The sequence below is a fragment of the Columba livia genome, chromosome 1 (genome assembly GCF_036013475.1).
Source record: "Columba livia isolate bColLiv1 breed racing homer chromosome 1, bColLiv1.pat.W.v2, whole genome shotgun sequence".
In the NCBI taxonomy this organism is placed as follows: domain Eukaryota; kingdom Metazoa; phylum Chordata; class Aves; order Columbiformes; family Columbidae; genus Columba; species Columba livia.
In genome coordinates, this window is record NC_088602.1 from 171,282,487 (window position 1) to 171,523,392 (window position 240,906).

The 240,906-nt window shown below is 49.3% G+C and overlaps 12 protein-coding genes across 38 annotated transcripts; 7 read left to right on the top strand and 5 right to left on the bottom strand.

Annotated features, from left to right (window-relative positions):
* The first annotated feature begins 11,069 nt into the window (after positions 1-11,069).
* On the top strand, positions 11,070-21,466 carry SHISA8 (shisa family member 8). The gene is made up of 4 exons (XM_013371364.3): positions 11,070-12,241; positions 19,577-19,701; positions 19,792-19,932; positions 20,639-21,466. The coding sequence occupies exons 1-4, from the start codon at positions 11,694-11,696 to the stop codon at positions 20,947-20,949; spliced, it is 1,125 nt and encodes a 374-aa protein (XP_013226818.2). The 5' UTR covers positions 11,070-11,693; the 3' UTR covers positions 20,950-21,466.
* Positions 21,467-22,067: 601 nt separating this feature from the next.
* SREBF2 (sterol regulatory element binding transcription factor 2) lies at positions 22,068-49,720 on the bottom strand. 5 transcript variants are annotated; one of them, XM_065046108.1, is made up of 19 exons: positions 49,486-49,719; positions 44,796-45,188; positions 43,376-43,557; positions 41,510-41,650; positions 39,502-39,723; positions 38,430-38,544; positions 38,041-38,222; positions 37,077-37,269; positions 35,905-36,086; positions 34,959-35,232; positions 33,432-33,601; positions 33,049-33,217; positions 32,285-32,405; positions 30,693-30,802; positions 29,253-29,385; positions 27,966-28,134; positions 26,195-26,380; positions 25,478-25,589; positions 22,068-24,831 (listed from the first exon to the last, which is right to left on the bottom strand). In XM_065046108.1, exons 1-19 carry the CDS (start codon positions 49,565-49,567, stop codon positions 24,611-24,613), a joined length of 3,357 nt encoding a protein of 1,118 aa, XP_064902180.1. In that variant the 5' UTR covers positions 49,568-49,719; the 3' UTR covers positions 22,068-24,610. The 5 variants fall into 5 exon arrangements, with proteins under 5 accessions (XP_064902180.1, XP_064902169.1, XP_064902160.1 ...); XM_065046097.1 differs by having other exon boundaries at positions 44,793-45,188; XM_065046088.1 differs by lacking the exons at positions 22,068-24,831; positions 25,478-25,589; positions 26,195-26,380 and adding an exon at positions 26,390-27,817 and having other exon boundaries at positions 44,793-45,188; positions 49,486-49,720.
* Positions 49,721-50,162: 442 nt separating this feature from the next.
* On the bottom strand, positions 50,163-97,913 carry LOC102086632 (coiled-coil domain-containing protein 134). Of its 19 annotated transcripts, XM_065046075.1 has the most exons (35): positions 97,760-97,912; positions 97,301-97,424; positions 94,880-94,930; positions 92,773-92,846; positions 91,997-92,102; positions 91,233-91,436; positions 89,866-89,996; positions 89,296-89,410; positions 88,395-88,511; positions 87,771-87,870; positions 85,117-85,251; positions 84,459-84,573; positions 82,794-82,912; positions 81,593-81,734; positions 80,078-80,189; positions 79,379-79,439; positions 78,068-78,165; positions 77,048-77,222; positions 76,790-76,937; positions 75,962-76,234; positions 72,696-72,861; positions 70,513-70,617; positions 68,702-68,812; positions 67,945-68,126; positions 65,424-65,505; positions 64,653-64,858; positions 63,838-63,919; positions 61,692-61,798; positions 60,714-60,845; positions 53,952-54,069; positions 53,058-53,179; positions 52,742-52,826; positions 52,315-52,496; positions 51,998-52,069; positions 51,033-51,612 (listed from the first exon to the last, which is right to left on the bottom strand). In XM_065046075.1, exons 1-35 carry the CDS (start codon positions 97,895-97,897, stop codon positions 51,487-51,489), a joined length of 4,416 nt encoding a protein of 1,471 aa, XP_064902147.1. In that variant the 5' UTR covers positions 97,898-97,912; the 3' UTR covers positions 51,033-51,486. The 19 variants fall into 19 exon arrangements, 17 of the variants coding, with proteins under 17 accessions (XP_064902147.1, XP_064902132.1, XP_064902054.1 ...); XR_010468978.1 differs by lacking the exons at positions 51,033-51,612; positions 51,998-52,069; positions 52,315-52,496; ... (1 more) ...; positions 53,058-53,179; positions 53,952-54,069 and adding exons at positions 58,774-58,993; positions 60,263-60,372; positions 63,571-63,646; positions 78,823-78,906 and having other exon boundaries at positions 97,760-97,913; XM_065045982.1 differs by lacking the exons at positions 51,033-51,612; positions 51,998-52,069; positions 52,315-52,496; ... (1 more) ...; positions 53,058-53,179; positions 53,952-54,069 and adding exons at positions 58,774-58,993; positions 60,263-60,372; positions 78,823-78,906 and having other exon boundaries at positions 97,760-97,913.
* A 1,521-nt stretch (positions 97,914-99,434) lies between these two features.
* Positions 99,435-103,431, top strand: SNU13 (small nuclear ribonucleoprotein 13). Its single transcript, XM_065046187.1, has 3 exons — positions 99,435-99,624; positions 100,496-100,616; positions 101,584-103,431. Exons 1-3 carry the CDS (start codon positions 99,622-99,624, stop codon positions 101,844-101,846), a joined length of 387 nt encoding a protein of 128 aa, XP_064902259.1. The 5' UTR covers positions 99,435-99,621; the 3' UTR covers positions 101,847-103,431.
* Positions 103,432-103,591: 160 nt separating this feature from the next.
* XRCC6 (X-ray repair cross complementing 6) lies at positions 103,592-117,569 on the bottom strand. 3 transcript variants are annotated; one of them, XR_010468995.1, is made up of 12 exons: positions 117,295-117,569; positions 117,037-117,146; positions 116,392-116,530; positions 114,271-114,525; positions 113,225-113,408; positions 111,693-111,879; positions 110,343-110,511; positions 109,078-109,239; positions 107,646-107,775; positions 106,894-107,007; positions 106,022-106,135; positions 103,592-105,254 (listed from the first exon to the last, which is right to left on the bottom strand). XR_010468995.1 is itself a non-coding variant. In XM_005514955.4 (12 exons), exons 1-12 carry the CDS (start codon positions 117,380-117,382, stop codon positions 105,058-105,060), a joined length of 1,836 nt encoding a protein of 611 aa, XP_005515012.3. In that variant the 5' UTR covers positions 117,383-117,568; the 3' UTR covers positions 103,592-105,057. The 3 variants fall into 3 exon arrangements, 2 of the variants coding, with proteins under 2 accessions (XP_005515012.3, XP_021138317.2); XM_005514955.4 differs by having other exon boundaries at positions 106,907-107,007; positions 117,295-117,568; XM_021282642.2 differs by having other exon boundaries at positions 106,907-107,007; positions 117,299-117,567.
* Positions 117,570-117,799: 230 nt separating this feature from the next.
* DESI1 (desumoylating isopeptidase 1) lies at positions 117,800-133,859 on the top strand. Its single transcript, XM_005514934.3, has 6 exons — positions 117,800-118,141; positions 126,349-126,370; positions 127,303-127,372; positions 128,019-128,128; positions 128,924-129,046; positions 130,735-133,859. The coding sequence occupies exons 1-6, from the start codon at positions 117,874-117,876 to the stop codon at positions 130,826-130,828; spliced, it is 687 nt and encodes a 228-aa protein (XP_005514991.2). The 5' UTR covers positions 117,800-117,873; the 3' UTR covers positions 130,829-133,859.
* A 3,323-nt stretch (positions 133,860-137,182) lies between these two features.
* On the top strand, positions 137,183-149,326 carry PMM1 (phosphomannomutase 1). The gene is made up of 8 exons (XM_065046157.1): positions 137,183-137,395; positions 137,482-137,599; positions 138,498-138,574; positions 138,764-138,855; positions 141,142-141,241; positions 142,082-142,157; positions 145,505-145,620; positions 146,321-149,326. Exons 1-8 carry the CDS (start codon positions 137,321-137,323, stop codon positions 146,441-146,443), a joined length of 777 nt encoding a protein of 258 aa, XP_064902229.1. The 5' UTR covers positions 137,183-137,320; the 3' UTR covers positions 146,444-149,326.
* Positions 149,327-150,218: 892 nt separating this feature from the next.
* On the bottom strand, positions 150,219-159,995 carry CSDC2 (cold shock domain containing C2). Its single transcript, XM_065046170.1, is given in 5 exon segments — positions 150,219-152,084; positions 152,331-152,453; positions 152,740-153,005; positions 159,779-159,908; positions 159,910-159,995. Coding segments are annotated over 5 exon segments (753 nt in total). The 5' UTR covers positions 159,981-159,995; the 3' UTR covers positions 150,219-151,921.
* A 5,934-nt stretch (positions 159,996-165,929) lies between these two features.
* POLR3H (RNA polymerase III subunit H) lies at positions 165,930-173,082 on the top strand. Of its 2 annotated transcripts, XR_010469011.1 has the most exons (7): positions 166,112-166,433; positions 167,882-167,978; positions 169,606-169,692; positions 170,649-170,712; positions 171,349-171,556; positions 171,635-171,816; positions 172,204-172,370. XR_010469011.1 is itself a non-coding variant. In XM_005514937.3 (6 exons), exons 1-6 carry the CDS (start codon positions 166,323-166,325, stop codon positions 172,255-172,257), a joined length of 621 nt encoding a protein of 206 aa, XP_005514994.1. In that variant the 5' UTR covers positions 165,930-166,322; the 3' UTR covers positions 172,258-173,082. The 2 variants fall into 2 exon arrangements, 1 of the variants encoding a protein (XP_005514994.1); XM_005514937.3 differs by lacking the exon at positions 171,635-171,816 and having other exon boundaries at positions 165,930-166,433; positions 172,204-173,082.
* A 1,165-nt stretch (positions 173,083-174,247) lies between these two features.
* On the bottom strand, positions 174,248-195,471 carry ACO2 (aconitase 2). The gene is made up of 18 exons (XM_065046197.1): positions 195,334-195,471; positions 189,280-189,422; positions 187,944-188,202; positions 185,603-185,695; positions 184,455-184,613; positions 183,901-184,051; positions 182,515-182,619; positions 182,157-182,248; positions 181,768-181,873; positions 180,533-180,690; positions 179,382-179,455; positions 178,570-178,681; positions 178,245-178,367; positions 177,896-178,051; positions 176,552-176,743; positions 175,597-175,729; positions 175,161-175,282; positions 174,248-174,749 (listed from the first exon to the last, which is right to left on the bottom strand). Exons 1-18 carry the CDS (start codon positions 195,367-195,369, stop codon positions 174,606-174,608), a joined length of 2,358 nt encoding a protein of 785 aa, XP_064902269.1. The 5' UTR covers positions 195,370-195,471; the 3' UTR covers positions 174,248-174,605.
* PHF5A (PHD finger protein 5A) lies at positions 195,455-202,335 on the top strand. 2 transcript variants are annotated; one of them, XM_065046257.1, is made up of 5 exons: positions 195,668-195,783; positions 197,123-197,146; positions 198,072-198,189; positions 198,544-198,710; positions 201,622-202,335. In XM_065046257.1, exons 3-5 carry the CDS (start codon positions 198,147-198,149, stop codon positions 201,709-201,711), a joined length of 300 nt encoding a protein of 99 aa, XP_064902329.1. In that variant the 5' UTR covers positions 195,668-195,783; positions 197,123-197,146; positions 198,072-198,146; the 3' UTR covers positions 201,712-202,335. The 2 variants fall into 2 exon arrangements, with proteins under 2 accessions (XP_064902319.1, XP_064902329.1); XM_065046247.1 differs by lacking the exon at positions 198,072-198,189 and having other exon boundaries at positions 195,455-195,783.
* Positions 202,336-207,565: 5,230 nt separating this feature from the next.
* TOB2 (transducer of ERBB2, 2) lies at positions 207,566-216,678 on the top strand. The gene is made up of 2 exons (XM_065046226.1): positions 207,566-207,871; positions 212,208-216,678. Exon 2 carries the CDS (start codon positions 212,294-212,296, stop codon positions 213,314-213,316), a length of 1,023 nt encoding a protein of 340 aa, XP_064902298.1. The 5' UTR covers positions 207,566-207,871; positions 212,208-212,293; the 3' UTR covers positions 213,317-216,678.
* Positions 216,679-240,906: the final 24,228 nt, after the last annotated feature.

A 240,906-nucleotide genomic window follows, 5' to 3' on the forward strand; every position in this document is an offset into this window, starting at 1 on the left:
GTTGCCTCCATCACATTTAAGGGAGTTCATTTCCCTCCTGTCTCCTCGGATCTGTCCTTCCACTGCTCTCGCACGGAGCCACGTGGCAAGGCCGCCCCAGGGAAGAGGCGACGGGAGGGGGACCGGCTCATCAGGAGACATTGCTGTGCAGATGGGGGTGCATCCCACCGTGTGAGCTGGATGGAGAGTCGGGGGCTGGCAGCCTGCCCAGGATCCCCACCCCGTGCAGGGGCAGTGGGATGGGTGCCAGCAGCCTGGCTCTCCTGATCCAGTGGGAAAGCATCTTTGGTGTAGGAAGAGATTGCAGAGTCCTCTCAGGCCACCAGAAGCCATCCCAGGGGATCCCCACACAGTGCTACCCTCAGGCACCTCAAGGTGGGAGCCAGGCCTGCGGAAAACAAAAAACTGGCTTAAAGATGGTAAGATTAAAAAAAAAAGGGAAAAGAGTGAAGTTTTGAGACTTCTCTTATTCCAGCTCCTGAGACTCCAGGCTACGCCCATTTTACCTTTGCAAGGATTCTCTCTGTGAGCTGGACAACTAGAAACCCACTTCTTGCTAATAAAGGCAAAGCCCCACAGGCACTTGTATGGGTGGGGAACCTAGTAGGGCTTTTGGGGCTGTAGCACCTGCTATTTCTAAAGCCACCAAGCCCCACATCGCACGACTGGGGAGGCATAAGAGGCATTAGAGCAACAGTGAGGGCAGCGTGGCTTGTGGAGGCAACCATCCCCTGAGGTAAAGCCAGTGCAATGGGGAAATGTCTCTGGCGATGATGTGGAAGGCAGCAGAAGGGCTGCTCAGGTGTTGCTAATTTTTAAGACTGAGTTTTTTTTGTCTTTGCAATTCGTCTGCTCTGCAAGGCATGACATTTCCCTGCTGCCACCGCCTCAGTCACCTCTTCTCCCACCAGTCCTGCCAGCCACTGAGGGCAGGCTCATGGTGGTCACGACCACCACGCAGCTAGCAAGTTCCTGTTCATGGCTGAGAGACAACCTGGAAGAGTGAACTAAACACCTACATGTGAGCTCCACTCTAAAACACCCCCTGTCCATCCAAAGAGCCTTTGGTATGAGACAACTCTGATGCACATACCACTTTCCCACTGCAGGATAAGTGCAAATGTCTGAGGTTTTCCCCTTCACCTAAAGTGTTGGAAATACTTTAGGTAGAGCAGCCCTGAACTGGCATCCCTCATCATGAAACGAGAGCTCCGTCCTTTGCTTAAATGGAGCAAACTGGGGCAAGAGAGCTCCCATATTTTCAAAAGTTCAGCACTCTGTGTCCTCCACACTTCTCAAAATCAAGGGCCCAAGGTATTGTCTCAGGCTCCTGAACACCGAGGGAGAAGAAATCAGGAGATGCTTTTGATCATGCTGTTCCCAGCGATATGCCTGAGATAACACAGCAGCTCTGGGGCATGGAAAGGAGCTGCTTTCTGAGACAGATTTTCTCAGCGTAGAGTCTGTTTCCCTCTTCTCACCCCCCCCCAGGCAGGACCCTGGTGAAGGGACCCTCCAGCTGAGCTCGTCTCCCAGCACCCCGTGTGGCACATGGCAGCCCTCCACTCCCCAGGGGTGCCGGGACCAGCTGCTCCATCCATGATGGCTGCTCCATCCTTAAAAAGGATGGTGGCCAGGAGTTTTTACACCTATTTCGGACCTGGCCCAAGAATTCTGGGCTCTCCATGCCACCAGCAGTAGAGGGGAAGCTCATTGCTGTTGGATGCCATCCTCGCATTTACCATTACCTCTATTGGTTGTGACAAACATTGGCAAGCTTTAAAAATCAGCAAAGCAGATGCAATCCTGCATTTAAGTCCCTTGCCCTGGCAGCCACAACCCTGTATTAAAGCAATGTCAGCCAGGGCATGAGCATCATCATCCTCTGCTCATTAAAGGCCAGCGATGTACCCCGAAACACAGTGCGGGGGGCAGAAAGCAAAGGACAAGGCCAACACCAGTCACTGGGTGACTGTACAGGATGTCCACAGGTTCTCACCACAAAATGAATGTCCATCAGTGAGAGCCCCCTTTGGGGAGACATCAGGGATATCAAGGACATCTGTCTCTGCAGCAACTATTAGACAGTCAACAAGTCATAGAATCATAGAATAGTTTGGGTTGGAAGGGGCCTTCAAAGCTCATCTAGTCCAACCCCCTGCAATGAGCAGGAACATCTTCAACTAGATCAGGTTGCTCAGAACCCTGTCCAGCCTGGCCTTGAATGTCCCCAGGTTTGGAGCATCTACCACCGTCACTGTAAAAAATTTCTTCCTCATGTCCAGCCCGAACCTCTCTTCCTTTGGTTTAAAACCATGACCCCTTGTCCTATTGGAACAGGCCCTGCTAAAAAATCTGTGCCCATCTTTCTTATAGGCCCCCTTTAAGTTCTGAAAGGCCACAATAAGGTCTCCCTGGAGCCTTCTCTTCTCCAGGCTGACTTCTCCAAGAGGAGCAATGGGTGAGGATGAACACCTGTCCTGCCAAGGCCTGGGAGGCTCACACGCCTCCTCTGCCTGCGGTACACGAGCCAGTGCCAGCGAGGACTGTCCCCTCCGCCACGCCAGCAGGATCCCATGTGTGCGGACACACGTCTCAGCCCCCTCGACCGCCGTGCTTGGGCGGTTGCAGAAGTGAGAGCAGACCTGTCACATCCTCCACCCTGAGCCCTCTCTGCTGCTTTTGGCACGTTTTTAATGATGCTTGGCTTGCTCCAGCCTGAGACGCTCCTGTAGCCACATATGTCTTGCTGTCTGGATTTTCAGGTTTTCTTCTGTTCTTCTTAATTTAGCCCTGCTCCTCTTGTTGCACATTTTCCCTCTTACACTGTCCTTTGTGGAGTTACAGGTAGTTACTGAGTCCCTTGTCTGGTCCTGGCACTCTGCAAACCTCATGTATATCTTGAGAAAGAATTTGTGGGAAGTCAGTCTCTCACCTTCTTTTCCTTCCCTCCTTTTCCCCACGATTTTCTACTGATCCTCCTGTATCCCCGGACATGGGAGTTTCTACTGTCCCTTGCCACCCAGGGTAGGCATGATGCCCTTTGGTTCACTTCAGAGCCGTTCATTAATTTGCTCTCCTCTCACCTTTAGACTGCACTGAGCAGTTCCACCCTTTCCTGTTCCTCACATTATATGAGATTTTTTTAAACCCTAGAAATATTTGTTGAAGCTGCCATTCACCTCACCAGCTTGCAGTGGCTTTGTGCTGTTTGCAGTAGCTCACATGGGTCAAGGGATAGTCCCTCACCACCTGAAGAGGCAGGGAGGTAGGAGGAGTGCAGGATCCCCAAGGTATGGGGACAACTTGACCCCAATGCCAAGGCTCTTCTGCTGTCGTTAGAAATGGTGGCAACACTGACAACAAGCAAATTGCATTTTAAAATAAGTTTCGGGAAGTTATAGTGAATAATTTTCATTTATCCAGTGCACAGCAATGGGGAGTGGGATAGGTAGGGGTGGCTGAGGCTCAGCAGTAGGGATTTTACACCCCTGGCTGTCACAGGTGATGAGCACTTACATGGGTTTGAAGGAAGCCCAGGACAAGCTCAGGAAAGTGAAACCCTTTGGGATGTTCCAAACCCGAGAAACAACCCCTGGGCCAGGAGTCCTCCAGCCCCAGGCTGCTGGAGGTGAGGAGACAGCCTGGGAAAGTCTCATTAAATTCTTGCCCTTTTACTGTCTCCTCAGCATCTCTCTTTGGTTGCTATCAAATATGCTTCCTGGTGCAGGACAGTGCTTTGGTCTGACCCTGCCTGGTCTTACCCTTCTGTGGGGCTCAAAGCCACGATAGCTTCAGCTGGTATCCCCGGGTGACAGAGTATTGTTTCACCCAAAGCCCTGCTGCTGGTGGCATCTGTCCTTGGCCCTGGGCTGGGGTTTGGGAGGGAAAAGGAAAATGCCTTATCTGGCAGAAATACCAAGGTAAGTCCTGATTGTTGCAGCGAGGCTCCTGCCAGCATAGTGTGGGGATGGTTGCTGTGGAGGGAAAGCAACATGCTTGAATTTTAGACTCCCAAAAGGCAGGGCCACATTGCACAGGAAAATGTCATTGGATTAATGATAGGAGACCTGAAGCAAACCCCTGACACTAATAGGACTGGGATGTCTTCAGCAGGTCTCACTCACAAAAGCGGATCAGGCCATCATGAAGCTGGATGGAGAGCCCACAGGCTCCCTCTGGGCAAGGGAGCTCTGCTCGCAGCCAGCCCTCTGGTAGCAAAGCCCTCTCCCTCCTCTGTAATCCAGGAAAAAGAGACATCAGAGGGCGAGTGCATCCTCCCTGGGACCGTTCTCGGGGAGCCAAGGGCAAGGAGAGCCTGCGGTCTGTTGATGGAGAGGGGAAGAGGCAGCTTGGCATGTGCCTGAGGAAGGGTGGCCAGAGGAAGGGGATGGTCTTGAAGGCGGCACACTGCTCCATGCAGAGCAGTGTGAGGGGTCAGCACGTCCACACCTCCATGTTTTCTTTAGCTTCTCACTCACCCTCGTCCTCTGCCATTTGAAAAGCAAATCTGATCAGCTGGGTGCCCCCTTACCTTCCCTGGTATCAGTTAGGGACCTTTCCTGCCCAGTTCTGCTCATGAGCCTTACCGACATCTGCCTGAAGCCTCTCTTTCTCAGGACACATCCATGGTTGCCTTTTGACATTTTTGCACCTCAAGGGAGGGCAGGAGTGGGAAGTCTGGGGCCAGACTTTGCTGCGCAAGGGTTATCATGAGAGGAATGAGGTACTGAGCCACTCCACATCCCCGCTGGACAAGTCTGTCCCCCAGCATGGGGCAGAGCAGGTGAAGGAGGAGGTGAATGTACTGCTGCTACCAACTTCCCAATAGCTATCCCCTTTTTCCACCTGGAAATGTCATCCTTGGAGAAGAAAAGGAGAATTCATCCCTTTGTTGTGAGTTTTGCAGGCACTGGGCAGCCCTGCTTAGGTGCCAGCTGGCTGCCCCAACCAGCCTGCCTGACACATGGGCTGTAGCCATAGATTGGCTGCTCTGGTCACCTCACTCCCCGGGGTCCCATGGCCATGGCAAGTCCTCTTAACCTCCCCCTGCCATGGCTGCTGGCACAGGACCAGCAGCACACGCGTGCAGCCCCCTGCCACGCACTGACACCTGCACACGCTGCTCCGCCAGGCGTTTATATGTATCCACTTGTCCACATACATGCAGCGCCCCGCCCATGCATTTACATGCATACACACACACACATTTCACAGCCACAGAACCACAGCACGGTTGGGGTTGGAAGTGACCTCTGGAGATCCTCTAGTCCAACCCACCTGCTAAAGCCGGTTCACCCAGAGCAGATCACACAGGAATGCGTCCAGGTGGGTTTTGAATGTTTCCAGAGAAGGAGACTCCACAATCTCTGTGGGCAGCCTGTTCCAGTGCTCTGTCACCCTCAAAGGAAAAAAATTTTCCTCATGTTTAGATGGAACCTCCTGTGCTTCAGACTGTGCCCGTTGCCCCTCATCCTATTGTTGGGCACCACTGAAAGGAGTCTGGTCCCATCCTCTTGCCACCCACCTTTGAAACATCTATAAGCATAAATAAGATTCCCTCTCAGCCTTCTCTTCTCCAGGCTGAACAGACTCAGATCTTTCAGTCTTTCCTTATAGGAAAGGTGCTCCAGACCCCTCACCATCTTTGTAGCCCTCTGCTGGACTCCTTCCAGTAATTTCTTGTCCTTCTTAACCTCTGGATCCCAGAACTGGACACAGTACTCCAGATGCGGCCCCACCAAGGCAGAGCAGAGTGGAGGAGAGCCTCCCTCAATCTGCTGGTCACACTTGTCCTAGGCCTAGGATACCATTTGCCTTCTTGGCCACAAGGGTACATTGCTGGCTGCATCCCTTTCCACAGCCCCTATTCCCTGTGCCCACCCCACTTCATCAACACTTACACCCCACCACAACCATACACACAGTTACACCCACCTGGCCCAGACCAGTGCTGAGAGAAGGTGACAAACTCCCATACGTCCCCCTCCTGCCGGGGATGAGGAGGTGCAGCTGGTTTGCACAGAGGCGTCCCACCATGCTGGCCATGCTGTGTTGTCCTGTGGGCTCCGAGCCTCCTGCGGCACCTGAGAGTACCTGGCAGCCGGCTGGCACCTGTGCCAGAGCCTGTGCTTGGCTCAGACACCCTTCCTGAGGAGAGTCTGTGCCTGTCGCTGCCGGTCTGCCGCCGGGACGGACACCGCACGCTGCTCCTGGCCATATGGCCCTCCAGATCCTATGGCATCCTAAATCTAAATCCCACCCCAGCAAATGCCACCCCTCTGCCAGCTCAGGTTTTGAAGCTGGGAAGGAGGAGAAAGTGTTTGCTCCTTTTTGCTGCCGCAGCCTGGATTTTATTGCTCCTCAGCTGGCAAAAGCAGCCCGGGGCTGGCTCTGCTGCCTCCTGCCTGCTCTGTGACAGATCACCCCTTTCCTCACAGCAGTCTCCCCCAGCCTCAGGGACACTGTTCTCCCCCAGCATGGGGACAGCTGCTCTCATCCCTTCTCTGTTTGGGTGTGTTTTACCCTAAATCATTTGTGGTTTGAACCAGCACCTTGCATGAGGTTGGCCGGGGTGAAAGTGGCTGTGAGGAGGAGGCGGAAGCGCAGTCAGGGATGCTGCAGCACTGCCAGGCTGTGCACCACCTCCAGGTGTGCTTATATTGCCTCTTAATGCTGGAAAAAGATGGTGGAAATTTGGTTTAGAGAGGAAGACAGAAGATGCTCAGGCTCCTCCCAGGACAGCAACAGAGACTGACTGCACAGGCCCAAATTGGGAGGGAGGTTTGGGGCTGAGCTCCACTCGCAGGCGCCGCTGAGGGGACAGTTTTGAGTCCGGCATACTGACAGCTATCCTGAAGCTCAGATGAGCGTCAAAGTGGCTGCAAAGACCCTGTACTCCTCCAGGCTGCTCTGCAGGCAGCACCAGTGAAGCTTCCGGGGCCAGCGAGGCGCCAGGTACCGAGTCCCTGCAGGGGCAGGAGTGTCTGCCGCTGCAGCCCTTGCCCCCAGCACAGTCTTTGGGATTAATCCTATGTGCAAAATCCATATGTAGCCAGCCCCACTGGCACCATGGGGGGCACAGGCGATGCTTGGGGGCCTCTGTGGGCCTCTGTGGCTGTATCTGGAGGCATGGCTGCCCTCTAACAGCAGCAGTTGGGGGTGCTTGGGCTGCCAGCCTGGATTCTGCTTGACCATACTGCAGCGTAAATTAAAAATAAGCCCTTGCTTTGAGCTGATTTTCTCCCGGTTCCTCTGGATGTCATTTGGGTTTGAATCCAGCCAGCTCTGGGAAGCTGGGAGCTAGCAAATCTTGACTTTTGAATGTTTGCAATTATGATCATAATGGTAAAGGCACATATGCTTCTGTGTTTTCTATAAACCATTATGAGGCACAGTTGCTCTTTTACAGCCATTTTACAGCCAGAGCATTAAGCACAAGCAGAGGAATAAAAGCCTTGCGCACGTTGGGCTGGAAATAGGGTGGTTGGGAACTGCTCCAAGATCTGCTGCTGTGTTCCTGTGCCCCCCAAATTCATTTAATTTTCCTCTGCTTTAGCTCTCCATCACAGACACAAGAAGCTCAAGCTCTCCTTTGGGTTTCCTCATCCCGTGAGCCCATGAGAATGCGTTGAGGGGAGCAGCACTTTACTGCACTTTAGCCCAGCACCCGACCCCAGGGATCCCTTATCCCGGTCCCAGACAGTGGGTCTGAGAAAATTTCGAGCTTCCCAGCATGATGCTGATAGCCAAAGAAATTTCCCCCATAGTGAAGACAAACACAAGGAGAGCCTATTCCTCAGCCCTACCCCTGAACAGAATGGCACCAACTTCAGTAGCTGAGGTTTTAGAGGGGACCAGGTTTTTCTCGGGTGTCCCAGGGGACAGTGGGAGGGATGAGAGACACCAGAGCCCCATGTAGCCCCAGGGATGGTGGCAGGAGCTCTGTCACCAGTCAGGGGACATCATTGGTGGCCTTCCCTTGCCCACAGCTCTTCCCAGTTGACGATGTTGGACTATAGCTGCTGGTTTGCAAGTGACAAAACCCACCCCAGCAGCACTCCTTGGCACAGGTACAGGAGGTGTCGGCTGGCAGGAGATGCCAGCAGAAGGTGCCAGCAGGGGGTGCTGGCAGGAGGCTCTTCAGCATGGGACACCCACCTCACAGCAGCATCCCTTCCTCTGCTCATCCCTCAGCTCGGGGCCAGTTCAGTCTTGCACAGCAAAAATCGCCTTTTTCAGCAGATGGCTCTGATTTCCCAGCTCTAGGAGGGACTCCCTGGGTACCTTTGGACTTCTGACCACCCACCGTTGGTTTCTCCTGCTGCACTCAGGCACACTCCTGTGGCTTTGCTTTGTGATGGTGAGAGATCCCTCCTCCTCGGGCAGGGCCCTGGCAGCTCTGCCTGGCTTGCACCCCTGTGGTCAGCAGGGATCTGTGCCTGTCGGTCTCTCTGGCTGCAACAGAGAGGATCTCCTCCAGATCGCCATGCCCTGCCGGAAACAATCTGTTTACAGTGTCAGTGCTCAGTGTATTCCTCCCCACTCGGGGTTGAGCCACCCATATCCTACCTCTGCAGGCGCAGAGACACCCTTCTGTAGTCCAGGTGACATTGTCCCTGCAGGGAATAATTTCCATGACATCCTCCAAGCTTGTGGCCAAAGCCTGCAGGAGCTCCTCTCCCAAATCTCCATACCCAGATGTGCCAACAGACATTGCAAGCATGTCCTTTACGTTTTCTCTAGAGATCCCTGATAATCTGAATTTTTCTACAGGTCCTACCGCTGATTCCCAGGGATGTGAGAGGTGCGGGTGCCAGGTTACAGGATTTCCCTCTTGCAGCCCCCTCCCTTTTGGGATACAGCTGGTGGCTGGGTGGTTTATTTGACAAAGATGAGCTGACGGCTCAGTGGGGCTGCAGGCTGCAGCCCCCAGTGCCAGCACTGCACAGAGCCAGCCCCTGCGGGTCCTGCCCTGCACGCTGGGGGCATGCTTGGGGGATGCTCCTCCACACCGTGACCTTGGCTTTGGTTTCCTTCTGGGTTGATGCACGCAGCTAATGCCTGCAAGCAGCTCTACCTCCCTCCCTCTCGCTCCCAGAGACCCTTTAAATCTGCTGCTTCACACTCAGTGAACATCCTCTCCCCGTTAAAACCGTACCCTTTCTCCCAGGTCGCGCCAGGCAAACATTTTCCAGCAAACTCCCTGATTAGGGCCAGTTTTTCGCTCTGTCTGCTAACAACCTGCTAAAACCTCTGAGCCCCCAGGGTGGCTCTGCTTGCACGGATGGACGTCGAGAACGATCGCCCGGTGCATGGAAAATGATTGTGGCATTACCTGGGCAGCTGGCAAACTTTGCTTGCACAGCTTCTCTCAAAGCCAGTGCTGCTGTTGGCTATTAGTGCTAACGACCCCCATGTCTACAACTTCCTGTCGATGGGGCCTTTCATCAGAGAGCCCCTCTGAGACGTAAGGAAAGAGTGACTTTTAGAGATGCATGGTTTTCTTATGCCTCGCTGGCTTTTTATCTCTTTCGTGAAGCTCTGGAGGCTATAAGCTACCTTACCTAATGGATCTCTATTAGGTTGCGGCACTGGGGGCCGATCGGATGTGTCCCCGGCTCCAGCTGCTCTCCTTATCCATGTTTTCAACAACTTTGGATTTTGCCAGCCTCCAGATGGGAAGCAGCCAGGGGCCTGCAAGTTCTGGGTTCAGAGTCTGGGGGGAGGTTATTATATCCTTCCTGCAGCAAAACACTGCAGCATTTCACCCTTGCTTGGGGGAAGAAGCTGTTTGCACAAAGCTCTGGCCCAAAACATTGCATCACAGTGATGCACAGGGAGGATGAGGATGGCACATTTCATCCCCCCATATGGCATGTGACATGGTGCTCTCCCACCTGAGTAGCTCATGATTGCCAGTACTGGCCCTGCACGCCCGGGGGAGGCTGCCCAAGCCCCCCAGCCAGGGTGGTTGTCTCTGCAGGACCTCCATGTCAGTGTGAGACCCTCAGTCTGCACCCTCATGGGGCAGGTAAGGGATGGCTGCTGGGGACAGACTGGCCCACAGAGTTTCAGCATTGGCCAGAAGGAGGCACCCATCAGAGGGAGCTGAGCCTCCCTGACTCGTTTAATCCCACTTCCATCAACGTCTTTTTGCATCACTGCTTACCTGAGGGCTGGGGTCTCCTGTGCCAGCACTGTGCAGCCCAGAAGCAGCGCAGTTTCCCAGGTCAGGGTACCAACAGGGCAGAGCAGGATGAGGCAGTACACAGCCACTCTTTCAAATGGCACAGAGAAAATGATTTGCCCAAGGTGACAGTGGTGATGTTGGATTTGCTGTTCTTCTGTGGGGCAGGATGCGGGACCATCCAGGGAAGACGAGGCTGCAGCCACAGCTTCCACATGTCACTGTCCCTTGCTCTGGCCACCCTTGTCCCAGGCTGCACAACACACTGGTGCCAGGTGAGGGGCTTGATGGTGCCTCAGTTTCCCCCACCCTGCTTTTGCCACAACAGACCTAGAGTAGGGAAAGCAAATCCTGCCTTCCTGGGGAGAGGAGCTGGCAGTGAGGATTAATATGTGTGGCACTGGCCAGAGAGCAGAGCAATGGGTGCATGTCACCCAGAGAGGTCCAGACTTTGAAGCCGAAATAAGGGGCCAGCCAGTGATTTGCTAAAAATCGCTGTGGCTCTGGGGAAGAGATGTTTCTGGCTGTGCCCCAGTAGACCCCCACTTCACCCATCCTGCACCCCCCCCCAGTGCACAGCCCCCCTTGAGGGATGCTCGGATGCTCTCACGGCACCAGGGTTGCTGGTCCCCCCTCTCTCCCATGTGGCCCCCAGCTGTGGGGCTGCGGGAGGGCATCCCACCACCCCGGGGGCTGCATACCCCCCAGCACACACCCATCCTGCCCCCTGCCAGCCTCCCTCCCCGCAGCTCCCTCCCGGGAGGGTGTGTGTCTCGCTGCAGGGTGGGGGTGTTGTGCAAGGTGCAGGAGGGCAGTGTGGGGCGGGTGCCACGCGTGCCCGGCCGCCCGCGGCGGCAGCCCGACGGGGAGGGCGGGCGTCCTGCCGCCCGGTGGCGGCGGGGAGCCTGGCAGAGGACTCGGTGAAGGACCTTCTCCGGTTTCCTCGGGAGGCTGTCAGGCGGCGGGGGAGCCGAGCCCCCCGCGCCTCGCTGGCCGCGCCGGCTCCCTCCCCCCGCCCTCCTCCTCCTCCTCCTCTTCCTCCTCCTCGTCCTCCTCCTGCTCCTCCCGCCCTGGTGCGAAGGGCTTTCGCTGCTTTTCCCTTTCCTCCTGCCTCCCCTCGGCGGAGCGCGGTGCCGGGAGGCGCGGGCAGAGGCGCGGGGATGGGGCGGCCGCCGGTCCCCGGCCCGCCCGCCCGCTCCCGCTGCCCGCCGCCGCCTCCCGCCGGCCGGGAAGGGGACGCGGCGGCTCTCCCCCGCCGCCCGCATCGCCTCCTGCGCTGAATTTCTGCCCGTCAGCCGATCTGGGGAGAGGCAGGGAGGGGGTACGTCCCCTCGCACTTTTTTTTCTCCCCACTTTTTATTTCTTTCCCCCGCTCCCCGGCCTCTTTTTTGCCTTTTCCCCATCACCTCCTTTCCCCCTTCAGCCCGTTTCTCCTCCGCGGGGGCTCTTCGGCGGCCATGCGGTCGGTCCCGGGCGAGCGGTTCTAACTCGCCCCCTCGCCCGGATGGCTCCCCGAAGCCGCGGGCGGATGGAGCCGAGCTACGTCGTAGGGATCTGCTGCCTGGTGTTGCTGGAGCCGGGCCGTGTATGGAGCGGCGAGACCAGCACCGGGGCGTCCAGTGAGAGCGGGAACATCAGCCAAGCACCATCGGTGGAGACCACGGCACCCGCGCCCACCGGGGCAGCACCAGCTGGGGGGGACCGCTGCCGCGGTTACTACGATGTGATGGGGCAGTGGGACCCACCATTCAACTGCAACGCCGGCATCTACCAGTACTGCTGCGGGACATGCGGGTACCGCTTCTGCTGCCAGTTCAAGCCCGGGCGGCTGGACCAGAGCGGCTGCTCCAACTATGACACCCCCAACTGGGTCAACACAGGTCAGCCGCCTGCCCGGGTGGACGAGACCCCTGAGGACCCCACTCGTGACAAGACCAACATGATCGTCTACATCATCTGTGGCGTGGTGGCCATCATGGTGCTGGTGGGCATCTTCACCAAGCTGGGCCTGGAGAAGGCACAGGGTCCCCAGACAGAGATGACCGTCTCCAGGTAAAGGGGTCCAATCGCCCACCTGCCCTGCTTGAACCCCCCCCATGGGTGGCAGCCCACATCCCCAGCCCCTTGCCTAGGGTGACTCCCAGCTTTGCCCTGGGGCTGCCAAGAGGGTGAGGTGATCTCCAAAACCCCTGTCCCAGCATGCTGAGACATCAAGGGGATGGGTTGGCTGCAGCCCCCCAACCTGTCCTGGCAGGGAGAACTGTCAGCCCAGACAGCCTTCATGACAAGGGGTGACTGTACACCCGTCCCCTCTCAAAATGACCTGCTCTGTCCCTTAGGAGGCCTGTCCCTGGTTCAGGAGAGCCATCCCCACCAGCCAGTGGGGTGACATGTGAGCTATAGGATGTGGCTTCCTCCCCCAAAACAAAGCTGTGGTTCGCAGTGTGCAAGGGAGACAAGACTGTGTATGGGGCGACTGAGGACCTTTGGGCTCAGCCTCGCTGTCAGTGCTCGGGGAAGAGGAGACAGCAAAGACACTTCTGCCGTGGCTGCTGCACCTCCTCAGTGTGTGTGTGCACACACGTTTGTGTGCATGCACGGGTGTGCATGGGTGCCCGCCTTGGTGCACCGGGGTGGGACATGGCCCTTGCAGCAGGGGTACCAGGCTGCACACCCCCCAGGGCTCAGCCTCCAGCAGAACGTGGGCAGCCTCCCCGCAGTACCCGTGCCCTATGGCTCCAGCTTTATGGCCCCCTCCTGGAGCTGAGCAGCGGAAGGTCAGGGTGTCAGGCACACCTCAGTGTTGGGGATCCCCTGTTCCTTCCCCCAGTCTTGCTCAGCTCCCAGGACCATTGGTGCATCTTCCCCTCTCCCTTCCACACCAGCCCTGGCTCCAAATACACACTCTTCGCACCATTTTGGCACCTCCCCTGCTCCTTGCCACACAGCCTACCCCCTATTCCCAGCACTGAGGTGTCGTGAGTGGCCTGGCCTCAGCCCCCAGGGCTCACTGCCAGCTTCCATGAGGGTAGTGGGGTCATGTGCTTGATGCTGGGGTGCATGGGGAGAGGCAGGAGGGGCAGGTGACCCCCCCTGGCCTGGGGTGGGGAGGACCAGGGTGGGGCAGGGCGTGGCAGGGCAAGGGAGGACACGCGGCAGGGCCAGGCAGGCTGGTGGCCCCAGCCCCAGCCATGGCTCTGCTGCCTCGCTTTCCGCTCAGTGTCATGTTGTACAGCTCCTCTGCTTAGGTAGGTTCTTCTTCTCCCTCCTTTTTAAGATTTCTTTCTTTTTTTTTTTTTAACTAATCACATTAAATGAGTTTAACACTTCAGAGCAGCTGCCGGCAGCTCCAGCCTCCCCGGCGCAGCTCTGCCCCTGAGGCTCTGACTCAGAGCTGTCCCCCTCCTCGGCCTCCCCCTGGCACACACGTGTGCACACACACGTGTGCAAACACACACACAGACGAGGAGCCAAGCTGGGGCAGGTTCACCAAAGTGGTCGTGCCATGGCTGCCCTTAACCAAAGTGGGAAGGGATGGAGAGGGGACACAGAAAGAGGTGCAATAGCAGAGAGGGGGGCAGGGAGCTGAGCTGAATCCAGCACCTCACCAGGCAGCAGGGTGCACGTTCTACTTCACATCTTTCTAGTGAGGACATTGAGCCTGGTGATAAACCCATTTTTATGCCATTTTGTTCAGGGATTTTAGCTTAAAAAAAAAAAAAATAAAGGCAGGGCCAGAAGGAATGATTTCACCAGGATGATCAGGGAGCCGCTCTGATTGCACCCCCAGCACAGGCACCCTCTCTCCTTCACCTGGGGTACCCACCTCCCCCTGTCCCCCACCTGGGGCTTGGGCAGCCTTTGGATGCTGCACACCAGCTCTGGACCTGCTGCACCCCATCCCCAGACCCACACCTCTCCTTGCACCCACCCGATGGAGCAGAGGCTGACCCCCCCTGCTTGGAGGAGGGTTGTATCCAGGCATGGATGGGGGTTGTGGGGCCCTCCTGACCTGCACGATTCAGTTTTGAGGGATCCATGCTGCAGCCCTTCCCCCTTGGTGGGAAGCCTGGCTGGGTGCCACTGCACGCCCACACCTCCCGCCCCGCGTCGCCTGAGGAAGCGCTGGCACCTTGACAGGATCAATACAGCCTCCGCCAGCCTCCCGACTCCCCTTCCACTCGCCCGCCACCACGTCTTTTTTTGGTCTCCCCCCCTTCCTACCCCCCCTAACTCCTGGGAAGGAGATACTGTGCTTGGGGAGGGGTCAGTCCCCCAGACAGCTAGACCCGGGTCCTCCTCCCCTGCAGGCAGGTCTTGCCTTCTCCCATCACCCACCCCTGGCGGGACTGCTGCCACTCGCTGGTGGCATCTTCTGTGGGTACCCTCAATTCTGTACTGCCGAAGCCATGTGTTTCCCCATGTTTCCCCACTCCCTGTCACTTTTGCAAGTCTGAAGTGTCCCAATGAGTTCAGGAAGATTGGTGCCTTTGCTCCAGCTGCAGATCTCTGTGGCACTGGCATGTAGACCAGGAGAAGGCGAGTTTTTCTTGTCTGCCTTTGTGAACAGAGTCAGAAGGGCACCTCCATCACTGCAAAAGGCAGGAGAGGTGTCACCATCTTCTGTGCCCTGTGTCCCTCTGCTTAAGCTGTGAGCAGCTCTGGTTCCATTGGGGACAGTGACTGGCAAGCCATGGCAGAGAAGGAGTGGTACATTGGGTATGGAGCCCTGGGCACCAGGAAAAGCACCAGGATGGCTGATGGAGACAGTGCCAGGGCTGGGTACAAGGCACAGGCATCCAAAAAGGGACACTGTGTGCTCAGTCAGCTCAGGCAACGTTTCATCTTGTTGCCTCCAAGAGAGAGGGGCTATTTCTAGCTGCCTTGCCCCCGTACCCATGCATGGCTGAAGGCTCAGGCAGTGCCACCTCACCTCCCTCTCAGCACCTCAGGTAGGAGCTTCTCATTCGCTCCTCGGGCTCCGCATCGTGGCTGCAGGCCAGCTCCCTGTTGCATGGCCGGCTTGGTTTCCGTTCCCATCCCTCCATCCTGCTGGGGTTTTTCTGCTCCTGGGGAGCACTCTCTGCTGCCCCAGAACAGGTCCTACTGCCACTGCTTGCAGGCTTTTCACTTGTAGGGGGGAAGCCAACCACTTTTGCACCTCCAGACATTGTTCTTCATGGTCCTAGTACTGGTCGGAGCCCAGGAAGAGCAACCAGGTGCATTAGCTCCTCCCAGGTGGAGACACCTGAGTCCTTGTTCAGCTTCTCTTGAGATCTCTTCACCTTGGCTGCCTCCAGCACAGCTTCTCCTCTGGCTTTGGCTGCTGGTCCTCCCAGGGGAGCGGGCACCCAAGCAGCTGCAGATACCTGGTGTGTCCTCCCCTCCCCACCCCACCCGCCTTCCTCCTGCGGGGCCTTATGGCAGCTCACACAAACCCCTCTCCTTCCTGCTCGGCTCAGGCTTGGCATCTGTCCCCGGCACTCGCTCAGCCTGGCCAAACTCCGCATTGAGTCAGGAACACCTGCCCATGTTTTTCTTCAGGCCTTGGTTCTTTGGGGACATCGGGTGCTCAGGGGGCTGCCGGCATCCGGCTCTGCCCATCACATGAGAGTGGGCATGCACCCCTTACCTCTGCCCAGATTCTCCTAGGGGGAGATTACCCCTTATGGTTGGGGTGAACATCCCTATTGGAAGAGCTGGGCAAAAAGCAGCTTTCTGGGGGCAGTGGGGATGCTAGAGAGGGGCAAAACAGCTGGTGGGAGCAGGGTGCCCTGGAAGCCACAGTAGCCGAGCCCCCAGTGGTGACTTTTCACTCTTTGGGTACTCTCATAGTATTTGGGCCCCCACTGTGCATCTGACCATGCCAGGAACCATAAACCAGGGGAAATGTGCCTCCCAGGAGGTGCAGGTGACCATCTTGCTGGGTGCAGAGGCAGTGTGGCTGGCCGGGGTGCCAGCCCACCCACAGCCACAGTGTGCATTGCGTCTCCTTCACCACTGCGCCTCTGCTCCAAATCTCACCGCCACGCTCAGCTGGTGGCCGCCACCTTCACATTCCCTCAAAGGGTTCACTCCAGCTCTGGGCAATGTCACTTTGCCCATCACTCTGTCATCTCTCCTCTCCTCTGGCAGCTGTGCTCCTGTCTCCTCCCATTGCCCCCTGTCCCCTTGCCCAAGACTTGCAGCCACTCTCCTGTTGGGTGTGCCAGGTGGGGCTTGGGCCTCCCAAAAGCAGATCAGGCCCTGGGCTGAGTGCTCTGCCAGGCTCTGGGTCCCACTCCCACACGGGCACCTCCATTTCATGTGCTGGTGGCTCCCCTAGGGATGGCTAGTGAGCACTGAGTGCTTCATGCCAGGTCCTGCCATGGAGCTGTCTTGGCCTCCGTCATCACTGCTCCTAGATCTGCCTCTTTGCTTGGTCTCAGGGCTCGTGCCAGGCTGGTTTGGGGGACCTTGGTTGCACCCATTGGCACAACTAGGCTTGCCACAGAGGTGGCTGCATGACCGTGCAGGCAAGGCCGTGCTCAGGTAAGCTGGGTGGCAAGTGACCTTCAGACATGGCCTCGTGCTCAGCATCCGTGGCCATGGTGGTGGAGGGAGGCCTTGGTGGTGCCTCTTGTTAGCGTTCTGTTGCAAATGAGCAGTGCAGGTTTGAAGCTGCATCTGGCCTGTGCTCCCCATCTCCATCTGTGCCCTGGAGCTATCTTGATGACACAGACCATGGGGTGACCTAGGGAGCTGTGGCCTGACCTACCTTAAGCCCCCCAGCCATGGGACCAGGCTGGGGCTCATAAAAGCCCCAAAACCACGTACAGTGAGACAGTAGCTCCTCAACAGGGTGTCACCCTCCAGGTCCATCTCCCCATACTGCAGCATCTGGGGATGGGGATGGGGCTGCAGCCCATGGTCCCTGCTACCAGCCCTTGCCGGTGACACTGTTTGCCAAGATGCGGGGTAAGTCTGGGTGTTGCTGGCACTGAGGGCTCAAACATACTTCTCACCTTAGCAAAATAGCTTGTTAAGAGCTGCTCATTCCATTACTGTTAATTGTTATCATCTACACACCTTGGGTGGTCGGCACAGAGGGCAGGCTTATGAGAAGCTGCACTGATGGATTTATCTGGAGAGGAAGTCACAGATAAAGGATTGCTCAAGCTTCCTAAATAGACCTGAGGAAAAAAAAAAAAAAAAAAAGTCAAAAAAATAGGTCAAATCTCATTGAACTTCTGGTGAAACAAGCCTGTTTGAGCGCTGGGCCCCAGGGAGAGGAGAGAGCAGGCAGCAGCCAGCGGGGAGGGGGCCGGTGAGCTGTGCACCATGGGAAAGGTGGGAGCTGACAGAGCGGCAGCTCCATGGGTTGACAGCCCATGCCCACGGCCTTGGGGGACCTGCACTCCCCTGCCTGGGTACAGCCCACCACTTGCACCCAGAGAAGGTCTGGGCACAAGCCTGGGCAGCCCCCATGGCCAAAGGAGCCTGGCTGGGCCCAGAGCTGGGGTCAGCTGGCTGCAGGAGGGCTCCTGGGTTGGTGTGGGGTTTGAATAGCTGCAGGATGGAGGTGCCACAGCTTCCCCAGGCAGCCTGGTCCAGCATTTGACCACTTTCACAGGAAAAAAAAAAAAAAAAAGAAGGTTGTTTCTTCTGTTTAAAAAGAATTTCCTGTGTTTTGGTTTGCACCCCATCGCCTCTTGTCAGCCTGGCACTGTTCTTGTTGTACCCTCCCTTCAGGCATTTATACACATTGATAAAATCCCCCTGAGCCTTCTCTTCTTCAGGCTGAACAGTCCCAGCCTCTCCTCACAGGAGGGATGCTCCAGTCCCTTCATCATCTTTGTGGTCCTTTACTGGACTCTCTCCAGGATGTCCATGTCTCTCCTGTATTGGGGACCCCAAAGCTGGAGCCAGGTATGGCCTCCCCAGCGCCAAGCTGCCTTCCAGCTGGTCAGCCTCCTGTATATACTGGTGCCAGGTATTGTTCCTCCCTCATTTCAATTTGTTGAGCTCCATGGTGGTCCTGTTGGCCCATTTGAAGATAAAATGATCCCAGGGAGGTTGTTACCCAGAGCTCCCCAAGAATGATGTGAAATGAACCCAAAGGGCAAGCGACTCTCCCCTGTAACTTTGCTGCTTTTGCTGTTGTCCTGTTATGTTGACTGGATCCAGACTGGGAGGGAAAATGTCCTGGGAGCAGCCCTCAAGGCCCTCCGAGTATCTGCAGCCCTGAGCATAACACATTGCCTTCTCTACAGCTTTCCCCGGCAATTCCCACAGCATATTCGCTGGGCTTTTGAGCACTCCGAAGCCATGAGCTGCCACATCCACAGACTCAGGATTATTCCTCCCTTCCTCTACAATTTGCATTTATCCACATTGAGTTTAATCTGCTGTTTTATCATCCAGCCACTCACTAACCATGAGCTCCTGCCGTGGCTGCTGGTGTGCATCTATGAGCCAGCCAGAGCCCTTGAGGTGCGAGGTGTGCTGACAGCGAGCTGGTGATTAAGGAGCCAAAAAAAGCCAAAAGTGGACACCCCTGAACCTTTGCAGTCATGCAGGGACTGTCTCTGCAAGTGGAATGGTGGGTCTCCTCCCCGCAAAGCCCTGCACCAGCAGGAGCATCCCATCCTACTCCAGGACTCGTGGCCAAAGGTTGCAACGCCGTGTGGACATGCCCTTCTCTGACACCACCCGCATGCCCTGCTCCACTGTCACTGGCGTGCCCTGCTGTGACACCACCTGTGTGCCCTGCTCCAGCACCACTGGTGTGTCCCCAGCACCACCAGAGTGCCCCACTCTGGGCTTTGCTGGTGTGTCCTGCTCCAGAACCACCGGTGCACCACGGTGGGACTGCAACATCTCCGTCCCTGAATGTTAAACAAAATAGGGCTGTAACTTATGTAACAGTGTTTAATGTTTAATGCTGTTACTTATAAGGATGGAGTTACGCACAGACAGCGCATGCGCCGGGGGGCACCACTAGTTCATCCTCCTCCTCAAAGAGGCACAAGCGGCCTCTCTAATTCCTTCCTTGGTGTTTTTTTCTGCTTTGAAGGAACTCAAGTGGAGGTGCCACCTCCTCTCCCGCAGGCTCTCCCTGGGGGAGAGTCTCTGAGGTGTTCCTCCTGCTCATTTGGTCATACCCTTGCATCTCACTCTGAGCCATGCGTTCCCATTGCCCCAGCCAGACCCCAGTTCGCTGTTGGGGGGGTGGTGGGGACTGACCAGCCCTGGCGAAAAAGCTGGTGCACTCCTTGCTCCCAGCAGCCATTTCCCAACCCCAGGCCACCTGGCTCTGCCTCCAAAGAGATGGGTTCATGGCTGGGGTGCACTGGTGGGTCTGGGGCAGCAGGATATCACCCTAACGGCCATTTGTCCCTCTGCCAGGACACTGACAGACCTGCTGAAAGAGCCAGGCCATGGCCCCTCCGAGCACATGGACGGCCTCATGGGGGGCGTGCAGGTCCCGCTGGGTGAGGGGCTGGCCCGGGGGCCCCCCAGGAACAGCACAGGTAAGATGTCAGTGCAGTGGGGATGAAGAGAGGCAACGGGAAGGCATTGCCCATGGCTGAGCCCCCCATCACCTGCCTCTGTCCCCCCAGACAAGCCGCCTTTGAACAATGCAGTGGCCATTGCCCCCCCGCTGGGGCGGCCCCACAGCCACGGCAAGCGCCTACCGCTGGGCAGCAGCCTGGGCCTGCCAGCCCCTGCCTATGCTGCCTACGCCACCCTCAAGGCTGGAGGTGAGTGTCATGGCCATGGGGGCTGGGATGGGAGCCAGGGGGATGAGCCTGATGGACCATGCAGGCAGGTGGAGAGTGATGGGGGGTTGCAGAGGGGCATGGGCAGGATTAACTACTTGGTCCCCCAGTGCGCCCGGGGCTGCTGCTCGTGGCAGAGGCTCTGCAGCTCCTGCCACACTGCGCTGCCCAGCCAGTCAGAGCACAGGATCCCACATGGGCCCACTGTACTGCACAGTCAGAACCCAGGATCCCACATAGGTCCCACTGCCCTTCTCAGCCAATCAGCAGCCAGATCCGACATGGGTCTACTGCACTCAGCCAATCAACATTCAGGATGTCACACAGACCTGCAGCACTGCCCACCCAATCACAGCCTAGGATCTCACATGGGCACTTCCCAGCCAATCAGCACCCAGAATTCCATGTGGACCTGTAGCATTGCGCACCCAATCAGGGTTCAGGCTCCCCCATAGACGCACTGCATTGCCCAGCCAATTGGCTCCCAAATCCCTACAGCACCCTTCACCCAATCAGCGTCCAGGATCCCCTGCTGCACTCCCCAGCCAATTAGTGGCCAAGATCCCCTCAATCCGCAGCCAATCTGCACCCAGAATCCCTCCTGCAGAGTCCAGAGCCCGCTCATGCCCCCCTGCACTGGCAGCGGGGGATGTCCCTGTGGGATGACGCTGCGCTGCTGTCCCCACAGAGAGCGCCCCTGAGGACTTCTACAGGCGATTTGGGGGGCCGGAGACGCCATCCACCAGCACCCTGCCCTTCCTGCCCTCCGAGGCTCCAGCCCTGCCTGAGGGCTGCCCCAAGACCAAGGGTGCCAAGGTGCCAGCCAGCCCAGCCTTCCCTGGGGGCTGGGAGGGGGGCCCCGCACGCGGCCCCCGCCGGCCCGGCCTGGCCCCTCTGCGCCTTGAGGGGCCACCTGAGCCCTTTGGCCCTGCCGCCCCAGTGTACAACCAGCCCCCCCGGCACCTCGCCACCAACAGCAAGACTGAGGTCACCGTCTGACACCACCGGGGAGCAGGGCTGACCCCCGTGCCTGGGCATGGCTGATGGCCTCCCCCCAGGGGTGGCCCGATGGAGAAAAACATCGTTAGTCCTACATAAACTGCAACAGCTGGCCATGTTGGGAGACACATCATCCTTCCTGTCCTGGGGATGGGGCTGCCAGCTGTGCTTCACCATGGGGGTGGCCAGTCTGTCCCTCCAGCCTGGACAATGAGTTTCAGCCATTCTCAGCACACCCCAGGAAGAAGCTGAGCCAAGGCCATATTGTGGGACTGGTGCTCTGCTCGGGGGATGGGAGCCCAAAGCTGGACTGACTGCAGCCCCCACGGATGGGGCAACACATCCTACTGGGGCCGGGCACCCCCACCGTGTTCCTGTGACCAGGCACAAGAAGGGCAAAGGACTCAAAGCACCGTCCCCCTGCTGCTGACAGAGCCCGAGCAGCCTCTTTCCCTCCCCAGCCTCCCATTCCCTACTGCCCCATCCACCTTCTCAATAAATAATACATTAAACTGTATGGCCTTGGTATGGAATGGCTGGGGGAGCCCATGCTGCTCCCAACACCCCAGCCCCTTCCCCATGGGCAGCAGGGTGCAAAGCCTACTCCCACAGGGGCTGGGGAACCCCCCCAATGGGGGACACAATGGGAACACAGCTTCCAGGGGCAACCGCAAAACCCTGCGAGCAGCTACACAAAATCCAAACAGATCTCCTCTGTCTGAAGTTTACTGGTTCTGACAGTTTTACCAGGGGGAGCAGAGAAAAAGAGATTGAGCGAAAGGACATTGTTCCAAGCAAGGTCAGGCAAAAGCTCCCCTCCCATAGAGATGCTCCTAAAACTGCAGGTTTCTGGCCCAGCTCTACCTTGCTTGGCTCTGCTCAAGCCATCAGCCTCTTGGGTTGCTTCCAAAAGAGCACAGAGACACCGGACTTGCTCCACCAAGGGACTATCTTTCATTGCAATCTGTACAGCTCCGTTTTCCAGGACAAAGGACTGACAGCCTCCCACCATGCTTGTGTGGTTGGATGTCTCTGAAGGACGTTTCAGGCTCACCTATGCTTCAGAGCAGCTGCTGGGTGGGATGAAGAAGGCTAAGAAAAAGAGGGCAGGTGGGAGGTGGTGGTAATGTTCGCCTTTATTAGGTAACAGATGCTCATGATCCCTGGAACAGGGTTTTCAGACAGCAGATATTTTCCCCGGGGAACCTCCCCACCACCAGTTTCACCTTGTATCACAAAGCATCCCTACTCCGAACTCCATGTGGATAAATAGACTTTCTTCACATAATCCATAAAACAATTTTCTCCCACCCGCCAACAACAACAACAAAAAAGTTGCAGTATATACACACACATATAAAAAAGTTGTAGGGAGAGATGGGCAGCAATTTATGGACAGTGTAGAAAAAAGACAGGATGAAGAGCCCTTGCCCTGGAGGGGAGAGAAGTACCAGCAGTGGTGGGACGCTCTGTGGATCATGCCATGAGCTACGAGGGTTTCAGCCCAGCAGCCTCCCAGCTCCAGCCCACCCGTACTCACTGCAGCCCAGCCCCAGGACTCAGTCCACCGTTAAGTGACAAAGTGAAGCCTCAGTATCTCTGTTTTCCCAAAGCCTCACTTCCCCTTTTACTAAAACACAAAACTTCCCACACGCTACATGCAGATCAAGGGAAACACAAAATAACTCAGATGTTGACCACAGGAAAGAGTTTCTGTATTTTAGGAAAAACCCATGACCAGGAAGTAAGTGCGAAAACCACTTAGGAAAAGTAGGAGGATGGCATCCACCCCCCCAAAAAATGGGATCACTGATAAACTAGGAAGCTTGGGATGGACAATCAAAACCCATCCAGACCCAAGAGCTGTTCTGCACGCTTAGGATACATGCTCAAAGTGGCTGCCACCACCAGAACCAGAGCATCCCATACACTGATCAAAGTCACACAAGCGCAGTCTCTCCCCCTCAACGGATGAGGTCCCCTCCAACACACAGCAGCACAGGCTGCTGGCCATTGGGGTTGGGGGTCCACCAGCTATTCCCCAAATAAAGTGGGGCAGGGAGGGAAGTGTCTTCTGGTCCCCACGCTTTTGTTTGCAGCATTAGCCCAAGGACACTGGGAATGGGCTTTGCCGGGAGACAGGTTTCTCCCATAGAAAGTGAGACAACAAGCCCCCATCTTTTTCCTCTCCTGTTGGGAGGAGCTCAAGCTCTCATGCTTCTCTGCAAAATCTGGATACATGTAGAAGCTTCTTGCAAAAGAGCCCAAATTCTGATTTTACAGGAGGAATGAGGCTGTGTGGGTCTGACTGGGACAGGATAGGGTTGGGCTGCTGCCCACATATAAGTACTTCTAGCTGCTGATACAGAGCACACGCCAGTCATGCACAGGGAAAAACTGCTGCCCATCCACCAAAGGCTGGTTTCCATCTCTGCATGTGTGAGATGGCAATTGCTTCGCATTTCTTCGAAGGGATGCAACAGAAAAGGCAGAGAGAAAGGGGGCAAACCGTTCCTTCCCTGTCCCTGACCCACCTTCCCCTCTCAGAAAGTCACAGGCAATTCAACACCCACCAAGTCAAACTGCCCTGAAGAGCGACAGAAACAGAGCTGGGAGACTCACACCCTGAGCCAGTGCCTCCCAGTCCCTGCAGGAGCTGTTGGAGAAGGAGAAACACCTGAAGACAAGTTCTGGGACTGGGATTTGAGGAAAAAAAAACAAACAAACCCTGTCTCTAAAAATTGTTTCTGCATCAACGAAAAGGCACCAGAAAAGCATTCGCCCTTCATGCAGCGTGCAGGGCGCTGCACGTCCATCCCTGCTGCCACCCGGCACCAGGTGACCAGGGACTCCCCGGCCTCCTGCAGGGCTCTGCGTGTTGTAGGCTGCCACAAATGCAGCCTCCTGCCAAAAACCCAAGGCAGCTCTGATCATGGGAAGGAGACAAATGAAGTGGAAAGGAAGTGAAATCTGCTGCATCGTTCCCTATGTTTTTGTAAAGCCACAAACACTCCTATAAAAAACCTGTATAAAAACGGTAGAGAAATTTGCCAGGCAGTACTGGCCCCAAGCGACACTCCCAGAGCACCTCTGTAAAAGTCAGGTGTAGGGGGCTTCAGTGAAAAAGCAGTTTCCTGACATGCACAGCTCACGGAAAGCTGGTGCCTTCCCCCCTCTCTCAGGAACAGCCCCAGGCCCCAGCAGCCCCCAGGACAAGCCTTGAGAAGATCCTCTGCCCTCCCCAGAGGCTGCCATCTGCAAAGGTGTTTGGGAAGGCAACAAGATGCCCCTGAGGACAGACACGGGATGTGTCACTTTTCTATGCCCTGGGCTTGCAGGCTTCACCCCCCAGCAGGGATGGGGGTTCCAGGTTGGGGCAGCGCTTCCCAACAGCAAAAACCACAACTAGACAAATTTCTGCTGCAGCGCCTGAGAACAAGTAAGGAGGATAATAAAGCTAAACCTGGGGCAAGTTTTAAAAAAAAAAAAAAAACAAAACAAAACACGAGAAAATAAAACCAAAACCCTCCCTCTCCCACCCCATCTTGATCCCACCAGCACAGCCCTAACCTAGCACATTTTGTTTTTTTAAGCTCCGGAAGGGAAGTCCAGGCTGATGGTCCACCAGGCTGTCTTCACACAAGGTGGCCCCACGGCAGCGTTAGGAGGCGGCAATGGCTGTGCCCCCACTCAGCTTGACAATCATCTGCTGGCAGTCGTTGCAGGAGCGCTTGTCTCCCACCTTCTCCAGGGTGCGGGCGGCCTCAGCCAGCAGGACAGCTCGCTGGCCCGGGGAGGAGAGGAAGGAGAGGGGCAGGTGGCGGCAGGCCAGCAAGATGGCTGTGGCTCGCTCTCTCTGCCCCGGCAGGGTGTCCAGTTCACCTGTGCACAAAGTGGAGGGAGAAAGCTCATGATGAAGGTACCATACCTGGGTAATGAAACCCCACCACGCAAGCCCTCAACTAGCACAGGCATCTTCGGCTGGCAACCCCAGTGGTGCCAAGAGTGGGGGCAGCCTGCAGACCCTCAGGCAGCTCTTTTATGCCAGCAGAGAACAGTCTGGAGTCAGGCAGGGACTAGCAATGCTGTCTTCTACAGAGACCATCCATTTCACTTCACTTCTTAGGGCTCATCCCAACACCAGCACACACATTTGCCCATTTCCTTAAACCTCCAAGTAATTTTACAACCAGCACAATGTCCCTTGGCTCCCTCCTTTAGGATTCCTGGCTTCTGCCTTTGCACTGACCACCCCAAACTCCAGCCTGCCAAGTTTCATGCGTGTGTGGCTGCACGAAGCCCGATGTTTTCCAGTTTGTTCGCCAACACCTCCAGCCCAGGGCTGGCAGCTCACGCTAGCCATCTTGTAGAGAGCATGGCAGAAGCATCACCATGAGCCACAGGCTGACAGGAGCCGGCTATCCAGCACCTCAGACATAGGGAAGATGCCATAATGCAGCAGCTATGCCCCCCGCAGAGTGCTCCCGCTCCCAGACCCACAGGTCACTGCCCGGGCCCCATGGCTGACCTTGCTTGCTGCTCTGGGGTGTGCGTCGCCTCAAGCTGTGCTCCAGCAGCTGGTGGGTACGTGTTGGGCTGGCACCTGCCATCAGGCGCACAGTGGCCTCATGGAGGAAGACCTGGAAGGGACGGCAGGACAGGGGGTGAGAGGCAGGCTGGCACAGGGGTGATGCTGTGGCTGAACTTGCATCATCCCTCAGCCACCACATTTCAAGAGCAGGCAACCAACACCCTGATGGCAAGAGAGACCCATTTCCCACTCCTCCCTGATCTTCCCACCTGTCTCTGGGAAATTTGCAGGTCAGGGCAGCCATGAAGAGGGGAAAAAAAGCTTCACGCATAACTGTGAGTGGCCTGGAAAGGGACAGGAACAAGAGTAGGGAACATGGTGGAAAACTGGAGAGCAATTTGGCCAAGGAAGCCTCCTTCCACACTCCCTGGATGGACTGACCCAGTCTGAAGCCACAGTATTTGCTTGGCATGATGGCTTTATAGGTAGAAACTAAGGCAGACATCTCCCCACATGCACCAGACTCTCTCATCACCCATCAAGAACAAGTTTGGAGGCTGCCAGTGGCAGACTATCTTGCCCCAAGTGCCCAACCCACTCAACACACGCACACTCTAAACTTCCATGGGCTGCAGCTTCCCCATCACCCCCTCTCCCCACCACGAAGGGCTATAGCTCTGCTGGAGGTGGGGGGCAGGGGAGGCAAGCTGTCACCTTGCGATAGGCAGGCCTGAAGCTGTGGGCCAGCTTACGCAGGCTGCCCAGGTCGCGTTGGAAGCCCGTCAACTCCGGAGCCGAGGCGTGGTAGGTCTCACCCAGGACCTGACTGGCGTTCGCCTGCTTCTGCCACAGGCTGGTGCGGAGAGAGAGCAGCAAGTCACAGGCCAGCAGCTGGATCATCTGCAAGAGCCAGGGGGCCCGGGCACACATGCTAATTAACACAACCCATCAGGCGAGTCGCAGGACATTTGCTACACATATGCCAACACGGCATGTGGGAGGGTGGCTGTGGCACCTCCTGCCCACCCAGGGATGCTTCCCAGCCCTCCCAGCCCAGCTGCCCCACCATGATCAGCCTGGAGAAGAGAAGGCTCTGGGGAGACATCATTGCAGCTTTTCAGTATTTAAAAGGGGCCTGTAAGAAAGATGGGGAAAGACTTCTAGCAGGGCCTGTTCAGATAGGACAGAGGGGCAATGGACTTAAACTAAAAGAGAGGAGATTCAGGCTAGACATGAGGAAGAAATTTTTTACAATGCGGATGGTGAAACACTGGCACAGGTTGCCCAGAGAGGTGGTAGATGCCCCATCCCTGGAGACATTCAAGGCCAGGCTGGATGGGCCTCCAAGCAACCTGATCTAGTTGAAGATGTCCTGCTCATTGCAGGGGGCTGGACTACATGACTTTTGAAGATCTTTTCCAACCCAAACTACTCTATGATTTTATGATTCACCAAACGGAGCAGGACTTTGTCTTTTGCCCAAGCAGTGTCTCTGGGGCCTAGCACTGAGAGGTCCAGCCTATGGAACAAGCCCTGGGCTGTGCCTGAGGAACAGCTGTCCCCTCCAGGACAGCCAACATCCTCAAAAGGCTGACCCCAACCCCAGCCCAGATAAGAAATGCCAAGGGGATATTGCACCAGCAATGCCCTGGTCTCCTGCAAAGGCTTTCCTACGCAAACAGCGGCACCACCTAGCAACAAAGACAGCCTTGCTACTTGCAAAGAAAACAAAACAAGCAGCCTTGACACAGCCCACAGCGGCTGCCCAAATCCCTTTTCCCCATCTGCTGCTGCCCTCTAGCATTGCTCGCTGTCCTGTTTGCTCTTAGGGGACTCTACCTGAGCTGCTGAAGCAGAGAGTGCCTCTGTACTGCACTGCAGGAACATTGCACAGTTACTGCCACAACATGCAATGCAACTACAATGCACTACAGCTGCCACCCAGGAGCGACAGAAGGGACCAGAATTTTTGTCCCGTATGCCACGCAGCAAAGGTCCAGCTTTAGGTAATCCTGGGAAGGAGAGAAACAAGCCCCACACAAACTCGGGAACAGCACGACACAGTCTCACTTTTGCGGTACAGGGCTTGAACACTTGAGTGCTGCCTTGAAACAGAGTAGACTTCACGAGGTCCTGCTTTACATGTGTCAGTAGCTTCAGCTGGAGGATGGAGATGGATGCTCTCCGTGGGCCAAATTCAAAGTGGTCAAAGCACCAGGGTGACATGTACTGGCAGGAGAAGAGTGGTAGCTCAGCTGAGACCATCCTCAGGGAAATGATGTTGTACTTGCAATGCTGCTCCTCCATACAGCAGGGGCAGAAAGGTGTCAATGCCCTCTGGAAGGAAAGGGAGTTTTCCCTCTACTCCCATTGGACACAGAATGGATGGAGAATGCAGATGCAATGGAGAAGTGATACACCTGCAGCAAGCCCAGCCTGACAACCAATACAAACCACGCGATATCCCAGGGCTTATGGCTCTTACATTGTTGAGGACAGTGCTGGAGACACTGCTGTTCATGTTGAGGCTGTTCCATAGATGACCACTGGCCCTTTCACAGTGACCCAGGGAGCTCTGCTGTCCATCTGCCTTCCCAGACAGCGAGGCCTGCATGGCTTTACACACGTAGAAGGTGGCTTTCACCAGGGCATTCCTGAAAGAGAAAGAGTGCTGCTTTCAAGCAGTACTACAACACACTGCCACAGGGCAGCCCCAAATGCTGAGCTCAGGCAGCAACCAGCATCAGCTTTCACCCTCCCGTCTTCAAGAGCAGAGATATCACCATTTATTGGAGAGAAAAAAAGATGGAAATTGTTTCTCACCTACACAGACTGCACAGAGAAATGGAAGGAAACTGGCTAAGAAGCTTTAATGTAAAATAACCATGATGGTGACAGCAGCCTTTCCATCAGTGTCTGAGTTCTGTTTGATTTTGGAAGGTGGTGGGCTGTGTAGTTAGAATAAAGCCGAAAGACATCCCTAAAAAAGCATCAAAAGGAGAGTGGCCAGCAGATTGAGGGAGGCAACTCTGCCCCTCTGCTCCGCTCGGGTGAGACCCCACCTGCAGTCCTACGTCCAGCTCTGGAGCCCTCAGTACAGGAAAGACATGGACCTGTTGGGCAGGGGCCAGAGGAGGCCACAGAAATGATCAGAGGGCTGGAACAGCTCTGCTGTGAGAACAGGCTGAGACAGCTGGGGTTGTTCAGCCTGGAGAAAAGAAGGTTCCAGGCATACCTTATTGTGGCCTTTTAGTACTTAAAAAGGGCCTGTAAGAAAGATGGGGACAGACTTTTTATCAGGGCCTGTTAGGATAGGACAGAGGGTAATGGTTTTAAACTAAAGGAGGAAAGATTCAGGCTGGACATGAGGAAGAAATTTTTTACAATGAGGGTGGTGAAACACTGGCACAGGTTGCCCAGAGAGGTGGTAGATGCCCCATCCCTGGAGACATTCAAGACCAGGCTGGACGGAGCTCTGAGCAACCTGATCTAGTTGAAGATGTCCCTGCTCATTGCAGGGGGTTTGGACTAGATGACCTTTGAAGGTCCCTTCCAACCCAAACTATTCTATGATTCTAAGCAATTCTGACACTTCCCGTCCCTAATATCAGCCTGCAAGCTTTAATCTACACATTGATAGCTGAGCACAACATGTTATTGCATCCCAGAGCACAAGAGGTGTGTGATTACAGAGCACAGGACAGGGGTTTGGGGAAGAGCCACCCCCGTTTAGAAGAAGAGGGGTTTTGGAAGCCATAGGAGGCCTACGCACTCTGACATCTCCAGGGATTTCGGCATACGCTCCACTTCTGTGAAATGTGACCTCACAGCTGCATCGTCGCCTCTGAGCCACCCGATTGTCATGGCCACCGCTGCTGACCACCATCTACACACCACATCGGGGCCTGGGAAACAAAAATCAGAAGCTGTAGCCCAGGAGAGGACACCCCCCTCCTTCCCACTGGGAGAAGCGGGCAGGTGTCTCGTGCCTTTGCCAGTGCCTTTTGGCAAGACGGACGCTAATGAGCTCAAAATGATCCCATGGGAATGCAGTCATCCAAGTAAATGCTGAAACGTGCCACAGGAACGCAGAGGCACTTCCAAACAGCCTATATCTGACCACAAGCAAGTGGTTTGTATCCTGAGTTTCTATATTGTCAACAAGAAATTATCCCATCTGCTTGCCTAGAAATCTGTTTACTTTCTTCCCCAAAATGATCTCCACTTACCATCCCGTAGTAACAATACCACTCATGTACACCATATTACCTTGGCACTAACCACCATCAAGCCAGTAAACCAGGTTCCCGATAAAACTTCCTTCATTATTCAACATCCCCCGCCCCAAACTTCCCAAAGCCTACCTAGGGCCAAAGGACACAGGCTCTGCTACTCTGATCTGCTTTTAAATCCCACGACAATACTGCCCAAATACAGACTTCTCTTTACACCAAAAAAAAAAATCCCTTGAAAAAGAAAAATTTAGTTTCCCTTCTACGTTTGCTCCGTAAGTTTAAGGTACAGCACGGTTAGTCTATGTTCAAAGCTCCAGCAGCATCCCAGTGAACTGCCAGGTGCTGGTCTGTACCAACACCAAGCAAGACGAACACTCCAGCAGCCTGCTGCCAGCCAAGTCCAGATGAGCACACAGCTCACAGGGAGCCTACAGTCCTCATTGTCCCACTAAATATACACCAAAGGACCAAACCAAGCACCTCCCAATAGATGCCCAGAGCATGCCTACAGCAGAGGCTGCAGGTCTCTGGAGACTGCAGAATATACATGACAGCTGCTGTGAAAGTGAGGTCACCTTGTATTTGGTCCAACAGATAATTAAGTGGAAAAAAACCTTCCTGTACCTCAACTGCGATACTGCTATGCTTGATTGTACACTACATCCTTCCTCTTGCTGTGCACTGCCAGGAGCAAGCTCTCAGGTGAGGGCACGAAGTTCAGCCTGGGATGTGCCCAGCAATACAAATACCAGCAGTCCCACCCGGGAAGCCAGCATTCCAACACACAGATGAATTTACGAGCCTTCCCAACCACCCTCTTCGAGCCTGAGCCACTGTACCACACTGTGGTGTGCTGCTGCTCAGCAACCAAGTCACACTGCAATGGCTGCGCTTCTCTTTGCCTGGAATGTGAGAGGTGGAATACATAACAGTGGTAGTTCCTGCAGCTAGGAGAGCTTCAGTTCTGCCAGACTTACCCACAGAAGACTTGAGCACAGAATTGCTGGCAAAGGGTGGGGCTCCGCTTCCCATAGAGTCCAAGAAAGAGTTGAGCAGTTTCAGGTACTCCATAGCACCGGAGAACTCACTGAAACAAGAAGCAAGGCAGACCTTTGCTATGCTGTCAAACAGGACGTACCAAAGCCTGAAGGCGTTTCTCATCAGTCACAAGGCATTTTTAAATAATGTTGACCCATCAAATCAGCAGAAAGTTCAATCTCTACAAGTAACACAACACTCTTGGACTGAAGAAACATGTAAGGAGACCAGTGCAGAACTAGAGTCAACGCCAGGAGTCTCACCTCAACCAGAGATGCTGGACATGACGTATGTTACAAGCTGATTACAGGCTCCTTTTTGATCACTGCCAGCCAAAAGAGGCCAAATTACATTTCTGCAAGTGACTATTTGCATATATGCAAATACATATTAATGTAAGTGACAACACGTTCATAGCACTGGTCAGAGAAAGCAGCACATGCAGCAATGATCTGATTTCCTGGGACGTGCTAGAGATGAAGATCTTGAGCTCCCCCCACAGATGGGCACAAAAAGGCTTGCTGTGTCACTAAAGGTGGCCCTTCCCTGAGAAAGGACTCCCACAAGTGTGTGAGTGAGGTGGATTGTCAATACAAGTCCTGCTACCTTCTTTCATCATCAACACCAGCACCTGATCACAAGCATTTGTATTGTACAAGCAATTAGACCAGACCACTGGTCATTTTCTGCAATGATGGAAAAGATAATTGAAAAAAAAAAAAGCTAGATGTGCAATATTTTCCCCACACAGGTAAGGAAACTGGGTTATCTTCCCATTTGAGGCTTTACCCACACCTTCTGGGAACAGGATCCTAAACAGAGCTTCCCATATATTTACATAGCATCTGTCTGCCACCAGCAAATCTGGATATGAGCTAGAAACAGTGCAGAATTGCTTCCCACTGAGTCCATGAAAGAGCTGGATGTGGTTCAGTACAAGGATCTGCTCTGATTGCCACCTGTCAGCCCCTTTTCATTTGGTCACAGATCTTGCAGAGGCCAAGGACAATTTCAGCCAACATCATCTCTCCTGCTCTTGCCATGTGTCAGTTTGATTTTTCAGTGCTAGTAAGCATGACGCTTTGTTGAGTTAGGAGAATGCCTTCACACACAACATCATGAGCTGGTGGGCTCACTCTGACATGCCAGACCTTCATGCTCTTAGAGCCCTGGACATACTATTCTGGTCTACAGAAGCAGCAAGTACACGCTAATTTTAGTGTTCCTCAACATTAAGCTTCATCAGAGAAAACACTATCCATCCAGTTCAGGAAACAACCAGCACTACACCAGCAGACACCAAAAACGCTCCCCACACCTGGGTTCACCTTGCACTTCAGAGGGTTTTATATGAAGAGGCAGAGCTCACCCTTCTAATAAGCTGTGGTGGCCATCCTTACATTCTCATTTCAAGACTTTAACAAGGACAAACTACTCAGTTTCCCCCAGAGCGCTCAGTCAACTGTGACAAGCTTGATGTCAGAGCCCACAGTTGTGGTGAGCAGTCCCCAGCGCAGCAACACAAACTCACCATGGCTCCTCCTCCTCTTGTCCCGCCACCTCCTTCCTAGCCTGAGGCTTCACAAGTGAATCCACTGCTCGTTCCAGCAGGTTCTCACAAAACGCCTGATGAACTTGTGCAATAGGATCCGCTAGAGAGGAAGAAAACCAACCAAACCATTTCACAAAAAAACAAAACAAAACAAAAAAAACAACCAAAACCCACCACCACCAAAACAAAAAACCAACCAACCAACCCACACACACCACAAAGAATCAAAATGTAAGAGCAAGAGAGGAAAAGAAGAATCAAAATGTAGGAGCAAGAGAGGAAAAGAAGAATCAAAATGTAGGAGCAAGAGGAAGAGCAGTAGAGAGAAACTCTTGAGAAATTAATGCAAAGTTTTCTAAAGACTCAGTTCTTGGGGCTTTTTTAACTCTTTATATCCATTTATAAAGCTTCAGTCCTTGGTCAAACATCTCTCTGGCACTTCAGACACTCAGCAAAACAGCAATGATGCTGCTCTGTGGAGGATGAACCTTGGTCTCCCCCCAAAGTCACCCCCAAACATTCAGGGCCACACCTAGGTTGTGTTCCAGCATATAAAGACACAAGCAGGATGACAATACAGTATAAACAGGGAAGAGAGACAGGTCCTGCAAGCTGAGGAGACACGTCTCAGCTCCTCTTGCCCGCCCATCAAGACTACAAGCTGGGTGGACATAGAAGAGACACTCCCTTTGGTCCCAGAGAGGGAGAGCCTGCCAGGCACTCGGGACACAAGCAGCTCTCACCAGGGTTCCTCTGGGTGCAGTACAGGCTCTCCTTCGCAGCAGACCTCACCGTCCAGCTTCGCTCCACAAAAAACTTCTGCCCCAGGGGGTGGCACAGCCAACGCAACGAGTCAGGAATGGCACTGCGCTCCGAGCTGCACAGGCTTTGGGCCTGGCTTAGAAAGTAGCTCTGGGAAAGGAGAAGCTGAGGTTGAGAACAATACCCAGGGAACAGCACACACCACCGAGGACAAAGGCCATATCATAATTACAGCTTGTATCATAATTGCAGGCTGGATTGTAATTGTGGTGCTTGCAGATGACCTGAGCTACGGCAATGTCAGCTTGCAGACCTTCCTAGAGCTCTGCTTGGAGGTGGGATAGAGGAGGAGACAACAACTCACCGCTAAGAAGCCAAGCTTGCCTCCACAGCGGGTTTTCAAGCCAACCGCAGCCGTCAGGTGGATTTCTGCCATGGTGCTGGGTGGGATCTTTTCTTCTGCACACTCAGCCAGATTCACAGCGCACAAGGCCATGTGCAAGCCTGAGTAAGCTGAGCTGGAAGGAAGTTTACCTGCACCAGGAGGGAAAGGAAGTGATAACTTTTAATGCTGTAGTACCAGCTACTAAATACTACTGTCATTTGCAGGGCTACTGTCCTAAAGAGACAACGAGAGCCTGATGACATGAGACGTTTACAAATACTAGTTTGTATTCAGGCAACAGAACAACTATAACCAAGTCTTCCCTCCACAGATAACAAGGTTGCTATCCACAGCTCTGCTTCTGCAAGAAACCCCTGTATAATTAAACCAGTTAGGATAAAAATCAGCAAACTTTGCCTTGCTACATTCACCACTATCTTAAAATTGAACTACATTGCAGTACACACCTGTACCTACACAGATAATATTAAGAACAAGTACTTATCCCTGGTGGCACAGAATCATAGAATAGTTTGGGTTGGAAGGGACCTTCAAAGCTCATCTAGTTCAACCCCCCTGCAATGAGCAGGGACATCTTCAACTAGATCAGGCTGCTCAGAGCCCTGTCCAGCCCGACCTTGAATGTCTCCAGGGATGGGGCATCTACCACCTCTCTGGGCAACCTGGGACAGTGTTTGAACCCCCTCATTGTAAAAAATTTCTTCCTCACGTCTATCCTGAATCTCCCCTCCTTTAGTTTAAAAACATGAGCCCTTGTCCTATTGCGACAGGCCCTGCTAAAAAAATCTGTCCCCATCTTTCTTGTAGGCCCCTTTTAAGTACTGAAAGGCCACAATAAGGTCTTCCCAGAGACTTCTCTTCTCCAGGCTGAACTGGAGGCATGGCTGCAATTTGCACAGAATAAGGCAGAAGGAAGTTTAGCTTGGAATTCTGATGCACTCAGAGCCTATTAACATTGCAAATGAGTTTGCCAAGGAAACGGCAAAAACAACTGTTCACAAGGAACATTCAAGTACTTCCTTAGCACATGTGCACACGCCCAGGTTTTCAAAGCGTATCAACACCAACTGGCAATCTGCGCTCTACACAGCTTCAGAAATTTAAGTTCTTCCGGCAATTAACCCCAGCCTTGGCTTCCACATCACATACCCAAGTAACAGGGATGAAACAAGACCTTAACAGCAGCAAAAAGTGACTGGACTCAATCAGCTGCTGCTTGGGAGAGACTCTCAGCCATCTCTGTGGACTCAGAAACATGTAACTCGAGACACGGCTGTTGCTTCGGCCATTCTTACAGGGCTCTTTTATGGCATTTACTTGTCATGTTTTAGTAATTGGCTCCCAAAATCTGTCAGGATATTATCCAACAGCAGCCCTTCCAGAGGAAAGAGGCCGTAGTGCTCTCCCTGTACCCCCAGGACCAGCTCTGAGCCCCCTCATTTGGCAAAGCGAGGAGGACAGCAGATCCACCACCTCCATTCCTACCTGTAATGTGGAGCTGGTGGAGCTTGTGATATGCCAGAGCTGCATCCCGGGCGCTGGTCTTGGCCTCGTCCTCGGAGCCGGCGGTGGCCTCCCTTGCCCGCCACTGATGAGAGGTCCTCTTCAGCAGCCACCGCACCAGCGCCAGCTTCTGCAGGCTGTAGCGGATCACGTTCCAGGACAGGCTGCAGGCCAGGTCCAGGCGGGAAGCCGGCAGCGCTCGGCCGAGAACCGACAGGCAAGTCTGCAGGTTTGACGCAGCTGCAGCAAAATCCCCCTGCAAATAACAGAACAAAAGGTTTGATGGCAAAAAGCACCATCACAGAGACACTTTGGGACCTCCTTGGCATTGGGAGCAAAACAAACTGATGTGCAAGCTAAGACAAGAACTTTAGCTGAGGGAAGTCAGCCTAGTGCTGGTAAACGTGAATGTGATTTAAAGCATCTTCAAATCTGTCCCTACACATATCTTTCCACACATGGCTCTGATCCTGCACTGCCTGCAAGACACATCAGCACTAGGTGAAAGGAGCTTTCTGCCTTCTCAAAAAACATGCAAGTCCTCATATCAAAACCCAAACGTTGCCTCAACAACGGAGATGACTTCCAAGAGGCTTGAGGACATCAGACAGACACAGCAAAGGCCAGATTATGGAGAAAAAACAAGACCTTGCTGCCAAATATTGCTATGAGATGCAGCAGCAAGGGACAAGGACAGAAGTGAGGAGCCTACGCCAATGATGACGTCCATGCCGCACTAATTTGTGCTGAGGGAGGATGGCAATGAGCTCAAGGCAACCCAGCACCAGCTTCTCTGAAGTCAGGCTGGATAATCCACTCGAGGAAGACCACACACTTGCAAGTGCTGAACCACCACCCTATGGGGCCACATTCACCCACAGCCCCTCCTAGAAGATGCGTTTGATGCAAAATGACAAATCGACTTTACCCGTGCCAAATCCAGGTCCGCTTGCTTGCGGTGCCTCCAGAAGGCGACCGATGACCTCGAGTGCAGCCGCGTCACCGGCTCTCCATGCACAAGGAGCTTAACGAACACGCTCAGGACAATCACTCCGTTCACCAGCCACAGGATCAGCGTGGGCATCATCCAGCCGAACCAACCACCCACATCTACAGGGGACATCCCAAAGGGAAAGCTAAGTGTTAATCTGGGCACTGAAAGCCCAGCAACAGGATAAGCACAGACCCAGAAGGATGTCTTGCTACGCTTGCCACACATGGTATCAACTTTTGCAAAGATGGCATTTAATCAGGAAACACCTGTATCAACAGTTCTTCATTCAAACTCCAAGCCACAACATTCCTAACTAAATAAAAATAGTTATTTTTACAAGACTGATTTATTAAAAAAAAAAATGAGTTGGCACTTAGTTTTCCTAGAATACCTCATGTTCTGATTTTTCTATCAGATACACTCACAGCTAGTGAATACCTTCGGTGTCATTTTCCGGTCTTAATTAAGTTCACAAAGCAACACTGAGGAAGCACATTCATCAGTCAGGAAAATGACAGCATGCCTACAGAATCTCCTGCCCTCCCCTAAGCTGCTGAACTCTGAACTATGAATATTATTAAATAAGTGTATTGAACAAACCAGCTGCAAGACCCTATAGCAAGTGTTTCTGAAGTAATTATTCACCTATTAATTCGTTAATAAGTTACAAAAATCAGTCAGTTACGTTAAAAACAAATAAAAAGTTGACATGCCTCAAAGATCAATGAGGACAGGACCACCCCTTAACTCTGAGCCACTTTTCAAGGGTCTGTCCTGAGAGCCCAGACCACTGGGCTACAAGTGGATGCCCCTCACCTCACCATGCCAAGCAAAGGCTGGTTTGGCTCTAGAAGAACGCTGGATGTGAATGTAAAGGGGAACTGTGTACAAGCGCTGTCAGCTGGCTCTCCTCCCACACCCAGCCCTGCAGTTACCACCCCTCCACAACCATTCAACAAAGGTTGTACAACTCCCTGAACACACAAAGCCATCCTACTGAATCAGGTCCACCTCGTGACCTGCAGCTGTCACAGCTGGAGAGGGTCTTTAGGGAGACCACATAAGCCTGGCCACATTCTGTGGTCCAAACTACTGTAGTTCATTACCTGACTCGATGGTCAGCACGTTCCTGCCAGAGCCGTGGTGCACCAGGCTGTCAGACTCCGAGGTTCCTCGGGCATCCAGGAGGGACGTCAGAGGATTGAAGGAAAGACAAAGGAATGTGAGAGCACAGAGGAGTATTCGAGAGCGATCCACCATACCAAGGGCCACAGGAGAAGAATCAGGCTCATCTTTAACCTTCAAAGGAATAGGAGTGGAGAGAAGGAGCAAGAAAACTGTTTACCATTCTGTAGAACAAAAAAAGCTTATGCCAAGGGAGGGGTAGGGAAGAAGGAGAAACAGAACATGTTTCAAAATTTGCTGTTAAGATCAAGATCAGCAAGAACACCACTGAAGCTTTCCCTAGCTTAGCAAGATAAGGATAAAGTATATGAGTGCCTTCATCCATCCTCTGCTTCCTTCATCTCAGTTATCATTAACTGGATCCCTGGTTTAGGCTAGGATGAACCTTTGCTGCCCTAACTCTTCTGAGAATTTCCCAGGAGATGCTTCTGTGATATCCACAAAACAAAGCTGACAGCTGAAGACAGCTAACAGCTTTCTGTTACTGTGGTAATTTATGGTTTCATTAACCACAGCTGAGATCATCATCCATTTCCAAGTTCTCCTGCTTTATTCACTGGACATATATATCCCTGGAAAGCCACGGGTTCGCTGGGTCCTGAACACACACTGTATGTTCACAGAGACTCTCCAGCGGCTGAAGACCAAGTACAACTCTTCTAGCAGCTCAGGTATGGCTCAGCTAATACAGCTCAGGAAGTAGTGTCGATCATTTAAGAACAGATAAAACCCATTCCTCATGCTTACAAAGAATCTCTGACCCCTACAGATCTGCTTGCCAGATGTCCACTGGTTCCACTCTTGAGAATTAGGAGAATTTAAATTCTGGCCCTTATGTACCCCTGAAGTAGATGCCTTGAATTTGACAAGTGAAGTCACAAATACCTTTGCATCATCAAGGAGAGGGCTTCCCGGCTCCGAATCAATGGAATAGGGAGAGAAGCCAGCTTGGGATCCTGAGTCAGAGGCTGGAGGAGACATCAGCAGCACGTTCTGGTTGAAGTCATCTATCTTCAGATCCACATCGTTGTCAACCAAGCTGCTTAGGTCAATGCCCTTCAACAGCTCTGCAAAAGTCACAGTGTGTTAGGTACACGTTTCTCAATCCTGCGTCCTGCCAGTGTTGCTCAGGTTGGCTCTGTCACCTGGAGGAACACTGGCCACTATTGACGCCATGTGCACATTATCTACCTCTGTCAGGGATAAGGAACTGCACAAGGCACTATGTGTTCCTGCTGACCACCTTCCCCTGCCACACAGCCTCCACAACTTACTGTTTTTTTGGTTAGCCAGCTTCAGAACCATGTTCTCCTGCCTCAGCTTATGGTTGGCCTGCTGTAGGTATTTAATGTAATCAATGGCTTTTCTCAGGACTCCAGACTTGTGCATCTGCAAGGAATTAAGAGGTACAAAAAGCCGTTAATATGAAGAGCACTAAAGGGTCACTCCTGCTTGTGGGGGTACCACAACCCTTTGTATCATGTGGCAAAAGGAAAAAAAGGGTGTAAAGGACCACTCATTAGCTGCAAAGAAACCAATAGTGGGGCACACACTGAGCAAGGCATCCAACTTTGAAAGGCGCACAAGGACTGGGGTTTCTCAGGGATCTTATGAAATTAGTGTAATGGAAACAGACTAACATCCAAATTACAACAGAGTTCATATCTAGGTTTCAGCCAGAAACAGTCCTTTGAAAGTACCATGGTTTTGAAATGAAGTGGCTTTCTTCTGGGACAGAACAAGCTGCCATCTGTTAACCATTCTTCACTGTTTAATTCTGAGATCAGTTGTTCTGTCCTTGCCTCACTCCCTTGGCCATCCCCATGAAAATACTTGCTTCTGGCCGCATGAGGGAAAGTGAATAGGACAATGCTGAATACATGGTACAAAAAAGTTCCTAATATTTGAGCAAGCAGGAGTTTTCACAACTCAATATCTAAAGGAAACAAACTGGAAAGCTCTGTAAACCCTCATCCCTACTGCAGTCACATGGGAAAGGAAATTTAAATTAAGCAAGCTCTGGTTTGGCAGAGTTATCAAAACATGCACTTGGATATTCTACCTAGAAAGCCTACTTAAGTTAGACCTGACATAGGAACAAATGTGTAAAGTATAGCTCATTTTCAAGAAATAGTACCACTAGCATAGCAAAATAAACATTTTACAGATGACCCTTCCTGAATACAATTATCAAGTTTTCCATTGCACAAGTGTTTCTCACCAGTCTTATTCCAATACACATGCACTAACAGTCACTAGTACCCAACTGCTTCATTTGGTAGAGTAACAAGCACCTGAAGACGAAGAATTTGTGACACTAGATTTGCTCTTATTCCATATCTTTACCTTGGCATCTGTCCCCATGACAAGGTCCTTCAGCTCAATGATCTTGTCATTTATGGATGACCGGTAGCGCTTTTCAATGATGTTGTGAGTTGTTCTCCTCTCTCCTTCTTTAGGTGGTTCTGGTTGCTTGACACCCCCAGGAACTTGTTTGATAGGCACCTTTTCTTGTCCCACCATCACCGGCATTGTGGTCAAAATGGTCCCATTGCTCCCAACGAGGGTCTACAAAGACCACGTGTAACAAGTGTCACGAGCAATCAGCCAACTTAGATAAGGTTTATGATGGTAAAAGAAACAGGAGTACATAAAAGAAGAATCAGGAAAAGCTTGTACAGGTCAGAAAAGAAGAGATATGCCAATTTCCTCCCATCTTCCCGAGCTGGCACAAGCATTAGCACAGCAGCATGGGAAAAAAAATCTGCCATTCTGCCTCCCAGACTGGCCACCACGAAGTAAAAACATCTCTTGTTCTCCAAGAGCATGAAACACTCTTCCATCAATACCATGCCCTGGTCATCCACTAAGCAGAGAAAGGGACCAAGGCTCCTACTTGCTCCTACCATCCTTACACCCCAAGTGTCTAAATCCACCTTTCCCATGGATGAATAAAGTCAGCAAATCAGCAACAGGCAATGCTACTTCTAAACTGGTAACAGCAATGTTAGAAAGGACCCAACAATGGAAAAACAAACCTTGGCTTGAGCAACGCAGTTGATTTGAACTCAATCAAACAGAAAAAAACCAGATCCGTAAGCTATAAAAATGCTTTAAGATGAAGAACTAATGCAATGAGTGATATACACTGGCATGAAAAGCTCAGACTTGGACATCTAGATGCGGGACAAACTATTTACATCAAAATAAAGCAGTATGTGCTCTGCAATAAAAGATGATGAACCCTATCAGAACAGCTGCACAGAGGGGCTCCTAGGACAGCTGGAGTAAAGAAAGTTTAGACCGCTTAACCCAGCAAAACAAGATTGAGAAGGGTACATGTGTTCTCTGAAGTACACCAAGGGTCAGGGAAGTGGTTATGGAAAGGAAGAGTTATCTCTGTCAAAAGACAGACTAACATAAATGAAAATAAACTAGCCATGAGCAACTTCAGAAACAATTTTGATTCTGAAACAGTCTTCTAATTGGGATATTATAAATTAATTGAGTTTCCTTTCAAGCTGAAACTTGACATAAGTGAATTTAAGTCCTACATCTTTCCTTGGTGAATTTCAACCAAATTTATATGTGTTCAAAATGCTTTACAGATTGTCTCTCAGACAGACATGATCACATAAGCCTCACCTCTGTGTGAAAATGTCACCTTAAAGCAAGCAGGTTAATTGAAAATTTTAGCCTGGCTACTGACAAGTATATAAGAAGTCTACCATACTATGCAAAAGAAGTCAAAAGTTAAGTCCAGACTTGCAAGTTCATCTCCCCCAGTAAATACTTGAAGAGATATCTGTTCAGAATGCACAAGATCGTAATAAATATGTCTTTGGGGGCACAAGTTTCTCGGAGTTGATAAGAAATGGAGGCCATGAAGCACAGCTGCCATGTCACATGATTATGCTGAATCCTCACTGCAAATGCCATCTGAAAAGTAGCTTAATTAGTTTTCACATTCAACATACTGCTGTTAGACACTACGGAGGGGGGGAAGTTCTACAGGTATTCTGAGTTAGCTTTCACCTTCAAGTATCTTCCAGGGGTTAAAAACTGGATGGAATTTTTAGGTCATATTCCTCTCCTTGTAACACCAGAAAAAGGTAAACAGAAACATGCCCTTGGTCTTTGCTTACTGGCCATGGGAGACTGCCAAAGAACTACAATCTGTGTGTTTAGCCTTGGCAGAACCAGAGTATTACTCACTCTGGACATGTCTAGAGCAATCCCCAAAACGCCTCCTGTCTGCACTGTTGCAGAATACTGAAGCCCAAATCTCTTCCTTGCGTTAAGAGGAAGGGATGTCAGTGAGGAGAGGGAAGGCAGAAGAAGGTCCATCCGGTACCTGCAGAGCCGTGGTCTGGATGGGCGCAGTGAGCGCTGTCAGCGCTGGGTTCTGAACCGCTGCCACAACAGGATTCCCGTCCGCTTTCAGCGTTGTCAGGACAAGGGAGTCCGTCTTTATGATCTGAGGTTGGACCAGAACCTGGGTTGAAAGAGAGTCAGAGGTGAAGGGGAGAGCAAGCACATATTTCTCTGCCGATCTCAGTAGCCAGAGGTAAGCAAAGGCAAAAGCTGCAACTTCACATCTCAGCAGACAGCAAGAGAGCAGGGTGAGTATTTCTTTCCCCTTGTGCCCAGCATCACCAGCATGGTTTTTGTTGGCCCCTGAAGCAAACTCTGACCGTGAGACAATGTGAACAGCACTGGAGGGAGAGAGGCAGAGGAACTACCAGGACATTGGTTTTCAAATCAAGCACTAGAAGTAAACGAGTATGTATGAACACAAAAGACCTGATGGAAAAGCTCTCTTCCCCTCTCCAATTACACCTATAATTAGCTGCCTACATTAACTGTTTGAGTACTCAGAGTCTAACATGGCTAGGACAGCCTGCTTGGGCAGATACCTGTAGAAGCTTTCCCCACCCCAGTTACACTGAAACGATCTGGGGTGTATTAGCAGGGGGGTGGTTAGTAGATCGAGAGAGGTCCTCCTTCCCCTCTATTCCGCCCTGGTGAGACCACATCTGGAATATTGTGTCCAGTTCTGGGCCCCTCAGTTCCAGAAGGACAGGGAACTGCTGGAGAGAGTCCAGTGTAGGGCAACGAAGATGATTAAGGGAGTGGAGCATCTCCCTTATGAAGAAAGGCTGAGGGAGCTGGGTCTCTTTAGTTTGGAGAAGAGGAGACTAAGGGGGGACCTTATTAATGTTTATAAATATATAAAGGGTGAGTGCCATGAGGATGGAGCCAGGCTCTTCTCGGTGGCAAACAATGATAGGACAAGGGGTAACGGGATCAAGCTGGAACAAAAGAGGTTCCGCTTGAATTTGAGAAAAAACTTCTTCTCAGTGAGGGTGACAGACACTGGAACAGGCTGCCCAGGGAGGTTGTGGAGTCTCCTTCTCTGGAGACATTCAAAACCCACCTGGACATGTTCCTGTGCGACCTCACCTAGGCGTTCCTGCTCCAGCAGGGGGATTGGACTAGATGATCTTTTGAGGTCCCTTCCAATCCCAAACATACTGTGTGATACTGTGATCTGTACCATGAATATCAAGCAGAGCAAAACCAAGTGTAGTTATATTGCCATAATAAATACCTCGTGGACTCTCAAATACAGAGAACACCACAGATAGCAAAGTACAACTGAAACTGTCATACTGAGAGTCTCCTAGCCATAAATGATTGTACCTAATGCAAAGAGACAAGACTTTTCCAGTCTTGGGCATGTTTAAAAAAAAAAAAAAAATATCACATGACACTGTAGCACTGGAAGAAAACGATCCCGTATCAGCTGGCCCTTACAAGACATGATAGAGGTGGTGGACTTGCAAAGAAGTAGGTAAAAGTCAAAGAAAGCTTGTTCAAGTCAGGTTTCCAAACTGGTTTGGCAGCACCAGGTTACAAAAATATTTTAGACTAAGTTTAGTTATGCAGGTGTTTTAGCGAAAACTGTTTCCAAATGTCACCCACCAAGTCACATCACAGCTCACAACAGGGACTCTCACGTGTGACTTGCATGAAGTAAAATGCTTCTGGAACACAGGCTGGCTAGAAATACCTCTTGCACATAAAAATGCTGGAACAAAAGCAGGACTGCCAGTGCTACAAGCTTTGCCACCTTTCCTCTGGCAAGTCAGGAGACCAGACCCACATAAGCAATTTCTTCTGCTGCTGGATCCCTGTATCACTCCCCATTTCTACTTACTGGAACCTGCTGGACCTGTGGTGCAGCAACTGTCTGGACCGTGGCTGGTGTTAAGGTTTGGATGGTGCCGTTGGCCGCCTGCGTGAGCACTCGCTGGGCCGGCACCGTCTGCACCTGCTGCTGGATGGTAACCGGCTGCACCTGGGAGGAAGTCACCAGGCTCTGGACTTGAGGCTGGAGAACTGAAAAGCAGAAGAGATGTCAGGAATAAGTCCAGAAAAACAGGTCTCCATTCTGGAGCCTGCAAATGCTCCTAACTTCTTCACAGAGCTTCTCGGTAGGCAGCGTTCATCTAACACATCCCACACGTTGGGAAGCTTCTAGCTCCTTTGGTGCCTCCTGCAAGAGGACACTGCACCTAGAATAGCAGCTTTCCAAGAGGCACAGAGAATCAGCTAAGAGAAAATAAAGTCAAACACCTTTGGTCTGATAGCACAGGACTCACTACTTTAGCGACATTTAACATGGTACATCATAGGCTCAATATGGTTGGCCGAGACCTTTAAGATCAGCAAGTCCAACCATAATCTAAAATCCAGCACTAAACCATGTCCCTACAAACCTCATCTACATGTCTTTTAAACACCTCCAGGGACGGCAACTCAACCATTTATCTAGGCAGCCTGTTGTAATGCCTGACAAGCCTTTCCAGGAAGAAATTTTTCCTAATATCCAACCGAAACTTCCCCTGGCACAACTTGAGACCATTTCCTCTCATCCTATCACTTGCTACTTGGGAGAAGAGACCAACACCCTCCATGCTACAACCTCCTTTCAGGTAGTTGTAGACACAATAAGGACTCCCCTCAGCCTCCTTTTCTCCAGTCTAAACAGCCCCAGTTCCCTCAGCCACTCCTCATCAGACTTGTTCTCATCCAACCACCACTTGCCCACTTCTGCTGATCTGGGTGGACCCCAGGATCATACTTACCATGTAAAGAATCGAATCTGACTGAAGAGGATCAAGACAGCTGACATTCACAAAGGAAGATGTGGTCATTGTTAAATATGCGTACAACTGTCTCTGCTCAATGCAAGTACTGCACTTAAGAGTTTGGTAGTTAAAATGTGCCTTCATTCTGGACCACCACATCAGACAGGGTTGCCAACAATCACTTCTCAGACATACTTTTATCAAGCCTCTTGAGCCACAGGAGGGTGGCTTAAAAGAGGAGAGCAGCAAGAAGACAACTTTTGCAAGAGGTCACACAAAAAGACTTCAGATCCCATTTCTGATGGTTTCTCATGCTCCCCCAACTCCAAAGCCCCATCAGCAGGCAAGGGACACCCCACAGGCAGCACCGCAACAAAAGGACCATCAGCCTTGTTGTGGCCGAGGATGCTTTTGGAGTTGGAACACCGACACCATTTACTGCAAGTTCACCATGCACACCCATAGCCTGAGCACCCCGACTGCTACCTTGGAAACTCGTGGCTGCGTTCTGGTAGATCACCGGCTGCTGGATGATCCTGGTCTGTGGAGCAGAGCTGAAGGTGGTGGGTGCGATCATCACGGCCTGCTGCTGGAGCTGCGGCTGCAGCGGGGGCCGGGGCTGGAGGAGGGGGGCCGAGCGCGGCGGGGCCGGGGGGGTTGCCTGGGCAGCTTTGACGGGCAGGCTCTGGAGCTGGGGGGAGGCGGGGGGCAGCGGGAAGGGCTGGACCTGCACCTGGCTGTACCGCTGCCCCTGCGGCTCCAGGGTCCCGCCGCTGCTGCCGCCGCCGCTGCTGCTGCCGCCCTGGAAGGTGCCACACAAGTGATCCGAAAACAGATCTGGGAAGTCGCCTGCTTGGTTACTGACGAACTGCAGCATCTCTGTGAAACAGAAGAAAACGTGTTCAATGCTACTTTATTGCCCAAACACTGGGAGCGCTCATGCACAGAAGGGAGCTCTGGGTCCTTCAAAACCTCCACAGAACATATCACACCAACCTAACATTTCCAGACAAAAAGCAAGAGGTGGCCAGCAGCAGGACACTGCTGCCGCTGCTCAGGGGGAAAGGCAGGACTCTCCTGCAGCACCTTCCCAGACCACAGGACCAAAGCACAGACTAGAACTTAAAGCTATCTTCAGTATATCTAAAATATTAGAGTCTTGTTACATCACTGCTCCAGTCTAATCCATGCAGAAGGAAGAAATGAAGCACCTCCGCAATTCCAGCCCTAACTGTTCTTCCACCCAACTTTTAGGGTGCTTTCAAGCCCCCTAACCCTCCCTGCCCCACTGAGTATCTGGAAAATGAAGAACTGGGACAAGAATTCATCCTAACTTTTACTTTCAAGCATATCAGAAATTTAGGGGAAAAATACCACTAAAGTAAACAACACTTTATAGAACTGTAGCAGGAGAAATACATGCACATGTTTAAACTACCATTTTTTTTTATGCCTATTGATCCCCTGCCTGCAATCACTGTAGAGCAGTTTCGCCCCATCCCACCTTCTCCAGGATTTTATCAGCCCACATCAAGAGGCTCCTACCACAACACCTTAGCTCTCTCCCACAAAGGAAAATATCTCACAACCAAGAGATCATTGTTCATAAGTGAAGCTTCCTCTTGCCTCCATCTAATCCAATTTAATCCAATTACGCACCTTAAGCTAGAGTGCTTCCCCTGATCTGTGCGTGGGCGGTGGTGTGAGGAATCAGACATCCTTTCCCCACCCCACGACCTGCCCATGCTGCACAGGCTCTTTCTCCGCTTTCTGAAAGTCCTATTCATTTTTATTTTTCTGCCAGTAAAAAAAAAAAGGGAGGGGACCCACAAGTATAATGAAGGGTTTATAACTAAATAATTAATTTGGGTTTAGAAAGTAGAAAATAGATTTCTGATTCATAGGAAAAAATATGGCAAAGGGCTCCTCACACCAGGAGTTTTCTCATCCATAAACCCGAAGGATGTTGCTGCTGTGGTTTATGAAGGGGGTTTGAAGAAGTAAACTTTTCATAAAATGTTTCCATGGAAATTGTCCCAGCAATAAGAGGGCCATTAATCTGCTTCTCCAAAATGCCACCCACTCATTATCCAATTAATTTGTCTGTCACTCCCGAGACAGAGCAAAGGGATCGTCCTCCAGCCTTCTTGCTCCCTCGACAAATGTTTCACCATACTTCTGTATTTCTACGATACTACTCCTCTTCCCTTCTGACAGCAATCTCTCCGCACCCTTGCACACATTTAAGCATTGACTATGACCATAGCTCTTAAGAACTTGAGCCTGTTGCATGGAGAAGATGTGTCCTCCTGACCTATTTATAACCCAACACTAAGTGGGGACACGCGGTTCCCCAAAACGGAGTGACAGCCGCCCTCAGGGACCAGCTGGACCAAACCTTTGTCTCTGCTTTTAACTAGATGAACAGAACATTTTTTTTCCTAATGCAATGCCTCAGTAAACTTTCACAAAACATTATCAGAGCAAGGAGGGCTGTTTAAAGATTAACACTTCTGCATAACGTGTAGATGGATATTAAGCAGCTTTTCACCCTCCAACTGACTACAGCTAAAACCATCCCAAATAACCCCCGACATGATAAACTTGATAATCCCAACTATGTACTTCTCGAGCTCTTCATCTGATGACACCACTATTTCACTATTAGACAGCACTACTGCAAGTAGAGAATAAACATAAATTGGATGAGATTTGCTCTGGAAGAGCTAAATTTCAAGCATAGTATTTTAAGGAACATTGTGTTCAACACAGCAGGTTTAATATCTTATTATAAAAGCTACTCTTGCTCTCACAAGTTAAATCACATCTTTATCACAGACTAAATGCAAAAGTCTAATAATTAATTTTTTAAAAGTGGACTGACAGGGGATCAAACCCACTTCTTTCAAAGTGTTCAAGAGCCTTCCTAGCAACAAAACAAGGAAGATGAAAAGCAGGAGAAATAGCAACATCCAAAATCCAAATCCCTCCCTTTTAAAACACCTTTGACTACACAGAGAACAGAGCAAGTGTCTGCACTCGCTGTTAGGGACCTCGGGAGCTTTTGGGGGACAGCTCTCAGTGACAAACCCATCGCTGTCCGATCACCCACATCCTTCATGGCAAGGAGGTCTCGGTCCCTAATGCGGAGTGAGATGATACTGCAGAAAACTAGCCCAGCCCAAGGGTAAAAAATGTCAACAAGGTGTTATGAAACCAAGACTGAGCCCACCGAGGACACCTGCTGCTTGTATCAGCACAGCGGGCAGACACCTGGCAGCAAGGCAAGGGCTTCGGCCACCTCTCCTAGGTGGCAGCTCAGAGCAGGGCTGCTCCCTCACCCTCCTGGAGACGAGGAAGGGTGGAGAACCCAACCCTGACAGAAACAAGGCTGAGCCCAGACGCGTGTCATACCTGTGACCAAACGGAACCCTGCCCTCCGGCGTCTCCCTCGTACCCGTGCTGGTTGAGGAGCTCACACTGGGACAGGAGGCAGAGCCAGACGCCTTGGGCTCAGCACCGTGACCCCCAATCCACCTCACAACCTCACCCCGGAGCACAACCCTGGTGAGCACCGACATCCCAGAGCAGCCGGCACATCCCTCAGACTGGTGTTGCTCCTCCTCGACCACAAAATCAAAACCCACAGGGCAAGAGGTGAGGGTCCCTCAGCCTGAATGGGAGAGGAACACCAAGACCCACCAACACAGAGACTTAAAAACCAAATCGAAACCTTTGCAGAATTTCAAACCCTGAGAAGAATCCACGTCGGAACACAAAAAAAGCAGGACTGTCACACACCTCCCCCCCAGGAAAATCCACCCCAGGAGCCGGGGAGGAAGGTGAAGCTCTTTTTCCCGGAGTTACTCATCGCTCTGAATCACACCTCCCTGGGCACACAGCGGGTCAGAGCCAGCTCCAGGTTTATCAAAATTCACCTCCGTTTCCATATAGATCCTGAGAAGTCACTACATGGTGCTTAAACAAGAGCAAACAGCACCTTTGGTTTGCAGCAGCAACTTTTCAAGTGATAACTAAGCCACTACATTCTTATAAACCATATTCTTCTTTTACATATAATGAAGAAATAAAAAAAAAGGACAGACATTTTGCCCCTAGCTACACTACAAATCAATTGCAATTAGAAATTTAAAAGCACTAGTTCAATTTTCTCTCTCAGCTGCTAAACAGGGATGCTTTAGGCATCAGCACTCCAGCCCGAGCCAGGTCCCTGTCTCCAGCCCACAGCGCAGCTCATCGAGAAACTGTATTTTTTGGGGGTTTTCAGGAGCTGTTTGGGAAACACGGAACAAGGTGTCACAAGCCGGCGCTTCGTTTTGCTGCACGTCGGTGGAAAACCTGGATTCGCTTGGGGTCTGAGCTTTGGCGTTGACGGGGTGAAGTTTTAGTATTGCACGGCGGGGCAGGGGTGAAAGGGAAATTTAAGCAGTTGAACCTGTTTGGGACTGGGATGGCAACGGCCCTGTCCCACGGGCACCAGTGGTGGCACAGCTCCAGTGATCACGTAGCACCGACTCTAAGCAACCCACGAGGAAACACGAGGGGAAAGCCTGGGCAGCACCATTTACCCCCTGGCTCTAAGGCAGGAGACAAGGTAATCACTTTCTCCCACCCTGCCCCGTGTCGGCAACGTCCATGCGTGGGAGAAAGGGGCGGCAGCTGCGTGGGCTCTGACCCCAACACAGCTTCTTGCGGTTACCGCCTCACCGCCCCCCGGCGTGGGTCAGCCCCGTAAAAGTCGCTCAGAAGCGCAGCCCAGGTGGGGCTGGCCATGGGCTGCCCATGCCACGCGGGGAGACACGCGTGGCTGCTCGCCAGGCGAGCGCTGCCCAGCGGGACGCGCCCCGCACCTCCCGCACTCACCCACCCGGAACAGGGGTATTCCCCGCTCACACCCCGTACCGCGTGGGAAGCCCACCCCACGCAGCGGGACCAAGCCGGTGCGGCCCCCACTCCTAGGGGGGACACCCCACGCAGCGAGACCCAAGAACCATCCCACCCACGCACCCCACACCCCCCGGGCGGCACCAGCAGCCCCAGACCCGCGTGGGGAGGCCATGCGAGCTCCCTCGACCCCGCGTGGGGAGCCCACGCGCGCCGCCTCCCCACCCCCTTTCCTCTCCCCTCCCCTCCCTTCCCTTTCCCCGGCGCCCACCGTCGATGTCGCCCAGGGTGAGCTCGTCTCCCAGCTCGGTCAGCGTCTCCATGTTCTCCGCGCCCAGCTCGCCGCCCTCCATCCCGCAGGTCCCCGCCGCGGCCGGGCGCCCGGCGCATGAACCGCCACCGCCGCCGCCCCGGGCGCTCAAGCGGAGGCAGCCGGCGAGCGCCGCCGACCCCGCGCCATCTTGGGCCGCCCTCGGCCGGCCGGCGGCCCCGCCCCCCGCCTGCCCGCGGGCCGCCGCGGCGGCGCGCGCCCCCCGCGGTTTGTTGTCAATGAGACCAGGTCGCCCCCGGCCAATCGGCGTTCGCGGCGGCGCGTGGTGTGATGGCGCGTCAGCGATCAGCAGCTCTTATTAGCATAGGCCGCCCCGCCCCGTGCTGTCCCGCCCCCTAATAAAATATTCATGAGGGGCGGGGCGCGCGAGGAGCGCAGCGCTGGGCGCGGCGGACACGCGTGGGAGCGGGCGGAGCGCTGCCGGCTCGCCCTCTGCCCACAGTACACCCGGGAGCGGGCAGAGCTGGCGCCCCCGCGCCCCCAGCCCGGCTGAAGGGCCAGGTGGAGGTTCGAGGAAGGGGCTTGTTCTCCCTTCGACAGCATCTCCCCACGGACCGTCACCTCCTGAGGGGCAAGACTCAACACCCGCTCCCAACAGGAACTGGAGCAACAGCCAAGCTTTTTTTACTTAAAAAAAAAAAATAAAGTCAATTTTATTCAAGAAAAACGAAACACACACCCAGCACTAGCCCCCCCACGCCGGCAGACCTGGCTCCACAGTTAAAAATTGAGGACACTTCCCCTTTCCCAAAGGCTGTGATGCCCTCAGCCCGGTACAGAGCACCCACTTCCCAGGGACGGTCCCTCTGCAAGAGACTCCTCTGGTGTGAGGTCATCAGCGACCATGAGAACGCACAGGGTTATAGTGCCGGATCCAGGGCCAGCTCCTCGCCTCTGCCCCCACGGCAGCCCAGACACCCCGTGGATGGTCGCAGCCCCTCGGCTGGCTCCCTTCCCTCAGCCCTGCTGTCCCTGTGTGCCTGGAGCCAGCTGTCCCCCTGAGAAGTGGGTTTGGGGGACTAAATTAGAGACGACCAGCCTTACACCAGAGGGATGAGAACAGGACAGCGTGGGGTGCAGGACAGGCTTACAGGGGCTCAAGACTGGTTCCCCAGCACCAGCAGCACTTGCAGGACAGGCACACATCAGCTGCAGAGTGGCAAGACCCAAAAATCTCTTATTCTCAAAAATTCACCGCATGTTTGGCTCCCTGCAAGGGATGCCCTGCAGCAGCTGCCCGGGACAGCAGGACGCTGTCGTGCTGGGAACCGGCACCGTTGGCCTTTTCAACTATGGCTGACTGATGAGACACGTTGCTCGGTAAAACAGCCTCCAGGAAGAGGGGAGAGCTGATCCGGCAGAGGTAGCAGCTGGGCAGAGACCAGGTATAACCGGGGGGGGGGGGGGGGTGTCAATGACATCACCAGCTTAAAGAAAAAAAAAAAAAAGAAAAAATTAAAACAAAAAATAAAACACAGAAACAAAACTGAGAGAAGCAGCACTGCTCATGAGGCTGTTTGGCATGATGAGCTCCCCAGCCCACCCACAACAGAGGAGGCACATTCAGTGCGGGGCACCACGTGCGGCAGAGCGGGGACACACTCTGGGCTCCCCACGGGGGTCTGCCGCACTGTGCCCCACTCTCTCTACCCCACCACAGCTGTCAGCACCCGACCGGCCCAGGGAATGGCCTGGCTGCCTTCCCGTCTGTGCTTTGGCTCTGAGGACGGGGTACCCCACTTTGGCTCCACCCAGCCCCATTGGGGCAACACACCGGCACCACCACCGGCCCCCGCCAAACAAAAAAGAAAGGTAACAAAACAAAACCCACGGCACAAACAGTAAGGGGACTGCCAGGCACCGGCCCGACGCCACCGAGAGGGAGCGAGCTGCTCCACGTCCCAGCAGCATCGCCTCCGCCGTGAGGCACAAGCCCCTGTGCTACAGCTCCGACTGCGAGCGGGAGATGCGCGGGCCCTTGCGGATCTCCTTCCGCTTCTCCTCCTTCTTCCTCCGCTTCTCTTCCTCCCGCAGCGCCTTCTGGAAAGTGTCGGCACTAGGGAAAAACTGCGAAGTGACAGTGGGGGGTCAGCATGGGGAGCTCCCTGCGGTCCCCGAGAGGCAACAACCCCCCAAAGCCACTGAGGCCACCATGCCAGTCCTGCAGTGCCAGGAGACTTGAGGTTGGATGCAGCACCAGGTAAATAGGGACCCGATGCTCCCATGGGACAGGTGGCCACAGGAGAGGGCAGATGGCACAGGGCACCCAAAACCAGCCGCAGCCCAGCTGGGGAATTTGACGTACATGTTTTGGATAAGTTTCCTCCATGCTGGGGGTTTTTGGCTGTTCCCCACCAAGCCACCCGTTTCCTTCCCCAGCCCAGCCGGCTGCCTGGAGCCACAGGGTGGATGTGGAACCCCATAGGATGTGCCAGCAGTGTTGCCATCTTACCTCAGAATGGTCCGTTTTAAAGGGATTGCGGTAATCAGGTGATTTCTCACTGATTCCCAGCTCCTGGGCCATCTGCAAGCAAAGCAGAGACCATGTCGGGGAGTGATGCCTCCTATATTGCAACCCCTGTGACCAGGGTCCCTTCTTCCCCATCGGCCCCCTCTGCACTCTTCTCCCATCCCTCGGCTCATGGACATCCCTCAGATGTGGGGTACACTCCCACTGCCCTCTGCCCGCCCTCCTTTTACCCCAAAAACCTCACCCCCCACCCCAGCAGTGGAGAGGGCACATGATGTGGAGGGGATCAGGAGCCGTACCAGTCCCAGGACCTGCGAGTGAGGTCCCTGCTCGAACACGCCTGTCAGGTTGCAGAAGCTGATGCCCCAGCGGATGAGGCTGTTCCAGTTGGAGTTGCGGTCGAAGTAGTGGTGCACGATCTTGGGGAAGCGCAGGACGACGTCCCCGAAGAAGGCGGTGTTCTCCACCACATGGGAGTACGCTACGGGGACAGCCACCCACCCCATCGGCACAGTGGTACGCGTGCCCCGTCCCAGCGGGAGGTGGGGAGGCTGAGGGCAAACTGGTAGGATCTCCAGTAAAAACTGGTCAGAGAGGCAGCACTAGGGTCCCCAAAAGATAGGGACCAGGTCTGGTCTGGGTACACAGGGGTTTTGTACCTACCCCAGGAGGAATGTTGGCAATGCACTGGAAAAGCGGGGGGGGGAAGGGCCAGAGGGGACCTACCATCCTTTATCTTCTCATCCTGAGGGAAAGGCCCATCGGGAGGCACGTCAGCAGCAATGAGCACAGCCCGGGAGTCCTCCAGCACCTGCCAGAGCCCTTGGTTACTTCCCCATCCTGCTGGTCCTTTGGGGCTGCTGCCACAGCCACCCCACTTTGAAGCCCCACAGTGTCCTCACCACAGGTCCGAAAGTCCACCTGCCAACCCAGCTCTTCTCTTTGACCCCACAGAGACCTCCTGGCCCTCCCTGCTTCTCCTGCCCACACCCCCAACCCCATGGCACATTGAGCTCGGAGGGCAGCCTGCGCTGTGGCTCACTTTGAAGAGTCCCTTGAGCATGATGTCGATGATTTTGTACTGCTGGTTGATGTCGTTGAGCTCGATCAGGTTCTTCAGCGCGTTCATCTGGTCCTTGCGCTTCACCTCAAACAGCTTCTTATCTGCCCCATTGTCAAGGGTGCTGCCAGCACAGTCTCACCACGCTCCCGTCCTCCCAGGCACCCAGCACCAACCCAGCCCCCCCAGTTCTCCATGGGGTGCCTGAGGGCCAGGGGGCAGCAACAGAGCCAGGAAAAAAACATGGGATTTTCATGAGCCCCCTTGCCCAGACACACGAGCAGGCTGCTTAACAACACTGGACACTTGTGGGAAGCCTTCGCTTGCCAGCCCCTGCTCAGACTGATGGGCTGGAGGAGGAACATGATCCCACCTTCCCCACGTGTGTCTCCACCAGCACACACATTAAATACCTTTTCATACTCTGCCTGTTCACCAGGTGATGCTGCTGTGTGCTAAGGAGGGCTTGCATTAGCCCACCTCCTCATGCTCGTGGCCCTCTTCCATCAGCCCGTCTGGTGATCCCAAAGCACTGAGACCTGTACACCACTCCAAGCGCTGACTGAGAAACATGCCCCATGCCCAGCATGTTGGAGCAGAAAGGAAAAGCACTCAGGAGGACACAGGCACCACCGACAAGCCTGTATCTGCTTCTGCACTGAGCTGGGCACTTGGTTAGCAAACCCAGGAGCTCGGCTCAAGCCCTTCTACAGAAGAGCGAAGAGTCAACTGCCCAGCAATTCAAGATCCTCTCTTCTTCCTCCCTGCACCCCTTTCTGTTGTCTCTGACCCTCTCCCTGCGCAGGAGCTCTCTCCACCTTCAGCAGGCATGAGCACACACGTGGGACACCAGGTGCAGGCTGCAGAGAAGGATACAGATTTCCAGGCCAGAGTCTACCCTCTGTTTTTCCAGGTCTGCAAAGCTGCACCGGGGCAGCAGCAGTGTCAGCAGAAAGGGGCAGATGAAGAGAAAATCCATGTTGGCCACTGCAACCTGGAACACAATGGACCAACAAAAAATGGCCATCAAGGCAACTTACCAAAGGGAGAAGTGACACGAGCCTCTCAGGGTGGGTGGCACATCGTCCTCAGCACCAGGGTCCTTGCCCATCACTCCCTTGTCCCTGTGAGGGGTTTGAGGGACGTGGTGCCCAGAGCAGGGCCATGGGCAATGCTGCAGCCTGGCTGCTCTCCCCTGCGGGGACGCCCTGGTCTCCCCCTCCTGTCCACCTGCCTCCACTGCTGGATAGGCACTGGCTGGGCCCCCAGGGATCTGACTGAGCACTGACCTAGCAGAAATATTAAGTCCTACCCCTTCTCTCAAAAATCACAGCTAGATCTTTGCTGGGTTTGTGAGTTAGAGCAGCCCAGCAACCAAAGCAGCAGGGTCGAAGTCCACCTCTCCTTCAAGCACCTGGCTCGACCAGCTCAGCCATCTCACTTCTCCTCTTAGGGTGCTGGTACCAGGACCCTTCCCTTCACTACAAGCCAGGTGCCAGCTGTGTACTCCCACGCTGAAAAGCAGCAGCTGGATGACTTGGCTGTAACGAGGCTCTGCAGGGATGCGGTCGGGCAGAGCTGCTCCTGGCCAGGAGTGTCCCTCTGACAGAGCCAAGGTGCAGAAGAGAGGCTACAGGTGAAGGTCCTTGAGAACGAGGACCCTGGTCCCTGGAACAGCTTGGACCTTGAAAAAGAGAGCAGTGCATCGACCTCCAGGCAGCAGGTCTCAAAGGTGGCCTGTCCGCAGGGACGAGGTTTCCGCAGAGCCGAGCAGTGGCCACCAGCAATTACAGAAGCAGCAGCAGCTCCTTCAGAGACATCTCCCGAGCCGCCTCCTGCTCCTGAGGGAAAGGCTGATGTGTCAGAGCACCAGGGCTGCCCTCACCCTGCCGCCCCGCTGCCCTCCCAAGCTCGCCCGCCCAGCCAAGCCTCTCTCTGTGATGCCCTAACACTGAAACAGAAACAACAAATCTCTTCTTCACACCAAACCTCTTTTTTTTTTTTTTCCTTGCTGTTTTTCTTTCTTAAACAAATACAATTTTTCAACCACAGGCCCACGAGTGAGGCAAAGCAGGCAGCACCTGCAGCTCTCTCAGCCCCACGAGCAGCTGCATCTCCTGCTCCTGCCAAGGCTGAGCCAAGTTGCCCTTGCACCCCCAGCTCGGGCAGGGAAAGGGCATCAGACATGGGAAACCCTCTGCATCGTTTTGCTGTTGCGCTTTGCAAAAGGCAGCACCCCTGGAAGGGTGCGGATCAGAGTAACTACAACCAGCACTACAGAGGAAGACGCAGCTGTCCCTGGCATGGGCTTAGCATCAGGACCTGTGCTTCAGATGTGATGCAGAGCCAGGACAGCAGCACAAGCCTCCCACACCAGGCCTGGGGTCTGTTCCCTCCGCCTGCTGGAGAGTGAGGCTTAAGGCATATTCCAGCCATCCTGAAGGTCACAAAGCACACCAACAAGCTGAAACTGTAACAAGAAATTCTCCAGCCTGGGCAAGCAGATGCTTTGCTGGACCCAATAGTCTGGTTGGCTTCCAAGAAACTGCTTCACCCTGTTAAAAACTGTGACTTAAGGGTCCAAGGTCCGGCTCAGTGAGGGGGTGTGGGTCCCCCCTCTGCAGAGCACCCCACAGCTGCTCACTCGCTCCCAGGGTCTTGTTTGCCCCTCAAATCAGACATGCAGCCATAAGGACCACACTGGCTATTTGCCGTGCTCGTGGAGAATCAGAGAGACCTTGGAGGCAATCAGTGGCCTCCAGGCCAGGCTGAAAGGCAAACAGCAGAAACGCTGCCCACAGCAGTCCCAGCACACCTGGGCAGGGCAGGGCAGGGGCTCCTGCATCCCCAGCTTCGCACACGGGAGCCGGGTGGCTGGAGGATGCCTCGCGGACGCCCCAAGGAGGAAGACATTGAGCTGCACAAAGACCCGCTCGGGCAGAGCAGAGCCGGCCGTCGCTCTCCGCTGAAGCAGCTGCCGGCCAGCTGGTCATTGCAGCAGAAATCCCACCAGCTTGCCTGGCTGCCCCCAAGTCTTGGAATGGAGACGGGCTTTTCCAGAGACACAAGAGCAGATGCTGTGGTATAGATGGTTAGCGTTTTCCATGAAAATGTTTTTAATGACTCTACAAATCCTCCTGCAGCAGCCCTACAGATTGTGCTGTGGGACAAGTTCAGTAGAAGAGGACTGGAGAACCACACCATACCAGAAGCCCATTACCTTTTCACCTGACCCCTTCCCTGCTGACACTCATTCTCATATCGAAGCTACTGACCACCATCACCCATCAGGGCTGAAACGCCCCAGTGGAAATGATGCAGAAGTCAGTTTGTGCCTTCACCTGTAAGGAAAACGAGGCTGCTGGTGCCATGTGGGACACGCTTGAGCTTATTTCCCTTCACTGCCCGGCCCATTTCACCCCGTTTTACTAGCAGAGGACATTCTCTCTTCTCCAGGCTGGACTGTGTAAGCGCAGAGATGCCAAAGCTTCTTGCAGATGTTCCTCCACGCTTTCCCCATAAACCCTCCCTTGTGTCTTCACACCTGCTGAAGGACAGGACGGGACGGAAACGCCGCAGTGCTGCTCCTCTCCTCCCTGAACCGATCCCTGTCAAAGCCGGCCCTGCCTGACACTCCCAGAGCAGTCCAGGGAGCCAGGGCCTGGCCTGATGCTACAGATGGGAAGGAGTTTCCACCAATATTCCCTCACAGCCCTGGCCAGCTGGTTGCTTCAGCAGAAAGCCCACCAGTCTGTCTCGCTGTCTCCCATCCTCTTAATTTAGATGAGTTTTTCCAGAGACACGACAACAGATGCTGTGTTATAGATGGTTAGTACTTTCCATTAAAATGTCTTTAACGACTTTATAAATTTTCCTGCAGGAGACCCATCTGAACCGAGCATCCCCAGGATTTATTCGCTTAATAAACTCAGAAGGCAGAGCTACACTGCCACGCTTCAGTTCCCAGGAGGGACTTTCACAGGACTCCCCTTTCCCCCTGCAGGGCACTGAAATGCAGGGGGAGAAGCATCATCAGCCAGGAGCACACCATGGCAAAACAAGGCATGAAAACTCCCCATCCCAAGAATCCATCCCCGAGACACACCTCTGTCAACCAGATGAGGATTAATCTTTTGTCACAGCTGAACCAAAAGCTTCAGAAGTGAAACACAGGCTGCTCGGACTTGTTCTGCTAGGGCATTTCTATACAGAGCTTACAGGATCAGCTGCTTCAGTGAAACGACGATGGCCATTTATATCTGCTTACCTCAAAAGCCCCTTAACCACCAAAAGCAGAGCTCGCATATCGTAGGGATGGCTGCCAGCTGGGGTCGGGCAGCCCCAACCAAAGCCAGCGAGCTGCTGTGATTTCCACCAGGGATCGATCCATGCCAGCCCACCTCCGTGCCTCCTGCCCGGCTGGAGGGGGTCAGCAGCACCCCAGGGGGCTCGGGTGGCTGCGGGCACAGGGAGATCGGGATTCTCTTTCAAGTACCGCTGAAACTAGTGGCGATCGCACGGGGACAGAGCCGTGGAAACCGGATTAGCCGAGAATACCTCGGCCGCGCTGTGGGAAACCCACCCGGAGCCGGGTCAAGTGGACGCAGCAGGCAGCACACGAGGGGACACAAACCCGCAGGAAGGAACGGGACGGGACGGGACGGGACTGCTGCCTCCCCGGTACCGCCGGCTCCCCACCCCCGCTCCGACACGGGGCTCCGGCAGCAGTCGGGGAGAACAGCGGGGAGAGCCGGCGGTGCGGGCAGAGCCCTTCGGGTGAGGGCAAAGCCGTTCAACCAAAGATCTGGAGGGGCAGCCCCGGGGCCGCGCTGCCCGCCCCGCTCATCCGTCACCCGGGCTGCACCGGATTCCCTCCCTCCCTCCCGGCTCCCCCTCCGGCAGAGGGGTCAGCGCCGCAGCGGCCACCCCCGCCCGCGCCTCCGGAGCGGCTCCCGGGCTGCTCCCCCCTCCCCTCCTGCCCCTCGACGGCCGGGCAGCCCCCACCAGCCCCGCTCAAAGCCCGCGGGGAGAGGAGGGCGCCCGGCTGCCCCGACCCTGTCCCGCAGGCTGCCCCGACCCTGTCCCGCAGGCTGCCCCGCCGGGCGGCGCGGCCGGGACCCCTCACCTGCGGGCCGGTGCCGGTAGCGGGCTCGGGGCTCACGCCCGCCGCGCTGCCATGCCGCTGCCGCCGCCGCTTCCCCGCCCCGCCCCGCTCCGCCGTGTCACTTCCTGAGCTCCCGCCCCGCCCCGGTATCGCCACCGGCCCGCTCGGGCTCCCGCGGGCGGTGCGGGGTCGGGGCGCTGCGGCCTGCCCGCACCCCACATCGCCGATGCCGGAGGGGTCCCCCTGGCTCGGCAAGGGAGGGGGCCTTGTTAATTAAAAGCCCAACGAGAAAGGGGCGCCTGTAGGGCTTGGAGGCAACAGGAGGGCTAGGACTGTAGCCATGGGGATCACCCATCAACTGCTCTTCCCAGTGGGACAAGTAGCACCTCTGCTTCCCCAGGGGTCCGGGCTGAGCCCCCCAACACCCCTGCCAGCCCAGAGGAAAGGGGCCATCCCGTAGTACCAGGCAGAGCGCCCCTTCCATAGCACTTGCCACCCACGTATGACACCATCTTCTCCAGGCAGTTCTGTATTTTGATGACTGAAGAGCATCAACCAAAGCTTATCCCACACAGAAAAAGAAACAAGCAGCCATTTCAGTAACCAGGCTTTATAGGTGATTTTCAACAAACCTTTTTTCTGAAAATGAGCAACAAGTTACTTCCTTTGTCCATCTTCTCTCTGCTGCTCACTGGAATAAATAGCAGGATAGGGTGTCCCATTCCATTCTTGCCTTGTTCCTCAGCTGCCTGTGCCACATCTTCTCATTCAGTCTCCAATGTGTGACAGGGACACTGCTACACTGCCCAGACATCTGCCATTGACAGCATGAGCAGAAAACAAATGGAAGGCACGGCTGTAACTCTAGCATGCTACGGCAATTCCCGCAGTTGACACGTTGCTGACAGGAGGTTTGCATTACTAAACCAACCCTCTCCCAAGCCATGGAAACCCCACCAACACATAAGAAACACCAGTGTGGGCAAACCTGATGTCAAAGCTTGTTTCTGACCAGGGGGTTTTGTCTTCCATGTTCACCACTATCCTAGTCAGGTAGCCACCACTGCTGCTCTTTGACCATATACAAACCCCTTCCTAATAACCAAGATTAAAAAGCTTCTTCATATGTGGAAAAGCCAGAAAGGAGAAGCAACTTCAGCCATGTAAAAAGGCTTCGTGTTCCCTCCTTCCTGTACAGACAGGCAAAGGCAGTGGAGAGGAACTTCATGGGGCTGGACAGTCTCCACCTGGACAACTTGTGCTCTGAGTGTCCCACCACAGAGCAGCGGTATCACAATGGGGATAAGCATGAAGACAAGCTACTCCTCACAGATAACAAACACCTCACCCACCACATGCCCTGCACTTGGCTGATGACAGTGTCCCACAGTGGAGGAAGTCCCCACGCCAACAGGAAATCACTGCTGCAGCTACTTCATCACTGCTACCTGTCTGAGGCAACGCGGCGTGATGAAAACAGGAAGGCAAAAGCAGACAGTTTGAGAAAAAATCTTGCATCAGGTTCCCTCTTTCTCCACAAGTAATTTGGAAGCGGCTCCTGCCTGCTGTCCATGGAGAAGAGGAGGATTCAGGTCCCAGCAGGGAACTCTAAGGCCAAGCGGAACAGAATTTGTTAAATCCACTCAGCAGTTTCTGAATGCTGGTTGTACTTTGAAAGTGCTCAAGTCATCTTTGGGTTTTCACAACTTCATGGGCATAGTGGCGCTAGTTAGCACACAGACAGAGATTAAGTGATTGTGCATCCTCCAGGGAAATCAACACAGGGATCATTAACGCTTTGAAGTCACAGGCTCCCCGGCCTGCTCCCCTTTCACCAGACCATCTCTGCTGCATAGATGAATGCAATCCCAGCACAGACACATCTTTCATCCCAAATGACTCCTCATTTCCCAAATGTCTTCTCAAATTTGGGGATGATGATGTCTTTCATCCCAAAGTCAGGCAACAGCAGCAACCACTCTGTTTTCCCACTTTAGTCACTTTTAGCTGGAAGAAGGGGAGGAGCAGCACATTAAGTATTCCTTCCTTCCACCCTGAGAGGATATGCCCAGCAAAAGGATACACGATGTCCTGATGTTTTACAGATGTGGTCCTCTGTCCCAGAAGGCGCTCCAACAAGGTCTGAATGGTCTCTGACTGTGCCGGCTCCAGCTGGCAATGACTGCTCTGAATCTGAGCAGTCAGAAGAAAGAATCATTTCCAGACCAACAGGAAACTGTTGGGCTTGTTCCTTTGTCCCTCCCATCCCTTCCTCATCTGCATACAGAGCGGTGAGACGTTCAAACTTTGTCCAGCGGCCACCCATGACAACACAGCTTAGGCAGCTACTGGTGTTGCTGACTTTCCCTTTTCACCGCACACCCCTCAAGGCAGCCAGCCAAGCTAGCAGCTGCGGGATTCCTCTCCATCTTACTATAACCTCCTCAAAGGAAGTTTATGGCTCCTCATCAAAGGTGAAAGCAATCCCCCAAGGATTCCCTTCTCATTTTCCTAGGCAGTCACCGCTCTTTTACCTGACAAAGGAAGAGGTGAAGAGCATGAGAGGTGGCCTCAGGCAGCTCTGTTAAGTTTGCTTCTGCTGCTTCCCGGAGAATCTGACTAATTTCTTTTTGAGAAATAATATTGCTGCTCTGATATCTCAGAAACTTGAACAAAGGGAAAAATAGAGGCATTAAACAGTGAAAGGCCCACAGACTCCAACAGTGACTCATCTCCTGGAAAGACCTCTTCTATGTAATAAGATGCTGCAGCACCTTAACCACAGGCCTGATTTTTATATCACTTCTAATAGAACCAGTACAAATATCCACGTTGACAGTGCCCTGATTTATAACCAGACTTATTTTGGTTTAGGTCAGGAAGAAACTGAAATGAATCAGATAACCTTTAAAAAGTGAAATAAGAATAACAGAGATTCACAGACCCATCATGTATTTGGAGGGGGAAGGTTCACAATAATAACCCCTTCCTCTCATCCACTGCCATGAGGGCTTTATCTCCAGTATTTCTGCTGGGTAGGACCACATTCCCTCTCTTGCTTGCAGGCTCCAGGTACAGCAGGGCTTAGATTGTGGTAACTCCCTGCCCTGAAAAGTCAGGTCTGTAAGGTCAAAGATGGGTAGATGAGCTGTGAGGCCGAGCAGAGCTCTGCTCTCCAGAGAGCCGCAGCATGCTCCCTGACTGGCAACAGCAGTTGCATGTTCTCTGTAGGTTTCCTCTCTCCTCCCCAGGGGTCTGAGACGATAAAAATACATGCTACAAACACCAGAAGAACAGGACGTGCTCACCAACAGCAGTCAGTTTCTGCAGGGTGCAGAAGGGAAGCTCACATGAAAGTATCGTTATTACAGGGCACGAATATAGTGACAGACAAAGCCACAGCAGTATTTGAGATTTTGTGTGGAGTGGGGTTAAGTTCCAATAACCGACCCACACGCACTGTACCAACATACTGGGAAAAAGTGGAGAACACCTGCCCTTCCCCTGCTCACCAAAGTCATCAGCCTGAGAACTTCTGGCTGCAGAAAGGACTTCTGGCCCCCATTGAGTAGTGTGAAGAGCAGGAATCGGTGCCAGGGCTGTGAAGCAACATGTAGAGCTGGAAGAGAAGGAGAGGCCAGTCAAAGACAGCTTTAGAATCAGCCAAGTGGCAAGCTGGACGCGGATAAGGACAGTTTTCAATATTGACCCCAAGTTTTCTCTTCTAGACCCCATGCTGTGGAACACTACAGGGATATTTTGCTCTGTTCTTACTTGCTTTTTAATCTGTCACTCTTTGGGCAACAGTTCAGTCATAAGGACAAAAGCTTCATAGCTTTTTAAAGCAGAAAATACATTTTGTCCATCTTTGTGCTGGTACAGGAAGAGAAACCTTCTCCTGGGGTGCATGCCATAAAATAGTAAGGGGATATCTTTAGTCCAGTGTTTTAAAAATAATACCCTCTGGTTTCAATATGAGGACAACTTTCCTGACCATGGGTTTTATTTAGCTGCAGAATACTCTTTGGGGAATGAAGGAAGACCTATAACGTAAGCTGCACAAACCGAGCCTGGATCTGCATCAGAGAGCGTAGTACAGGGACCAGCCAGGCTGATGGTAGCAAGGCAAACAAACCATCAGCTGAGAAAATAAGTCCTTATTAAGGAGCATATATGATAAACAGACATAAGGCTCAAGGTCACCATCTGTTCTCTCACTGAATGCTAAAGTTCTGTGTTATTATCTTGTATTTATTGCAGGTTAGGATGTATTTATTGCATGGGAGGGACAATTACAACAGGTCAGCTGATATAGCTTGTTGCACCATGGCAACTCACCAGAGTTTCAGAAAGGTCCCTTTTCCACTGGCAGTCAAGTAACCTCCTTATTGCCACTACAAGAATATTTCCTATGGGAAAACCACACTAAAAAATCATGTAAAATGTTTGGGGGCAATCTTTTAGCTGGTGGAAATAAGACACCATCAACACCATGCACTGAGCCTGCTATGCACATCTAGAAAAATCTCCAGACCAAGAGAGTGTTTTAGAAAGCCTCAAATAAGGCAACTCCTAGAGGCAGAGTCCAGGCCACACTCTTCAGTGTTCTCACATCTTTTAGTTAAACATAGTTATGACCCCTATTCTGCTTGGAATAAGGAGACTCCTGCTATCGCTGTCGTGAACTTCTGCACCACTGCAAGAATTTAGGCAGCCAAAGTGGCAGGTGCAGTGGCTGCTGAAGCAGCGTTTCAGTAGCTTAATCCCAAATCAGTGGAACCTTCCCATAACATGGCACCTTTTTTTTTTTTTAAACCCAGCCTTTTAATAGCCTCCCTTCAGTTACTTGTTGTCATTCCTCTGCTGTATCACATTTTAAATCAACCACTTCCTCTCTCCCACCTATGTCCCTTTTGTCTGGTGCTCATTCAGTCCATCCCCCTTCCCTCCCATTGTTTCAGTGACTGAATTGAACAGCTCGGGGTACAGAGCACTTGATCTCTGTTTTAAGATCAGAGCCAGCATCTGGGTTTTGTGGCAGGCGGCTGACAATAAGCAGAAGGGTCTACTTTTCCCCCTGACTGTACAACACTGTCATGTTTTATTGCTAACACGGTACACATTAGGTCTGACATGGATTCTGGAAAACAAGGTCTTCATTCACCTCTGGAAATCTAGAATTTCCAATTTCCAATCCCCAAGGCTGCCTGATGCCCTGTTCCCCCTTCCCCACCCTCATGGCCAAACTGTGACCAACACTGTCTGTGTGGAAGACCTGTCATACTGAGATCCTCCCTCCCCTGTATTTGTGGTCTAAAGGTTTGCTACCGTTGGCCTGGAAGTGAAAGTCTACTCCTATACTACCTCCATTCCTAAACCTTTCACTCTTACCATATGGAGAGGCGGGGAATTAGTTTTTTCCTTCTGGAAAACATCTTGGTGTCCAGAGCCAACTGAGGACTCATGCCTGCAGGGAAGCCAGGCACTGTGATTTCATCCCACAAAGCACATGATTAACTTTAGGCATACAAATAATTTTTTCTTATTGGGCATAAACTCATTAAGCATCTGCTCCAGGGCGCTACTGGATGGAGATCAAAGAGCTTAAAATCACTGCAGGAGGGACACCCAGGTGAAGAAAGAGCAGGAAGTCTTTACCAACATCCTGGTTCTTCACATACAGGTATTCCACTAAGGTTTCCAGGCAGGCAACCACAGCTTGAGAAAGCAGCAAGTCTTTCTGAAATACCAAGAGAAGGGAAAAAGAAGAAGAAGAAGAAAAAAAACAACAGTCAACAACTATTGCAAGAGGAAAATTCATAAAGTGGCAGGATCTGAAAAGCATGAAGCACAGGAAAATAACACCCTTCATCTCCTTCACAGGATGCAACGTGCTGCAAATTACGTGTCACATCAAGGAGCCAGACAAAGGCACAACTACTTATTCTAAGAAGAAAAAAATAAATTAAGTAACAGCCTCCAAAGAATAAAGATGATAGCCCAACATCACTCAAGAGAGTTAAATGTAAACTGATGTACTATCCCCTGGAGCCAAACATCACTTGAGCAAGCTAAATATACACTGATATACTACCCCCAAAGCCAGGGGTGTGGGGAAGGGACTGGGATCTGTTACACTTTTCCCACCTCTGTCACTGTGGGTGTGGCGTCCCTGCAGAGTAGGAGATGGGAAAACAGAGAACATCATGCGTACACAGAATTTCAGCTATCCAGCTCAGCAGCAGGGAGTACTGCATAGCTTGATTTACCTTCTTTCTCACTGCGCCATGCTGCAGCAAGAGCATTTTCCTTCCTCCTCATAACATGTCTGTACGGGGAGGAAAACGCAGGCAGAAGAACAAAAATAAAGGCAGCCTCTTAGGTTCTGCAACAGGGTGGTTTCTCCTCAGGTTAGTGTACCTGCCTGAAGCCCAACAACACTAGTATTGTTCCAAAAGTTGTATTTTATATACCTGCAACTGGACATGCACCAAAAGGTTCTGCAGGCTGACAACAAGTGAGAAGACCTGCCACATGGCAAGGGGGTGCAAGGCAGCATCCTGCAGCAATCGTGGCTGTGGTTGTGTAACACCCTGGGCTGCGTTTTGGTCAATGATCACCAGCAGAGAGGAGGAGAAGTTCTGTCGCAGGGCAGCTCTCAGGAACTGCATGATGCTCACTAGACAGGGAGCCACTTATTAGTGCATGTCAGTATTTTCTTCTTCCCTGCCCTGTCTGTTGGTGCCTGTGCAATTGCACGAGAGAGGGTGAGGAGAGAAAATTTGGGCTTGAGGGCCCACCAGAGTTGTCCAGCAGCTGCTGAGAGCTGCAGGCAGGAATGGTACTATGAGTTCCCTTGTTCATCTCCTCTCCATGAGACACTATCCCAGTTCATGCTCAGTGCCAGATGTCATTACAAACCTCCAAGGAAGATTTGTCCAAACACAGCAGAACTCCAGACTATTCCCTCCAACCCTTTTTCTCATCAGCAGGTACACACTCCCAAAGCCAAATGGACCAAAGCTTCCAGATTCCCACCAGCACCTCCCACCCACCATCCCACCCTATCCCATCCCATCCCATCCCATCCCATCCCATCCCATCCCATCCCATCCCATCCCATCCCATCCCATCCCATCCCATCCCATCCCATCCCATCCCATTGTCACCAGTTCTCCCTTGTTGTCTGTAGCATGATACTAACAGCTGCTTCCAGTCAAATCCCTGTAACTGATGCAAAATACCTAACAGCAGGACTGGCTTCTTCTTCCTGAAGATGACTGCATTCAGGACTTCTGTTAGGTCTAGAGAGAGTGTCTGGTGAACCTATAGGAGAATGAAACAGAAGAGAAAAAATAATACTGGTTTGGACCAGGTAAAAAGCTCCCTTACATACTTGGAGTCCTTAGACACTATCCCATGATGACCATTAAAAAACAAACAAACTGCAACAGAGTTCCAGGAGTCTGACCCAGAAGAGACAGTCACACCATTCAGCCCTCAAGTTTCGCTTACCACCAGATGCCAGCCCTGCAGAGCTTCCAAACCACAGTGGGACTCGTCTGCCCGTCTTACTCTCCCTACTCCCTGCAGGCCCTCTGGCACATGGCTGTCAGGCTGCCGAGCACGTAGGGCAGCAAGAACAGCCATCACCAAACACGGCTGTACCTCGGCCACACAGCCAGCCAGCACAACACAGGAGCCAGGCAGCCAAAATCCAGCAGTGACAACAAGAATGTGGCCATGCCTGCTTGAGCTGGGAAGCCTGCAGAGAGCCCAGGGCTAAGAACTATGGCGTTGGTGAAGGTGGCAGAAGAGGTGAGGGACTTGGGAACTAGAGGAAAAGGGAAAGGTGGGCTTGAGAGGGCAGTGTGCCCTGTTTCCCTCACAGAGCAGCCATCCAGCAGTGATGGCATAAAGCCTCACAGAGCCCCGGGATGGTTCAAGCTCTTCAGTAAGGCAGAGAGCTGGGATGGGAGAATGGGCATAAGGACCACAAGGCTGATTCCTTCAAATCATCTTCAGAAGAGAGAAATGTCCAATAGGAGAGCTAGGAGTACCTCCTGCAACAGGGTGGCCATGGTTACTTGCCTAAGAACTGACAAGCTGAAGGCTTTAACAGCCTCCCATCCATGACCCATCCACAGGCTTCTGCTAAAGTCAGTAGCAGTAACACAGTTAGCACGTAAGCTTGCTATGGCCAGACAAGTCCTCGCTATTAACATCAGCCTGAGATGAATGTGGCCATTTCTCGGACCCATTGTTCCCCTTTAAAAAACTGCAGGCTTGGGGACACAGTCTGGCCTCAGCTCACTTTCCCAGCCACAAAAGGCCAAAGGCTTTCTTACAAGGGCCTCCAGGATGCTTTGTGCGGCTTCAGCCACACTGAGCAGCAGAAAGCAGCAAGATAAGTGAATCTTCCTCTTATCCCCTCTCCCTCCCCCTCAGCAGAAGATTAGAAACACTGAAGCTTAGAAATGCTGAAGATTAGAAACACTGAAGCATCCTTGAACCAATTCCATTTGCCACCTGTATCTTTAGTTTCTTTCCCCATCTCTGGTGCAAGAAGGATTCTGGGTTGCACATCACAGCACATCAAGCCAGTAAGGTATTCATGCAGCCAAACAACAGGTTTATAAGCCACTAAATAATTGCACTTCAAGGATCAGTATGAGTGGAGCGAGTCACTCACAGAGACAAAGCTCAACACTAGCCATTAGAATTGAACGCCTTTTGGAACTGGCACAACGCTGACCACCCAGACACAGCCCTGACTTGGAAACTGATAAGGTAAATTGTGCTCAGCAGATAAAGGAGCAGGGACAGGCAGGTCTTGCTATGCATTCACACAGCTGACAATCCCTACGAGTCCCATGCTGTAAGAGCTCAGCAGAGGCGGCACACCCATGAAGCAACAGGTGCAGAGTTAGTCTGGGGTGACCTTTTGGAAAACATCTTCCCTCAATATTAGAAAAACAACCCCTGCCTCTCTGTGCAGCTGCACACGTGTCCTTAATGTGATTCTGTCATCTGCGAATAGGCACACAGACTCCCAAAGCACACACTCTGCTGGGTATAACTGCAAGAGCAGAGCCCACAACTCATGATGTGCTGTTTAACTCCGTATCAAGAGAGGGAGAGAGGCCTAGGTAGATACTTCAAAAGGAAACGCCATCCTCTTGTTTTGGCATTAGAAAGCGTTTCCCTCAAAGTTGTAATTCCAACATCAGCTGACAACTCCAGCTCAGCTCTCTTGTCACACAGCAAAGCAACAAATACAATGACAGCTGCCCACATTCATATGAGCTTGCTAATATTGAACACTTTCTTGCCAATAATAGCTTTGGATTGTGACTGTTCCGCTATTGATCATTTTAGTACCAAAAAATCAGTTTACAACATGGGAACTGTGTCTCCCACCCCCAGTTTTCCCTTGAGAAAGGCCTTAAAATGTGTTTTGCTCCATGCTGAAGAGGAGAGTGATTTGGATCAGGAGGGCTGCGTGTGCACTTCTGCCCCCAAGATTTCTGCCCCTCCCTAACCCTCCAATTATTTGGGTCTCAGCCTTCAGCAACATACTTCCAGTTCTGCTGGAGAAGTACAGCAGGGAACAACTTGTGGGCAATAACAGAAGAGCAATCAAGGCAAGCAGATTCCAGGCCAAAGCAAACCACTTTCCTCTGCTAATGAATATTTTTTTTTTAATTATATATATTTTTTAAGGTTTATCCCTTCCCTGGATCTGAACACTAGAATGGTTCTAACCTCAGTGTTGTAGCGATGCTGATAAAGTAAGAGGGATGCAACCAACAGCCATCCAGAGCAAAGCAAGGCATCCTCAGATGACAGGTAAGCAGGTTGAGAGGGAAGAGGCCGCAGCCAGGTGCACTCCAAAACCTTCTGCAGGAGCTCTAGCAGGGACACGTTGGAGAGCAGCACAGCCACTGCTGCGTGGGAGAAACATAATCAGAGAAGCTGATGGGATGGCACAGGCTAAACCAGCTTGACAAGCAGAAGAGAAGTGGCGAGCACACCCCTGCTGCAGTGAGGCAGCCCCAGCTGCCAGGACTCATCAGCGTAAGGCTGTCCAGCTATGCTGGTATTCACCTTCCACAGCACAAGCGACTGCTTGGCCAGCTAATAAAGTGACCAGCCTTCAAGTAGCACAGCTGGAAGGCTGGTTAGTGCTGTTCTCTATTATTGTTCAATTTTTTGAACTGTGACAATATCAGGAAATTTCAAACAAGGCACCAAAGCCCACTGCTGTGTTTTATGAACAGGAAAAATACAGTGGTTCCATATCTCAGCAGCCAATTCCTGAATCATCAGAAGGCAGCAAAACCAAACCAAAACCCTCAACCTAAGAAACCTCACCACAAATACAAAATGGTCTTTGTTAACAGTAATGCTGCATCTGGAAGGGGAAAAATCCACCTTATCTGCTGAGATAGAATACAGTCTCTGATGGCCAAGCTACAACCTCACTGACATTAACTTAGCAATCAATACAATCTTGCCTCACCTCTCTGTTGACTACAAGGTGTTGTCTGATGAAGGCTCCAGTACAGAAAATTCAAGGATGGCTGCAGGAGGTCAGTGTCCCTTGGCCTGCATTTCCCACAGAGATTGCTAACTGGAAACAAAAGAACATGCATAACACAGACAGCAACAAAACAGAGCACCTCAGCACAAAAAACAAGTCATTCAGTGGGGAGAGAATTTGGACAAGAGCAACACAACCTGAAGTGAAAATAAACAGACTATGATACAGACAAATCAATAGGCATCTGCCCTAGAGTGTTTGCTTTAGATGGGACAGTACAGTGGAAGACAATAACAGGGAGGGGGGGAAATAGATAAGAGTGTAATAAAGGGCATATGTCACATTGGGCAGTAATGAATCCAAGAACAACAGACTATAAGTTACTTGTTTCCACAGAGTGAGTTTGATCTTAATACTGAGTCAACCATAAACAGCCACATACCTGTCTTACATGGTGACCAGACCGGAGAACGGTGTGGAGAGTTGTGCTCCTCCACTCCCACTGACTCTGCTCACACTAGCATTCATACTAAAGATGCCACATTTGTTTTAAGCACCAAACACTCAGTAACAATGTTTAGCAGGAGTTTGGGAGGGAAACACAGGGCTGCAGGGCTCAGCAAAACTGTCACAAGAGATCTTTTCAAGAGCTTAAAGTCTGAGTAAGCAATTCTCAAAAACATCAAAATGCCTCCCCACACCCCTTCCATCTACAAATTGGTTTCTCGTAGGCCTCATCAGAAGAGAGCATCCTGCACGCCCACCCCTGAAGAGCACAGTCAGGGGCGCCAAGCAGGGAATGAAGACGGTGGCTGGGGCAGGGGGAGAGTTGTGTTGAAAAATACAGAGCAAAAGGCAAAAGCAGGAAAAGCTTGTGACTCCTGAGAACAGCTGAGCTGTGCTCTGAAACCACAGCAGACAAAAAGGGCTGGTATAAAGAGGTCATGCTTCTTTCACATCCCCAGTTCCCTTGCCTAATGAATGTCTGAGAAACACGGCTTCTTCACAAGGGCAACACAGGCAGCCCCGAGACACGGAACATCGCAAATTGAAGGGGATAGTCCTTCAAAGTCTGCTGGAGAGATCAATTTGTCAGAGCAGGGAAGAGATGAGAGGATGGACCAGCTGACCTTCCTTCTAGTAGTATCTATTCTTTTTTCACAGCCTGCATGAACCTCTAATCACCAAGTAAGAAGGGAGAAGGCACCGAGTAAGGATCACCAGACAAGACAGCAGGTCATGGTACAGTGAGTAACCAAACACAGCCCACTCTCCTGTGTCTGTAGGGTGGAGGTGGCAAGTCCTGCAGCTGGTTAGCACCCATTTACTCTGGGCTCACACTCCAGGGAGAGCCCAGGTTTGTCAGGCTGCTGGTCCCTGATGGCTGGTTCACAGGACATCCCTGCAGCCTGAACCCCACAGGAGTGTGTTACCGAGTGTGGATGAGAAAGGGTGTTCAAGGAAGTACATATGGAATACAGACATGTGCCAAGTCAACAACAGTGACAGACCCTGGACTCACGTCATGGCCAGGAGAATACTTTGGCCACGTTGCAAGGTTTCAGACAACAAATGTATTGTTAAAGCAATAGGCAGAGAACCTGAGTTTTGTTGATGGAGCTGGTAGCCAGGGCTCTTTACAATGCTCTGGCTATGAAAGTATCTCAAAGCAACCGTAACTGTAAGGCAAGGTACACCTCTCAAGGAACAAAGAACCAGCCTCTAATCATCTTACGGAACAATCAACACAGATCAAAGCCACCTGGGAGAAGACGGATGCACAGACTCACCCTGGTGAAGCAGCTTGAAGTCTGTGCTGTCCAGCTCCCTCACACCCTTGCTCCGCAGCTGTACCAGGAAAAGGAGGCTCAGCAAAACAGGCAGGTTCCTGTTAGCTAAGAAGGGCACAAATAGCTTAGCTTGTCAGTGAACTCTAAACTGTTGTAACTTAAAGAGTGCCAAGAATTGTTAATTTTCTGGCTCAGGAATGGGGATGGATTAGAGGAGGAAGTAAGTACTCCCCCTTTACACACACACACACACATGTTCCCAACTTCATTCTCATCTCTACAGTCCTCTCTGGATCAGGCCCCCTTTCTGCCACTGTGGGTTGGCCTGAGTTACAAGCTGGATCCTGCCAACACCAATCTAGGAACAACTAGAAAAGAGCAAGAAAAATTAGTCTAGGGCCTTTAACACCCTTAGCAAACCATGTAACGGGCATGGTCACTGCATATTCAAACTTACACCAGCCCTTTGTAGGCTAATCTCTTCCCATCTGCTTGACCATCCCTGGCAGCCCACACTTTGCCAGCAGCCCAGCACCTCAGAGCACTCAGCTGCACAGCATTTGTTCTCCATGCATCTTGTGAAGCTGGAAAATGCTGTCCATCCTGCTCCACAGGGCAGAGCAGAGACTGGAGAGGTGAGAGCCCCACATGAGGAGAACAGAGCTGCTCAGACCACCAATTCCCCACGGCAACCACCTCCTTAGTGTGTTCACTCTTCTGCAGTGCTGTAAGCAGGTAAAGATTTGCACTGTATACAGCCACACCTACAGCAAGCAACTATCGCCTCCAGAAAATGTCTTCTCAAAGGCACAGGAGTTTTCACTTTGGAGAAGGAAATATTTACGGGTGTCTTTAACACTACCATATTCTTGATGGAGCCCCACTGTTGGGCCCTCTTGTTGTCTAAGAGCAGGCTACTGTTTGAAAAGGGATGTAGATCTCCTGGACTTATCTGCCCCAGACCTCACAGAGAGCAGCCTGTGTGCTGGGAGACAAGCAATTCATGTCTCTGGAGCACATCTGCTGCTTGACTTTCTGGATGGGGTTGCCGATAACTCAGCTAATGAGTTCAAGATGCAGCATGAGGAGGAGCTGGGGATACTGGACACAGTGGAAGGGTTCTAACCTTGCAAAAGCCCCACTAGCCCAGCATCCTGTCTCCAACACCAGCGGTTTGGAGGAACAGGTCTCACTTCCACAATGGGAAATGGACAATTTAGCTCCCCACAGCCCCTGGCACCCCCAGATCAGGGAAAGAGAGACACCACAACTCCAAATGTGCATAGTTCTCCAAACAAGATCTGATCTGACAGATGTCAACATTGACTTTTTTATCCATAAGCTTGTAGCCTCATGCTCTACCATGCTTCTGCTTTCAAGCCACCATCTTCTCCAGCCTACTGATTTTGCTGGAGGTCGGGCAAAAAAACTTTCCCACTTGATGCTTCCATCCCAACCGCTGCACAGCACGACACTCCAGAGCAGGGCTGTTACAGGTGTTGGTGGCCCCTTCAGGAACCAGCAAAATCTGCTCTGGGCACCCATCCCAGGGGAGCCAACTACATCCTAGTACTACTTCCTTTTTCAGTGCACGATGGGACAACAGCCCCAATTCCACAGCTAGGGCTAGTATGGAAAACAGAGGGATTCCCCCCAGTCACAACCCTGCTAAACCTGAGATTTAATGGAATTATGAGATCTGGTAAAAACAAAGTTCTTGTCTGGACATCAATATCATGAATGATTCAAACAATCTCTGTTCCCGGTCCCTGTGTCCTGGGAAGCAAGTGTACTCAGGCACACCAAGCTGTTTTGCACAGAGAAAAGGCAAAAAGGAGGATGTCTTTCAGCCACCAGTTGAGCCCCTGTTCAAGCTGGGAGATTTACCAGCACAGCTCTCCACTTTGAACACTTATAACAGAGTAAGAAAATCTTGCCTTGGTTTAACAATCACAGTTTGAAGCCAGAACAACCTAAATCAGAAAAAGACTATCTCACTTCAAAACAAAAATCTCTGCGTAAGGAAACTAAATCAACACAGTTCTGTCCATAAATTTCCTCATGTGGGTAAGTCCTGAAGTCACAGCAGAAGTTCAAAACCACTTTATTCCAGACTGCAACCTTTCAGCCATCTACCCTGCTAGTTGATCTTACAGCAAGACCAATTCACAGAGAAGAGTCACCTTGTAAGGAAGCTGAGCTGCTCTCGACCAGCAGCTGCTGCAGAATCTGCAGGAACTGACTCCGGAGGAGGTCACAGACAAGAACATCCTCATTTCTTTCCAGGAAGATCCTTAGAGTCATCAACACCTTCCAGGCCACCTCCACAGAGCTTGAGCACACCAGGTCCTGCGAGGGAAGAAACACACACATTACCTTTCTGCCCTGATTAGGCAGAAGTCACTGCTGTTTAATACCATTATGTTAATCCGGTGCCTTGGGAAACAGTCTAATAACACACCGTTCATATTAAGTATGTCCTGATTAAATAGAGAACTGAATAAAGCAGACAGACTCTCATCTGATAAGAATCTCTGAATAATATCCTGTTTAAAGAATGCATTTGTCCATATAACTCCCATCCAGCACACAAGTGTAGGGGTAACATATTAATACATTTAAGGTTCAGGTCTTAGACAAGTGAGATCCTAAAGTCAGGGCCCTGTTTCCAATAGCACAGAGCTGCCAGCACTTCCACTCTCCTTGTTTTGAAAAATCAGTTTGTATATTAAAGACACTTACCTAAAATGAAGCTTATGAGTCAGGCCATAGTTACTAATTTTCAAAAGGCTGGCAGCCTTGTATCTATCTGCAGTAGCAACATAACAGCTAAACTGCATGAAAGGAACATAAACCAGACAAGCAATCACTCAGTCACGGAAAATGACAGAGTCGTGTACAGAGCATTCAGCCCATGAGCCTGCTTTTTGACTACAGAGCCTTGTCTGGAGTCTTTGAGTTCAATTCCACAGCCAGTAGCCTTAATATGGGCATACTTTTGTTGTTAATGTGTTTGACGTGAAATTCACCTGCACAGTATGTACAGATGCAGTTCCATAAAGCTGAGGCAGAAAATGCCTGGTAGCACTGACATAATATGATTGTCTCAACATGTGTGGTATCAGCACTCCCTTTCCTTTCCTCCCCCAGCAGTCCTGGCTACCGCATTGCAAATGGCACAGCTGAAAGAGGTAAACAGAAAACAGGTCTCAGCAACCAAGCCTGCCAGGACAGCCTATGGCCTTTTCCAGCTGCCTTCCCCTATCACACAGCAATCATGTGTCCAGACGGGGATGATGGAAAGGGCTGTGGGATCCCATACCCAAAGAAAGAAGTAAGAACAGGTTGCATGCCAGAACTCTCTAGTTCTGAGCCTGATCCCTGCCCGTATCTGAGAGTTTCAGGAATAAGGGGCAGAGAGCTGTCTGCACAATCAGCTCAATTGGCATAGATCTGCTCAATGTGACATTCAGGAATGTAATCTAACATCCGTCAATCTTCATTCTCTGAGAGAGTGGCTCGGATCTGGAGCATGGAGAAGACAAGTGGGACAGTGCATGATCTTGATCACATTAATCCCCAGAGGAACACATGCAGCTCAATATGGCAGTAACCAAGGGCCACAGCCTTCCTGGTCCCAGTAAATGCATCACTGGGTTAACATCTTCCTTCCTACTCAGGACCTCAAGGTCTCAGATGCAGTCACTAACCATCTGTCCTATCTAATCTGGACGATTATTAAAAGCACATAAACAAATAAATCATCCTTGGAAGGACATTCACTTTTGTTTCACTGTACCATACAGAGGCCTTTCCATTTCACTAGTGCATTCCTAGGCTGAGGTTATTCACCTCATAAGTTTTGTTTACATCTGACAGTATATTTAGCCCAGAATATTGCACTGTTTTATTAGCCCATCTAAATTCAGATTGATTATGTTCTTCCTCAACTGAAAGGTGAATTGTCAAAGCCTGTGATTTATTACAGCTCACTTTAAGGACTGGAACAGAGCTAAATTAATTTATTTCTGCAAGAGCACATGGCAACACAGAAAAGAGAAAGCAGGAATGCTGTACCATTCAGGGAAGGAGCCACTGTTTCTCTTTTGCTTATTGATAGACCTGTGATGTATACATCTGCTTAGGTTTATGGAGTGATAGGTTCCAGAACTACTGCCAAGGGTAACAGGGTAGAAAAGTCTCATGGGACACTTCTCCTTCATAATTTGCACTGGTATGTCACCTCATCGATCAGTTTTACTGACGGTCTGCAATAGTATCAAATGCCTGGATGTTTTACCTACTCTGCAATATCACCCCAACTGTGAAAGAACTGCCCTATGTGAGAGCAGAACTTCCCTCCTGTCAGTTGTTTCAGTAATGTGAGATATTAAAATTTACTTCACAGCCTTTTATATAAGAGCAGTCTATAACGCCTGTTGGGTGCCCACTCAGAATTAAACCTTGCTTCTTCACTGTGCGCTGACATGGGTTTCTGTTCTCAATGACACATTGTCTCAGCTCCCCTAACAAGCTGGTGAAGAAACATCATAGCCCTTGGCTTTTGCCCTTCAAGGCAAATCTCTCATGTCCTAGTCTGCAAATGTTAGCAATGTTACAAATGTTACTACGTGACTGGCTGAACAGTCACAGGACAAGTGGCCACTGAAGAGGAGGGGTGACAGGGCGGGGGGGAGAGGTGGAAGTGAGAGGAGGCCTCCGAGCAGCCATCAGGACCTGGATTCTGTCATGATTACGTGGGTTAACAAAGCTTATTATGCCAGCTAAAGGCAAACACACTAGTCCTGCTACTTCAGGGTCCCTTTCTCCCCTGCACTGATTAATTTTCCCTTTGCCAAGATTTTTATTTTATCTTTTAAGAGCAATAAAACATGCTATTTGCAGTCCTGAAAACTCAAAAAGTATTGCAAAAATCTGACAAGACTGTCCAGATAAAACCAAAAAAAATTAAAACCCCAAGCAAAAAGAATGCCACACCATCAAGACCTGTTCTCTGCCGACTGCTTTTTCAAAATTCTTTGTTCCTCATACCGTTCTCATCTGTGAGTAGCACAGTATTGCTCCCAAATTAACAAAACAGCTTCTTGAAAGGCTGCCATAGAAGATTCTAGAGTACCCAGCCGTCTATCTGGATAGAGAAAGGAATGGGGGGTTTAAGGGCAGGCATCAGCAGTACCCTTCAGATCCTTTCCTAGCCATCTCTCAAAAGATGCCTCTCTGTCACAGTGGCTGGATCACAGAGAAGAGCTAACACATGTTCACAGTCCCATTTTCCATATCAGGCTTCCCTGAGAGATGGAAGTTTGTGTATACACACATGGGCCCTTCTAGCAGAATCCTTGACCTCATAACAGCACCAAGTGCTTTAAGAACCAAAAAGCCCCCTAAAATCAGAGCCACGATAGCTGTCCCTGTGAAAGTCACATACCAATAAAATAAGTAAAATGCTGGAATTGCTCTTCAGAAGGGGAAGTAATGGGTTAACACTGTTCAGTTGATCAGACAGGCCAAAACCAGCTTCTTGAGTTTCAGTTTGCTTGCAGTCTCCCCAGGTAAACCAGAGCCGGAGGACTTGGCGTCCAAATCTCCCCATAAGTTCAGGGTAGCGCAGGAAGAGTTTCAGCAGGAGAGGACAGTGGACGTAGACCAAGCTCAGATCTGGAAGATTATCCAGGATCCTCCTTATGGTACACGACGACCTCTGATAAGTGTGTAGGAGGGAAAGGGGGAGAGAGAACAAAATAATCACTAGATAATGAATATCCAAAAGCTGAAGTGATGAGAGTTTACTGTGAGAAACAGTCACACTGCCTTTTAAGCAGACAATCAAATATATCAGTTAAACATCATTTTGTGAAGCCCATTTGCATCACAAAGACTAAAAAAACTTGTAGGCTTTATACAGTGCTCAAAGAGCTGTGCAGCAGCAGCAAAGAGCCATATGGGAACATTAGAAAGCCTGCTGCAGGGGCTGTGGATGTGTTCAGGGGATTGAAGCTACGAAATATATTCTATTTCATATGTGAATTCACAGCCTAACCAACGCATTTACACTTCCCACACATACGCAAGTTTATTCCGTCAAATCTGTACTCCCTAGTGGATTTTCACAGTTAACTTTCCAGAGTGTGGATGCACTGTACACTCTTTACTCATTCACCGCTCAACACTTATGCCAAAATACTTTCTGCAAGAGGGCTGATGGGAGTGGGGAGAAACCTTAGTTTTAACAAGAGGTATGAATTAAATCTTTTACCAAGTCCATGGCTCTGCCTTTGTCCTGACAGACAGCAAGGAGGTAAAGCGCAGCTCTGAGTATGTATGGAGCAGGACAGTCTCCACGGTCCTGTGCTGATAGGAGGAAATTTCTTATGGCTAAAAATAATTCTGCTTCTGGGACAAACCTGCATCCAAGGAGATTGGAGTGGAAACAATAACATAAGACATGCCTTACCCACCAATACATGGTATGTAATGGCCACAGAACCACTTGCCTTGTATACTCTTGGCTCACCTGTCCCCATGGGTGTAGGCAAAGTACAAGAGGAGTATGAAGCAGTGCTGGTGGCTGGTGAGAGACTGATCCAAAGGGAAAGGCTCAGGGGCTTCAGCCAGGAGGAGAAGGCTTTCAGCAACAGTGTAGTTTAATTGAGGCAGACCCTTTTGCAGCAGCTCAGACATCTCTTGCTCTAAAAATAAAACTAATATGAGCAGGCAGGCAGTGATGAGGAATATGTATGTCAAAGCAGAATGGAACAGGGGGATGGAAGCATCTGCCTGCCCTAACTCAAGCATATTACATTAGGGAAGCTCCTGATGTAAGAAATATCAAAGTGAACTTACTACCCCACTGTCTGCAAGGAACCAGCACACCTCTATGACTTGGCACGAACAGAGGTGTGAGACCTGCTCTAATAGAGCAGGACATCTCTATGACTTGGCATGAACAGAGGTGTGAGACCTGCTCTAATAGAGCTTTGAGGATGAAAAAACACCTCTGTTTGAGGTTCCCAGCTCTTTGCTGATGCTGCCTGGGTGACCAACCACTGCCTGTGGGAAAAGTGGCTTTTGCGATGTGGAAACTTTCATCTTGTTTATTTGGGACTTTATTATGATGGAAAGTTATAGGACAGACAGAAAGCTTTGTAGAGTATGCCAGAGGAAATAATGACTTTAATCTGCAGATATGAGTGGCTGTGGCAAGTAATATTGTTTCAATTAAGCTATGCACATTTGTGCTAATAAACGTCACCATGTAAACAAAACCACAGGCAGAAGAAACACATTCATTCAGGTAGGACTTCAAACTCTTCAAAAGGTATTCTCTAAGTGTTATCTCCTCACTGGACCAGTTTAAACAAAAGGTGGAAAAAATCTCTAAATAAAGCTTATGCATGTGTGTCCCTTCCCTCCTCCTTTCTCTGCACTCCAACCACTACCCCCCCCCCCCTTTTCTTTTTGCACCTATTGCCTAAATAGAAGGTGGCAGAGCTTCAATCTAAACGAAGCAATTTGTCTCTTTCCCTGAACTTGCCCTCCTGAGCAGAAGTTCTCTCCTTCTCTGTGGCAGAGTAAAGGCTCAGGCACAAGCTGCAGAGGAAGCTGGAGCAGGCCTGATTCAAGGCAGGGTTACTGTGAAGAAGAGCAGAAAGATACAGTGAAGAAGGCCAGAAACATCCTCCTCCCACTTCTAATATCACACAGTCTCTGCCAGAACCTTGATTTACTGAATGATCACACACAAGCATCCTCCCTGTCACAAGAAGAGTCCAGGATCCCACCTGGGCTTCCAGGCAAATTAGTTCCCAGAGGACACTCAGATCACAGATGTGGTGGCTGCAATAGCAGTGATGACAGTGAACATGTTCACATACTTTGAGACAATATGAATACAGTGGGGTACTCTTACAATCATCATACCCCGTATTCACATAACACTGCAGAGAATGGGAGGTGTTTGGGGGTGGCTCCTGATATCCGACTCCACTGGCAAACACCAGTAAGGAGATTTTGGAGCAATGGTGTTCCAGGGATGAACAATGAAGAATGTCAAAACATTAACTAAAAGGGTGAGAACAGATCTATTTCTGGATCTGTTTTCTCTCTCTCCAATTGCTTTCCTTGCAGAACAGGACATAACCAAACATCTTTGCACTGTAACACACCATCTCTGGTGCTCCACACTATTCAGAGCCCTAGATCACTCCCCCCGCCACAATTCACAGGCACAAACATCCTCTAACTTCCACAGTGGTAACCTGGACTAGAGGTGACATGTAGTTTGTTTACCCTTTTAATGAGATGCAGTCACAGGAAAGAGAAGGTAAAACATCTCTGCAGACACACAGAGAGTGTCTCCAAGTGCTCCTCACCCTAGAAATCATAGCCTCTGCTATACAAGACCCTTTGCAATATCTGTTGTTGAAGTTTAACTCCTCCCTCCCATTTCTTACACATTATCACACCACAAGGAAAAAATATAGTGGTAATGTGTGCCTAGGCAGCCAGAGCTCAGATAGAACTGATGCTACTGTTACTTCTTTTTGAAACACCCACTGACTTGGCTACTCCAAAGTCAGGCTGCTTTATCTCTATCTGCACAGCTCACGACGGAGCACAGAATTCTCACACCACTGTGTAAATCCACCCGCCCCCTACCCGACTGCTTCTCCCTTCTCCCACATCCAGCTTTTCCATTCTCAGTTGCCATTTACATTTTGCAGTAAGACTTCAACCACTCTTGAGTCTTTCAGCCTCCTGTCTTGCCTAATCAGATGCATTAGGTAAGGCATGATCTGCTTTCCCATCTGGAATTTTTTTAGTCACAATACACACATCATGATACCTTTGCACGGAGCAAAATCTGGCCTTCAGCTCCAATGTCAGTCTTATGAAGGAGGAGGATGCTAGAAAGAAAGCAAGACAGGAATGACAAAGGGGCACAGAACATGTACAATAAGGGAAGAGTAGGCAGGTCCCGTAACCATCCCCACACATCTCCACACAAGCCCAGGGAACAGGGCAGGCCATCTCAGTAAGAACATCTTTGTTAGGCCTTCTCTCCCAATTCAAACTACTCAGAGTTTGGTTTGGAGCAGAGATTCATTCGTTTTCTCAGAAGAAGAGAAGATTCGGCAGCTTTGCATGTTTAGAATAGAGGAATTCCATAAATCACCTCTCTGATGTGCAAAGCATAAGGAATACACAGAGTAAACAGGACTTCTCCATAGTAAAATCCCACCACCAATTCCAGTGTAATCCCTGTTTACAGGAAAGGCCAATTCTGAATATTTCAGAAGAAAGAGTAAAGCTGATGCAACTTATTTATCTAAAATAAAATCTGTCCCATCACCATTGCTAGACCAAATAACTTCTTCATCCTGCTGAACATGACTGCACACTCTATTCTTACTCATATAAACATGTAATATAATCCTCCACATAAAGTCTTGTTACGCTCATTGCCTCAGCAATATGCAGTAGCAGCAAGTTCCATCAGTTTAGTTAAGAGCACAGAAAACACAATCCCATGCTACCCCCATACCCAGCTTTTTGGAGAACTTATTCCGCATGTTTGGCACCACTGTAAAGAGGGTGTTAAGTGTTGAGATGAAAATCTCCATCATTGATGGGCTGACAGCCCTTTCCAGGTAGTTCTGTGGAAAGAAGAAAAGATCAGGTGCATGACATGCAGTAAATAAAGAAAGCAGCAGCTTTCTTCCTGCCTCCTGCCTGCCCAGAAAGTTAGATTTCTAAATCCAAACAGAGTAACCGTTCTTCTACCAAAAAGCCTGGCAGCAAGTCCACAGGCTTACAGAGCACTTTGAAAGCGACTAACGCTCCCTCAGTCAAAGTGATGAGTTCTGCTGCTAACTCTGTCAGACATGACATCAAACAAGAAGCTTCGTCCTGATTCCAGCTGGCAACCAGCCAGGCCCTAATGCACGGCCACAGACATTACTGCCCGTGTTACCCTGGATGTAACTGCTCTTGCAGGTCTGGTGGGTAATTCTCCAGCATGGTATACAACACAGGACATATGCTTAAGTGCAGCTGACTTCAATAACACATCTGTGCTTCAGCATTTTGTTGTGCAGTGGCAAACACAGGTGTTTAAGCTCTCTACAGAGTCCAGCCTGAAACTGTTTAGAACGGAATGACTCAACTCACTCTTGTGGAAGGTCACTGGACAATTTTCTCACAGTCCATTAATTTTTACCCAAGCTCAATGAGCAAGAAATAGCACACCGACGCCAGTTTTGCTAAACTGGACATGCGCTGCACCCTCCCTTCAGGGAGTAGAACAGCAACGCCACTGCAGCTGCCCAGCAAGAGACTGGTGAAGAAAACACAAAACAAAACATCTTCAAGCTCCCAACAACTGAAGAATCCATACACCTGAGCCTGTGGCAAAGCACAGGCAAAATTTACTCAGTGTTTAGAACCCAGAAGTCCCATTGCTTTGACAGTTCTGCTCAAAGTGTCTTAGTGACAGGTCTGTATGAAGCACTAAAGCACATGTGACTCTCTACGGCTGTTTTTTAAACCGTGTCCCTGGCCTTACTAAGGCACAATGCTTAGTAATGCCCTTGTTGTGTAGCCTGGGCAGCCTCCTCAATACCTTCTGGAAAGATGCATGAAAATGAAATTGCAGGTGCAAAATGCCACTGCTTTCTGGGACACAGGCAAGTTTTGAAAAAGTGGCAGAAGGGGAAACAACAGTTCAGGCACTCTTAGTTTTAGGCAACATCCAGAGCTGCCATAGATTAGACAGCATGGCAGGTAAACTATGGGGACTGATCAGTCTGAAGAAAGACACTGCCACCTACATGGAAGCTTTATGAATTTCTCCACCCTCTGAGACAGTACACTCCCATTTTGCGTTAACTACACAAGGCCACATTTGGCTCTGGAGAGGTGGCAAATGCCACAGCTGTTCTTGGTTTACCCTGCATGCTCTCTTCACAAAAAAACCCCATGTTTGTGCAACCTACTCTTGATGCTTGAAAGCACCTTTCCAGATACCCAAGGAGGACACCAAGTTCAAAATAAACCTTACCATGACCATGGGGATGCAGAGACTGTCACAAATCCTTAACAGGAACTCAGAGAAGTTGCTCAGTGTGTCCTTACTTTTAGAGTTGGGGGCAGTGAAAGCATTCTCCTGGGCCATGGGGTCACTCTGGAATTCCACTGCTAACCTACAAACACACAGTGGATAGCATAGGAGAGAGGAATCCTCCTCACTCTGTAAAGGAAGTCAGGAGATACTACATTTCCATGACAACTTTAACCATTAAGGATCTCACAAAACTTCATGTGTTGGAAACACAGGAATCTGGCAATCACACAGTTACCTCTTGAGTGAAGGTATTAAAAGTCAGCAATGTTGCACAACAGTACAAATTGGGAAAGCAAGACCCAGCTTCTGTGAATAAAGTATCTGCTGTGGGAAACCCCAGTGTGGTAATACTACAGGTTCTCAGCCCAGCCAGAGTGCCTGGAGCACAACACAGCAAACCTCATGAAAATCAGCCAGGGGACCATTCAGCTGAGGTAAAAATCATCACAGAACTGAGAGCCCTATAACACCCCCCCAAGACACTGTGTCAGTGCAGACAGGGACACTTGCTTCTGCCTGAGTTACCTTGACCAAGCCAAATGCAAGTGGTGGATGGCAAAATAACTCAGTTGGCCAGACTGCCCTAACAACAGGTTCAGATTCATACACAAACTCATCTACCACCGTCAGCTGTACAGCTAAGGGTGGGAGAGAGCTCTCATGCAGCAAAACAGGAAAGGTTGGTGCCTATAAACCCACTTGCACTAACAGGTCACAGACATGAGAAAATCCAAGGCCAGCATCTGGAGCAGATGCACATTTGTTCAATGGTTAATCCCTTCCAGCACTGAAACCACATGCCTCAGGGCACAGGAATATGGCTTCACATGTACCCTCCAACCTTACATCATCACCAGTTTTGGCTAATTTTCAAGCAGTTCCTCCAAGGCCAAAGATATGAAATAAAGTGATAGGTCCTAGGCAATTTTCTTGGGAGACACACACAGGTGTCACAAAATTTTCACTACCACTACATATCCCTCCTCCTGTTGTTTCACCAACAAGTGCCATGCGTTGAACTCACCTGTGATATTTTAGTGATGGGGTTGGATAGAGAAACTCAATTACAAGAACAGAAGGATGGATGAACATGGACACACACAACATCCACCCCTCCAGTCCCCTGACTTGTCCTCACCTGCAAGCATTTCTGAAACTTTCCAGTGTGTTGAGCAATAACTGGCCCTGTCTCTGAGGAACTCTGCCACGATTTATGTTTGCTGGGTGACTCTGAGACACTGAGAATAGGAGATCACCCTGTCAAAGGAGAGAAGCTTTCAAATTCTTATGTTCGCTGTTGGAAAAATTGCTTTCTTCTCAGATACCAGCAGCAGGAGGAACAACAGATTTCCCTTCACTCACTTATTTCACATAGCTGCTTTTTTACTATTGTGCTTTCCCAGGAGGGCAGAGTTAGAGAGCTTTTGTGCTCTTCCTAGGGAAGACAGAGCTACAGAGCTACTAGTTCTGCACTGTCCCATCTTTACAGTCTCTATTGCCATGGCTTGATTTAATCTGAGTTTTAAATGGCTCAGTGAATGGAGCTTCATGCCTTTCTGGGAAAACTCTCAATATATTTTTTAAATGTTGTTTCTCCCAGTTACTTTCCAGACAACACTAAACAGTTCCTCCCCCTGCTCGGCACTGAAATCTTAGAAGTTCTCTACTTGGGCTCAGATTTGTAAGCAACTATCCATGTGCCGGCTCTTGTTCCCACACAGCATCCTACTGAGTTCAGCCAGAAGCCAAATGCAGTGCTAGAGCTAATCATTTGCCCAAACTGAGACCCACTTGGAATTAAAAATCTGCCTTTAAATCTTAACCTGTTGTGGTGGTGTTCTCTGAATGCTATCAGAGAAGGACACAGCAACACAGTGGTGCCTGGCAGTTCAGAGCTCCTTCTCTTTCCCCATTTGAGACATCTTCATACAAGTACAACAATTTCCCATTTTCTCCCATGAAAGAAAGCCTGGATGTCCTTCCTATCTGCCTAATTTCCTTCCTGTAAAACTCCTTATTCTGAATGGGACAGCAAGCTCTCTGTGTTTGCAAACAGACTGACCAACACTTGCTTGTGGGGCAGAAAGCAATTCTGTTTTTTCCAGGCAGACAAGACGCCTGGTACCACATAACTTGGGCCTAAAGATAGTTCAGCAAGCATTTGGAGCTCTGATGCTTCAGCAAGATGCTCTTGCCACGGCAGACATGTGATCTGAACATATATGGCCCTGAGCCTAGAGCAAGAAGGCTCATTCCTTGCCTCTTCATGAGCCACCTGTAATGGGGGCTCTCCTCAGAGGTGTGTAGGTCCCAGCAGCACATCACAGTAACTGCATATTCCAGGAACACAACAGGATTTGCAGTGTGAAGAATGGCTAACAGCTCCCTTGCTGAGGCATCACAGTGCATGCATGGTGACCCTCTTGGTCTAAAGGCATAGTAAGAGATGTTCATTGCCAAAAAAATAGTGTGACCAACAGAGCCTACAAAGTGGGGACCTGAAGAAGGGGAAGTTCAAATGACCTTGGAGTGTTGGACACATAAACAGAGCAGCGCACTTAAGTGGTGCCCCACAAATCTTCACTGATTTAGAAAGACAACATTCACCAGCATCAATCTTCAGCTACTCCAAAGACAAAGATTGGTTCCATCTCAAGGCATGAGGATCAAAAGAAACACCAGAGAACCCAACAGCCATAGAGTAAGGGGAGAGAACATATATACGACATCCACATAGCACACTAGGAGGATCATCCCTGTCCTTCTTGGTCCTGCCAAAAAGAAACAACAACTTTTGACTTACTGCATGCCTCTTGCTACTCTGTGGTGGGGAGAAGTCAGCACATCGCTTCAGCATTGCCTCCAGCAGCTTCTGCAGCTCTTCATATGGGACTGGAGGGGAGCTCAGATGGTCCTTCCTGAACAAGCAGAGAGAAAGACAGCATGCACATTCCCTGCTGGGGAAATTCCACCTGGGAAGGCAACACCAGCAGAAATAACTGCTCTTCTGATAGCATCATGCCATTACCACTTCTCTCCAGCACGGCACACTAAGGTCACAATATCTGGAAAGTGCCTTCATCCAGACGTGTGCCCAAACACACTCTCACTGCACTCACTGTTCGCTCCCACCACAGCCAGGAAGGACATGCCTGTGCACATCTTAGCTTGCTCTTATGTATCCAGATGGGGCACAGAGTGGCAAAGCCACCACAGCCGCAGTATGAGCCTGCCTGGGACGCCAGGTCCTTGCTGCAGCATCTTGCTGCCCACCACAGCTTCATTGCCCTGGCAGCGCTTTAAGGTGGGTGGGAAGCCAGCTCTGCTGTGCCCACGCCTGTCACAGCCAGAAGTCCCACTGCAGAGCACACTCACCCACACAGCCACAGGGGAACCGTAGAGACCAACGCAGTATTAACAGATCTATCTGAAGAAAAGCCTGCAAATTCTTTCCTGCCTACCTCAGGAAAGCTGCCACAGCTCTCACAGCCTCCACCACCACCTCGAGCACAGGGCAGTTCACTGTCTCCATCAAAACATCAATGGCTTCTATACATACACCTCGGTTTGTGAATAATTTGATTTCCACTGGCTGCCTGTGAAGAGGAAACAGAGTAAGCAAGGATAATATTGTCAGAGTTAAGTAACTGTACTGCCCCTTCTTCATTTCACCAAATGGACAGCTGAGCCATGTGGTTCCAGCAATGCTTTTCAGTATTCAGAGCCAGCTGCGCTCAAGGAGGTAGTCTCAAACTTGAGCAGGTGGAGGGTTTTGCTACAAAGAGTGAACTTCAGCAGGTCTGTAGCCCTATTATGATGAAAAAACCCACAGTCTGCATAGCTGTGTGACAGCACCAGTGAACGCTGACATAAAAAGCATAAGAAAAAACAGGCTTTGCCAAATACAGTGATCTCTCTGCCTAGGACTTGATGCTGAGGCCATCTGCTCTGGCATTTGCAGGTTCATCTGGCAATTCATATTTCTGAGTAAACAAGCAAACACCACCATTCTAGAACAAGGATGATGCCATGAGAATAGCTTCTTTCACAGTCTTACAGCACTTCTTAATGCCAGATGCTGCCAGAAGGACAGGGAGTTTCTCGAACCTGAAAAGAAATCAGGAAAATAAACATAATCCAACTGTTTCAACAATTCTTCTTGATCGGGAACATTTTGGTCATCTGATCAACTTGTGGCCCGATACCTTTGAGCATTTAGCAGGAAAGCATGGAGGGATGACAAGCCACTAATCGCATTATTGGGCAGAGCTGTGTAAATGGCAGACTGTGCTCATTTGGCTCCTGGCAAGTCAGGTACAGTCGGGGGAAGACAGGCAGCTACATGTGGACAAGAGGCACTAACAGCCTGCCAGAGGGCATCTACGAAGCGAAACAAGAAAAACAGCACAGCATGACAGGAGCCAGACTTGGAAGCCGAAAGTATTCACTGTTATTCAGTTTTCACAGACATGCCTGACTATAGCAAGCCAGAAGCACATGTTCCCATGCACAAATGGGAAAGGAAAACGAATTTCAGCAGAAATTACACTGGTAGCCCAGCTAGAGGGCAAAAAGTGAACAGAGGCAGAACCACGCTTTTTAGCCACTCGGTGGGATTAAACCCAGCTCGGCAGTCACCTCACGTTCTGCTGTGATAAAAAGCTGCAAGGCGGGCAAGGCAAGGAAAAGGCCTTGTGGAACTCAGGCACCTGGAGCAGCCTCTGGCCTAAGCCATAAGTGATGTGCTGAACTCCCAAATTGTTTCTACTTATACTGTAATTCTATTAATCCTCTGTATTTCCTTTCTTTAATCACTGGCCTTCTGAAGTAAAACACACCAGAGGAAAAAGAAGTCTTCACTGACTCACACGGGGAGGGATGGAGGAGTATTGCTGACTCACTCAAGAGGCATAAACCCACTTGCAATATGGTGCATTATGATGGCTTCGGGGCCTGGGAGAAAGGTGTGAAGGACGGCAGTCTTCCAGCTTCCTGCAGCCTCTCGTCTTTGGGCCCCAAACCGTGCCTGCCCCCCTGGTTGTCCTGGGAGAGGCAAGGGGCACTGCTGGGAGAGCCACCCACCATTTCTGACACACTGCCAAGGGGAGCAGTATGTCCTGCTTGGACAACACCAGAGTGTGAGGCTCGCCTACAAAAGAAGAGTCCAGCTGCAAGGAAAAACTAAGAGGAGAGGTTCCAGGATGAGACCCCTTTCCCCACCACAAGACAGTTTTAAATAAAACATCCTTTCTAAGGCAAAGCTCAGAGAAACAGAATGTGTGTGCTAGAAAATGAGAGTAATTGCACAGAGTGTTCTCTTTGTTTTACAAGCATAAATGCTGTAATTAGTGTTTCCCACATCCTGGTTTCTCTTTTTGACAGATCCCACACTGGCATCATCACACTGTTCTAGTACTGCTGCTTCTCCTTCTCCTTTTTACCCTGCTACTTGCTACAAAATTGACTATGACATTTCCAAAATTCAGCTCAAGGGCTCTCTTGGGGGAACTAAGTGGCAAAAACAAGACTGTCACTAGCACAACAGGACGGGAACAAGATCATAGAGGCAAGAACAGGAAGCACGGAAGAAAAAAAAGCCTGGGTGTGTTATTCCTTAGCAGAAAACAAGAGGAAAAAAGTGACAGAAGACATTAATATTTCAGCCTAGAATTTGTTTTTGCTGTTTCAGTTTAGCTCAGATCAAAGACAGGGGACTAGAAGCCACAGAATTTGAATGCTCGGTTTTGTTACAGAGATGCACTTAGCAGGAGCTGGCCTGCTTACATATGCCTGGACCTTCCTCACCTTCTCTCCTGCTTCATCTACAGCTGGAAAGGAGATTTCACCCCCCAGACTGGGAGGGAAGCAGGAAGATACAGACATACCGGTGGATGCATGCACAAAGAAGACAAGCTGGGAGGTTCAGAAGCAACCATCAGGCCCTTCTTCACAAGAATAAGGGAGATGCATTTGTTCAGCAATATCTTTCAAACACAAAGGTTCTCGCGGTGTAGATATTTGGCCTCAGACAAAAAACTTAAAAAGGAAAAGCACCACAGCCTATATTTTGGGGCACCAAACTGCCTGGGCAAGGCTGGTGGGGGCACTCCCTTACCGTTTCAGTATTTCGGTGAAGAGCAGGAGCCCCTGCTTGTGCAATTCCACATTGTTCAGCTGCAGGATGTCTTGGAGACTCCTCACCAGAGACTCAATGCCTGCACATGTGCAAGAGAAGTCACAAAGGGCATTTAATACTCAAGATTCCAGGACGGAAGCAAAATGAATTTTTAAAAGGAAGGAAGATTTGAACAATTATTCTTCTGAACCACTGACAGAAACAACTGCCCAATACATCACATTCGCTCAGATCCATTATAATAGGCTCAACCTCCACTGATGGAGGAAAGTCCACAAGAACAGAAAGAATTTGGCCCTTCTTCTTAAATCCACTCTTGGAAACACTTAATAGTAACTCAGAAACACTTAATAGTAACTCAGGTAGTGTCAGTCATGATAATTGGTTTTTATAATGGATAGAGACTCATCAGGAATTCATTAGAACAGTGACACTGTAAATCCAATCTATGTTGGACATCACAAACATGTCTGATGGGTACTCATTTCCAGACCTTTTCCATCCCGATTGTGGTTTTATGTGAAGCATTGAAATTCAACTAGAGGCACAAAAAATGCCCACAGTATTACTGTAGTCACTCTGTCAGGAACATTAATGACTCACCATAGACTGTGTGACACTTCGAGAAGAAAAGGCGCTCTTCAGTTAGGAGAAGCAGGCAGCAATACACTGACCAGATGAGAATTTCACTGTTGCACGAGAGACACTCAAACAGGAATTCTGCAAACACACACACAAGTATGGTCACGCTGGTAAGAGGCAGCCTGCTCGCCGCATGGCACAGCTGCTCCTGGAACAGAGCAGAGGAAGGAAGAGGAAACAAGGAAGCACAGCAACAGCCACAGGGAGAATGGATGTGTCATAAAATAGCAGGAATGGAGAATGGAGTGGACGCTTTGGGGTACGCCAGTCTTCAAAACAAGGTGACTGGAGAGCAGAGTCCCACAGGCAGGTGTCTTCCCAGCACAAACTCAGCAGGCAGGAGCTGAATTGTGGCTCCAGCCTTTGGCAAAAATGAAAAGCCACAAAGCAAGCTTTACTAGTGATGCAGTGGTCTTTTTTTTACTTCTCCCAAAGAATTTGTAAAATGAAAGCATTTCTGTCTTTTGGGATTACAGAGAAGTAATAAACCATCTCCCACAGCCAGATTTGAAAGCTAAATCCTAGATGAAATTCTGTGCAAATTTACAACATTTAGTGGATTAAGACTGAACTTAAATCCATTTAGGCTTTGCATGTATACTGCAAGAGGGACCTTGACCTCGAGGACTCATTCGAATTCTTGATGTGGAAACTTCATTCTGACAGCTGACACCTGCTCTTACACTTCCAGTTGAAAACTTACTCTCCCATTCCTAAAATCACATTTACTGGCACAAAATGGTCACAGCACACATTATGCCATGAGTGGATTTCACAAAACCAGACCAGTTCCTAAAACAAACAGCCAGGGAGTGCTTTGATATTGGGAGATGAACAATAAGATGCTACCCCATTTCTTCACCTGGGACATCCGCATGGATAAAAGGAGGAGCATATCTGCTGGGCGAGTGAACCAGCACTGCAGCCACACAGTGAGCACTTGCTGCCTGTAAAATTTCATCTCTGGTCAATAAAAGCTGTTGAGAAACAAAGGTCAAAAGGAGAGAGGGAGTCAACTATGTAGATGCAAGTAGGAAACAGTTTCCTCTGCATTTTAAAATTTAAAATGTAAATGAAGATCTCTCTTTTGGTATGTATTTCACAGAATAAACTTGCTAAGGCAAAACAAAACACTGGACCAAATACACTCAAAAAATGCAAAGTGAAAACCACAACAGGGAAGATTATGAGTAAGAATAGCTCTGTCCCACGCTTCATTATGATGGCACTACAAGTGCTGTATCAGACCTCAAGTGTGAGTGAGTAAAATCAGCTGAGGCCAGGAGTACGATGGAGTAATGTCCTAATTTCCCACTGCAGGCTCTATTGCTGGTGTTGGTGTCAGTATACTCAAATGCCTCTGATAAAGCTTCAATACAGGTCAGAAAATTCTTTACATCTACCAACAATTCACTACCACTTCAGCGATCACCTTTTTGAGAACAAGCGGCAGTGGATGTTCCCCTCCTAAAAAGTCAGGGTTCTCAGACTCCTCCTCTGTCCTTGAATTATTCATAAGAATGGATACAAAATGGTCAGATTTCAGCAGCTCCTTTAGCAAACCTGAAAAATCGGGAGCAAGAATGAGCACCACACTGGGCACAGCAGGGTTATATTAACACAGGAGTATCTATGGCCCAAGACTTGTCGCCAAATTCCTCCCCTTTCCTGCACTCCTAACAAAGACCCTCGCCTCCAGTTTAGGGAGCTTCTTCTCGCTGTGTCCCCAGATACTGCCATGAGCCCCATGTCTTGCAACCCCTTGTTGCTGATGCTTTTTGCTGAGTCTGATGCTCCTTGTTCCTTCTCAGAGGTGTGTGTGTGCACAGGTACATGATCTCAGGAGCACTCTACTCAAACCCTTTTCTGTTCTCCAGTACCCATCCTTCAAACTGCTTCTTGGGAGAGCTCTTGCCTTGCATTTTTCTCCAGGCTAGAGCCAGTGACCCACCAATAACTAGACATTTTCCCTGGACTACTTCCTAGAGAACTGGCATTTATCTTCCCCTTCTACTTTCACAGGCTCTTACTGAAACAGCTGTATTTAGCTAAGGGATATCCACACATTAAAAAAAGCCTTCAGTATAAAAGTATAGAGCACTGCTGCAAGTATTGATGCAAATCATCAGTACATGTCAGTACAAATTCACAAGGGGTATCATCTGAGCTATAGAATTCTACTTTCAAAGGAATCATCATCCATTTCTATTAGCTGAGTAGATGATCTGAGGAGCAATCCAGTTCCTGCTTTTCTCCTACAAGAAAAAGGAATTCTCCGGATGGTTTCCAAGCAAACAATGTCAGAAAGGCCAAAATTTTGCTCCCAGCAACAGTTGATAAGTGCAGTTGGAAGCATAAATGCAAGAAAGCACCACTTCCACATTAGCTTTCTAACCTAAATAACATGATGCCCCACATCTGAAGACCGTATTTGTTAGACTCCATCCCACTGCTCTGCAAAACCTGCTTGTCCATGCATTCAGACACTTTGAGGGATGGTCTGTTCCTAGGATGACAGCATCCCATTGAGACAGGCCGGGCCACAGTGCAAGCTCTGAAGAGACTCTGAAGATTAGTCAGTGCTAAGCAAACGTGGGGTTTGAGGGTCAACAGAGGGTTGGGGGAGCTCAGCAGCAGGTCTGGGCTTTTTTGATTGCTATGGATTAACAGAAAGGCTCGAATGCTTCAGACAAGCATTCTGGGGAACAACCGACACTGAAGAGTCTACACCACCCAAGAATTTCCTCCTCATTCTGAGCCTTCCCTTGCACCTTGCAGTTTCCCTCAGCAATGCCTTACCCAAACAATTAACCTGCAGCTCCTTTGTCTGTGCACGCCCCAAGGCCTTCAAGAAGAGACCACACAGCCTTTCCTCAAAGTGTGCTGAGAGCCGCTCTGTGCCAACAGGAGAGGAGTATAGCTTGCCGTACAAGTAGCAGACAGCAGCCTTTATAGATTCATTTGGGTATGTCAAACCCATCAGCATGTGGTCCACTAAATTACCTAGCATGAGGAACAGAAACAGCAAACATTCACACCAATGAACTGACTTTTTAAAAGCACCAACCTATTTCCCTTGAAAACTTGCAAAAGCCCACTGGGCAGACTGGTGTGTGCAGATGAATGAATGCCACAATTAGGTGATGTGCTCACCACCACCCATCCTGAGCAGAGGTATAGTAATAAATGGCTAGAGAAGCGGGCTGTTCACCATGTGAAGATCCATCATCCCAGCTACTTCCACAAACAGCTAAGCTCACTCACCAGACCCCCAGGGGTTGGACCAAGGAAAGAAAAACTAAACGTATATTGTCTGTGGGGCAGACCCACAAGCCTCAGTTCAGAGAGGCTGGTTTTGCCAGGCTAGCTTAGAGCACAACAAGAAGCCTGCTGTGAAGGTCCTGACCTGCAACCCAGGAGGCCCAAATGCCACTCTGACTTCTGCACAGGCTTTTTGTGTGACCTTCCTGAATTCACATGGGGGACAATAGAGTGCACACATGCACATGTGTATTAGGGCTGTGACCACTACCCTTCACAGTGGGACACGGCACATTACTCACTGTGCTCTACCACCAGTATATCCGCAAAGCCTGGGATGGCATCTGCCAGCTTGCCCAAGAGAGCGAATGTGGGCAGGCTGCCCCTCATGGTAGTTGCTTTGCACAGCTGTAGGAGAGACAGAGAAACGGAATGTTTGACTGGTGAGGATACAGTCCAAAAGTAGAAATGCACACAAAACAGCAAGCTCACTTTGATGTATAATGCTCCAGAACAGGATCTTTTCCTAAGCTGGGTTCTCTTCACCACTTAGGATAAACCACAGGAAAACCCTGACCACACCACTAAGTCTTCAAAACGCCTTTTAATTATTCCGAGAAATTTCGGGTTTTGTTCCTCTTCCTCTCTCTCCCCTCCAGCTCCTACATGAGCAGCTGATCCAGTTGAACACTATTTCAATTTTTTTATTTTTTTTTTTACCTCATAGGGCCATCACAAACTTAGGAGAGAAGACAGCAAGAGCCCACAGCACAGGCTGGGCAAGCTCCTCATATCTCTGAAATGATGAGGGAAAAAAAGAGGAATCTGGGGAAGCCACACAGCTTCACAAGAACATCATGAAGCCATATGGCTGTATGGTGTCATGGAAGCAATAGGAAAACTCCAGGGTAGACACCGACACTGCCAAAATCACAGCAGGGGAGCGGGCACTAGGACATCCCACCACAGCAGAGGCCACATCCCACTGCAGTAGCTGCAGTCTTGCAGGGCCACTTGTTCCCATCTCCTCAAGCTCTGAAAGATTGAAAGGAAGGGCAAGGAACTCATCTTCACTGACCTCTTTTTGGCTTTCATCCAAAATGCAGCGTAAGTACTGTTCTGACTTCAGCTCCACTACAAGCCGCACCAGAACTAGGCAGAAGAAACAGGATCAGTAATTCACACCCAAGAGCGCTCACAATCCATCTTCCACGGGGCTTTAGCAGAGCAGCAAGTAAAGAGCTTAGAAATTAAATGAGCACGAAGGTGCTTAGAGAGCAGGGTAACATCGATATTCCCAGTGCTGTTACTTCTGATCGCCCAGCTTGAGCTCTCCGCAGCAACATTACAGCAGTCCTGCTCTAGCAACACTACAAACCATGTGTGGAAATGAACTGCAAGCAACAAATTGGGCATCAGAACACCAAGTAAACATAAGGAACCAGGAAGGGAAGGAAAGGAAACAAAGCCCTAGCTTAAAAGCATAAAAAATTCTGGAAATTGAATAAAACAGGCTTTCTACAGTATGAAAATTGGCCTTTAAAAACATATTTTTGCAGAGAAGATATCAGAACTGAAACTGCTGAGTAACCTGAGGTGCAGATTGAGAGCTCCTCCCCTGGCTGCACCTGTCCCTGAGCTCCTGTCCCTATCTACAATAACGGTCTTTCCTCCTCACTGCAGTCAGCCCATACACCTTGCCAGGAAGCAAGATCCCTGTCACCTTTGTGGTACTGATCACCTTCTCAGCCCCTAGTAAGGGCTGTTATTCTTGGTTCACTGCAACTTCAAGAACTCTGTCTGCTCTGTCCTAATCAAGGAATAAACATGAAACTATGTTTACCAGGCAGGGGCTGCACATCACCTGGTGTTTCCCTAAAAAAATCACAAAGGAGTTGTCTGATGCTGGCAGGCTGCCCCTGACTCCACACATATTCCCGTGGAATGGTTTCAGGAAGCAAAGTCACTCTCCTGATACCTTTAGAACCTGGACACGTGCATATTCCGCAGATAGTCTTGGCAATACTCAGCTTATTGAGACCCTGTGCAGAACATTGTTCCACAGGATTTGATAAGCCTGTTTTGGATGTATCTTGCTGTCATGGCATGACTCATTTGAAAAACACACTCTTTTGATTTGTATTTTAGAAAAGCATCATTAAAAAAAATACCAAAGACTTCTAGATCCTCAGTTTCTTGGTATATCCAGGGCAATAGTGGAGGTTTATCTAGGAGACCTACTTTAGCCAAAGAGCTACACAGCTCAGCAGAGTCATATCTTGAGATGGGTGACGTACAGATGGTTTAGTGGCCCTTTCCTGTCCGGAACTCTCAAAATTCCTAAAAACTTTCAGGAGTTCTTAGGGATATGATTCTTGGGGACGAAGTTCTTAGGGACATGGTTTAGTGCTAAAGTTAGGTTATGGTTGGACTTGATGATTCTGGGGCTCTCTTTCAACTGAAACAATTCTATGTTTCTATGATTGTATTAGTTAGGTAACACTAAGCTAAAATTCCTGCATTTGAGACTCTCCATCTCTCAACAGACTGGTAACATAACAGAAAGACTTATCACCTTTTCAACATTATTTCAAGCAAAAGCCTGAGAACTGAAACCCCTCTGAAAGGAGCTGGTCACGCTTCCTTTCATCTTTCATGGCTGGACAGGAAGAAATCATTGCATTGCTAAGATCACTGGACTCAGCAGAGATGCCCAAGGTTAATTGGACTGCAGAGATTCCTTTGTCAGCCTTGCAGGCATTTCCTTCAGATTTCAAATGAAGGGCTGCTCACAAACAGAAATCTGCAGCCTGTACAGCTAAATCCCAAATACCCTCTGTCCTGAGCAGACAGCAGTAGAGCCCAAAGTTCACTGAAGCCAACAGGAAAGTTCCCATTTGCTTTGAGACTTCGGTCAGGTCCAAAGATGAGGCTTTGTTTACCACTGATACTGATCCGACACTAAATTCATAGCACACACAGAGAGAAATGCTAAATATTTATATCTACTTGCACTCGCCCTTCCCCAAATATTGGAAGAGCTGGTCACTGTTGTATTGATAGCAAAGAGATGCTTTTTCCCAATTCAAGCTGTGTAGAAGCTGAGCATCTCACTATTATTATCAGCCAAGACAGACTCCCATTCACAAACTGTCAGTAATCAAGACATGGCATCTGCCTCTCACCTTCTGCAAACAGGTCCAGGGCACCACTGTCTTCCACAGTATGCAACATCCCTAAAAGACAAACCACAGTCATGGAACTCATTCCTGCTTCTAATGCCTTCTAGTAAAAAGAGCTGCAATTTTTTTCTTTTTCTACAACTGTTGTGTTTTACCCACTTCATGTGAGACCAGCCTGACTTTGTCAGAGGAAGGTGGATGCTCTTAGGGAATCTCGCAAAAGACACCTCCATAAACAGGACACAGGGACATGAAGGCACTCAGTTCTCTTGCATATTATTTAGGTACTTTGTAGTTGAAGTCAATGGCTTCACATATATTATTAAATACATAACTGCTACCATCACCACATCTCACTGCGTGTAACCAATATCACACATATGAACTACAACACTCTAGAATGACAGAAGTTAGAGACCAGCTAACTGTCCTACCTTCCATTCATACCGGTTACCATGAATTGTCCCTTCACAGGATTGAAAACCCCAAGACTAAATTTAAACAGCAGGTCTAAAGCACATGGAAACTATTCCAACATTAAATGGAACCTGAAGGCTCCACTGCACGAATCATTTGTGGAAGCAGAGTATAAGATTGGATGTATGAAGATAAGCTACTACACCACAGCAGAGAAGAAACTGCACCTCCTAGCTCCTTCCAACTTCAGGCATCTACAGCATCAGGCAGCTGGTTCAGTCCCCGACATCCGCCACACCAAACCACTTGTTCCAACATACCCAATCAAATTACCTCCCCTTCGGAGATGCCATAACCTCTCAGAAATTTGACCAACTAAAGCAATGTCATGAGACTGCAGCTGAAGAAAGCACATCTTTCCTACCTCGTCTGCCCAATCCTCAGTAACTTCCTCACCCTTTGGAAAAGATCTGCGTGCAGCATTAGTAAACATTGCAATATCAGCTGCATGAAATTCGGGCTTACCAGAAATTCACCATCTCTTCAACCTCTTTTTTCTGTCTATGCTTATTCTAATATTCTCTCTCCAAAAAAATGAGTATATTTTCCTGAATTGACTATTAATACTTCCTCCACAGCATTGCTCAAACCTTTGGTGGCCCCTCTTACACTCTTGCACCAAATGACCCTTGGTTCGTTCAAACTCTATCCAAAATGCACATTTTATTATTTGTACCCCCAAGCTTAGACTGGGATTCCAACCGCTCCAGCAGTTACACCAAGTACAGTAAAATCTCAAAGCTGTCCCAAAACCATTCCATTGTGCAGTTTCTTAAAGAGAGAGACAAAATTGCTAGAACCAGACAAGAGCATTGAAATGCAAGCACAGCTTGTGTTAGGGTCATATACTATAGGAGTGAACTGGCCATAAGCACCACTCCCTCCACATCTGTATAGGGTTATGTACACAAACAGCACTCAATAAAAATTTGTGTGATGGAGAGAACTAAACATGCATGAAGTTCTGTTTCTAACAAAGCTGCTTCCAAAATATGCACAACACTGTGCTGGGAAATCAACAGGGAAAACACTATTTGAATTATTCAGTGTGTCAAGGCAGGGGAAGGGGCTTGTAAGTCACTTTCCCCAAAGAATAAGAATTATCTGTGATGTGGAAATGAGATAATGGAATTAAAGGAATCCAGTATATTTGCTCTATGAAGGCACTCACATTCATACCCTCCATTTTTCTTCTTCCTTGCCTTACTGTTCCCTCATTTAGATCATTATATCTTCTCCATTAAGATTTCAGATGTTCCAAAGACCTTTCCCACAGCACTGCTACGTGAACAGAAACCAGTAAGAGATGTTCAAGATCACGGAGTCTGTTACTGGAAAGGCACTTCCCAACATCCTGCTGGTGAGGCTGACCCACCAGGAGGAAGAAGGTGTTACAGTCCTATGGCTACAGGAATTTCTACAAATGTAAAGTGGTTGTGTGAAAAAAAAAAAAGCACAAAGTAAATTTGTATTTTGCACATTTGATATTGAATCACGCAACACCTTTTCAAGCTCACACTTTCATTTCTGTATGAATCTTGGTATAATGCCATAGTTCAGAAAGATGAGAAATCACTGAGGCACAGGACCAGAATGGAGAGCATTGTGGGAAGAGTCATATGTCAGGCACCTCCTGTTCTCCAGAAAGACTTTAAAGACACGTCAAGGTACTTTGGAAAATTGCAAGAGCTTTATGAACATGCTAATCCTTCTCCTCGGCGAATAAGGAAATTAATTAACGTATTCTAAATCAAACGAGAGGCAGTTTTCCACAGGGAGTAATAACACACCTAACACAGAGTAGTGGAAGCACAGAACTTGGCATCTCAATATTCTTTTGCTTTCATGTGTTTAAAATGTGGAGAAGCTTCACGTTTATACATTCATTGAAAGCCAAGGTAGCTGCCTTCTCCCTGCTGCTGTCCCAGGCCACAGCAGCACTCTTACCAAAGAGAGTTCCTATCAAATGACCGCAGACCCTCTCGTCTGGTGCCAGCAGCTGGACGACTGGCAGCGCCTGCCAGGCCAGGGCATCGTGGAGGCGGGAGACGACGTGCTTCTTGCGCACCAGCTACGGGGCAGAGACAGGAACCCGTTAGTTAGCGCCCAGGCCCCAGCCACCCCGCTGCTCCCACCGCCTGGGGGGCAGAGTGCTGCCAGGGCCCGGCAGCCCAGGCCTTACAGTGGGCCAAGTGCCACGATATGCCCAGCCAGCCCCAAACTCAGCGTGGGAGGGGAGGCAGCCATGGCAGCAGGGTGGGAACCCCTGAGGGGTGGGGACCGCTGAGGGGGTCGCAGTGCCAGTTGTGAGGGGCCAAGGCTCCTCGACCGGCCGGCAGAGGCCCGCTCTGCCCGGCCCCGGCCCGGGGCGGAGAAGGGGCGTCCGGCGGGGCAGGCGCTGCCCACCGAGGCGCTGCCGTCGCGCAGGGTCTCCACAGCGCAGGCCAGGCAGAGCGGCGGCCGCAGCGGCAGCGCCCAGCGGGGCCCGTGCCCGCCGCAGGGCCGCGCGGCCCCAGCCGCCATCGCCCGGCCGCCACTGCGCATGCGCGAGGCCACGGCCGCCGGCGGGACCCGTGTCCCACGGCCGTGCCCTCCCCGCCGCTCCGGGGCGGGAGCCGGACGGGGCTGTGTCCCCCCCGCCCCTGAGCTTTCCCGGGGCTGCCGGGCGGAGGAGGACCTGGGGGTGTCGGTCGACAGGCGGCTGAACATGGGCCAGCAGTGTGCCCAGGTGGCCAAGAAGGCCAAAAGTACCCTGGCTGGTATCAGAAATAGTGTGGCCAGCAGGGCCAGGGCTGTGATCGTCCCCCTGTACTCGGCGCTGGTGAGACCGCACCTTAAATGCTGTGTTCGGTTTTGAAAGACACGGAGGAGCTGCAGTGAGTTCAGAGAAGGGCAACGAAGCTGCATGTAGACCCTCTTTATAACCCCATTCAGTACCACACATGACATACAGATTTCGATTCAAGCAACTTAGTCTCATTTTAGAAAGTAAGTCCAGGCAGGCATGGCAGAGAGATGCCAGAAGTGTGGATACTTGTCTTTCCATTTTGATATAAGCCTGTCTCAATGACATGCAATTTCACATGAAGATTGTGCTTCACAGGGATATATACTATGATGCTACTGATGCAAAGAAGGCTTAATGCTACTTAGTAATCTACATTAGGAAATATGTCTCACTCTTGCAGCTGACAAGTCCGCTAAGCTGATGAATAGGGAAGGAAATTGAAGAGGAAGATACTAGGGCATTAGTTTGTTTACTATGTGACTTAGAACTCAAAGTCATGACACTCTGTTAAGGGTTGTGAAAATAAACAGACCTCTGGTGAGGGATCTAGAGAACAAGTCCTGTGAGAAGCAGCTGAGGGAGCTGGGGCTGTTTAGCCTGGAGAAAAGGAGACTGAGGTGAGACCTTACTGTGTCTACAACTACCTGAAAGGAGGTTGTAGCATGGAGCGTGTTGGTCTCTTCTCCCCAGTAGCAAGCGATGGGACAAGAAGAAATGGCCTCAAGTTGCACCAGGGAGGTTTAGATTGGATATTAGGAAAAATTTCACAGGAAGGGTCGTCAGCCACCGGAACAGGCTGCCCAGGGAAGTGTTTGAGTCACCATCCCTGGAGGTGTTTAAAAGACACGTAGATGAGGTTCTTAGGGACATGGTTTAGTGCCAGTGTGAGGTTAATGGTTGGACTTGATGAACTTGAGGGTCTCTTCCAAACAAAATGATTCTGTGCTCATATAGGGCCCTGTCACAGGTCACCCCCACCTGCACAGCCTGGTCAGGTAGGAACTATGCTCCCCGTGAGGTGCCACTGTGCGGTGTGAGCGACATGGGGAGCAGGAAGCGGACCCGAAGTGCTGAGCTGGGCTCGGCAGAGGAGAAATAAACAACGGGGTGGTGTTCCTCGGTGACCCTGCGGTCACGTTCTGTGTCACAGCGCGCATTGCTGCGGCGCCCGCGCACAGGTAACACTGTATGGGTCCCCTCTGCGCCCCGGAGAAACAGCCCTGCGCTGCCCCCCCCGCCGCTACGGGTGAGGAACCAAGGCACAGAACCGCCCTAACGCACTGCACGCCCCGGGCAGCAAGCCCCGCCACGCCGCACAGCACCACGCGGGGGCGGAGTCTCCGCCCCGGGCCCCGCCCCGGGCTCGTGGCCGCCTGACTTCCGGCGGCGGCACGGCGCAGGAGCGTTCCCGCCTCTTCCCCCTCAGCGCGCTCGGGCCCACCGGAGCCACCGAGCCGCGCCGCAAGCCCAGGCCGCGGCCATGGTGAGTGGGGCCGGGTGCCCGCCTCCCCGTTATGGGCCGCCGCGCCGGGAGCCCCGGGGTGAGGGGACGCTGCCTCCCTGGCGGCTGCGGAGCAGGGAGCACGTGGAGGACGGGCGCCGCGGGCGGGACGGCGGCCGGGTGTGGGTCGCCCTGTGGGTGCTCTGCCCCGCAGGGGGATGCCCGGGGGGCTGGCGGCCCTGGGGCCACCTAGTGACGAAGGAGCCGCTTTCCCGACCCGTCTCCGTGTCCCGGCCCGGCTGTACCCCGCGGGCAGCGGGAGCATGTGCTCGGCTGGGGCCGGGCTCTAGCTGCGTGTGCGGGCGGGCGGCGGAGCAGCGCGGCCCGGGTCCGGCCGCCCCTGCGCTGGCTGCAGCCACCGCACCTGAAGGAGTTGCCGTTCTGGCAGTGCCGGTCGTTGACGCTGCTTGTGACTTTGTTGCTGTTCCACAGCCCCACTGACGTTAATGTTTGGAAGCTGCTTGTGACTTGAAGCAATAAACCTAATATGTGCTCTGCTCGGCGTTTCTTTAAAATTTATGTCTGAGCTCGTTAATTTGCTGCTGGCAGGAGGTTGTTCCTTGTGGACTGAAACACTTCATTTTGTATAGTATCCGTGGTAGCAAATGCCTGAAGACTGCCCTGTAAATCCAGTGCTGCTAGTTTGTAGGATCTAAACTGGTTGTCTGAGCAGAGATACTGCCTACTCTGAATATGAGGAGAATCCCTACTTACAGTTAAAATGCAGTGGGATTTTTAGTGTATGTGCAGAGCACCTGAGAATGGCAAGGTGACTCCAGTAGTCAGTGTATGTGGTGGACATGATGCCCCCTTTGCTCCTGTTGTAATGCTCTTTACTTTTTCTTTTCTCTAGAGCGAGGCAGAAGTGAACCCCAAAGCTTACCCCCTGGCTGATGCACAGCTCACCAAAACGCTACTGGATCTTGTGCAGCAGTCCTGCAACTATAAGCAGCTACGCAAGGGAGCCAATGAAGGTGAGACCTGTGTGTTATGAAGCATACTAGAAATCATAGCAAGGATTTTCTGAGAAGCCGTGGCTAGAAATTGTCTCTCTAGCGGCAGGCCGCTAATGTTACATCGATCAGGATATTGTGTCTCCCTCCTCACCTGCTGAAGCAATATTCAGGGACAGAACTAAGCTGTAATCTTTTCAGCATTCTGTTAGATGCCCAAACTGTGTTTCTGGTTCATTTCCTGTAATCACGCATACTTTAGCAGGGTGGCACTGGGACTACCAGATGCCTAGCCAGTTTAGCATCATCAAGATTTGGGTTTGAAGGGACCTCTGGAGGTCTCTAGTGCAGCCTGCTCAAAGAGTGTCTCCCTTCACAGTTGGAACAGGTTGCTTGGGATTTTGCTTAGTTAGACTTTTAAAAACACATCCTTAAGGATAGAAGCTCCACAGTCTCTCAGGATCCATGTCCCATGGCTTAAACCCCTCTCATAGTGGGGGGAAAAAGAGAAAATTCTAGCGTGTTCCCAGGATCTCCCTGAGGCAAGAGTCAGTCTGCAACTTGTCCTTTTTCATGTGTGGTCATAGGACAGTCTGGCTCCACCTTTTGTGCAATCCCCTTGAAGTAGAAGACAGCAGCCACATCCCCCCAAGTCCCACCTTGGGCCTTGCTTCTCCAGGCTAAACAAACCCAGTTTCCTCCCTCTCCCCCCATCCATGGTGCACCCCAGCCCCGCCCCCACTGTCAGCAGCCCTGCGCTGGCTGGCCTCCCTCCCTTGTGATTTCTCTGCTATGCTCGAGAGCAGAGCTGGGCTCATAGCCCAGGTGCAGCCCTGGGAGTAACCCCCTCCTTGGCCCTAGAGCTCCTGTTTTCCCTTGGCCTGTCCTCATGCTGCCACCAGATCTCCATCTTGCTCATGCAAATTTCAACATCTCCTAATGTTGTTGCTTTACAGAGGGACCTTACTTACTCTTGTTTATTTTACAGCCACCAAAACACTGAACCGAGGGATAGCGGAGTTCATTGTGATGGCAGCAGATGCAGAGCCCTTGGAGATCATCCTGCACCTCCCTCTTCTCTGCGAGGACAAGAACGTACCTTACGTGTTTGTGCGCTCCAAGCAAGCCCTAGGCCGGGCATGTGGTGTTTCCCGGCCTGTCATTGCCTGCTCCATCACCATCAAGGAGGGATCACAGCTAAAGCCTCAGATTCAGTCTGTCCAGCAAGCTATAGAAAGACTGTTGGTCTAAATGCCCGTGCGTTTAAGTGTGTGTGGAATAGGGAAGTTGAAGTCAGGGGGAATTAATGTCTAGCTTCAGCTGGGATTATAGTTTTGATATCAGTGTTTAATTTCAAAACACCATATTTTTGTTTAATAATGACTTAATTCTTAGTGTTTCTGCCCCTCCTCCCTCTCTTTTTTATTATTCCACTCCAACACATTAATTCTCATTTGTATTACTTTCTTGAAAAGTGGTTGTACAACTGTATTTCCTGTTTGATGTTTAAAGGAAAAAAAAGCCCCCCTTTATCTCCCTGTTTGCCTGCTCAGGGTTTTTTAACCCACTGCTAAGCTTTGGCCTCTAACAGGTGTAACACTGTGCTTCTAAATGATTTACTCTACTGAACATCAGGCATGTCAGTTCCCTGCACAGTGTGTGTGCGCAGACTGCTGGAGTTGTTGCTTTCAGTGATGGAGCAGCATAGACCCCATAGAGGGTGGGCAGCAGCTACTGTGTAGCAACAGAAGGAGCCAAGATCAGTACATGCAGCACAACCCTTTTCTTGAAACCAGACAGACTTCTGTATGAGGTGCACGGGGAGCAGAAATCTTATGGCAGTGTACAAGGGGAAATATCTTGGTTATTTTTAAATACTTTTAAAGAAAAATAAAATTGCTGACAAAGCTAAATTTGTCATTCCCTTAGGGAAGCATTTGCAACTAACTGAAGTGTTCCTACGTGTAAAGCTAAACTGCTCAGAGATTGCCTAAAGGCTATTGTGTAGTAGTTCATACTCCAGTTTTCTCTGTGTGGACTGTACTGATGAGCTTGGGCTTCCTATGGTATTTAAGTACAAAACACATGGTAGAGAGCAGCTTGCTGTGGCCAACAAGGACCCTATAGATCTCGTGCTTTTAGGGAAGCTGTTGTGCTGTAGTCACCTGACTGAACTCTTTAAGTCATGGCCAAGGCAAGAGGGAGCAGGTCATTTTTCAGATAAAACAAATTGTGTCTCAAGAAGACAGTGTTAGATACAGATCATCTCATGTTCTAGAAAAAGCATGAAGCACCACCAGCATTCTGGATTAGCCTTGGTTTTATGAGGCCAGCTTTAGTTAAGTGCGTATTGTATAATAAATCCACTTACTGCTCCCAGTAGAAGAGTGTAAATCTGTGTTGGAATGGGTCATATCAAACCTGTCCTCTATTGCAGGATGCAAAAGCAAAGCTAGTGTGGAAAGACAGCAGCAGAAGGGAAAATTAAGTTCTGTAACACTTCCACAGAAGCACTAACTTCATACATTTAGAAAGTGCATCCCAAGCAGATGAAATCAGCTCAAGAAAAACTGAATATAATTTGTGTCTGTATATTTTTGTAAATGACTGATAACTAATATCCTTGATGAGGTGAACTTAATACAAAGATTTTGGAGTCCTTCCAGTTGTATGACATTTAGAAAAGCTGTTCCCTTCTACTGATGCTGACAGTTGAGCTAGTTGTCTTTAAAACCACAGCTTTGCAAAGTACTTGCCCTATTGTACCACGCCAAGGCAGCTGATATAAGACAAAGCACATAAGGAGCAGAAATAAAGCATTCTTGAGCAAGCAAAACTGTCTAAATTTTCTGCTGTGAAGCCATCCATCACCAGCAGGAAGATCTAGTAACCTAAACAAAACACCATAATCATCCAAAGCCTGGAGCATTGTCCCTGGAGCTCAGCAAGTAGAGAAAAGCCAAAGGGGCACTTGGTGAATGAAAACCTCACAGAACTAAGGACAGGATACTCTCACTATTTTATTGCATTCAAGTTTTGCTAAGACAAGCATTGACGGTAACTTCTTTACCAAAGGGCAAAATAAATTGATTGCTTAGACAAATGTTTATTAAAAATAACGACGGAAAGTATAATAGACACAAGCTTCAACACTGCAGAGCTCACCACAGGCTAACTGCTCCTTTGAGAGGAGCCGTGTGGAGGTGGAAGCAAGCAGTGTGCTGGCATAGCCAGAGTGTTCCCACCACCAAGAGAGCATTCATAGCTGGCTCCCATACATGGGCCACATTACAGCCTGGGCATGACCTTAATATATGACTTAATTCTTCGATAAGTTGCCCAATAGTTTGTGTGCCAAACACAGGAATACCTAAAAACACCATACAGACCAAAACTGATACATCATGTATACCATGTTTGCATCCCGTAGGAAGAGTTTAGCTAAACAATAAGAACGGCTTTCTAGAGCAAGGGCAATGACTATTGGGTTTAATCATCTGGCACTGCAAGACAAGTGAGGCCTGCCAGGCATGGAAGTTTAAAAACCAAAACACGGACAGCCCCAGATGCAGCCTCCATAAGTATGATTAAAAATTAATACTGGAAGTAACAAGGGCTACTCTCCACAACTTGCTTTTTTTAAAAATTTTTGAAGCACAGATTTGAGTACAGAAGCCTGCATGACAGTCTGGCCCATAGTCACTACAGAGGTGGAAAACCTCGCTGCCATCTCAGTAATTTAATTGAGGTAAGTGCTTGTAGGCTTCCAGGAAACATGACTTTTTCTTTTTTTTTTTCTCTGCTTTTTTTAAGCTAACTTTTGCTCTTACTGTTTAAAAATGAAAGACCTAGCTGTGCAGCTTTATGAAATTCTGGCTTTTTTCCCAAAAGACTGGCTACTGCTTCCTAGTAATTATTTTCTCCTTTATGATCTGCTGGTGATCTTTTTAACACCAATGATGAAAAACAGCCCAATTTGATTACAAGTACTGATACTGACAGGCTGTTTTGGAGAGCAGGAGTAATGCAACACATTTATACCCTCTGTTATTACACGGACTTGACCTGCTGTTTGAATTCATGCAGCGTCAGTAAAACAGATCATTCTGTTTTCTTACACTGAAGTGAGTTTTGCCACCTTTATGATGCAAATATGGTATAGCCATTGTTGCAAAATAAGTCCAAAATAACTTCTTTTAAGAAACCAGGAAGGCACAACTGTGTTTACCTGCGGTGGGTGACCTGAGTTAGCAGAGAATTTAACTCTGCCTTTGGCTACTGTGAACAGAATCAAACTTTGCAGAGAAGTTTCTACAACTAAGAGTAAGAAGTTTCTCCACTGCTGGATTCAGCAACATTAAGTTGCCTTCTCCTCCATAGCAAGATTAAACGGACAGAACATCCACGTAAGACAACCAAAACTTTAAGCAGACAGAAGTCAGCCAGGGTCTTCTGCTCCTGCTTAGTGTTCGTTAAAGTATTCAGTTAGCGCGTCCATGAGCTCCTGCTTTTTCCCCCCACCCTTCAGCCCGTAAAGCCTGCATGCGTCCTTCAGAACAGGTACCGTGAGCTTGCCTAGAGTGCCCTTCTGCACATGTCTCCGCAGCTCATCTTTCGAGATTTCTACCTTGGGCCTCTTGTCAGCTTGACCATCAGAAGCTAGAAAGATAAATTTTAGATTTAACAAAGTTTATTAGAAAGACATTAAGGTTTCTTATACATACCACAGTTCATGGCCATTAGCGGATGGTACTTTAACAGCTACCTACACACCCACAGACCTAGTTTCCATATTTTGTTTTATGAAGTAGGTATCACTCACTACGAAAGTCATATATTATGTTTCATTGATACAAGTGATCTCAAACTCAAGTATGAAACTTTGTGCTTCGATGTAAAGACCATCCTCAAACTTTTAAGGGATTCTCATCTATTCAGGAGACTGCAACGATTCCACACTCCCACTTTCTGCAGTTTCATAGACTCCCAAACTATACATGTACCTCAGCATTACTTAGATATTTCGACCTAAAGATGCCTATCTGGGACTGGCTAAACAGCCCATGCATAAGAGTCTACTTCCTCACCAAGAACACAAAGCATGAACAATTTCACTATGTTGTTGTAAAAAACCCGAAGTTATTAATAATAAATATGCATTTTGCAGTAATTAACCCACATTGCTTCCTATACTTCTCTGTTTTTTCACTGTGCAGTTTCTCATTCCAGCAGTTCTCTAGCTGGATACCACAATATCTTCTGCTCTCTAAGAATCACTGCTGGACCTAAGTCCACTTCGTTGTGGAGAGGAGTAAAGAGCTACTGCACAAGCAGCTTCTTTAAACTATGAGACAAACTGAAAATGCAGAAGCCTCTAAACAAAGAACACAGACACCATGCTGGGTGTCTGCACTGTCATTGTTTACCTTGTTTTCGCTTTACACCCTTCCCATCAGGATTGTAGTCAGGGGGATAAACCAGTTGCTTAAACTCCTCCACCAGGCTGCCCAGCCTGCGGTTCATCTCTTCATTCTTTGGCACTGGCAAAAGAGAAAGATTTGCCCTCTCAAAAACAGAGCGATCACAGAAAGTCTAAACGAGGCCATCACCAGATACAATTGTGCTTCTGTAATAACTAGCACACAAGTGTCTTGTAAGCACGCAAAATGTTACCCATGTCTAATTTCAGACTTTTGAAATACAACAGGTTACTAGCTAAGGTTGCAAGCAGTTTGAGGCAGAACAGCTTGTTTCTGTCACATATTTGAATGATATCTAGCACAGGGACCTAGATTACATGTTAGGTATCACTTCAGAAGAGAGGAATAATTACTCTAATGCTATTCCTGAAGTACAACATAATTTTAAAAAAGGAACTTCTCCTTCGGGGGTAGATTTCTATCCTTTGACCAGTTATTCTTATACAGAAACTAACACAGCCACAAGGTGGTATCACTGCCTCCTAGCAGAGTAATTCTTTAAGTATTTCTGCCATTTATCAGTCTGAAATATTAATTAAGACTCTTCAAGAGACAAATTTCAGAGAAAACATTTGTCACCACAGAAGAAAGGTGATTCCATTTTAATTTTGGAGGGTGATCAATTTTTCCTTTACCTTAAAAGTGACAGCATTAGAAAGTACTGTTTCGATAATTCAGAATGGACATATCCAGAATTATACATCTTGCAACTGCACACAACTAAAACTTTTTAAAATGACATTTTGGTTTTTTTTGTAGCATATCTCTGACTTAGAAGAAAGTCAAGAACCCTCTATCCCACCTCCCTTCACACCCACCAATAATTCTCACTTGTAAGATCCTCAGCTTGTTCTGGTTCCAACATATCCAGTGCCAAAGCCTCCAAATTCCTGAAGTGCTGCTGCAAAACTGGGTTCTCAAAGCTGTCAGTCCTGTCAAGAATCCCCCAAAATGTCAAAGCATGCTTCCAAGAAGACAGACAAGACACATAAGATCTGCCACCAATTTATTTCAGAGTAAAACTTCCCTCTTTCCCACATAACAATCCACCTCATCAGAACTGCTTTTCCTCTCACCATGCTGTCATGCATCAACCACATTAGAAAGCTGTGTGAGACAAATGGAGACCGTGGTGTTGTACTTCAATACCAGTTATGCTACTTTCCACACAAGCAGAAAAAAATCTCCCATAAAAGCATTTCATAAAATGTATCCTATCTATAATGAAAAAGGCCTAACTATTCTCTCTACAGTGCTCTAATTTAAATGATCCAGGTCTGATCTGCAGCACCACAATAAAATGTGATACCTCTGCAACAAATAACAACAGCCCAGAAAACGAGCGATTCTATAAAGAACTCCAGAACGTGCTACATACTACATGTGGTGCCTGGGTATTCAGAATAATTAAGAATAATGTTTGGACAAAGCTACCACAAAGGGAAGCAATTTGCATCAAAATGCCATCTGGTGGACACCACAGCTGAACAACATATGCAGCAAAGCAAGCAACAGTGTGTTGTTCTCTTCCCATGCCACCCCCATACACACACTATTTATCTCCATGTACCTGTATCTGAATCGGAGTTTTTGAATTATTTCCTTCATTTTGTCTACCTGCTCTCGACTGGCTGGCACCTTTTCTGTAAAATCAACGTTCCGTTTGTCATCTGCGTATGGTAAGAAAATTATGTGGAAACCTGCACAGAGAGAGCAGAGAACGGTTATGTGGAACCATCACTTCAAAACAATAATTTATGGGTAGGACCAAGATGCATATTAGCTAGGTCTGATGACTTCCCAAAATAGCTACTGTTCTGGTGTAAACAACAGTAATCCATAATACCTTCTAGTACCTACAGCACGACACTCAAATCCAATGTCAATGTATATAACCAACATCACTAACGTTTTTCTTAAAGAGATTCATAATAAATGCATAGCTAAGAGCTGGAAACTTGTCACCTGCTTTTGATACAGGAGTTCTGCTTGTGCACCTTCTTAACCTCTCACTGGAGACGACTTTGAAAAAGACTTGTTTGCAAATTAAGTTAATGCCCACATTTTATTTCTGAAATGCTTTACATCGTACACAGCAGCACTATTCTCCTCCTTTACATCCTTTCCAGAAGAGTATTTCCCAGTTAAAGAGGTGAGAAAATAGAAAAGAGCAAGAGTTCTGCCTTTGCTCCCTGATCATTCCCCGCTCAGCTGCTATGGTGCAAGGCTCAGTATGTGAGACTAACTAATTAAGTGTGGAAACGTTTCTGGAAAAAAATGGACATCTGTGCAGTGAGCAAGACTACATCGAGCTGATCTAGGCCACAAGTGATGGGTCACTGGAAAGTCCTTGACCACACAGAATGGGCAAGAAAGTTGATGAAGAGGAGAATGAGGAATTAAAGTAGTTTGTGGCGAGACATGGGAGGTGATGAGTGTCTGAGATAGCAACCAATCATGTATTAGCTAGAAAAATGTAAGTAGCGCGTAATCTAACTATAATTATCCAAGTATAAATAATGTAACTACATAATCAGCAGTTTAAGACTATATAACCTGATCAAATTTTGCATTAAATGGCTTCAGTTTATAACTATCATAGAGTTGTTGGAGTCCATTCTTCTCCTGCAATTAAGGCTTTAAAAATGTATGCAAGGATGCAATAAAAGTCAGGGAAAGACATTCTATCCAGTCAGCAAACAGAGAAACAGGCTTTTAATTTTTAGGTCAGTTACTTTAATCTGCTTAAAGAAAAAAAAAAGGTAGGCGGTGGGAAAACACTGTAGCCATGTTACACCTAAGCAAGCACTGATGCAACTGAAGTTTTAAAAACAGATTCTACATGAGATGCTCACAATGAGAAAACTGAAGAAAAGGGATGTTGGAAAGCACTGTCCCCAGCTTTAAGGGGAGCAGCACTGGGAATACTTTTACACAACAGAGGAAGCTATTATGCTGACAGCATCCAGTTGTGCAGGGAAAGGCAGCATCTCCTCCCATACCTGGAGGAGCTATCTGCACTTTCTGCTCATCCACCTCTTCCTCCTGGGGAACCAGGGCCACGAAGCGAGGGGGAGTGTTCCTCCGGGTGGTGTATCTGCACAGTGCCATCACCTCCTTCTCCAAGCATTTCATCAATAAGGCATTAAATAGCGTCGTACTCCCTGCAAAGCAAAGACTGTGTTGGTCAGTTTGACAACTTTGCTCTTTGTTCAGGAATGTGACCCTACATATTAGTTTCAATACTTGTGACTTCTTTAAGATGCTTGCAATATTCACAAGGTTAAAAGTAACTTTTTAAAGGGGTACCCTCGAAATTGACAACGTTAGTGTCTCTCATGGCCAGAGCAGTGAGAGTTCTGATGAAAGAAATGAAATCACTGGCATCTGAGCAACGAAATACAGTTGAAAACTTGAAACAGGTATCTACAAAGCCTCCTTCTGGTCAGGTGGGACATCATAGTAGCAGCATATCATAAGACCTTTTGCAGAAGTAACATACTAAGAATTCAGATTGCAATATTCCTCTCTCGAGGCACACATTTGCTTTGTATTTTACCAGATACAGTGGCCAGGAAAAGACTGAGACATAAGATTCAGGAAGCTGCTAAGCTGGAGAAGCTAGTGGAAAGGTTCTTCTTTAGTCAGACACCACAAACCATCTGACTGTAATTCAGTCCTCTTTATCCACTGCAGTATTGCAGCTTGGAATGGATTAATACTGTATTTCTAGATAAGCAGACTTACATACATACATAAAAAGGGGAGGAAAAGCAGTCCTAAGCATCCTCTCCTCTCTTTACAAGCCCATAAAGTGCTGTTAACTCAACCGTGCTTCCTGAGCATTGTTTTTCCACTCTGAGCTGATACGGATTTAGGAACAGTAATTATCTTCACTGCTTTGGGGGTTGTTTTTTTTATACATATTTTTTTTTAAAAAACAACTTTTGCCTTCTTCTCAGGTAGTACCAGGATTTGTTACTTTCATGAATGACAAAACCAAATATTTGGGGACTACATTTGCATAGTGTGATCAGCTGCTTGTCATGATGGATGAAATATGAAGACAAATAATCTCTTTGGCTTTTGAAGAAAACAAGAATTAACTGGAGCTGAGAAGGGCAGTAACAGTTAATTCTATACTTTTTAACATTAGCAAGTTTTAAAGTTAGACAAAGATTTTACACTCAGTGATCCCCACTTAAACACCCTATGAATCAGCTGGTTACCCTAATGCAAGGTGGTGAATCTTGGTGTCTTCACTTACCACTTATTACAGACTCTTCAGGATAGATGAACTGGGAGGGTCTGACATGGTGGTGCAGTTTTAGCATAGAAAGTGGTTTGAAGCCAATCAGAAACAAGCCTGGAGAATCAAACCGTTTTAATTCTTCTGTTTCGTCTTTCTCCAGCACAATCTGGCGGTTTCCATATGTCTAAAGCAGGGAAAAGCAGATAGTAGTGCTGCCAGCATAAAAAAAATGGGAAGATTGGTGTGGGGGGTGGGGATGCAATCACTGTTTTTCACTACTGAGAAGAGTTATGGACAAGACAGAGCAAACTCCCATCATTACCACACACTGAAACGGCAAATCAAGTCTGTGACCATTATCCCAAGAGAAATTCTACCTGGACATTAGTGAAATGCTCTTTCCTAAGACAATGGTTAAGACCCTGCACAGAGAGGCTGTCACATCTCATCCTTGGAGCTCTTCGGAGCTGTCCCAAACAAACCCTGAGTGACCTGATGAGGTCCTGTCTGATTCTAAACGTGTTTCAACAGATGCACTTCAGCAATCTACTCCTGGCAGAAAAACAACACTTTTGAAGCATCACTTATACACTGCAAACATGAAAACATACTGTAGTCCAGCTGCTTAATGCTTAAGTCCAAGACTTAATGCTCAGCCTTCTGTTCATCTCCCTTACTTTATTTCAAGAAACTAATGCCCAGTATAAATAAACTTATTATTTAATTTGAGGACTACAATTTTAAGAGCCTTTGTCACAGAAGGACACACAAAGTGTGCTTGTGACAATATTCTTAGCAACTGCATATCATGCTTTCAAATAAGGCTGTGCCTGAACAGCACATGACATTCAATCTACATCAGCCAAACTATCAAGCAGGAAGGCAAAGAACAAAATAACAGAAAACCAAAAGGTAACACACCTTTTTTTTGTTCGTTTTGAAAGAGCTCCAACCCCCCTCTGATTCACACTTCTGTTTAATAATAATAATTATTTTAAAATAATTTAATAATTAAACGGACAAAATCTGTTCCAAATGAATCAAAAGATAACACCATCAGTAATAGCACAAGGCCACATAAGGTCAAGCCCTGACAACCTGATTCTGCTTTACAGAAAGAAATGCCTTGCGCTCCTGAGTGCACTCCCACCAGCAGCTCTGCTTTCTCTTCACAGTCGTGCCAGAGAAACAACATCCTCTCACTCTGCATAGCATACAATGTGACCATGCTATCTCCAGAAGGTATACAGAAGTAAATATTTCTGCATCTTATCCTGAAAGCAGAACACAATAAAAAAGCAGCAAGAGAATCTCCCCTCAACATCACAGAGATGGAGAAAAGCAGGCACATAATCAGTACGTTACCTGAGCTCTTTTTGTGTCACTTGGCACGAGCAAGCTGCCTGTTTTTCCATTAAACATCCTTGTTTTCGTTTTAACTGGTTCATTAGTTTCCCGATAAAGCTTCACGGGGTATGGCTTATAAGCTTTTTGAAGAAGGTTGTAAACACCAACAGAAAGCGACAGATCTTTGTTCAAATACAGATTTAACCTGTGTAAAAACACAGATACAGACTTGAGACTCCAAAAAGATCACTTTTTAAATAGAAAGTCATCTCAGATAACTTATTTTCTTTGACCTCCTGCTGTTCTCTTCCCCAAAATCACATGTATCTCTGGAAACATACTATTACTTGAGTCATAATCTCACTTGTCTAAAAACATTCTTGCAATATTGTCATTTCTGGTCATAAAAATTATTTAAACACAAATAATTTACCATATTTCTTTCACCTTTTTTTCACTCTGAAGGGCAGTTATGCTCAAGCAGAGCACAGGACACGTTCACATTCGGGCAGCCCACTCGTGCTTAATGCAATGTGACCTGTGAAGTCACGCAGCTGTTCATGCAGAAGGCAAAATTCCCCCAAAGAACCACATCAAGGGAAAAAATACCATAATTTAAGAAAAAAAAAAAAAAAAGATAAAAATTCAGAAGTAAAGGTTTAAAATTGGAAGTAATCTTCAAGTTCTGAGAGCAGAACAGTGAATTGCTGCGAACGTTACTTCCACTCCTCTGAGAGGTATCCCTGCTACATGATTCTCCCTCCTCAAATCTTAGAAAACTTGAGGAACATCCCCAGAAGAGGAAAATAAAGCTGTGAGCAGAAACAAGAATGCCAGTGACAACAGCTCAGGTTGGAATTTTTTAAAAATATATATTAAAAAAACACTAGACTGTGAAGTTCAATCCCTCACTGTGCTTCCACATCATTCTGCTGTGAACTCACTCATTAAAAAAAAAACAACTGTTATGGAGTATGTAATTCCAAAAATACTTTCTATCTGCTTTGTCAAGATCCCTTTAATCTCTCTGTAAGTATTTCTAATCTTTCAGTAGGAGATCAGAAATATCAATGCTCTGTGAATCCACACCAAGTGCCTGGACAGACTGGCTACGTTAACTACTTAAGAAGCCAAAATACCTACCAGTCACACTGAGATGATATTTTTCTGAGTTAAAAGCCTCATATCAATCAGATTTCACCATAAACTAACCATTTTATATGTTGCAGATTTTTTTGAAATTATTTTACTTGGCAGTGATGTCATTTTTTGAAAAATGATCATACCTGGCCAAGCTCAATACAAGAGACATCACACTGAACAAAAAGGAAGCCTAGTGGTGGCCTTCACTCCCCACTCTTCTCATCCATCACAGACCGATATCCTTTGAAGCTACAGAAGAAACACCAATCTTGGACTAAGGAATTAAGACTGAAGAATGAAAGCACTGATGCTCTTATAGACCAGTCATTCCAGAAAAGGGAGGTGAGATGCAGTCTAGAAATAACATGAGGTGCTTCCATTGAATGATGACATAACTAAGCACAAACCTGACTAAAACCCGTTTCTTTGTCTCCTTTGCTCGTACTTTCTTCCTGAGATGCTCCAGTTTCCCTGACTCCTCAGGCTGGATACCAAGGTCCTCATCCTCTGCTACATTTATGATATCCCTGTAGAACAAAGAGATATCAAACCCTCCAGGCTTCTTCAAGTGCATCAAATCCAGGATGATACCTAGAAACAAAGTAAGAGATGGGAGGAGGATCATAGAAACTGCTTTTTTCTTACATTGGCATGTTTCTCAGCGCTCCTAGATTTCTCTATCTAAGCAAAGAATTTAGGCAAGAATAAGCTCCAAATTGTCATCTGCACCAGGTGTGAAAGTTTCTACAGAAAGAGGCAAAAGGCGTTCTTCAACTTCAGTCAAAATAATGTAGTATAGAAAATGTTTCCTCCCTAATTAAGAATCTGGACAACATTGTGTACAAAACAGCTCTGACAAGCTCCCATAAAACATAATCTTACCTCAGGGAAAGAGGGAAATAATGAGTTCAGAAATTCCCCTTTCCCAGTTCTAAGGGCTAATGGACCAAGGAAACCTCACAGCTTCTAGATCCAGCACATCTGCCGAACTACAAAAACACCAGTTAACTGAGCCACATATTAACTGTTGAACTAACGAAGCATTTGCTCTCTAGTCTTGAGCTCAAGTTACTGTTCTTCAGCTAATTCAAAATGGAGCCATTAAAGTAATTTTCCTTTTGTGTTTGCTTAGTGTCATTATTCCCTTCCTGGAAAATGGTGGAACATCAAAATAAAGTAGTTTGTTTTCCACAGCCATCTCAAGTCCTGTTTTATGCTATCAGAGCGGAAGGTGAGATCCTAGAAAATCAGTGCTAGTTGTTGGATACAATTGGATAACAGATTTTCTAACTTAGATTAGATACCAAATTTTTAATTTAGAAAGCTTCAGAAAGTTTCCCTAGTTCTGATAATTTTATATTCTTCTTCCATCACAAGCGTGTAATGCAGTTAACATCTGCTGCAAGGATACATCACTTTTATTCTACCTGAAATTAGAGGGGAAAATAATGACCTGTGTCTCTGAGATCCCCAGCTCTGGTCCTGGCCAGCTTGGCTTTAGCACTGTCACTGGCATGAGGGTCATCCTCGTTGGTGAAGAGCATGATCCTTTTGTGGCTCAGTCTGATGCGGACATCACTGAAGAGATTAGAGCAGGCCCAGAGTGCTTCACCCAGTGAATAGTCAGCATTGTGGCCAAAGGTCTCACGGAAAAGTGCTTGTCCTTTATGCCCCCTGTATTGGTCCAGCTCTAGAACACGCTTTGCACCTAAGGGAGATAATAGCATTCACACACATTAGAAATACTGAAAGAAGTACTGCAAACTCTTTTAAATATGCAACAAGGGTCCCTTGCAGCCGAAATCTGAGTAACGTCCCCTTGCACCTCCATGGTGGTGCCCTTTGAACAGCTGGCTGAGAAAATTGTTCAGCACAGGCCGACAATTGCAATATTGCAGCCAGTTACCACTTGAAAGCACCTACTGGGGCCAACAGGACACAAAATGCCCTGGCACCAATGTGGGGGGGTCTTCCTGCTGGGGAGGGAAACAGGCAGCAATTTCATCTGTTGCAGAGGCATGGCAGACTGCTGTGCCACCAGAGACAGGAGAGGAGCCTGAAATACAACCTCTGTCTCCATGGCACGTTGGGAAGGTGGAGAATTCCTCCTGCTCCCTTACCCCACATGCCAGATCGAATGAACCTAGAGGTCAGATGCAGAACATAGATCACCACATGGAGCACAGCAACATTCAGGACAGGCATGCACAGCCTTTTTAAAGCTCTGCAGATTACCCCAGCCCAACTATGACTTCTTGCCCCACCTGTCTAACAGCAGGTTCTCTGTCTTCTCCCATAACTCTAGAAAGGGAGATAAGCCTTAATTTTTCAGCTACTGCATTCTGCAGAGCTTCTTCGTCTTTCACTCAAATTCTATAGCACTTTTGAAATCTCATCTGAAAATGTCTTTGCCCACCTCCCTATTTTATATTCATTTCCGCAGCAGTCATTTATTTAATAGCGTAACTATTTATTATTATGCACCACATAATAACTAACTATACTATTTCTTCTTTCTCCAGAAAATGCTATTCTTCAGGGGTAACAAATTCTCATTTTTAACAAAACACACCTGCACTGTCTTTATCATCATGGTGAAGCTACTGCCTCTAACACAGGAAAAAGGGCAAGTAGGGAATGAGGAGAAAAAAGGATGAGTGAGAAGCCTGAGGCACTTGCTGTCAGAAAAGGGAGAAGACCCTCAGGCAGTCTTGCCAGGTCCCCATTGTAATAGATGCTGAAACTAGGACAAGACACAGTTCTTACAGGAGAATCCTACACGTTATCAAAGCATGATAGCAAGAACACTAACACGCACCTCCTAGTTAAGACAGTAAAGTAAAACCTCCTCAGAGACACAGGCTGCTATTAAAAGCTAGTAGACAAAATCCCCCCGCTAGACTCTCTGCTGCCAGAGAATCTGTCACCACTAGCATGCATTCTTCGCACTACTCCTTCTACCTTTTCTAATTCAGCAACTGGCAGTTGTTATCAAGTACATTCTAGGTAACTCTAAGAAATTATTAGGAAATGGAAGAGCTAAATTCAAGAACTGTAAAACTTACTATGAAAATAAAGAAGGAGAACACCCTAAACAGGTAACATATTGGACAACCCGCTGTAGCTGACTCTGCTTGAGCAGAGGGGTTGGACAAGACGACCTCCATCCAGAAATCCCATCCAACCTCACCCATTCTGTGATATTCTCCATCAGCTGGAATCCATGATGCCTTAGCATGTACATGAACTATCCTAAAGCGCTGTAGAAACACAATGGGCTTTATTTAAACAGTTCTGTTGAGATCCTCTTAGCTTTGGCAGACAGCAAGTGAACAATCACATTAAAAGAGAAGACACAGGAAAGGGATCCGAACCACCTATAACAGAAAGCTAAGCTCCCACTAAGTTTCTAAGCTTTCAGTAAATTTCTAAAACTATGACCCTCACAACACATCTCAGTAACAGGATTTTTTAAAAATTTATCTGACAGAGAGGCCTGTTACTAACAATACTACTAAACAATTTCCTTACTCCATCCTTCTACATAACCTTCGTATCACTTTACTGCCTTTACCTGGATTGTCCAGCTCCTGAAGAACATAAATGTGCTTGAAATCTGCTAAGTTCTTGTTCTTTTCTGTACCGTAGAACACGACACTTAACAGGTCTTTGTCACTACTAATAATTTTGCTAGTATACACGTTCCGGATGCACTGAAAAAATAAAGCACACAGGTCAAAATATGAAGAAAATCAGTTGCAGTACGAGTGCCAAAGTTCTGACTTTGGCAATTAGCAGTTTATACAAGTAGGCTCTAGCAAATTGAAGAACTGTAATGAATGCTTTAAGCTAAACTCCACCAGAAGAATTTGAGATCTTGTTTTTCGATATATTTTTTCAGTACACAGCTTTATACATTTTTCATTAGCATTCACTTTATACTAGCAAGATCAACGAAATAAAGATCTCTCAAAGACACCACCCTGAACGTGGATTGATCACTCATTCTATAAATGCTTCCCTCACCAAACTCCGGACACGGCCCACCAGGCAATGGATCTTTCCAAACCCACAGCCAATGTGAGTTGCTTGAGTTTCACAGTGACCTCACCCCAGCAGGTCAAGCAGAGGGACAACCAGGCAGCCATGCCCACGACGGTGCGGGAGGCAATCGCCAGAGGGTTTGCAAAGTGCCCCGAGGCTCCTTGCGCAGCCTTACCTGGATGGTCATGTCGAACGGAGTCACTTCGTCCTCCTCGGACTCAAACATGGCCTTAGAGGCATCGACTAAGAAAATCAAGCTGTCCCGGCCCGAGACCTTGTAGTCCGCTACGGAGAGCAAGGGAAACAATTTTAGCAACGGCCGTCTCCGCCCGCTGAAGGCGGGAAGGGCCAAACCCGCCAAGCCCCGAGGGCAGCGGGCCGCGGGCTGCCCTCCGTGAGGGAAGGGGATGGGGAGGGCGGAGGTGGCCCTTACCGACCGCTTCGGCCCCCTCCTCCTGCTGCTCCTGCTCCTCGTCCTCCTCCGGGCCCTCGCCGCGATAGTAGGACCCCCACTCCGACATGGCTCCCGGCGCGAGGCCAAACGGTCGCGCAGCCGCCGGCGGAGGGGGAGGGGCGGCCCCTGCCTGCACTGGCCGCACGAGCCGGCCCCGCCTGCTCTTACCGGCGCTCAACGGCCAAACAGCCGCCGCAAACACGCGCCGCGCGTGGCTGCCTGCCACTCACCGGGCGGCACACCTCCCATAGTAACTCTGACCAATGGAGGGAGAGGAAGGGAGTCGCGTCATGGCCGTCCCGCGGGAAGCCGCACCCCCCCGCTCCGCGCGGATTGGTTACGGGGGGGAAAAGAAGGAGGGAGCTCCGTCCGCGCTGCGCGGGGCTTCGGCTCGCAAGCCGGAAGAGGCGCCAAGCCGCAGCCAGTAACAGGGGGACTTCCCCATCCCCGCCCACCCTCTCTAGCTCCGCCCCCGCGGCGCCCCGCCCCAGGCCGGAACCGCCGTGCTGCATAACGGCGCAGTGACGGGGCAGCCCGGCCGGCCGGCGGCCGCCGCGCATGCGCAGAGGCAGCGTCGCCTCTTCTGTTCCGTCTGTCACCTCACGGTCGGTGCCGCCGCGCCCGGGAGCTGCGGCGGGCCCGGCACTTAGAGCCGCCATTCCCCTCCGCTTCCCGGCGGCCGGCGGGTGTTTGCCAGGGCTCCGGGTGTCGCCCGGCGGCCGCGCCCGCACCCCCATGGAGGAGCCGCTGGCCCTGCACCCCGTGAAGCTCTATGTGTACGACCTGTCCAAGGGCATGGCCCGGCGCCTCAGCCCCCTCATGCTGGGTAAGAGCACGGCGGGGGCACCGGCACCGCCCCGGACGCCCCTCCCCTCTCGTCGCCTCCCCGGGGCTCCTGTTCCCATACCGGCCGCCGCGGCCCTGACTCGCCGGGCAACGGGACCCGGGGTGGCTTCCCCCGCACCCCGCCCGGTATCGCTGTCCCGAGGGAGTGTCCGCCGGGAAGAGCTCCCTAGGGGTGCGGGCACTAGGGCCGAGCGCCGCTTGGGAGTGTGCGAACCAAGGGGGGTTTAGCTGCGGCTCCAGGTGAACAGCGTTCAGCCTCTTTTCCCTCACCCGTCCTTTGCCGCTTCACTCATTTTATTTACTAAAAGCTAATTAAAAATATTACTTAGCCCCTGGGAGGAGGGAAAACTCGGTTCCCAGCTGCTGTGATGCCTTGGTAGGAAAGCTGAAGTGTAAGGAGGGCTTCTGCTGCTCACAGGGTTACTGAGTCCACACGGCTCCGTGTTGCGGTGAGGCTGGACTGGGGCGGGCATTGCACAGCTTGGGATGTGCAACTGGCCGCCTTCTCCTTCCAGAGAGTTTGTAAAAGTTGGTTGTGCATCTTATCAAGAATGCATGTGTTTCCAACTGAGCCCTGGACTGGGGATGTCAAGGAAACTTAGTTTTGCTTGAACTCTTACAAGTGTGAAGTAGAAACGCAGAGAGTGGTTTATACCTGTTACGTGTAGACTCTGGCCTGTGTCAGACCAACAGTCTGTGTGAGATGAGGCTTCCCAACAGGCTCAGTGTCTGAACAGATGGCTCCATGTAATCTTGTTTTACAGTTTGTTGGCATTCACTTTGCTCATCTGTCCTACAAGAAGATTCTGTACTATCCTTCAAGTTTAAAATGAAAGCCCAAGTAATTCTTAGCGTGAGGTTTCATACACATCAACAATAGGCTTGCCAAGCTGAGAAGAAAATATTACAGAGTTCGTATGTGAAGTGCTCTGTTAGCCAGAGCAGTGACAGCTTTGGGAGATGTGCATTTTCCATCCTGGATAACCTCAAGACTTTTTGTGCAGTCACAGTTGATTCTGTTATAGCCCTCAGGGAAGTAATTTCTCATGTGTTAATTTGTAATAGCCGTGTCTTATGGTGTGCTGAGAGTTAATAATAAGATAGATTACATGCGTGCTTGATCTACCTGTGTTCAAGCTGAGCAGATTTTAACCAGTCTTATTTCAAAGCATTGGTTTAGACATAGACTTATACAGTGACAATCTGTTTCTAAATGTATCTCTGTGCTGATCTTCGCACTGATCAAGCGATGATGGCTTTTTAGCTCTCTTATTACCCACAAAATCAATCTTGGGACCTTGTAGCTTTCTGAATTCCCACATTAAAACATTTGGTGCGTGACTTCATTTTTGGTGCTTTTTATGATACCCAAACAACAACTTAAAACCTTGTGCTTGAGCTACAGTTTGGTGCTGAGTTTCTAGGAGTCTGAATAACGGAAAGGAAGCCTTAAAAATCTGAACACTTCTTTTGGTAGTGTGGGGAGAGTTGCTTGCTGGTACTGCCGAGGAACTGGCTGAGTTCATACATGTTTGTGGAACTGGGCCAACTAGGCCTTTGTGGTCACGGTGACAAGGCAGACTGCGGAGTATGTGGGATTACGTAGATCCAGCGACTGGAATGTCAGTAAAACAAATCATTGTTTATTGCTTTTTTTCCTTCGAGTTTTCTGTGCATTTTCAGTCAGCTCTGTCGTATCTTGCTATTTTAGAAACCTCTCCAAGAGCAAAGGGATGGAGAGAATACCTCTCTTTCCTCATGTACATGCCTTCTAGAATTTGTTTTGTTTTCTTGAAGAACAACAAAAACTGTTGTTATTTCTCTGTACATCAACTTTCAAATGGTCAATAGGTATTTTTCCATTTGTTTGGTCAGTAGTGGTCATAAACTGTACATCATCAGAGAAAGTCATAGGAATTGAAGAGGAAAGGATTTATTAAGTGATTTGGTGCTAAACATTTGTTGTCTGTACTTCTGGTATTCTTTCCATAGATGCCAAGTTTGACTGAAACAATACTTTTGCTCCTCATGATAATTCTGTAACATCACCTACACTGAAATACATGTATATTAGGAGAAAAAAGCCAAATATGATAATTGATTGTGCTAAAATCAACTCCTAGCATGCTTGGAAACAAACTCAGATCCACCTGCCAGAGGGGGATGAATCCCTTCTTATGGGGTTGACCACTGTAAGATGATCATTCCATGGTGTCTTCTGGTGCTAATAGGATCCAGAGGTATTATGGATTATGTCAATGCAACATTCAGGGATCAGCTGGCACTACTAAACGTTATCCTAACTTTTTCAGTGTAATTTCTTTCCATTGTGGTTGAGTGATGAACCTGAAAGGTGGAGCTGTACAGCGCTGTTCATGGCAGGCTTTGGAGTGACTTAGTCATGGTCCTTGGGCACATCTTTGCTTTTCTTGACAATTTGTTTTCTTTTTTACCCAGGCTATTTTGTTTTTTCTACTTTTCTGGGAGTTTCCTGTAATTTTTCAGTATATATTTCTAAACATGACCAAATATTGTAGTTCAACTGCGTTTGATATTGGAAGTGGCATGTTTAATTTTTGTGTGCCGTTTCTCTACATGTCTCTTCTCCACAGGTATTTTTCTCCCTCTCTCCTGCATGCTCAGTCTGAGACTACATTCCTCTGTCCAAATGCGTGATCTAATAACAAGTGTTAACCCCAATGCAATGAGATTTTCTGTTTTCAAGGCAGAAAGCAGAGTTCACCTGATTCTATGGGAGACAGAGAGGAAGACAGAATCATTCAGCTTGCAGCGCTAATTTTGAAGTAGATGTCCAAAGGCAGATAAATCTTTAGGGAAGATTAAAATCCTGTTGCATCATGGGCTTAAGGAAAAATGTCTTGCAGCTCTCAAGGTTCTCTTGTCCTGTGACAGAGATTGTTGCACATGTGACTCACAGAATGGGCAGGAGCTTAGTTTACCGCAGCAGCTTTGGTCCATGCATATAAATTATATGTGTACAAATTAACGGTGAGCTGACTGGGAGTATGTGTTGGTTGAAATTTTTAAGCGGTACATTCAGCTGTAACGACTTAACAGCCCAGAAGGAGCTGGAGCAAAAGGTAACTGCTAAAAGTAGGTACCTTCTCCTCCACCTGTTCTGAAGATTTTTTTTAATTGCTCCAGTGTGAAATTCCACCAACTTTGCTCCAGAGCATTTGCTTGGGACTTCATGATAATCAAATGTGTTACCATCCCCCAACCTAGCCTACGTCTTAGTGTCTCTAGGCACCTCAAGGAGCAGGGGACTGAAGCAGACTCCTGCCTTCCCATTAGATTTTTGCTTCAGTTGAGCACCCTCGGTAGCACAAGGAGAAGGTCTTTGACTAATTAAGATAATTTTCAATTCAAAAAGGGCAGGAACCTTAATGGATTGGCCTAAGGAAATTACAGTGATATGCAAAGCAATGCACTGCTAGAAATAACCACGCTGGTTGATCAAATTGTATCACTTCCAGTTCCACAGGAGACAAGTTTGCTACTTTTCTGGGATCTTTTAGGGTCTTCTGGGGCTTGCATATCCATTGCGGAGCATAGATATGTTGTTAAAATACTAAGCTTCCTATTCTTTACTTTACAGCTCGGGAACAGGTATTGTTCTTGTGCTGAGGGCTGATTGTCCTGAGCTCTGAATGGGATAAATCAAGTGCCCATCACCTTCTATAATTCTTTCCTGTCTCAGAATGCTTCTGCCCTTCAGTCTCATCATTTGTATTAATTTACAAATGCCACTTTCATTTGATACTTAAAGAGCACAGGATTGTGCTACATAGTGTAGTCCTCAAGATTAAAAAGTTAACCACGCCAGTAAAATAGATTGGTGAGCATCTAATCTCCCTTCTGCTTGGCCTTTCCAGATAAATCCAAGCATGGAAGTAATCCCGTTTGATCGCATTCTAAAATTATACGGGCTTGCTTGCTTCTTTCAAAATACCCTTATATCCCAACAATGACAGTCTCTTGAATCAGCTGTGCAAAAAACAAATCTATCTACTTCATGCTAAGACAAAGCTGAGAGTCCTGGAATTGTTTAATGAATTTTAATGTTGTATATTTCTCACAACTTTCTGGCTCATTTGAACACTATGAAAGTATTTGAGCTATGAATGTTAGAAAGAAAAATAACAGCAAATAAAAAACTTGGTTACTTGCCAGATGATACTTTGTGATTTGAATCTTTGAGATGCTCAAGCACACAGAGTTATGCAGAATTGGCATCCCCCCCGAGTTCCACTGAGTATTTTCAGGAAAGATCCATATAAGCACCTTGGCAAGGCAGGGAGGGGGGAAGGCTTAAAGAATCAGGTATGGGATCAGATTTCCAAATACTGACAAGCTATCACCCTAAACTCTCACAGATATAACACAGAAATGTTCACGTCTGTGTCAAACGCAAGGTAGCTTGACTTGCATTAGCTCATGGTGGAAGCAGATCAAATTAAGCTGAATTGCTTCCCATTTACTTCAGGCTGAGCCTGCACACAGGCAGTTACTGTGGGACAGCTATCACCCAACAACTTGACCACGTGCACTAATTGTTGTATGATTGTGTAGATCTAAATTTGCAACACCTTTTCCTGCTCAACAGTCATTGAAATATTCAAACTCTCTAGGCATCTTGCAGTTCCCGTTTTACCTGGATGAACCCAAAAGCGTATCACCCCAAAAGAGTTTTACCAGGATGATGCCCAGAAGAGTAGCACTCCATTAGGGCGTTCCTGTTCCATGTTAAATGCATTTGCATCATTTGGGTCAGCTTTGCTGTAGGTATGGAGTGGAAGGTAACATCTGCAATTTAAAGGTTTTTGCAGATCAAACAGAAATTACTGGGGAATCAGACTTTTGCATATAGTTCTAGACAGCCTCATGCTATGAGCAAATGTGTTGGTTTTGGTGGCAGCACCAGCATATAGTTCCACTCACACTGCAGCATGCCATGGGAGTTTGGACTGTTGCAGCAAGGAGTGGGAGAACATGGAATGCAATATGGGCCAATATCCCACATGGTGTTTGCAATCCCTTCTTCTAAACCCTTGAATTGACTATGGAATATAAGCTCTGTTGCACTGAAGCATTATTAGGGGAGGCTCCCTGGCAAGCTTGACCTTCTCATTTTTTAAGCTGAACAGTGCTTCCAGAAGCAGCGTTATTGGAAAGTGTCACCTTCAGAGGCTATGAGCAACGTATTTTGTATATAGTGGAATGTCCATCAGAAGGCAAGACTTTAACTCCTTAGTGCAGGCTGCCCTGATGGCTTTGTGTGAGCTTGTCAGGAGTGGCAGTGGTTGTTCTGTGCAATGTCTGAGTTTGAGAGAAGGGCAAGAACGGTCATATAGGTGGATCACCAACAGAGGCAAAACTTAAGGAGGAAGATGATGGTGTCCGTGAAGGTCTGTACAGAACCTCTTACATGATGCGAGGCAAGCAACATTGAGATCCGTGCTGAGCAGCAGGAAAGGGAGCTGCCCAAGTTCATCAGAAGCTGGTGGCCATCGATTTATTCCTCTGTCAGTCAGTTTGGAGTTGAGATGACAACAGCCAGCTGTGCAGCATGGGAAACTGCGGCAGCATACCAAATGTGCCCGATCTTGGATGTCTCTAGGTGATACGTATGTGACCAATAATGGTGGGTTTCTTAGGCATGGTATTTCCCCAGTGGTGGTGTCATTGCGGAGGCTTGTACCGCCTCTGAACAAGCACAGGCCACCAGTGGCAGAAAGGGATTTTTATGTTGTCTGTAGCAGGCTGGAGAGCTACCATGGCTGCCTTAGTGTCATCAGCACTGCAGATCTGGCATGTGTTTTCCACAATGCCAGCCTGGTTAATGTCTTACAGGAGCCAAGCAAAAACAGCAGGTCAGTAGCTCCATTAACATCCTCAAACCAGCACTTGGAACAAACTGACCTTGCTGAGCAGCCTCAGACAGACCGGTCATGTGAAGATGGGCCGCTTTGCTTGCCAAGAGCTGTTCTGTTATTGCCCTGGCAGTTGCTGCCTGTTGTTGGCTATGGATTTTGTGTGTAGCAGCCAGAGAGGAGCCCCCCAGGGTTGGACTATGGTCTAATGCAAAGGCCCTTTCCTGAATTTTGTTTGGGTTTTGTTCATACAATCAGAGAATTGCATTGATGGAAAGGGACCTCTGGAAGGCCTGCTCAAGGTAGATCTGACAAGAGCAGATTTTTCAGGGCCCCAGGCAGCTGAGTTCTGAGTATCTCCAAGGATGGAAATCCCACATGTTTTCTGGATCCTGGCCCCAGTGTTTGACCACCTTAATGGTAATTTTTTTTTCTTCTTCTTACTGAGTTGGGTATTTCCCATTTTCTAGCTTACACCTGTTGCCTTTCACTGCACTCCTGAGCAGAAGGCTCTCTTTTCTCCATATCCGTTAGGTAGTTGTAGACAGCAGTAAGGATTCTTGGCCTTCTCTTCTTGAGGCTGAACAGACCAGTTCTCTTGTCTGCTCTTCAATACAGCAAGTGCTGCTTCCCGGTATGTCAGTGTCTTTTGTACTGGGGGGGATCCAAAAGTGGCTATGGCACTCCAGATGTGGTCTCACAAGTGTCAGATAGGGAGAAAGAGTCACCTACCCCAAGGTGCTGACTGCAGTCTTGCTAGAGCAGCCCAGTGTGTGGTAGCCTTTGCTGCAATGATCTTTACAAGTAGGTGTTGTAGTTGCACAAGCAGGTTCCTGGGAGCACCTGTGACATTGTCAACATCTGCTATAACTCACCTGCACACAGAATATAGGTGCCAAGTGGCAACTTTGTGGAAAGCATTTCATAGTTGTTTGCTGGAAATGTGTGTGAAAGTAAGTATTAAGACGTTCTTTTTCTGTTTAACATGCAAGAGGGCGGATATAATTCTAGTATGTGCTACCTTTGAAACGGTTTGTTTCTCTGTCCTGGAGGATAAAGTTCAAGTTTATAGTGGAAAACAGTGATTGATTGTGAACAAAGGTGTAATAATTTATTAACAGATATGCAGAACACTGACTATGCAAAGCCAGGCAGTAGAGCCTGTCATAGGCCAGCTGCTAAAGTGAGGGCAGTGATACCCTGCCTCGAATGGTGCTGGTGTCACTGTTTTTTTGGTATCTCCAGGGCACAAGATGACAGCTCTGATGGGAAAGGTGTGGAATAAGAGCCAGAGGATCAAGGAGCACAACAGCATGGCACAAGCTAAAGGGGTAGCAAATGCTCCTGAGATGTTACAGCACACTGCTCTGCTTCTGTCATCGTTGCTACTATCTTTTGGCCTTTGTTCTACTCCATGCCTACATTTCTGTGCGGCGGGTTGACAGTGAATATGCTTGCTGCCTGGCTGTGATCCATGGTAGTGACAGATCAGTCCACCTACTTCCAGACTGTGTGTACTCGCTTTGACTGATGTCTGTATTGTCACAACAGCCTTTTCCCTGCCTCCGCTCTTACACGACCCTCATCTGAAGCAGGTATCATGAACACAGAGAGGTTTAGGTTTCCCACTTCTAGGGAACTGGAAAAGCACTTCAGAAGGGACTTTTTCCTCTAAGATGCAATTATATTATTAGTTTAGCTGTGCCTGAAGCAATTCTTTGCTGTGTTCTACAAAACACCTTTTTGTAACTTATATGAATTTCAATCCTGCAATTCTTGTCCCCAACTCCCACTTAAATTGTTCACTTTTAAGGGCAGGGGAGGGAGGGAAAGGAAGAAACCATGGAATAGATTATAGACACTATCACCACAGATTATATGTTCCTGTCAGATCTCTCATCAGTTACTGAAATAGAAAAGTGAATACTCTGTGCTGGCTGCAATTATGTAATCAGTGTAAAATTCAACTCTTCTGGTCCTGACTGAAGGTTTTGGTTTTAGGAAAACATTTATTTTCTCGGTCTGTAGAGAAAAGCCCAAGGAAGGTAAGCAGTGACAGGACAGGATGGCATTGCTGCCCCTGCATGAAGGAGGAAAAAAGTGCAGCAGCAGTGTGGATGGAGTAGTTCCTATGAAAGAAAGACATTCTGTTTCATTAGAAGCAAATCTGGGATGAAATCTGTGGTGTTACTGTCATGGTGAAATAATAAGCATGGTTCCTAAGTGACTGACAGAAAGTAGGCGGAAATCTGGAAAATACATTGCTAATAACTATTATTTTCTCTTCGTACAGGGAAACAGCTGGATGGCATCTGGTAAGTAACTAGATTTAAATTGCGTAAGATGTGTTAAACACTGTGTAGTGTAGGGAGTATGAGATTATATATGCTTCAGATCTTAACTTTTAGATCCTCAGGAGAGACCAAGACACTTTTTGTTCATGAATGCAGATTGGTAGTGAGGTGATGTATAGTCAGATACTGGTTAAACTTCTCCATTTAAAGCTCCATGGGCCCCATGAAAAGTAGTGTTGGTAGCAGTTGTTGCGTTTTAGCGCAGTTATACACTTTTTCAAGGGTAGGATGTTTTACTTGTCCCAAGCACTTTGACTTCTAATTGCAGGCATGACTAAACATGAGAGTAAAAGAGTGGGTGGGAAGCAGGTGTTACAGAATTGGGCCTTCTGGCATGTAAGAGCAGTGCCTACATTTGGTTACAAAACACTCCCCAATTTGATATATCGTATCAAGAATGTTGGGATTTGTTTGTTTGTTTTAAAGGAAAAAAAAAAAAAAGCCCAAGCCCTTGTCCATCTACTTCCCTCTTTATTGATCCATCTCCAGAGACTGACCTTCTTCTCAGTCAGTGTCTATCAGATGTGCATTTCTGTGGATGTGATAGCAGGGCTAGCTCTGTCTTTCTCTCTCTTTGACTTCTCTCGACCCTTTAGTGGAAAGAGGCTGCTGGAGATCTCGTGCTGGGGTGGAAGTCCCTTTCTTCCTGTATTCCTTCATGCTTGGGCACCTAGCTGAGCTTGTGCTTTCCCAGCCACCTACAGTAGGCTTGATAATCGTTGCTTCCATACCTATCTATTCATGTCCCAGCAGACCCCGTTCCTACTCACAGAAACCCATTGACCTTTTCTTTCAGTTACTCACTTCATGATGTCCTTGAGCACATAAATTTACCAGTGATTTATGTGCTACGTTAAGGGTTTCCTTTTCCTGTTTTCTGTTCTCTGTGGCAGGCACACCTCCATAATAGTCCATAAGGATGAGTTCTTCTATGGCAGTGGAGGAATCTCCAGCTGTGCACCTGTAAGTTAAACTTATTTTTCTGATAAGATAATTTAGTGATAAGGTAACCTGATCAGAGCTGCTTGTGTCCCTGCCTGTTAGAAAAGCAGCAAGAGGCTTCTGAATTCAGCCAGATGTGGCTGGTTGCCATGGTTGCCCAGGGCAATTGAGGAAAAGGGAGCATAGACAGTGGGTTTAAGCCCAACTAAATACAGGTTGTAGGTTGCTTCTGATGGTAGAGTGTTATCTGTTCAAGATATCTTATCCAGCTGTGTTGTCAGGGTGACACCTTGTCTAATTCTGTATCAATAGGTTTTACATGCAGACTTGGCAACTTTAAGATTAAAAAAAAATTCATGATGCCTTGTCAGATCTTCCTGTTCTTGGAGAGGCAAAACTGATAGGCCATTCTTAAAGCAGAATTTTGCCATAGCTTTGAGCTTTCAGCACCAACAGCCAAGTATACAAGCTGAAATTTAAGTTGCATGTTACTCCTCATTCTCTGAGTGCAGAACAGAGGAGGCCAGTGGGACTTTTTGCTTGACAAACATACCAAAAGTTCCTCCTCTTGTATCTGGACAAGCCATGAGAGCTGTATTCAATAGAGTCCTCCAAAAGAATTCAGTCTGTCCATTTAACATTGTCTTCTGGCTGTTAATTTTTACAGGGAGGGACGCTTCTTGGCCCCCCAGACTCGGTTGTAGACCTGGGAAACACTGAAGTCACAGAAGAAATTTTTCTGGAATATCTTTCCTCTTTGGGGGAATCTATGTTCCGGTAAGTAGCAGCTTGTCCTATGAAATCTGTGTAACAGAAAAAGCCTTTAGGGGAAGGGGTGCAGAATGAAGGAAGGTATTATGAAACCAGTCCTGCCCACAGAGCTTTGTCTGCTTAGTGTATTATTTGGTTACTTTCCAAATATGCAACTGAAAGTGATGCACAAGGAGCTACCAGCTAGACAGCCCTCTGGTGTGCCAGCCTTGAGCCAGGCTGGGGAAGCATTCTGCCAGGAAATCTTTCACGCGGTGTTTCACAAAATGGAATAACGCCTGAAATGCCTTTGAGAGAATCACCAGGGAAAATGAAGGCACTTTATGAAGTATCTCAGTGAATAGTGCTTTGCCCATGAGTCATAGGTGAAGTGTTGTAGTAAAGCTGCCAACTTTCACATGAGTAAAAGCAAGGTCTTGACTGCTGAAGTATCTAGTCTACTTCTCACAAGAATAGGAAACAGTAGCATTTAATGTTCTGCCTATATTTCAATGTCAGTAATTCCTCTGATTTCTCATTATTCCTTCTGCAGTTTTAACTGAAGAAACCTGACCTCACTTATCCTCCAAAATATCATTGTATAAAGTCAGTGATGCAGAGAGATGTCATTTTCCACCTTGATTCAGTTGAATTTGAAGGTTAATTGATGTCTGTATTTCACCTATTTGCCTTAGAATTCTTTGTGGGAAAAAGAAGTGCTAATGTAAGGAAGTGTTCCTCGTTAGGGGTCTAAGTTTTTCTGCTTGCTAGATTTATTGCTGAATCGGTCTTTTTTGTTCCATTTCCTTTCCTGTGGCACAGAGGAGAGTCTTACAACCTCTTTGAACATAACTGCAACACCTTCAGTAATGAAGTGGCACAGTTCCTGACAGGGAGAAAAATCCCTTCCTACATCACTGACCTTCCATCTGAAGTACTTGCCACGTGAGTGTTCATGCTGCTCTTCTCTGTAGTATATTGCTTCATGCTAATGCTTAAATATTTGACAGAGAAGTGGTACCAGTTTCTGCTGACTCTCTCTGAGAACCAGCATAAGATTAAGGAGAAGATGCTACTTGCTTTACTTCAACACTTACAACACCATACGACAAGTGCTGACTGGCATTATTAAGAGGCAGGAGAAAGTTGTTCTTCTGCCTTTAACTTAAATTAGTTATTTTGTGATGGTCTCTCATGTGCAACCAGACAGGTGTAAAAATCACAGAACGTCAGGGATTGGAAGGGACCTCGAAAAATCATCCAGTCCAATCCCCCTGACGGAGCAGGAACACTCAGATGAGGTTACACAAGAATGTGTACAGGCAGGTCTTGAATGTCTCCAGAGCAGGAGACTCCACAACCCCGCTGGGCAGCCTGTTCCAGTGCTCTGTCACCCTCACTGAGAAGAAGTTTCTTCTCAAATTTAAATGGAACCTCCTGTGTTCCAGTTTGTACCCATTACCCTTTGTCCTATCATTGGTTGTCACCCAGAAGAGCCTGGCTCCATCCTCGTGACACTCACCCTTTACATATTTATAAACATTAATGAGGTCACCCCTCAGTCTCCTCTTCTCCAAACTAAAGAGACCCAGCTCCCTCAGCCTTTCCTCACAAGGGAGATGCTCCACTCCCTTAATAATCTTCGTTGCCCTGCGCTGGACTCTCTCCAGCAGTTCCCTGTCCTTCTGGAACTGAGGGGCCCAGAACTGGACACAATATTCCAGATGTGGTCTCACCAGGGCAGAGTAGAGGGAAAAGTTTCAGAACATGGTGCAAGTCTTTTTGTCTTAGAAACCAGTATCTGTTAAAGCTCACTTCTCTTACTCAAGGCACCGTAACTGCAGTGGAGGTGTCAGCTTTGCTTGCGAAGAGGCAGAGAAGATGTAATTTTTTAATTAATGCTACAATTTTAAAGCTATGAAAGGGAGGAACTGAACAATTCTTGCCTGGTAGGTCAGCTCAACTGTTTTGTTTTTTTTTTTTTTTGGAATCAACTGAGCCAGTGGGGGTCCCAGTGGAATCTTTCAGGCTTCATCTTTTAGGTTTTGTTTCTCCTAACAGTGGTATACCATATTGCTTGGGAAACACTTGTCTCCTACCCTGCGTTTTTTGTCTTCTCAGATCTCTCAAAATCAGATAAAGGCCATAACAGTGAGTCATATCAAAAGATAAACCAGGTGTTACGGATTGCAACAAAAATTTATTTTGTGTGTGTTGAACCATTGTCTTTTAAGGGGGTTAGAAGCTATTCTTCTAGAAGAATCTTTGACACTGATGTGGTACTTAATGGAGCACTGCAGTTGCATAACAGGGATTTCATTTGTACACTTAAGTAGAATAAATTACTAAAAGCTGGTTTCAGACACAGTATTACCACATTAGCAGTCTGGGCATGTTAGGACTCAGAACTAGCTTATAGAAAGTCATGATTAAGATTCTTAGTGATTGAACAGTAAACTCTGTTTAACAGGTTAAATTCATTTGCTTTAGCTTGTAGTGGAAGTCTGTTCTTCAAATTTGCTTCTACAATGTCAGTTTGCTGCACTCTAGGAAGTGAGTGCACTTCAGTAGTAAATGGTGAAAGCTGTTCATCAAATAAGCTATTTGACATGTTTATTTCTTTACCTTCTTAGACCTTTTGGACAAGCTTTAAGGCCTCTCCTGGACTCCATCCAGATCCAGCCACCCGGAGGAAATACCTTCAGCAGACACAATGGACAGAGCTAACAGGAGTGATCCTGTATGCCCAGCCTCACCAGGCCTCTTCCTTTTTAAACGTGAATCTACCAGATTTCTCTTTTATAATTTCCCATCAGAATTAACTCTACAGAAGTTACAGGAAAAGTTTTACATTTTCCTAGGGTGAGGATTTATCAGGGTGCATGTAAGACAATGTTACCAAAAAGATTGCCATAATTTCTTATAGTATTCTACTAACTTATGAAGGCTGTCTTGCCCAAGTAGGCAGACACTTCCTAAGTAACTCCTGTGCTGGTAAGTGGGAATTCGTTCCGTGAGCATTCAAGGGCCCATTACACAACTTGGAGTAAATAAGGAAATGTCTTAGTCATCCCTTGCGGGCTTGCATCTCTTTCTCCTGTCACTACCTATGTTATGGGGGTATTTGCTGAAGTCTGTAGGAAGAAGACAAAGGAAGTATTGGTATCCTAGGAAGTGAAGGTGTCCCAGGAGTAGTCTTCTGCATATTTCATTGGCGTTATTTTATTTGCTCAGGGGAAAAGCTGAACTGGTCTGATTACAATATTTGCAGTGGCACAGCCATGTGGGAAAGGTGATCAAGCTGAACCGTTTGTCAGTGTCACACTGGAAAGCTGAAACTTTCAATGGGAGTAGCTGTGTGTGGGAGGTAGGCTAGAACTGAAGGTTCCCGAGAGCCCCCTAACACTAGATCCAGGAGTTATGGGCAAGAACCAGCTGAAAAAACAGAATCCCATGAGCAGAAGTGGTGGAAACAGATTTCAGGTGAAAGTAAAATGAAATTAAATGTTTCCTTTTCTTGCATGTAAGCTTATCAGCAGATAGACAGAACCTTGTTAACTATTTACCTTTGCATAAGAGCTGTTTGATTTTTTTTGTTACCAAGCCAGAGTTTCAGAACAGTAAGATAGGAATAGCATGGCAACTGCATGATGATATAAGGTGGAGTAATTCTGCCTTGAGTATCTAGTTGCAGACACAGCAGGAGTTCCAACTTTCTTTGATACCGCTGCCCTTTTCAAAGCAGTCAAGCACATCACAGAGGGGACTCTGCTTAAATGTAAGAGAAATAGGTGATGGGTCTCCCCAAATGTGAAGAAAATGAGGAAGAGTAAAATTAAGCTTTTCTGTGGGACAACTGAGTTTATTGCGTTACACGCAGAGGCAGTCCTGTCCTTAGATTGACATTTGATTGTATCAATACTGCATCTTCTAGTTTGACTCTTACAGCTTTGCAATTATTTGCAGTGGAAAAAGATCAGTGGAATGAAAGAATAGACACATTGATTTCTTTTCATGCATGCATACACACTTTTCGTGAACAGTTTTGTAACAGTAACATTTAGGAGGGAACATAAGAGAAACCCCAAAACATTGCTGATGCTCCATAAACAGGGATTGCATGTCCCAGATGCTGCTGAAAAAGCATCTATGCAAATGTACAGCCCTTTGTCTAGTGCTTTGTTGTGAAAAGTGTTGCTGCCAAGTTCCATCTTGAATCTCAGACTTCCAGCACTGGAAATTTCCTGTATACCTAAGGAGTATAGAGGAGATGTCTTTGCTGGGATTTTTCTCTCGGAATAATACAGTTTGATAAGTTTCTCACACTGTTACTCAGTGTGAACTATAATAGTTCATATTTTTGAGGTGGTGGAAAACTGCAGTCTGTCAAATACTCTGTTGCCCTGCACCTTGTGGAGTCACTACACAAATGGAAATAGGCTGCTGTTTGGCAGTTTTGTGTGTACCTGCTCTCAGTGCACAGCAGTGGCTCTCGCATCCCAGATTGTTTTTTTTTCTTGTCATTCTCTGCTCGTGCCACCAACTTCTCCTTAAACATTTCATTTGGTGGGCTGGACTTGGAGAATTCTGTAGCGGTTAGTACAGATGGGCTTATACAACAGCTTTCAATCTTACCCCATCAAAATGTCCTATTTGCAGAAAGCATTCTATAATAAATCACTTATGAATGCCTTTTGGTGCTCCTGGAGGAAGAATTGGTGGTTTTGTGCTAAGCCATAGCTTAGTTTTCCTGTTTGTTATGTATATCCTCTCCAGTCTTTTCCCACACCTATTCTGTGAAGAATAACCAGTCTCTCATCTTAATACACACACCACTGTGCCACAAAGTGCTGTAGCATGTTAGAGATCTTGGAGCTTCCTCAGTTGAACAGGTACACTCAAGCTGATACAGTGCAACCCTATGTCGAGGTGTGCTAGTTTGGTACCTGCAAACAGCACAGCTGCAATTGCTTGTCTTTCAGCAAACTCTCACTTCAGGCACAGCTGTCTGTGGTGGAAGCGCTGGTGCCACAGTTTCTGCCCCATGCTCTGGCACAATGAGGATATTCCCTGTATGTCCACTGCTTTAGAGGTCCTGAGTCGGGTTTCTGCTTGGCTGCCTACTTCAGGACTTCTTACCTCCTCTCAGGAGGCAGGAAAGAAAAGGAAAGACGTTCACCCCGTGCATTTTGCAATATGCATTTTACCCTCTTGAGCAGCCTCTTTGCAGAGATAATGCTGCTACTTCAAGGTCACTGGGTAAAATTTCACGTGGCCATATACTGTTTGCAGCAGCCATGGGGCTACTTGAGGGTCTGCTGGGCTTGGGACCTACTCTGTGTTTCGTGGCAAAGGAACTGTGGGAGGGAATCCTGTTTGCTTGGTCTGACTGGGTAACGAGAGCCCTGTAGACCTCTTGGGAAACCCATTTTCTCCAAAGGTGGTTATGTGTAAATTGCAGGACTGTGCCCCCAACATTCCACCCAGCCCTACCTACACATAGGAATATAAACTAGAGAAGTGTATGTAAGTGTATATAGGTGATGAACTTCAGCCAGCTGATTGACAAAGGGGTGGGGAAACTGAACTCCTGAAAGGGAGCAGAACCCTTTTGCCCACACTTACTCTTCTGTCTTCTATTGCTGGGGTTCCCCTGTGCCATTTTAAAAATGTTAATAATGTCTTTATGGAAAAAGTGGTGTTTTGATTTATTTGTGGGGTTTTTTTTTTCTATTACAATAAAAAAAAAATACAGCAAGTTTTCATGTTTGAACATGTGTGTCCATGCAGCTGCACAACAGATGCAGCTGGCCAGAAGTCATTTTCTTTACTATGATCCCAGCTGGAAAGTACAAGATGAGAAACTGAGCAGTTTGTGCCAGATACTGCTCCTGGAAGTAGCAGTGGCTGCTGCCCTTTGCCAGAACTGGTCACAGGCAATGTTCTGTAAGCACCGTGTTGTCTTATCAAGACCGCACTCCCGAAGGTTGACACAATTTGAATGAGGTGAATGAAGGCTGGACAATAGGTGTTCTGTCAGCATGGGTTTTGTGCAGCCCTTGATCATCGAAGTGCAAGAATGAAATGTCTAATGTCTGCTGTTGAAGAAGAGGCCCAACAGAGCTTAAATATAGGAAAAGGCTCTAAGCTTTTCCTGATTTTTCTTGATGCTGCTAATTTCAAAAGGAAAAAAAAGCAGCTTTAAGAAGTGGACTTCATGCCTGGATTCTTTTGGAGCTGCAGAGGGGGTATTGGTGAGGATTGTGGAGCACTGCCCATCATGTCTCTGCCTTTGGGCTGTTAAGGAGCAGGGGAAACACCTGGCTCTTCAGAAGAAATTAATTCTGCTTGGTTCAGCTTTCTGCATGCTTATCAGTGGCATCAAAATGGCAAACCACGCAGTTCGCTGTTTATAACAGTCTGTATCAGTGTCATACAGAAGAGGGCTTGGAACAGAAGGAGGCTTTAACAAAGATTCATGGTTGTGGTTGTTTTGGGCTGTGTTATTCAGACGTGGTGCTGGTTTGCTATCAAGTACCAGTACTAGCCACACATAAAATACCTGGGAATGCATATAAAAGGAAAGTTTTGACCTTAATGGCAGCTCTAAGCAGTGTAAGCCAGTGCTCACAGACACTTGGCTTCTAAACTTCAAACAAAATATTTGTCCTTGCTGCTAGTAACAGAGATTGTATTCATGATGATAGCTGCTGCCTATCTGAGCAGCAACCAAGGGATCATGTTAGGAGTGGTTTCAGTGCAAAGTATTAAATAACTGAAAGAGCAGCAGCAGCCCTGTTCTCAGAGCTGACCGAGATGAAGGAACAAGCACAGCTGTATGCAGCTGGGCACTCCACCAAAAGGCAGACTCGTACTTGGGGAAACCATGGTGGCACAAATCCTCACAGGCTGAGACCAAAAGGCAGTGGGGGTGCTGGGAGAGCTGTTTTGACTTGAACCGAGTTTCCAAAGCAGCATGATAAATAAGCTGGAGAATGCACAGCAGGTAGTTCACATTCTGGAAAGCTCTCCTGCTAGCATAAACCCAGTGGCACTGTAGAAGTGCAAAAATGTGAACGCTGACCCAAATTTTAGCAGACTTCCCAATTCTGGGAAGTTCCCCAAGGTGGCACTGCTGCCTCACAGCACAGGGGGATGCACCTGAGCCCAGGGAGAGCAGCTCCTGCTTTTGGGATGTCCAGAGGAGTGCCAATGGAAGAGACAAGGAGGAAGGTCTGTCCCGGACAAGAAAACTGCAGGCGGGAGCTGCCAGGTGACAAGACCATGGGCAGATGGGGCTACAGCAAGAACCAAGTGCTGCTGCAAGGCTAGGGCTGCAATAGGAGCAAGCTGGCAGGTTCTAAAAACGTGCCACTTCCACCCAGACATGGGAAGTCTCATCCATGTTGTGGCTTATGAAAAATAAAAGGCTTGCATTCCTGAACTCTCGGAGTTCATCACATATCTGACCCCATGGCTGCCTTCTGAGAGTCCTGGGTGTTAGCTCATGGCTCTGCTGCAAGAGGGAGCAGCTCTTTGGCTTCTGGTAGTCAAGCAACCTGGATCCATGAAGACATCTCTACTCACTCTTCAGCATGCCCCGGTAGGCACACATTGATATTCTGGAGTAAGCATCCGTACATTAACTGATGAAGGATATATGCAATCAGACCTATAAATTAGCATAACCCTAAACTGAACTGAAATTTCAGCACCCAATTGCATACTAAGCAGCTGGGTGCTGAGAAACCATTCTGGGGGCTTCAAAGCATCTGAGAAAACAGTCCAGCTTTCCAGAGGTGGGAGGTTGTAACCAGTGTCTGATCCAGAAGGCCCCAGAGACCATGATTTTGCATGAACGTCCATGCAAGGGGAAATAACACTTGTAATGCCAATTCAAAACTGCCTGATTCACTATGTTATGGAGGCAACTCATAGAAACAGCATGGAAATAGCTGTCCTGGTGACATTAACTGGTGAACACAATGAATGCCTCCCCAGCAAGCAGCTAAGGATGTTTTGGTAAACCTTGTCTGAGGCAATGGCATAAAAGTAAATTATTAACATTGTTTCTGTGTATCCACCTTTCATTGAGTGGGAGCAGGAAAATCAAAACCATGAGTAAAACCCAAAACTTGTGAAGGTACCTGGATGCTTCATTTTGAGAGGAATCTGGTGGAAAACTAGGAAAAGGGTTTGCACAATGTCCTGGAAGCAAATAATACTGAGAAAAAAACAAGCAGACCTTAAAAAAAGAAAACTTCCCCCCAGCTCAGCACGTTAAGCATGGTCCAGGGAGAGAAGGCAAACTGATTGTGAGCAAAAAGGATTGAATGTCCCACCTAGGTTGTTCTTGATCACAGAATCACAGCATGTTAGGGATTGGAAGGGACCTCGAAAGATCATCTAGTCCAATTCTCCCGCTGGAGCAGGAACACCTAGATGAGGTTACACAGGAATGTCTCCAAGGAAGGAGACTCTACAGCCTCCCTGGGCAGCCTGTTCCAGTGTTCTGTCACCACATATTGACATTAGAAAATAATTCAGGAATTATTGTAGGAGATGGCAGCCAGGCATGCTGTCCACCATTACGTATCAGGCCAGCATAATACAGAGCCATATGAATATGATCTGACCAGATGGTCTGATTAAATCCTAAATGACTCGTGGTAACTGCTAGGCGGGTCAAAGCAAAAGTTACTGCAAGAAATAGATATGGCTTTGTGCAGAGGGGTGGAAGCTGAAAACTGCACTTCTCCAGTGAAAATATCAGCTATTAGCAGCATCCTCTTGGAAATGTGAGGTGAGGCATCGGAGTTAACCGGGACAAGGCATCCTGCTCCTCTCCCGTTCCTTAGGACACAGGGACCCCCAGAGGAGCTGAGCTTGCCAGATAGCTCAATCCAGCCCGTAAATGCAGGGGGGACACTGCAGTCATAACAGCAAACGTGAAAACACCACCCTCCCAAAATCCCAGGTCCTCCCTTAGGGCTCTAAAGCAAAGGATTTAAAGGAAGAGCTGAAGCGGGGAAGCCGTTCAAGACCTGCACGTTAAGGCATCATTGAAGGGGCCTTCGGGCACATGGGGGCACGGTGGAGGGGTCCTCCGGGGCCGCCCCCGCCGTGCCGCACGCTGGTTCCCTGGAGGGCGGCGCGGCCGCCATCGCCGCCCCGGCGCGGTCCCGCCTCCCGCCCGCAGAGGCCGGCTCGGCGGCGGGGATGGCGGCGGCGGCAGCGCGGGGCCGTGTGCTGTGCCTCTTCGACGTGGACGGGACCCTGACGCCGGCTCGGCAGGTAGCAAGGCACGGGGGACACGGGGGGAGGGAGCCCAGGTGAGATGACGGAGCCGGCTGTGGCCTCACACGCTGCTTCCCCTCCAGAAAATCGCGCCGGAGGTGGACGCGTTCCTGCGGGAGCTGCGGGAGAGGGTGCAGATCGGCGTGGTGGGAGGCTCGGACTACGCCAAGATAGCCGAGCAGCTGGGAGACGGGGACGAAGGTGAGATGCGGCCGACGAGGTTTCCCCGGGGGGGGGTTCTCCTGTGTCCTAAATCTGACCCTAAGCCCGCCCTCGGGGCTGCCGGCCATGCCCCGGCAGGAGCCGCCGCTCCGCGCTTTCTGCCGCTGCGGAGCGCAGGCGGGGCCGGCAGGCAGGGATGCTCCAGCCCACGCTGCCAGTTCCGGCCTCGGCTTTGTACGAGCTTCATCTGGGCTCTGACAGCTTTTCCCCCTCCCCACCACCCCCGCGCAGTGGGCAGGGGAGCCCCTTGCAAATTTTGCCTCCCTGCTGCTGGGGGTCTCCGGGGGGTGTCCTCATCGTGTTCAAACAGGGACATGGGGTAAAGAGTTGGAGGGCGACGGGGCAGCCCCTGCTCCCTCCGCCTTGTTTTCATTCTCTGGCATGGATGCCAAGCGCAGCCGGGCTCCGAGCTCTGCCTCGGTGATGGAGGGAAACGGCGAAATTCCCGGCTGAGGCTGATGGCTGAGTCGGCAGCTGTGTGTCTGGGTTGCAGGAGGGGCTGGAGTTAGATAACCAGTAAATGCATCACCCCAGCTCCCTGACGGTGGGAAGGGGAGGAGAGAGAGTGGAGTAGCACACACGTGGTTGAAAGCCTGACATTTTGGAGCCCTTATCTTTGTCCTGCCACTGATTCAGCCCGTGACCTCGCTCAGGTCATTTCCCCCGCGTGCGTCAGCTCCCCACCTGTGAGCAGAAGATAATCTCCTTGCCCGCTTTGTGGAGAGCCAGGCGGGTGGGTGGCCCTTTGTGGAGCACGGAAGATGTGGAAAGCACGGTACTAAGGAACCAGGAGGATGGCTCAGTTCTGAGCCCAGTCCTTTTGGCCTCTTTTCCCAAGCACTACTCATGTTTCCTCTTTTGTTTCCTCCCCGCTCAGTTATCGATAAGTTTGACTATGTCTTCGCAGAGAACGGCACAGTGCAGTACAAGAATGGGCAGCTGGTCTCCAAGCAGGTAGGTCCAGCCATGGTTTTCATTCCCCGTGCTTTGCATGCCATGGGGAGCAGTGCCTGGCCCCATGCAGATGGGCAGCCTCTTCTCCCTAAATGCCAGATCTGAATCTTCCACTCCTCCAGGTCATGTTCTTGGGTGAGTTTCATGGAAGGTCAAGCACCTTCCTCATTCCCGCTTCTCCTCCCACAGGCCATTCAGGACCACCTGGGGGAAGAGCTGCTGCAGGATCTAATCAACTTCTGTCTCAACTACATGGCGCTGCTGAAGCTGCCCAAGAAACGGTAAGGACACAAGCCCATGCAGTAGCGTTCCTGATTTCTAGGGAGCTCTGTACTCCAGGGCTCTCCTAAGAACAGCTGAGCTACTGGACTTGTTGTGCTCCAGGTTTTATCTTAGCATCTAGAGGTCCTGTGTAGGATCATTGTCCCACTGAGCTGGGCACTGTGGGCAAATAATGGAAGAGGACCTTTGTTCTGGAGAGTCAGCACTATTTTTTAGCATAATGCCTGCTCTTTTGCCCCTTGGACTTTCCTCCCTGGGAAGCAGGGTACAGCCACTGCATGCATCTCATTTAGGATGATGGTACCATCTCGTTACTGGTCAGGGCATCAGGCATCATTGATCATATGAATTTCCAAACAGACAAACAATGGCTCTTAAGATGGGAGGTCCAGCGCCTGAGCACACAGTTTCACTCTGTTTCTAAGCCTGTGTCTCTTGGTGCCAGTGGTAATTGGGCTGGCCCTGCTCTGCCCAGCTCAACTGTGTCGTCCTGTCTGCTTCCTCCATGAGATCCTGCAGCCACAGGCTGAACTGGGTCGGTACATCTCCTCTGAAGGAAGACTACGCCACTGCCAGGGAAGAAAAGAGTAGTTTTCCATTGGATCGGCTTGTCCTGTTATCACAGAAAAGAGAGAGGGGGAACAGATGGCATGGAGGTGGAAGGGGAGAGCAGGGGGACCTCTTTCAGAGGCGTCCTGCAGTTCAACCAGGCTGGGTGCAGCGTCAAACCACCCCTCAGACCACAGTTTCACAAACGCTTCAAGGCAGCATGAGCCAGCAGTGCTGTTGAAAGCAGCGGCTCTGCCCTCTCCTTGTCCTGCCTGTTTGTTCCTGCTCTGCTCTCATGTTTGTACAATGAACCCCAGCAGGAGAGCTGTCTGGTCAAAATTTAGCTGGTAAATGTTGCTAAACTGTAATCCAGATTAGTTGCCTGATCTGAGTCAGCATGTGGCAATAGGAGGACCGGTGAGAGGGGCCAGAGTGGCTCCTTGTGACAGGACTGCTGGCTGAACATTCCCCCAAAAGCGTAGGCTGGGCCCAGAACCCTCCAGGCTGTTTGGTTGCCTCATTGCTGTCTGGTTGCCCAACAGCTGGGCGAAGTTGCAGCTCCCAAGCACCTCTGTGGATTTAGGCTTATGGGATTTCTAGCAAAGCAAGGACTTTAACCCTCATGTCCCAAGTCTTGGGCTGCGGCATGAGCCAGCAAACCCTCGATGCTGCTGTTCCCAGGCTTCAGGCATGGCTGCCCGTGTGTCCATTCCCCATGATGTTCTTCACTGTGTTAGGAGACAGGAGGTGGAGCTTTTCCCCCAGACTCAGTGTGGTAAGCACTTTATCACAGAGAAACAGCAGGCAGGGCTGGGAGCCCCACCAGAGGATTAATGAGTGCCGGGCTCCTCAGCTGGACATTAGAGGGTTAATGAGCTCAGGGCTCGTCAGCTGGTCATAGAAGAGGATCTCCCTGCTCCAGCTAGGTTTCCACAAGAGTTTCACTCTATTTTCAAGTCGGCAGTGCTGCCATCCCCTCGTGTTTCTGCCCCACCAGTGCTGGTACCTGTCTGACCCCCAGGTGAGCTATTCCAAGGTGACAAGCAAACAGAACTGGCTGGGTTTATGACAAAGAGAAAACAAAGGAGCAGTTTTCTGCTGGCTTAGTGCTTTGAACCAACCCACCGAGGAAGTAACAGCCTAGGGATCTCAGTGCAAGGTGAGGGTGGCAAGCAGGGCCTTGGTCCTGTCCATGAGAGCTTAGATAAGAGTTGCAGTCAAAAGTGCAGGGAACAAACAGGAGATATGAATGCCCTGTGGGTCCTACCTGATTTGTATCCCATGAGGAGGTTCTGATTGCCCATCAGCCTGCCACCAGACCTCAGCAGTGAGTTACACTGACCTGTTCCATCCCACTGCCCCAAGGTACTGCCAGCTTCAATGCAACATTTCTCAAAACCCTCCAGCAGTGGAGATGCCACAGTCTCATCTGGTGGTTGTTTGAGTCCAGGCAATAGCTGTCCTTGCAGTTATTACAACGTTAGAAAATATTTCCCATCACCTCACCTAAGCTTGTTGCTTCCAGCCTCTCCCCAGGGCACACAGGAACTGTTTATTTCTCTTCTCCCACAGTCTCTTTTTATAAAACTATGACTCCCTTGTCGACCATAAGCAGAGTTGTTGATACCTGACTTGAAGCACCCATGAGTGGGCATGGCTTTTCTCCTGCATGTCCCTGGAAAGGTCTGGTTTCTTTCTCCCTGCCCCAGTAACCCTGCACCCTTGCCCACCCACAGAGGAACCTTCATTGAGTTTCGCAACGGGATGCTGAACATCTCCCCCATCGGTCGGAGCTGCACGCCAGAGGAGCGAATCGAGTTCTCTGAGCTGGACAAGGTAGACGGGCCAGACTCAGGCTGTCCCTGTATACCACTTTCGAAATCTCATCTGAAAATGTCTTTTCACGCCCCCCATTTTATTTTCATCTTCTCAGCTGTCATTTAATTAATAGCATAACTATTCATAGTAGCAAATGAGACACAGATGAATGGAGGAATTTGACTTCATTGGGGACCACCGATGTAGTAGGGTGGCCAGCAGGATTCCTTGTGGGAAGGCCCCAGGGAATAAGGTACCTATTTAACAGGGCGTCTCCTTGTCTACAGTAACCAAAGGTAGAATTGCACCGAAAACCTCAGAGAGACTTAAACTTCTCAGGTTGCACCATCCCTTCAGGCCCACAAGCTGTCTTCTCTCTCCCACTCCCCCAACCCCAACAGAGCTGGAACCAATGGGCCTTCCAGACTGGGAGGGCCACAGCAGATATGCTGGGCAGATCTCTGGAGGGCTTGGCCCATGCCCCAGGCAGTTTCTGCCTGGAGTCGGGGAGTCTTGGCATCCAGAGACTTGTCAAGACTTTGCAAAACTTTTTCAGCAAAGCTGGAGGCTCTGGTTCATGAACTGGGCTTCTGGAAAGTTGAAGCAGTTGCACTTCATTGCCAAGGAAGGGCTGGGATCTGCTCTTCCCAGGAACCTCCTGGAGCTGTCCTGAGCTGGTGGCCTTTTACGCAGGCACAGGGCAGGACTGGTAAAAGCTGGCTAAATGTCATTATACTGGGAGCAGGTGGGAAAGGGGAATGCAATAAGCCAGAGTTGCCCAGTTATGGTGGACTCTGGTAGACTATGAACATCTAATCATTCAAACCCTTCTTCCTTCCCTCTCCTTCTTCTCCGCAGAAAGAGCGGATCCGGGAGAAGTTTGTGGCAGCCTTGCAGAGGGAGTTTGCTGGCAAAGGTCTGCGTTTCTCTCGAGGTGAGTGGAGGCAGCTTCCCTGGCCTCACCTCTTTATCGTGTTTCCCATAAAATGCTGGGAAAGGGAGCAGGAATCCTGGCTGCTCCTCTGGGGACCTGGAGATCCTGGTAAGAGCACAAGGAACTTCTGTTCCTGGAGAACTGCCATGGGGGTGTCACCTTGGCATTCACAGCAGGGTGACAGCAGAGAAACAGGGCTATAAAAAAGATGGGGACAGACTTTTTAGCAGGGCCTGTTACAGCAGGACAAGGGGTAATGGTTTTGAACTAAAGGAAGAGATATTCAGGCTGGACATGAGGAAGAAATTTTTTACAATATGGGTGGTGATACACTGGCACAGGTTGCCCAGAGAGGTGGTAGATGCCCCATCCCTGGAGACGTTCAAGACCGGGCTGGACGGGGCTCTGAGCAACCTGATCTAGTTGAAGATGTCCCTGCTCATTGAAGGGGGGTTGGACTAGATGACCTTTGAAAGTCCCTTCCAACTCAAACTATTCTATGATTCTATGAAAATAAATGGTGCTGCACGTTTGCCTCTCTGGGACTCAGCCAGCCAGGCAGGTTTCTGTCCCATGACGTTATCCCTGCCTTAATTCCAGCCAGCTCTGCAGAGCCCACCCCTGCCCAGGAGGTCTGTCCTGGCTCAAGTGTCAGCAGCAAGGTGGCCAGCAGAGCTCCAGGCACACACAGCCCTCCCTGGGAAGGGAGACAGGAGCCTCAAGCATGTCTGAGCTCTGGGGTTTGTTGGGAGGATTGGCTACGAGGGAAATATTTTCCTTGAGGAATCACTGCTGAGAGGCAGGGAGTTTGCAGCTCCATGCTGTGGCCTTCTGCGGAGCCAGTTCTTGGGGTGAAGGTACGCTCTTACAGCCAGCTTCCCAAAGGCAAGGAATCAAAGGAGAGACTCGAGCAATGCTGGGAGTCTGGCCAGGACAGGGAGGAAAAGGAGGGTGTGTAAGTGGTGGGGCTGAAGCAGAGCGGTGGGTATGTGTGAGATAAGAAGGTGCCATGTGGCAGAATAGCCAAAGGGCAAGAGGGTGATGAAGCTGGGAGGCAGCAGGTGACATCCCACTCTTGCACCCAGTGTGGACCAGTACTGAAGGCCTGGCCCTCTGGTCCTGCAAGGGCTTTTCCTCCTGAGAGCCTCCCCTTGCCTTCAGCATCCTGCCAGGGGCTGCCTGCAGCACTGACACACACCATTTGTCACAGCAGATAAGGACAAAGTCCCTGCCACCATGTCCCTGCAGGCACGGGCAACAAGAGCAGAACAATGGGCTTTTCTCCTCTGACTTTGGGAAGCTGCCATGAAGAGCCTGGACCTGTTGTGTAAAAGCATGAAGACAAGGGGAGTTGTGGTCACCCTGCTCCTCCACAAAGAAAACGCAGGGTGTCTCAGGTCAGGCATCCAAAAACGGGGACACACAGAAATGGGGCTCTTCTGCCAAATTGGCTCCATGTGCCTTGTCCCGGACTGTGGAGGACACAAGTCCCAGAGGTGGTACGAGATCTCCCAGACCCATGCTCTGCCCAGACAAGGGACAGTTCTGGCTGTCCTCCACACGACTTCTCTCTTTGATTTCCTACCCTCTCCAGCTGGCATCAGGAGCCCCATCTTGCTGCCCAGCTCTGTTTTTTAAGCCAAAATGCAGCGAAATGCGGTGTTTTTCACAAATAAATGGCTTTGGATACAAAATCAGGAAGGAATTTAATTAGGTCGACCAAGTTTAGCTCCTGCTCTGATGCTGGTGGCTGCTGCAAGCCTGGGGGCATCCACATCCCTGAGCTGGTAGGGTACTTGCTCCCATCCATATCACAGCATCCTGCCTGGGGCATCCTGTCCGGTGGTTAATCCTCTGCCCCGAGCTGGGCACACAGGCTCCATCCCCAGCTCCTCAGCCTCCAAGGAAGGTTGGTTTGGGATCTCCAAACCAATGGGAACCAGCTAGGGAGGAGAGAAGCATGGCATCAGGATGTGCACATTTGAACAGCCTGGGGGATCGGGGCCGCTGCTGCAGCAGGGACTGTGCCTGTGGGTACCTGTGGTGACCTGTCTACTCACCCCCTTCCTAAGAGATCTATGAAGAGGGAGAGCGTGAGACTCCAGGATTGCTGGTGGCCCAGTAGATTGCCTGGAGAGAGTCCCCTTGAAACCAAGAGGAGCAGAGACCTGAACTGGCAGGCGGATGCACATCAAAACTCAAATCCCTGTTCCTTCTGGCTCTGAGGAAGACCCAACATCCGTGTGCCCTGAGTCGCAGGCTTGGAAGGAACCTGTCACCTGTGTTGGTGCTGGGACAAGGGTCTGACTCTGCAGCCTGTGCACACAGCGGGGCAGCTCTAGAGGACGGGGAGGGAGCTGCCTCCAGTCACCCCCAAAAGGTGGCTCAGTGCTGGGGTAAACTCTGCCTGGTCTATGAGCAAGGGCTGGGAGGTTCGTTAACCATTGGTAGCTGTGGTTGTCCATGTGCACGCGTACATATGCTCTCAGGGAAAGCTCCCTCACCTCTGTACATTTGGCCCATCTGCCTTGATAACCCTCCAGATGTTAGCAACTCGCACTTGACTCTCCTGGCGAGAAGTGACAGGTCCAGGTCATGCCCCGATTATATTGACGTGTTTATGGTACCTCCGTGGCAAGGTACTTGATCTGTGTGCAAAGCCTGCTGGGGGCCTGCAGGGCAGCCAGCTGGGATCCCTGAACTGCACAGTGCATGCGGTTTGCTTCGTGTGTGCACACACGTGGTGTGAATTTTGGGGTTGTCCTGTGCTGGGACAGGAGTTGGACTTGATGATCCTTGTGGGTCCCTTCTAACTCAGGACATTCTATGATTCCTAGGGTGCCAGAGCCCCCAGTCCCTGTGGGGTTAAGGAGCATCAGAGCAGTGGCTGGCAGAAGGGCCAGCGATGTCTGCACAGAAGTCTAGGAGAGAGCGTGGTGCCAATCTCCAAGGACATTGTCCCCTGTTGGGACACAGAACATTCTGATGCTACCTGCAAGGCTTGACCTCAAATCTCCCCGAAAAGATGCATCTCTAGGGACTTCCCACCCCATCATCCCCCCCTGCAGCCCCCTGGTTCCAGCTTGCCTGCAGTTAGGGGAACAGTGCTGATGTCACCCCAGCCACGCTGATGTCACTCTAGCCTGTTGTCATAGGAACAGCATCTGTCACTGTCCTAGCCAAGTGCCGAAGAGGCGCCCAAGGCAGAGCAGGTGCCTCGCTGCTGTTTGGGCTGGGGGCTCCCCACAGACATCCAGCCCTTTCCCCTTCTCCTGCCCATCTCAGGGTTGGGGGACACCCTGCCAGCTCCCACCATCGTTGCCTGATGCCCTCCCTTCTGCTGGCAGGTGGCATGATCAGCTTTGACGTCTTCCCAGAGGGCTGGGACAAGCGCTACTGCCTCAACGTGCTCGATGATGAGAGATTTGACACCATCCACTTCTTTGGGAACGAGACCACCCCTGTGAGTATGCCCCACTCGCCCCACACATGGCCACTTTCTCGTGTGGCAGGGAAGAGATGCTCTCAAGTGATGCCTGTTTGCAGCAGGCTTGTGATGGCTGCAGGCCTGCTGGGCCGTGGGAAAATCACCCTGGATTGACTGTGCTGGGGAGCAGATCCACCTCAGCATCACTTTCCTCCCCCCGGCACCCTTGGGAGGGGGGCAGCCACTCCTGCAGCCCTCAGGACCCAAAACATGAACCCCCAGCGCTTAGGAGAGGGCTTTTCAACAGCAGGAACAGCGTCACCTTCCCTTCAGCATGGTGGAGGATGATGCTTCCTTGCCGCTGTAGACCAGCTTGGCTATCAACTCAACTCTTTCCAGATGATGGCAATATCTGCCCCCCCAAGATGTGCCCACCCACCTTCTGCTAGCCCCTCCACAGGCAGGGCAGGGGTTAACCCCAGGCTTCTGGGCAAGTTTTGCTGGTGTAGGACTTTCCCCATCCTCTGAAGAGGGGAGGGAGCAGGGCTCCCAGCCCATCCTCTTCTGCCTCCTTGGGCCAGCAAAGCCCTGGCAGCCTCTCCCCAGCAGATCCCTGCCTGCCCAGCCCCAGCTCCCACCCCAGCTCTTCACAGGACAGAGCAAGATGCAGATTGATGGATGAGGGTGCTCTGTCGACAGCCCGTTAACATTTTCCCTTTTTCCTATTCCCCTGCAGGGAGGGAATGATTATGAAATCTACGATGATCCCCGCACGGTGGGACACAGCGTCCAGTCCCCCCAGGACACAGTCCAGCGATGCCGTGAAATCTTCTTTCCAGAGAGAGCAAACGAGTGCTGACTGCCAAGTCCCCGCAGCCCTGCCCCAGCCCCACTCTTTCCCCTCACCAGGAAAAGCACCTTTGTTTGAGGAATCTCCTCAGGGGTAGACAGAAAAATAACACTTGCCAGAGGTGGTCAGGAGGTAACGCAGGTGTGTGTGCAGGAGGTGCCTTTGCTGAGCAGCTTTTCAGCACTCCCCACCTGTGGCCGGGGCTTGTGGGACCAGACCGTCCTCACCTCCAGCAAAACTTCTCTCTGGACAGTTCGGCTTGTGGCAGGCGGTGATGCAGATGCTTTTGTGGTCAGGAAGCATTTGAAAGGGCCAGTCACACTAGCATGTGTGTGTGTCCATCCCGTGCTCCCCCACCTCTTCTTTTCCACTCTGTTTATCTTATGCAGGAGGGAACATGTGTCTCACCTTTCTCTGCCCCTTGCCCCTGGCTGGGGAGGATGGGGCTGCTGAGGTGCCCTCACCAGAGCTGCTCTGCAGCCAGAGGCCAGGAAAGCTGTTTGTCCTGAGCTCGTGGTAGGAAGCAGTAGCTGAGACCCTGGTTCCTTGCAGTGCTGTGCATTCTAATGGAGAACATCACCATGTCCTTCACCTTGGTGCCACCCTGTGCCAGTCCCTACAGGTGACCTGGGAAAGATAGTTTTACAAATAACTCTGCTCCAGTTCTAATTTTTGCTCAGGTGCATGAAGAAACTAATTCTCTCTTTAGCTTACAAAAATACCCCAAAAAGCTACTAAGGGTTTATTTTCTGTGTTCTGCAGAAGCTGTGAAGTCAGACCTTGCCCGGTGCAGCTGGAGAACCCCGGGTGCCTGGCCTGTGCAGAGTACCCTGCGGAGCTGTTGGGGACAGAAGGCTTCACAGCAGCCTTCCCCCCCGTGTCCATTAGGTGTCACAGATGTATCAGTGACAAAACCTTACACAAGGCATTCAGAACAGGGTGAGTCCCCTTCCTTCACAGTGCTCAGCTTTCCATCATCCTGACAGAGACATTTTCAGAGAGGACCAACACAGGCCAGGCCCGGTTCCTTGTGCCAATGGAGGTACGCATGCAACAGTGCCCTCCAAGCTTTCCAACCCATCTTGTCCAACGTGCGTGGTTTATGTGGTCACCTTTAGGGACATGAGTTCTCCAGTGCAGCTGTCACGTGTCCTCCTGCTCCCCTCTTCTCCTCGGTCTTCGTGAGTTGCAAAACCACATCTTTCCTTTGGTCCCTGACCCTTTGGCCCCTTTATTCCTGGCCCTTATGCTGGGGTGTGTGACTGCACTGGTGACATTAGTCACAACTCTGAGCTCAGGAGGAGCTCAGTGATCCCCTCCAGGGCTGTGTCCTGCTTATGGCTCCCTAGGGCACATGTATCTGGAGTTTGTGGACCTGGAACGTGCCAGAGGTTCCTGCAAAAGCTCCCCATATTGCTCCCTGGGAGCCTTTCTCAGCACATCCCTCCTGGTGTGGCACTGCCCCTTCTCTTGGTCTTGTTTTCTCTTTTTGATTCTGTTCCTGCTTTCCTCACCATTGCTCTTCGTCTCCCACCTGGCAGCTGGTCTACAGAGAGAAGTTTCTCAGCTGGCTACTGCCACTCGACCAAGGGGCCAGGTTCCTCAGGCAAGGTATGTTGGTGATTTTAGACCCAGGGCAGGGCTCCCACGTTGTCACAGGCAGTCCTGAGTGGACCCTGGCACTGCTCCCTTGGCCACAGGAGCTGGGTGCTGCATGACCAGTGCTGGTGGGTGCTGTCTCCTCCACCTAACCTTCATCTCTTAAATCTACAGCACATCAGAGCTGTAATACATCACATTTGCATGAGTGCAGCAGTCTGCCCGGCATCCAGAAATTTCTCCAAAATGCACAAGTTCCTCTTTCTATGCAGAGAAAATTTCTGCGTGGGAGAAGAGGACCTGCTGGGGAAGCCTGGCTGCAAGGTACCCTTTCACAGGCCACTGGTTTTGGCCCTCCACTGCAACCTCCATGGAGGAATCATGTGTTTTGTAGTTCCTCCTTCTCTTTTTCACTGTGGATCAGGTTATGTATGGGTTTAGGGGCTTATCTTTCCTGTAAGTCTATTCAAAGTCAGCAGGATCTCTAGAGGGCATGGTGGTCCATGAAGAGCAGGGCCTGGCCTGAAGGCACGACGCACGGTGGTGGCCTGGGGTGCTGAGATGCCGTGTGTATTTGAAGGGAACGGCTGGCTCTGTCCAAGTCTGCTCCTGGTGGCAGCACACCCCTTGCTCAGGGTGGGGGGAGTTGCAGAGTGAGCAGGGCAGAGGCAGGGATGACCTTGGAGGCACCAGCCATCGCTTTCTCTGCTCAGGAGCTCACATGTGCATGGGTGATAGCAAGTTCAGGACACTTCCCCATTCCTGTCTCTGTCTTACACCAAGCTTGGGCTAGTTGAAGGCACCTCCTGCCAGGACACCCTGTCCTGCTGGAAAGATGAGGAGGAGGATGGAATCCATAGTCATGGCAGCCCGAGAGTCTCAGAGCCACAGAATGGTTGAGGCTGGAGGAGACCTCTGAGGGTCATCCGGTCATCTGCTCAAGCATGGCCACTGAGCCCCAGCTGCGTGCCCTGTGTTTTTGCAGGCAGGGATGAGGCACAGCAGTGGGGTGGGAGCCCTACACATAGGGGACAGTGCACACCCATCTCCAAGACCCCTTTGCCATGATGCTCCTCTCCCGGTGGGTGCCCATGGCCTAAAGGGGGTTTCTCCCCACGTGTGTGTGAGCGAGCAGATGTCACAGGCCCCACGTTGGGGACCATTGTGCCATATGACTCCGTATCTGTGCGAGATGGGCAGCTCCTGTCTGGCTGATACCAACTGTTAAATAAATATATTTAAATACATATATATATTAAAACAAAATCAATCATATTAAAGCTACAACAAGCAGTGGCTGGAGGCAGTGTGTGCTTTGTGCTGGGCTCTGCTGGGGCGACATGCAGCAAGACAGCAGGCAGCCGCAATTTGAAATCCCCACAGGAGCGGAGGACCAGCCCCGGTCCTGATCACCCCTCCTGGTGGGCAGCAGCCTCCCATCACAGGCTCAGGGTCTGCCCTCCCCCCAACCCCAGAGTAAGGCTGGAGGACCCCAGGATCCACTGGAACACACTGTGAGGAGGTGGGTGAGTCTGTGCTGCTGTTTAGATAAATCCTACAGAATCACAGCATGGTTGGGGATGGAAGGGACCTCTGGAGACCATCTAGTCCAACCTACCTGCTAAAGCAGGTTCACCCAGAGCAGATCGCACAGGAATGTGTCCAGGCAGGTTTTGAATGTCTCCAGAGAAGGAGACTCCACAGCCTCTCTGGGCAGCCTGTTCCAGTGCTCTGGCACCCTGAGACTAAAGAAGTTTCTCCTCATGTTTAGATGGAACCTCCTGTGCTTCAGACTGTGCCCGTTGCCCCTCATCCTATCACTGGGCACCACTGAAAGGAGTCTTATCCCATCCTCTTGACACCCACCCTTGAGATATTTATAAATATTGATGAGATCCCCTCTCAGCCTTTTCTGCTCCAGGCTGAACAGACCCAGTTGTCTCAGTCTTTCTTCCTAAGAAAGATGCTCCAGACCCCTCATCATCTTCATAGCGCTCTGCTGGACTCCCTCCAGTAATTCCTTGTCCTTCTTAAACCAGGGAGCCCAGAACTGGGCGCAGTTCTCCAGATGCAGCCACACCAGGGCGGAGTCCCTGCACGCTCCAGGTCCTTTACCCGGGAGAGCCAAGAGCGTCCCCACTGCAACACGCACACACACAGAGGACAAAGCTGGAACTGGCAGCGCTCAAGGGAAAGTCACTTTTAATGGTTTATTGCCAATGTTACAAAGGTCGAAACACGGTCAGACAGGTGGGAAGGACACCAGAATTGTAAAAACACCAACAAATCTAGGGTTTTAGTTTATTTCCGAAAAAAGGGAGGAAAAAAAAGAATCAAACACAGTTTGCCTTGGCCAAGCTGACTGCATGTCCCAGGGATGCGTGGGGCCTGAGCTGGCGTCACCGCAGCCCCTGGGTGAGCCGGGTTTTGGGTTGGCAGTGAGATGGGCTGTGGGGTCCTGGGACAGTCCCCGCGCCAGCCTGGGCTGGGGCAGCACATGGCGGTCACCCCTAATCCACAACTGTCCTGCATGACACCAGCCTTGACACCCTCCTCTCCCTGCTTACAGCAGACCCCTGTCCCCACCGCAACAGCGGCAGCCAGAAAGGTGGAAAATGCTCTCCACTAGAGCTGAGGCTCCCATCAAGTGGGTGCCGGGGAGCCACCGTTATCCTTCCCGCTCAGAGGGCTGCTTGTCCTGCTCTGAAATAAACCCCCTAAGATGCTGGTAATCTCCAGAGCATGGGTGCAGGCACCATTTCCCTGGGGTCAGTGCAGGCTCAGATGAGTTCATGCCGCCCCAGCCCGCCACCCTCTGCACTGTCCCTCCCCAGGGCCACAGGAGCCCGCCTGGCCACAGTATGGCGGAGAAGACCAAAACTGAAATTTGTGCTTTGTATACAAGACCCTGCCTACAGCGAGGAGTGAAGGAGGAGGTGGCTGCGCTCACCCCATGGCCAAGGCTACTCAAACCCCTCAGCCCCTCGCCCTCCCCTGCAAGCTACAGATGTGCACAGACACACACACACACACGTGTGGGAAGGGGAGTCCCCAGGGGCCTGGGGGGACAAGGGGAGGCAGAGGAGAAGGCGGCCATCTCCCCAAAACCATGTCAGCACCGAGCCAAGAAAAGTGCGTTACCAGCCCAGTGGTGGTGGGGAGCACAGAGGCGCCAAGTGCACCCCTGACCCACACCCAGGCGCAGCGACCCTGGGCACAACGCCGAGCACCCCTGTGCCCTGCCAGCAGCCATTCGCCCCTTACAACTGAACTTTTTATTTCTGTAAGCCACTCGCCTCCCCATGGCACCGCTGACCTGAGATCTTTTGCTGGAGGGATGTGGCTCAGGTGGGTGCAGTGAGCTGCCAGCTCAGATGGGGACGGGTCTCAGCCACCCAGTCCCTGCACAGTGATACGCTGCCCCACGCTGCCCTGTCTCCCCCCAGCCCCACAGCATGCACAGCGGGCAGTGGGAACAAGCAGGGTACCTGCTTTGCCAGAGCGGGGTTCAGGAGGACGAGCTGAGCCCCCCTAGACCCCTCCAGCTCTCAGCACCTGCTTCAGCCCAGGGCAGCCGGGGTGCCAGGGGGTAGGACAGGTTCCCCTGTTCCCATGGCTTCAGGGGCAAGGAAGGGGACGTGGGGCTCGGCGCTGCCCCAGAGCTGGGGGGTGGCAGGGGAGGGCTCTGCTTCCCCTGTCCTCCTCAACAGACACAAACACACACAGAGAAAGGAAACCGTAACCTTATAAAAGACACTGAACGCAAATGCCTGCGTAATTTTGGGCAGCCCCGGCCCCGTTGCTGCCTTGGCTCCCCCTGCACCCCCTGCAAGCGGCCGGGCAGGCTTGCTCTGTGGGGCTGAGCAGCCGGCGGCCCCCCCCAGGCACCTAGGAGCCAATTATCTGGCCGGACCACGTCTCGTGCTTCGTGTGGGGAGCCAGGTTGGTGAGTACCACCTCCACCGCCTGGAACTTCTGGTTCTTGGGAGGGATGGGACAGACCTTGTACGTCACCTCATCCCCCTCCACTGGGACGTACTCCCCCTCGATGCTGTGAGAGAGGAGAGGCGGTGAGGCTGGGGCCAAAAGCTGGAAGCCTGCCCCAGACCACCCAGCACCAAGAAAGGCACCCCACCCACCAGCTGCACTTTGGGAAAGAGAACCCACCAATGATTGGGGGTAGAGAACAGGCAGAGCCACATCCCCACCCCATGGAGACATTCCCACCGCAGCCCATGAGTGTCCAGCCCCACACTGATGGTACAGCTCCCCCGGCACCGCATAACCCCCAACTTACTCAGACACATGGACAAAAATGTCTTCTGTGCCGTTCTCAGGAGTGATGAACCCATGGCCCTGGGAGCGAGAGAACTGCTTGCAGACGCCCTTGAAGATGGGGCCAGCAGAGGCACGTGCTGTCCTGCGGGAGGAAAGGCAGAGAGAAGTCCCACCAGTTGCAGTCACCTGAGAGGCAGCATGGGGAGAGGTTTGCTGTGACACGGGTTTGCTGTGGAAATGTGGCATTCCCTGAGAGAGGGCACGGCAACCACCCGCAGCAACCAGGCAGGTTGGCGCAGTGATGCCAGGTGCCGTGATGGCAACATGCACCAGGTATAATGGGTTCTTTGGGTGCAGCTGGTGACCATGGTCCCTGCTCAGCTCAGCTGGACAGTCCCAAATGCGTTTGCCCCATGCTGGGTACTTACGCTGAGTAAGTCCTGGTCCTCTTGGTGGGGAGGGGGCTGGGCAGGTCCCGCAGCAGGAGGTTGCCCCGCTCCCAGATGCGGCTGCCCTCCCGCTGGAAGGGGAAGGTGGGCCACACCGGTGACTTGGGGGAGTGCAGGGGCGGTACCGCCGGCGGGGCGCTGGGGTCCGATGACATGGTGGGGTCGGCAGGCTCCTCCGTTTTGAGGATGGGCAGTTGGGCGGCAGGAGAAAGGGCACCTGGGCACACGAGTCTGCTATCGGCAACCTGGGGAGCAAAGAAGGGACCAGTTACAGGCACCCCAAGGAGGCTTTTGGCAGGGTCAGTTTACTGCCTGGAATAAAGTCTAAAGTCACTTGGTTTGTTCAGCCTGGAGAAGAGGAGATTGAGGGGAGACCTCATCATGGCTACAGCTTCCTCACAAGGGAAGAAAGAGGGGCAGGCGCTGATCTCTTCTCTCTGGTAATCAACGACAGAACCCGAGAGAATGTCAGGAAGATGTGCCAGGGAAGGCTTAGGTTGGACATTGGGAAAAGGTTCTTCACCCAGAGGGTGATGGAGCACTGGAACAGGGAGGCAGTCACAGCCGCAAGCCTGGCAGTATTCAAGAGGCAATTGAACAATGCCATCAGACACATGGAGTGAATTTTGGAGTTGTCACACGCAGGGACAGGAGTTGGACTCAATGATCCTTTAGGGTCCCTTCCAACTCAGAATACTCCATGATTCTATAGTAACTGCCCCCTCTGCTCCCAGCCCCACATTTGTGGGGGCAGGCAGCATGTCGCTGGCCTTTGGTACTGCACACCAATCCTCAGCATTGGGAATCGCAACCTGGGATGTTCCAGCAAATCGGTCCTGAGGAAGGAAAGAGCCTGGTTTGTGGTTTTAACTTTTATTTTCCAGGATAATCCCCCATATTAGAGATGAAGTTGCTAAAAAGCACACCCTCAGAGAAGGAGCACCTGAGCATGGGCTGCCAAGGGCAGGGACCATTCTGGGAAGGATGCCCATGTAGTGCCAGCACGCCTGGCCCCCAGCCCCAGCCTCTGACATCTCTCCCCTGCCTGAGATTTCTGTTAAAAGGGTGAAGGAAAAAGGCTGAGACAACGGGAAGGTCAAGGTCAGGGGTCTGAGGTCTCCCTACTGCTGGAGGGTGCCTCAGCGCTATGTGGTTTAGGATCTAACCCCAGCCACAGCCAGTGGCTCGTTGCCCACCCGGGTACAACCCTATGGGGCAGAGACACACAAAGGCTATTGTGGAGACACTGGCAGCACACACACACCATCAGGCACCTCAGACAAGCCATGACAGAAGCACAACCTCCTGCTGCTGCAGTCATGTGGCTCCAGTTTTTGGCTGGTATTATGTGGTTTGCAAGGAGTTAAAGCCCCAAGAGGCAGAAACCCTGCAACCTTTGGCTGCTGGAGGATGTGCAAGACATGGCCTGACAGCCAGGACGCCTGCTGAAGAGCAGGAGCCAGAGCAAGCATGGGCATGGCCGTCTTCACAGAACCACCCAGGAGCAAGAAATTGGGGGTGTTGTGCATTTTTAAGCTTCCCATTTTTAAGCTTCTCTGTTGCGTGATCAGCACTGTGTCTGCTTGCTCAGAAAGCCTTTGTTCTGACAATTTCTCTTCCCATCAGTTGCTGCATCTGATGCCCGGTGCCTCTGTCTTGGGGTGCCCCATGCCAGCAGCTGCCTGGGGGCACCACTCTTTGGGGCTGCTGGGTGGGGGTCACCCACCTCCATCATTCCTCAGGCTCGGGGTTTCCCCATTGCCTGGAGCTGAGGAGCCTGATGTTCCATGAAGTTACTGTCCCCTTCCCCGCCACCGCCTCCAGCCTTTCCCACCCCGCTGGGGCATGCGACATCTTTTGGGACAACACCTGCACACACCAGGAAACCCAGAGAATATTTAATTTGGTTTCTGACTCATCCTTGGCCCTTTGAGATACAGAGGCCCTGCAGGGACTTGTAAAAGGGGGTCACCTCTGCTCTGAAATTAGCAGGCACCAAGGACACGGGAAAAGGTTTCTAGAGCAGCTGAAGTTTCGGGGAAGGACCAGGCGACTCCTGTTCCCCTCACCCACCTATGCCTGCTTTCCTTGCCAGGGGATCTGCCTGTCACTGGGTTCTGACTGCCACCAGCCCAGCTTTGGTGTGCATCCACACCTCAGTGTCCTGACAGCTGACCCCTCCCAGCCCTGCAGAGCTTCACTCTGAGGTCCAGGCAGCAGAGGCCACACTAGAGTCCTACCCTAAGGCAGAAGCCACCACTTTCCTCCTGCCCTCTGAGAAGACTTCCAGCCACAGCTGCAAACCCCTCCAAAATGTCTCTCCCCTTGCTGGCTTCCCATCTGCCCCCTTCATGCGTTTCAGCAGCCCCTCACTACCATGAAGCAACTGAGGCACAGGCACCTTCTGCTGCACAACCCACCCCATATCTGGGCTGCTTGGATCCTGACCCACTGGGCTCAGCATCTCCTGCACCTGTGCCTGGTCTCAGCATCTTTCCCCTGTACCCTGGCTCAGCAACTCCTTCTCCCCTTCCCAGGCTCACCATCTCCTGCCCCTGTGCCTGAGGAGTTTGGAAAGCCCCCAAGCCAGACACCCAAAAGCTGAGATAGCCACCAAGCTGTTTCTCTGCTCCTGTCTGTGCTCCCCATCCAACCACTCAGCCTGTGCTGATGAACAAAAGCTTGGCTGCTTTTGGGCAGCATAAAGCAATGTGGTCCCCAAGTGTCCCTGCAGGATTCAATGCCTTCCCAGGAGGTGTCAGGGCTGGACAAGTCCTGTGAGGGCAGGCTGAGGGAGTTGAGATTGTCCAGTCTGGAGAAGAGGCTTGGGGGAGACCATATTGTGGCCTTTCTGTACTTGAAAGGGGCCTATAAGAAAGATGAAGGCAGACTTTTTAGCAGGGCCTGTTACAATAAGACAAGGGGTAATGGTTTTAAACTAAAGGAGAAGAGATTCAGGCTAGACATGAGGAAGAAATTTTTTACAATGAGGGTGTTGAAACACTGGCACAGGTTGCCCTGAGAGGTGGTAGATGCCCCATCCCTGGAGACATTCAAGGCCAGGCTGGATGGGGCTCTGAGCAAGCTGATCTAGTCGAAGATGTCCCTGCTCATTGCAGGGGGCTTGGACTAGATATTTTTGAAAGTCCCTTCCAATGCAAACTATTCTATTCTATGATTCTAAGTGGGACGATTTAGGGGGACCGGCCCTTGGTTCTCTGTCACATCATGGAGCTGCCACTATGAAAATGGCTTCACCATGGCGGGCCTCCTCTGTGCACACTTTTGCTGACAAGGCCTTTTGGTTCCCCCACCAGACTACAGACAATGGAGGGTATTTACCCTGAATAAAGATGCTTGGAGCAAACTATTAGTATGCTGAGGGGGTTGATTGGTGCCAGGAGAAAAAGCTTCCTCTGGCAGGTCCTCAAAGGACTGGAAAAATGGAAGTTTCCCAGAGGCAAAAGAAAATCAAGAGGTGAAGGGGAAGGGGTGTGCTAGAAAGGGAGCCTTGCAGGGACAAAACGATATGGGCAGATGAAGTGGCAACCAAGAGCGGGCTTGCTCCAGGTTCACCTATGTGAGCAGCACAGGCTGGGGTGCCCTGGAAGGCTCCCTGGTTCAGGGGACAAGCAGTGGTGGGCAGCAGGAGAATGCTGGGCATTGCTGGGAGAGAGGAGAAAGCCCACAGGCAGCAGCTGAGGTTGCTCCAGGGTCTGGAGCCCCTGTCCTGTGCCCAGGCCAAGGCTGGCTGCCACAGCCAGCAGCACTCTGCCCCTCTACAGCGCCTAGCTTGAGCACCCCAAATTTGTGGGTCAGCTTTGGGGCCCGGCAGCTGAATGCCCAGCTTTCCTGGTGCCAGTGAAGCTGAGGCTTAGCAGGAGCTCTGGCACCACAGGGGGCTCCAGAACTGTATGCTGCTTCCTACCTCATTTAAATCCCCACAGCAAACAAAAGGACCGAGGAAATCAAACTCAGGGCAAAAGCAGGCTGAGAGAAGAGGGGGGGATACAGCATGTCCTCACCCATGTCTCCTCCTCTCCCAGCCCAGACAGAGAGCAGGGAAAGCCTCTCATGTCCTTCTTTCCTCCCTGTGTGCCAATCCACCATCCTCTCCCTGGCCCTTTCTCCATGCCGCAGCCCCAGCAGGCAACAAGGAGGGGGTATGGGAGGCATTTTCCCCCTCTCCTCCATCACCATGCTAACCTCCACCAGGGCCAAGAGCATCTGTTCCCAGCCCAGGTCTCTCCCAGCCTGGCAGACACCACCCACGACACCGTGTCCACCCCACGCATGTATATGGTGCAGGGATGAAATCCGGGTCACCCAAGGAAGCGAGTAGAGGCTGCAGCAGCCCGGCTGTGCCGTGGGGCATGGGAAGCCTTTCCAGCGAAAGCCCCCTCTGCTGCTGGACCTCCACCTCCCTCTCCCTGTCCTCCCTCAGTGGTTTTGCTCTGAGGGTCTCCCAGGGGGACAGACCTCCGAGCCAAGGATGTGTGTAAGCAGCAGCAAACCCAGCACTCCCTGTAAGGATGCAGTTTGTAAAAAACATTCCTCCCACCCTGTCCATCTTCTCCCCCTCCCCAAATAAACCATCTCGGAGCAAAACCCCAGAGCCCTCTGGTGACAGGGTTTCCTTTGGCAGCAGCAGCCAGCTTTGGTTTTATATTTTTCGGATGAGGCGAGCTGACAGTCGGGAGCGCTCGCAGGCGCAGGCAGGAAGAAACCCAGGCCAATTAAGGCAGACAGGCAGTAGACACATCAGCTTTTATCTCAAGATCCAAGTACCCCATTCATCACCAAGGACTGAAAGGTCTGCGGTTTATCAAATAAAATCACTGTCTCTCTCCCTCTCTTTAAAGCCAAACACATTGACTTGGGTGCTGGCTGTGACCTTGTTTAACTAAACAGCCTTTCCAGGTCCCCCAGAAGGGGGAAAGGAGCCTTTTGAAGAGGCACCAGCCTCTGCCACTCCCCGTTCATTAGCGGCAGCGAAAGAAAAACCCCTCACACATCCCTAAGCCAGGCGGGGGAATACATATTTAATTGGCTTAATCGCCCTCGGCGAGTCGGCCCTCCTGTGCAGCGCTTCTTTGTGCTCTTTCCCATCCACCAGAACCCCCAGGCTGCCCAGGATGGATGGATGGATGGACAGCAGCTCTGCCAGCGGCTGTCACACTCTGGCTGTGGACACGATCTGTCGTTGCCTTTATGGGCTGTTTCCTTTCACACCACCACGTCCCTTTGCAAACTGCAGTTGCGAAGCTGTCTGCCACCGTGCTTGGGTCCGCCGAGTGCCGCTGCTCCCCCAGCCTCAGCCTAGGAACTGGAGGTTATTTTTATTTTCCCTCTTCTGCCTTTCCCAGCGAGCTCCCGCATGGGCTCTGCCTGCTGCTCACCATCACATTTTCTCCATCTCCCATGACTGCTAGTTCCCTCAGTTTAGGAGTCAGGTTTACTTCCCTGTTCCACCCCAGTAGCAAAAAGGTCTTTGTATGTCACAAAAACACCTCATCTCGGCAGCTGGCTGCTGGCAGCCATCTCCTCGCCCCACGGAGCAGGGAAAGTGATGTTCTGGCCTGCCGCCATCCTCGAGGAGGCTGATGCCCTCCCCAGACCTGGCCTGTCTAGACACGGGCTGAAAGAGAGAAGAGCTACACCCCTCCAGACACAGCAGCGTGTCCCCAGAGATTGGTGCAACACCAAAAATCCCATTTTTCAGCTGTTTGGCACATTCACGTGTCGAGGTAGCCACCAACAGCACGGTAGCCACTAGAGATCTCGAATTGGCATCTCCTGGGGGGCTGCCGTGAAGGGCAGAAACCAGCTGGGGAACCAGAATGGCTCTGGGCAGGGGTTACCACGACTAGGGGTTACAACGAGCAGGGGTTACAACGAGCAAGGCCACCACAGCACTCACCGGGCTTGGTTTCTCCATCCTCCCTTCCTCACAGCCACAGCGTCTGGCAGGTTTTTATAAATGCTGTCTCTGTCCGATGCTAATGAAAGCATCTCAGTACACCCCCACCCCCCCCTTTTTTGGTTACTAGATCATGACGTTAAGAGTTAAATACCAAGCAAAGCAATTTCCTTGCCTATCCTGCATGTTAAAAACCCCTTTGCTGAGACAAATTACTATAGGAAATATAAACTAGGCGGTTTGGGGGGGAATACACACTGACAGCGTCCCCTCCCCAGCTAAGCCAATCATGCTCACAACTCCAGCGATCTCTGCCAAGATAGTCTTGCCTATGATACAGCTCGCTTAGCGCTAAAATATGAATGTCACCTTTATGGATCAATTATAAAAAGCTCCCTTAGGCAGTACCGGGCTGCCCAGTTCTCAGGGAGGCCTCGGGAGAAAGCAAGCAGGCTGCCAGATGCAAAGGGGAGGCAAAGGCAGAAGCCATCATGGAGGCTTGATTTACCTTTTAAGCATGTATGCATAATCATCACTCCCAAATACCAAGTTTGTGGGATTTGGGTTTTTTGTTGTAGGTGGGTTTTGTTTTGTTTTGTTTTTTAATTAGAATAGTGCCTGTTCAAAGACCTGGCACAAATGTCCTCGTCTGTGCCCTTCTTTCCTCCTTTGTGGCTCTAACTTGCCATCTGCAGGAATGAATAGTGCAGCCAGTCCCAAAGAAACCCCCATTCAAGTCCCCATCATTATCAGCCCGCTTTATTAAGACACATTTTTTTACAAATCACCTCGCCCTCATCCGGCAATTGGAGAGCTGGGTCCCAGCTGATCTCAGCCCTCAGTGGCAAATCCCCGGCTATTTGCCCCCCAGCCAAAGCAGGCGTACAACACCACCACCGCCACCCCTAGAGGAGTCATTGTTCCTGAGGCTGGTGGGGAATAACCAAACCTTAGGAGGGAAGTCATGCTTCACCCTCGCACCTCTCCGCCATCGAAAGGAAAAATCAGCTTTGAAAAGAAAAGGTGGAAAGCAAAGTTTAGCCCTCAGCTACAACGGCCCAGGCAAGCTGGATGGCCATTGTGCTTCCCCTCACTCACCTCCTCAGCAGCGATGGGCTCCCTGGAGCTGAGCTCTGCAAAGCATCGGTGCTCAGCAGGGCCCAACGCTCCTCCGCTGCCGTGCGAGGAGCAGCGGTCTCGCCTGCAGCCCGGCTCGGGGGGGCTTTCTCTGCCTGCCTGCCTGCTGATGGATCCGCGGTGTCTGATGTGTGTATGATGTGCGCCTCGCACACACACGCATCCACACGCCTTCCCCTGACGTCAGGGCCAGGCCAGGGGGAGCGGGCAGGTGGGAGGGATCAGGCTGGTCATTTCCAAGCTAGGCTTAAAGGAGCAAGTCTGGATGGGGGGCTGGAGGGGACAAGGGTCGGCCCCTGGGGGCTGCATCGCTCCAGTTACACAAAGTGACATGCATCGGTGGCACAGGTAGATGCAGTGGGGCAGCCCCACAGGCTGCAGGGACACTGGGTTGCGGTGTGGGAAGGAACCAGGGAGGGGATGGGGCTGGGAGGCCAGGTCTGGACCAGAAGGGGTCCCCCGTGATGGGTCAAACCTCTCCCCTGTCACCCTGAGTCCTGCCGGTCCTGCTGCAGCTGCTCTCCCCACCTGCCCAAGCCTGCAGCCCCCCAGCACCCACATGTGACCTGGTGACCCCCCTGCAGAGCAGAGGGTCATGGGGGGGCATATACCACAAATCCACCCCACCATCACACCCCCCTGCTCTGGGCCTGTGGCCCTCACAACCACAGGTGCTTTCTCAGGGTCTCATTTCTAGCAGTGCACTATGCCAGCCGCCTGACCCCAAAAGATCTTTCCCCTCTGTTTTCCCCTGTGCCGGTGTCACCGCATTTGGGGGAGCCAGCACTGTGGGCAGAGGCAACGTCATAAATTCACCCGAGACTCTTCTCTCTTGGGGGTGCAGGGTGACGTGATGAGGATACAAATCAATCTGCTGCATCCGCTAAGGAATAGGGCGAGGAGTAATGGGGTTTAAATTGCAAGGAGCAAGACTGATGCTAGACATTAGGAAACACTTTCTAACAGAACAGACAGTTAATTACTCAAGTAGATTGCCTGGGGAAGCACCAGAGTCTCCATCACTGGAGGTTTTTAAGAACAGGCTGGGTAGGCATCCTTTTGGGGGAATTTAGGTGACATTGGCCTCATTTTGGAGCAGAAGAGTGGACCACACCAGCACCTTACCATGCAGGTCTCTGTGATCCTGGAATAAAATTTGTAAGGACCCCAAACAGCCATGGCATTGTGTAAGCACTGCAAGGAGCTGTCACAGTAATCTCATGACATGGGGTGTGGGTTAGTTTTGGTTTCTTAAATATGACTCTTTCCTCGAGTCATTCTAAGTAGCTGAACATGATGGTTCCAACTGGACCTGTTCCACCAAAGACCCTGGGTCTGCAGGGTGGTGTAAAAGTTGTGTGGGAAGCCGTGAGGGATGGCGCAGTGTCAGGAGACGGGGTCACGACTGCTCTGCCTTGCTGTGTCCATCCACCCGGGTAGCTGAGTGTTGATCTGTGTCTATGCCAGGGGCTTTAGCAGAGGGACACAAAGCAGTTGTGTCTCTCCTGTCAACAAACTGTAGTGCAGAAAAAGGCTCCACAGACAGAAGAGCCCAGCCCATGGCAAGGCTGCCAAGAAGCACTGAAACCCCACATGCTGCCGGGTTCTGCCATTGCCCATTACACCCTGCTTGCAACTTTTCAGGCAGTTTTCTGTGACAAAACAGGAGCCCCATTCACCCTCTACAGACACCACAGCGCTCATCTCCTCAGTATGCTCTTGAAACACTTGCAAAAGAAGGGGAGGAGAAGCCCAGCCAGCTCTCCAGGTTTCTCCTGAGATGGTCCGTCCTCTCCTGGGGGACAGCTCTATGCATCCAGTCCAGGAGAGCCCTGAGCTGGAAACAGCCGGAGGCCAGAAGAGTGCTGGGGATGTGTGCGTTCATTTAACATGGAATATCATAAATACCTGTACTCCCCTGCCTGACTGGTGGCACATGAGGGTTAGCTGTGTGCACAGCTACATGTGTAGAACAAAATAACCTGCGCACAGGAGATGAGCGTCAGAACCGGACTCTCCCACATAGTCGCCAAAGGCTCAGGGAGTGGGAACTCACAGCACGTTTGAAGGTGGCTCTGGGCATGCGCTGCAGCAGGGAAGGCAGAGAGTCTAAAGCACGCAAAAATGATAAAAGAAGAAGAGGGAAAGCTTTGATCAAACAGAGAGTGGGAGCAGGGATGCCAGAGATGCCTGCAGAGATGGAAGCAAAAGCAAGAGTTTGGAGGACTTGGTAGGTGAGAAGATACGTAATTCCTCTGGAGTCAATCAAAGGAGGGCCAGAGCAGCCTAGATGCAAATTACCACTCAGCTCCTCCAACATCCCTAATCCTGTTTTCCCCAAAAGCCGTGGGGATGTGTGGGCAGAGGAGATCTTAAACAAAACAACTTGGGGGTTTCTTTAATTTTCCTCCCAGTTTCTGAGCCTTCAGGTAACTTCAGATAGTATTTTCCATTTTTCCTGTACAATTGTGAGAATAAGGAATGTCTGGGATTTTCTCTGAGTGCCACAAAGACCCTTGTGCAACCCCTGGATTCCAGCAGCCGAAGGTTAAAAAAAAACCAGCAACTGAGAACCATGCCCACAATGTCAGAAAAGCCCCAATACTGCTGAGAGAGACTCTAGAGACTTTATGGTTATGTACTGAAAGGTGTGTTCAGGCACTGCAGGTTTGTGAATATTCATTTTGTCAGTACTACTGGGACAAAAAAAGAACACTCGGCAAAATGAGGCTGTTCACACAATCTCCGACACCAAGATACCTTTCACTGCAGCGTTAAATGTAGTGTAACCCTGAGCGCTATCAATAGCTGAGTTGAGACAACACCCATGTTTTACAGGGCAAAGTTTGGCTTTTGTTTATATTTTTACATTGGAGACAGTGCTTATGAAACAGGGAGAACCTGGGGGGTAACAGAGCAATATCTGTCAGGTGTACGAAGGCCCCAGCACACATCACTGGGGATCAGGGTGTTATCGGCAAAGCATGAAACTGGAAATCACTTCCCACAGCCTGTGACATTACTGGTGGAGGCTGAGACATTGCCAAACTCAGGTCTTGTGGTGTCTCTTCCCACGTTTCAATTCAGTTTCCTCAGAGTATATATCAAAGTGCTTACAAGTTTCACCACCACACATAGCTGCGTAGAGGAGAAACTTCTTTACCTTGAGGGTGCCAGAGCCCTGGAACAGGCTGCCCAGAGAGGTTGTGGAGTCTCCTCCTCTGGAGACATTCAAGACTCGCCTGGACACATTCCTGTGCGATCTGCTCTGGGTGACCCTGCCCAAGCAGGTGGGTTGGACTAGATGATCTCCAGAGGTCCCTTCCAACCCCAACCATGCTGTGATTCTATGATCCTGACACCCTCACCAAGGAACTGCCTGCAGCGTTCAGCCCCTGTTAGCAATCACAGAACTGATACAGGAGGGAGAGATTCTGCACACCCTCACCCTAGAAGATCTTGTATAGTGCTTGCATTTTACGAGCCACCAGAGACTCAACCGTAAGACACCAGCCAGTATGAAGCCAGGCTCATCGCTGGTTTTTTGGGACCAGGCTGGATTGAGATGCACCACCTTCATATTGGGTACCCAACAGCACCCGAAGGGACATGGCTATTGGAAGCATGAAAAGTATTAGCTCAAGGATGGGCTAGAAATAGAAGTGTGATAGGTCTCTGTCCAAATCTACTCCTTCTCGCCATCTCCCCTGTTCTCCCAGGTATTCAGCCCACTGCTCCCCTGAGTCCTACCCTTATTTAATCCTACAATTCTCATATACAAAAACAGCCAGCATGATTACTTTGCCAGTACAAACAGTACCTAACTTCTACCTCCTTGTGTGATACCAAGGCTCTTTGTTCACCTGCCATCAAAAGAGGGACAGGAACTATTCACCTGACTGAAAAAGTAGCTACAGACACCCGCAAAATCTGCGCTCCAGCTAAAGGTCAAACCTCGCGCTGCCAGACCTGTGTGAGGCCACGACAGAACAGCGAGGGATGCAGCACGTGCGCCAGCAGAACTGTGCCGCGCCGAGATTAGCGCAGCCGCCACTGCTGCGCAGGAGAAAGGAGCCTTTGCGAGGTTCCCTGAAGTAGGACGAGAAGCGCAAGAAGCGCTGGGGATCGGGGTTGAGGTGTTCTGATAGAGCGCTCCTCACTGAGACAGCAGGTGATGCTCCAAAAAAAATGCTGCTCTTCTCAGGTGACAGGGGAAAAATTGTTTCTGAGCCCGCCATCTAATACAAACATGCCAAACGTGTGCAGACCAGCCATGTTGATTTAAACAAACAAACGCACAAAAAAACAATGTGCAAAAAAACCCAACACACAATCCAACAAATGGTGGTGAAACAGGAGTAACTGCGATGAGATCAGAAACCCCTTGCCCAGGACAGGTATCTTGTTAATGAAGCCTAGCCACAGTGTTTTCAGTCCCATTTTCCCCTTCCTTCTCCAAGACAGCTCAACATTTAATGATTTCTTATCTAAAACACTCATTACCGTCCCGCTGGGGGGTGCGGGGGATGACATATGTAGCCTTTGCATCAAAGCCGTTACGCTGACAGTGCAGTTCTGACTGTCAGCCAGAGATGTTTGGTTTTCCTGGCAAACCTTTTTTTAAGCACACTTCAAACAACCTCCTTTAATTTTTTCCCCACTAAATTTTCAAACATGGGCATGGCACCTTGTTTCCCACCGTCCCTTGTGCTGCCTTCCTTTGCTGCAGAACGCACTGGGACCTGTAAAATCATATCACAGGGATGTTGGGTTTTTTTTAATTAACACTTGGAATAAATTATTCCAGCTCTGTGTGATGCCAATTTGTACTTGATAACAACCTTGACCACAGTATTGGGGAGGTGCCACTGTGAAAATATCTTCTAGGCACAAGGCGGTAAAAGCCCGAGTTTTGCTGTAGAAGCGGGCAAACAGCTGAAGTATTGGCTCTTGGAGAAGCGTGAACTTTGGTCTCTGCTGCCCTGTCGGGTTTGAAGCTTATGAAAACGTTAAATCATAGAATCATAGGATCATAGAATGTTTGGGATTGGAAGGGACCTGGAAAGATCATCCAGTCCAATCCCCCTGCCGGAGCAGGAACACCCAGATGAGGTTACACAGGAACATGTCCAGGCGGGTTTTGAATGTCTCCAGAGAAGGAGACTCCACAACCTCCCTGGGCAGCCTGTTCCAGTGAGATTATATGATTCAATGAGATTATAGTAACTGTCAAGAGAGGTTTTCCTCCCCCTCTACTCTGCCCTGGTGAGCCCACATCTGGAATATTGTGTTCAGTTCTGGGCCCCTCAGTTCCAGAAGGACAGGGAACTGCTGGAGAGGGTCCAGCGTAGGGCAACGAAGATGATTAAGGGAGTGGAGCATCTCCCTTATGAGGAAAGGCTGAGGGAGCTGGGTCTCTTTAGCTTGGAGAAGAGGAGACTAAGGGGGGACCTCATTAATGTTTATAAATATATAAAGGGTGAATGTCACAAGGATGGAGCCAGGCTCTTCTCAGTGACAACCAGTGATAGGACAAGGGGTAATGGGTTCAAACTGGAACACAAGAGGTTCCACTCAAATTAGAGAAGGAACTTCTCAGTGAGGGTGACAGACACTGGAACAGGCTGCCCAGGGGGTTGTGGAGTCTCCTGCTCTGGAGACATTCAAAACCCGCCTGGACACCTTCCTGTGTAACCTCATCTAGGTGTTCCTGCTCCAGCAGGGGGATTGGACTGGATGATCTTTCAAGGTCCCTTCCAATCCCTAACATTCTGTGATTCTGTGCAGTCGTGGGTTGTTTGGGGTGGAGCAACAGATGTGACACGGGCAATCGCCTGTGAGGGTGGGAGGGGGCACAGGTACAGAACTCCAGGAGCCTGGAGGCCTTTCCACGTTTACACTGACCCAAGCCACCTCCCCACGGAGCCCACCAGGAGCCCCCGCAACGCAACAGACAACGAATGAAAGACCTCGCCCCGCCCTGAGCCGACTGCTGACAAAATGGCGCTTCGCTCCGCCCCCGCGCCCTGTGAGCGCTCCGTATCCCAGTCAATCAAGGCGCCGGCCCACCCGCCGAGGGCGATTGGCTGAGGCACCGGAAGTATCCTGAGGTAGGGAAGCACGCGTGGCGAGGCAGGTGGGTGAGGAGCGGCTGTGTTGGTCCGGGCGGGCTGCCCCGCTCTGGGCTTGCCCGCCGCGCTCCGCCCGCCTGCCGAGCGGCGTGGCTGTCGGTGCCCACCCCTCCCGTTACGACGGCGGCTGCTTGGCCGCCGACCCCCGATAGCGGTTGCGTGGCCGCCCTGAACCTCCCCCCCCGCCCCGTAACGGCCGTTGCACGGGCGCCTTCAACCCCCCCAACCCCTCATCCCCTCATTTTGGCATAACCGGGGTGGTGCTCCCCCGAGCTCCGTGCAAGCCGTCGGGGTAGCTTCCCAGGCCGGCCCCCTGTCAGTTGTTGGGGGTCAGGGTTGTGCTCTGGGTCTCCTCCGCGCTGCTCCGTGCTGCCATGTTTGTCCTGGTCGAGATGACCGACACGGTCAGGATTCCTCCCTGGCAGTTTGAAAGGAAACTGAACGAATCCATTGCTGAAGAGCTAAACAAGAAATTGGCCAACAAGGTAAAGTGTGAGTCACGTATAGGTTGGTGCGGGTGTCATCACGTCCCTTCCTTTTATCTGTTCCTGATGAGATGTGTGGGTGAGGTGTCAGAATAGTTTGGATGTGAAGACCATCCCCAGCGACTGAAATATCAGAGACTATAAACAAAGACGCAGCCATGTATCATCTCAAAGGGGATTTTTTCTAACGGCTACTGCTGTGATGGGAAGGTACTGAGATGCCAGATGAGGCAGAGAAGTATGGAAGAGAAGTGAGAGTAACTGCTGGTCTGTGTGTAGAGTAGCAATCTGAAAACTAATATGAGCAGTCTACAACTACCTGAAAGGAGGTTGTAGCATGGAGGGTGTTGGTCTCTTCTCCCAAAAAGCAAGTGTTAGGATGAGAGAAAACGGCCTCAAGTTGCACCAAGGGAGGTTCAGATTGGATATTAGGAAAAAATTTCTTCATGGAAGGGGTTGTCAGGCATTGGAACAGGCTGCCCAGGGAAGCAGTGGAGTCACCATCCCTGGAGGTGTTTAAAAGACATTTAGATGAGGTTCTTGGGGACATGGTTTAGTGCCATAGTTAGGTTATGGTTGGACTTGATGATCCTGAGGGTGTCTTCCAACTGAGGTGATTCTGTGAGTGGGAGAATTTTTAAAAAGACAATGCAAATAAATGTAGAACAATAATAATGGAAGAGACATTAAAATGTTGATAGCTGGTTTGGTCTGTGCTTAGTATGTGAAACATGCTGTGACAGCAAGAAATTGGTGCAGGATATAAACGAGTGTTAGGTCACAGACCAGGAGGTCGCAGTTTCCCCGTGCAGCCCCTGGGACTGTGATTACCACATAGCTTTCAGTGTGAGGCAGGAGCAAAACTCAAAGTGCGGCTTGGGAACGTAGCTCAAAAGAACAACCTGAAGCGATTGAGGGTTGTGAACAGCAGATTATACAGACAAGTTATTTTGTAGGCTGTGAAGCTGTTTCAGAAGCGGCAGAGAAACCAAGAGTCTTTGTCTCTGCCCACAGCTAATATAATTTAAGACAAAGGCAAGCCCAGAGGCTTCTGAGGGTACAACTGCAGTGAATAGCCTTTGGACAAGCTGTGGGGCTGGTGAATGATGTCTGTGGGCAACTGTTCACTGTTTTGGAGGTTCAGCTTCTCTCCCCACTGACAGTTACCCCAAGGTTTTCTGTTTGTAGCAGTGCTCTTTCCAGTGCCAATGAAAACACCTCCTCCCATAACACCTGAATGAGCTGGGGGTTTCCCTGCAATGTGGTGTGGTTGGGGCCAGGGCTGTTGGAGGGAGTGCACCAAAACAGCTTCCTTCCCATCTTGCCACCTTTCTGTTGCCTTCTTTTGAAAAGGTGTGTGCAGTGTATAAATTGATGGTTTGCTTGAATTAACCTGTTGGCTTGCTTAATTTATTGCTTTTAAATGACTTTTTTTCTTCTTTGAGCAGGTTGTGTACAACGTTGGCCTCTGCATCTGTCTGTATGATATCACAAAACTGGAAGATTCATACATATTTCCTGGAGATGGTGCATCACATACCAAAGGTATGTTCTTGTCCTCAGTTATATAGTTTGGTGGAAGGTTAGTGATCCGGCAGTGTAAGGTGATTTCAGTTGTTAGGGAAAGTAAATGAAAAGGACCGTACTGAAGTTCATAGCCTTAACTCTATTCCTGTTGGGAGGGCAAGAGGAAGATGGCAAAAGTCTCTTTCCTTTGCATTTTTGGGTACAAATGCAGCTTTAAGATAGCCAGTCCTGTTTGCATCTCCAGCCATAAGCGTGGGATAAGGAAGAGGTTAATTTAATTTAAAATTACTGGAACTGTGCACATAGAAAATAAGTTGTATTAATTGTTCTGTGTTTGTCTAGTATTTTCTTCTTTTTGAAGCTTATTTCCCCTAGCTAGAATGTTGAAATATGCTTCTAAATATAACATTTGTAGAGCATTTGATGCTGTTTTCCTAGTTGGAAGTTTTGCTACATTTTTATTTGAGTCTTAGACAGATCTGGTTCAGCATACATCTCTAGTGACTTTTTTAAAAATAAGAAATGACTAATTTATTTATTTTTGACTTTTGGCAAATCTGAGTGAAAACTGGAAGTAAATGCATAAAAGCAAATTTAATATAATATATTTTTTAAGGTGAAATAAGTTTCTTTAAGCTGGAAAGAGGCACATTTTTCTAGCTTTAATGTTCAGTACAGAAACATGGCATGAGCAAATGAACTGTTTCCTGCTAGAGGGGAATGGGACTGATGGTATGTGGCTCCCCTTTGTCTAAATTTTAACTCAGTAGAAATTGCTCCCTGCAACTAAAAGTTTCTCTAATACTGAAGGAGTATGGCAGGCTTCCTGCTTGCTTTAATCTCCATTCAGCTGTTTAACTTTGAATTACTCCTTGAACTGAAACAAGAGAATATATTTTCTCTGAGTTTGGGGAAAAAAGTCTCATGCTTTCAGAATCTGGGGTAGCACTTCAATCAATCCTGCTGTATCTGGTAATAGCTCTTTCTTTAACATGCTACCTGATTTTATGTAAAAGAGGAGTGCAAAGTATGGACAGCTAAAATGATGTTAAATTGCTCATAAGCATTACTTGGCTAAGATGGGCTTAATGTAGTCTTCTTATAAATTATAAATTATGTTAGAAACATAATTTTGTTTAACCTGGGTGAAAAATGCAGTCGTGTCAGAGAATTGTATTTACTCTGATAATATTTGATATCAAATCTTTAATTTAAAGAATACACATCATTGCTGACAAAAATAGAAGGAGCAGAAGTATTACAAGAAAGTATAATTTCAACTGGTATTCTTGGCCTTGAAACATTATGCGGGAATGCTCACACCATAGCTAAAGCAGAGGCTCTGCTCCATATTCTTCATTGATAGTTTTATTCTGTGAACTTAAACTCTTGAAAGCTTAATGAGCGGAGAACAGGAGGCAGTTGATCAGCCACTGTCTTAATTCATACAAAGCAGTTAGGAATCTGGACTTTTATTCCTGTTCTTCTACCTAATCATTGCCTGTAAGGAAATTGTAAAAGAAGGTGGGTAGGTATTTTAGATGGCATACGGGATGTGGGATTTTGTTTTAATGGCTGCCACCCTGTGGGAGGAGTACAGTGCACTAATGTGGGCGTAAACATTAATGATCTGTTTTCTTTTAAGTGCATTTCCGCTACGTGGTCTTCCACCCCTTCCTGGATGAGATTCTGATCGGGCAGATTAAAAGCTGCAGTCAGGACGGCGTTCACGGTAAACCTGGCTGTGCGAGGGACACGTGAGCTGCAGGGCTCTTGGTCTGTCTGTTGCAGTGCTGTGATTTCAGGTGGTGCAGTGCTGCCCGTGGGCTGGTTACAGACTGTTCCTGGCCTCTGGCAGCTTCCCTGGCCCTCGATTTCTCATCTGTGCTCCCCTCTCCTTTTGTCATTCCTGTACATGCCCAAGAACAGGCATCTGGAGCATAGATTGGATTTGTTTTCTCACTTCAGTTAGCAGAACTTGGTCTTTTGTTTTGGTTTTGAAGTGGTGATGTTGGCTTGTGTTGGTCTGATGCATCTTCCATGTAGTTCTGTGCAAATTTGTGACGGTTTCCTGTACCTGAAAACATGGCAGGGAAATGTCTTTGTGAGCACAAAGTGCAGTCAGATTCACAGAATACATAATTGATGAGTTGCTTTTCTTTCTTGTAGGAGTCTTCCATGCAAGCGAGCTCCTCTGCTCAGTTATTAAGTTAGAACAATAAGATTATCTTGGGTGCACTTGTTGCTGAATTTGGGCATGTCCATTCTCTGATAAAATTAAACATCATGAAACCTCAAAGGGGAGGTGGGGTCTGTTCTAACCTTATACTGGTGTTTATTTAACATGTTAGCTCTGTGATTTCTAAGCTCTTTTCTGTTACAGACCTCTATAGGCTCACCCATTTCTTGGAATGCTTTCATTTCCCATCCTGCTCCAAACAGCCTTTTTCTTTCCCAGTGGGCACAAAGACTGTGCCCTCTGTTCCTGTATTTACTTTCAGATGGATGGTTGCTCTGATGCCAACTGAAATTGAACGTTGTGGCTCAAAGAATAATTCCTGCATGATCTCAATTGTCCATCCTGAAAGAGGAAGGAGAATGAATCTAAGAAATGCATTTTAGGAATCGCTGTGGTGCAGCATTTGCAAAGAACTGTTTTCAGTCTTAATCAAATTCATTTCTCCACAGTTTCTATTGGATTCTTTGACGATATTGTCATCCCACCAGAATCCCTGCAGCAGCCAGCTAAGTTGTATCCTTTGATCACCTTGGATAACTTCACTACTTCATTTGAAAAGATTGTGCAGTGCTGGCCCAACAGGCATTCACTGCCACAACAATGAAGGTGCTCAGTGGCAGAAGCGAAGCTGTTGTGTCGGGCCAGTCCCGCAGACTGTTATCACAGCGAGACAGGCCTCACGCTTAGGAGGTTTTGCAGGACCATTGTGCCCACTGAGAGAAATGAATGGCAGCGTCCCCTGAACAGACGCATTGTAATCCCTGACGCTGGTCTTGACTGTTGCTGAGGACAGAACGTTGCTTTTACCACATCGTGTCATGTCTAGATACGTGGTGTGTCTAATATACTTGGTTGTGGTAGACAATGTCGTCTTGGGTTTGAGCAGTTTTGTTTGTGTGGGGGTTTTTTGTTGTTGAGTTTTTTGTGGGAGTAACCCCAGCTCTGCCCAGCAGTGCACACCTTGAAGCAGGAAAATCAGAAACAAAGTGGGGGTCCTGGGCTGTGCGGGTGATGACCTAGGACAGGTTGTTGCGGTTTGAGAAATACTTGTGAAAATGCTTTGAATTGAATCTTTTCCTGAAAATGCCAGGACGTGAGCTGTCAGGCCAAATGCTGATTGTTTCCATCCTTAACCTGTGGCGTGGCCAGCGATGAGGCAGAGCAGGTGTGGGTGTGGGAATACGAGACGGAAGAAGGAGCCCATGACCTGTACATGGACATTGGGGAGGAGATCCGCTTCCGAGTTGTGGATGAAACATTTGTTGATACATCACCGACAGGTCCAAGCTCTGCAGAGGCTTCCACTTCAAGTGCCACCGAAGAAGTCCAAAAGAAAGAGGCGCCCTACACTCTTGTGGTAACTATGTGCATAATTCACAGAACCCTGCGAACATTGTGGTTTATTCTATGTCTAAAATAGCATTCCTTTCCCAAGGAACTGATTGCTTTAAGCTGACTGTGAAGCAAACAGAATCACAAAATGAAAGGAGTGGAAAAAGGGAGAAACAAGATTGTTCTTGTGGTCACTGTGTGTTTGCATTGGAACACTTTGTGGTTGTTGGTGGAGTTCCCCTGGGAAGGCTGATTTAAAGCAGACTCTGCATGCAGGAGCTGCAGGTAGGAATGAGCACAGAGCTGGGACAACCACATCAGGGTTTACACAGCAGCTAAACAGTCTCTGCCATGCTTTGGGGTAAGACCCACGATGCGTATGGGGCAAGAGATGGATCTAAACCAAGGAAAGCTGCTTTCTCCCAGCTGGAGTGTGTTGAGACAGTGGAGGTGGAATGGGCAAGTGCTTGATTTTTCAATGGTCGAATGTTCAGTTTAGTGATGACAAGGTTTAAAGGAGTCTGGGGAAGTGCTGGGCAGTCTCTGACAAGAAAAAATAGTGACTACCTCCTCCACAACTCATGAGGGAGAGATTTTATATTTTTATGCATTTACTCCTGTATTCTCTTTGCAGTTGACAGTTACAGGCTCTGTTCTTCTCTCTGTGAACAGGGATCAATCAGTGAGCCGGGCCTGGGCCTCCTGTCGTGGTGGACAAACAGCTAGCAGCAGTCAGAGCCTGCTCCACAGAAAGGCTTTCCAGTGGATGTTTGGGGGATTGTGGGATCATGCTGGTGCTTATTGCTCCTCTGAAGCTGAATGAGAAATTAGACCTGTCAGTCTCTGTTTCCCCTTCAGCTTCCAACCTGCCAGATCGAGACAGTCTCTTTCAAGAAATGTCTTCACTGATCTGTAGAAGTGAATTTACAGGCACAAAAAGCCTGGAGCACAGCAGCAACAAACTCAGCTGGAGCTTTGGTCTCCTGCTCTGCAGGGAAAACTAGGGAGGTCTTTCCTTGCCTGAGTTAAGAAGGGAGTTGACTTTGGTGAGTGAAAGCAAGAGAGAATGCCTGTCACAAAGTATTGCTTCCTTGGGCTGAGCGCTTGGTTTTGGAGGGGTAGAAACCTGCCCTTCTTTCGATGGGAAATAAAGAAGAACCAGCAAAAGAATAAACAGAGGCGCGGTACACTGGAGACCTGGAAAATGCTGCTGCTGGGAGGGCAAGGGTCACTTTCTGCTAAGAGTGGGAACTGAACCCATGGGTGAAGTCAGCCAAAGAGAACTGGAATGGCAGTTAATTTACCCAAAAGTAATTTAGGCTCTATGAAGATGACCACTGTGGAAGGCTACAGGCTGCTTATTGTGCTGAATGGAAATACTTCATTGGGTGGGCTGTATTTGTGTAGAATGAGCTAAACTTTGCAGCAGTGTGGCTGAAAATACATAATTATGAACTGAAATGGACCAGGGCTGCTTTGAGCAAGTTAAATACTTGTTTGTGGGGGGTGTGTTAATACCAGAAATGGAATAAATAGTAAAAAAAAAACACACAGCCTGCCTTCCTGTACAATTTGTGGGGAAACTATTAGCTTCCTGCCTAGCAGGAAGAAAAAAGTTGCCTCCTGTGGCTTAGCTACTTGGATTTCAAGGCAGACAGTGTTGAGCCCAACACTTAGCTCTAACAGCCAATAACAAACAATTGCCATCACCCTTCCTGACAGCAGTGAAAAGAAAGGGGGGAACAAAACAGTGAGTAAAATCTATGCAGGGCACATTGCCAAGAGAGTGATGCCACACATAATTACAAAGGCAGCCATGCTTGGCAGGAAGGGGCTGTAATTCCCTGGGATAGTGGGTCTGTTAAACCTCCAACTGTGGAAACAAAGCCTGAGTCACCAGGGCCCTCCCTGCAGTGTTGTTAGAACCCCTTAATTCCAAACTGTTATTCCTGGTGCATTGCCCTAATTAAAAGGGAGCCTGGAATTCTTTACGTTCACATAGTAGCTGAGGTCCATCTGCTCAGACAACAAGCTGCACTGAATGCCGTCTATGGAGCAGTAGTGCTCAGACACCCGGTCATCTAGACATGGTGGAAAACTGTTGGAGAACATCCCAAGGTGGAAATTCAGGTGAAGCAAGTTAGAGCCTTAACCCCCAAAGAGGCTTCCACAGAGACTGTTCCAGGGTAGCCCCTGGGTGGGGGGAAAAACAGCCCAGATCCCTCCAAGTAGCTGTTGTGCTCAGGCCCCGTTCAAAGCTCCCAGGAGTGGAACAGGGTGGTAGCTGTTGTATTTTACATGCTGATCTAATGAGATGCTCCTCAACAGCAGTCTCCTGTGGTGGAAAAGGCAAGCTGTGCTTGAGGAAACCAGTTTACTGGTGCACAATGCTGCAAAAGCATATAAATCACTTGCTCCTTGCAAGTTTGTCATTGCTGCAGTAGTGTCCCTCTTGCCCTGGGCAGGAATGTAGGTGGGAAGGTGGTGGTAAGTCATGCATGTAGCCCACAGCAGTTCATGTCAAGGGAGGAACTAGGGAGCAGTGAGGGCTCTTTTTTAACTGTGTGGTTTTGTGCACAGCAGTGATTTACAGAATATGAACTCGGCAGGTACCAATTCTGCATCTCCAAGAAGTTCTCTCCCACTTTCCCAGCAAGTGACAGGAGAAGCAGGGGCTAAAGAGCAGGATTATGAATATAAAAACACAAGGCAGAAGACATGTTTACATTCTTTATTTTCATTTTATTTCTTTAGCCATCACTAAAGTGAATGGGCAGAAAATAACCAACTGAGCAGACAAACCCAACTTAGCTGGTTATTTCTGAATATAAATAACTGTGAGATAACCGAAATTGAGCCAAAATAGAAAAAGGGAGCTGGGGAATTTAAAAGACAAAAGTAAGCCTAGCTGCACTCCCTTTTCATAGTGTCAGTGAAGAGGAAGTACCATAACAAAAAGGAAGCTATGGTTACATTTGATCAGACATTTATTCCAACAGTAGGCATGGAATTGCACTTTTCATGAAAACGCCAAAGCTGAATCGAGTCCAGTGCACTGGGGAGGTTGTGCGCACTTAGCTTGATTTCTGCTGCAGCTCCTTCATTCTGTTCAGGGCACTGCCAGCCTGAAACCACTCTATCTGTGACTCGTTGAAGGTGTGGTTCAGCATGATTGTTTCTTGGCTCCCGTTGGGATGCTTGATGATGCATTTCAGGGGCTAAAAGAAGAAGAGAGTTTTTATTTTTCCCTCCTTTTCTTTCAAGGGAGCAAGTTAACTCAAGCTTCTCACAGGAAAATTCCTACATGTTTTTAAAGGGTTGACAATGAAAGTTCAGGGGGGCCTTAACACAGAAGTGTGGATGCAGTTCCTTTTAGGGAACTTTTAAGGCAAAAAGTCCAGGAATTCAGAATATTGTACAAAGGTTTTGCATAACCATTCAGAATAATGCGATCTGACTCTGACTTGCTCTCTAGCCCCCTGGTGCCAGGTGTCTCACCTGGCTGACAGGTGGCACTGCCCATGGGTGCCTGAGCTGCTTCAGGCCCTAAGCACACAGCACAACACTGTTCCTGGTCAGCGGCACATCCCTGTCCGCCAAATGCAATGACAGGACACCCGGATGGTTACCTTTCCTGGTGCGAAGTCTGCCAGCCCCACAATGCTTAGCTTGTCCACAGGATGGATCTTGTTGTAGTCCGCTGGATCAGCGAAAGTGAGAGGCAGCAGACCTTGCTTCTTCAGATTGGTTTCTGTGGAGAACAAACCACCAAGCCCGCTTGTAACAACCCACTGCAGGGGGTCAGGATTACCTGCTGGCTGCCCAGTGCTTCTCACAGTAGTATTCCAGCAACAATTACGACCTTTGTAGTAAGATCAGCACATCCACTGTTTGTGGCATATCTAACGAGATACCTAACAGGGTTCCTGACAAGAGGGACCATGCGATCTGTCAGCAGATGGGGTTTTTGCCCATAGGTGTTGAGCCCTGGGGCAAGGTGAACACCCCTCGCACCCAAACCAAATCCATCCTGTTTACACACACCACAGGGGAAGAGTGACTCACCGTGGATCCTGGCAAAGCTCTTGGTGATGATGACCCTGCCCCCCAAGTGACGCGGCTCCAATGCTGCGTGCTCCCGGCTTGATCCCTCACCATAGTTTTCATCCCCAATAACTGCCCATTTGACACCCATTTTCTGTGACAAAAGAAACAGATTTACATTGCTGCAGTTTCTCAAGTGAGAAATTAACAATAAATACCCACCCACACATCTGATTTCAGTGCTACGCTACTGACACTGCTGTGCTATGACACCAGCTCCCAGAAGGCTCCCGTTGGTTCTGAGGAAGGACAGAAATTAAAGAATTAAGTGCTTTACAGCAGTTAGGCACTGCTGTCCTGCTCTAACAAGGGCTGATAAGGATTGCCCTTGGGACCCAGAGCAAATCCTTGCTGCCACCTTTCCTTCCACAGTGCTGTGCCAGAGCAGGGTTCACAGCAGCCATGATCCCTGCTCTACTTCTGGAAGTGATATGGGAAACTTCTCTCTACTGGAACAACCAATCTGAGACCAGTGCCAAGCTGTCCAGGAGCTGAAAGGACATTTATTGAGGTTCTAAACCGAGTTTTAAAGAATGAAGGGGACAAGATTAAAATTTGTTTAAACATTAGATGGGCTGCAAGTGAAGCACACCAGGAGGCGACATTTAGTTGTAGCCTGATGACACTCATGCGTTGGAAGGTGTTAAGTCTCTACAGGAGTTCTTCCCCTTTCATCTGTCATTTCTGATCCCCTCTGGGTCACAAAATCCTCCTCCCTCTTCCCCATAGCAGGTAGGGAGAGAATCTCCTACTAGAACTGCAACCATCAGAGTAAATCCCAAGAAAAAGCCTCAATGCTGAGTGAATTCACATCTGCTGTTACTTGACAGCAGGAGGGTGAGATCCTCAGTCTTGGCACAGACTGCCCAAGGCATAAACATCCTCTTAAAATAGATGAGTCAGGGGAAAGTCTCACCTTGTAGTAACGGGCTGTGTCTGGGACTGGCCCAAACTCCTGGGTTAGTGCATTCCTCACAGAGTTGGCTTTGCCGTTTTCAATGTTGATGGCGCCAATGAGCAGGTTGTTGGAGATGTTGTCCAGGTGGCCACGGAATTTGAGCCACGGTCCAGCTGCAGAAATATGATCAGTGGTGCATTTCCCTTTTACCTAAAGAGATGTAGAAGAAAATAATGTCTTAGGATGGATCAGTGACTTGACCCTTCCTTAACACTTTTTATTCTGAAGGATCCTCACGTCTCTTTTTAAGGGCATGAACGCAAGAGCACTGCATCTGTCACAGGATCAAGACACTAAAGCAGAACATAACGGTCGTTCTGCATGCGCTGAGTAAGAAGAACGTCTCTGTTCCAAAGGGCAACTTAAAAAAATGAGCTTAGCCATGACACCTCCTGCCATGTCTTCCATTTTTCTCACCAGCAGGCTCTTCAAGTGCAAAAAGCAATTAAGTCCTTCTTGCTACAGCTCAGTCTCCATGCTGGGGGAGTGCAGCAAGATGCCAAGTGTTTTCTTTAAGTTTCCAATCTGCACATAAGTCTTCTCAGCTTGAAAAAACAGAATTCCCAACCAGAGATAATGGCCTCCCAGCTGGTAAGTCCCAAAGTGCTTGCAAAGGAACTGCCTGTGTCAAAAACTCAAGCACAGCTCAGCATGGCCCTTGGGAGTACCTGCAACTCCCTGCCGCTGAGCATCAGCAGCGTTCCTGAAGGTCAGTTCCTAAGGGACTGCATTTCAGAACCCACCGCTCGATTAACTGAAGTTTTCGTCCTGTTAACTCACTACAAGCAGTGAGGGGAAACCCATGTCTTAATTAAGAGACTGAAACACAGTGTTTAACTATCATGAAGTAATTTCTCTTTCTATAAAATGGGAAGAGAACACACATACTGATGGATGAGAAGTCCCTAATGACCTCACTTCAGCCAAAATGCATCTTAGAACAGTCAGGTATTAGAGATGCTAATTAAAGAACCCATTCACCTTTCTGCTGCAGGTTATAACTGGGACAAATTCTGCAGACTCCATGGTATGGGCAGGATTGTATTACATGGTATAACAAGCTTCATTTTTCATGGTATTAGCTAACCACTAGACCAAAGGAGAAACATCTCTTAGTTATAACAGAAAGAAGTATCAGAAGGAAACAACTGGAAAAAAGGAGGATTCTTGCTTGACTTTCCATAACAAAGTGGTTGTAGGGAAGGGAATCACAGATAGCTCATCCAAAACTTCTAGCAGTTCATGTGCAAACTCATTTGAGCAGTCCAGCCATAGCTCATGTTCCCCCACTTCGCTCCTGACCTTGATGAGGATCAGCATGTCTTCTAGATCCTTGCCATCCCACTTATCGAAGGGCTCAAGAAGCTGGAGGCGCTGGCTGGTGGGGCTCACATCCACGTGCTGCCCACTGCCATCCTTGGGAGGGTACTGGTAAGTGTCCTGGCCTGGGTCAAACTCCTTCCAAAGAAGAAAAGGAAATCATCAGCCTCAGCCATCCTCAACAGCACAAGAAGCAAACAAGCCAATGCAGGCAACTGCACCCATTCTAGCTTCAACACTAAGGGAGAGGTCAGTGCATCAAAGTTCCCCTCCTACATGTGAACACTAGTGACAGCCCTGCCCTCCCTCCACCTCCAGACCAGGCAGTTACCAGTTTGGGCAGCTCATCTGCGTCAGGTGCTTCTAGTTTAAACTTCTTCCCATCTGCTCCTGTCAGGTAATCTGTCTCTGGGTTAAATTTTAGGGTGCCAGCAATGGACAGGGCTGTGACAATCTGAAAGAAAAAAAAAAAAAGACAAATTTCAAGGCATATTCTACCACCCCCCATCTCTTCATTTGAAAGTCCAACGCCTAACAGTCTCAAAGCCAGCAGTCAAGCTACAAAGCAAGCTACACTGGGTCTCTTCTGCAGGCAGAAGAATTAGCTCCCAAGACACCCTGAACTATTCCACAGCCCCCTTCTGGCTGTTTCTTACCTCCGGAGAGGTCACAAATGCATGCGTCTCCGGATTGGCATCATTGCGACCTGTGAAATTCCGGTTGTAGGATGTAACTATTGTGTTTTTCTCTCCTTTCTTGATATCCTTCCTGTGAAAGAAGCAAGCATGCTCAGTAAATGCAAAGAGAATAATTGCTTCTAGATGTTCCACTGCTAAAATCCCCCAGCATGGTTTTGGTAGCAATCACTATCTTTTGGAAACATGTGCCTGGACATGTTTTTCACCTTTAAGGACAGACCCAAACGCAAGGACAGTGCAAAACCAAGTCAGACACTGATTACTGGAGTAGTTTTCATTGCCCAAGTTGTGCACGGTTGAACTGTCTGAACAATAATCAACTCAGTACATTGCTTTTGGACATCCCACCATTAGCAATGACAAAGCCACACGAGAATATGTCCCACTTCCCTTCTATTGGGAATTTTCCTCCCTGCCACTCCAGTGACTGAAACTGGATCAATTCAGTTTTCCTGTTTTAAAAGGACCATACAAACTCCAGTCCGCCCTCTCACAGATAACAAATATCTCTCTCCATTTTTTGTCTACTTTAAGAAGCCTTCAGGTGTGGCCACACTTGTGGCTATTCTGCAGCTTCATTTGTCTAAAGACTCAATATAAATCTGCAGTCTTTCTCCTCCTCCAGTGCGCATCAGAAAGCTATGGCCAATGGGATTTTAAGCATTTATTTTTAATTCCCAGTGCATTATATTTACAATCAAATTTCGCTTTACAGAGCACTTTAGGAGCTAAAGATACAAAGCTAGAGTGAGGTCCATCTTTCACATTACCTGTCCCACTGACCAATGCACGGCCCACAAGCGTTGGCAAGAACCAGCCCTCCAACATCTCTCAGGATTTGCGCCTAGGGGTACAGAACAACTTTGTTACCAGCAGAATGTCTGAAATAATTTCTGGGGTTGCTCTTTCAGGGGAAGGGGACACCTGCCTTCTAACAGAAAGCACCAAACCCAAGAAAATTCCCCTCCTTGTTTCACTCACAAGTTTTGAGTCACTTTCACAAATACATAGGGTTTGATCTCAATAAAGCTGGAAGTTAATGCTGGGCAAGAGCACAGGGTGACTTGCCATGATGTTCCCATTCTCTGCCTATGTCGAATTCAGCAGTCCAGTGACTCACGGATACTTGCCTGAAGGGCAGCGTCTGGTCTGATTACTATCCTACATGCTTCTCATCCATGTAAGGAGAGAACTGGCGACAATGCAGGCAAGCGTGGATGCCTACTCAGTCCCTTCAGCAAATAATTCAATTAAAAGGGCAGCTGATAAGGAAAGGTTGACTGTGGACTGTTTTGGATGAATATATCCACATGTAAAGACTTGGTCTCCAAGCTGTGACAGCATCTAACATTTACTTAATATTAGAACAAATTAAAATATAACTTTTTGCACAGAAAAGAGGAGAAAATAGGTGATGGTTCCTCTACAGAAAGTATCCTTTTAAATAAAGTACGTGTTTTGCCAAAAGTTTAGCCTAAAATGGGAACCAACTTCCAACAAAGGGCTTGCTCACATCCTAACCTGTTCTTAAAGAAGAAAACTGGATTGCAGGTGGGTGCCGGCCCTTCAGCGGCCATGGCCATCCACAGAATCCCAGGAGCGTGAGTCATCCCTTCCTATGCATTCTGTTATCTCCTCAGGGCCCCAGTTCCTGATAACTGTCTCAGCTCTACCCAATGCCAATCTTGTCTTTATATGCCCAAGGTAGCAAAGATACCAGATCAAAACACTGTCAAGGGGACGGCAGGACCCTCAGGCATCATAAGACAAGGCTAGTTACCAAAACAGTGATTGTGCCTCTAGTGATAACTGAAGACAAAGTTTAAGAGGTTTCTGTCAGCTACCTCTGGACTCCCCAGTACTGCCTGGAAGAAAGTTTAACCCTTTACTGTCTGGAAGTGTAAAGAGCTGCCATACTCACATAACCATCTCTTTCAATGGTGGCACGGATCTGCTCTGAGCCTGGTGTGATTGTGAACTTAGATTTGCACTTCAATCCGTGTGCTAGTGCCTGTTTTGCCACTGCCGCAGAACGTCCCATGTCCTCATAGCTGGAGTTGGTGCAGCTGCCAATCAAGCCTGTGGTGATTGACAGAAACAGGGAGGTGGTTACTGCAGCCTCGGTTCCAGGAAGCTTCTCCCTGACCCATTTCTCATGAGAAGAAAACAAGGGACAACCACCTTTTCTGCTGATGAGGAACTGAAACATTTTTAGGTAGTAACACTGTCAAACCTCCCAGCAATATACAAGAAATCCCTTGTCCAGCTTTGGAGGTTGCACAGCAAGAACACACTACCTGGTCACTAGTCTGGTTATTGTTTCACCAGATCCAAGTGTCACTTACTTGTACTTTGGTTAAGTCACTTACTACAGAGAGCTACTGTTCCACAAAGACAGAAAAGGCTTCACATAAAGATGGCAAGAAATGGAGGAAATGATGAAAAAAAGGCATCCTTTGTTACAGTATGAAGACCACACAAGGACATACTGCAGTGTCCCAACAGCATTCTGGTGCTAACCAGCAAAACATAAATTCTCTTTCAGTTACAGCTGCTCCATCCTATTTGTAATGCTACTGAATAATACATTTTCCACCTGGGATGTGGCCTTTACAATTTATTTGCATTCTTTTCATTCCCTCAGCGAGCAACATTTGAGAAGCCAGCTCACAGGTTGCCAGCCCACAAGTGAGTATATAAATATCCAAGCCTGCTCTTCAGGACAGCAAGTACTAACTTTACCCTGTCCTGAGAGCTCAACAGCCAACTGCTGGGAAGACTGACAATCAACCTCCTGACAGATCTTTGCAACAGACAAATCCCTGCAACAGACTTTTAACAAAGGTGCTCCTCAACAGGTAACATTTCCTGTCAACCCAGTAATTCAAAAGTTCCCAAGAACAGAAAAAAAACTCGTCTGCCTCTCGAGATTAAGATTCCTCCAACTGTCCCAGATCTCATCCCACACACCTGACCCAGGTGGTCACTAATCTTCCCAGCAAATTCACAGGGCTATGAAGAGATGACACCGCGGCAAAGAACAAACAGCAGTAATTAAAGGATTTGATCCCAAGCTATGTGACCAACCGCTTATCCCAAGACAGCAACATTTACGCCACAAGGATGAAGGCAGAGGAAAGAGCAAATGCTACCCACCAACTCTGATATCAACAGGCCAGCCCTCCTTTTCTGCCACAGCACCAATATCTGACACAGGGTGCGCCAGGTCTGGTGTGAAAGGTCCATTGATATGCGGTTTCAGCTTTAAGAAACAGTGACAAAGTCAGAAGTTACAGTAGCCAAGAAAAACCCCAAAACACAGCAGCAAGTCAATTAGTTTCATAGCTCTATCTGGAAGCTGTTTAAATAGGATTCTCCTACACGAAAACCGGAGCAGCAGCTGTCAGTGAAGCAGAGCTGAGTGGTTTTTGTATGGTCTAGCATAGCACAGAGGGTGTCACATCAAACTCCCGGCTTGGTCCACATTCACACAAAGCAGAATCACATCACAACATCCAAGATGACAAGCATTAAGGAAGTCTTACCTCACTGAGGTTGATTTCTATCACCTGGTCGTATTGACAACCAGCATCTGGTACCAAGTGTTGCTTGAATTCATCTGCCAGTGCAGCTATGTCTGGAATAAGAGAAAAGGGAGATCTGCAAAGTGCAGCAAATACGAAGGGGGGGAAAAAAAAAAAGCTTGGAACGCTATACACAGTGTGTCCACCATATACTTCCCCAACCACTTCATCTATAGACTTCCTGGTTGTACCAGATGACCTACAGGATCATGCAAGGTCAGAAGTCACGCCACACACTGTTGTGGGAGGATGCTGCCCCCAGAATACACCTTCACTTGAACCCACACATTTACCCAGTTCAACTCCCAAATCCTCTTACCAGCTCGCCCAGTCTTGCCCAAGTATTTCTTCATCCGTGCGTTGTAAGGGAAGATCGATGTGGTAGCTCCAATTTCAGCCCCCATGTTACAGATTGTTGCCATTCCTAGATGAGTGAGAGAAGAGACCACAGGGTCAGTGAGAAAACCCAAGACCATCCAATTCTCCAAAAGTCAGGCCGTGGAAAAACCAGCAAAGCCAAAAGAGATCAGGGCATTAGCCATAGAAACTTAATGCCACGGCAGAAAGGACACACTGTCTAGGTAATGGCTGGCTCAGCCCCAAACATTTCTGATTGATACAGTGCCTGTGACAAGATTTTTCTGCAAGGAAGGAGCTAAAAGCTACACTGATTACTGCAAATACTGAAGGGATGACAGGGAACCCCCTGTCTGCACTGAGCACCAAATATCTTCACAGCAGTGAGCAGTGCCTCTGCTACCTGCAATGAGTGTCCCAGCCCTACCTACCATCTCATTTAAATCTGTGAGAAATTTTATGTGTTGAATAAAAAACTTTCAGTGACAGAACACAATAAAAAAACCAACAATATTTGTTCATGGCAGTGGGATCACCCATGCCTTTCAAGGACACAGCAATGAAGCTGTAGAAGCTGCCGTTTGACATTTAACAAGGCAGAAGCAGATATCAGAGGTCAAGTTCTTCTAATTTCACAGAAGAAAAATCCCAAATTGCTCTCAGTTTGTAAAACCAAATATTGTAAGTTGTAGCCAAGCCATGCAAATGGAGAGAAGCTCAGCTTGAAGGCTGTACTTCAAGCCAAAGAAAGGGACACTTTTTGTAACCTGGTCCTAACCAGCATCCTTACAGACAACTGCAATTTTTGCTGGTTCAAATTCAGCACCCAAGACCCACAACTAGCTAGTGTATGGCTGCATGTTACAAACTTCTGCTTTCTGGTGTGCCCTCTGCCCTGGTTTTCTAAAAAGCTTTTTTTCTTTATAGCATCTGTCACACATGTATGCCCTTCAAACTGTTTCTTTCCTCTATCCACAGCCTATTTTAGGCTGAAATGAAAATGTCATCCTTTATCTCTGACATCTCCACCCTCTAAGCATACGCAGGAATACCTCCACCCTTACTCTTATCCTGACACCCCATCTTACAGGATTCTTCACAGTTAACCATTCAGTGTTCCCAAAGTCACAAAAAGATTTAATGCAGAGAGGTCACTTTTTCACCACGGCAGTGCTGTCCTGTTACTCCATTCTCACCCAATCTCCCAGCTGGCCATGTTCTAATCTCTCAGCCAGGCTAAGGGAGAACACTTAGCATTTCTTGCCCGATTCACTTCCCAGCCCCCAGAGACAACTCAACACCAGCTGCAATAACAATCCACTGAGATAAGAGATTTGTGTTGTCTTACCAGTGCAGGAGATTGAATCCACACCAGGCCCGTGGTATTCGATGATAGCACCTGTCCCACCCTTGACAGTGAGGATTCCAGCCACCTTCAGGATCACATCTTTAGGAGAAGTCCAGCCTGAAAGCTTGCCGGTCAGTTTTACACCAATAACCTGAGCAATGTTAATGGGAAAAGAAATACTGACATCATTTCTTTTCAGCAGCCAAAGCAATTCCTCAGAATTTTTCCTAAGAAATCCGTGGGGTCACAATACCAAAAAGGAGAAAATCCTGAAGTATCAGAACATGTGCACAAGGGCTGAAACCACTGGCAGGGCCAACTGAAGGGAGAATGATACTCACCTATTGTTCTCAGTTCCTGAGTAAAAAGGCTGGAAATGGAAACTCAAAGCCACCAATGAATCACAGACCAGCTGTTTAAGCCAGTGTGTGCTTACAAACAAGACTGTAACGGTACATAATGCCTTACCTACAGAGCCCCTGAAAAAACAACATTTTTTACATATCTTAAATCTCATCCACCCCACCAAAGATTAGTATTCTTTGTGCTCCTACCTTTGGGCACTTGAGCTCCCAAGGGATTCCTGCCATGACATCTACAGCATCAGCTCCACCCACACCAATGCAGATCCCTCCCAAGCCACCTCCGTTGGGGGTGTGTGAATCCGTGCCGATCAGCATAACCCCAGGGTAGGAGTAGTTCTCCAGAATGATCTGAAAATAAAAAACGCATTGTTTGCTTCCTTGTTTGTTGGGAAAGGAGGGGGAAGGCAGCAAGAAAGAACACAAGAACAAGAATTTACATCAGTTTGTATTTGCAGATTTCAGTAGCAGGAACGTAATTGAATTTTTTCTGGATTGTAAATTTGCTTGTGTTTCAAACTCCTTCTGGAGGGTGTAATGACAGAACAAGGTACCAAAACTCAGCCCACGGATCCTTGCTCATCCCAGGATAGTAAGAAAACTTCATTTTTTACTGCCTGCAGCTCAAAGGAACAATGAAAAATGTTTACTGGATCCACAAAGCAAATCTACCAAAAGCAAGTTAGGGAAATCCTGCCAGAGGTGTTGGTCTTAAAAAAAAAAAAAAAAGCCTCATTAAGTGGTAAGTTATCCTGGGACAGTCATATTCTTTTGAGGTTCAAGATTTGGAAACTGTTGGAAACTGTTTTGCATTATATTCAGTTCACATAGCAACTCGTTATGTGTTGCCATTCTGTAGTACTTAAAGTAAGCTGCTTTGTTTGGTGTCCTCATGTACTCCCCTGGCTTTTATGGAACCAAACGCATACAAAATAACCCTATAAAAAGTATGTTCCGAAAGCTGCTTTCCTTACCACCAAAAGCAATTCACATTAGTCCTATGTAGCCAGCCCCATGGCATCACCTTACTGTCCCAACCGTACCAAGAGGAGACAAGCCACAAGCAGTTAAGGTATTTCAAGCTTCTGTGATTCACATGGCATGCTGCTGGCACTGCCTAATCACGCATCAGGTTACAGTTTGACCAAAATAACCTTTAAGAAAAACCACCGCTGTCAAGATAACAGAGAGAGAGCAAGCAAGAAACCTCACCCGCCTCAAGGAAAGCAAGTTGCTTCCCTAAGCTGGTGAAGTTCTCTAAGGGTTTGCGCTTGAGCTTCACTATAAGGTAAAAGAGCCACTGCACGTTCAAAGATTGCAAACATACCCACACACTTTACCTGGTGAATGATTCCTGACCCTGGTTTCCAGAATCCCACTCCATACTTGGCACCAGCCGTCGCTAGAAAGTTGTACACCTCCTGGTTTATTTCCTATTCATGCAGGGAAACGCACAGTATTAGTAACACATTTTGTTCTTCCACATATCAAGAGCTCATTCAAACACATTTCCTTCCCTCCCATGCCTGTCTGTAGTTTGCTCCACAGCTTTGCAGCAGCTAGAGGGAGATGCACATCACTCTCTAAAACCAAAAGGGATCCAGACTGTTTGCCAGTCAGTTCTAACAGGCCATTTAATTTCATCCAACTTGCAGCTCTATTAAAGCATCTTTTTCAGTTTCCAATTCCAACTAGCACAAGGGAAATAGCACAATTAAAGGAAAACCCTGACAATAAGACACTTAAAAATGCTCTGCTCATTTCTTGTGTTCTCAGGGTTTTTTTCTAACTGGTTTCCATCTCTTTTTCTAAGCCCTCCTTCCTTGTCTATCAGCTGTTCCTTTTGCTTTGCAGATGGTTTGCAGACAAACTCTTTAGATAAGCATTTTGGCTTTATTTTTACAGATTAAGAAATGGAACTGGAAGTTGCTCGCTGCTAGGGGATTTGGTGGGTGTCACTCCTCATTCTACCAAGCCCCCTGTTTAAGACTCACATAATGCTGCCTTTCTTGCTGCACTATCACCATTATTGGTGGCGGTCACACCATGAAAATTGCTTGTGAGAATAACCACGGTTGCCAAGGAAGTATGACACTATTATGTCCTGATAATTCTTGGCAGAGGAGTGGCAGAGTAGATAAGATAAGTGCTAGGAGGAGAGAGTTTTTTAAAAGAATGTTCTCATGCAGCTACGCTTCAGAATAAAGAGAAAGGGGAAACTGGAGATAATGGAGGAATTGTCTCAGCACACATTTGCTGAAGTTTCCCATGAGGTAGCAGCAGCTCTTTAAGCCTCGTTTTGCACTGGATGTCGGGTCACTTCACTCTGTTTGTGCATCCCTCCCCCAGTAAAGCACGCTGATGTGCCAGGAGCAGATCCAAACCACCCTCCGGCCTGCCAGCATTCATTGGGTGCCAACTGGCAGCAGCAGAAGCAGAACCCAGTCAGAAGGCAGCAGGACCTTCACTTGCTCTGCTCAGAGCGGATGGCAAAAGAGGGATTCAGCTTGAGGCTGCAGCAAATATAATTGCACCACAGAGAACAAATGCAGGACTAGGGCAAAGGGGAAGACAGGAGGTGAAGGGAAGAAAAGAAACTGTCTTATTTAGTAAGGCTCAAATTGTTAATCGCAAATTTAGGACTGAGACAAGCGGAGCAAGAGCTCCCCAAATTCACTCCTGAGTGGTACAAGTTGCTTTACTGTGGCCTGAAGGAGGAAGCCAGAAGCAGTTACTTCAACATCAGGAGTTTCTGAGGATTGATATGGACTAAAATATTAAAACGCAGCCAGGCCCCTGCAAACTGTTTACTGTTTGTAAATTTTGGTGTCAACATCCAAGGCACAATCTCTCCTGGCTCTGACAATGGAGTCGGGCCAGGTCCACTTGGAGTAACAAGATTTCCCCCACCTCCCTGCTATGTTAAGAGAATGTTGTTCCTTGGTAGATGCACTGTGGTATGCAAGAGAGAAGTGAATGTGCCTACATTTAGCAGAAGGCCCTATGGAGTAATAAGCAGTAAAACAGTGAGCAGGACACTTTAAAAAGGCAGTGAATCAGCAGTTGGACAAACAGCACATTGAAATTCCCAATTAAAAGCCAACATCCTCCATGCTTTTATACACATCAATACCTACCCTCACTAGCCCTGAAAGCTGCATGTTTTAATGTTCTCAGCTAATCGCTAGCAAATGGCTTGGGAAATGAGCGTAGTTATTTGCTCCTCCCTCACAGGATACACCAGTGGAAAGCAGACTCATATTCAGGAAGCTTTTCGCACTGCCATACTGCAGCATAAAGAGCATAAGCCTCTAGAGTAATGTGTCTTCCTTTTTTTCCCCTTTGAAATAGATGTTTCCTCTTCTCTTAGTTGAAATATCTTCTCTCTCTCCAGAACACACATATCACCTGGACTTCCATCACTAACAGATAAAGACTACCTTTTCCTACATTCATGGTCCTTCAAACCATATAATGGATACATCTCAGCTGAAAAACTCAAGATCTGTCTACTCTGTTTCTTTGTTGCCTCTGACCTATCTACAGAGCTGACTACCACAGCCAATCTGTTACCATATCTGATTCATGGCTGTCCTGGTGGGAAAAAAAAAATACAAAAATCTTCCTTCAACTGCAAAGAGGCTTTCAAACAGACAGAATGTAAGTCTCTGCAATAGTGACCTTGGCTCTTCGAAGATCCTTTTCACCACCTGACTGGGCTTCAATGAGGTGATCACAGTGGATGGTGGAAGGCACAGCCACTTTTGGCAGCCCGCTGCTGATGAACTGCAGCATGGCCATCTGAGCAGTGGCATCCTGCATGGCCACGCGGTCCGGCCGTAGGCGCAGATAGGTCTTGCCCCGCTCAATCTCCTGTTTTGCAGGGTCATCCAAGTGTCCATATACAATCTTCTCAGACAAGGTCAGCGGACGGTCAAGCCTGGGGAGAAGAATTTTAGTATCTGCAGCTTGTGCACTTCAACATTTGCCCTTGTAAGCATGTAACAGAATGCTTCCCTGTTTCACTCAGACTGTTAAGTCGTATTAACACACAGAAACCTGCATGGTCTTCTTACAGCACTAAAATACCAACTGGCAGTCAGCTAAAACAAGGGCTCAGTCCAGAAAGTTCAAGACCATATGGACTGATGTCACTTTGTGCTTTCTTTTATAATCTTCCTATACAGTAAAAGAAACATTGACTCTGCTCATTTCTTGAGCCAGACTTCAGGACAGCAAATGTGGAGGTGAGACAGAGGTCAGACTCAATTCACAAATACAGGTTATCCCACAGCAAACAAGTACAACTAAGTGGAGTTTCATGACCTCAGACCTTTCATCGTGTAGCTGTATCAGTTGAGAAATCTATTTATGTCAGTGGTGAGACGTTCTGGGAAGTAACTAAGTAGATACAATGACTTGAAATGAGAGCTACCGCATTTAACAAAGGATGCAAAGTTTGAAGGACATGTCACACAAACCACTGGCAAGCTAAGTGGAGCAGGAATGACAACTTAACAGGCACACAAGCCTCTATCAGCAGATTAAGGTCACTAGGTTTACATATGCTACGGATTCTTAGCCCTCCTTCCCATGCCTAACGCCTACAGCAGAGCCCAGGAGAACATTCACTGACAAAACAGAGTGCAAAGGAGCATTAGCCTGTAATGACCACTGCCCACGTGCTGCTTCCCCAGGAAGGAGCAAGGGTCAATATGAAGGCCTCTCAAGGAGAGCATTAAACAAAGAGGACAGAGCCCTTTCTAGCACCTCCTCTGCACTGGCCTGGTTCTCTGCATGTTGCAGTGCTTCCTCGTAACCTTCAACCCTCCCACAGTGTCTCACCACTACCTGAGGACGCTACAACTCATGCTCCACATTTGCGACTGCCACTGCTCAAAGCTGCTCTCCCCAGTAAATATTCCCTATGCCAGAGCTCCGCAACATTTTCTTCCTCCTCTCCCATCACCGCAAAGCTAAATTCTGCACGTTGACCCCTCACCTCCTCCATTCTTACCTCTTACGGACAATGTTGATGTTCTTCTCCAGCTTTTCATAATTTATGTATTCATTAGGCTCAAAGTGGCTCATGGCCACCTTGGCCCGCTGGCACAGGACAGGAGCAACATGGTAGCGTCGTATCCCACCATTCAAGGCATGCTGGAAAATGGAGAGTATTAGCCATGGAACCTTGCAGAGTGAATTCCTATAACATATCAATAAACCAGCTGTTTTTTCAGTTGTTATTCCTGCGATTTTACAGGCTGAGGAAAAGAAAAAATTGCCAAGGTTCTTAAAGGCACCCAATGAACATTGGTCATACAATACCATGTATTATATTAAACAGTGAGACACCAGTACCCAGACCGGGTAGCTTTTACCAAATAATTTTACGTTTCCATTTATAGCACCAGATGCCATAAGCTTTCAGCAAAAAAATTGCTTTCAGGAAATGCTGAAATAGTTCTTAAGCAAACACCAGTTTGCTATAGTCCTGACATATTACAGTCATGGTGGAGAAGAACCTACGCAGTTTCCAAAGCAAGCTAACCATTTGTTTGTATTGGCTCACTGGTTTTGAGTTTATATTGAAGGACTGGCAGGTGACACAGTGTGGGACTGACCAGATACCTGTCTGTTCCACCATCACATACTAAATTACCTATGCAGGGTCCCTGCATATCTTTACAAAGTTTATTATATTTCCACATAAGGTGAGCCACATTTCAACGCTAGCTGGAGTGACTTTGATGTATGTGCCTGGCCTCTGATGTAACGCAGAGCAGGAGAGAGGTAAGATGTGAAACAAACACATCAGCTTCACCAACCTAGCTGCGCAGATCCACGTTCTCCTTACCTTCAGTCTCACAAAGGCATCCTTACCTTTCCCCTGAGAAAAGCTTCCCACTTGCCCTGCACGTGAGTTAACAGCAAGACTACACTGTGAGCTGAACGCATAAGCGGAAAATGCCATGGAAAAAAAGCCCAAATTTGGCTGGGCAGCCCCCACGGGGAAACAGTTCCGTAGAACATGGGAGAAGGGCAGGCTATGGCGACACACCTCAACAGCACCTGACCTGAAAGAGGTAGGTCAGTGCCCAGGGTTAAAAGGTTCCCATGCAGCTTTGAAAACTGAGTCAGAGGGCAGCCTCCAGAAAAACTTCCAAGGAGCTGGCACATGCATTTCTTATATCCTTTGAAAGTCCCCGTCATTGGCACTAGAAGTCTGGAAACAGACAGAGCACAAGACTTCAGAGTTCTTCCTCCTCCAGTATTACACTCTGATCTTAATCCTGTTTTTCCTATTCATCCTCTATTTCAGCATTATAAGGTTTTGATAAGTGCAGGTTAATAAACACAGAAGTATTGCACTAAATATCCCTTTGCTATGTATGATCATAAATCAGCAAATATCCCTTGCACAGTACCTACCACTGGTTTTGCCTTGTCAAAAATGCTAGTCAATTCTTTAGATCTGTTCGAGCATTTTTAATTTTTTCTTGTGAATATTTTTTCCAGTTTTCTTGTTACCAGCATTGAAAACATTGCCTGAAATAATGACAATCAATGAGACGTCATCCATTTTTATACAAATCTCTTGTTTTATTGTCCTTTTGATAACATTTGTTAGTATCTGATACAACACAAAGTTCAGAAAATTGAGGCATGACCAGAATAGCCAGCACACTGGCAATAAAGGTGTACTTTGTTTTTTTTTACCAAACAATCCTAAGCTATTAGATAAACAGCTTTTGGTAGGAGCCACACAGACCTACAGCAACTGGACACAACTTTCATTAAAGAATATCTGAAGTAAGTGAACGCGGTGGTACAAGAGAGGGCACTGCTCCTCCAGGAGTGCAAAAGAAACCCAGTCATTGAGTTTCACTGTGCCACACTTTAAGCTTAGAACTTCCAGAACGTCACAGGTGTCAGAGTTGAAACTTTTCCTTCTTGTACCAAAAAAAAAGCACAAAAAAGAACAAAAAAACCAACACCAAAACAAAACAAACAAACAAAAAAAACCAAAACCAAACAACCCCAAACAAACGAACAAACCCCAAATCAAACACAACCTAGCTTCTCACTGTTTAACACACATAAGCTGCTCTTTACCTAGTAGCCGTGTAACTTCCATTTGTTTTGTCCTGTGTTTTTTTTTTCCTTAAGCATTTACCCAGCGTAACTACTGCTATGCAAATGTCTTTACCTCACAAGATACCCATGATCTTGTGAAAGTCTCCAACTATTGGAGTGGCTGGAAAAAACACAGAGAGATTTCATCAGTGTTCATGGAAAAATAATCTCTTCTCCAGACCAGGAAAGGTATTTTGGTTTAATGCAGCAATTGCTTCTTTCCCCACTCCCCAAACTAACCCTGGAACACAACTGCTTAATGGAGTTCCTTCTTATCACCCAGTAAACTGAAAGTTAAATTTCAGCATAATTCAGTGCACAGAAGAACAGATTTTCAAATCCCAGTAATGGCAGAACCTTCATAGCATTCTAGTCTTGCCTGGGACCAAAGCTGGCTATGATAAAAATCTGAAGCAGGGCTCTCCAAAGAGGGGCAGACACAAAGAAATTTTTCAGATAGAATTCAGAGAAAATATTTTCAGCTTGAGCATACATGTCTATGTACCTTTTTACTTTATGAAATGGCTCCATTAAATATACTCCATGGCTCCATTCAAATACTTTATAAATATTCTAATGGTAATCGCAGAAGTAGCAATACAAACTAGTTGACTTGTGCTTGACCACAACTTCAGCCTACCAGAAGTGGGAAGGGAGAGTGTTTGAGGTGAAGGATCCTGTCTGGACACAGAGATTGGCAGAGAAGTCTGGAAAACTGAAGGTCTGTTTCTGTGATGGCCAGTAAGACTGGGGGAAAAAATAATCACTGTGACCAATCAATTTCAGAAGACTAGAGAATCATTTTTGCCTACATAACACTGATAAAAGGCACCTATCAAAAAAGTGCTACTTTTTTCTACTGGGCTCTAAATCTCATCCCACATCTCCACTCTGCTGGGAATAAATTTGATTTGATACGGTTGTTCTCATGTTGGTGTCCAGCAAACCTAAGGATCCACCACCAACAATAAGCAACAGCGTACACTACCTGGTTCAAAAGGTTGATCTCTCCTAATAAAGAATCTGCCACATATACCTCATCCAGTTGAAGATGTCCCTGCTCATTGCAGGGGTATTGGACTAGACGACCTTTTAAAGTCCCTTCCAACCCAAACTATTCTATGGGTCTATGATTCTGCATCACTCATCACAACTGCTGATTCTCCGTCTCTGTCATTTTTCCACTGCATACTCAGAAATGGGGTGGTAGAACTACAAGACTAAGGAAAAGCCACAAGACTGACAGTTTCCAGTTTCATTCCTTCTTGCTCTTTCCTGGAACAGTAGGTGGTCTGGGGGGCTTCTGTGGTGTTTTTTTACTGAGTAGTGAGAAGTGCCTTGAGACCAATTGCCAAGGGAAACAGGCAGCCAGCATTCTATACATTTTCCCTTTTATCCAGGAACTGTTAATTTCCAAATTCACCACCCAGCAAACAGCTGCCAAGTGATCTCTTCTCATCTGGCATTAAATTTGTTATCCCAGCACCTGAGTGTCCTTATTCAGTAACAGAAATGGCAGTAGTCATGACAGGGCTCCTAAATCTATTGGTATTTTGGCAAGTGAAAAGCTTCCTTAAAAGACACAAAAAAGCCAGGCTATTAAATGGGTCATTAATTTTGAAATTTCTGTAAAGAGGTCAACACTTATAATATCTTCACAGATTTTCAAAGCTCATCTTGAAAAGGTAGCTATCTCACATTTACCTCACTACAGTGAGGAGTCTGGATTCAAAAACTAGTATTTTGGCAGCAGATATGTTAGACAAGTCCACTAAGCAAAACCTCACGTTCAAAAGAGCAGCAACTGTACCACATGCACTCCTATCTGGGAAATCAGTCCTAGAAATCCTAGCTGAAACCCAAAATACCATGTTTCCTCATCCTCCTCGATCTAAGAACACTGGCCAAGTTTCCAACATTCACCACGATTCAGCCTAAAAAAAGCAGTGTGGTATAATCAAGTTGCAAATGCAGTCTAATTTTCTAGACCCCACCTCCAAAGAGCAACCAAAATTAGGGTTCTGTTGACCACTTCAGCTCTAGCCAACACTGCTGTGTGCCAGCATACACAAAGCTGCCCATACATAATGCCAGTACTTACCCAGAAGGCCTTCAAAAAGACTCTGATACTTCGTATGGTTTAGAGTTTTACAGTACTGCTCTTTTAGTCAAACCTCAGCCAACGTGGCTTGAGAAATGGGATGCTACTAAAAGCACCTCTCACACAGGCATGAAAAAGATCTTGACCCTTTGAGGCTATTAGAAGAATTGTACTTTAAATAGAACAGTCAGCCCAAATCAGGCTAATTATAATGTATTTCCCTCAGAGGTAAGCAGTTCCAATTCCAAAACAGTTCTAGGATGGGAGATGAGTAGTTATAATATGTGCCACGGTCAATACAGGCACTATCACAATGATTGGCAAGGTGATTCTCATAATCATTAATTTCCAAGCTGCTATGCACGGGCAAAAAAAAATTGCCTCCTAAAGAGATCATCTAGATACATTTGATCATGATCACAGATTTAGTCTTTCATAGGACAAAAAAAAAACATGTACCCTGGGCCTGATAATAGAAGACAGTCTCCTAGAACGATACTCAATGTGGTAGCCTTTGTTTTATATTATACAATGTTAATTTTAGCAAATGACTACTTGTTCTCATACAATGACACACCATAAAATGAGAACCAAATCATTAGCCTAATAAAGGAACTGTCTTTGTTTTATGAATAGCGATTTCTGTTCAAAGTACAAATGAAAAACTATTTAACTGTTGAGAATTAATATATCAAGTTAACTGAAATGGTGCTATTCTGCAACTTTTGCTTAAATTAAAAAATCTATATTCTACTGAAACAACTATCTATAAAGTAAGGAAGAAATATAAAACATGAATTAAGCTTCACAAAGTACTTTCAGAATACTAGAAGCTCTTACTTCGACTCTTCAAGAAACGGGAGCACATTGGCCAAGGTCACAAGTGGCGAACAGAGAAGTTAAATTGCCTGGCTTCATCGTGTGCTTTACTAAGGGGCACAGAGGCCTCCTTATCACAGTTAGCAGCCCTAAAAAAATAAAATTGCAGCCTAACATTTGCTTTCCAGGCTTTAAAATATCACAAAACCTTTATTATTGAGTACACATTAAACATAATAATGTCTCAAGTAAGAGAATCTCTGTGGTGAGTTCATATTACAAGCAAATGTGATTTTCTAGAGGTCATGACAGTCAAGGCTGTGAGAGTCACTATCCATGCCCCGGGAAAAAAGGCAGTTTATGTGCCTATTCTGGCTGCTTTTTTAGTCTCCCTAGGTCCCGTTTATATACAGACCATAGCATATTTTTCATCCATGGGCCTCTGTTCACACTAAAAGTAGGATTTTTGAAGCAACGTTGCTGAAAGATAGGCTTTGCACTCACACAACGAGGAGTCACCTTGTGCTGGTGCCCGCTGATAAGGGTAGGAAATAGAAGACGAAAGAAAGAAAAAAGCAAGGCTCCGGGAAAGGCTTTGTATTTCACCGTTAGGGCCCACGCCCTGGGGCTCACCGCCCCACCAGGCCCGGGGTTTGACAGCGCCCACGGCCACGGCGGCGGGGTCCGGCCGGGCCAGGCCGCCGCCCCGTTCACCTTGCGCTCACCTTGAGAGCCGGCCAGCCCGGCGGCGGGACGCACCCTGCCCCGGGGCCCGGGAGGCGGCCGCGCCGCCGCCGCCGCGGCCTCCCCGCCATCGCCATGGAAACAGGGCGCGGGGCCGCGCCGGGGACACGCTGACCTACAGGCGGAGGCGGGGACAGCCGGGGACGGCCCGGAATGCTGGCTGCAGCCCCCCGCCCACCCGGCGGGTAACGGTCCGAGCCCCGCCGCGGCTCCCTTCCTCCCGCCCGCTACCGCCGCCCCCGCGCCCGCCGCGCCCGCCGCGCCGCTCACCCGCAGCCGAGCCGCCAGGACGCAGTACGGCGCCATTTTGTTCACTGACAAAGATGAAGTCGCGCCCCGATGGCGTCACGCGGCCCTTTTCATACCTCCGGCGCGCGGCTGGGGGCGCCGCGGGGCGGGGCTGTGCAGGTCCTGGCAGGGAAGTACTTGCACCAAGAAGAGGGGCACCGGCCGCGATGGGAGTCTCCTCTGGGCGGGGGAAGGTTAACGGCGGAGCAGCTCCGCGGACAGAGTTTTCTTGGCAGCCCTCCGCACGATTTGCGCTTCAGCGTTCCCGCTCCGGCGCTTTGGCAGGCGCTGTCCTCACCCCAGCCAGGACCGGGGGCGGTGGGAGCGCGGGTCGGAGGTGAGCGCGCGGGGCGGCAGGCGGGTGTCGTGTCGCCGTCGCCATGGCCAAGCACCACCCGGACCTCATCTTCTGCCGCAAGCAGGCGGGCGTGGGTGAGTGAGTGAGTGAGTGAGTCCCGCAGGGGCTCCCCTGTCCCCCTCTCTCCGCTGCGGGGTGAGGGAAAGGCGCGCGCGCGTACCGTTAGTGGCCGTTAGGCGCGCGCGCGGCCGTTGGGCCTGGCGAGGGGGGTGGGGGAAGGGCACACCCCCCAGCTCCGCCCTCATTTCTCCCTCACTATTTTATTTCACTTGTATTTTGATGTTCTGCCGTGGTTTAAGGGTTGCTCCCGCAGCGGGAGAGGTGGTTGTGTAAGGAAGGTTCCCGGCCCGGCGCGTTGCCTTGGGGGCTGCTCTGCGCAGAGCTGAATGGCTTGAACCCAGGCCAACCCGGGGGTCTTGTTCCTCAGGTGGGGAGAAAGGTGGATTAAATTGACGGCTAAACACAGAAAAGTACTATTTTAATGTACTTTACTCTTGTGGTGGCCATACCGGTGCAGCCAGGAGAATGTGCTGAAGGCCTCAGCCAGCACTGAGAGAAGCTTTCAGTCTGCAAGATAAGATTATCTTCTAGGTTACACCTATATACAGATAATGAGTTTTATTCGTGTTGCTTAGTTCAGGATTTGTCCTGCTAATGAAGTCTTATACAAGATTAGAAGTTGATATATTTTTTCGAGATGTTTTTTAATTCCTTGGAAAGAACCATAAACACAATATATTCAGCTGCACTGTCTGTAAAAAACTTCTTTTTAGAATAGTTAATGTTGCTAACAGTCTGTCTGTGTTGAAAATTAATTTCCAGCCTGGTGAAGCCCTTGACCCTCAGACTTCAACTGAACCACTATTTAGTCTTTGTGAATGTGGACATGCGGTCTTTAGAACTTGATAGCTATGGCATTTATCCACGTTACTAACATCATTGTTGCGAGTTTCCTAGACAAGTGGCAAGACTTCTAAGATATTTTTAACTACCTTCATGTTCTGAAGTGAGGAAGGTATTTGGGCTGCCTTAAACCTAATAAGCACTTGATTTTATTTTTTTTCTCATTGAAAACAGTGTAAAAGCTATGTCAAAACCTATGTGTAGAATTTCCTTTGGTCAAGTACATTGACTGTGTTTGAACTGGAATAATCAATGTGCACTTTCTTATTGTTAGTGGGCGTCATTGTGCATTCACAGTGCATCTAAATTTTGGTCTTGGTAAATGTCTGCAGGAGTATATATATTGTTTATTATAAATATGTTTATATTTATGCTCAAACTGTTCCTATGGTTTACTTTTTTTTTTTTAAACTGCTCCCTGCAGAGGATAATTATTTGACACTCAAGCTTGTAGTGACTTACCTTTTTCTCCTGCTTTTGCCTCAAATAATTTTTTTTTTCTTCTTACAGCAATCGGCAGACTGTGTGAAAAATGTAAGTATAGCTTCTACATATAGTTACTTAAGAAAATGGTGCCATTTTTAGGGCATAAAGTTCGGATTTGGGGATTGGATTCTGGTTTTGCTTTAACCATGAACTTGATGTCGCTCGTTGAGATGGGAAGAGTTACTTGTGTATTGCAAGTGTAAATCAATGAACATTTGTAAAGTTATATGCTCAAATAGATTGTCACACAAAGATATGCTGTTCTAGAGTATGTGCTGCCAGCATTTTCAGTAGCTGCAGCTACAGTGACTTCTCAATTGGTTCCTTATAATCTGTAATACAAAACAAACAGGCTGATCGTTTTAAAGCAGGGAAAAAATGCATTTTGGGAACCTAACTTCTTTACACCTTAAGAAAGGTTCCTTTCAGCATCTAGGAGAAGAAGTGGTGGGAGGGAGAACATCTTGAGTTAAAACAGGAAAAAACCCACAGAATCAAATGCCAGTGCTCAACTGTAGCAGGGAAGAAAGAGTATGATCTGTCATTAGAACCTTGTTGGGATACATAGCAAATAAGATTACTAGTTTGTGACTCAAAAATAGTATGAAAATAAGCAAAGTGGGGAGAAGCACAGCCTGAAGCAACAAGATTGTTTTCAAGAGCGCTCAGCAGTGCCCATTGGTAGCAGTTGAGGGCTGTCGTGCTGGAGATTTAAGAGCAGGTTAGATGAGCTGTTTGTGGGAGTCAGGATTAAGATGCCTTGGGAACTGGTAATAGAATATGAAGCCTTTCATCCTTAGGTCAGTGTTTTGGGTAACATCCAGCACAGCAGAGACCATCAATGGCATCTGATGGCTGTTGGCCTGTATGATATGAGTACTTGAATTTCACTCAATTCCTCGTGAGAAAGCAAGAGCAACTTTTGTGAAATGGCTGTTTACGCCAGTTTGCTCTTTCTTTGGCCTTCTCACAGATGAAGGATTAAAGGCACCACGAGTACAATCTCTTATCTCATCTCTTTGAGGATAGTAACTCCAGACTTTTGTTGATGTGGCACTGTGGGAGAAGCTTGCACTGCTGCTTCTGTGTAGGTAAGGACACAAGTCCTGTCAGTCCAGCTTTTTTTTTTCGCAAGTAAAAAATCCAGAGTAGAAGTAATGGCATGATCTCTGCAGGTGTTAGTTAATCACAGAAGTGACTTTGGGTTTATTCTCTGATTGTGAATGCATGATTAAATTAAAAAAAAATATTGCAGGCTACTGGCCCTTGTTCCTCTCAAGTCTGTGTGCAAATACAAAGTTGCACTCAGTGCCTGCAAAGAAATTTCTGCAGTTCAGTTGTATTGTCTTTGTACAGGCAAGTTCTTTGACTAGGAAGCTTTTCATTTTCTATGTAGGTGTGGAGAAAGGGACATTCTGTAACCAAAGACTCTGCTGTATTTGCAGGTGATGGCAAATGCGTGATCTGTGACTCCTACGTTCGGCCCTGCACTCTTGTGCGCATTTGTGATGAGTGTAACTACGGTTCGTACCAAGGGCGCTGTGTGATCTGCGGGGGTCCAGGAGTGTCTGACGCCTACTACTGCAAGGAGTGTACCATCCAGGAAAAAGATGTACGTTGTCATCCAGTCTACTCTTGAATTGATTATGTCTTTATTTAGTAACCATGTTTATCTTGAAGAGGCTTTGAACTACTGAAATTTTTGTTGGGTCATGGGGTGCTTGGGTTCCACTACCAGTATTGGCACTGGTTTTCATTACCTTGTACCTTTCTTCCCTTGTTGGTAGTTCCCTGTGTTTGCAGAGCATTTTGAAGTATCACAGCATTTTAAGGTTTCGTAGCTCTCTTCATGTTGAAGGGTCTGTGACTGCTTTGCACTGCACGCGCACGGTTCGCTTCCTTCCCACAATGCTTATTACAGCTTGAAGTTGTTATCTTGTTGATCTCTCAGCCTAGGCTTTATCAGGGTCAGAGATATCATGAACATTGCAAAGGCTGTGGTAGGAGCTGCTTCTCACTACAAGTACACTATCAGCCACTGACCAAGGTGAAATGATTCCTCTTTTCTATAGTCAGTGCTGTTTAATCTTCTTGTCCTGAAAGATACTGCACACATGAAGTGCGGCAGCTGTTCACCCCCTATAAGGTGTTTGTTAATATCCAACACCATGAGTGCAAGTCGTGAAGAACTGCAAATGAAGTGGTGGAAAGACCTTAGGGAGAAGCAAGAACGGGATGCTCACAGTTGCAACATCACCAGAATATGGACCTGGTAGCTGTGAGAGCATCTGTTAAAGGTTGTTTGGGTTTTGGTGCTTTGCAAATGCCATTTCCAGCACCCCCTAATGACAGTGGAGAACATGCTGAGAGAATGGTTCAAACTGATAAGAGGAACGTGCTCATCTGAGTTGCTGGTTTAATTCTCTTCAGTGCCTACATTTTCTGTAGAGGGCTGCGCCAAAATTCAGGACAGGGGCAGGTCCTTGTCTGAATTTGGTCATTAGATAGGACAGGACCATAATCTTCCTTGGTATCTAAATATGGATACAAGTGCTGTGATGGTGGTGCTGCCTCCTACTAGAAATGCTGTGGGAAACAGTAGTTTTGTTCACTTCCCTTTGGAACCAAGATACTGGGCTTGATAAGTCATTAGTAAAATAGGGTTGGTTTTATTTTTAACAATTCATATTGATTCCCAATAGGTATTTTTCATAACCTATGCTCACCTGTAGCTTATCATGTCTGGTTCAGTTATGAAATAGCCAGCTGCTCTGCAAAGGAGGTTTGTAGAAAATGTAGGGCTGGAGAAGGAGGAGAATGATATGTCAGAACTGAGGTATTTTGACAGCTGCTGTGGATGAAGACAGTTGCTTTGTACCAGCAAACTCAGATGTTAGGGATTATTGCAGATGTGAAGTTGCAGGTCTGAAACAGCAGACTTGACATGATTGACTTGCAGGATTGAAAAGTTCTGGCACAGATGCAGGGTGCTTAGAAGGAGAATAGTTGAGTGCTGCCTGTCATAATTATGGTAGCTGGTGCTGAAATGAATAAGAAAAGCAGATGGACAGAACTTTCTACCTGATGCTCCAACATTCCGAGGTTTCAGTCACAGCACTTGCATCATCCTTGGAGAAAGGCTGAAAAAGATAGTGAAGCAAGAAAACAAATACTAAAATGGAAGAAAACAAATACTAGAATGGAGGAGGTAGAATGCTGTTGGGCATGAGGCAAAGGGTCTGGTTACTCTCGGTACGTTTGTTCTGATGGAGGGAGGAATGAGGTATTTTTTCACCTAATTTCTGTTTGTGGATAAAGGCCAAAATCCTGCCTTGTCCCCAGGACAGCTCTGAGTTGAAAAAAGTAATATTTTATTGGGGACAGAAGCATGCTTGTATGCTGCCTCCTTAAGAGGAGGTGGAAGAATGAACGGAGCCCTGCAATAATGCTGTCAAGATTGTCACAGACTCCCTGGATCGTGGGAGGCAAGGCTTGGAAGAGTCCTACTATTGAGGTTCAAAATCAAATTAGGAGAGAGTAGCTAGAGATGTGTTGTGGCAGGTGTATGGGGGAGAGATGATTTCTTTCACCCCACTTCTGTTATTTCTACCACGCAGACCCTCCCCACTGAGTTGCATCTCCTGCACAGGAGCAGGTATCGATGGGGCAGCTTGGGTGCAGTTTCTACAGAGGTTGACATATGCACAGAGGCTTTCCAAATCTAACCCACTCGGGCTTAAACAACAGCCAAGGACACGTGTTCCTCTGCCTGCTGGGCCCCTCACAGCTGCTGTTGCCAGCTGCAATATTTTGCCCTTAAGTGTTATGCAGATGCTGGGCTCAAGTGGCTCACAGACAAATGTTCCCTGGTACACCAAGAAGTATATTTCTGATTTGTGTTTGCAACCACACCTTTGAGGTGGGTGTCCCCCACTCCCTTTCTTGCTTTCTTGTGGCTTTTTTCTCACCATCTACTGGAATTCAGGTATAAGAACGTATCCATGTAGTTGCGGTGAATAGCTGTCCTTTTCCAAGACGACCATACAGCGTCTGCAGCAAACAATCCAGGATGCAGGAGATCTGAGATTCAGTTCTGTGTCACAGCCAAGAGGGTCCCTAAACACAAGAATGGTTTGGTGACATCTAAAGCGACAAGATTCTTTTTGGTGAAGAAAAGGAAAGGGCCCTATAAATCCTGTTTATCTTAATTTAGAAAGAATCCAGTCTTGAGGTACTGAGCATCCTTTTCATTAAACCGCTGATGTTATATGAGCTGTTTTCCATCTTCACTCCAAGGAAGAGAATGTCCTAGAGTAATGTTAAAAAGGCATCTGTCCTCCTCTGTTCCACTCTCTGGCTGCTAGAAACCAGAACTGGAGGGCAGTTCGTCTGCACAGGTATTTGAAATGTGTGTTAAGGACGGGGTAAGAAGCGTGGGAACTGAGAACTGACTAGAACTATGTAAGTGATGATGTAGTTCTGTTTACCCATCTCCTAACTTACATCCTCTTTTCTTCTTGCAGAGGGATGGTTGCCCTAAGATCGTCAACCTGGGCAGTTCCAAGACAGACCTCTTCTATGAAAGGAAAAAGTACGGCTTCAAGAAGAGGTGATCCTATCCATACACAGCTACGCCTCCTGTCAGGTTGGCAAGAGTCTTGGATCATCTCTGGACTTAACTATTCTTGAAAAACAGTTGATTATTTTTTTTCTAAAGCAGTACAAAACCAGTAGTATACTTGAGGTTTGAGAAGTAACAGAGTGGGGACTGAAATTTGATCAAACTGACTATCAGAAAGAACAAATGAGGATTACTGTCTCTTGCCTTTTCAGAAGCTCTGCTAGTGGCTGTCCCAGCTTGCTATAAAAATCCTGGTGGGCAAATATTTACATGTGGAGGAGACCAGCTCAGTAAAAAGACAAGCGTCCTTTCTGATGTGGGGAAACATCCTGTGCGTGTTCTTACCAAGCCTCCTCTCAATTGTTAGAAATCTCCCCATGCATCAGTGTTGAGGAACGGAACGGCAATGCCATGTGTCTGCTCACCCCTCGCCTTCCTCCAGTATATTTCTGTGCTGCCCTCTTTTGTAAGGAACCTGCTCGTGGCTGGTGCCTTCCTAGGGAGAGCACAGCTGTTCCATGTTTTCTTTGATATATTAATCCAAGGCCCTTTCTTGTAACCATTTCTATAGGATGCACAGCAATAAAGCTTATTCTTTTGGGTGTTTTTTTTTTTTTTTTTTGTGTAACAAGGATTCCTCTCTAGTTTGTTCCATGCCTAGCCTCTCTGGAGCTTTCTGGGGACATGAAGGATTAGCCCAGCTAGAACTGCACAATGGCTTATCTGGTTTCTGACATTGCCTGCTTATGACCATGTGACCTTGCTGCAAGGAGCTTCAGGGAATGGCTATCGCTTTTGTCTGCCTGTGATCCCAGCCACTGATGATTTTGTCCCATAGCGTGAGGATCGCTGAGCTTGTAACCCTTATCCGATCTAATACGGCTGTGGATGTTGTTTCACCATGCAAACATCCAATCCCTTTCTAAAACCTACTAAGCTATTTGACTCGCTCTCCTGTTCTTGTGAATAAGTTAAAGCCTTCCCTGCTGTAACTGGAAACCAACTATTGTGTTCTACACTATTAGCCGTACGCATACTGAAAACCAGAGGCTGCTTGTTTGTCAAATACCAGTCCGGGCTAAAAGCGGTCTGTTAGCTCAGCAGAGATCTGAGAACGGGTGCCTTTATGCAGAGGCAGAACTGAGTTTCCTACTAGTGTGTGCACTCCTCACGTGGTTAAATTGGGGTCCTAGTTCAGTGTGCACCATAGTGCTTGAAGTCTTCACTGCCTGAGCAGAGCGTGTGCTACAGTAATGAGATTCTCTTTGCACAGTTTTGGAGTTTAGTGTCTGTTTTGTGCCCCTTTCAGGGTTTCGGTTGTTCCCCTGAGGCTACTACTGATTCCTGTTTAACTTCTCTCTGGCTTAAATTCCTCTTCTACATGCTCCAGACATTTAGGTGTTTTGGATAAGAGTGAAAACAGACAAGTTGTGATCATCCTTCCTTTAAAAGTAATTTTTTCCTGCTGCAGCTGGCTCTAGGTGGGACTGTTCCTACAGCTACCTCAGCTGCTCCTCCCTCTCCTCCCCAGCAAGTAATTCTGTCAAGTTTCTCTTCCAAGCTAGTCCTGAGACTATCTGTATGTCTTCTTCCCTGCACCATGATTCCCTTACACAGCTTCTGATTAATTTTTACTAACGTGGATGCCATTTGCCAAGATGTTCAGAGAAAACTAGTTCTTTGGTTCCAGCAAACTCACTCTCTGAAAAGAATTCTACCTGAATAAGCAGTTGCCACGTTCCTGACTGGGAAGCCCATGTCAGAGCCATGGAGCAGCCATGTTAAATTCTGTCTTTAAAAGCAGGGCATGACATGCAGATTTTTTTGTACTTGGAACTTTATCACTTCAACCAGAATTTATCACTTGCTCTCAGTCAGGCCACCCAAATTATCACACTAGGAATGCAGAAGGTTTGTACATATTTTTTTTCTTTCCTGAAAGTTTCTAAGATAACAGAAGTTTTTCGGTGAAGGTAGAGGGTAATGAAGTTTGAATTATTTCTTTTGTGTCAGAGTTACTGCCCTGGCTGCAGGGACCCCTAGAAGATCTAATTTTAGAGCAGCCCTTGTTTCCCATCATTGAGCAGGAACAGCCAGGCAGGGGTTGCTATAGAGAAATGAGTGTCCCCATCCCTTCCCCCACTCCCAAAACCAGCTGAGCATACGTACTTTTTGGGCACTCCTGGTGCCCTCACTCTGACCGCTGGGTACATCGGTCTGTGTTCCGTCAGCAATGAGAGTTAAGCTGCCATTTCGAGTTGTTCTGAGTCACTGGGCAGGTGGAGAGAGGGAGGGGACGGGCTTTTTCCCCTTTGCCTTGTTTGCTCAGACAGCTCTGGGGAGAATGCCAAATGCTGCTGGTGCTCGGCTCTGCTGCTTTCAGAGCACGGACAGGACATTGCCCTGAAGCTTCTAATTCAGACAAGGGTAATGGATACAGCTGAGTAGCCTAGAAAAACTCAGCCTTGCTTGCACAGTAATGATTTCTGTTCACCAGCAAACGAAACCTAGGCTGGGGCCCTAGAAAGGTGCAGTATTTCTTACCTAAATAGATGTTGTTAAGTACTTGTCCAGTAGAAGGAGATTTGCTGGCAGTACTGGAGACCAGAGCACAATGTCAAAGGGCATTTTACATTGGAGTAAGGGAACATGGGACTTCTTGGCCTATTAAGTATTGGCTTCTTTGTTGTCATTACTAACAAGGCATCCCTGTGCTCTGAAATGTAGATGTTCCCTTTTACCTCTTCAGACCAGCTACCAGCCACAGCTACAACTGAACTCAGCGAATAGCTCAATAACACATCTCCAGTCTTTTGACTCATCTGGACCATGTCTTGACAAAGCCCTTGAGCCTGAAGCAGTACATTTCTTTAAAAAAAAAACAAATAAATGAAGGTAGGGAAAGGCCTGACGTCTGCCTGTGAGCTTTCCCTGCGGGAGGTGCAGACAAAATCCTGCTTCTGAAACCTTATCTGCACAGGAGCTGTTATTTTCTCATTACAGGGATCAGTTGGAGACGTTGTTTGCCTGTTTCAATAGCAGGAAATAATTTTTCATTTCCTTGAGCTTGTCATGTGACTTGAATGTAAAGAGGATTTGGGATATGGCAGTGTTAATTACGCCTGATTATGACCTGACTGCCCTTCCTTGGCATTAAAGAACCCGGCAAAACGAGCTCAGTCCCAGTAGCTTGGCAATTCCTTCTCTCCCCGTGCGCACGTGATTCGGTAGCTTTGCTTTGACGTAATAGCCAAATGGCCAAGAATGCGTGAGCGGATACTGTGACAGAATTCCTCTGCCTGCATGTGTACCAGGGCGATGCGATAATTAAAGGAGCACGGTCAAGGCACAACTATTTTAAAGAGCCCTAATGTGTAACACCTTCTTAGTAACACCTTATTAAAACAACAATAGAATTTTAGAAATGTAATTGCCTTTTTTTTCTTAATGATGCTAAAAATAGTGCAGTCACTTTAATTTCCTGATCTCTGGCTGACAGCTTGATTTTTGTTTCTAGCAAAGCAAGGGAGTGTGGTGGGGGGGAGGAGTATTTTTTCCTAACCCAATTCCTTTTAAACTAGGAGTGATGAAAATAAGGCTGCCCATAATAGCTCTCATAAATCTTCCCCTTCCTCCCTTCCCCTGCAGGAGGAAAAAAAAAAGAGGAAAAGAAAATTTCAAAAGTTGTTTTTAGTTTTTGGGGTTTTTTTTAATCAGTGGGAAAATGGGCAAGGATGGCTGCTGTAGCACTGTGGCTAGGCAGGAGAGCATTAACAGATTTCTTAATGCGTGGTGTTGGCTGGCTTTAAAAGAAGTCCTCTTCAGTGGTAAAGGGTTCCTGGGTGGGGGAGGACAAACCAAACGCAGAAGGATGCGGAGGATTTTTGTGGAAATCGGGCATGAGAGGAAATTGTATTTTTGCACTTGGGGGATGGTTGCCGCACAGAATTATTTAACCTGGGGGATACAGAGCAGGTCAGGAAGTGTCTGTGGCCTTTGTCCCCTTTGAAAATGGGTGATAAATCAAGCGTTCAGATGTAACTGTGTTATTGAGAAGATCTGTTTCCAAGATGGAATGTGATTCCATTATGGGATTTCCTTGGGAATTCTTCCAAACCAAGACAAAACAGGAAAGGGTTTCACAGGCCCAGCCAAGGCCCAGGCAAGCTGCTCCTGCTGTGACAGGGACTGCAGTAGCTGTTTGGTCACCGAGACCGGTTCTCCCTCCCTGGTCTGTTTGTGTTGGCCCCGAGGAAACCGCCCAGCACGTGTCTGGGAGGGCTTGGAAGCGCAGTTTCTTGGTGCCCCTTCTGCCCATTGGGAGCTTTACTCTGCGCAGAAGCTGCCGTATGCATGGACAAAGAGAAAGAGAGCCTTTGGCAGGTGGTGTCTGTCCGAAGTTGATAGCCTTGGACCGTAAAGTATGTGGCCTGCCGGTGGCTGTAGGGATTTTATTTATTTTGCTCAGAACTGGTAACAAGCCTGGCTTAAAGTAAGAGCATAGAGCCACGTGTGCTTTGAAGATGGACCTGAGAAAAATGCAGACCCTGTAATGGTTCTCCATGCACAGCTGCTTTCGGGGACCATTGTTGCCATGGCTGGGTATCCCCTCCTACCCCAAAGCAAGTGCACTTGTTTCTTCTCCTTCTTGAGTTTTATTTGCCAAATAAAAGCCACGTGGCACTTTAGCGGGCAGCAGACGTTCTGCCTTTGGGGGCACAGGTGCCTGCCAGCAGCCCGTGACCCAGATGGCTGCGGTGGCCTCGTACCAGCCGCGGCACCGGCGTAACGGCTCTGCGGGCCCGGCCGGTGCCCCGAACAGCCCGCGGTGCGGGCCGGAGCCGGGAGAGGCCGCGGCCGCCTTGGCGACTACAACTCCCGGCAGTCCGACACCACCCCTCGCGCACACCCCCTTCCTCTCACTGGCTGGGGCAGCTCACCAATCCGAAGGCGCCGCCAGGCCTGGTCAGCCAATAGGAAGGCTGTTGCTAACACGCTGCAGTTATTTTTAGCACGGCCGTCGCTTGCACACCTTGCTGGTCCCTCGCCTCCGCCGCGGCTGGGCCGGCCCTCCGCTGACGGCGGAGGAGCACAGGCGTGCAGGCCCAAAGTAGTCCGTGGGGAGTGTGGTGCTGCGGCTCTGAGGCGCCCTCCTTGCCTTGGGGTGTTGTACCTGCTCCTGCCGTCCCTGCGGTGACAGCAGCAGGCCTTGCTTGGCCTCGCCCCGTTGTTCCCGGAGGAGATGGGTCCACAGCTCCCCGCCCGTGTTTGTCCCTGGGGGTCCTTAGGGGTTTGCACTGAAGGAAAGAGCCGGGGTTACCTGTACGCACGCCCTTAGGGCGCCTCACCCCCACACTCTTACCGCCCGCGCCGCTGGCGGGGTCTGGGGGCTCCAGCACGGGAGTTGCTGAGGCTCCGATGGGGTGTGCAGGGAGGTTGCACCCTGAGGAGCCCGAATTCCCCAGAGCCCCAAAATGCCGGGTCCCGCCCAGCTGTGCCAGCGATTGCCAGGCACCCGTAGCGCGCGCAGGCGAGGAGACGGGCCGGTTCGTTCCGTCCCACCTCCCGTCCGATCCCCTCGCTGTGCCCCCCTCCGCCTCAAGGGAAATCCTCAAGTCAATCCTCATCCCCGCTAAACCCCCCGCCCCTTCCTTCCCCTCCCGCCCACAGTCGGGGCGCTCCCCGGTGCTGCCGCCGGGAGGAGGGAAAAGGAGAAAAAGAGGAGTCCAAGCCCCCTCCCCCCCGTCCCCCGGGCGCTGCGGGCGGTGGGGCCGAGCGGGCGGCGAGGGGCGGAGGAAGTAGTCCCGGCCCGCCCTCCGCGGCCGCATTACGCTGGGCGGGAGCGCGGATCCCTGCGCGGGGTTGCTAAGGGTGAAAGTTTGCCGTGAGTTGGCTCACTTGGGGCCAGGGCGCGGGCGGCTCCGGGCCGGCGGGGCGACGACAGCGACAACGACAACGACACAAGCACCGGCATCCGGACCCCCACCTCCGGGTGTTCCGCACCACAGCCCCTAGGCCTGCCCCGCGGAGGAGCCGCACCGCCAGGGATAAAGCAACGGAGGGAACAGAGCAGAGAGCTGCACGCACCGTCCGGGCTCTGCCGGCAGCGCCCACGGCCCCCGACAGCCGCCGGCTCTGGAGCCAAGGACGAAGTAAGTGGGACCGGGGACGGTTCTCTCCCCCGCCACACCTTCTCGGGCCAGGTCCCCAAGCCCGCACCCCTTTGTGGGCTCGGCTTGAGGGGGCTCATCATTCCCCTCCCCGCCTGGGGGGATAATTTATCCGTCCGTGGAGCTACTGTGTGGCTGCCCGTCCCCGGGGGAAGATTAATGGGGTTTTTAAGGGGCGGGCGGGGGCGGTAGGAAGGGGTGTGAAAGTCACTGGGTCGGTGGCACTTCACAGTGCCCCAGTTCACCATTTTGTTCGGTCTGCCCCCCTCCCCAGTCTGATGGGGGGACGGGGTGCGGCTCAGCCCCGCTTGGGGCAGGCTGGGCCTGGGGGTGGCGGCGGGTACCCTGGGCTGCGGGCGGAGAGGGGTTGTCGCTGGGGTGTCTCCCTCCCCGCACGGTGGGTGCAGCGTCCGCCGGCTCCGGGTGGGGGGACGCTCGGGAACAAAAGAGGCGCTGCTGGGGCTGGGCCGGGCCGGGCGCTGCCGGCCCCTCTCCCGGCGGAGGGGCTCTGCCTCCCCGGGAAGGCGGGGGGGTCCCGGCCGGTCTTGGGACGGGGTCGTGCGGCTGCAGGGGAAGGTCGGGCGCTGGGTTTCCTTTGGGAGGTGTCGGGGGGGGAGGACGGGGGTGCTGCGCCCTTCACAGCCCGAAACTCGCGGTGCCCCACGGGGCGTGCGGGACCGGGAGCTCGCCCTTGAGGGGGACCTTTCCCTTCGTTCTTTTGGGAACTGCGTTTGCGACCCTCTGTACCCCGCCATGGGGACGGGCAGCGGGGAGAGGGGGGTGAGGGGCGACACGGGACTTGCGGCCTCCTGGGCACCGTCCCGCAGCCGTGGGGCGGGGGGAGGCCGCTGTGGGGTGGGGACGCGCCTCCCCCTCCCTGCCGAGAGGGAGGAGAAGGGAAGAAGGGGGCGGCTGCCCGGCGGTCCGGAGCGCCGGGCCGCGGGGCGTGTTCCCCGCCGTGGGCAGCGCCGGGGCGGGCGGGCCCCAGGGCGCATGTGCCGTGGAAAATTTTGTGCCCTGCCTCGCCGGGGACGCGCCGGGCCGGGCCGGCCGCGGGGCGCGACGGGAGCTGTAGTCCGGAGGCGAAGTAGGTCGCGGCGGGGGGGGAAACACTACAGCTCCCAGAGCGCTCCGCGGCGCCGGGGTGGGGGGCGCGGGCTGTCCGGCCCGCTTACCAGAGATCGCCGCTGTCCCGGGGACGGGGCGGCCGGCCGGCTGCCGCGGGTGGGTCCCCGCAGGGCCGCTCACTCGACGGGGGGAGCCGGCCGGGGGTGGGGTTTGGGGTGGGGAAGGTTGGAAAGAGGCCCCTTGTCCCGGCCGGGTGTGGCCAGCCGTGGGACCACAGGCCGTCGTGGCCGCCGCCTTTTAAAGTCCCTGGAGATGCCCCTGGGGAGGCGGCGGCCTCCATGTCCCGGGGCCAGGCCTCTCTCAGGAGCTGGGAGGGAGACTCACAAGGTCACCTGCCGTGTGCTCGAAGCTGGGGGGAGAAGGCATCCCTCCCCTGTTTGCTCTCCTCTGATGCAAGTGGTTATTTGGCCTCTCTCCTCCAGCACGTCAGTGTGCCGATAAACAGGGCTCTGAGGGGACTCCTGCGTTCCCTCCTCAAAGTTGAGGAGCAGCTCTTTGTTTCGTGCTGGTACCTCGGTGTTCTGCCCACGGCACAGTGAGCCTTGGCTTTGGCGATCCTGTCAGTGCAGGCAGGCTTGTCAGAATACCTCTTACAATTTATATGTAGTTTTTTCTTGTCTTGCAGCCATGCTGCTCCAGCTATTTTTTTGTTTGTTTGTTTTTCACTTCCATTTTATTACCACATTATCACATTTTGGTGCAGTAGAAAGAGATTTGAAGGGTTCCTACTGGAGCACATTTTACTGTGTCAGCCACTCGATGGTATCTCTGACTTTTTGTGCCTTCTGCAAGTATCAGCCCTTTGCAGCTACCTTGGTAGGTGTTGGCATTATTAGGCTAATTAACTCGTCTTTTTTATAGTCAAGGTACACAGTATTCCCCTTTTAGGGAGGGGGAGTACTTCTACAAGAGAAGAAGAAAGGAGGTAGTGATTTATAATTGTATCTCCTCAATCTTTTCTGCAGGCGGTTGATGAGGATGTGGGCTCCTCAAAGTATATTGAGGTGTTTGTGTTGCAAATAGGGCGGTAACAAATTTTGGCCTTTGCTTCTTTCCCAATCTATAATTTCTGATTTCTTAATAGATTTTGGAAGTGGATTTGAATTTGTCACTCAAGGTTAAAAGATTTACAAGTTTTCTGTTCTTTTCCTGCTTAATTTGCTGGGATCCCAAGCTGTCTTCTCCTTCAGATGCCTCAAAGCCAAAGGAGTAAGAGGGCTCCGTGTAATCCTGCCTTGAGGTAGCGTGTGCCATATAAGCTCTTGTTAATGTTTAGGTGTGCTATTTCAGGGGTTTCTCTGTGCTGTTTGCTGTGAAAATGGCTCCCTCCCATGCCAAGACTTGCTTTCTGAAAATGGCTTTTCATTGCTGTTCTCTGAAAAACTCTGGTTACTTATTTCTCTGGCATTTGTCTGTTCTTATTTTAACTTGGTTGGGTCTTGGTGACCTATCAAAAGTTGTTACATTACAGTAATTCCTTAAAGCAGGTTTTAAATGCAAGGCTTCTTTTCCTCATTCCCTTGCCCTCATTCCTGTGTTTTTTCTTGTTGCTGACTCAAACCCAAAGGGGATTCCTTCCAGAACTGGCCACCTTGTTGGCACACTTGAGGTGCAGGATCTGCTTCTGGTTACTGTCATCCTAAAGCCAAACCTTTCTGAACTCACACTAGTACAGAAAAAGCATAGAATCCTTATCCCCTTCTTTGTAATAAAGCCTCAAAATACTTGAGGATTTCTCTAAAATTTATTTAATCCTTCTTGTCCACTAAACTAGACCAAGCAAACAAGTCTGGTCAGTTTTTTTCCTCCCTCCTGACCTAGAGCAGCATGGCTGCCTGGTTGTGCTGCTGGGATTCCTGTTTTTTTCAGCGGAATGCTGACGCTGTATGTTTGTACTCCATCCCCACCCCCAAATAATTGGTGCAAGTTGTAAACATGGGCCTGAGTGCTGCGTGAGAGCATCCCCGAAGCCCATTTTAGGAAGACGGGTGAGCACAGTGTGTCTGTTTGAGCAAGGTGAGGGCAGCTGGAGACAGAGCAGCCGCTGACTAAGCTGCCAATTAAAAACTGGATATTCTGCTTGCCCCTGGAGAGGCGTGGAGGCTACTGGAAGTTTGCTTCCTCCTAAAATATCTGTGGGATTTGTTCTCTTTGGACGGGTGACAGAGCACGGTGCTGACCTACCTGGGTTGGTTTGGGTTTTTTTTTGTACCCAGACAAACATTGTTTGCAAATCTGTGTATAATGGGAGAGCTGAGTGTTGTGGTTTTGCATTGTGCTTTTGTGGGTTCTCTCCATTTCAGAGACTTCCTTACGAGGGAGGGAAGGAGGATTACTTCAGTCTTTGGCAAGCAATTTTAGTCTTTTATTAAGTAGGTACCTGCTCCTGGCAGAGCTTGTCTTCCCTCTGCACGGAGATAAGCAATGTGAGCTGTTTGGGACAGGCTCTGTTGGCACATGTGTGTTTTGTGACCCCCACACATTTCCTGCCCCCTCCTCCCCCCTAGCTGAATTAAACTGGGATTTTAGGCTTGTAGCTAGGTGGAGCCTCAACTGGGTACACTAAGATACATGCCTACCAGTCAAGGGGATAGTAAACAGGGGTGGGCAGCTGGTGCCTCAGCAGCCTCCCTCACTGCTTCTCATCCCTTCTGCACCTGGCACAACCCCTGGGGCTGCCAGAGGAGGGTCTGGCCCCACTGTCCTGAGTGCGAGTGGGTCTGTGCGCAAGCTGCTGAGCAAGTCACAAGGCTGTTCAGGTGGCGGGCACATTTGTGTTGTGGAGAGGCTGGTGCAGGGGAGCCGTGCTGGAAGCAGCTGGGTGCCAGGACAGAGAGAGGTGCGTTCGATGTGCTGAGATAGCTCTGCCAGAGCAGACGGCTGGCCTGCCGAGGTTTCAGCAGTGGTACTTGGCAGAGAGGTAAGTATAATGTACGTGCCTGTGTGGGGGTAGTAGCTACGCCCTTATTTCTTCCATGGAGGAGCAGGGAGGTGCCTCCCCACCAGCATCTCTCTGTTTTGATGGCCAGTAAATTTGGGGTAATTCTCCTAGAGAGTATCACTGCTCATTAGTATTTGTGCAAACTGCTCATTCTGCTTTTGTTAATGAAGAAGCGTGGCTGTTTATCTCAACAGGTGGAGAGTTGTTGTGTTCTCTCATTTTCATCCATCCTTTTCTCTCTTTCCCTAGGTCTCTTTGGAGCCAAATCTTGTCTATGCGTGTGTCATTTTGTCTCTTTTAATACGCTGCCCTGACTTGCTTGCTGCGAAGGGAGTATGCATCTGGAGATCAAAGTTGCTCTTAACTTCATCATCTCATACCTGTACAACAAGCTTCCTCGGAGGCGGGCAGATTTGTTTGGTGAGGAGCTAGAGCGCCTGCTGAAGAAGAAATATGAAGGTCACTGGTACCCAGAAAAGCCTCTGAAGGGATCTGGCTATCGCTGTGTTCATATAGGGGAGACGGTAGATCCGGTGGTGGAGCTGGCGGCCAAGCGGAGCGGGCTGGCCGTGGAGGATGTGCGTGCCAACGTGCCGGAAGAGCTGAGCGTCTGGATTGATCCTTTTGAGGTTTCCTACCAAATCGGTGAGAAGGGTTCTGTTAAGGTCCTCTACCTGGATGACAGCGAGGGCTGCAGCGCCGCAGAGCTGGACAAAGAAATCAAGAGCAGCTTCAACCCCGATGCCCAGGTATTTGTCCCCATCGGCAGCCAGGACAACTCGCTGTCCAACTCTCCGTCCCCCTCCTTCGGCCAGTCGCCCAGCCCTACCTTCATTCCTCGCTCTGCCCAGCCCATCACGTTCACCACTGCCACCTTTGCTGCCACAAAATTCGGCTCTACCAAGATGAAGAAGGGCGGAGGAGCCGCGGGAGGGGGCGGCGGAGCAGGGGCTGGGCAGCAGCCAAGGATGGTCAGGTCTCCCACCACCAACCTGCTGAAGCACAAGGGCCTCTCTCTGTCTATGCACTCTCTGAACTTCGTCGGGAGCGCTGGAAGCCAAGCCCCGCAGTCGCAGCTTTCCCCCAACGCCAAGGAGTTCGTTTACAGCGGCGGGTCGCCGGGAGCCAGCAGCCTCTTCTTCGACGGCATCGGCAGCGAGACCCAGGCCAGCAGCATCCCGCCAGCATCGCAGTTCAACGCCGGCACGGGTGGTACCTTTGATATGGCTCAGGTCTTCGGTGGCAGCACCAACAGCCTCTTTTTGGAGAAGTCTCCCTTCGTGGAAGGACTCAGCTACAACCTGAATGCCATGCAGTATCCCAGCCAGTCGTTCCAGCCTGTCGTCCTGGCCAACTGAACAGGAGGAAGGAGAGTATTTTGGGGTGGGGAGGGAGGGGGCGGGGGAACAAGAACAAAGCAAACAAAAAAGAGGGAGAGAAAAATAGAAATATACAGAAAATATTCAAATCTTATAAATACAGCTTCTTGGGAAAGAGAGAGCCCAGTGTTGTTGCGCTGTGCTGGCAACGCTCCTGAAGCACTGACTTGTTTTTTAACTCAGTCCCTGTGCTTTTTTCCTACTCACTTTTTTACTCCTTAAACGAGTCTTGGGATTTTTTTCAGTTTGTGTTCCCCCTTCTCCCACTGCAGCCCAGGACTGGTGCAAATATAGGTCACGATGCTCCCGATTCCCTGCGCCCCCTCCCTCGCCAGCGCTGGACATGCGGTCTTTCCACCTGTGTGTAGGGATGTCTTCATACCAACTCGCTGGAGGAGGGACAGGGAGAGGATGAGTCAGTGTCTGTAGAGACAGAGACGCTCTTGTTGTGTGCTAGCCAGAGACAGGTGGGTGGGCTCGCTTGTTCTGTTACAGCTCTGCATGTAGATGGAGAGCATCTACTGTGCCCGCGGGCACAGACCGTTGTGCTGTTGTTGCTCCAGGTTCTCCGTCCCCAGCTGGCGTTAGCTGTTCTGTCTCTGTGTGGAAAAGCAAAACTCTTCTTGACCCCCTCCCCGCACACCGCAGGGAGGGCAGAGCGCTACTGTGAAATGGCTTCTTCCCGCTCCCTCCCTCATCTGCGCTTCCAGCTGCGACTACAGGAGGGGCGGGTGCTTTGAACTTGTTGATACTGGTTACCGTCCCCTTCTGCGCGTGGGCCTGGGACCTTCCCGTGCCCTCTCGGGACTGGCCAGTCAATGCAGGTGACAGCCCCATGTGTAGAAATGCCACCCACCTGTCCCTGTGGCTGGGGGAGGTGGTGCTGAGCCAGGCGGCCCCCCTTCAATGCTGTCCCTGCTTCCCAGATGTTCTCCCCAGCAGCAGGGGCCAGCATCCACCAGTGGTCATCTGGGGCGGTTTCCTGGGTCTGAGATCACGTTCCCTGCTGTGAATTCAGCTTCTTGTCTCTGAGGGAATTCCTTCCTTTTTAGTTAGCGAGGCAGCACTACTTTTGAGGAGGAGGAAGTGTGATGTTGTCAAAGCTGTTCTCTTGAGCGGTAGCATGAGGGTTTGTGCTTTCAGCCAGGTGTGCACCTGACTAAATCTGCTGCCCTGGTCTTGTGGAGGAGGTGGCTGATCTGGCACAGAAGGGAAGCCCTTTGTCTAAACTCATAATCCCAGCCAGATCACGTCAGCACGGACGACTGCGAGCTCAGAGCAGAGCGGGCATGGGCACTCCAAAGGCGAGCGGCCATCCCAGCACGTCGGTGTCCGGTGCCTCCCTGCCACAGGTCTGGGGTCTGCAAACGTCCCTGCAGTTTTGGGACAATGTGCTGTGATCAGGCAGTAGTGGCTTCTCAGCCAGGTCGTTTCTGTGTCAGGGACTCCTGAACCTGCCTTCCCAAGAAGCCGAGGGAGGGCTGCTGCTTGTTGAGGCAGGGTGGAGGCTCTCCAGGTGGGAAGGGGAGGTCTCCTTGGAGGTTGTTGTGGGAGTGTGGAAGCGTGCAAAGAGGAGAGAGGTGGAGATGATGAGACTCCAGGCCTTAAAGTTCTCAGTTTAAAAAGAAAAATAAGTTTTTTGCTGCTTCCCAGACTTGAGGTTTGGGTTTCTTTTAATTATGTCTCTGGAGCACGCTCTGAAACCCACTTCTCGTGTATCTGTTGAACCAATGTGCTCTTTCAAGACATCCCCATTCCTGGGGAGGTGGGCTTGAACTTGTGCTTTTCCCGCTCCCTTCCCTCGCGCTGAGATGAAGCACTTCAGCCCTCTTGTCCTTGTGCTGCCAGTGAGCCTTTGCAGAGGCAGGGGACTGTCCCAGGGAGATGGGGGCTGTCCCGAGGGGACAGCTGCTGCCCAGAGCAGGGAGGGACATGGTCCTGACCTTGTGCCCAACGTGGGTTCCCGAGCAGGCTGCTTGTTACCATCCAGCTGTGACCACTGTGGCGCTGGGTGAGGAGAGCAGAGCCTGGGTCACTTCCCCCAAACCAGCACCAGTAGTCTCAACCCCTGCAGGTTTCCAGACTTGGACAAGTTGCTGAGGAATGGCTGAGCTGTTGGGTTTCCCTTTTTTCTTTTTTTATTTGTTTGGGGTTTTTTTGTTTGCTTTTTTTAACCCCTCACTTAAGGGACGTTACCACTGCCACCCCGTCCTTCTCCCCGGGAGTGTGCTGCTGGGGGCCAGCCCACTCGCCACACTGGATTTGAGGGGTGCGGGACCCAATGCAGTTGTCCCCCACCATCCCCACATTTGGCAAAGCCACCTGTGAATCGCTGCCAGGGGACATCGTGGTCCCCCAGGGCCCAGGGAGGGAGGTGGGGGTGCCCCCCAGCCACCTGCTTATGTGTGTGAAGCTTCGATGCCGCTTATACCCTGCCACACGTAATTATACCTGCTTTAAAAATAGTGGTGTGAGTGAAAGGAGGAGGGACCAACCTCTTTGTATCTTAAAAGGAAAAAAGCGTGCTTCAGAAACGTTCCTCCAGTGTCGGGCAGCAATGGAAACTAACGGCCTTTTCGGGTCTTTTCTAGTCTTGGATGTAGGCGTTCAGCTTCAATTTTATTTTTTAAAAACCTGCACTAATTTACCTGGTTTCTTAGGAAGAGAAGAGAGAAAATTTTTTTTAACTTTTATTTTTTATGGGTTTGTGTTCTTTTTGTTGATGTCCGTTTGTATTGAATAATTTGCTACATTTGTAAAATGTAAGAGGTATATATAATATATGTATATTTCTAACGTAAAAAAAGAAAAAACTGTAATTTTTTTCTTTTCAAGATTTTTTCTTAAAAAGAGGAGAGAAAAAAAATATTTTTTCAGGAAAAAAACTTTAAAAAAAAAAAAGTGGTGAAGATTCCGTTCTCCCCACTCAGCTCCCTCCTTTCCCGCCCGCCCCTCTCCAGCAGCGAACCGCCGGTTGCCTTGTGAGAGAGAATGAGTGAAAGAGGACAGAGGTCTGTATGTCTGTCTCCTGAGCCAGAGGGTTTCTGTGTGTGCTCTGCTTGGGTTTCTTTCTGAGAGGGGGGAATCGGGGGGTTGCTGTTTTGTTTTGTTTTTCTTTTAATTTTTTGTTTGTTTGTTTTTCTTTAGCGAAGGAGGAATACAATCAGAGTTTTGTATTCAGAATGTTGTGCAATATTTTGGAACGGGACATTGGTGTGTCTAGAGATTTAGTTAAAACAAAAACGACAAAAAAAAAAAAAACAAAAAAAGGTTGATCAAATCTGTACAGTTTCTATTGTTCCAGATTTTTTTAAGTTTGTATTAAAAGCATGAGATAATAACCGGTTGTTGTGTGGTGTGTGCTTTGGGGTGGGGGGGGAACACCTCTGCTGCGCCTGTTCCCAGGCAGGGGGGCACATGGTGGTGTCCCTGCTCCCCTTTGGATGAGCCGGCGCTCGGTGTGTTCCCCTCACAGCGAGGCTGCTGGTTTGCGGTGAGCTTGGCTGAGGTTTCACTCCGTCAGGAACAGCCCAGGGTGCCCGGGCTTGTGTGACGCAGCGAGGGCAGCCGTGTCTCCCTGAGCTGTGCTGGGGGAGAGGAGGGAGCGGGACACCCTCCCTTTGGCACTCGGTGCTTTGGGGGCCTTCAGTCAATCAACAGAGTTCCTAAAATACCTGGGTTCTGTGCCAGGGCCATTGCCTGTGGGGCTGGGATCCCTCTGGTGCCATCAGACAGGGTTTGTGAAGCCTTCCCAGGCAGTGGTTTCTGCAGAGGGGCTGCTGGGGGGGGTTATTTCTCTCCTGTTGGTCCAAACCACTTTGGGTTTATGTGGGGACACCTGTAGTACTTGCTAATAAGCAAAAGAAGCCTCAAGGTGCATCTGCAGGCTGTGCTTGTGAATGGTCATCCAACATGACCTCCCATAGTAGGGTGGGCTTGAGGCTGGATGGAACAAGCAGTGATGATGATGAAGATGAAGGTCAGGTTTTGTTTCTCTTTCTGACTTCTCATTGTTCAGCTTTAATCAGAGTTCCTGTTGGAGGGAGCTGCTCCTTTTTAGCAAAATGGTGGCCCCTCCGCGCTGAGGAGGACACTGAAATTCCTGTTCTACCCCATTTGTAGCAGGTGTGTCCCAGCCCCCCACCATGCTCCTGCTGCTTTCCTGAGGGGTGGCTCGCAGCTCCCCATGCCACCTCCTTAAAAAGCTGTTGAAGGGGGAGCTGCTCTCAAGGTCCTTGAGGAAACCAAACGTGGAGCTGGTACCGGCTGTGGGCTCCCACTCGGATCCTTACCCACCCTCCCTCATCCCCTCTGGCCTGAATTTCTTCCTGGAAGAGCCAGCGCTGCTTTGCCCTTGGCTCCGCAAGCCCCGGGAGCTGGGCTGCTCCACGCCGCGTGACTGTCACACTCTGCTAAGCAACAACACTATTTTTTTCCCTTTATGTCTCAAACCCCTTGTAATCATTTATCTAAAGCATGCACGAACGCTTGCCCTTAGACATGGTTCTGGAAATGGAAAATTGAGGGCGCATATGTGCTTTCCTGATCCTTGGCCCTGCATTCACTCGGCTGTCACACGGGGAGGCACGGAGCCTTTCCTTTTTTTGGCTACAGGTGCGCCAAGCAGTAAGGGCTGGAGTTACTTTACAGCTGATCACTGCGCAACCTGGGCGGGGATTAGGGAAAAGGTTTAGTAAAGCCTTGTTCTCTTGAAGTATTTGCCCCTTTACTGTCTTGGGGAGGTGAAACGGCAGCAGGGGAAGGAACCGGACAGGGTGCAGTGGTGGGGATCAGCCTTCTGTCAGCCCTCAGGGTGGAAAGAAGGTGCTGGAGCCCCGTGCTCAGCTGGTGCCTGGGAGTGGGAATATCTGCCGGGTGTTTGTGCAGTGACAGAGTAGGTCCTCGAATAGGGTGCTCTAGCATGGCACAGAAACAAGGTGAGACTTGTGTCCTGAAACCTCTGAAGCGAGGGGCACGGGGGTGTCATTTAGACACTTGTCACAGGGGACGCTGTTATTAAGAAACTTGCAACTTGAGTCACTGAGCGGGCAGGCTCCCACCTGAAAGGAGGAGACAGCTTGGGTGGAAAATGCCACACTTCAGCCTGGGGCTGTTCAGTCTGTGACAGCAGCAGTTTGTGACACCAATCCGGCTGCTCTGGGAGAGGAAGGGAGCTGGTGCCCAGAGGAAATCCTTATGCAAGCATGAAAAGCTGTCTGCAAGGCAGCTGTGCCCGGGACTGTGTTTTAATACAGGCCCAGCAAAACATCCCGAGTTTGCTCTGCCAGGAGAGCGTCTCCTGCTGCCCCAGAGCCTCCCGGCGATTTGGGATTGTTGGGGTTGGATAACACATGGCACAGGCAGTGCCGACAGCGGGTGCCTCCCCGCGCCCCGGCACTTGCCAACGTGCCAGGACCGAGAAGTGGAAAATCACGGCTGGTGGGGGGGCCGGGACCTGCCGAGTCCTTGGCGTCCCTGAGGAGCGCGCTGGCCAAGGCCACCTGCTCCAGCCAAGGCCACCTGCTCCCTGTTCACGTGGCCACGGGTGCGAGGGGTGAGGATGGGGCCATGATCATGGAGAGACAGGCAGGTCTTCCCACCCCTTGTGTGTTCTCTGCCGGAGCGCAGGAACCAGCCCAGAGGTGGGCAAGCTTAGCCACCCCCAAACCTTGTGATTTTTCCCTTGGTTTCCGTGGCCAGGCTCCAATTCAAACACAGCCAGGAACACGCTCACCCTGCCCCTTGCAGAGCTGTTCTTCCACTGTCCCCCTGCTGCCACCTGTGCTGTCAGCTCCAAAACCCGGTCTGATTTTATGAAGCTGCTGATGAATGAAGCTTTCACCTTCCCCGGCCACAGGACACCCCAGTGCAGAATCAGCCCTGGGCGGCACATGTGGTGCTTTTGAGCCGTACCGATCAGTGAAGGGCCAATTTGTGTGGAAGCAAATTTGCGCTTGGCCGTTGCCAGCAGCAAAAGCGACTCCAGGGTGGTAAGTGCATGTGCCGGGGAAGGACACAGGATTATTTTTTTCCCCAAAGAGCCTGTTAGGAAAAGGAGATCTTCCTGAAGAAGATTCAGGGCCAAATTCTGCCACTTTAGAGGAGAAGGGAGAGGTACAGGCAGAGGCCTGGGGGAACTCCCTCCCTCTTCATTGAATGCTGAATTTGTTCCTCCTTCATATGCTGTTCCGCAGTTGCTGAGACCGAGTTGTGGGTTTTTTCGCCTGTTTTTGTTGGCCTTGCGCTGCTGGCACAGCCTGACTGCTGAAGGAAGCAGATCTGCAGGAGGGAGTGTGTCCCTCCCACTCGGTGGGGTGTCTCCACCAAGGACAAAGTTTTCCTTCTCGTGAATCAGCCAGGAGCTGCTTGCACAAGGTTCAGCCGGGACTTTAATCAGAAAAAAAAGTTTAAAAAGTCATCCACACAAGGTGATGTGTAGGGAGGGCAACGGGCAATGTTGCTGCAGCAGGACATGCTGCTTCCATGGCCTTTGCTTTGCAGAGCTCAGCGAGTTCCTGCAAGGACCAAGTCCAGCCCCCCCAAGCAACAGGTGCTTTTGTGTTTTCTGATCTCCCTGCAGTCAGGTTCAGTTTCAACACACACTGCTCTGGGCTGCTCCAGAGGCCTGAGTGACGTCGCAGCAGGCCCTGTGTGCCTTTCCAAAATCTACTGAGGTTTCTCTCCATCTCTGCCTCTGCCCGGCATCGCTGCACGGTGCCCGCCTGCAGCCGGGAGGACACGCTGGCATCAGCCATGGAGCCTGCTGGAGCGGCAAAGCTCACAGCGCGCAGGGCAAGCGAGGAGCAGTGGGCACGCGGGAAAACTGGGGCTGAACCTGAAGATACCTCATCTGCCGGAGGAGCTCTGGGGTTTGCACCCTTGGGGGGACGGACTGGCAGCACGGCAGAGAACGTCGGGGAAAGGAGCAGCAGAGATGTCTGGAAGACCACAAACATGAGCTGAGGGAGGAGTGAGGAGCGGAGGGAAGGAGAGCAGCACCCCGGAGATGTCCGAGGTGTTTGCACACAGGGAGGCTGCAGCTCCCCTCTTCCCTTCACCACCCAGTGAAACGCTGCATGTCCCTGGTGACCCAGCATGGGTGGCAGCTGCACAGGTCTCTTTCCTGGCCGGCACAGCCCAGCATAACCTCCTTGTCCCTGCCCAGCTCCCCGCTTGTCACACTTACACACAATCGTCCTCTGACTCTGCCTCTGGGCTGGTCTTGACACCGTGGTTCCCCTCTGGGGACACTGCCAGCTCTCCTGTGAGTCACAGCACTGTCATTACCTCCAGCACAGACATGGAGACGCCGACACTCGGGGATGAGGCCACAAATTGAACAGGGAGCACAAGCGTGGGGACCGGCACCCACCGGTCCCCCCATGACCTCGCACAGAGCCCGCCAGCACCGGGAGGTGCTCTGAATTGGAGCGGAGATGATACAGAGGGACGGGATGGAGATGTGTCTAGAGAGAGCAGCTTCTCCCTCACAGCCATGCCATTGCCAGCCATCCACTGAGGAAGGGAAGGGGCTTGACAAACCCAGAAAAAACAAGATCCAACAAAGAGAACCCAGAAAGGGTGTAGGTGGGCTGCAATGCTCCGAGGCAGAGCCAAAGGTGCCCAGTGCTGCCAAGAACAGCAGTCTTGCTGCGTAAGCAGTTGCTGTTGGACAGGGCATTGAACACTATAACCTACAGCCTAAGTGCTAACATGTCAGCACTGGGAACCACTAAACAAAAGAAAGAAACTTTCCTGTATTCCACATTATAAATGGCAGCACAGATCAAGTGTATAAAACCGCGCAAGAGAGTCCTCACTTGGTCCTTCAAACTAGGAGCTGGGTCATTGAGACTAACTGGTTGGTACAAAGCCATCTAAGAAAGATTATTTTATTCTGGTAAGTCTTTATTTTTGGTCTTGGAGTCATTCTCTTCTCCAAAGGCACAGCGCTCTTTGAAAAAGATTACTTTCCCCCATGGAGATACCTGTTCTGGGAATTTTTTTGACCAACCACTGCACACAAGTAGAAACCTTCCCAAAGCCAATGTTTAAAGAGGTGGCAGTGGGGGCTTCAATAGCCCCATAGCAAGTAAAGAATGATACAACAGCTAAGCAACACGTATGCCGTCAAATTCATATTAGACCAGTGTTTACTGCGGGAGAAAGCCACTGACCACATCTCTTTGTCACATATTCAGCACACAGACAACATCACGGCTGAGGAGACTTTCCTGCTTTATATTTTTTAAGAAAAAATCTCAGGTTTCCCAATGTGCACCTTAAAATGCTACAAAAGGACCCGAGTCCATCCACCCTTGGCCTCAGTGTTTTATATCATGGGGTGCCCAAGACTGAAGTCCTGACTCCTTCGAGTGCATGGAGTGACTGCTGAGAGCTGCTACAGTGACCTGTGGGGCTTCTTGGTCTCTGCCCCATGTCCCTGAGCTTCCCTGGAAAGCGGGATGGACTGGTTGAACAAGTTCATCTGAGGACCACAACAGTAATCTGCAAAGCATCGTTAGGACGTGGAGGTCTGTGTGCTGTGTGCTGACCCTTCCCTTGCCTGGCCAGTAGAGCTTCATAGTCCAGAACTGGTCGGGGCTGGACGTCTTCCTTTAACATACCCGGAATGTCCTGCAAAGTTGCGCAAGTGTCTTCCCCAGCGCTGTTCTGCCCACATAGGTCTGCAGGAGCTGGTGGGAGCTGCCTGTTGCTGTGAGGAAACCACAAAAGCAAGACCTCATCTCTCGGCTGGAGACGCCCGTGTCGGCTCAGCGGTGCGGTGGGCTTCCCACAAAAGGCTGAGGGTGCCTTTTGGCTTCCACAGCCTGGGAGGTGAAAGCTGAGGGTTGCTGTATCTGCCTGGTTGAAAAATCCCACTGATTCTATTCAGTGGGACTTGTTGACCTTGACAGAATGGGGTACAGGGAGCTGGGTATGATCTCACCCAAAAAAACCCCGACAAAACAAAACACCTTCCCAGGTATTTTTCTGTGATACAACTCTGTTAAGGATTAAGGTACGATTAACAAGGAGACCCCCATTTACTTCACTCTCTTTAATTTTGCCCCTTCTCCCTGCAAGGTCTGCAGACAGAAAAGGGTCTCCACCACAGGTTGTGCCGCTGCCCTGCCAGCCAAATGCACTGAGAATATTTCCCCTCCTCCTGTGCCTGGAAAAGCCTTTGGCTGCCCTGTTCTTCACCCAAAGATATTGGTGGTGGAATTAATAACTGCTGCTCCTGGAGGGAGCCACACTTCCTACTGGAGGTAATTGTCACTTGGCAGGATCTTACTCATCTTGTGGTGGCAGTGAGTGGCTTTCCAGGCTCTGCCACCAGCAAAGCAGGCTGCAGGGCCAGGGCTCTCCACCTCGCAGCCGCTCAAAAGCCTCTTGCCCCGGGGCACACTCGGCTTCACTCCTGCCTGGAGCCTGTCCTGACAGAGTGTTTGCTTGTGCCAGGTGAATGCTGGTCTCTTCACACCCTGCCAAGCCAAGCAGGTTGGACCTCAGGGGGTCAAATGCCCACACTGGCCTGCAGCTGAGTCTCTGCTCTCCCTTGCGGATGCTGTTCACCAAGACTAGAAAGGAAGGTGAACAGATGCAACTGCGTCTCTTTAATGTTTGCCATCGCCTGCACCAGAGGCTATGGGAAGACCCCAAGAGTGTGGAAGGTTTCTAAGCTCTCTGGCTGTGACACCAGCTAACGCCACCATGGGTATTTCCCAGGTGGGAGTTCATCTACCTGGGGAACTTGGGAAGCATCCTTCTGTAGAGCTCCAGCCTCCTCCTCTTCTTTACCTCTTTGTCTTCCTTTCTCCAATGGATTATTTTCCATAAATGCTGTGGCTTGCTCCTGGGAGCAAACAGCAGCCAGCAGCAGGGTGCAAGGGAGATCTCTCCCTGCAGTACCTTTGCCTCCCACTGTGCCATTCCCCTGAGATCAGGCTGATTCCCTTTTCCACACCCTCCACAGCTCCTCCTGGTCTTCTCCACTTCCCTGGCTGGCAACTGCTGCCCTCCATGCAGCAAAACAGCATTTGCAAAAATGTCTGCACAGCATGTAGCTGCAGGAGCTCGTCACTGCATTTTGGCATGGGGGCTTCCAGCCCAGCGCGTGTGCTGGCCGCACCCCAGTGCACGTTGGCGCAGTTGGCTCGGCTGGCAGAGGCGCCCCAGCTCTGTTAGTGCTGCTGCAACAGCCCAATTAGTAGTTCAGGTGTTGCCACAGTCTTTGGCTACAGCCCAAGAGCTAATGACAGAGCAGGTGGCAGATGCGAGAATTGCAGAAGCGCGGCTGGAGTTGTGAATTCTGAACAGCTTGTTGAGACCAGTCTCTGTTGACCAGCTGAGGTGATGGGTTTTGCAAGGTGGATTTGTGTTTTGTGTAAGTGTCCAAAACACCTGTCAGCCTTTGAAAGATGCTGCAGCTGCATTTAGCTCTGTAGCTCCTCCCAGGATGTCCAAAATTACCTTGGTGTTACTGGAGTGACCATACCTGTGACCACTGGTTTACAGCAGGAGGAAAACCCATTAAAGCCCAGAGGTGTTTAACCAGAAGCAAAAAGTGGCAATGGGGCTTTTACACACCATGCATGTTAATATACTATGATGACAGAGGGGTATAAATGTAATCACCTGATGAAAGATGGGCTTACCTTACCAAATTCCTGCGCTGTGTGTCTACCACAAATGGCCTGAGGCACTTGGGAACTACTGACCCCAACGCAAAGCTATGGAGGGAAGGTGAGAGGGAGGAGAAGAGAGGCTGAAGACTGGCAGTAGAAGCTCTGTGTAGAAGCTTCCACTACAGGCAAAGCAGCGAAGAACGTGCAACTTGACATGCAGCAAGAGCTTGAGGAGGTTTTTCCAAGCAGGCTGAAGAACTGGTTGGAAAGAGGCTTCCAGCTATGACCAAAGAAGCTGCTGATGCAGTTAGACTCCCGCTGTGCTTACAGAAGCGGGAGTTTGTATATTCTTTGTAGGCAAACAGGATTATGTCAAACTACCTAACACCATCATTCAGTTCGCTTACTAATGGAAATACTGAGTACGGACTAATTGCTCAAGCCAAAAGGGAGGCGGGTTTCTGTGATCACCAGGCTGTCTTATCTATACGTACAAACTGCTGCTGCGGTGCCCTGTATAAAGCAAGACTACAGATGCATTTTTATTTGCTTACGTGCATACGAACCCTCTGAATCTTTCCCGTCTCAAGGTCTTGTCATCGCTGTCCTTCCCCAGGACCTGCTTCTGCTTCTGTTGTGCTCAACGTCAGAGCTGACTTCAGTGTCAGCCTTGGGTGTCAGCCCCTAAGTGGGCTGCCAAGAAAAGGGGTCAAAAGGTCTGTTCTTGGGTCTGTGTCCACTATGTTGATGCTTCTTTTCCCCCAATGGCTCCAAAAACACCTTCAAGACCACCCATTGCTGTTGAAATACAGCCTTATCTTGAAAACAGCTGTGACAGTGGGTGTCAAGGCAGCCATTTTGTACTAATAACAATAATTTTGTACTAATACCGTGTCGTGGTAGGGAAGACAGACATGACTAATTAAAATGTTGGGGAGATAGTCAAGTCATGAGAGCATTACTCAAGTGCAATTTAGCTGGGAAGCTGCAATTCACAGCTCTGCTATTACAAAAATACCACGGGACTTAATTCAGCAGACATCATCGTCAAGGCATCAGGGCATCATCCCACCTGAAAGCAGCTCCAGGCTGCCCACCACCCAGCCCGGGCACTGGTTCAAAGCCATCCACATAGCACAGTCCTGGCTCCCAAGTGCTCAGTGCCATTTCTAGCAACTACGATTTTTTTCTGGCCTAACACCAGGCAGGTCAAAGATATTTAAGCTTGCAAACAGGCTCATAGCTCAGTGTGGCCTTGCTCAATATCAGAGTAACACTATCAGCAATGTGAAGAAAAATCCTGAAGTGCTATTGTTCTTCACGTAAATACTTCTTCATGCCCTGTATAATTTTGTAGCTGTTGCTCTCTGTCCTGAGCCCCCTCCACATCCTCTAAGGAATCATAGAATAGTTTGGGTTGGAAGGGACTTTCAAAGGTCGTCTAGTCCAACCCCCCTGCAGTGAGCAGGGACATCTTCAACTAGATCAGGTTGCTCAGAGCCCCATCCAGCCTGGCCTTGAATGTCTCCAGGGATGGGGCATCTACCACCTCTCCGGGCAACCTGTGCCGATGTTTCACCAACCTTGCTATAAAAAATTTCTTCCTCATGTCCAGCCTGAATCTCCCCTCCTTTAGTTTAAAAACATTATGCCTTGTTCTATCCTAACAGGCCCTCCTAAAAAGTCTGTCCCCATCTTTCTTACAGGTCCCATTTAAGTACTGAAAGGCCGCAATAAGGTTTCCCCAGAGCTTTCTCTTCTGCAGGGCAACCACCCTGAAAAGACGGTGAAGAAACTACTTCCTAGTGAAGGGAGAGACCCAAGAGAAGAGCTTGGTGCTTGTTATCTGAGGGTCAGGCCAGGCTCAAAGTGGGCTGTACGTAGCCTCTGAGTGTGACCCATCACTGCAGGGAAGGTCCCAAGGTGTGCAGGGTCCTGTGGCACATGGACTTCAGGCAGCAGAGGGAAGACAAGCAATAAACATCAAACTCTATGGGCTTGATGTAGCTTAACAGGAGAGCTAGTACATGAAGCATGTGTTTTAGCAGCTACAATCCCTCCCCTCCTGTGTCAGCCCCTGCTTTTATAGCTGTAGCAACAAGTAGCAGAGGTCTAGTGTGGTGGAGTTGTGTAGGAGGAGAGCTTTGCTGAGAGAAGTTTGAGCTGCAGATGGGCTTGGAGCCCACGATCTCAGGCAGAAATGGTGTTTGGGGCTGTAATACAGTTTTTGTAGGAGTTCGAGGGCTCTTTTATTGACAGTTCCAGCACTGCTTTGGCTAGTGGCCACCACTGAGTGGTGATTGAAGGGGGAGAGAAATGAGGCAGTGGGGGGAGAAGGAAAAGGAAAAGAAAGAGGACAGGGCAAAAGAAACGCGAAGATCAAAGTCTAGCCAAGAGAAAAATTAAGCACAGAAAGCAAAGGAGACGGAAGAAGGGGAAATCAAGGAGTAACACAAAGGGAGAAATGGAAGAGAGACAGCAGCCTTCCAGCTGTCCAGAAAAGGGAGGCAGGGAGGAGCTGGGCATGAAGAGGACAACAGCTCCCATACCTGGCACATTCCTCTATTGCTGTTGCTATCTTGGAAAAGATGAGCCTGGCTTCTTCTGGAAATGCTTAATGAGCAATCAGCACAAATACCTTCCCTGTTACATTTTGTGACACTTTGAAGCTTGAATGACGTAGTTACAGGAGAGAAAAGTGATCCTGTGTGGGCTCAAGGAGCTGCCGCACCCCTGTAAAAAGACACTCCCCAAGAGGTTAGTGCAGAGCCAGACCTGTGCAAGAGGCAGCAGAAGCACCCAGGCTCTGGGGAAGGGCTGTTTCAGTCTCAGGGGGCCCTGTCCAAAGGAAAGGAAAGTTGCAGACACATCCTGGCAGCTCAGTGCCCTGCAATCAGTGAGAACAGCCCTGTGCTGTCGCTGCCTCAGATCAGGAGATCACAGGCTCTTCCCCTGCTCTGCCTTGGAGAAAATCCCTTTTGTGTGGAAACACAGCTGAGATCTTCCATCTAGCTGGCCTGCACATGGTCCCCCCCTAAAACTCTTCCAGCTCCTTGCTGCTGACTGCCGACGTGGGCGTCACGCTCACCAGTGACTTCTTTTCCACACCCTGGAAATGCCCGGTCTCACAGCTTGCCTCAGCTTGGCCAGGGCATGAGGTGAAGGGCTGGCGGTGGCTGCTGCCTCCCCTCAGCCAGGCAGGACAGGGCAGCCGTGGCGAGGCTCAGCCAAAGGCCGGTGTGTGCCCGGGACCTCGGTCAGTGCCAGCGGCATGCAGGGGTAGGATGAGCCTCCTCAAGTCTGGACTCATTCACAGGCCAGTGGCCTCGCAGCAGGTCTGGCTAAGTGATTTGGAGCCAAGACGGACATACACTGGGAGTTACTCATTGCTCTGGGATGTCAGTCCTAATGGAAAACAGCAGGGAGCAGTTAGAATATGCCATAAATATTTACTAGCTAAGACATCCATTTCCCCAACAGTTGTTAGAAGTCCATCGCTGCCTGAAGTTTCAGGGTTGGACTCTGGCTCCTGCTGCAGCACCAGGAGAACCCAAGCATCATCCCAGTGCCATCCCAGTGGCCCAGGGCCATGCCTCCCACACAGCAGGTGCCTGTGTGGCTGCCAAACCAGCCCCAGGCCTGCCGAGCCCCCGGGTGACAACACAGTCACCTGCTGTGCAGCATGGCTGGTTTGTGGTTATGGAAATAGCTCAGCATTTTTTAAGGCTGGGCTGAACTGTGGTGTTCTCCCTACCAAGGGGGATTGCTGCTGAGAAACACCAAGGTCTGCCTTTGCTCTGGGAGAAACTGAGCGGGGTTCAGTGTTTTTTTCGGCAGCCGGCCTTCCGTATGTAAACTCTGGGGTCCGACTGCACTTTCCTTCTCAGCCTGCACAGCCCAGGCACGTGGCTAGTGCACAGAAGACACACTTTAAATAACCACACCACAGTGACTCATGCCTTACCCAAGGCAGTCTGGCTGCTGGCGTATAAAGCATGAAAGCCGGTGATCTTTGGAAGAAGAGAGGATCCTACAGCGAGCAGACATATGGCTCAGTTCCTGGCCAGAAGGTGGGAGGGGTGGAAGCGTTGCTAGATGTGGTAAGTTGGGAGGCCGAGGCTTGGAGGCACAGAGCCCCACTGCTGCCCAGCGCTGCCCTCCTGACCTGCCACCACACATGCAGCCCCTCGACTCTGGAATTTCCCCGAGTCAGCAGCTTTTGGAGCTCAGAGCAGCTCGGGGAGGTGGGGGAAAGGCATGTGGGAGCAGTGCCTGCGTCCAAGTGTGGCTGACATGGGGGGACGTGGAACGCTCTTTTGCCCTTTGCAGCATTTGGCCTGTAGCACTGAGGACAAGGACTGAGAGTCCTGATAGCTCCAGTGGAGCCTCACCTTTCCCTCAGGCACTCGAGTCATCCTGCATTTCCCCAGGCTCCACCGGTCCCAACACTGCGCTTCTCATCCTGCCTCCATCTCAAAACTCACCCCATCCACTCAGCCCCCTCCTCACCCCAGTTCCCCTCAGCTCTGTCCCTGCTGCACCACCTGCCCCTCTACTCCTCCCCCAGATCCATCTTCCCATCCTCCCACGGCTCTCCTTTCTGGTTTCTAACCCTCCTTGGGGAGCTGCTCTGCCACCCCTGTCCTCCTTCACACCCCAGTGACATCTCTGCACCTCATCTCCTCCACCGATGCTGCTGCATCTTCCCCTCCGGCAAACAATCAACCCTCGGGACCTTCCGTGGTGTTTCCTCGACCTTACCCACACCCCCCAACCCCTTCCCACAGCCTTTTGCCCCAGAAGCTGGGCAGCAGCTCCCGCCTGCTTTCTGCTGGCAGCCCATACCAAGAGGCCAGCCTTTGCCCCCGGGCTGCACCCCACTTTCCCTCACTGCCCACCACGCCAGCTGCTTTTCCCCCACCCAGAGGCTGTTTCCAGGGCCCAGGCACCCGGGAGCTGCTCAATCGGCTTTGGCAGGGCAGCACAAATGTCACGTCCCTGCCTGTTCCCGGCCCCAAGCAATGCCCGCCTGTCTCCCATTATGTAAGGCGTAGCATGTACGGGAGCTGGGAGGCCTCGGGCTCGCTTATGCACCGTGAATGACAGCTGCAAAAATGAGATGAGGACTATTTTTAAACCTCCCCCCCTTCGCCTCCCTCCTTCTCTATCTTTTCCCCGCAGCCCCAGCCGGGCTGTGTTGATGTCCAGAACTGGCCCCATGGGGGCAACCAGTGCTGCCGGGCTCTGCCCAGCGGTCCTGAGCAACACTTTGTACTGACACAGAGGGACAAGCAGCGCCTCAGCACTGGGCTTGTGGCACCTGGAGGACAGACACATCCTCTTCCAGCCCTCCTTGCTCATCAACAAACAGTCCCCTGACATCCTCTCCTTCACCTCTCACGGCCCTCCTTGCTGGTGGGATCTATGGTGCCCTTTTCCTCCCCCCAGCCTCTCCCTGTAACTTTAGAAAGGTCATTCCCTCCCCCTTGAGCCGTGGGGTTATCACAATTCCTCACAGCAGAGCGGAAGGATCTCGAAGGGGGGAAAAAAAACCCTTACCTTTTCATGCAGAAACGTGATACCACACCACCACCCTCTCCCTCAGACCAAGGGCAAGAGACAGATTCTGGAGCAGGGGGCTGCACAATGTCTCATCTCCCACTTAACGCTGCCAGCACGGGGACCAGCGGGGAGAGGCAAGGTGGGTGAGGAGATGCATACGAGAGAGATGGTGTTGGTCACAGGGAAAGGAAATGTATCAAAACTGGCAGTGTTTCGCCCCAGAATGCTGTAAGACAAGCACTCCTTACGACAAAGCAAGGGAAAAAGACAGCCAGTGGGTGGACTCTGCCTGCGTGCTGCCTCTTTGGCTCTGAATAAATACACACAGTTCAAAGATATGCCCAGCAAAGAATTGTCTGAAAAAAACCAACAAGTATGGGATACCATTTCACTTGGCTTTGTACATGCTGGTCTGGACATCCCTCCTCAGAAAGGATGGATTTGACCTGCAGCAGGTACAGAGCAGGCTGGAGAGCCGCCATGGTGAGTGTGCAGCTTCTTTAATCTAAAACAGGAGAGGCTGAGGGGGAACAGGATCCGTGCATCATACATACATGCTAGGGCCAAAGTCTAATTCGTACTCCTAGAAGCTCATCTGGATCACAAATATATTTAGACTTAAAATTAGAAAGAAGTTCCTAGCCAGCCATGGTATAAACTTCTGCGACAGCCTGTCAGGCTGGAAGGTGGGCAGAAGAAGCCTAATTTGGTAAGAGATCCAGCCGGCTGGTAGTCACTGCATGGCAGGAGAAGAGGGAACCCAGCATGAGCCATAAACACGTCTGAAGCTTGCAGTCGTGTACCCAAGCTGGTCCCCAGAGGGATGGGTACAGAGCTGAAACTTCAGTGTGTTGCATCTTCTTTAGGTTACATACTATTAATATTCAGCTTCAGGGTCCTCCCGGATCCTTGAAGAGGTCACCTCTTTTCCTTCTGTTTTTTTTTAGGAAATTGTTTCGTTTCCTTCATCACTGTAACCCCTCTGATCAGGGCTGGCCACAGGACTGGGGTGAGGCAGGGAGGGGGAACAGGGCCACTCCTGCTGCTCTTAGTCATGCTTGGGGTGTGTTGGTTTGCCTTGCTCACAGGCTCAAGACAAAGGCAGCTCTAGGGCCAAGAAGGCATTTCCCTGGAGCTTGGTGTGCTGGGCGACCTGGGGAGCTGGAGCTGTTGTTCATTGCAGAAAGCAGTGCCCTTGTGGGACTCCTTGGCTGCTTTTTCCCTGTTGCAGGAGCTTGGGGACACTAGAGACACCTAGTGCTCCCTGCTACTTGCTCCCTCTGCTGTGTTAGTGGCTTCAGGCTTCTATGGAGCTTCAACACAGGCAGTGAGGGGTGCTTTCAGGCTGAGGTGGTCAGGACATTCCCTGGATGGTCCCTGCATGTCTGGACTTGGGCACTACACTACAGTGCGTACAAGTCCAAAGGACAAGAGTCAAAGTCCCAGGTCTATGTTTCCATGTGGCATGGAGCCCACATTACCCTGACAGGGTCCTGAGGCTTGTGACCAGGGCACCAGCCCTTTTTGCCTCCTCCGAGTCCTTCTCAGTGTCGGGGCAGCTGGGCAGAGCTGTTCTGAATCATAGAATAGTTTGGGTTGGATCTCCAAAGGTCATCTAGTCCCACATCTTCAATTAGATCAGGTTGCTCAGCCTGGCCTTGAATGTCTCCAGGGATGGGGCATCTACCACCTCTCAGGGCAACCTGTGCCAGTGTTTCACCATCCGCATTGTAAAAAATTTCTTCCTCATGTCCAGCCTGCAGTGGCAACCTTGACCAGGGCTATGGTGGGGTCAGTCCAGGAGGCTGTGGAGAACAGTTAGAGGGCAGCAGGTCCCTCAGCAGGAGGATTAAATCTTCCTCTCCCAGCCTCTCACCTGAGGTCGCTCCCAGCCCATGCCCATGTCCCCAAGGCCCTCAGCTGATCCTCCCTGTCCTCCCGCACCGCACAGGCTGCCTGGTTTGCTGTGGGGCCGCAGGGACCAGAGGGAGCCGTGCCTGGCGCCGGGCCGGAGGAGGTGTGCCGGTCCTCAGGGCCGCGGGCTGAGGGAGCGCTGCCGGGGCCCGCCAGGGGCCGCCTAAGCCCGCGGGCGCTGCCCCGCCGCCCCAGGCCCGGCCGGGCCGGTGAGGTGCACGCTGCCGCAGCGACACCTGGCGGCGGCCGCTGGATGGCGCGGCCCTGCCGCCATTTGGGGCTCCGCGGTCGCGGCCCGGGGCGGCGGGAGCGGCGCTCGCTCGGCGGCCGCTGGCCGGGCGGGGAAAAGCGCCGCTGAGGCTGCACCGACAGCGGCCGAGCTCGCCCGGCAGCGCGGTGCTGCCTGTGCCAGGTCTTCCTGCTGCATTCCGCCAGAGCCAAGCTGAGCCATGCTGGGGGGGCACGGGCAGCATCCCACGTGTGAGCCACCGCACGATCCTCTGCAGGGAGGTGCAGCAAAAAAACAACCATGCCCTGGCAGCAGGGGCAGGGGAGCTGGTCCCCAGCACCTGCAGCGTTTCACCATGTCTGTGGTTAGTTTGATCCCACCAGGACTCAAAAGCAGCAAAACAAGTTTTCCTTCAAAAATGTAAGGACTGCAAAAACCCAACCCCATCGCAGCGCTGTTCAATCAAGCACCCAGCCAGCCGTCTTCTCCACAGCCACTGGGGAGGTCCAGCCCATGGCACAAGCTGGTGCCTCGGACGTGCTGTTGGGCACTGTAGAGATCCCTCCTCTCCCAGGCAGCAGCACCCAGCAGCTCTCCCGAGGTCCAGGCTCTGGTGGAGACCGGCTTTCTGCCCAATTATGGGGCCATCTCTCCCTGCAAATGGTGCCACACCACAACATGATATCCGTCTCTTCTTGGGAGCCACTTGGGGTCAGCAGGCCTTGGTAGTGTAAAGAGTAGCAAGATTTCCTTGTGGTGAAGCTGCTGGAGGTCATGTGTTGTGGAACATCCACACGGATCTGGCTCAAAGGCTTGCTGAGGTGGTGAGCCTGCTCTCAGCTGGAAGCAAATTTCAGGATTAAAGCATTTCAGGAGCCACATTGGACCATAAACTTGTGATCAAGCAGAAGAAGGAAAAGGTACTTGAACTCACCCTCTAGCCATGTCTGAAGTACTGCTGGCACCTTTCCTCTCTACTCTGCCTGACTACCTCCCAGCCCAGCCTCTTCTGCCTCCTCCTCTCCAAAGGGAGGAAGGCTGGTACCATGTTGCCATTTTGCAATTATCTAAACCACTCACTTCTGGCTTGATTCCCTCACGGTCAGTTTGCTCCTAGTTTCCTTCCACTGCCCTCTCACTCCTCAGAAGCCTGTTCAGATCTCACATGGAGCACTGAGCTCCTTTCCCACCTCTCCTCCCAGCATCACAGGCTGGACCTCTGGGGCAGGTCAGCAGAACAGCCTCTTACTCCAAGGTCTTTACGCAACTGCACCTTGCCTGCTCTTCAGCCGCCTCCATTCCATCTTGCTTGAACAGCCACACAGGGCTACGATGCCATGAGATGCCCAAAGAAGAATTCACGGGCAAGTGGAATTTGAAACCACTTTTGCAACATGGTCACCCCACAGATTTAGCCTCTCAAAGCCCAACAGTCTCCCCAGCTCTAACAGAATTCTATCATTTGAAAGCCACATAAGACTACTCAACTATTTTCTTAATGCCCGTGTCTAGCCAACAACCACAACCAACAACAAGTAAAAACCCAGAAGAGCTTGGTGGGTGCAGCTCTTGCACATTTCTCAACCAAAGCATTCCAGCTGCCACTAAAGAGCACTACAAACCAAACAGGAGCTAGACCCTTTCCCCACTCCTTTGCGAATCTGCTGTAGGCAGGACAAGAAAAAATTAGTACAAATGCATTTGAAGTCCTACAGTCAGCAGATCCCCCAACACACAACAGGAAGGAGACTGAGTAAGATGTTGCCTTTTTTCCATTGCCATCTTTCAGATCACTAATGGCTGCAAATAGAATTTCCTGAAGGAAACTAGCAACATAATGTGCAGAGTTCGCACATTTATAAACTCGTTCCCCACCCACCCAAGAGAACATACAATCTGCCTGAAAAGGCGGCACTGTATAATAAACATCTGTGCTGCTGCCAGCTGCCATCACAACAGGGGAAAGACACCAAATATCCTCCACCACTTCCACATGAAGGCTGCATAACACGAGAAGGTACATCGACCGCATCCTTGTATCCACTCACTTTGTATTGCAACTCCTTGTTCGGGCCTCTCAAGTCATTGGCCTCCCTCTAACTAGGTCAGGTTTTAGCTTTTATACATGAATTGCCTAGATCACAATCATGTCATGGCTCTGGAAGGCAGCCAGTGAAAAAAAAACCAACTAATTGACGCAACTTCTTCCTTCTACAAAACCATATGAACTTCTTTCCTAATCTGCTATGGTAGGTTGTAGGTAGTAATCTTCATAGATGCATTTCAAAACTACACTGCTGAACGAGCACGTCAGATGCCAACCCAGTCTCCACAGACCTTCTAACACCTGGACTAGATACCTCTTCCTCAAATGCCAGGAAATGGCCATTTAGTGCCCGTGTAGATGGAAGCCCTACCTGCACAATTGGATGAGAAAGCCTGTCTTCCCCCTTTCCTCCTATTTAGAACTTTATTTCCTTCTACCCCCCATCACTTAACATACAAGATACCTTTTAGCAAAGCAAAGGACCAACCAGCTCTACCTTAGTGCTGTTTCCGGATAAGCTAAAATATTCCAGATTAACTAAAATACCTGAAATCTCATTCACCTTGCGAGCATGCATCTCAGGTAGAAATATCAGAGACTGCAAGAGGCAAAGGAAGGTGAATACATCCTTTTCTGGAAGCTGTCCTTTCTGGTCAGAAGCAGTGAATGTATAGAATACATACATTTCTTAACAGGTTGATCTTCACATACCAGCCCTGGAAAACAAACCACAAACAAACAAAACCAAAAACCCACAAACAGCAAACAAAATCCCCACTACAACAACAAATCCCAAATCAAACAATCAAGGTTGAGGTCAAAAATTGGGAAGAAATGGAGCAAGGTGTCCTCATGGTCAAAACTAACTTACTCTAGACTCTGATTCTTCCCATGGAAGAGAGAAAACTAAATTCTGTTTATTTTGGTTGTTGTTAGCCCCAAAGTAACAGATAAAGCACGGTCCATGTGTCTGTGGCTGACTACTAGTTCTCAGGATTTCTCTACTTGAAAGAGCTCAACTGAGAGTCAAAACAGGACAAATGCAAAACCTTGCAAAGTGTTTGAAATCATTTAATCCAGACAATAAAAATGTGGAATTGTACACCTGTTGCCAGCATACCTGATAGTTAGCACATGGGAAATACACAGCGAGAACCTAATCCTGAAAGGTGATCAGCTGCTTTAGTGCCTACCAACTTCAGCGCAAATTGCAGGTGTAATGCTGGCAGTTGAGGTGTACAGCACACAGGATGCTACCTAGAGAACAAAATTACTGGACCTCAGCATAGTGGAATATACATTTTATTTCTTAAAAAGGAAGGGTACTAACAGAACTTAATACAGTCAAAATTTTACATTTTAAACAAAAGCTTTTCTTTTTCTTAAAAACCAGTTACGAGCAGATAGGTGAGAGGATTTAAATTACTCACAAAATCCAAGCTGAAGACTTTGAGAATTCAAATCTGTGGTTTATACATTTTTAAAAGTCTAATAAATGGAAATATAAAATAATACCAACTCTGCAACAGTGAAATGCCCTTTCCTCATTAGACTGCTGTTTAAGCACCTTTATTTTCACCCATCAGCTGCCAGGAGTGTGTAGGTTTATGTACAAAATAAGCAGTTTGGGACAAAAGATTCATATATATAAATTAAAACAATTTATGGCAATACAGTTTTACCCAGCCACTTTAAAAATCTTTATTATCTCTTTCATTTCTATAGAAGCTTTCAGTCAGGATGATCTCAAATGCACTCAATGGACTGCTTCAAAAAGCAGCTACAGTTACAGGAAACATAGACAACCCCAAGGAGCAGCCATCCAAGAGATTTAACAATTTAACATGCAATAAAACTAAGATCAGATTTATATCTTACATTAATACTGTGCAGATTTATCATCCATCCCACTGAATAAATAGGACAGATCAGTGTCACACCTGAAGTCAAAAAATACTTTTATCCAAGAAGCAACAGGATTTCAGGCCAAATATAGCAGATAGGAGTTCCTCAAACTATTTAGTTAAAAACCGTATGTCTCTGAAAAAGCTTTAAAGGAACAGAGTTTTCTGAATAACTTGCACATATGCTTAGCTGTTTCACAGCTGTTTCACAGCCTAGAGATGAGAGAGGAGGAAAAAAGAAAGAAAAAAAAATAAAGAGATGCCACCATCTCTGCCCACTACAAAAAATGTTGTGGCTTTGTCATTTATGGAACAATGCAGATGCAGCTGTTACCAGAGGCGGCTGCTCCAGCACAGCACTAGAGACAAAAGTCATGCTATGACTGGAGAAAGTGTCATCACAGGCTTATCACTTTGGCTGAAGGCTGATGGATCCATCTCACCTCCTCTTCAAAACCCAAGAGTTCATATTTCCTAGCAGACTGCTCATTGTCACTCCACTGTTTTGTTTTGTTTGTTTGTTTTGTTTTTTAACACAATAGAAAAGGTCATGAAAGCTGATGAAAGTTCCAGCCATGCAGCATCCAGTGAATATGTACCCATGTCACTCGAGTCACTCATCACTTTCTCTCCACACCACAACAGGATACTTGTGTCATCTATGTATATAATAGAACTAATTAAGATGTAGACTATCTAGAGACTGACTACACCTGAGTTTCAGTAACAGTCAACTCTGTTTCACTGCAACTTGTTCAACTTGCTGAACTCAGGCTGAAGGGTGGAGAGAGTTCTGTTTGAGCCAAAAGAGGGGTTACAAAAATAATTAAAAACAAAAAAACACAAACCCACAACCCCTTTAGTTTTCCTCAATCGCTAAGCTTTACAAATAATATCAGCACTTTCTGAATGCTACTCCGAAATGATAAATCAACTGTCCAGCTAATGGGATGGGAAGAGGAAAATTATGAATGTAATCAGTGACAACTGTTCAAGAAAGACTGGAAGAGAATCAATTCCCTCAAATTCTCAGTTTCTCTGCTTAAGTAGCTCATTAATATTTTAAAAACATTTTTTGCTGATAGAAAGCATCACAACTAGACTAGAATTCCACAACATCGATCTTTGTTTTGATTTCTGTAGTTCTCTAGGAAAAAAATAATCTCAAATCAAGCTACATGAAGCATTAACAATATTCAGATATTACAATGGAAGCACTTATTTATTAATTCATAGAACAGATTAGTTTTAAAAGTGTATTTACATATTCTAAGTTATACAAAATACAGTATTCCAATAATCATGTTAATCACCATATTTCAGACAACTTCACATAAAAGTGCAGAGGATGCATCCACCCATGATCCTGGCCAGTAGCAAGCAGTCGCCCGCGGCGTGACAGCTGAAAGCTGCTGTTGTGCCCCCTCAGGAAAACAAATCCCACCAAACCTTCTCACCAAGACAGCTGCAGATCTAAGAAAACATTCAGGCAGGTACACGAGCAAAGTTTGTTGAGACCCACAGACCAAAATCACATGCCTTAATTTACTAGACATATGTGAAGTACTTTTTTTTTTTTTTTTTTTTACAGATAATGTACAGCAAAAGGCTTCTGCTCATGCCTTAGTGGGGAAAATGACATTAACAAGGGTTTTGGCTATGTAACAGGCACCCAAATTACACTTAGTATCAACAGCCTTATAACTATAACTGATGGTGTGTTAAGGACACAATTCTGCAGCTGACTGCCCAGGCAGAGCTTCACATTCAAGAACAGCTCCTGTGAAGTCCACATGGTTCTCTACAGACACAGGACTCATCCCATGCAGAAATGACAGCAGAATTGAGGCCTTAAAATACCGGGGCCTCAGACAGGAATTTCCTCACGACACAGCACTGTCAGTTCACATCGGCAGGTCAAGTCACAGTGTAACAGCGCACTTGGTTAAAGCAACAGCTATTTTTTCACGCCTTTCTGCAGCAACTCTCCTCCCTATCTGTATATTCCTTTCACTCTCTTCTGAACTGCGGAAATTAGATCAGGAAAAGCAGGTTCCCAAAACCTAAACAAGTAAATTTCTTCTGTCTGATGCTAAACTGAGGGGATCCAAATTGTCCTAAAATTGCAAACAGTGAGGCTTCAGTTTTAACAATCTGGCTCAGGTCAGACTCTTGCATTACTCTTTCTGCTTTCATTCTTTACTCTCCTTGCTAAGTATCTATAGGTTTATCTATAGATGTATCTTCCTACTCTGCCCTGGTGAGACCACATCTGAAATATTGTGTCCAGTTCTGGGCCCCTCAGTTCCAGAAGGACAGGGAACTGCTGGAGAGGGTCCAGCACAGGGCAACCAAGATGATTAAGGGAGTGGAGCATCCCCCTTATGAGGAAAGGCTGAGGGAGCTGGGTCTCTTTAGTTTGGAGGAGACTGAGGGGTGACCTTATTAATGTCGACAAATATACAAAGGGTGAGTGTCACGAGGATGGAGCCAGGCTCTTCTCGGTGACAAACAATGATAGGACAAGGGGTAATGGGTTTAAGCTGGAACATAAGAGGTTCCACTTAAACTTGAGAAGAAACTTCTCAGAAAGGGTGACAGAGCACTGGAACAGGCTGCCCAGGGAGGTTGTGGAGTCTCCTACTCTGGAGACATTCAAAACCCGCCTGGACATGTTCCTGTGTAGCCTCATCTAGGTGTTCCTGCTGCGGCAGGGGGATTGGACTGGATGATCTTGCGAGGTCCCTTCCAAACCCTAGCATTCTGTGATTCCTCAAAGGATTTCCTTTCTCCTTTAGCTGCTTGAAGTACCTTCCAAAATTGACTCAGTAGGGGATAGCACACTATCAAACTAGCAAATTACATTCTGTATGATAAGTCTGTATCATCATGGATGATATCATCATAATTTCCCAATTAGCATTATGTTAGCATCTCCACCGAAGTTTAGTTAAAGCTATTCTTTCTACCTTTTTCCCAGTCTTTCATTGAGAGTTTATCTATCTTCCGTGAGGGGGGTCGAGTGCATCTGCCACATCATGTTACAGTGGCACAGGTCAGAGTCATTATCTGAAAATCTAGAAAGCCAGTAAGTGTCTTGTTGTGCTGCAAAGGCAGAACACCAGCATTAACAGGTAATTTTGATGCAGGTTGCCAGAAATACGAGATTCATGCATTAAGACAAATTTGCATTTCTCATCTTGTGCTTAGCAGCTAAAACCATAAAGGCGGACAAGAGCCTATCTGGATTTTACAAAGGTGTGCAATACCTCCACTCACACTAAAAATGAAGGCATCTGATCACAAGGAACAAAGCCCTGTTATGCTGAAGAGGCTCATGAGGCTGAAGCAGCGATACTCTCTTCTGTGTGAGTCCATTATTTCTGCTGTCTACACAAAAATGTTTTTCCACACAAGTGGTTTTATTACAGTATTCCCAAAGCTGCTGGCCTTCCACTGCACCTCTCAACTTGAAATTAATTTGGTACAATTAGTAGCAGTCCTGCAGATAACACTGAAAAGTGATTTCTACAGCTAGAACACCTTGAGCTTTCAAACAGCACAGCAGTGACATGGAAAATTGTCAGAAAAACATCAAATGTTACTCAAAGAGCTGCAAAAAGCCATATTTAACTTCTCTAAAATTCTCCAAACACAAATTTATAGTGCACTACATTTTCAACCTGTCCACGCAGGAGGAAAAACAAAAACAAAACAACAACAAACAAAACCAACACTCAAAACCAACCAACTGCAAACCTCAACCAGAATTCAGATTATCTGAATTATCAAAACTATCACTAACTGTGTAAATGAACAAGTGATAGGCCCCATCTATCAACACTACATCTGCAACCTGAGACATATCCATCCGATCCCAGCACAGAATGCTCCAGAGTAAAGCAAAGACACCCACAGCTCCAGTGCTTGCTAAAACTTTACAATAACCATGTGAAACTAAAGACTTTTTCCTGTGGGAGTTAATGAGATCTTTGTTTCTAGTTTCAGTGGGAGCAGATCTTGGCAACAGGTGAAAGATTAAGCTTCCAGGGAATTTCTAAATACAAAACTGCATTATTATAAGGAGATACAACTATGCGTAAATTAGAAGACCATTTATGAAAGCAGTACTGTATTAAATGTTGCGCATCATTTATTCATAGTATGTTCCTTCTGTAGGATAAGACAACACTCATTGCCCACAAACCTCATCAACAGTTAATGTATTTTCAAAGCTAGTACTGTGAAATGGCCTTTTGGTGTCAATCCATTTCCTAATGAACATACAGCTGTGTCAAAACCTGCTCCCTTTACTGCCAATCCCTGAGGTGACACTGAAAGGTGCACTCCCTTTATTCTCTCCCCTTGGAGATGGTCCCTTTATGGCTGGAATGGGGTATGTTGGCATCAGGCACACTTAGGGTCTCTACAGAGCATGTTCCATGGCTAGAGAACTTCAGACTCTTAACACTGTCAATTCAACATTAAAAATGTTCAAACTGAGCTAAAAGAATATTGGTCTTCTTATGACCACTATGAAAATGTACCCAAGTGATCGCTCATGGATGGGATTGTCAGAAAACCAAGATTATATAGTTAATCTTTCTGAGAGAAGCAGAGCGCTCTGAAGCAGTAAGCTTAACCTCCTGAGACTGCAAAAACTGAGAAAGCAATTCAGTATCGCACATAATTTTTTGTCCGGCAATACCTACACTCCTTTAAATAGTCACTACCTTCCCATTTATCTTTAAAAATGTTGCTTCTCAATTAAAAAAAAAAAAAAAAATAAAAAATCTCCAACTACAAAAATTAAGCTGCACTCACCCTAAAGTGCAGATTTCCAGTTTCGCAACCTGTTAGACGCATGAAATCACAAAATGTGCAAATTCGCACTGCCCTACAGGGAAGCACAAGAGTTTGCTAACAGTCTTCTTGGAAAGAAAGATCAAATGACCATGCACTGTTAGTTTCTATCATATAAACTTTTAATACAAAAGAAAAAGCTAATAGAATTGCACATACTAATCTCCCTGACTATTTTGCTGTTAAAATAGTGTGACATACTTCCAACACCAAATCATGTATAAAATATGTGAGGACTTAAAACATATTCCTAAAGCAGTAAGACGGCAAGACCCATATGAAGAACTAGCAACTTCTTGCCCAGTTGCACTACCTTTGTGATTTATCAGGAAGCATGGCTTTCAAGAACAGCCACTCAAAGCTAGCTGAAAATTCAGACATGGTAAATGCAGAGCTGCTACATGTACATGCTGTCAGGG

What these genes read in the sequence shown, in the direction of transcription:
- SHISA8 (XM_013371364.3), top strand. Translation starts at nt 11,694, where the DNA reads ATGGCTCCCCGAAGCCGCGGGCGGATGGAGCCGAGCTACGTCGTAGGG. An exon ending in ACAGAGATGACCGTCTCCAG is followed by an intron (nt 12,242 to 19,576) that starts GTAAAGGGGTCC and finishes TCCCTCTGCCAG; the next exon opens with GACACTGACAGACCTGCTGA. An exon ending in GCCCCCCAGGAACAGCACAG is followed by an intron (nt 19,702 to 19,791) that starts GTAAGATGTCAG and finishes CTGTCCCCCCAG; the next exon opens with ACAAGCCGCCTTTGAACAAT.
- SREBF2 (XM_065046088.1), bottom strand. Translation starts at nt 49,567, where the DNA reads ATGGAGGGCGGCGAGCTGGGCGCGGAGAACATGGAGACGCTGACCGAG. An exon ending in CTCTCCTTGATGATGCAAAG is followed by an intron (nt 37,270 to 38,040) that starts GTATTTGTGACT and finishes ATTCCTTTGAAG; the next exon opens with GTTAAAGATGAGCCTGATTC. An exon ending in TGTGCTCAAGTCTTCTGTGG is followed by an intron (nt 29,386 to 30,692) that starts GTAAGTCTGGCA and finishes TTTGTTTCCCAG; the next exon opens with GCCCCGATGTGGTGTGTAGA.
- LOC102086632 (XM_065046075.1), bottom strand. Translation starts at nt 97,897, where the DNA reads ATGCGCAGTGGCGGCCGGGCGATGGCGGCTGGGGCCGCGCGGCCCTGC. An exon ending in TTCACCGAAATACTGAAACG is followed by an intron (nt 85,252 to 87,770) that starts GTAAGGGAGTGC and finishes TCCTCTTCACAG; the next exon opens with GCAGCCAGTGGAAATCAAAT. An exon ending in AGTTTCAGAAATGCTTGCAG is followed by an intron (nt 81,735 to 82,793) that starts GTGAGGACAAGT and finishes GTGTGTTTGTAG; the next exon opens with GTTAGCAGTGGAATTCCAGA.
- SNU13 (XM_065046187.1), top strand. An exon ending in ACGCAAGGGAGCCAATGAAG is followed by an intron (nt 100,617 to 101,583) that starts GTGAGACCTGTG and finishes TTTATTTTACAG; the next exon opens with CCACCAAAACACTGAACCGA.
- XRCC6 (XM_005514955.4), bottom strand. Translation starts at nt 117,382, where the DNA reads ATGTCGGAGTGGGGGTCCTACTATCGCGGCGAGGGCCCGGAGGAGGAC. An exon ending in GGAGGGGGCCGAAGCGGTCG is followed by an intron (nt 117,147 to 117,294) that starts GTAAGGGCCACC and finishes TGCTCTCCGTAG; the next exon opens with CGGACTACAAGGTCTCGGGC. An exon ending in AGTGCAGATAGCTCCTCCAG is followed by an intron (nt 107,776 to 109,077) that starts GTATGGGAGGAG and finishes CTCTCTGTGCAG; the next exon opens with GTTTCCACATAATTTTCTTA.
- DESI1 (XM_005514934.3), top strand. Translation starts at nt 117,874, where the DNA reads ATGCGCAGAGGCAGCGTCGCCTCTTCTGTTCCGTCTGTCACCTCACGG. An exon ending in CCTCAGCCCCCTCATGCTGG is followed by an intron (nt 118,142 to 126,348) that starts GTAAGAGCACGG and finishes CTCTTCGTACAG; the next exon opens with GGAAACAGCTGGATGGCATC. An exon ending in AAACAGCTGGATGGCATCTG is followed by an intron (nt 126,371 to 127,302) that starts GTAAGTAACTAG and finishes TCTCTGTGGCAG; the next exon opens with GCACACCTCCATAATAGTCC.
- PMM1 (XM_065046157.1), top strand. Translation starts at nt 137,321, where the DNA reads ATGGCGGCGGCGGCAGCGCGGGGCCGTGTGCTGTGCCTCTTCGACGTG. An exon ending in CCCTGACGCCGGCTCGGCAG is followed by an intron (nt 137,396 to 137,481) that starts GTAGCAAGGCAC and finishes CTTCCCCTCCAG; the next exon opens with AAAATCGCGCCGGAGGTGGA. An exon ending in GCTGGGAGACGGGGACGAAG is followed by an intron (nt 137,600 to 138,497) that starts GTGAGATGCGGC and finishes CTCCCCGCTCAG; the next exon opens with TTATCGATAAGTTTGACTAT.
- POLR3H (XM_005514937.3), top strand. Translation starts at nt 166,323, where the DNA reads ATGTTTGTCCTGGTCGAGATGACCGACACGGTCAGGATTCCTCCCTGG. An exon ending in TGGTGCATCACATACCAAAG is followed by an intron (nt 167,979 to 169,605) that starts GTATGTTCTTGT and finishes TTTTCTTTTAAG; the next exon opens with TGCATTTCCGCTACGTGGTC. An exon ending in CAGTCAGGACGGCGTTCACG is followed by an intron (nt 169,693 to 170,648) that starts GTAAACCTGGCT and finishes ATTTCTCCACAG; the next exon opens with TTTCTATTGGATTCTTTGAC.
- ACO2 (XM_065046197.1), bottom strand. Translation starts at nt 195,369, where the DNA reads ATGGCGCCGTACTGCGTCCTGGCGGCTCGGCTGCGG. An exon ending in TCCTGGCGGCTCGGCTGCGG is followed by an intron (nt 189,423 to 195,333) that starts GTGAGCGGCGCG and finishes TCCATTTTCCAG; the next exon opens with CATGCCTTGAATGGTGGGAT. An exon ending in CAGATGAGCTGCCCAAACTG is followed by an intron (nt 178,052 to 178,244) that starts GTAACTGCCTGG and finishes CTTCTTTGGAAG; the next exon opens with GAGTTTGACCCAGGCCAGGA.
- PHF5A (XM_065046247.1), top strand. Translation starts at nt 195,732, where the DNA reads ATGGCCAAGCACCACCCGGACCTCATCTTCTGCCGCAAGCAGGCGGGC. An exon ending in CCGCAAGCAGGCGGGCGTGG is followed by an intron (nt 195,784 to 197,122) that starts GTGAGTGAGTGA and finishes TTCTTCTTACAG; the next exon opens with CAATCGGCAGACTGTGTGAA. An exon ending in CGGCAGACTGTGTGAAAAAT is followed by an intron (nt 197,147 to 198,543) that starts GTAAGTATAGCT and finishes CTGTATTTGCAG; the next exon opens with GTGATGGCAAATGCGTGATC.
- TOB2 (XM_065046226.1), top strand. Translation starts at nt 212,294, where the DNA reads ATGCATCTGGAGATCAAAGTTGCTCTTAACTTCATCATCTCATACCTG.